Source organism: Acomys russatus, chromosome 15 (genome assembly GCF_903995435.1).
Source record: "Acomys russatus chromosome 15, mAcoRus1.1, whole genome shotgun sequence".
Classification (NCBI taxonomy): Eukaryota; Metazoa; Chordata; class Mammalia; order Rodentia; family Muridae; genus Acomys; species Acomys russatus.
The window spans coordinates 31,149,645-31,438,002 of record NC_067151.1 but is presented as its reverse complement, the minus strand read 5'-3'; the positions used below and the strand labels follow the sequence as shown (position 1 = coordinate 31,438,002).

General features: G+C 40.8%; 2 protein-coding genes and 1 pseudogene across 8 annotated transcripts; 1 reads left to right on the top strand and 2 right to left on the bottom strand.

The window, feature by feature from the left end:
• The first annotated feature begins 9,538 nt into the window (after positions 1-9,538).
• Positions 9,539-18,158, top strand: LOC127198989 (39S ribosomal protein L2, mitochondrial-like; annotated as a pseudogene).
• Positions 18,159-56,848: 38,690 nt separating this feature from the next.
• Positions 56,849-88,159, bottom strand: Postn (periostin). Of its 4 annotated transcripts, XM_051157139.1 has the most exons (23): positions 87,989-88,159; positions 86,588-86,686; positions 83,296-83,360; positions 81,308-81,465; positions 78,698-78,862; positions 77,673-77,819; positions 77,054-77,195; positions 75,610-75,822; positions 74,916-75,050; positions 73,934-74,082; positions 72,633-72,769; positions 71,412-71,542; positions 70,839-70,969; positions 70,642-70,744; positions 70,471-70,538; positions 70,144-70,189; positions 67,412-67,492; positions 64,386-64,475; positions 63,251-63,340; positions 62,565-62,642; positions 62,053-62,136; positions 58,423-58,464; positions 56,849-57,223 (listed from the first exon to the last, which is right to left on the bottom strand). In XM_051157139.1, exons 1-23 carry the CDS (start codon positions 88,120-88,122, stop codon positions 57,186-57,188), a joined length of 2,526 nt encoding a protein of 841 aa, XP_051013096.1. In that variant the 5' UTR covers positions 88,123-88,159; the 3' UTR covers positions 56,849-57,185. The 4 variants fall into 4 exon arrangements, with proteins under 4 accessions (XP_051013096.1, XP_051013097.1, XP_051013098.1 ...); XM_051157140.1 differs by lacking the exon at positions 67,412-67,492; XM_051157141.1 differs by lacking the exon at positions 62,053-62,136 and having other exon boundaries at positions 56,850-57,223.
• A 35,704-nt stretch (positions 88,160-123,863) lies between these two features.
• On the bottom strand, positions 123,864-286,732 carry Trpc4 (transient receptor potential cation channel subfamily C member 4). Of its 4 annotated transcripts, XM_051157137.1 has the most exons (12): positions 286,416-286,732; positions 246,535-246,939; positions 220,583-221,101; positions 174,514-174,850; positions 160,929-161,068; positions 151,953-152,266; positions 144,797-144,992; positions 141,704-141,898; positions 127,309-127,350; positions 127,106-127,195; positions 124,801-124,930; positions 123,864-124,548 (listed from the first exon to the last, which is right to left on the bottom strand). In XM_051157137.1, the coding sequence occupies exons 2-12, from the start codon at positions 246,910-246,912 to the stop codon at positions 124,217-124,219; spliced, it is 2,673 nt and encodes an 890-aa protein (XP_051013094.1). In that variant the 5' UTR covers positions 246,913-246,939; positions 286,416-286,732; the 3' UTR covers positions 123,864-124,216. The 4 variants fall into 4 exon arrangements, with proteins under 4 accessions (XP_051013094.1, XP_051013092.1, XP_051013093.1 ...); XM_051157135.1 differs by having other exon boundaries at positions 123,864-124,930; XM_051157136.1 differs by lacking the exon at positions 286,416-286,732 and adding an exon at positions 267,121-267,237 and having other exon boundaries at positions 123,864-124,930.
• Positions 286,733-288,358: the final 1,626 nt, after the last annotated feature.

Sequence of the window (288,358 nt, the reverse complement as noted above, 5' to 3'; positions counted from 1 at the left end):
TAGATGGAGTACAGGAGGCTCCCAGTTGAAATCTGTGCCTTGTGTGACTGGAGATTGAGAATGAGGGAGAAAGAGGCAGAAAGGGTACATCAGCCTGAGAAAGCACAAGCTCATTTTCATGCTATGGGCCTGAAACAAAACAAAACAAATAGCATTCTCCCAGAGAAGATGCTGACAATGTCCTAAAAGCTCTGGGAAGAGATTTTTTTTTTTCCTGTTCAGTTCATAGTCATTGGGACCATTATTTCAGTATTGCATTTTTTCTTTATATAAACAAGCTTCAAAGGAGTAGCCATCTTAAGGAGGGCTCTGCCCCTTTTCCTATTTCTGAAACCACAGTTGCACACAATTCAAAAATTGTGGCCCTGCACAGCAGGCACCTGGTCACAGCTGCTCAGACCAAGATGGCTCAATGCGTAATGTGCTTGCTAAAGACATGCTGATGACTTGACATTAGTTCCTGGAACCCATGCATAGGTGGAGGGGGCAGGGAAAGAACAGACTCCATGAATTTGTCACCCATCTCCATATTCTCACCACAACATGTTCATACCACCTCACACACAAATTATAATATATCATATATAATTAATTATTATATATCATATATATAATTAAAACTGTTTAAATTTAACCATTCTGTAAAGTACATATGTGCCAAAACACCATGTCATATGGGCTGGAGAGATGGCTGCTCTGCAATTGCAGTTTCAGATAAGCTCAGTGCTTTTGATGGGCTTCTTGACTGCCATGTATCAAGTGTTATCAAGGTTTTTATGGTGCAGGCTGGGTCCTGGAAACCCCAGCAAGCTAGGCTTAGCCACCCCTTCCCAGTATTCCAATTAAAGAGACAATAATGAAATCAGAGAAAATAGATTTATTCAGCTAGGCCACTTTGGGAAGAGACCCTGTGATGCCGTCTTTATGGTACTGACACGAGGTTGAGGTTTAAGTACACAGCAAGAACTATGGATAATGAACAGTCCTGGGCAAGGTGAGACCCTCGTCTGTCACTGGCCCATCATTGTCTGTGCTCTGTTTTGCCTTTCAAAGTGGATTGACAAATTGTCAGAACTGTGAAATTTTCTTGTGAGAGGCAGCTTCCTTCTCAGGTACCAAGTTTCAGCCCTCTCTTACTTCACTATGGGATTCCTGGGGAAATTTTAATTACTTGAGCTCTGGTGTTTCAGGAATCTGATAGCTAATGGCCGTGGGGACAAATGTCTCTTTGGTCTCCTGGCAAGCCACCAAGAGACCAAAAGCCAAACATGGAGACAGAAGGCAGCTGTCAAAACAGAGGAAGAGGATGCAGTCTACCTTGATGAGACCTATAGGCTGTGGTCAGACCATGGAGGAGGAGAGCGCCTCCCTTGTCAGCAGTCTAGGCGAGGGAAATAGGGCAGAAGAGGAAGGGAGGATGGGAACAGAAGATACGAGAAAGGGGAAAACATTCAGAATGTAACAGGAATAAATTACAATACATAGAAAATGAAAAAAAAAAAAAAGAAAGAACTTCTAAGTCCACAATGCCCAAGGCTGGCTTCCTTCTTTTGGTGAGCGGGTATTTCTTTCACTATTTTTTCATTTGTAAGCAAAAGAGACCTGACCATATGACCATCCATGGCCAACTGATAGAGCTCCAATATTTACATGCTGTACTTCTTGGAATCTGCTTTCCTTTTGACGTGGGTAAAACAATCCGGAGTCTTCTGCCATGTAAGGAAACTTCTAACACTCAAAGAAAGTTATTCTCTCTTTTCCTGTGTGTTTGCTTAGGTCCAGTCTCCAGGGTCTATGCCTAAATCCTTCAACTTCTTTTCACATTCTAGTCTCCCGTGCCATCTTAACATTTCAGCACAGTCCCCTTACCTCTGGTTGCCTTAGTCTAAAGAAATACACACAATGTGGGGTGGTACTGCTCTTTCCTAAACTATATTGTTTCTCTGCTTCCAGAGGTCCCATTTGTGCTATTTTTCCTTTAAACTCTAGTCCATAACTGACTCATCTGAGATGTGTCATTCATTCAGACTCCCAAGTTGGACGCATGTTGACAATGAAGTAGCTCTCCCATGGTCTTTAAAGACACATGCACTTTATGGTTTCTGATTCTACATTTTTATGGAATTCTGTGTTTCTAATGTGTGGGTCTCTGTGTCTATAGGTGTTTCTTGTGCATTTTTTGGCTCATTGTTTTTTAGTTTGGTTATTCGTTTTTGTCTTATTCATGTTTGTTTGTTTTTATTTATCTCATTCTGTTATTATTAATTTTTAGATGCCTGTTTGTTTTCTAATGAGAGAGAACATGAAAGTATGTGGATTGGGGTGGGTAGGGGAGTATCTGAAAGGCATTGGGGAAGGGAACCATAATCAGAACATATTGTATGAAAGAAACTTTTCAATAAAAAGAAAGAAAAAGTATTTTTTAAAACAACAACAACAAAAAAAACATTTGTTTCAAAGTAAGATCCACTGAGTCAGAGATACCCACTGTTCCTACTCATTGATAACTTTTGAGTCTGACAGGGGCTGAATCCTCTCTTTAATTGTTTTCTGATTTCATAAAGTTCTGTTTAGACCTTGTGGTATTATCAAGGAAACTCAAAATATCTATCATAAAATGATAGATGTGCAAGATAGCATTTAATACTTTAAGCACTCCTTCCCTCACTCTTTCCCCCTCTCCTTTGCTTTCTTCCTCTTTCCGTATTTCTTGGGTTTTATGAGACAGAGACTCATGTAGCTCTGACTGACTCAAGTTTTCTATAGAGCCAGTGGTGACCATGAACTCCTGATCCCTCACATGTGCTGAGATTGCAGGCCTGTGTCACTACATCCGGTCCAATATTTTCCTTAAATGAATGTATGAATGGGTGATGTATTCATTAGTGGATATTTTCCTTTCCTCCGTCTCCTTGTGGTGAAGCTCCATGACTCTGAGTGTAAAGAATGTGGCTCTCATTCTGTCTGGTCCATGGAAAAACAAAGCACAATGGCGTCTTTGTTTCCTTTGCCAAGCCAAGCGTCCTACGGGACTGCTTTATATTTTCCCATAGTAGGTATAAGAGAAGGCTCATTGGGGCATCATGAATAAGCTGCTGATGCTGGAAAAGTGGGGGGAGTACTTCTCCAGCAGCACCCTCCCCCAGGAAATAAAGGAAGGCCAGGTCAGTGCCCCAGTGGCTCTGCTGGGTCTGTGGCCCCCTATCCTGTGACTCTCTGCAGGAGCAGAGTATGTCTCAACTGAGGCATGCCAGATTGGCAATCTTGAGATGTCATTTCAAGACATATATTTGGCTAGAGTCATGATGGAATTCTGCACTTTTGTCATAGACTTACATTATTTCAATAAATATTTTGGAGGAAGTCATTGTCCCACAACTAAGTTTTACCAAGTTATTTTCTTTTCTAATTTTTTGAAACATCATATATTATTGATTATTTGGGAATTTCACATAATGCACCCCAGTCACATTCATTTCTCAGTCCTCCCAGGTTTGCCTCTATCACTTGGGATCCCCCAAAAGAAAGAAGGAAAAAGAAAAATAAAGAAGAAACCCAAATCCCCCAAACCCCACAATCTAATTTGTGTTGCCCATATTCTCACTGGAGCATGGTCACACTTCCAGTGACTATCCCCTTAAAGAAAACTGAGTCCTTCCCCACTCACATTCCTGCCAGTCACCACCAATTATGGAGAGCTACATTTCAGCATCTTTATGACAAATTTTAAGAGTTCTTTTTGATAGCTTCGTGTCTTGTCTGTTGCTTTTTTGGAGGGGGTGTGGCAGGTAGGGGGTGTCACAGAAGCCTTCTGTGACTTTCTTTCTCAATTGCAAGTCTGCAGTTATCAATAACACAGCAAAAGTTGCTTGCTTGTCCTTTATAGTCAGTGGAAGCACGGATCATGGGCTTCCACCTGGTTTTATAACAGCATGGACCAGGGACATCCACAAGGGCTCCATCATTAGCATGTGGCATGAACCTCAGCATAGTGTCTGGTGACATACAGATCATAGACCTCTGCTGAAGCACAAACCACAGACACCACTGTGGCTCTTTGGTGGCAGTATGGGCCAAGGACATCAATGTGGTCTCTCTGGAGCACTAGCCGTGGTCACCAATATGGTCCCTGGCAGCAGTCCAACCCATGGATATCAACATGGCATCAGGTGGACATTCTGACACCCTGTAGGCCCTTGGCAGTAGCATAGACATAAACACCAACCTGGCCCCCAGTGGCAGCACAGCCCACAGATATCAACATGGCTCCTGGCTGTAGCAAGACCACAGACCCCAACATGGCTTTTGGCTGCAACACGGCCATGGACGTTAACATTGTCCCCAGTAGCTACACAGGCCATTCACATCAACATGGTTCCCGGTGGCATCATGGTCTACAGACATTCAAGTTATTTTCTGAAATATAGCTTAATTCTATCAATAAGTATAGTTAGAATGCACATGTATATAATAAGCATATAAAAGTGATTGAATAGATTTATTTCTTAAAGTCACAGCTTTCAAGTAACAGTTAAATTTACTGAATATATATTTGGTGGAAGGTCCATTCAAAAAATGTAAATATGAACAAATGTTCATCTGTACATTTGCTGAATATAAAATATAGGCTTGATAATGCCTTAATTTGTCAAAATGTATTGTTGAAAATTTATTTTTATTTTATGTGTATGAATGCTTGCCCACATGTATGTATGTATGCATATTACATATATACAGTGTCTGCAGAAACCAGAGAGTATATTGGATACCCTGGAGTTGTAGTTACAGAATGTTCTGAGCTGCTGGGTAGATGTTGGGACCAAAGCAAAGTCCTCTAAAAGAACAGCCAATGCTCTTAACTCTTGAGCCCTTTCTCCAGCCCCAAGGTTTAAATCATGTGTTATTATGGGATATACAGTCTTTCTAGGATTTGTGTTAATTAAGTACATGTGGAGTCTACAGTACTATTAACCCAATTTTGGGCTATGTTAGTAAATGTTATAATTTTATTCTTGGCATTTATGATCCCAGCTACTAAATGATTCTAAACCTACTGTCTAAATGTTCAGTGGAGAGTGTAGGGTGTGGCGTGTAGCTACAGCTTAGTCACAAAGGCAACACTAAGTACGTTAAGATTCCTGTTTGTGTGATCTATGAAAATTTAAATGCCTATGGGTAAATCATCTAATAAGGATTCGTTAACTAACCAAAGGAAAGGAGCTGCTGTGATAACCAACAAACTAGATTTTAACCACAGTAAAGCTTGTTGCCGTCAGTTCCTCGTTCTCTATTCCTGGGGATCAGCTTTTATTCTTTTCATAACTGTATAGGGACATCTTCATGTTTCCTCATTTCAGATCTGCTCAGACTAGACCCTAAACTGAATGCATTGTAGATTTAAAAAAAGATCCTGTAGGGAAGAGAGAAACTTATGCTTCTGGTTAGAATCTGCAGTGTTTTTCTGAGGCTCACATTTTAATGCGTTTTTGACTCTATCATCTATCTATCCATCTGTCTATCTGTCCATTTATCCATCTATCTATCATCTAACTATCTATTCATTCATTCTTTGCTCTATTGCTTCATTGCTCCATCTGTCCACCTATCCATCCATCTACCCACCCATCCATCCACCTCTACAGAGAGCACTTGGCCCATTTCCAGCAGCTTTCTGCTTCCTGATTGGCTGTGATATGGATAGCTGCTGTTCCCCAACCTTCTCCTCTATGGTGGACTGAAACTCCACTGACCTGTGAAACCATGTATAAAGATGAACCTTCCTTTTAAGACAGAACGTAAAAATAACACAATTGACATTATTACCTACATAAACCTTCTCTCATGTTTAATACTTTTGTTTCCTCCATATTGTCACTTCTGCCATGCTACAACTTCTTTCTCCTCTGGGTCTCTGTAGCTCGTCTTGCTTATTCTTTAAGTCTTGTTGACTTTCTCTTAGAATCTCAAATATTTTATCCCTCCCTTTTTTAAGAGTAATGTTTTTGATGACTTCATCCATAAGCACCGTGGCTGCATCCCTGGTGGTCTAGTGGTCAGGATCCATCACTCTCACCTCTTCTGTAGGGAGCTTTCTTCACAGTGTTTGGTTGACTAGGCAGTTCTTTAACTATAATTGCATTATTAGTTTTGTGTAAAACCCTTTTATCTCAATAGAGGACTTTCTCTGGAAATAATTTCATATTCTATTTTGATCATGTTATAGTTTCCTCAGTCACATTATGAAATTCTATAGTTGGATTGGTCACAGAAGCTCATTCAGAGAACAGGACCTGAGACCCAACTCTGAGCTCATTAATATTATCCTGGAACTCAGCTCTAAGGAGTTTAATAGCTTTACCCACATGTAACCAACTATAGAAAGGAAACGGTAGGAAATTACAGTCAGACTTGCTTATTATTTGGCAAGCTTTTATCTAAAACTTGAAGTGTAAGGGTTAAAAATAAATCTTGACCAAATACTACTTTAGACAGTGTCTAGTGAAGACTTTTTTTTAAAATTAATTTATTCTTGTTACATCTCAATGTTTATCCCATCCCTTGTATCCTCCCATTCCTCCCCCCCCCTTTTCCCATTATTCCCCTCCCCTATGACTGTTCCTGAGGGGGATTACGTCCCCCTGTATATTCTCATAGGGTATCAAGTCTCTTCTTGGCTACTTGCTGTCCTTCCTCTGAGTGCCACCAGGTCTCCCCCTCCAGGGGACATGGTCAAATGTGAGGCACCATAGTACGTGAGAAAGTCATATCACACTCTCCACTCAACTGTGGAGAATATTCTGACCATTGGCTAGATCTGGGAAGGGGTTTAAAGTTTACCTCCTGTATTGTCCTTGGCTGGTGCCTTAGTTTGAGCGGGACCCCTGGGCCCAAATCTGCCTATCATATTGTTCTACTTGTAGATTTCTAGGACCATCTGTATCCTTTTATTTTGCTATTCTCCCATGCGTCTCTCAGTGAAGACTTTTAAACACAACCGTTCTTTATAAAAAGAGGATGAAAACAATGAGTTAGCAAGGACTCCTGTTTGAGGGAGACTGCCTTCAGAGGGCATTGACCAGAACTGGGCGTCTGATGTCTTAACAGGCCTCAAAGATCACTGGCTGTAGGAGCAGGAAGAGACTGCTTCTCATGGCTTTCAACATATTCCCTTTGGGACTTTAGTTTTGTGTTAAGTTCTTCCAAATCTTCCTGCAGACATTACATCCCAGTCTCTTCTCCTTGGGGAAACATGGGTTGGAGTTTGATGGTTTAGACATCGAGTATACAGACATCAAGATCAAACAACAGAGACATCAGCTGGGTTTTTTATTTAAAGTCTCATAGTGTCTTATTGCATAATGTTAAATTCATTCAAGAAGCCACAATCTAGTTTCCATGCTGTGAAAATGTCTTCCTGGAGACTTTATATAACTTTTGGTCGGATGATAATTTCAAGAAAAGTAGACTGGTGGTTGATTGGAGGCTCCAATTTTTCCAAACCTACTTTGTTTGGAGGTTCTTTAAATGCTTATACCCCCATTCTAACACACATACCCTAGACAGGAGAGAAAGGAGGTTTATGGGAACTGCAGAAGTAGACCTTTCTGAATTCAATTCAGAGAGATTCTCCTGGAATAGCCAGTAGTATTTTGGCAGACCAGCAATTCCACCAAAGTTGCTGCTGGAACCTGGAACAACAGCCCAAAGCTGGATCCTCAAAGCATTTTCTGGAGCAGTCTCTCTAGGAGTGCCTGGAAGTGGAGCGATGAACAGACAAACCCAAAAAGACCCAAAAAGCCTTATTCAACTACATTTTTAGCTTTTTAAATCAGTGAAAAAATCAATAAAGTATCACTTTGTGTATTGTTAATCATAGAATATCTAAATATCTTTTAAAAATAAGACAGGTTTATTTAGGATAGCCTCCAGAAGAGAGCTGGGGGAATGAGGCAAGTCTCAGCTTCCTCTGTGTTTCTACTGGAAGAGAGAGACAGAGAGAGAGAGAGAGAGAGAGAGAGAGAGAGAGAGAGAGAGAGAGAGAGAGAGAGAGAGAGAGAGAGAGAGAGAGAGAGAGAGAGAGAGAGAGAGAGAGAGACAGACAGACAGACAGACAGACAGACAGACAGACAGACAGAGACAGAGATATATCAGGGTTCAAATCACTCAAGACCAAGACTTAAGCAAAGGCAAGGAGACATTAGAGAAAAGATACAGAACTTAGACTAAGGAGGGTACTCTGCCTATAGCTGTTAATAATAATGGTAGAAACATAAGAGTAATGCATGCTAGCCAGAAGTAAATGTCATATTAATCTCCTTTTTCTGTGTGAATTGAATAAGTTAAACATCTCCCTTCATATCCAGATAACATTCAATCATTTTGTCATAGTTGAGTTGCATTAAGTGAAACTGATTATGGTGAGTTGAAATTAGAATCAACAGTAATCCAAATCCTGACCTTCAACTCCAGGCTTATATACTGAAATACTCTAAGGAGAGATTTTGTAGAAGGTGGTGGGTTTTCTTTACATAGGTATATGAGAGAAGGAAGCAACAGAGTGCTTAACTCTTGGAGCAGGGCTCTGTACAAGGCACAGTACCAGTTACCAGGCCTGGGTTAATCCACTCACTTATGCAAAGGCAGCATCAGCAGGCTCCAGCCCTATGTGTGGTACCTACCTCTACCTTGGTGGGTCATAATGGAAAGACCCCGGGGAGCCTCTGAGGAGATGAGACCATCTGACTCACTATTACAAAACTATGTACACATCCTGGAGTTTGACTTTCATTTATGCTAGTGCCTTTAAGATGAAGAGATGGTCATTTTACAAAGGAAACCCTCTGCAGGCTTTGGGTTTCACATGTGTGTGGGCAGATGGAGAGACTCTTGGATATGTGCTGGCTTTTGAAGGCTTTCCTAATGGGGGTGGTTGAATGGTTTGATGTAGTGGGACTTATGAATTGGCACAAGGAAGCAGACACTTAGACAAATGAGAGAGGTGGGGGAAAGGGAGATGAGAAAGACTATTCTAGCATCCACTTAAAGAGAAAATGTCTTAAGTGTTGGGGAAAAAATGAAATCTAGCATCATGGAAAACATTTTAATAAGCTGAAATCAGACTGAACACAAGGTACAAAACATCCCCTTCGCCTCATACTTTGAGCCACAGTTGCGTAGATTAATATATAAGAAACAAAATAGAACGACACTGAACATCCTGATCTGACCACACCAGTTCCTTTGTCACTTGATTGATTGGTTAAGCAAATGTTCAGTGTCTCTGCATGCCAGCTCTGCCACAGGTCAGAACACAGGCCAGGACTCTTGAAGTCCTCACGGGATTCACATTGCCCTGGAGGATTTCCTCAATTTTTACCACAAGATTCTCAAAAATAAATAAATAAATAAATAAATAAATAAAACCATTTAAATCTAAGTTTTATATTTTTTTCTTCTCTCCATAATTTCCTCTTTTGCCAATTTTAATACAATGTGTTATTTATTTTAAAAGGAGAAAAGGAAGATTTAAGGCTTAACTATGTCCGGTCTTGGGTCAGCAATCACCACAGACATTCCTGTGGTCCTGGCTGCTGCTGACATGCGCTCACAGGTCAACCAGGAGCCAGAGTCTGGATGCTCAGGTCTGTGCTCCTTGTTTGGCTTGCTGGCTTGTTTCTCTGGGTGTCCTGTGAGCTGCCTGTGTCTTTAAATAGGCTCCTGGCCACAGGGTGTTTCAAACTTGATATTACCCTTCCCATGGATATCAGCTCTTAGCCCATCTTTTCCCAAACAATGGGGAACTGGGAGATGGAGGGGGATCCATCTCTAAATTGTCTGTCATTGCACCATGAAATGAATCCATTGACCACCTACCAAGCCTTTTCATGGCTTTCATACTGAGTTTGTCCATGTTTCATTACTTCCAGAGACCACGTGTTTCTCTTTGTACTTGAACTAGTGTTCAAACTGTTCAAATGACAGGGAGACAAATGGTCAAATGATTGGGGTCCTGATTAATCTAAGATCGATTTGTAAATTAGAGGCACATAATTATTGGTTAAGACCGTGCACCATCAATCACCATGCTGTGTGCTTTAAATCTCACCTGAGGCTGGACACGGTGTGCTCCAAAGATTGCTATTAAAATTATATTAGATGCTGGCAATGCTGGTTGCCATCTAACACCCTCAGTTTATCAATAAAGTTATTCTCATTATTAGTGATGAGATTAGAAGACCAGGCTTAAGTTAAGATTAGTTTAACCCTTTATAGGATTAAGTTATATTTTGGAATTGGCATATGAAAATAAAAGATTCATTAGACAGTAAACAGAAAAACAACTTCAAGTAATAGCATGATTTCACAAAACTAACTGAATATCGAATGTCCATTTTAACACAGGGGTCATATTACTGACAACCTGAGTTTTTCCCTCATAAACCACTTGCCCACAGCTTCTGACAGTGTACGTGTTCTTTTATCTTTTTCTCATTGATCTTGGTCCCCTTTTTTCTCATTGATCTTGGTCCCCTTTTTAAAAGTTCTGTTTATTAATTTACTTGAGTATATGCTTATGTGTGTGCCCAGGGATACCTCTGTATGCTAGAGAGCAATGGATGCTCTTCGCTATCATTTTCCAATTACTCCTTTGAGGCAGGGTCTCTCAGTGAACTTGGGGCTTTAGTTTTCTCAGCTAGGCTGACAGACAGCAAGCCCCAGTAATACTCCTGTCTCTGGCCCTGTTGGAGCTGGGTTACAGACATATGTGGCTCCCCTACTTTGTGAAGGAGCTGGGATCTGAGCTGCAGCCCTCATGATCTCATGGTGAGGACTCTCGGCACCTGAACTATCTTCATCCCCTCATGCAGTTACTTTTCCCTGTGGATAAATTCCCCAAGGCCACCCTGCCTGGTCTCTCTGCTCATCCGCTCTGCTCTTGTTCATTACACTTCACTTCACTGTGGAGATTAGAATATTTTTGAGCACTGAGCAGGTGAGATGGCTGAGTGGGTGGAAGTTCCCGCTGTGTAGACACAACAGCCTGAGTTTGATCCCCAGAAACCATGAAGAAACAAGTCCATATCCCCAAATTTTCCTTTAGTATCACATGAGCATATCATTCCTCCCCCCAACACACACACACTTGTACACAAGGGCACATGTTCACGCACAGATGCACACACACACGCAAATACACAGGCATGTGTACACACACAAACATACATGCACACACATACAGAATATGTGTGTGTGTCTGTACATGCTATATGTGGCATATCCTTTATATAAAGCTACCTTGTGTACCCAGCTTTAAAAGAATATAGCATTAAGTCAGGTGTGGTGACAACCACCTTGAATCCCAGCATTCGGCAAGACAGAGGCAGGCAGATCTCTGAGTTTGAGGCCAATCTTGTCTATTAAGTGAGTCCAGGGTAGCTGAGGTTACACAGAGAAACTCTGTCTTGACAAAAGAAAAGAAAACAAACAAAAGAACATAGAATCTATAAGTAACAAAAGGCAAGATTTTACTTCAGAACTTTGGGGAATGTGTCATGTCTTTTCCTGTTAAAGTTTGCCCAAGGCTATACACTATACCTGCCCGCTATGCATTATACCCATCTACTATACAATATGCATGTCTACTGTGTGCTATACCTATCCATTATAATGACAATTTTGGAATTTTGGTCTCTTAAAAAAACACAGAAATATCATAGGAATGGTTTTTGTTTTAATCCCAGGAGTGGAGACGTGGGGCTCCTTTGCAGCAGCTGGCTATGATTTTCCTCTTGCTCTAGCAGAGGCATGATTTTTCCAGCTGCAGATAGTTTCTGCAATTGTGTGATGTTTGGAATTCTGGGGACTTCTCAGAGGGTATATAAATGCTAGAGCTCTGAGAGGCAGGGTTGATGCTTGATGATGATTCAAGGGGGTTGTTCGTTGATTGCTGGTTGGTTGTTGATTGTTGTTGGTCTCAGTTTGTTAAGTAGTCATGTGCAAAGAAGAAACAACAAGCAGTTAGAAACCCTGATGGCAAAGATCAAACTTGTCCCAAGGAACTTGATGCCCCTAACCAGTAGGAAGTGGTCTCACAATATCATTGCCACCTTTTCCCTCTATCTTTGCTTCCTCTTCTCCCTGGGGGGGGGGCGGCTGTTGGCCACCAACCCGCAAAGGCAGAAAGAGCAGAAGGTGTGGTGCAGAGCTTGGAAGGCTTTGAGTAGGACAGACATCAAACACTCTGGGAAACACTTTAGGGAGCTAGTTCAACTTTACTTGGAGAGAACAAAGGCCATAGTCCTTGGGGAGTGAATAGGGGGTTTCTGGGATAGATGTAAATAATTGATACAGACACTTTAAGGATGCTTGTTTTGAATTTGGCAGCATGCTCCTATCATATGGGCAGGAACACAGTACCTAATTATCCTATAGGTGCAGGGAGAGAAGAGCTGGCAGGGAGCTGTGTCAAGGGCCATATATCAAGTGTGGTGAGGGGCATCTATGTCTAAAGATACTCTAAAGACGGAGTCAGGCAGAGAGTAGGAGGTCCCACTGGGGAGAGGGAGTCCTACACCTAATGCTGAGCTCAGAAAGGCTATCTGGACTGGGATGACTGCAACCTCAAACAGCTGGGTCCTTCCAACATCTATCTTTTTCTCTCTCTCTCTCTCCTGTCTAATGTTAGGGGATTGAAAGGGTAGAAGAAAGCAGGTGGAGAAGGGTGGAAGAAAGAAGAACCTACAAGACAGTAGAACACTGGTTACAACCGAGTCTCCTGTTAATAACTTTTACTTACATATCTCCATACACTATTCACCACGGGCCCAAATGAGATGTAAGTGTCTGCCTTACGGATTACTTGGTAAATAGATCAGAAGAGCGTTTTCAAATAAATGTATTGTCTTCTTAATTCAAAGGGAGTCCTGACAGCCTGCGCCTCTCTTCAGGGCCAGTATCTGAAGCTCCAGCCCCTTTACTCTTATTTCAAGGAAAAATATCCCAGCCCTTCTTCTGGGTGCCAGATTCCAAGGAAGTTCACAGACATAGTAACCCCTGAACACCCACAGCTTCTTTCTCTCTCTAGTGTCCTGCAGCCCTGTAAACAAAATCATTATGGTACTTGCTGTTTCACGGAGTCGGGGCCAGTTAGTAATGCCATAGATGTGAAGGTGTCATGTGGACACTCTGTGATGCTGTGCTGTCCCAAGTCCTTTCAGGTGACATTATGACAGCCATTGGGAGTACTGGTGCACCCATAAGGAAAGACATCAAAGCTTATTTTCCTTACCACGTGACCACTAATTCTTCCAACTAATTTTTCTGCTAGAAAGTGGAGATGAGAGGGGAAAAGCATTTTCTTGGTCACTAGCTGAAAATAGGGTGACAAGAGTTTGTTGATTTGCTCCAATAAAGGGACTTCAGCTGTCATTACCATGTGCACACACGAGCACACATGTGAGTGTGCATTTGCCTGTGTGCATTTCAGAGCACATGTGTGTGGAGGGCAGAGATCAGTGTTAGGCATCTTCTTCAATCACTCTCTACTCTGTTTGTGACTGAACCTGAAGCTCACGGATTCGGTTAGAATGACAGCCCAATAAACCCCAGGGATCCTCCTGTTACTGCTGCCCTGGCTCAGGCATTTATGGGTATAAACTCAGGTTCTCATGCTTGCTGACCAAGCACCTTAACAATTGAACCATTCCCCAGCATCATAAACTGATTACCTTTAATATAATTTGAATACAGGTGTCCTGTGACCCATGTGCTCCTGCACAGCTCAAATGGACTTTTACATTTGGGGACTGAGTTTAAGACCAACTCTTAAAATATATTATATTCTATGGGCTGGAGAGATGGCTCAGAGGTTAAGAGCACTGGCTGTTTTTCCAAAGGTCCTGAGTTCAAGTCCCAGCAACCACATGGTGGCTCACAACCATCTATAATGAGATCTGATGCCCTCTTCTGGCTTGCAGGCACACATACAAGCAGAATACTGTATAAATAATAAATAAATACATCTTTAAAAATATTATATTTTAAACTTTATTGGTGTGGGCATCTTGCATGCATGTATGCCTCTGCACCACATGAATGCCTGATACCCAAGGAGGTCAGGAGAGGGATTCAAATCCTCTGGAACTGGAGTCACAGATGGCTGTGAGCCACCATGTGGATCCTGGGAACTGAACCTAGGTTCTGTGCAAGAGCAAACAGTGCTCTCAACTACTGAGCCATCTCTCCAGCCACAAGGTTACTAACTTTTAAAATGTATTGCTGAGGGTTGTTTTTCTGCGCAACTTCACCTTTCTACCAGCAGGGTTTAAATCACATGTTTTCCTCCCTGGTTCTGATAGCCATTGGTGTTTCCATTTCTTTAGTATGTAGACAAAACAATGACTTTACTGCTGTCTTTGGTTTCTTTCCTCTAGGAAGTGATGGCGATAACGGGCCTTCCTTCCTTCCTTCCTTCCTTCCTTCCTTCCTTCCTTCCTTCCTTCCTTCCTTCTCCCCTTCTCTCCTTCTTTCTTTCCCTCTCTTTTTATGGTGGGCATTTGCTAACTTACATTGTTTAACTGACAAATGGAAATCCACAACATAATCACGAATGGTATGATGTTCCATATACAACAGATGTGTTCTGTTGTGGCTTGGCCGGGCTAATCAATACATCATCCCAGATGCACATTGGTTCTCCCTCATGAGAACACTTATGATCTGTTTTCTCAGTAAATTGCAACCACATAAGTTGTTGTGATAAGTTGTATTCATACACAACAGCTTTCTTGAGAGTTTTCATTTCTCTAACTGAAAATGCATCCTTTGAACAAATGTCTCTCTGGGGTCCCCAAACCCAGGCCCTGGTGACCGACCTACACACCGAATGTCTTTCACACGCTTGTCACTTGCTTACTCTTTCTCCAGGAAACATCTTTTGAAACCTTTTGCCAGTTTCTTGACTGATTGTTTTTTGCCTGTTGAACTTGGGGAGATTTTTTTCCCATCAAAATTACTCAGTGCCAGATGTGCTGTGGAAGTGGGAGAAAACAGACAAAGGCAAGTCCATTTGGAGTTTGTTAGATTCACACTGGATCGGTCCATATCTGATCTTGTGTCTCTATTGTCTGCTGTGCCTGCTACAGAGTTACTATACATCCTCTTGCTGCACTGTGGGGCAGGCATGGCTCTGACATCCAGGACATATAAGGCTTTGGTTTTTCTCCTAATTGTGTATCTGGCATGCATTGCCACATTTCTGAACCATCTACAAAGTGTTTGGACAATGTGTTATTTTCCTAATACTTTTCATAGTGTTCTTCTTTCGTCCATTCACCTAGGGTGAATGTCTTCTTTAAATAGAGATATTCTTTACTCTCTCATCCGTCAAACTCATTTAGCTACAAACAAAGCAGGGTTATTGAACTGTTATTATTTTCAACATTTTAAATCATGTGGGGGAAATTCCTCCTATACCAGATGTCTCTGGACATTTTTGATAACTAGGTTGCAGAGGATCTCTCAGACCTCTGAGAGACAAAAGTGACCAACGAAAGCGGTTCCTTCTGGATTGCAGCCTGCCAACTGAACAAGAGGAGAAATGTTACTGTTCACCATGTAGAGCGTTTCGTACTTGCCAGCTCAGGACACAGGAAAGCTGCACGAGGCCAAGTTCCCCGCGGAGCTCATTCCACAGGGATTGCTGTTTCTCTCTTAAGAGCAAAAATGCTCTTAATGTTTACCCACTGCCTTTTCTCTTCTTCCTCAGGGAAGTGTAGTCCAATAGAACATGTGGGGAAAGCCTTTCTCGTTGTGAGTTTTGTTTTCTCTTTCAATGTTCAAATTATTTTAAGACTAAAGTTATTGTAGAAGCGTTCACAATAGCATTTGGGTTTTCAATAATTAAATATCTGAGAACAACCAGATGTCTGCCTGTACTGGAACTCTAAGTAAAATAACAAGAAGGAAAGGAGGCAGGATGATGATGATGATGATGATGATGATGATGATGGTGATGATGATGGTGATGATGGTGATGATGATGATGATGATGGTGGTGATGATGGTGATGATGATGGTGATGATGATGGTGATGATGATGGTGATGATGATGATGATGATGATGATGGTGATGATGATGGTGATGATGATGGTGATGATAATAATCTACATATAGAAACTACCACACTTCTTTCACCCTGTTTAGAGACAGGTATAAGCTAGAACACAAAAAACATATTCCCCACACTTTTAGGACATGCAAAGATGCCCATAGTATAGTGAAAGAAAGTCCTCATAGAAACTCCAAAACAGGCTTTTAATATTAAATCCTTTAAAAGTTTCTTGGTAACATTACATGCAAAGCTGGGGTATAGGCCAGTGGTAGTAGAGTGTGTGCTTAGATCATATGAGGCTCTGGGTTCAATATCCTGCACCAAGAGAAAGAAGGAAGGAAGAATGCAGGAAGGGAGGGAAGAAGGGAAGGAGGAAGGAAGGGTAAGGAAGGAAAGAGAGGGGGTGAGGTAGGAAGGGAACCAAGCAAGAAATGCATTTCTGCCATGACTCTTTCTTCTAAACCGATTTAAAGGCAGTATGTTTTAATCAGCTTAGTGGGCAGTGACGTTCAGTTTTTCCAGTTAATTCTGTGATGAGCAGGAGGGTTTAGAAAGATTACCCAGATCCCAGGCTAATTCAAAGAGGGGCCTGTGTGATGTTCTAGAAAGCTCTGCAGAGAAGCCCGGGAACCCCTGGAGAGGCCTCTCTGACCGCAGAAGATAAGTTTGGTTATGAGATCACAGATGAAATAGGCCTGAGGTGAAGAATATCTCATGTGTCACTATAAATAAGATAAGGGCAACCTCAGACATCTGCTTCAGCTCTGGGCTAAGACAGCAGAGGTTTCAGAATGAACCTTCGTAGTTTCCCTTTGTTTGGAATCTGTGGTCTCTGATGAATCCTAATGCCTTGTCCAGAGGCATATGTGCATTTTAGAATGTATTTCTTGATCCTCTGCGCTTTGCCCTGTGACCCCAGAAAACCCAGGAGGCCTCAGATCACATATAGGAATATCCCAGAATTGATGGTGGTTTGAGCAGCCCCTTAAAGTGAAGATTTGGGAAGTTAGGCTTTGGGGCTCACAATGGTCATAGGATGTGTGAGAGGAATACACCTTTTTATCTGGAAGGACTCTGCACTTCTGAGTCAATGGCACATGTGCAGCTCAGTGACTCTCACAGCCACACAACTCGTTCCTTAGAAAATTAGAGTCTAGTGAAGGATCACACGGACTGAAGGGTCGGAAATTCCCTTTGGTGTTAGCCTGAGTGGCGAGGGTCTGAGAGAGGGCTACAGGAAGGTAGTGAGAGAGGCTGATCAGGCATTGCGATCCTTCTTTCATCTTGTAGCCACAAGGAGCCTGCGTGAACTCCAGAGCAGACATTATAGAAAACTAAAGATCACCGGTGAAGATGAGGAAGTCTGGGGGTCGAGACCATACAGGTCGCATCCAAGTCCATGGTATTGGTGGGGGCCACAAACAGAATTATCGAATGATCGGCTGTCTACGGTTCCGGCCGTTGAAGGAAACCAAGCCAGGATGCTTTGAGGAGAAGATTGTCATTGTCCGCTACGATCCTTGTAGGTCTGCAGCATAGCACTGGTTGCTGGGGGCAGCCGGAAACATTGGGTCGTTGCCACAGAAAACATGAAGGCAGGAGATACGATCCTCATCCTCAACTCCAACCATACAGGCAGGATGGCAGTGGCTGCTTGGGAAGGGGATGCACATCTGCTCGGGACATTGCCTGTGGGGACCCGCATCAACAATGTGGAAAGTGAGCCTGGCCTAGGAGCCCAGTAGACCCAAGCTGCAGGGATGTGTGGCACGCTGCTTCAGAAGGTGAACGGAACAGCCGTTATCCCGCTGCCCTCTAAAAGGCAAATGCAGGTGTTGGAGACACGTACTGCTACTGCAGGCCGAGTTTCCAACGTCAATCATAACCAGAGGGTCATCGGCAAGGTAGGACGTTAGCACTGGCTGGGCAAGAGGCCTAACAGGGGGCTCTGGCAACGCAAGGGGGGGTTGGGCCGGCTGGAAAATTCGGCCACTGACCCCCATGAAGAGTTACGTGAAGTTGCCCTCAGGTGCTGCCCAAAGCTGATACATCTGGACTCTAATAAAATGCCCCTTGTTTTTGTTTGTTTGTTTGTTTTTAAAGAAAGGAAAATAAAGATATTTTTTAAAAGATGAGCTTTGTGTTGCTTTTGTTTTCGATTTAAACTATTGAGTTGTAAATTTGTAAAGTGAGGCTTTCTAAATTGATGCAAGATCTCAAAATCCAATTTTATAAACAGAGTTCTGTATCTCCCAGGAGCTAATTACAGTGCCCCCCTCTCCCATGTCATCTGTTTTGTCTTAAACCAATTGTGACATCATAACGACACACATGTCTTCATTTACCATATCTAAAGTCGATCAAATGACCAAAATTTTCTAACTAAATAAGTTCAATACAGCATGTAAGCTATATACAGAAGTCTAATTACATTAGAAGTATAAAAGTTTAATGAAAGAGTAAAATACTTTGTCTAAATAAATCATGAATCATAGTATATTGGTCACAACTAGGCTCAGAAACCAGGACAATAGTATATTCAAAGCAAAATTTGCCTGGGTTGCATACCATCCCAGTGAACCACTGAAACATTTGTGAATTAAAAAAAGATTTATGTCTGAGCGCCATATGCCTGTAGTGCCCCCGGAGGGCCCAAAAGAGTGCTAGCTCCTCTGGAACTGGAGTTACAGATGGTTGTGAGTTGCTGTGTGGGTGCTGGGAATCAAGCCCTGGTTGGGTACTCTGCACGAACAACCAGTGCTCTTAACAGCACAGCCATCTCTCCACCTCCTCTTATTTTTGGTATTTGTATTTAGAGCTGTCTTTCAAACTTAGCTAAAATCAAACACCATGAGTAAATCTTATCTATCTTAAAATGGAAAAATGACTTATGGATATTTGAGAAAATATAGGTATCGCAGTTGACATCCAAACAGCAACAACTGGTTTCAAATGGAATGGGTTATATTTCATCCTCCTTTCCTCTTTTGTATGCAAATTATTAAGCCAATAATTTCCTAAATTAGAGGCACATTTGAACCACATTCTGAAAGTGGATGGACTTGCTGTACTCAGTAAAAAGTCTGTCACTTTGAGATGTCTGAGAATAGGGTCCAAACATGACGTCTACGTTTAAATATAGGGTACGAGTTAAACAGTCTCAGTCAGGGCGTAGTCCCACCCATCAATGGCCCATGGTTGTCTTGAGTTCTGTCCCTCTGTTTGTCCTAAAGCTGGTCTGATATGCTGTTATATGTGTGTGAAATCTGTTCCTTTTTTAAAAAATTTATTTATTCTTATTTTATTTATTTATTTATTTATCTTTTATTAATTTATTCTTGTTACATCTCAATGTTTATCCCATCCCTTGTATCCTCCCATTCCTCCCCCCCCCATTTTCCCATATTCCCCTCCCCTATGACTGTCCTGAGGGCATACCTCCCCCCTATATATTCTCATAGGGTATCAAGTCTCTTCTTGGCTACCTGCTGTCCTTCCTCTGAGTGCTACCAGGTCTCCCCCTCCAGGGGACATGGTCAAATGTGAGGCACCAGAGTACGTGAGAAAGTCGTATCACACTCTCCACTCAACTGTGGAGAATATTCTGACCATTGGCTAGATCTGGGAAGGGGTTTAAAGTTTACCTCCTGTATTGTCCTTGGCTGGTGCCTTAGTTTGAGCGGGACCCCTGGGCCCAAATCTGTCTATCATATTGTTCTACTTGTAGATTTCTAGGACCCTCTGTATCCTTTTATTTTGCTATTCTCCCATGCGTCTCTCATTTAGAGTCCCAATAGGATGCCTTCCCCTCTGTCCCAGTTTCCTGGTAAGTGAAGGCTTTTGTGGGACATGCCCCTTGGGCTAGTATGGTTATCCCATCCCTTGTATCCTCCCATTCTTCCCTCCCTCCCGTTTTCCCCTTACTCCCCTCCCCTATGACTGTGCCTGAGGGGGACTTCCTCCCCCTTTATATGCTCATAGGGTATCAAGTCTCTTCTTGGTAGCCTACTATCCTTCCTCTGAGTGCCACCAGGTCTCCCCCTCCAGGGGACATGGTCAAATATGAGGCACCAGAGTACGTGTGACAGTCATATCCCACTCTCCACTCAACTGTGGTGAAATCTGTTCTTGGTTGACAAGCTTTACCTATGACTGGCATCAGGGCTTCAGCATTGGGAAACTTCTGGGGAAATTCCCTCTGGTCCATGGTCTCATTAGTTAAAGAAAGAGGGCTTATCTAGGGAGTTTATCTCTTGAATATCTTCTTCTTTGTCTGAATAGTTACAGCAGCAAACAACAAGGAGTGATTGTGTCCAAACCATCAAATTGCCAAAGTCAAGAAGCCCTACGCTAGTGCCCAGCTTCTTGAACTATGGTTTGTGATTCCCAGATGGGGCCAGGAAACTGAAAGTGAGGTCATGAAAAATTACAACTGTGGCATCTGTGCCACTACTGCACCAATGGGCATGTCTTGCCTAGTCATTATTGTAGCTCCTAGGTTCCATATCTGGGTAGCATTGATGGTTTACTCTTCTCTGCTAAAGTGCACAGCACCTCCCAGCACTATGAAAGCTAGCTGGTAAAAGCAAAGCCTCAAGGTCAGTACCAGCACGATCCCTCTGTGTGAAATGACTCAAGTATATGCTGTCTTCAGCAAGAAGTCTTACCCACAAACTGTGTAGAGTAACCTAGAGCATTGGTGGCCCCTGGTACATCAGCTATACTCAGGTGGATGGCCACATACCCAAGAGTGTATGGACGGCATAAGCCTGAAGTGGATGTCTTTTTTTTTTAATTGAAGACACAAAGTTGGGTGGTTAGAGAAGAGGGGTGGATCTCGACATTACATACACACACACACACACACACACACACACACACACACACACATATACGCATTTAAATTTAATACATTATGCACATATCCTCATCCTCTGAGGAAATTTCATAGTAATGTTTTGAATTGACAATTTATAATTTCTAAATTATGTAGCTATAGTTCAGAATTGTATTATTGGCCATGGACAGCTTTCTTAAATAAACATGCTCTATAGAATTTTCAATTTTCAACTATCACTTCCAATTATAGAATTTTCTTAGCTCATTTTCTGTGCATTGTGAGTCTGCATGTTCTCCCATGATACATGAGACATGTAATGTAATTCTGGTCTTGGTATGCCTTCTCTGGGTTTCTCCTCACCTTCTGATCCCGTGCCATCCTCTTCCTTTGCTAATGCCTTTGTGAGTTATGCTGTCAAGTCACTTCTGATGCTTCTGGGTATGAGGTACCCAAGGGGGAACATCTGCTGGCGGGGCAGACAGTGACCTCTTAAGTTGGAAGACACGGACTGCTTATCATGAAAACATGGGCTCCTCATCCCTAGCTTTACCGTCCTATTCTGAAATTCCCCTTATTTTCCCAAGTCTTCCTGGGTGTTTGTGACAGCATTTATTAGGCATTTTCAGCTTCTGGAATTTGGACATTCTGTGATAGGACAAGCAGGCTTCCGAGCATGCACCTGTTGCCTTCATGCCACCACAAAGGCTTAAGTGTGTAAGGACAATATGGGTTCAAGAGACATCAGAAACTGAGAAAGAAAAAAAAAAAGCTAATGTTCAGCACAGAAAGGCTGTGTTCAGAGCCTGGAGTATGCCTTCAATAGTGTCAGTTTTCAAGATTATCAATAGGGGGAAATCCAACATTGATCATCCACATACACGGCTTTTTACATATGTAATGTTATTTGGGCTTGGAGATTTTTACATATGTGGTGTTGTCCAGGCTTGCCATTTTTTAAAGATTTATTTGTATAGTATTCTGCACACCAGAAGAGGGCACCAGACCTCATTATAGATGGTTGTCAGCCACCTGTGGTTGCTGGGAATTGACCTCAGGACCTTTGGAAGAACAGACAGCGCTCTTCACCTCTGAGCCATCTCTCCAGCCCTTGCCAACAGTTTAAAAACAATGTACCAGTATTTAGAGAGGCTTTCCAATTTGCTTTTACCAAAAAGCACCACGAAATGGATCCAGATTCCCTTTTTAAATGATTCCCCCAGACTATAATTTCTTAGTATGAAGAGAGGTGACGTCTCTAAAATGAGACCCTCACTGTGCCCATCTAGTCAGGGCTCACACACGTCATGACCAGCACAGGAGGCAGATTCTTGGCTGCAGTTTATTGACAGCTCTCTCATGCCAGGTACTTCTTTGTCCTCAGTTTCATTAAGGAATGTGCAGGGGTTAACTACATGCAGATGGAAGGAGCCTACAGGTTGAAATACACCTGGTCTATAAATGTTCGCTTTGTCCTTACTATGGAGAGGATTTTAAGGAGGCCTGAGTATGGTGACTTAGGGAATGTGTCCATGGGACAGCTTATTACTTTCTCCTGTTCCCTCCAAACACTGGCTATGAACCCAACGTCCCATCAACAGCTATCAAGCATGAAATGAAGCTTTTGGAGGAGACTTTTATGAAGTTGGGAAGCAACTATCACAGATCATCAGAAGAATAGCACAGCCCACATGGGTGTGTAACATGTACGTGACAAAAAGTTGGAGAAATGGCACACAGCCTGGGTAGTCTAACCAGTGGGAAGAGAACCGCATAAGCCACAGATGCCCTGCCCATGGTCTGTCACCAGCTGCACATGGCTCCCTGACAAGCAGTTGCACATGTGTTTCCTTGCTGCTGCGTGAGATACCCAGGGTTGTGTTCAACTATGGTTCTCTCTCTTTTCGCTCTGTTCTTGTGTTCTAGTGACCTTTGAAGTGGAGTGGCAAAACCCATAGGTGAAGGGGTTGAATTCAAAGGAGCTTCCAGAGGCTGGAGAGGTGGTTCAGCAGTTAGGAACACTTATTGTTCTTGCTGAGGACTTGGTTCTGATCCCAGCACCCACTGGTGACTCACAACCATCTGTGATTCCAGTTCCAGGGCACCTGGCACTGTCTTCTGGCCTCTTCAGGCACAAGGCACACATCTGGCACACATACATACACATGGGCAAAACACTGATACACATAAAATAAATACATCTAAAACAAAAAAGTTCAGAAAATATTTAAAATATATTAAATCTGTGTTGTTATGTTTTCCTATCTGATTTTTTTCTATCTGTTTTTTTTAGGAAGAAAAAGTCTGAATATTTATTATTATGTTCTTCTTATTTTTACTAATTATTTTAAACAAGAGTCTTACCAAGTAGTCCTGCTAGGGTGGTGCTCTCCATGTAGCCCAGTGTAGCTTTGAACTGGTGGAGATAGTCTTGCCTCAATCTCTTGTGTGTTGAGATTACAAGAGCATTGTCACAACATGCAGTTCTGATTTTATTGCTATGCATTGATTATTTGGTTAGATGTATTATTATTTCCCTCCTTCTTTATTATTGATTCTTTACTGTATTTATGAAACATACAATATGATTTCCATTGGGCCTAAATATATGATATAAATATATGTGTTATGATTCAATAGATAAGACTCAACTTTTGACTTCTTAATGAGGTTGTGGCTCTTCATGTGTCTGCATCTGTCTTGTGTCTGTGTGTGTGCATGTGTGTCTGTGCATGTTTATATAATAACAATATTTATAACCTTGAGTAAATAAGAAAGAGTTCCTATATCATGTTCCAGAAAATACTTACTGTAAATATTTTATGATTTTTGAAGCACTTAAAACATGATAAACTCATGAAGGCAAGAAGAAAATTGAAAAACAAAAAACAAAACACAACAAACAACAACAACAAAACAAGCAACCAAACTGCAAATACGATCCCATAGCTGTGCTGACCATAATACTCCAAAATTATGGCTGAGTCAGAGAAACAGGAGAAAACAGACTATATTGTAAATGTTTCTTTTATTTCTTCAATTGAGATGAAAGCCATACTGAAGCTTTAGTAATGCATGGCTTAGGCTGAGCCCAGAGCACATCTGCGTAACTATCCCTATGCCTATTCCTGGAAACTTCTAGACTCCATACAATCTAATTGTATGCTAGCCCGGAGGTTGAAAGCTTCAGCTTCCCGCCTCCATCTGCTAACGTAGGCCTAGAATGTTTTCTGCCTCTGAGACTTACTATTGAATAAGCTCACCCTTTCTAGCTCTTTCTGAACTGTGGCTGGCTGATTCAACTCAGCTGTTCTGGCTCAAAGTCTTCCTCAAGCTGACTGATTCAATCTGGCTTCTCTCAGGTACGGAATTGCTCTGCTTAGAAAAACTGCCTCTGAACGCCGTAACTGAACTGCACTGACTACATGAACTGAATGGGAACTCAACTGCAACTGCATTCAACTGAACACAACCAAACTTAACTAACTCCAGAACTCTGCTGTACTCTCTCTCTCTCTTTCTCTCTCTGTCTGTCTTTCACTCTCCCTTCTGCACTGCTCTTAAGTAGCCTCTCCTTCCTGTCTGTTCTTGAGAGAGTTGGGCCTATCCTATTGCTGACTCATTCTGTCAAATCTTTCTCTGATTTGTCACTTTGTCTGTCCTTCAATAGGAGTTATTGTTTGGGATTAAAGGCATGTACTAAGAGGGTATCTGCATTCCAGCCAGATCACACAGACCTAGAAGGTCTTTGGATGTGATTCCTTTGCCAGAGCAGCCATGTTAGTGGATTAAAATTCCTCTATACTGTATATTAAACAATACTGTTTTAAACATGTAAAAGTAGAATCATGATTTAAATTGTAATTCCCCCAAAAGTGATGTTATATATTCCAGTTTTAAAAGTAAGCAGTAATTTAATGGTTTCTCTTGAATAACAGAGTGTCCTTAATAAAAGTTTAGATGGCCTTTGTCCTCTTGTCTCACGACCCAATGGGAATGACATTAGACACCTCAGAGAACTGACTCCTCTTTAAACTTTTTAATCTATTGTTAGGATTGTTTAGGAAGTGTTAATGATTTATTTATTTATGTGATGTTAAGGATTATTTTGCTGGGATGTATGTATGTGTGTGTAACAGACCCCCTGGAACTGGAGATACAGATGGTTGTGAGCTGTCTTGTGAGTGCTGGAGATTGAACTTCTGTCCTCAGCAAGGGTTGCAAGTACAATGTTGCTCAGCCATCTCTCCAGCCCTTGAGCAGTTTCTCTTAATTGTATCTTTCCTTTAACTAAATTATGTAGCATAGGAAGTTAGCACCAGTGCCTGGGTTGTCATGGTGTGGCCTCTGTTAACGTGAACCTGGCACGACAGCCATGCGTCCTTTGGGAACATTTTGTATTATTCTGAGAACAGGGCTGGAGACGACTCTTGTCAGATCCACAGTTATGCAATGATAAGATCCTTCCTTATGAAAATTAATAGGAACTGACTCTTGGAAGAAAAGATGCACAAATAAGGAGCCCTGGAGCTTGAATCTCACTAAACTTGCAGAAAGTATGCTTTCTTCCTGGGCCTTGGCGTTTCCCCCTTCTATTGTTAACAATAAAAATAAAGAAGGGCTCTAATGATCAGCATTTTCCTTAGTTGGTTCCTTACAGGGTTCTGTTTTACTGCATGAGAAACTACTGAGTTTCTGCTGCTACTTCACCAAATATTTTCTTCATTAGTATGAAATTTACTCCCCTAAGGACAAAAAAAATCATACACGTACTGCATTGAAAATGCTTTAAATGTGGCACCAAGGAAGCCTGCCATTCAAATAATTGGATGCCAACAAATTCTTTGTTTGGCTTTCTGAGTGAGGATAGTTATGTAGCTGTAAGCTACACCCTGATTCCAGAGAGTTAAAACAGGAATTTGCATATCTCAGAGCTGATGGACTATAGTAATTGTTTTTTTAAAAATATTTAATTTCTTTATATTTTCTGTGTAACTATTTGACTGCAGACACCTTGAGTGTGCAGTACTCACAGATGCCAGAAGAGGGCATCACATCCCTTATTGTGAGCTACAATGTAGGGGCTGAGAATACGACCTGGGCCCTCTGCAAAAGAAGCCGTGCTCTTAATAATCTTTCCAATCCCTGGGATTTTGTAATTTTTATTATATTTAGTTTATAGTCTTACTTTTTTAATTTAAAGATTTATGAGACAACAGTTACATATGCTAATGTTTACTAATTTTAATGTTTGGCCTAATATTTAACACATTTAAATACTTAGGCAATCCTCAGCACAGTTTAATTTAAAACATTTTGTGATCCACCAAATAAGCCCTCTTGGTCATTACCAGTTGTTGCTCATCAATGTAATACCTGCTTGTTTTATTTACATTTTCACTTGATTGGTTTTACTGGTCCTACTTTTGTTTTATGGCATAAGCCTTAACTAAATCTATTTAAAGATAATAAACTCTGGGTGGCTTTTAATCTTGTTTAAGAAAACAGATTTCCTCATTGCTGGAGTTGCCGGCTGGCTCTCTCAACCTTACATCTCAGCACAGTCTTAGGGGTTGGGAGTGTGCAGAGCTATCTTGTGGATGCTCTCTCTGGTTTTTCTCTGACTCTGTTAATCATCATACTTAGCCCTGTGGCCAGATTCAAGCCTCATCTGGCACTAATAAACATTGTCAACCAGGCTGGCCTGGGCACTGTAGGTGGCCTGCGTGTTGCTAGAAGGCCACCTTCGCGTCCCTCATTTTGGACATGGATATTTGCTTAAGCTTCAGGCCCTAATCTGGTTGTTTAATTTATCTTATTATGAAGATCTGAGCTTCAGCTTCTGGTCTGAGTTTCAGCGACATTTTTGTCTAAAGATCCCATGGTGGAGAACTTTCTGCCAGCCGCTCCTGCTTTCAGACATAACACTGAACTCTGTGGCTTTACCTCCTAGCTTTGCCATTCCACTTCTGGCCCTGAAGATCCTTATCTTCTCTTAACATGCTTTTATTTAATTTTAAAGATGTTCTCTGCTCACATGCTGCATTATTACCCCCTGTGTTCATCTGGCTGTGAGCACATCTGCACCAGAGGGCTCTGGACTCATCTGGACCTTCACAGCAAGACATTAAAATGCCACCTGAGGCACCAGGAAACTTCCAATCTGTCGCACGATCTTTGTGCATCAGGCTTCTCTTTCCCCCTGGCATGTTTTAGTTCTGCTGTGCTGCTTGCTCAAATGTTTGGAGACTCATTTCTGAAGTCTGGTTTTTGGCTTGGAGGTTTTGGGTTTGGAGTATTGAAAAACAAAGATATGGTAGAGCCTTTTATGTAGGAACTGGTGGACACACCTTTGGATTTTAAAGAAATGGATGGATGTACCTCTGGGATTCAGGACGTATTATGCTGAAAGGACACAGGGACAGAAGATGGATGCACCAACAGAAGAAATGATGAAATGAAATGTGCCTAAATGTTAAGAGAAAGAAATGAGCCTCCAACAGCAGAGGAAGAGTATAGCGATTGTGCCCTGCTTCATCTGCGAGTCTTTTATTTATTTATTTATTTTATTCAGATTACAACTCAATTGTTATCCCATCACTTGTATCCTCCCATTCCTCCCTCCCCCCTGCTTTCACCTTATTCCCCTCCCTTAGGTCTAAGACTGAGGGGGACCTCCTCCCCCACTATATCGTCACAGGCTATCAAGTCTCATCTTGGTAGCCTGCTTGTTCTTTCTTTGAGTGCCACCAGGCCTGGGACATCCTACTCATCTGTGAGTCTTAGCATCTGTGATCTCATTTATCTTGCTGCCTGCATAAGTGGGACCTGGGAGAATAGAGCTGACTAAAATCTTACGCAGTAGCCACCTTTATTCAGAACATCAGAAAATTTATACTCTGAGAGGTAAGAAGAGTCACATGAGTAAACTGAACAATCACAAAGACAAGCTGCCCATGGCAGGGAAGCCATATGCAGCAAAAATGTCTTTCCATAGAGCCATATAAGCAAGTAGCAATAGCCACTGGAATGAATACTCTGAAGTAAATTCACTCCTATACAGTACACCTGGGAGGGGCACAGAAGCACATTCCAAGAACTGAGGTCACAAGATGCTTGTCTGGGTGTCTTGGAGTTTTCTCACAAGTACTGATAAATCTCTCACATGACTCCATTCTTGGACCAAGTTTCAACAAGTGTCTAAATTAACTTGAAATAAAAAGAAAGCTACCAATGTTATAGAAACCGACAGGTTGGGACCAGGGGCTTGAGAGATGGCTTAGTGCTTAAAAGCGCTTGCTGCTCTTGAAGAGGGTTAAGTTCCATTCCCCAGCATCTTTACGGTGGCTCACAACCTTCTGCAACTCTAGTCCCAGGGTAGCCAACCTTCTTTTGGGCTCTGTGGGCACCATCACACATGGGAGCTCATGCATGTACACACATAACACACACATACATCACACACATACACACCTCATGTGCATACGTGTGCATGCAAGCCACAGTAAATAACAGCTGATGAGGTGTTAATGTTCAGTTCACTTCACTAAGAAGATGTGGCCGTGCCCATATGCAACCCTAGCACTCAGGAAGCTGAGGCAGGACTGGAGGTTAGAGGCCAGCCTAGGGCATACAGAGACACTAGATCTTTAATGTGTCCTATCCCAAGGACAGCGTCAATTCTCAATCTTGTATATTCTGTGTCACTGGTGAATATTCAAGATTTCATTATTTATTTTTACATAGCCAGTTCCAGGCCAGCCAGGCCTATGCAGAGAGACCTTGTCTCCCAATAACAATAATAGTAATAATATTTATCATTATTATCATTATTTTTATCTATTTTGTCAGACTTTCACAGTTGTCTTTTGCTCAGATTGAAAACACTAATTTTAAATTTTAATTCCATCTATAACCCATATGTAAAAATATAAACATTTACAAATATTTATATAGATGGCATAATTTCATATCAGAATTTTACTATATTTTAGCAAATGTATTTGCAGAAATCAAGAAACAAAGTTTGTGTACTCCTGTTTGGTATGTTCATCCCATCAGCACTCACAGGCAAGAATCAATGTGCCTTTTGTCACCATTGTTTTTATATTCTATAAATAGACTTAAGTTACATGGTCTTAAAAAACATCTGGTTTCTTTCTTGCAACATAGCACTTATGTATTTTGAAGTTGCATGAATCCATCAAGCATTCCTTTTTATTGCTGAGCGGTGTTCCTCATACAGATGTGCAGCATTCTGTCCATCCAGTAACTTAGCTGTGGGCTCAAGTTTTCTGAGAATTTAATTACACATCCATGGAGTCTAGCATTCTTTGCTCTAGTTCTGTGAATCTGCCCATTTTTCCATTGTTTCTCTCCTTGTTTTGTTTGTGTATTTTTAATTTGTCATAACTTCAAATCCAGCAGTTTTTTCTGCTTTTTTTGTTTGTTTGTTTGTTTATCCCACTCAGGATTTTGCATGGTTGATATTTATTTTGCATTCTTTCATTTTAAGATAATTTACATTTTTCTCCTGATACTTGTGTTTTCCTTTTGACCCCACACCTTTGTTTCTGATTCTATTGATTATTTTCCTGGGAGTGAATTGCCTGCCACTTGGAACATCTGGCAAAGTTTTGACATGGTGCTATGCTTTGCATGGCAGATGCTATTCATTTGAGAGCCTAATTATTGACTCACATATAATCCTGGACTTTGGTCTGGTGCAGAGATGAGACCCTTATAAAAATTGCATTGTTTTGAGTCCTGAGCAGGTAGCTCTGAAAGGCAGATCTGTCACCAAACTGTGATGACAGTGTACAGCTTTGGTTTCACTATGTCCCAGGAGATCAGTGGGCGTGCCCAGCCCATAGGTTGGTCCAAAGAACTCTTTGGCCTCAGCTGCCTCGGGAAAAGTCTGCATTGTAGCCGTGTTTTAAAAACCTCCCTTAAAAAAAAAATAAATAAAAATAAAAATAAAAACCTCCCTTGTCTTATGGAGTTGATGCTGCCTGTCCTGGCTAGCACCCATGGGGGCTCAGAGAGACTCTGATACTTCTGAAACTCAACTTCTGCCTCTCATTTTCTGGAATTCTGTCTCCCTTTATAACCTAGCCAGTTCTGTTTGTAAAACTACTTTACACTTGTTCAGCAATTACGTTTACTTTTATCTATAAATTAAAATTATGTACCTTCACTGTGCATGTAACATGTATGTGTTAGGCAATAGAAAAGTTGAGGTGATTGACATATATTTTCATTCTATCTTATCATGTATTTTTTCTTTTAAACTTACACAGGTTCATCAATACATTACTATTTATGTTTTCAAAATCATTTTAATTTTGAAATCTTAAAGAAATAAATTGTTCTTTTGTATTTATCCATGAATTTAGTATAGGTAATTCACCTTACTTCTGCTTTTAAAAATACCATTATGTAGTTTTAACAAAGAATTTCTCAAATATTATTTATAGAGTAATAAATTTATTAGTGGTGTTTTTCTAGGTGTGTCTATCTGAATCTGTCTTACTTGGCTTCTTTTTCCTGAGAGATGTTTTAGTTTAGCGAGTTGATTCTCCTCACCCATAGATTCAACTAACCTTTGAAGAAGAAGCAATCTAGGGAAAGGATGTCTCTGTTGGACACACTTTCAGGTTCCCCTTGTCATCGTCCTCTAAACCGTGTAGATCAGTGGGTGTTTACACAGCTCTCACACTGTGTTAGTTACCTTAAGTCACGCAGAGATGACTCAAAGCTTGGAGGAGTCTGCCAGTCGTACGTAAACACTCGGACATCTGTATTTAAGGCTTGTGTCCATGTTGATTCTGGAGCCAATCTTCTGCCTCCAAAGCACGCCTGTGGAGGATTCTATGTCAAAGCCTTTATTTTGTTTAGCCTTAAAAGAAAAAAAAAAGATTACTTAATTGTCTCCTGATGGCCTGTCTTCCTAATAACAAATAGCTGGTATTTATTCCCAATATGAAATATGTGCTGGTTTTAAATCTTTCCCTAAGATTATTTTATGTTTGGTTTTTGTATTGTATGCCATCTTTAAGTGTGATTTTCCTTATAGTATTTTGTAAGGTTTAACTGAAATTCCAAGATCTTTGATTAAATTGGAATGAGTTTCAGATAACATTTCTTCCAGGCTTCCCCCCCGCCCCACCCCCATTTCTCCTTTCCTCTCAAAATCCCTAGGCCATTAAGGCTTTGTTATTTTTCTCCAATCAGTTTTCCTGCCATTTCAATTACTCTGTCTTCATAATTACCAATCATTTCTTCTATTCTATCCAGTCTTTTGAAATCTCATCTGACATTTTTTTTTTTTTTTAAACTGCAGACATGGCATCTCTGAGTCACAAAATTTCTCTTTAGTTTTTAAAGTTGTTTTTCTGTAAGTCTCTGAACCATTTCCGTATTTCTGCTCAGCATTTCCACATCATTTAGAAATTTAGGATTGCTCTATGATGGCACATTTCTGCCACTATTGTTGGCTATCCTGTGTTGCAAGAGTTGGGGCTGGAGAGCCCTTGCAAGCAGTAACCCTTTCTTCGACACCAGACAAGTTGAGATGTGCTTTAAGATTAGATGGGAAATTCAGGTACAGGCTGTGTGCCATGGCTCATCGTGCCCAGCTAGGACAATTGGAGAGTTACTGATGCTGCTGAGGGCTAATCAAATGCGACTGAGCACACAAGGAGTTCCTTGGAAGACAAGGCATGAGTAGCATTCATGTCTCTAACCTTATATCTTCTCTTGCAGAAGAACAAAAACCTGACAGAGACAGGAGTAAGCCTCCATAAGAAGTTTTAACACTCACTCTTGAATTCATCAACTTGCCTTTAGTTATTATTGTTACATATATGTGAATATGTATATGAGTGTATACATACAGGTCCCACTGAGTCCGTTTAATGATGCATGTATGCGCGTGTATTACTGATACCTTGGGCTTAGACAACCAATCAGGAGGCTCCCCTCTAGAGAAGACTGACTCTTCCCCAGTTAGAAAGCTTGCCCATCGTTCTTCATCTTGGGGTAGGGCCCTGTGAAAACCTCATCCATACACTTTGGCACGTCTACTGGTGTGTTTATTATTCAGGTCTTGTTTAAGTGGCCTATTGTTGAGATTTCATGGGAGTAGCTTTCCTCTCATGTCAAGAAGAGTATTTATCAGCTGACATCCTGGTTTTCTTGTTCTTACATTTTTTTCTTGCCTTCCTTGTTCTTGATGTTCCCTGAGCCTTAGATGTATGAGTGTATTATAGATGCACTGGGGCTGGACACGACAAGCAACAATGGTTTAGGCTAATTTCTATGCCTCGAGGTGGCCACAGTAATGCCTATTTCTTTCATCTCTATACTTTCCATCTTTTAGGTTCTTAAGGTTTTGTCCTTTGTAATTTTTTTTTAAAATAGCAATAACCTTTGGGAAATTCATACTTTCAGATCTCTGCAACAAACTCCAATGCTTTGTCAATGTTTTAGAAGAACCAGTTAAATGGTTTAGAATAAATTGAGCAGAAACTTGTTTCTAGAGATGATGAAGGCAGACACTTGTCTTGATGTAGTTCCATCGAATTGCCAACATGGAAGCTGAAATCTCAGAAGGACACCTCTAGATGAAACACTTTGGGCAGTTGATGTCTATTAAGAGAGGGAGAGTCAGTCTTCTCCAGGGATGAGTCCCTGAGAGGTTATCCAACCCTAAGGGCTCAATACTAAACACATGTACATGCAAGCACCATTAAGTGAACTCAGCATGTGCATTACTCATGAATTTGAGAGAGAGTGGAGGGATACAAAAGGATTTGGAGTTAACAAGAGAGTAACATATAATTACTTTTAATTAAGAGATTAAAATTTTTTCTTCTAAAATTTAAGACACACGTTGCCTTTATAAATGTTTTACACTAAACCTTTTAATAGAAGAATAGTGACCTCAGCACTTGACAAAAACACTTGCCCATAAATTAGTGGCCATTTATGAACTGAAAATGGCAACAGACACACACCCACATCTAAAACCAGGTGTCTTCCAACACCCCAAAAGAACCCCAGCTCCCAGCCACTTAGTACTTGATGATAATTTCTTAGAAGTATTAATGCTGGCCATGTGAAAAGGTCATATGTGAACAAAATGGTGTTATATTAATTTACCAGTCATTGAGTTTTCTTTGAGAGTATTTTTCCTGTAGATGAAGTGAATGAGGTTGCAAATGCTTAACTGAATAAGTGCTTATAAATGCCCTTTGCAAGTAAAAAGAAATACATTGTGGAATTCAAGTGTTAGCAATTGTCTTGAAATCTCTGACTTAGTGAGTAAGCTCGCTCTCTGCCCGCTTCCCACTCTCTTTATCTCTTTTACTTCTATTCCTTGCTCCAAAACTAACCAGCATATTCTGCACAGTCTTACATAGCCATGCTCTTGCAGCCTACAGAGTCTAGCAGACTGTAACTCAGAGTCCCTTGCATGATGACCATCCCTGTCCAACACAGTGACTGGGTTTCATAATCTTTTGTCCCGAGTGGCTGACTAGTCTGGGAGGTTTATTGTTTGGTTTGGATGCTCTTTTATTACAGAATCTATGCTTGTCAGCTTCCCAAGCTGGTCAAGTCAGAGAGCAAATCCTCATGAGACTGTGAACATGTGGATGGTATTTGCAAAGGCTCTCACAGCTAATGGATGTGAAAACCACAACAGCCTCTTGGCTTGGGAACTGTCCTCCATCATGGATGTCAATTTCAACCCACTGATTGCTTCTCTGGATTTCTCTCCATTCCTCTGACAGCCAAGCATTTTTGAAATTGGAAAACAGCCATACATTATTTGCAATCATGATTCTTAAACTTCAAATTATTCTAATGTTGAAAATGTATTTAATTATTTTATCTCATGAGTTGAAAGAAAGACTGATAATGAGACTGTTTACAAACAACTAAATTTCTCTCTTAAATAAAAGTTTGTTTTACTTGGCAACTCCTGGTTTGTGAAGTTAGGTGGAGGAAGACAGCTTATATACCCACAATTAAGGAGGCTTAAAAAGCATATAGTCATCTTATACACACTGAAAGGAAAGATCTTCAAATATCACAGCTTTAAAAAGACCATCATAGGGAAACCTTTAATAGCTTAATTTACATTATGTGTATGAGTGTTAGCCTGCATGTGTATATATGTGTTATGTGTGTGCAGTGCCCACAAAGGCCAGATGAAGGGTTTAGATACCCTGGAACCTGCCGGAGTTGCAGATACTTCGAAGTCACCAGCTGAGTGCTGGGAACCAAGTCATGGTCTTCTGCAAGAGCATCAAATACTTTTAACTTCTGTGCCATCTCTCCAGGCCCCTCCTTATGTTATTCTTGATGTAAAGGATGGATTGATAGGCTTACACACACACAATACATACACACTTACTCTATTTTCATTTATATCATTATTTACATTTACTATGTATAACATAATAATTCGGTATACGTGAACTGCATGTGATGATCAGAAAGGAACTGTCAGCATTCTCATAACCTGACACATGTTTAATTGCTCCATATTGGGAACCCTTCAGACTCTGCCTTTCTAGTCACTTTGAAAGATGTCATAAACTATTATAGACCGTGGTGCCCCAACTGTGTTATGCTTTTTAAGATAATGTAGGAATTAGAAATGAATTGCTATGGCTAGGAAGTAACTTCAACTTTTTACACATATGATCATCTGTTCTCTTTATTTTATGGCAGGTGTATTTGTTGCCACTATTAAAACACGTTTTGGATGAAGACGACAAGACAGCGTGTACTGTGCAACTTGGAAGTCTGAAAACAAACGTAAATCCCCTTGAGTGAAAGATGTTGATCCTACTTCCTATTGAAGTCATCTTCTTTTCACCTCATCCAATTAGCATCCTCTTATCACTGCTCCCCCGTTTTTCCTGAATGCAAATAAATTAATGTCTAATGACTCCATTCTTTCTGGAGAGCAGATAGAATCAAGATGTGAGAAGTGAAATGAAGATGGAGGTGTTTGAACTCGTAACAGGACTTTGTTTTATCACAAACGATGTCAGAATCCACAAACAATAGTCAGTGTATCAATCACAGTTTTTTTCCATAGATATTCTATTGCACAATGAAATGGGTGGTGTTTTCACATCCTACGTCTTTTGTTATAGATCTTTCTGTGGTGAAACCTTTAGTATTACTTTGGACGGCTCGGATTCTTTTTTTTTTTTTTTTTAAATAAGAAACAAACTTACTTTTAACACACATTTTGTTTAAGAGTTCTGACTTGTTTATATATGATAAAATATTTCAGTGAAAGCTATTTTATCTGCAGAGTTGCCTCAATGGGCAAGAGCACTGGCTGCTCTTACAGAGGACCTAGGTTCAGTTCCCAGTGCCCGTGTTCCAACTCACAACCATCTGCAACTCCAGATCCAGAGGGTCTGATGCCTTTTCCTGGCTGGCCTCCTTGGGCACTAGGGGCACAAGTGGCACACAACATACATGACAGCAAAAAAAAAATCATAAATATAAAATAAGAATAAATAAATATTAACAAAGATAATTCACTAATCAAAAATAACACTATAGTTTATGTCCCCATCCTCCCCCTCGCCCTGTGAGTCTCAGTTTGTTCTAGTTAAGGGCTCTCTTAACTGGCTTCTTACAACTCTATAGAGTCCACAATTTTGCTTTTCTATCATGATTAATTTTCAGGTTCCCACATTATCTCTTCCTCCTCATATCTTAGTCACTTGCATGTATACAATAAATATTTGTCCTTCCTCTTGGCTGTTAATGGCCTGATGAAAGGAACAAACACACTTGCAGATGGCTGCCAGTGTAAATATATGATCTCATTTGCAAAGTGTCACCAAAACCACAGGGCTTTGGGGGACCCTCATGCGGGGGAGGCACACACACACAAAAAAAGTTGTGTTCCATTGCATCCATCATCTTGTGCAAACAGTTTTAGAAAGGGTGAGCAATGCATGAAATAATGGCACAGAATAGGAGCTGTACATGTTCCAGTGCTTTCTCTCCTGGAACTCTCTGCCCCCACTCTCAGAGACTTTTGCTGACTGTGTGGGCAAACTAATGATTGGGCTAAGTACCGGCAGAGTTTCTGGGGGCAGAGGAAGCTAAAGTAGCAATTTCAGTGGTTGTGTTGGCCTAGAGTGACAGATTGGAAATTTGAGTCTGTTATTCAGGAGGATTTGCTGACTCTGGGCTTCTGTAGAAGGCTACAGAGTTGGAATTTCTCCTCTAGAAAGGCAGAGTGAAAACTCTGACAATTTCACAGAGCTTGAGATGCCAGCTCTGCTAGTGGTAGGTCACTACCTGGATTTTACTGATAGTCTCCGCATCAAGACCTTCCTCAGAACTTATAGCCATGTTGACATTTAGCTGAGGAGCTGGGCTGGGTGGGGACTGTTGGTGTTCTAAGCTCTATCTGCTGTGGTTTTGAATATTCATGAACTAGAAACCTGTTGTGTTTTCTACCTAAAGTGAAAGAGTGTGTCAAGAACAGCTAGAAGATAATTATCCTCGGGCTCAACGGATAAGATTGGAATTGGGGAAAAATGACTGATATACTTAATATAAGTTCCATGCAAGGAAGAGAAAGAATAGGATGCAAACAATGCTGGCGAATTAAATGCTCAAACTCCCAAAACCTTCAAGTAGGCCGAATACCATGACAGTTACACACCAGAGTGCTTAGTTACTGAGCACTCGACTGTAAAAAAAAAAAAAAAAACCCTGAAGCCATCATAACTAAGCTAAACAGTAAAATCAAAGGAATAACGATGGCTAAGTTTTCAACAGGCAGGGCTGGTGAGATGACTCAAAGGTTAAGAGCACTGGTTGCTCTTGTAAAGGTCCTGAGTGCAATTCCCAGAAACCACATGGTGGCTCACAACCATCTATAGTGAGTCTGGGGGCCCTCTTCTGTTGTACAGGTGTACATGCAGGCAGAACACTGTACACATAATAAATAAGATACATCACATAAGAAAAGCTCTCACCAGGACTGCTGGGAATTAGAAGAGAATATCATAAGTCCTTTAGTTACCAAGAGACAGTCAAATTATTTCATACGCTGTCATGATATCTTTCAAAGCTTAAAGCCAAATGAACCATTTTTGGATAAAGACAAATCAAAGCAATCTAGTACATGAAGGGAACATTTCAGGATCAAGGGTGAACTAAAGAAAATAACTAAAGTTTTTGTTTGCTTTATGTGGGCTGTAGAGAAAAAGATTAAAAAGAAGAAAAAGTAGGAAAGAATAAAGAATAAAGTGAGAATAAATATGTTGGGAAGTATAAGTAAATATTAATATAGGCACTTTTTTATTTAGAATTAAATGATTAAGTCTAAATTATATATAGAATTAAAACTCATGATAACTACAAGGTGGAAATAAAACATGGAGAAATGGAGCTTGAAGGTTAATAGATTTATCAGCATCGAGCAATGGGGTGACGTCTTTTGTAGTTATTTCTGTGGTCCTGCTAAGTCTGTACAATTATTTTCCATCACTTAAACCATTCTAAGAGATGAACTTGGTTTGTATTAAAGAGCACTGTAGGTTTTTCATCTTGTTGTTACTCTGGAAAACAGCAGAAAGGATGTCTGTTATTCCTCAGATGTGGAGGACGGAAGAGAATTGCTGTCTATGTCGAAGACGTTTATGAGGTGTCTCCTCAGAGAAACTCCCAATGTTATAGCCAGACCTGTCCATGATTGAGGCTGGCGTTCCTGATGCAGCTTCCAGACTCTTTATTTCTTGTTTATTTTTCTTATCTGCACGTTACCACAACATTGATGGTTTGTTGATGACCATGGTCATATGTTCTCAGGGTCTGGCTAGAGTGGGCCGCTTAAACCTGGGAGTGATTGATATGTGACCCTGCACACACGGCCTCGACAATGTTTAGGTTGTTTTCATCCCAACAGGAACACGCCAATTTTTTTGGTGATGGTTCGTGTAATTTTGTAGAAGTTGAAATGGCATATGTTTTTCTTTTTCCAGCTAACAGGAACCTAAGGGTCTAGATATTGCCCTTGAATACTGAAAACCACATCTCAGTGTGTGGACATTTTACAGAGTCTGTCCCACCCAGTAATCAGTCACAGAAGGCCACTCGCCATTATCTCATGAGCTCTCACTTCTAGTCATCCCTCCTGCACTTGTTTGTTTAATGTTCATTATTATTTTGTGGTGTATGGCTCTGTGTGTGTTTGTGTGTGTTGTGGGGGTGGGTGGGTGTGCATACACATGCTAAGGGCATATTTGGTGGTCAGAACACAGCGGGCGGGAGTTACATTTCTCTTTCTACTAATGGAAGTTCTAGCTCAGGACACCAGGCTTGGTGGCGACCCACTGAGCCATCTCACAGCCCCTCCTCTTATATTTTCATTTTAATAACCTTAGACATTTTTGAGAATTTCATACATGAGTAGTACATTTACATCATTCCAGTTGTCCCCTCTCCCCTTTCAACTCCCCCCATGTCCCTCCATTTCCTCTCAAATTATTGATATTGGTATATATTATATATCATATGTAATCACCCTAAGTCCATTTAGTATTGTTTATATGTATATGTGTACATGCATTTTGGGATTTGATGGCCAGTCACAGGGCTCATCCCTGGAGAAGACTGATTCTTTTTCTCTCTCAGCAGCCACTGAATGTCTGTAAATCTTCATGTATGGGAGGGCCCTGGTGAGATTTACCCCACCTACTTTAGCATGTTGACTGTGTTGCTATTGCTCAGGTCATGTTTAACAGGCCATACTGTTTCAGAGGACAAGGATGAAATTGCATCTTCAGTAAATGTTGGCTCCGATTCCTTAACGATTCTACTTTATTAGGGTTTTATTAAAGGCATGTACCTCCCTTACAACCAAACTACCCTAAATAGGAGGGAAAGGAGATTAAGGAGAACAAGAATAAAACCTTCCTGGGTATCAGTTTCGTGGGGGCAATTCCCCTAGCATAATTCTTAGGAGTCCAGCAGATCATCTGTCCGACAGAAGAAGCAGGACTGCCTGTGTACGGAACCTGGAGGTCTCCACGGAGCTCACTGCTGCTGCCAAATCCTCCAATTCCCCCTGCACTGTGGCCTGGAACCTCTGATTTCTTCCTCTGTTCCCCAATGTCTTTCTGTCCTTCTCCTCCCTCCCTCCCTCCCTCCCTCCCTCCTCCTGGCTTCCTCTTTCTAATCAATGATCCTTTTGGCAATACAATACCCCGCCTGCCCCTGTCTTTTGTCTTGGGCTGATCCTTCCTCTCTGAGTCTATCTAAAATCTTTATCAGTTTGTAGAGACAAAGTCTCAGTGGGGACAAGCAACCCAAGACTGTTTTCACCTTGGGCCCAGACCAAAGCAAGGTTTCATTTCTGAATCTATCTAAAATCTTTATCAGTTTGTAGAGACAAAGTCTCTGTGGGGTCAAGCATCCCAAGACTGTTTTCACATTGGATGCAGACTAAGGCAAGATTGCATTCTTGCATACTCTGCATAGAGCACTGAAACAGGCATAGGCTTGGTTTTATTTTGTAATACAGTCACTCCACTTCATTAGATAGTGATGTGCTTTAATTTTCATTAGAAAACCGGTATTTATAAAGAATCAGGATGTTTGGATAGTATAGTTTAAGAATTCTGTGTTTGTGCCAGGCGTGGTGGTGCATTCTTGTAATCCCAGGGGCGCTTGAAATTCTAGGTCTGTTTGGGCTATAGAGTGAGATCCTGTCTCAAGCAAATAAAGGAAAAATTATTTATTTGGATTGTCCCATTATTCCCCTCCCCTATGACTGTTCCTGAGGGGGATTACGTCCCCCTATATATTCTCATAGGGTATCAAGTCTCTTCTTGGCTACTTGCTGTCCTTCCTCTGAGTGCCACCAGGTCTCCCCCTCCAGGGGACATGGATTGTCAAGTAAAGATCTTATTTGTCTCAGATGAGTCTGAACATAAAAATAAAATAATTTTAATTTTATAAACATATCTCTAAAATAAGACTTACAAAAATAATTCCTATGTGAACAGAGAAAATGTTATTGGGAAAATCACTTTAATAATTAATTTTTTTTATTTTAATTCTGTTCCAATAATAAGAAACCACTCTCCATATATCTAGTTTATTACTATCGATACAGATTACATTCTTCAATGATGTTTATGACATATCCATCTCACAGTGGTGACAGTTGAGTCTGTATCTTGGATGTGACAAATGGCACCCAATGGTTTCAGCACCGTCTGTTCTGAGGTCCTTCTCTGTAAGCTCTGAGTCTGGTTTAAGCATAGGCAGTGGGGCTGAGTACATGACCTGAGACTGCTTAAGGTGCAAGAAGGCTTCTGTATCATTGAGAGAGGGAAAAGGAAGAGGAGGTTTGAACAAATGAGTTTGGTGGTCTCAAGGAGAGATGAAGGCCAGTTTCACATGAGAAGCCTGGAAAAACAATCAAAATCTACCGACTTCACTTAAAAATAGTAGCTGAAGAATTATATAGTTTGTTTTTTAAAGACAGGATCTTACTATGTAGCCATGGCTGGGAGCTGGCTGTGTAGACCAGGCTGGGTTCAAACTCACAGAGTTCTGCCCACTTCTGCCTCACAGCACTGGGATTAAAGGTCAAGGATCTGGGATGTCCTTTCAGGAATTAACTACTTAATGACTATACAGTCATGATGCACAATTCTAACAATGATGAGTTTACACACTCATGAACACCAGAAACTGTAGAATGAGAGGCAGGTGCTACCTTGCTTCTCCTCTGCCCACATGGCATTTGGATGAGTTGGCGGGCAGGCGGTGGCAGGCAGGCGGTTGTGACCTGATATTCATCTGGACAGAAGCACCAGTCTATAGATGAAAGCAGGGGAGCACCTTGCTACACTGAGATGGGAAGATTGTAAGTTCTACAAAGATATGCATACAAGGCTATGCCAAAGAAGTTCTACTTTTTATTTTTATGTACTATTTAACGGATAAAGCCTTTGTCCTCTGTTTCTTTTGGTTTAATAAGGAAATCAACCACTTGGACTAGCAAGTGATATGGAGGTAACAGGGTTTTGTTTTGTTTTATTTTGTTTTAATGTGCAGTTTATTTTGAAGAAAATATGGTCACCATTAATATTCCCTCCAACGTTCTATCTGGTTCCAGTAGTGAATATAAATTTTTTGTTTGGTAAGTTTATTTCAGCTGTGCCAAAACCTGACATCTGCAGTTCTAAGTATATGCTAAGCTAAGAAAAACAAAGTGTTCTTTTAATTAAGGGTGACTTCAGACCTATAAACACACCAGTGAAGTCAGCTTTCCCCTGCTTCCCAGGAAACCCTGCTCACTCCAGTCAGCAGTCCACAAGTTAGTATGTGATGCCTGGGATGTACTGGGTACTTTCCATGATCTGTAAATCTCTTTCTCCTCCTTTAGTATAGTCTCACTCGCTCCAGATATTTTTATGTCTTATGCTAAGCATTGTGTGTATGTATATGTATATGTATATGCATGATCAGGTCTATAAGGGTCAGGAAACATAATCCTTCTAAAAAAAACAAAAAACAAAAACCAAATTTCTTGTGTCTTCCAGTTAAGATATGAAAATCAATTAATAGGTGAGATCTGGGGTAAAATGAACATTCCAGACAAGAAGATAAAATAAATTGAAAACATACTGGAGAAGGTGACGCTTTGGCTGACTCAGAAAAGAGATGTTAATCAGACGTGAAAGGGCTGGGGTCCCTGTGGGGTGTCTTGATAGCGAGGGATGTGAGTTTGGAAATTGTTGAACAGGGTTTTCTTAGTGACTGTTCATTCTGAGCATAATATAGAAAAACTTGAGGCAAACAGTGTTTGGAGCATTTCATTGTAGTTTGGGAAGGACTGACCCAATAAATGGAATGGGGAAAAATATTCAAGAGGTAGGGCGATTGAGGAAGAGCTAAAACAAGAGTTTGGCTTTGAGGTGGTGGGGTGTCTTTAAGTGACTTCAATAATATATGAGTGACTTTTTTGTAGTATTTTTTAAATTAATTTTTTAAATTAATTTATTCTTGTTACATCTCAATGTTTATCCCATCCCATGTATCCTCCCATTCCTCCCTCCCTCCCATTTTCCCATTATTACCCTCCCCTATGACTGTTCCTGAGGAGGATTACATCCCCCTGTATATGCTCATAGGGTATCAAGTCTCTTCTTGGCTACCTGCTGTCCTTCTTCTGAGTGCCACCAGGTATGATATTGACAGCAGGGAACAAAAGCCAGAGACATGGGGTGCTGTAGTAATTCACGTAAGAAACTATGGTGGAAAAATATCCTGAGGTAAGGAACAACTGATAGAACAAAATATTAAATGCGTGTTTACCCTAACTAGAAATTCAGAAGATCTCAACAAGGCATGTCACATGTATGTTTAAGCTGCTTGTCTTTCAATAGATCACCTTTACCAACAGTTTGTAACATGCAATGCATTGTTTCATGTGACACATAATTCAGATTCCTGTTCACTCAAGCATCCCAGAAAACAAGCTTAATCCTTGCCCTCTTCTTTTAACCCATTGCATCATTCTTGGTGTCTGCTCTTAATGTCCCCACTAGAATCAACCATGACATCCATGCTGGAGAAGACAGTAAGTGCTCTTCTGCCACCACTGTAATTCTTCTTTCAGCACATCCCACCCCTTGTCTCCTCTTGCGCATGTGCACACCTCACAACTGTCACTCTAGCGCCATCCCATTTCTTCTTCTTCTTTTTGCTAATCTCTGGCCTCCCAAGTCCCCCAGGGTGCACATCCTCATTTCCTTCATCCAAGTTACCTGCCAAGTTGATTCATGTTACCATTTTATAAAGTATTCTTGTAGCAAACATGCATGAAGGACATTTTGTATTCTAATTGAAATACCTTCTTATACCCTTCTGTGCTCAAAGGTTTGTCTGATGGATTTATCCACACAATTTTAAACATGCCATGAGTTTGTAAGGGCATTGAGTCGTACTCACGAAGACACAGTTCTCACAAATCTAATTGCCTTCCCAGGGTCCTTACAGTCATCCCTCTGGAGATTGAGATTACATATGAATTTGGAACAAAAGCACTTAAAGTATAGTAAGAAACAATATTGTCCTCGGTAGGCACAGGCTTGTGTACCTTCCAACTTATGACAATATATAGGTTTAACAGTTTGGACATGTATATTTGGCTGAGACCTTAAATTTTCATGTCCTTGAAAAAAATTTTAAAATGAGTTTTTTAACTAAAAGAGACAGTTTTTTGTGTTATATATACTTATATACATATATTATATTTCATCAGTGATTCATATTTTAAAAAATAAATTAAGTTGATAAGATTGGTTTTACATCACCCAGGAATACATAATGACACCTGGAAGTAAAAATTACTCTGTGTAATACTTTAGTTATTTTTCATATTTTATGTGTATCTTCATATAGCTCAATGTCTATGAGGCTTGAGTTCTAAGAGATTAAGTTGTTAGAGTAAAAAGTATCATGACTAGACAAGGATGAGACCCTACCTGGATCAAGGATAACTGTCAATAAAATAAAAGAACAGGAAGAAGATGCAGAGATACCAAAGAGACAGGGATCATTGTATCATTGTACAAACCAGGAGCAGCATCAATAGAACTGCTGAGCTATAGAAGTTTCAGCCAATTTAATCTCCTGGTTTGAGAAAATGTCTGAACTTTTCACCAAATGGAGAGCTAGTGACCTTGCATGCTATCTATGTTGACACAGTATCAATCACACTAGTCTTTTTTTGTATTATTTTTCCTTTTTACATATACATTTATATTATTACACATATATACAATAAACTACCTACAACAAGAAGAACCACGAAACAATCAGGATTATGTAAATGTTACATTCATAGTGTTTTAGCTATTTGTGTTCTGCAACCTTGAAGAAAACATCTTTCCTATCTTGGTGTGTCTAAAATATTGAATGTAAATCAATATCTATCAAATCTCATCTCTATCAACTGAAGACATCTACCCAGACCTAAAAACATCTTAACCCCAAAACAGTTAAGCTTAATTGTAAAACTAAACTATCTGGTCTTCAAGCCCATCAGAAACTTGAGAAGGAATAAAATTAATTACCCGAGTAGACAGGAAGTGCAGGTTAGCAGTTTCCAAAATGAAATAAAAATGACAGAGACAGTTTGTTGCCTGAACAGTCACCCAAAACTCTCTATAACATTGAAGAATCATCTTCAGTCTTCTGGACCAATATAGCTGACCCAATATCTGGCCCAATGTGTTCATGACGTAGGAACTATTGAGGACTTGCTTACCCTGTCTTGGCAGAGTTTGGCTACCCACTATGCCTGCATCCAAGCTTGCCCATTTTTAGGCAGAATTCTGTCTGTGGCAGAAAGGAGGACATTTTGCCCAGTGGCTGGTTTGTCACATTTGAAGCCAGCTCCATAAGGAGGTTCATTGATGCTCATCATCTTTGAGATAGGCTGGGTGTTGCCAGGAGTTAACCTGTCTCATTGTCAATGAATCTTTAAAATAATAAAAAACATCTTTAAATGCCATATTCTGTATGTTTCTGAAGATTTTGAAGACCTTATCTAACTATTTTACCTTATCTATCTGTAGAATCATATCTATCTGTTAGATATAGGATGTATACTCTGTGATAAAAATAGACTAGTAATTGACATGGCCATGATTTGATCAACTAACAATTAACTTATATAACTTAATAATCCTAAACAGTCTGAGATAGCACTTTCAAAGTATTGGAAGTAAACATTGTATTATAGTTGAGTAGTCTTTTTTCAAATTTTTATTAATTTATTCAGATTACAACTCAATTGTCATCCCATTACTTGTATCCTCCCATTCCTTCCTCCCTCCCTCTTTCACCCTATTCCCCTCCCCTAGGTCTATGACTGAAGGGGACTTCCTCCCCCACTATATGGTCATAGGCTATCAAGTCTCATCTTGGTAGCCTGCTTATTCTTTCTTTGAATGCTACCAGGCCTCCCCACCAAGGGGAGGTGGTCAAATACAGAGCATCAGAGTTCATTTCAAAGTCAGTCTCCACTCTCCACCTAACTGTGGAGAATGTCCTGTCCATTGGGTAGATCAGAGTAGGGGTTCGATGTTTACTACTGTACTGTCCTTGGTTAGTGCAATAGTTTGAGCAGAACCCCCTGGTCCCCAATCCACCCATCATGATGTTCTTCTTGTAGGTTTCTAGGACCCTTTGGGTCCTTCTATTTCTCTGTCTCCTATATTTCTTTTACCTAGAGTCTCAGGATGTCCTCACATTTATCCCAATATCCTGGTAAGTGAAGACTTTTGTGGGGCATGCCTTTTGGGCTAGTGCCCAATTATAAGTGAATATATACTATGTGAGTCTTTGTGCTTCTGGGTTAACTTATTCATTACGATCATTTCTAGTCCCACAAATTTTGTGATTTACTTGTTTTTAATAGCTGAGTAGTATTCCATAGTGTAAATGGCCCAGGAGACAACTTCCTGAACAAAACACCAACAGCCCAGACCTTAAGGTCAACAAATAATAAATGGGTCCTCATGAGGCTGAGAAGCTTCTGTAAGGCAGGAGACACTGTCAACAGAACAAAGCAATAGCCTACAGACTGGGAAAAGATCTTCACCAACTCTACATCTGACAAAGGTCTAATTTCCAAAATATATAAAGAACTCAAGAAATTAGACACCACCAAACCAAATAACTCAACTGAGAAATGGGGCTCAGAACTAAACAGAGAATTCTCAATAGAGGAAAATTGAATGGCTGAGAAACACTTAAAGAAATGCTCAATGTCTTTAGTCATCAGAGAAATGCAAATGAAAATGACTCTGAGATTCCATCTTACACCCATTAAAATGGCTAAGATAAAAAATTCAATGACACCACATGCTGACGAGGTTGTGGAGAAAGAGGAACACTCCTTCATGCTGGTGGGAATGCAAACTTGTATAACCACGTTGGAAATCTACCTGGCGCCATCTCAGAAAACTGGGAAAATAGAGCTTTCTCAAGACCCAGCTATTCCCCTCCTTGGAATATACCCAGAAAATGCTCCACCACACAACAAGGACATGTGCTCAACCATGTTCATAGCAGCCTTATTCATAATAGCCAGAACCTCGAAACAGCCAAAGTGTTGCTCAGTTGAAGAATGGACATAGTTGAGTAGTCATAAGCATGCTAGTGGCTTCTCCACAAATCACAGGCTTTCCTGTTTGAGCTTCCATATTGCCTTGCTTACTCCCTAACAGTCCTCAACGGGGTTGAAGCTGCTTACAATATGGAAGGTGCTTTGGAAGGTCAGACGTGGAATAAGCCCACCTCCACATGGTCCTGCCCACAGCGATTGGTTCAAAGAACAAACTTCACTCACAGACAACTAATTACTTTCTTAGCATTCTGCTCCTGCTTTCCTTCTGCCTGGATGTTTAGATTATCAATAGCCACCGTTTGTCCTATGTAAATACCCAAAGCATGAATAACTACCTTCCACCGAAACCTCAAAACCACAATTACAAAAAAACGGAGACAGCAGGAAAGAGCTTTGCATTTACTCCTGAGCCACACCCCCACATTTCTAATTAGTGATTAATTATTGAAATGTACAAGTTACTTGACATATATGCTAGTATATACACAAAAAATTAAGTTACTCTTTCCTCAGCTTAATAAAGTTTATTTTTTTGCTGTTTGCAAGCTAATGGAGCCTAGCTAATAAACACACAAGTAGAAAAACAGGAAAATGTGGCTAAAAATAATGAATCATAGTCAATTATTTGATGTGAGCACACAATATTTTAAATGAGTGTTTTCTCTACTCTCTTCCCAGTTTTTCATTAAGCTGAGAGAATGCCGTCCTGAGTTAAGTTGTGGCAGTCTACACTCTATGTCTATTCATTTGTCTGTACTCTGCTTGGATCTGGTAAACATCTATTCCTCTGATTAAGGATAAACAATAGTTGCTACATTCAGATAATAAAACCCCAGTAGGTTTATGAGTGATTATCAGTGGCCTGTCTGGGTAAGTGGATCTGGTTTAGTGAAGTTAGCTACACAAAGGGGCAAACCTTTTGCCAAGCACAATGGTTCATTAGCAACACACCACACAGAGCCAAATAACGCATTGGAATAACCCATTGAGAAGGAGGGAGGGAGGGAGGAAAAACCTACAGAGATTTCCAGTTGTTTGTTGACTACATTTAACCTGGTGGATGTCATGGCAAGATTCAAAGTCTGCATTATTTACCTGTAATATCGCCTTCTCTTTCTTTCTTTCTTTCTTTCTTTCTTTCTTTCTTTCTTTCTTTCTTTCTTTCTTTCTTTCTTTTAAACAAATGCAACTTCAGGAAGGATGAATACACTCTGCTATTTCATTTCAGAGGGTTGTGGTTTGTCATAGTGGGAAAGTGGGGGAAAGTAGCTCCAGCTATAATGTTGGCGAGCACGGCTGTGGCTGTCAGGACCTCCTGGTAAAATCAGAGGCAGGCATAGCCTCAAAACACCTGACTTCAGTAGTCTACCACCAGTTGGGTCACCTCCTAAAAGCTTCATAGCCTTTAAAATAGCAGCAAACCTGGAAAAAGGAGTTTTAAACTTGAGTCTACAGAATACATTGGTCATTCAGACCATAGCTGGGCTAGTGTAGGAGCATCTAATAATGTTTAAATAACATGGAGAAAATGGGAAGGAGAACTTAAGTAAAGCCTGTTAGCTCACAGACATTTTCCTGTGACTAAATAACCACTAACAGATGTGGACAGATAGATGCACAACAGCCAGGGACATTTCTCAAGCCATCTTTCCCAGAGATGTGTTGTTCATAGCCTTTTTGTTCAGGAATGACTATTAGAGACCAGGTGAACCATTACTGCCTGAACAATTGGAATCTGCTACTTTGATAAAGGGAAATAGTTCAAAGCACTTAATAAACTTTGTGGAGAATCTAATGAAGTTATTTCAACCACCTTTTGCTAAATACAACCTAGCTGAAATATATTTTATTGGGAAGCACAGAAATAGAGATGAAAAATGTAGCCATTTAAAACTCTGGTGCCCCATATTTGACCACCTCCCCTTGGTGGGGAGGCCTGGTGGCACTCAAAGAAAGAATAAGCAGGCTACCAAGATGAGACTTGATAGCCTATGACCATGTGGTGGGGGAGGAGGTACCCCTTGGTCAGAGACCTAGGAGAGGGGAATAGGGTGAAAGTGGGAGGGAGGGAGGAATGGGAGGATACAAGTGATGGGATAACAATTGAGTTGTAATCTGAATAAACTAATTAAATTTAAAAAATTTAAATGTCATAGGCAAGGTGGCAGGAATGTGTAGTTTCATGCTTACTCAAGGAGCTAACCCAGAAGATCTGCGTGATTGGGTACAGGTTGTTGTAACAGGGCTGCCTCCAAAACCCGTCGTCAGTGGAAATGAAACTGAGAACCTAAACTGAAAGATAATAGCAGGAAGATCAAGAGCAGGGAAGACACAGGGGAGTTACTGGCTTGGGGGGCACACCCCGGGAGACGGGTAGTGACTTAGGTTTGTGTAGACTGCATCTCTGGAGATTTAAAGTGAGGGTAGTTTAAAAATCACAAATATCTAAAGTATTGTGATCAATGAGAACAAAGGGCAGCTTCTAGGAAAACCAAGGAAGGAGATTAAGCAGGAGGGTGTGGAGAAGACAGGTCCAAGCCGTTTCCCAAGGCCTTGACCAACCTGCAAAAGGAGACTACTTAGTTATGTGTCCTTACGCTGGAGTAGACTTAGCAAGGCCAATCTGGGGCTGAGGCAAGGGCTCAAAGGAATTAAGCTTTCAGTTCCTTGGAGTTTGGCTTTGGCTTGTGAAGAGGCTGTAGTTATCAGTCCCAAGGCTCCTGTGTGTTTGGTCATTAATACTCTTTTTTTTTATTTTTTATTTTTTTATTTTTTTTCTCCTTTTTTTTTTATTAATTTATTCTTGTTACATCTCAATGTTTATCCCATCCCATGTATCCTCCCATTCCCCCCCCCCCATTTTCACATTATTCCCCTCCCCTATGACTGTTCCTGAGGGGGATTACGTCCCCCTATATATTCTCATAGGGTATCAAGTCTCTTCTTGGCTACTTGCTGTCCTTCCTCTGAGTGCCACCAGGTCTCCCCCTCCAGGGGACATGGTCAAATGTGAGGCACCAGAGTACATGAGAAAGCCGTATCACACTCTCCACTCAACTGTGGAGAATATTCTGACCATTGGCTAGATCTGGGAAGGGGTTTAAAGTTTACCTCCTGTATTGTCCTTGGCTGGTGCCTTAGTTTGAGCGGGACCCCTGGGCCCAAATCTGCCTATCATATTGTTCTACTTGTAGATTTCTAGGACCCTCTGGATCCTTTTATTTTGCTATTCTCCCATGCGTCTCTCATTTAGAGTCCCAATAGGATGCCTTCCCCTCTGTCCCAGTTTCCTGGTAAGTGAAGGCTTTTGTGGGACATGCCCCTTGGGCTAGTATGCAGATATAAGTGAGTATATACCATTTGAGTCTTTCTGCTTCTGGGTTAACTCACTCATTATGATCATTTCTAGCTCAATCCATTTATCCACAAATTTCGGGAATTCCTTGTTTTTAATAGCTGAGTAGTATTCCATAGTGTATACGTACCACAGTTTCTTTATTCACTTTTCTACTGAGGGACACTTAGGCTGTTTCCATGTTCTGGCTATTATGAATAAGGCTGCTATGAACATGGTTGAGCAAATTTTCTTGTTGTGTGCTGGAGCATCTTCTGGGTATATTCCAAGGAGTGGAATAGCTGGGTCTTGAGGAAGCCCTATTCCTATTTTTCTGAGATAGCACCAGATAGATTTCCAAAGTGGTTGTACTAGTTTGCATTCCCACCAGCAATGAAGGAGTGTTCCTCTCTCCCCACATCCTCGCCAGCATGTGGTGTCGCTTGAATTTTTGATCTTAGCCATTCTGATGGATGTAAGATGGAATCTCAGAGTTGTTTTGATTTGCATTTCCCTGATGACTAAGGAGGTTGAGCATTTCTTTACATGATCTCAGCCATTTGATACTCCTCTGTTGAGAATTCTCTGTTTAGTTCCAAGCCCCATTTCTCAATTGGGTTATTTGGTTTGGTGGTGTTTAATTTCTTGAGTTCTTTATATATTTTGGATGTTAGACCTTTGTCAGATGTAGGGTTGGTGAAGATTTTTTCCCAGTCTGTAGGCTGTCTCTTTGTTCTCTTGACAGTGTCTCCTGCCTTACAGAAGCTTCTCAGCCTCATGATGTCCCATTTATTAATGGTTGACATTAAGGCCTGGGCCGTTGGTGTTCTGTTCAGGAAGTTGTCTCCTGTGCCAATATGTTCCAGGCTCTTTCCCACTTTTTCTTCTAAGTGGCTTAGTGTCTCTGGTATTATGTTGAGGTCTTTAATCCACTTGGATTTGAGTTTTGTGCAAGGTGACAAATATGGGTCCAGTTGCATTTTTTTACACATAGACCTCCAGTTAGACCAGCACCATTTGTTGAAGATGCTATCCTTTTTCCATTGAATGGATTTGGCTTCTTTGTCAAAAATCAAGTGACCATATGTGTGTGGATTCATATCTGTGTCTTCGATTCGATTCCACTGATCAAGCAGCCTGTTGCTGTGCCAGTACCATGCTGTTTTAATTACTATTGCTTTATAGTACAGTTTGAGATCAGGTATGGAGATTCCTCCGGAGCACCTTTTATTGTACAAGATTGTTTTAGCTATTCTGGGTTTTTTGTTTTTCCATATGAAGTTCAGAATTGAACTTTCAATGTCTTTAAAAAATTGTGTAGTTATTTTGATAGGGATTGCATTGTTCTGTAGGCCTCTTGTATGTTTATAGGCATTTCTTTCTTTAGATTGGGGAAATTTTCTTCTATGATTTTGTTGAGAATAGTTTCTGGGCCCTGGAGTCTGATATCTTCTCTTTCTTCAATGCCTATTATCCTCAAATTTCTTCTCTTCATGGTGTCCTTAATTTCTTGGATGTTTTCTGTCAGGAGTTTTCCAGATTTGGCATTTTCTTTAATGGTTGATTCAATATCTGTGATTGTATCTTCTAGCCCTGAGATTCGTTCTTCCAACTCTTGGATTCTGTTAGAAAAGCTCACCTCTGTGTTGCTCGCCTTCTTCTCTGAGGTCTCATGTTCTCGTTTTTCTTCTGTCTGTGTGTTTATCATTGAATCCATTTTCATTTTCAGATCTTGAACTGCTTTTTTGATTTCTTTCATCTGATTTTTTGTATATTCCTGAGTTTCTTCCATTGCCTCTTTATAGGTCTTCAGAGCTTGAACCGTTTTATTTATTTCTTTCATCTGGTTGTTTGCATTTTCCTGCAATTTTTCCAGTTCCACTCTATGTGCTTCTTTTATGTCTCTCACCTGTTTGTCTGCGTCTTCCTGCATTTGATTACAAATTTTATTTGTTTCCTCCATTATCATCCTCATTACTAAGGATTTGAGGTCATTTTCTTGTATTTCCGTTGTATTTGAGTTCTCTGGGTTGTTTTCTTTGGGATAGCTGGAAACTGGAGACGCCATGTTGTTTTGGGTTTTTTTGCGTATGCTTTTTCATTGTCCTTTAGACATCTTGCCGTCTTTGTTCTTGTTGGGTAGCTTCCAGAGTTGAATGGAGGGTGTCTGACGATAGATTCACTTGTTTTCTCACGATTTCCCTAGGCTGCAAGCTCAAAGCTTCACTGGTGTGGATGTTAGGAGGTTAGCCCTGTTGTTCTGGTCTCTCACAGCCAGTGATCCTCAACCCCTCTCTGCTGTGGATCCTGCAATTGTTCTGGGTCTCTGAATGAGTGTTGGGTCAGGCCAAGGTATCCACAGCCTTCTGTGTTCCCTGCCAAGTCCAGCCAGGAGCACTGGAACCGAACCACGGGCTGATCTCAGCTAGATTCTCAGGGCCTGAGCCATCTGCCAAGCTCAGCTAGGGATTTTGGGCCCAAAATGCACACAGGGTCCAGCCAGAATTTTTGGGCTGAGACTACGCACCAAGCTCCACTAGGGCCTTTTGGCCCAAAGTGCGTGCTGTGGTCAGTTATTGACTCAGGGCCCGAACTGACCACCAATCTCAGCCAGGAATTCTGGATTCAAACTGCACACTGTGTCCAACCAGAGTCTTAGAGCTGGTGGAACCGAGAGCTCTGTCCAGCCTGCGCCACAGCAGGAGAACTGTGGCTGCTCTGAGTTAGCGCCAGTGGTGGAACAAGTGCTCCGCCCAGACTGTGTCACCGCAGGGGAGCTGCCGCTGAGCTGAGGTGGTGCCTAGGATGTAATTGAGCACGTCACCAAGCCTGCGCCACAGCAGGAGAACTGCGGCTGCTCTGAGTTAGTGCCAATGGTGGAACCAAGTGCTCTGCCCGGACTGTGTCACTGCAGGAGAGCTGCCACTGAGCTGAGGTGGCGCCTAGGGTGGAACTGAGTGCTCGGCCAAGCCTGTGCCACAGCAGGAGAACTGCGGCTGCTCTGATTAGCGCCAGTGGTGGAACAAGTGCTCCGCCCAGACTGTGTCATCGCAGGGGAGCTGCTGCTGAGCTTAGGTGGTGCCTAGGATGGAACTGAGCACGTCACCAAGCCTGTGCCACAGCAGGAGAACTGCGGCTGCTCTGAGTTAGCGCCAATGGTGGAACCAAGTGCTCTGCCCAGACTGTGTCACTGCTGGGGAGCTGCCACTGAGCTGAGGTGGCACCTAGGGTGGAACTGAGTGCTCGGCCAGGCCTGCGCCACAGCAGGAGAACTGCGGCTGCTCTGAGTTAGCGCCTGTGGTGAAACCAAGTGCTCCGCGCAGCCTGTGTCACGGCAGGGGAGCTGCCGCTGAGCTGAGGTACTGCCTAGTGTGGAGCTGCGTGCTCAACTAAGCCTGCGCCACAGCAGGGGAGCTGTGGCCACACTGAGTTAGTGCCTCGGGCAGAATTGCTTGCTGGGCCGGGCCAGTACCCGGGACTCTGGGGCCGAACTGTCTGCCGAGTCCAGTCTGGGTCTGAAGGCTCCACGCGACCCAAATCCTGCCCTGAGTCCCCTCTCCCGCAGCAACTCCCACCAGCCACCACACCAATCGCCTCCACCGGAAGGCTATGAGCTGCAAACCTCAGCCACCGCTGCTGGTGCTGCTGCCTCTGCTGCTGCCGCTCCGATCAGAGAAAATCCACGCTCCTCCTGTGTGCAGGGGCACGCAGGTCCTCCGCACCCTGGTCCCTCCGAACCATGGAGCACTCCCGGTGCCGTGATGTTCGGACCTCGGTGTTCCTGGCTCAGAAATCTGTGCAATTCCCTGAATTGTTCACTGGAGCCTCCAAACGTGGTCCACACTGCTCGCCGCCATCTTGGATCCTCCATCCTAGTTTCTATACTAAGCCAGTTCCTACAATATTTATTTCCGTATCTTGGGGTAGCTTCTGGAGTATTTCATGCTTTTTATTCTGGTTTTGTTGTACTATTATTTATTAAAAACAAAAGAGAACATTTTGATATATTGTTCTGAGACATTAAGAAAAATTCTGCATTAATTTGTAATTTTATTTTCTTAAGGTTCATATTGTATGTGTATAAATGTTTGTCTGAATATGCATATGTGCACACTGTGCATGTCCTGACCAGATGACTCCCCTGGGCCTGGAGTTCTCGCTCCAGCCCCTTGTATTACATTTTAAAGTAAAGCAGCTAAAGAACAGTTTTAAACGTTTAAACAAATTAAACTGACACTATTTTTCAAAATACTTTAGTCAGAGAGCACTTTCCCGTGAGCTGATCATTCAAATGTGTACTGATGATAGTTCTTCGGCCTCTCCAGTACTGTTTTTGGTTTTGGTTTTTGGTTTCCTTTATGGGGCATTTCTTATATTCTCAAGTTTTCTGTTGTTGTCCAGCACCAATCACCCAGCGCCTGAAGGGCGTGATGTGGAGCTGTCCCCCTTTCGTGAACTTTCTTGACTCTTTCAGAAATTTGTATTTTCATAGCTTTTCATGAAGCTTCATAAAAGCATAGGCTGTGAGGTCTTCATCACCTCACTGGTAAATGCAGAAGCTACCTAGCAGCCTGCTTCACATATGGTGTAGTTTTCAAAGTGTTGGTTTTGGAACCTAGGTTGGGAGAAAGAATCACCACACTTTTTTTTCTTTCTTAAATATTTTCTTAATTTACTCATATTACATCTCAATTGTTATCCCATCCCTTGTATCCTCCCATTCCTTCCTCTCTCCCGCTTTCCCCTTATTCCCCTCCCCTATGACTGTGACTGAGGGGGACCTCCTCCCCCTGTATATGCTCATAAGGTATCTAGTCTCTTCTTGGTAGCCTGCTATCCTTCCTCTGAGTGCCACCAGGCCTCCCCATTCAAGGAATGTGGTCAAAAATGGGGCACCAGACTTCATGTGAAAGTCAGTCCCCACTCTCCACTCAATTGTGGAGAATGTCCTGTCCATTGGTTAGATCTGGGTAGGGGTTCGAAGTTTATTGCATGTATTGTCCTTGGCTGGTGCCATAGTTTGAGCAGGACCCCTGGGCCCAGATCCACCTGTCAGGTTTCTAGGACCCTTTGGATTCTTCTGTTTCCCCATTCTTCCATGCTTCTCTCACCTAAAGTACCAATAAGATGTCCTCCCCTCTGACCCACTTTCTTGGTAAGTGAAGACTTTCATGGGACATGCCCTTTGGGCTTGTGTCCAGATATAAGTGAGTATATACCATTTGACTCTTTCTGCTTCGGGTGAACTCACTCATAATGATCATTTCTAGTTCTCAGCTCCCACAGGCCTGGCAGGATCTCCCATGCTCTAGGGAGAGGCTGGACACCTCTGCAGTGTTTAGAGGCTTTCTTTCTTTTTTAAAAAACTCTTTGGAGGCCATCCCATCAATGAAGACCACTGTGTGCTGCCTTAAACATTACAGAGGCCCCAGGGAAGTCAGAACAAAGGTCCTATTTCTAAAAAGGGGAATAATTAGCTAAGATTTCAGGAACTGTTTTCTAGTATTTATGAGGGGGACCTGATAACCCTCCTAATGGTTATATAGGAGTCTTGAGGGGCTAAAGGACTGTAGTATTTCTTTCTTCTTCACCATTTTCTCACATGGGGGAGGGGTTCTGGGCTCTGACTGTAGAAAGAATGCTGGGTAGTGCTTGCTACACACACACACACACAGACACACACACACACACACACACACACACACACACGCGTGCTAAAAAAAATTAAAAAAAAATTTTATACCAGTATCAGGTAATGAACAACAATGATGCCCAAAAGTAACATAAAAGTGAGATTGTGCCTGGCTCAAGCAGTTTGCCAAGTACAGGCTGAATGCATAGGCCAGCTCAGGCTGGAGCAGCGTGGGGGGGGGGGCGGTGGGGTGGGGGTAGGGGTGTGTGGGGGGTGGGGGGGTGGGGGGGTAGGTGGGGATGGGCATGCAGGAGCTCCTGAATTCTGCCTGAAGCCTTAATACCACCCAGAAAACTAACTCCAAAAAGACGTTTACCCTTTTGTTAAAAAAAAAAAAAAAAAAAAAAAAAAAAAATGAGTGAAATTGCACTTTCTGTCCTGTTCAAGTCTCACGTAGAAGAATCCACGTGAGATCGAGCAGAAATGAGTTGGAGCTAAGTATCAAAGGAGACCAAGAAGACTCAAGTTCATAGGTCAGAGGGCCACAAAGGAGGGAGCACACAGAGGGCCAGGGTCTGCTTCTGGAAAGGATTAGGCCGTGATGCTGTGCAGAACCTCCCTTCCTGCTGCGACTCGGTGGCTTCTGGGTTGCTGGGCATTTTGCCTCCTGTCAGGGAGTCCAAATGAGTGATCCAGGTAACCTTATCACTCTCCTACGCTCTGATAGGTTTTAGAAACCCGCAACTACTGAGTACTTTTTCAGTAAACAGAAACCTTTTTTTCCCCCTCACATGAAGAACCGTTCGTTACACAAGACACTTCCTAGGTCCCACAGTGGTACCATAGGGCTAAGCTCAGTCTAGAGTCTTCACTCCACCTACCTCAGTTTTTGTGTCTCCGGTGACCACTCTATAGGACAATGTTTGATTTTAGCATGCTATTGCTGGCTCTGTGCCTGTTGCATTGCTGATTGCACTTGTTTATTTCAGCCAGTCCAACCTGAAGGTGCCACTCATTAGTATCTGAGGCTAAAAGCCAATCCAACGTTCTGCATAAACCCATTGGTTCCTCCTCTGTGACACACAGTAAGCACTCTGGCTACATTAAGTCTTGTTGAAGGGCATCTGTGACTCACTACACCGAGCCCAAGAATAATTAATTGATGTCGTGTGTACTATGACCTGTTTCTTTCATGGCAACCCATGGTACATTATGAATAACTGGTTGGCTTTTTGCCCTTTGGGGAGAGTAACTTTCTCAATTTTAACAGCTTAACACAGTTCCAGGCTTATATTAGACACATTGGTAATTCTGATTATCTTTTTTAAAAACTCACATAATTGTTTGAAAAATTTGAACAACATTATTTTATTCAGTTTTCTTTATTGAGTACTTGTTAACAATAAAAAAAGGTAAGAAATCGTATTCCAAAGTCTAAACTCACTTTTAACTTAAGCCTTGAGTTGTCTGAATTACCCAGTCTGAAGTAATTCTCTTTATACCTGAAGAATGGATTTATTGCAATGTTTGAGAGAAAACATGTGTATTGCAAGAAGCATATAGCAATCATCTTGAGAATATAAATCAAGTGTAAAAAATAACAAAATTTAGCAGGAAACCCACGTTGCATGAGAAATAGCACATACTGGCTGTAACTTGGTGTCTTGGTTTGTTGGTTATATTCTGAATGCCCCTTTGACAGCTTAGCTTCTCCTGGAAAGGTTTTTCCATGGAGTACATTCAGCCTCTATCTTCAGATCCAGTCACAAGGATGATCTTTGGTGCCTTCCTAAGTTGATTACATCTTTTCCCATTGAGATAATGAAAGCCCTGAATCGCCCTAAATTTCCTTCAGTTCTTACCCCACAGGAGACTAACTACTGTTTTCCTATGTTTCTCATTCAGAAACAAAGAAATTAAATCTGTGTTCAGACTCGCTTGAAGATTGGTTTCTGTGTGCTGGCATTTCAGATTCTGAAGTCAATGTGGCAGTTACAGTTTCCCTTGAAACCAGATTGTTGATTTCGGACTTGTGTAAACTCTGTTGTCTGGCCTTTAGGTTTTCACTGAGAACGGCCTTCTCTTGATCGTCTTCTAGGTCCTGGGTAGAAGGAAATGAGAGCGCTTAGATGTGAATGGGACAAAATCCCATGGGTGGCCTGTGCACAAACGTGTCTGTCAATAGCAATCATTGTCCCTTGCAAAAGGATTCATTTAGATCATGTTGTCTGAATACAGTCTCCACTTTATGGTGAGAAAGACTTCATGCCTCAGTCAAAGGTGTATGAAAACATAAAGTTTGATGATTTTAAGTCTCTAGGAATTTGAAGTGGTTTTGCGTGCAAATAAGAAATTCTTGATAAATCTTTTAATTAAGAACATATGCAATTGACTACTTAATGTCAACATTCTATATACTGGGTTGGCAGAAGGTCAGGTTTTTATATGCAGTATTTATGAGTCTTGTGAGTTCTTTTTATTATTAGTGTGTAATTATCTCAAGTATTAGAAACTTTCAATTCCAGGTGTATAAGCCCTACAAAGAAAATCTTTGCTCTTTTAATACACTGAAATATTTACTAACTTAAGAGAATAGGCATAAATGAGGAAATTGCTCTTTTAATACACTGAAATATTTACTAACTTAAGAGAATAGGCATAAATGGGGAAATTGTATTGTGAATATGATATACACAATAGATAATTAAGTTATGTAAGTATTTATTTGAGTACTAATTGACTTATGCCTTTCACCTAAGTAATATTTACAAGCTGCCTGTCCTCAGCTCTGATATGAAAGCATTTCTTTTCTTTTTAAAAGATGTTTGTTTATCTTTTATGTATTTGAGTGTTTGTCTCTGTGTGATTGTGCATTATGTATGTGCAATGCCCACAGAGGCCAGAAGAGGGTACCAGATCCCAGGAACTGGACTTAAGATGGTTGTCAACCATCACGTGGGTGCCGGGAACCAAACCTGTGTCTTCTGTGAGAACAGGAGTGTTCTTATCTGCTGAGCCATCTCTTCAGACCCAACATTTTTTTCTGACTTAATTCGGTGCTTCAGTACACTTAACCATTTATATAAGTCAATTTGCCATTCTCAAGGTTTGTCCTACTTAGAGTCAAGTAATAAAGCACATAGAGAGTTTATTTCTTGACACATCACTACAAACTTTGCATCAAAACTCACTAAAGTTTATGTTTGTTCAAAGCCAAAGTCCAATAACCTGCGTTAAGTACTCTCCTTTAGTTTATAGCAAAATATGTCAAGCATGTATTAGTGTAGTTGATACACCTACCTTGAACCCTTTTGTTGGCTTGTATCTTCTTTGCAGGTGTATCTAAAATTAAAGATGTACAGTTAGAAATGCTTTGGGATTTCAGGTAGATTCAGGAGGCCATTGCCAAGGACAAAAGTATGGAGTATAAGTAACCATTGCTTCAATGTGAAGTTGTTTGAGTAGTAAACTTACTGGTCCTTAGAATTGCAAACTTCTGCTTCCCACACATTGTAGTGAAAGTACATCAAAATACAATGCTTTATTGTGTCCTTTGGAGCCCCTTAACTTGTGCCATTTTCACATGGAATAAGTGGCTTTCATATTGCTGACATTTTAGTCAAATGTGACACTATCTTCGAAGAGAGATACCCATATTTCAGTTATTGTGTGTGTTATGTGTGCCTCTGTAAAATCCTCAGTATAGACCAATAAGCAATTTAGAAACATGCCAATGTCCACTCCCCCTGATTCCACTGTCCATTCTATGAAATCATTGACAAAAGCTTTTCACCTTTTTCTTTAAAACTTCTCTATGCGTAGAGGAGTTTTACCTGCATATATATCTGTGTGTCTCATGTTTGCCTAGTGTCTGAAGAGCACAGCAGAGAGCTTAGCCCATTGATCTCGAGTTACAGACAGTTGAGCTTTCATGTAGGTGCTCAGACTCAAACACAGGTCACCTGGAAGAGCAGTCAGTCTTTTAACTACTGAGCCATCTCTCCATATCAGAATTTTTTTTTAGTATTTAAGAGTTGCAAATGGTCACGTGATTTGTATTTTTATAGTTGAAAAACTAATTCTCTAATCCTTTTAATATAGCTCCTGGTGTCACTATCTTATAAGCCTAAGGTGACATTTTATCTTCACTTGGAGGGTATTTGGGATTAAAGACTGAATGGTTCCTGCGGTGGTTTCATTTTCTGATTGCCTTCATCTTTTTTCTCTAAAATTTTACTTGTTTTCTATATATCATCAACACTAAACAATAAAGCCAATTTTTATTGTGTTTTTCAATTTTGTGAAATTAAAAACCTAAGCATGGTGTAAGATGTACAATAGCAAGCAAATAATAGCATAAGTTACATCTTAATGGAGTTCTGATCTTTGTTCCAATCTTAGCACATTTCCAACATGCCAAGTATCCATAAGGCAACAATTAAACACAAACCATAGAAACCTTTTCCATATTCAATAGTAAGAGGGAAATGTACTTTAATAAAAAGAATTCTTAGGTATAACATAACAAATAGACATTTTCTTTAGCTACAGGTTTATTTGATAGTAGAGCAATGGTTTATAAAGTCTCACCACAATGAAATGGATATAACTTTAAATATTGGACAGTGGTGTGGTTTAAAGTGAGCTTAGTCTGTTTAACTGTAAAATTGATATCAAGTTCAAGAAGAATCTTAGAGATTCCCCTAGTCAAATGGATGACTGCTTTTAGATTTCCTCACGTAAACTTGATAGCGCCTGACAATGAGGTTTTTGCCGATTATTAATATTTTGCTGTGACAGCATCCAAATGAGAAACGTTCAATGAAGCTCAAAACATCCCAGAAGGAAATTATAATAAAATTGAGAACCCAAGCTTGCTTTCTTGGCTCTCAAATATCTTAAAATGACAAGAGCTTCAGGAAATGAGTCTTAGTTGGATGGGGGAGAAAAAACCAAATGCCTGAGGTCGAGGTGAGATTTGTTTCTCAGGGAAAGCTTGCTGTTTAGAGAACTAGAGAGAGAGAGAGAGCTATCCTGTCTAGTTAAGGCCCAGATCCTATTAACTACGTTGCACACTGTAAATCTTTAAAAGGATCAACTTATTTTTTTATTTATGTGTATGTGCATGTGTGTGAATTTATATGCATCAAGTGTGTGCAAGTCTAGTAAAGACCAGAAAAGGGTGTCAGAGGCCCTGCAACTGGAGCCACAGGCAGTTGAAGGCTGCTATATGAGTGCTGAGAGCCAAATCCTAGTAGTTTGAGAGAGAGCAGTAAGTGTTCTTAACCTCAGAGCAGTCTCTCTAGGACCACACCACCTTTTTAAGAAAAGAAAAATCCCTAGCAATATTTTGCTAAACCTTCTAAAGTGGCACCCTTGAAACCAATTCCTTAGGTCCAGGGGCACTTCATATCCTAGAGAAGTAAAGGAAACTGAGAAAACAGAAATAGAAATAACTCCATTAATTAAAGAGAAAAGACATTTTCTTGAAATACAGTACATATATGCTAGGAGGGGGGAGATCAATTCTGTAATATTTAAGTGCCATTTCAAAGAAGACTTTCAGAGTCTTATTAGTTAAAGGGGAGGGGCATACTTACCCATAGCTTAAGCCTACAGAAATGAAACAATATAAACAGGGACAGGTTCTAATAAATCCTCTAAAAAGCACTGCCATTCCACAAAGCTGCTGACTATGGCAAGGGTTAAAAAGAAAAACAAAGAATTCAATTTAAATTCCACAATGTGTTCGTTCTCCCTTTAAGATCTTACATGTTTTTATGGTAGAGAGTTACTTAGTGAGGTTTTTACTGCATTGTCAAGGAACCATTGGTTTCATTATGGCTTAAGATATGCCATAGGCCCCTGCAGTCAGAAAGGAAGTCTTGTAGTTTTTAAGACATATGTGAATACATGCTTTAAAAATTACATTGTTGATTGGATAAAAAAAAATCACTTCACAAATCCAGAAGCATGATATAAGAGATGGTATCTATATTAAAATAAGTAAAAATGACCTCCAGAAATAAACAGGATGTTAAGGAGTTTTTTTATAATTACATAGAGACATAGTTATACAACTTTTTTTAATTATGAGGAGAAAGCCCTGGGAACTGGATTTTAGATAACATCAGATTCAGTTGTCTTTCTTGATCCATAATATTCTATAAGAATGCATTCATTGTAGACTTCTATTTACTTGTACTCTGATGTTTTGCTGATAGTAAATTGAACTAAAGTGCATTTATTTAGCTGCCAATGATCCAAATGATTTTTAAAAACATTTTCTATTTGTTTGAATCACTATCACTGAGAGTTTGTATATTTTGAATCCTTTTTTTTTCTTTTGAAAATAAGTCAGTTTAATGCCATAGACAGAGAACATTCCATACTTCAAAGATTAATTTTATATGCTAACGACTTTGTAATCCTGAGCATAGATTATCACTCAAAAGGTAAGCAGGAGCACATATTCACTTGCAAGAATGTAGTTTTGGAAATGCAAGTTGCTAAAAGCACTTTTTAATGCTTAACTAAGCACCTACAAACCCCCAAACATGCCCATCTTTGTTATGGGGACAGTGAATACGTTTTTGGAAACATAAAAAGCTTTTTTAAATTTAGACTTATCTGCTAGCTAGCGAATCATTACTCTGCCACATAGTCTAAAGAGCTGCCCAATTTCCTATGTCAAGGCAAAAAAGTATTCATTGCTCCCCAGTTTTACAGCATAAAACTTTTTAAAGACTCTTGAACCAGTAATCGCGCTGTGGACTGACCACTCACACACACCAGTCAATTTGCTGAAGACAGCCAATGGTGCAGTCTTTTGAATCTCATCAAAGGAACAGCCTAACCCATCCAGTCTTTAAAAAGCTGAAGCCCTCGTCCACCACCTGTTAAAGGGGTTAGGGTCAGGGTTTTACTAACCTCCCTGAAGCAGTCTTTTAATATCCTCATCTTCAAAAAAGTGACCATCGCCACCTTCAATGAACTTTGTGACCTTGGAGACCTCTGAGAGGATACATGTTCACAGCAGAAATTGGGTCACACAATAGAAAGGAATTTGACACAATACATATGCCACCGGCTCAGTAAAGACTTCCGGACACTTCTCAGCTCCTCCTGAGTTTTTGTTTAGTGTTGATGCCTGGTACAATGTTTTCATGGGTGCTGAATCAACATGCCAGCAATCTGTACACTGGCTACCGTTAGTATACTAGAAAAACCAACCTGTCCACCTACCATCAGTAGACCAGCAAAGAATCCATGCAGCTACCACTTTTGGCCTCGCCCCTATTTTTTGGATGTCCCTTATGCTGGTGTGGAATATGAACACTGGAGCAAGGTGGCATAAACAGAGTGTTCTAGGCCTTCAAGCTGACCTCAGACATGGGGCAGGTGGCTTAACACCACGCTCTTGCTTTTCTAGACATACTGACCTTTTTGCAAGAATTTCTCCAAGGTCTCTCCTGCTTCTACACCTCCTGTGGAAATCCTGGTGTACTTAATCTCAGGACCTAAAGGAAAGAGAGTTTTGGACTGTGTGGACCACATGGTCCATTCTACATCCACTCAGCTCTTTAGAGTAAGTGTGGCCATGGGCACCATACCAGTGATGGACAGGGCTGTGCCCCAGAAAGGCTTACTGTAAAACACGAAGCACACACTTTGTTAGTGGTGGGCTTGTTTAAATAAAATATATAGAATAGTGAGTTTAGAATTTTAGGCTAATTCATAGATTTGAGTCTCATAGAAAGCTGTTTCAGACAGATTCATGTATACTTTGCTATGTAGAGGTGCAGATTTTAACGTTAATAAACCCCAAAGGAAGTTTCTCTTAGTAGTCAGTAACTCAGTAATAAGATGTAAACTAAAAGCAGAATAAAGCATGTAGTATACATGAATAAAAGTCCATGTTTACAGACATACCTATGAAGTGGTCTTAGATAAGACATGGACAGCACATTTAGAACATTATTTTTTTTTTGAAAAAACAAAATGAGAAATGGAGTAACTTTAATAGTCTCCATGACAAAGACTAGGTTTGTGTAATGCACATAGTTTAGGGTTAGTATAACTTGTGTTTATTATCTGAGGACAGCTCAGGCATGGAATTTAAAATTACCTGTAATGATTCGTTCTTCCCGGGTCTGTTTTTCAGTGATTTCAACAGGAACCCCATCTATGATTTTGGTGTACTTTTTAATGACTGGCTCTGAAGGCAGAGAAAGAATGCCAAGTGTGATTTACCCTCTTCTTCGGTGTTTATACTTCCAGAACTAGAGATTTTGATCACAGACGTGTTTCTCACAGTCTCTTGGTTAAGAGTCAACTGTAGTTATTGTTGGACCTGACTATGAAGAAATTCAGACCAGTCTGCATAATTTTTACATATCAAGTGAGCAGAAGGATTAGCTGGCAAGCCGAGCTGGCATGGTAAAGGAGACCTTCCATTAAATACCTAGTGCTGGCTTGCCAGTGCAGTCTCTAAAAGGTTTACTGCAATTTTATGTTACTTGGGTGTGTGTGTGGGGGGAGGGGTATATGTGTGTATGTGTGTGTGAATGTGTGCATGTGTGTGTATGTGTGAGTGTATGTATCTGTAAATGTGTGTGAGTGTTAGTGAGTGTTATTGGTATGTGTATGTGAGTGTATGTATGTGTGCATGTGTAAGTGTATGTACATGTGTATGTAGATGTGTTTAACTGTGTGTGAGTGTATGTGTATATGTGTACATGTGTGTGAGTATTGGTGTCTGTGTGTATATGTGTGTGAATGTATGTATGTTTATCGTGAGAGTGTGAGTAAGTGTGTATGTAAGCTATGGTGTGCCTGTGGAGGTAAGAAGACAACTTGATCTTTTACTATGTGGGACCCATGGATCTACCCCCCGCTCGTCGGGCTTGGAAGAAGGTGTCTTTCCCTACTGACCATCTCACCAGCCAGAGTCTTACACAAAAAAACCTCAAGCCACTTCTGTATTTTTTGTGTTGACATTATTGTAGTAATTACCATTTTTGCATATTCATAGGAAGTAATGCAGGAGCTTGATCCTTAAATTACGGTTGAACACATTTAAAAACAAGCTACACTACATTCCTGACTAGCCAGCAAGCACTCATACCTCATAAACATAATCTCTCAAACGTGTGTAAAATGCAAGTCAAGAGAAAACCGGCCATTTCATACTTCTAAATTAGCACTATTTTAAAACGTCACAGGGATGCTCCCCGGGCAATAGGAAAGGCACAAGGTGTTACCTCCATGGATCACTTCTGTCACCATTTCACCTTCTTTAATCAGCCTGAAGTCAGGTTCACCTTCAATTTGGATCTTTGTCATTGCAGGTCCTGAGACGTTATTTTAGGAGACAGATTAGTGCATTAAAATAGCCCCTTACATTTGCCCAAACAAGAAATTTATTTCCACGTTTTTTGGTATTCAGACTTCAGTGTTTCAGATTTTATGAAACCAGTTTTAAACATTTCCTGTTGTTCATAGGTTAGGTGATATTTGGGAAAACAAATGATACAGTCCGTTATGCTGCAGCTCCACCCACCTGCCTTAGCATTTACAATGATGCACGAGCAAGCTGTGCACAGCGTGCACACCGTCCATCATCCCTCGTTAGTGGGTGTAAGGTATGATTACACAGAGCATTTATGTGGCTTTCTCTGGGAATCAACAACATGTTCTGAGCGGAGGTGCTTGAGCAGCAACTGGTTCAAATCACGCTTGGCCATAGGATGTCATCTGCCAATCTTTACTGAAATATTTTATTTAATACCTCGCATCCCTCATGATCTCACACTTTTCTCTAGGAGCATAGGACTGCACACAAAGAAATCTATTATACTTACCTTGAAGACGCACTTTAGGCATTAGAGGGAAACTGACTTGAGTACTCACCTTGACTAAGAGAAAGGTGTCAACAGCACCATGAACTCACTAACAGTACTCAGCCCTTCAATGCACAGTGGTTGCATTTGACTTGCAAAATGATTTTATTCCCAGAGAAAATCAATTGGAATGTTAGAAAGCTTACTGCTACATTAGTCGATCAGGAAGATTTTAAGGAGGAGTGAGAATTATTCAGTTCAGTACATTTAACTTGTACTTTTCAATAGCTGAATGGAGTTATAATTATCTTTGAGAGGATTAATTTGTTTGTTGAGAAATCATCAAAGCACACCATTACCCAGAACTAAGTAATAAATAATGTAAGACAGAAAACTGTTCTTTCAACCCATAAGTATTTCAAGCCATGATATTTTATATGTGAGCCCAATAGGAGTGATTAACATAAAGGGTAGGGTTAGCTTTTCAGATATGTAACCCTCAAAAGGAAGTGTGCCCAATGGCTCAAGATAAGGAAATGGGTTAGCACTATGTGTAAGGCATTTTTTTTTTTCTTTAGAAAGGTCAAGTTGAAATTCTGGAAGTACCTTTTATTATTAACTATTACAGAAGAAAGAATATGTCATATGTGTATATATATATGTACATACATATATAAAGTAGCTTTGAAAACATCTATCACAGTTACATTTTAGCTGACTCATTCTTAATTCTGAGTTTTGGTTTATTCTCTTTTTTGACAAAAATATTGTAAAATTATGTCTTGGACTCTGATGCATTTAGTAACAACTCAAAAAGCATTAATGAGTTCACGAAGTTCAGACTCTGAGAAGGGAATCAGGGTTGGGAATGGAAACTGTGGATGTTTGCCAAGATGGGTATCTGTTTCTTCTGCTATGCTACCCAGAAGTAAGACTTTCCAGCCCCACATTGAGGAATATTTAAGGATGAGATGATCTCATCTCCCTCCAGATCACTAGGAGGAATAACCCATGTAGGCTTGTGTTCAAGGATGATTCCAACTGAAGAGTAACATACAGAGCCCCGATGACAAAGACTAGGAGGGTACGTGAATTGAATAAAGAAAGGAGGAAGGGGAAAGTCTTTGAAAAGGGGAACACGGCACATGTGACTGGCTTTAGTTTTGGAAGCTGTGCTTCAGTTATAGCAAATTTTATTGACTATGGTTTCAAAAAAATCCAATGTTTTTTTGCCTAAAATCACTTGATTTCAATGATCAATATATATTATCAGCAAAATACCTTAAATTTAATTTCTTCTTAAAACCCCAATCTTTCTTCATTAACAAATAAAAAGCAATCAAATAATAGAAAATTTCTTTTTAAAAAAGCTAAGCACAGATGTTAAAGGTTAACTCAACCGTAGACTCAAGAATGAGGGAATATCCATAGCTAACCAGGCACAGAATCAATTTTGTGTTTTCAATGTGTTTAAGTCAGGCTCATGCAAAGGAAAGAGACACATGTATTTTTGAGTTGTCATATCATGCCAGAGAATGGAACACAAACCTAAACAAACCCAAATCCAAGCGTAATTAGAACAACAGTGTTCCCAAGATTCAATTAAAGGTGTAATCTGTTTCTCTTTTGAAAGACTGTCTCTTTCTCATGGAAGAAAGATGACAGCGGGCATATTCTTTGTGGCAAATTATCACTGCAACAAGAATTAAAATGGGCACTACTGCTTAAGTTTGATCTTAGAGATAGCAAAAATGCATGAAATCAGGGTAATAAATATCCAAGAAGTTGACATCAGCTAACACAGTATAGAAAGAACAGTGTTCTTTCCAATAGGAGAGGTATATATTTAATATGTTTATATATAATATATGTTCAGAGCTGAAATGTAGATCCAGGGTCTGACCTCCTAAACAGCACTATTTCCTTTTCTGTTTTGGCGATCTAAGTTTTAAAGTATATCATGTCTGTTTGTAACTTTTGAAGCTTTAATTAGTGAACACCTTCTATACCTTTTTAGATTGCTTACTGGAAAAATACCTCCATATTTTTTTCAAACAGTTTTCTTTCAATGGCATAAAAGAGAATGTGTGGGTGATATGGTGAGGTTGAAAATAAAGCTGCAGAAAGAGTGTATTTTCTGAAGGAACTTACAGCAAAAATGTTCAAGATTAATTTTTCAAGTGATTATCTGGGTACTAGTGTTGACCCAATCTCATTTAAACTAAAATAAATACAAGCAAATGTACTGAAAATATTAGGGATGCACCATCTACTTTGCTTAAAAAAAAATACTGCACTCAACAGTCTGCAATTATCCAAGCATGCCCTTTGTAAAGAAACATTTAGCATGTTAGTTTCAAGAAGAATGTAGTATATTTGGAGAGATGAGTTGATTACATGGCGTTTTTCCAGAATGAAAGGTACCAATGGAGATTGTTGGTTTTTACCTTCAGTTTTGATAATAGGCTGAAGACTGCCTTGAATGACTTTAATTTTTGGTTCCACGAGTTTGGTTATAATTTTAGTTGCTGAAAATATAGAAAGTGGAGCATGAACGAAGTTTAACTAGAAACAACTCCAATGAAGTTGTCCTTTTTAGTCGCTGCAGGGTGTTAACTTATCAGATGTGGTGCCTAGTTCGGGCAGTCACAGGAAATAGTCGCAGCACGCTAGTGTCTTCTTGTGTGTCCAGCTGCTGAATTCTGCAGGCCAGCGACCTGACTGTGTTCTGGGAGCAGGGGTGGGGGAGTGGGACGGGGGCCCCTAACTAAATGCTGCACCCTACCTAGAAGTCTACCACTCTGACTTCCCTTTGTGCTTCTTGAGAATACTGGCTGTGCAGCAGCAGAAGACAAATAAACATGATTAATTTCACGTAACGCACAACATCTTAAATTGCATTGTCAGATTATTTCTCAATTAAAAGGATAAGGGAAGAAAAAAGACCCTTGGAATACTCCCATGCATTTGTTATAGAAAAGAAAAAATATATATATAAAATAATTCTAGATAAGATTAAATTTCAGCCAGGAAGTCATGAGCTTTCTGCAACAAACATGATCTGGTCAACATTTAGTATTCAGCTTTGTTATAATAATTTTAAGTTGTTTCCATGTTAGGTGAGGTTATCATGGCTTTTAGTTGTGCAGTGGTTTTTCTTGTTGTTGTTGCTGTTTGTTGTGTTGTTTTGTTTTTTTACTGTATGAGCCAGGTCCTCAGATCTACAAGTCTCCTCATTCCTAAGTAGAAGCCTTAAGAGATGGTCCCAGTAGTGTCAATTTCAGTCACAATACAAGTGTGACACAAAGTGTCAGTGGTGCAGTGTGGGTTTCTGCCCTTCTCAGCTTCTGCTCTTACATGTTAGCTATGTCGACCTTTTGAATTGGTGTGTGGAGGCCTTTACGGGAACTACTTTTCAACCATAGGTCATCTCTTGAAAATTCAAACTATGAAGCTCTAAAATGTATTAGATCTGTGTTTTCAATTCTTGATCCCACAAACAGTTCTGCCACAGAGGACCCTTCACCTGGAGCACACAGGAACCCTGTTGCTATTGTGCAAGTGGCATAATGAATCACTTTGAAGGTTTCACATGCTGAGGAATTCAAACTTTCTAATCTTGATCAGTGCCTTGCTTCTCTGAAGGCTTAAGTCATTTGGACAGCTCTAAACATTTTCCAACTTTTATTTTCTATGTAAAATAATTTGTATCTGGCAACTTATAACAAAGTGTGCTCCTCAATAAAAAATTAAAATGTGTGTGGTTTTGAGGGGTGTGGGGGGGCAAGAAAAATAAGCACACACAAAAAAAAAACCCAGAAGAAATATTAGAGACAAGTTGACAAATGGTTCTGAAAATGAATTTTTGCTTAGTTGGTCCGCACTTCTATTTGAAGCAGCCAGCAATTTAAACCCCAGAGCTACTTAAGATCTCTCAAGTAGGCTGATGAGTTGCTACATTTGCATACTTTTGCAAACATAATTCAGATAATAATATAATAGTATTTTGGTTCATTATAAGCAAAATACTGTGTTGCCATGTACAACTAATAGTAGAACTGATGTAGAGGAAGTGGGAGAGAGAAATATTTTTGTAGAGATGCATGTCATGGGAGAGGAAGATGATGTCACATATCTGATGAATTAAGGTGGTAAGGACGCTTTCATTTGTTGTAAGATCTGTTTTTCCGTGGCTGGAATTTAGTGAATGCTAAATCATCTGGAATCTCTAAGGCAGCTCTAAGGGCCTGGGCCTGGGATTGCAGCGGACATAGCAAGTGAAGAAGTAGACATTTTGTTTTGCTCCAGACATTGGCTTTTCTCCTTCTCATGTCTAGCATTAATTTTTAAGGAAAATGTTCACAAGTAGATAAGTGAATGTTCATGATACAAGGAAGAAAACTTTTCTAGTCAGAACAAGACAAGTAAAGTAGTGCTTTAGCCTATTTGACCGTTTTATGGTAGAGGCAAAACAAAATGAGAAGAACTTCAGCTTTGAAAGCTACAGGGAAAGAAGTCGGGGGGGGGGGGGGGGGGGGCAAGGAGAAGTAGGAAAGAACGCCCATAATGTAGAAGCTATTTGATGATTGACAGAAGCATTTACAATGAGAGTGAAATGTGCTTTGAGATTGCTAAGCAGTTGGGCTTTGATCTTGATAATCTGGTACTGTAGGAGGTTAAAACAATCACTTAGCAGACGCGCGGTTCCCTTGCCTGGTTTTTGTATGTGGTCGATTTTGAACCAGCATCTCCTAAGAATTAGGACTATCCTCCACATCTTCCCATGCACAGCTCAGGCCCAAGGCAGGGTGAGTGACAACCGTCTGCTATGCTCTGTCCTTGTGCCCACTCATCAACATTCCCAGATTGCTTGGGAGTGTCTTCTAGTAATCCGTCCTCTTGGATGCCCTTTTCACTTATTTCCCCCTCACTTTAGTGCTTGTGTTTACTCTCCAATAGTGAGCCACTTTGTTTCCAATTAGAAAGAAGTGGTTCAATAGTCTCGGAGGACGTGAGTGAGCCTATGAGGCTTCTGCCAGATCGCCAGCCCTGTTTGAAGGACAAGGAGTTTCAGTGGATTTGGAATTCTAAATACCAGATTATCAGCAGTCTTTGGATACACGAGGAGAAGTATTTGCATATCATCTCTACTTGTCGCCAAAACTGTTCTTATACTTACTGTAGACAGTCATGGGGATTTCTTTGAAGGTGCTGCCACGAACAAACTGAAAATAAATGTTTATGCTTAGTAACATGTAATTCCAACTAAAATAAAAGCATCCAAGGTGACTCAATAGAAGTGAACTCAGGCCAGGTGCTATAAAAACCACCAGGTTTGTTACTAACACTTTTAGTATTATAAAATAACTAATGCTATGCTATATTTTTCCTGTTTTTTATATTATACTAATGCTATACTAATAATACGCTATACTGCTAGTCTTTTATATTAACCCTACGACTTCTGCTCAGCGTGCTATAAATAAAACCCAACAGCATTCTGTACCTTGATTTGGATGTATTTTATCAGTTTGTTCAGTATTTCCAAGAGCTGATCATTTCCAACTGGAATGTCTATGGAGAGAAATATTCAGCGGACATGGTAAGAAAATGAGTGTCAAAACCTAAGCTCGTAACGAGCAGTGTTATTCCACCCACGCGCTCAACTCCTACACACCTGCTGGGTAGAGGAGCTTATCCACGACGTGAATGACACCATTGGTTGTCATGATGTCAGATTCTCTGGACTTCAGCTCATTCACCAGAAGCGTCTCATTTACCTTAAAAAAAAAAAAAAAAGTGATGGTGAGGAGAAACTGCATGAAGACCATGTAATGGTCATAGGCACTTTATAGATTTCTTCCAGTAACTTACTCCTTTCAGATAGATTTTGCTTCCCTGTGTGGTCTTCAGGATGTTAGTGACTCCGGGTTCAAAGCCCTTTCCAATATACACCCCTGGGGTCAGGTGATAAAGAATGATGTTTTGGAGGGCATTTTTATCTCCTGTGGAATGGAAAGATGCAGCTTTAATAATAAGCTGCTTTTCTGACATTTTGAAACAAGAACTAAGGAATAAAACATTCAATTGTCTCAGTTTTTCTTGTTCTCTTTTTCTACAATGTCAACACTTTCTCGTCCATGTCAACGCCTTATCAAAACATTAGTCATTTCGATCTGTTTGAACTATGCCAATTAGTCTTGAAATCATGACAGCTCCCTTTTATACCATGCAATTGTGTGCCTTCAATAAATTAGTATGACGGCAATCAGTTTACTAATAAACATTAATGAATGACTCTCCTCACATTCCCAAATAGGATAAAGGAAACCAAAGCTTGTTAAGGAAACCATGCGGGGGCTTTTTTCCCCCTGAAATATGGGCAGAAAAGGAAGATGAAAGTCTCTTGATTTGATGGGTAAATAGCTGCCATTCTCCATCACTCACCAATCAGAATCTCTCTTTCCTCATTTGTCATTCCTTTGAAGGCGTCATTGGTTGGTGCAAACAAGGTCCAGTCTCCAGGCTGTGTCAGGAGATCTTTCAGATCTGCAGCTTCCAGGAGGCTGAGGAAGATGCTACACACAGAGAACGTGCACTTAATTTGATATAAGAATTAGATTGAGGCTCACTCAGATACAGAGCAGAGTGAAATCCATGTATTGTAGAAACCGTGAGAAATCATTTCACACATTTTCACATAAATGCAATTTCCCTGTTAAGAAAGGCTTATAATGGGGAAATGAATGAAATATGTAATTTATAAATTCCTCCATCTCCATTTTTCTTATAAAAGTATCAAGTCACATTTATGTGACAGCAAACTTCTGTTTCATTTGATATTTTATTAATGAGTCTTTTTATATTATCATTTAAAAGAAACAATTATAAGTAAAAATCTCAAGGAATAAATCAAACTATTAGATTGTCTTCCACCTACCAAATAATACTACAATACCCCAGGAACAGGCCAAATAGCACTTAAAACATGCATTGATTCAAAAATATTTGTATGAATATTTTAATTTAATTTTTAATATTTCTTTTTAGAATTTCATTTATGAGTACTATATTTGCATCATTCCCCCATCTTCCCTTCTAACTCCTCCTGTGTTGCCACACCCACTACTCTTCACTGTTCTTTAATTACCGTAACACACACACACACACACACACACACACACACACACACACACGTATATATAAATACAGCCTGATGAGTTCATTTTGTGTTGCTGATATGTACATGTGTTTAGGGCCAGCATGCGGTTAGATAGACTGTTAGGGGACTCCTCACTGAGGAAGGCGGACTCTTCCTCTCTCTGAGCAGCCATTGCTTGCCTGTAATTCCCAATTTAGGGATACTGTCTTGTGACATTTCCTTCATTCACACTGATGTGTCACCTGGCACTGTCATTGTGAAGGTCTTAATCAGGTGACCTCATTGTTGTTCTGAGTGTGCTTCCCTGCCATAGATAGGAGCCATTGCCTCACAGCCTCTTACAGTCCTTCCTGCACTCTCCTAGGATGTTCCTTCAGCCTTGGGTGTCGGCTTGTGCTGTTAATGCATCATGTCGTTTGGGTTAGCAACACTGTACACCGGATGCTTCTCAGGCAGCACCGCTGGCGCTTGCTCTTTTGCGCAGCAGGCACAGGTGGTAGACTTACCTAAAGCGCTTGTCTTGCCTCAGTTTGTCATGCAGGGATTTCTCTGCTGGTTGGATGATCTCTCGGAATATGTGGATGGCACCGTTCCTTCCCTGCTTGCTTCCTTTCACCATACATGAATTTTCAATGCAGATAGCCTAGGGGTGGGAAGAAAGACCCATGATGCCCTTCGGTGTGGGAGATAAGTGAGCCCTTCCAAGGGGGCACTAGACTGATACAGCCTGGGAAAGCAGCTTCTTCCCTCCTGTGGGTAGCGTCTTGTCTTGTCCCGTCTGTAGCGTCTTGCACATTTGGCTGTGTACTTCTCATCCAGGGCTGCCACCAACCAAGCCACCTTTGGCATCAGGCCCCTGCATTCTGTCAGCAGACTGCAGACTTCGCATAGAATTTTCATTCTGTCTTTTTCTGTCAACCTGTCCCAGGTTTAGTAATTCTTTATGTTCATATGAGCCATAAATATTCCAGAAATCAATGATTCACATTTACTACATTCTCTTGACTGTAAGACCAACCAATTATATGTATAATTTCATTTAAAAAAGATATATACATATTTTATTTAATATATGCACATATATAATTTAATAAATTCAGATATATAATTTAATGTGGGTACATGTATATGTTACTGTATTCATATGCATAATTCAGTGTATGTACATGTGTAATTTAATATATGTACATGTATAATTGAAAGTTAAGTTCCTGAAGTATTTGAAATGTGTACCCTGCCCTTGTGAAGCCTTAGTACAGAGTGTCCACGTGCCACTGCCATCTGTCCTGTGTAACACCTCCCTCCCTAGGAAGACTTTTTTTTTTTGACTGCATTGCAATTCTACCAATCAACATGTTGAGGAATTTTCCTGCAGGGAATCATACGCTAGATTCACTTTATAGGATCCAGAAATATGTGTGGGTCTTTACAAATCACCTTGAAAAATCACTCAAAAGAAATTCTGTTGCTGTATGGGGTGGGGGAAGGGATACCACAGTAACACTCCCTCCATGTTTGACTCATCATAAAATCTGTCCTGTTAACAAGGCAAACAGTTATCTTATGGAGGAATCTTCTGTTTACCGGAGCAAATGCTAGTTTATCCGCCATTCACAGCACATTGGTACAGTATCCTAAGTGCCTTTCTCAGAGCTTTTCTTATCTCTGATCCTATGGACATTAAACTTCACAATCACATTTACATGCGTGTGAGGAACATTAGCTGTGACAAGTCTTTGGCCAGCATGTGCCGAGTGACATTCAGGCCACTGTGGATACGTGTTAGATCTGGGTCTCATTCACCTACCGTCCGATACACAAACACCCGGAGTTGTTTGCCTCCAATGGTCTCCAGGATCTGTCCATTGTAGAGGTCGCTGAGGCCGACTTTTACTTTCAATATGTGATTTTGCAGAATTAGTTTAAGAAGGCGCTGGTCCATGCTCAGTGTGTCGTCTGTGAATAAATTCATTAGAGAGGAGAGTTATCATGGGTGGGTAAGGTAGCAGGAGGAGAAACATGAAAACCTCTCAATCTGTTCATGTCCCTCACTCACATCCTAAGGGAGTTGGTTAAATGCCCAAGGCTAGCAAGGCCATCTGCCAGAACTGACCTGTCGTGCCCGGCTATGTCCATGAAGTTCTTACTGGGGAAACAATGGCTCCATCTACATAGGGACTGTTTACTTTCATGACAGTCATTGCCAAAATCTAAATCTTTATAGTGGCCAGTTTTTTCCCCTGACAAGTAGGTGTCCCCATTAGTCACATGGGTGACTGTTGATGAGTTATTTGTAAGTTCATGCTCGTTACTGGTCAAGTGATCAAAGCACACAGACTCCAGAATGAGGCATAGTGCCAGAACATATGCACAGTATTATTCTAAGGGAGATGCTGTTATTTCTAGAAATTCTAATTTCTCTAACTAATAATTTCGCATATTAGAACTCAGTACCTAGAAAACACTAAAAATGTGATTTTTGTTCACTAAACTTTTCTTTGCAAGTTATGTATATCTGTCCTTCCATGTGAAATAAGTTTTAAAAATAGGCCTCAGCACATATTTTAAATGCTGCCAGTGAGTAGCCATCACTAGATGAAACACACATACTTCATATCACGATCCGAAGTAACTCTCTCTTGTCTTTATACATTTAGAATTTGACACCAACATCTTCCGGACTGTAAATTCTAACCACTATTTTCTATAATATCTAATATTTCTTATTGAGAATAATCACCATGAAGAAAGAAGGGAGGAAGAAAGCAGGGACAGACACCAGCACGTACCAGAGAATGCATTGTTCACAGGCGCTAACAAGGTGTACTCCCCATCCGGCTTCAGAGAAGATGCCAAGCCTAACTGGGCTACCAGGTCTGTGAAAGTGGTCTGCTGCTTCCCAGCCAGCTCGATGACTTGTTTGGCTGTAAGATGAAGCATTGCCATCTCAGTGATGTCATCATTGTTATGGTCCCCATCCCAGCGTTCCTAAGTCAATGCCTCGCCCTGTTCTGCTCCTGTGTGCTATTGACTTGAGTGTCAATCCAGTAAAACATCCCTCCCTTCCTTAGTATGAAAGTTCTGCTTCCTGTGTCAGCGGCTTCATTAGTACAAATAATCTTAGAGGGAATGTTCCCTCTGTCTTCCTAGTACAGTTTGAACATTACTCACCTTTCAGCCCTTTCTACACTGTGTGTGAACCGCCTCTTTTTTTTTTTTTTTTTTTAACTGAAAGTTTACCATCAAGATCTATCTTCCGGTTGCTGAGAACACAATAGCAGTGTGAAACCCTTTTATAAATGCTAGATGCTGGGCGAAGGCCCTGAACGGGCTGCCCATGCCTGCACAGGCTTTGGAATCGGCACTCGGCGAGCATACAGCCAGTTCGGTGTTTGTGTTTCTTCAGACTACACAATAGCTCCTCATGGACTTGCTCTCCATGTACCTGAAGGGTTAGTGAAATGGTGGTGGGGCCCTGCTCACCCGAATCAGGAATGAGGACTTCGTCGATCAGGTGGATGACACCATTCTTAGTCACGATGTCTTTCTGTTTCACCATCTTGATTCCATTAATGGAGATGCTATCCCCCTCGCACCCTATCTCAATTGTGTTTCCTTCCATGGTCTCGAACACGGCTCCTCCTGTAATAGCCTCAGAGCACTGGAGGGTGTTTAGGATGTGGTACTTCATGAGAGCTAGGCAGAGGAATGAAGGGGAAAATCAAACTTCTCGTCAAGGGAAATGACATTTGACCCTTAAGTTATGCACTGCATTGTGGAGCTAAATTCACCAAGGAAATATGACACGGATGTAAGCATTAAAATGCTAAAATCGTAACTATGCATGTCCTGAAAAGTGGGTATTTTAAATCAGTGCTTTTAGAAATAGCTTAGCTTGGTAGAAAGAAAAGAAAGAGAATTAAAAACTCTCCAAATTATTTGTATAGCACCAGGAAGTTAAAAAAGAATGAAAAGAGGAAAAGAAAAAGTCTTTTGGCAGTTTGTGAAATTGCTTGTTAGCCATGACTGTTCTAAAAACACTCAGAATGCTACATTAACCCCTTCCAAAAGACCATTCCTGATTTGTAACACAGTTCTAGAGCCTAAGGGCTGGGTGAGAAGTTCCTTCCAGACTTTCATGAAGAGCATCTGAGGCCTAGGGGAGGGGTCTGTCTTGCCCTTGATGTTATATCAAGACTTACATCCTCAAAGTTGGTCAGATTAATTTGGATGAACATATTTGGAGATTGAATATATAGAATTTGTAAGCGCAAGGCAAAGACTGGCTGTTGAAAGGGAGGTTGGAAGGGACCCAAATGAATTTGTGAATCAGAGAGAACCATATAACTTCTCAGTTTAAGTTATAACTTGTAGTAAAAATTTAGTGTTGGAAGTATGGTATAATATGCAATCCATATTAAAATCAGACCTAAAATTATTCTCCCACGTTGGATTAATTTTTCTTTTCAGCTTTCAAAAGATTTATTTGCCTTGTTTTATGAGCATGAGTGTTTGCCTGAATGTGTGTTCATGCACCGCATGCAAGCCTGGTGCTTACAGAAGCCAGAAAAAGAAATCACATTCCCTGGAAGCCTGTAGTGTGTTGGGACTTGATCATGGGTCCTCTGCAAGGCAGCCAGCACTCTTAACTGCTGAGCCCTCCCACTAGCCTCTTACTAAACTTTCATAACTTCTTTAACTTACTTGCTTGGAAACAACAGAAATGGCTGCAACCTCACAGCTGTTTTAAATTAAGAATATTTGCCTATTCTTTCAGCCTTTCAAAGGATGCTTTCCAGAGTACCTCATGTTAAACGTTGTGGGTCTTTCCTAACTCAGCTGCCAGTATTGGCAATGACTGATCTTTTTTCATTGCTTTCATCCTAGGCCTCAGGGAGAATTCTGGTAAAGGAAGACATTTTCCTACCTTCTGAAGCCACTTTGTCACCCATGATCCTTTCTAGGACTCCTCGTGGGAGTTTCTCAAAAGCTTCATTGGTGGGAGCAAAGAGTGTGAAGTGACCATCTCTTCCAAGGGACTCCAGAAGGTCAGAGGTGATGGCAGCCGCCTGAAACACAGAGGACTTTCAGAGGATGGCATGAAGTCCTGAGAACACTTGTCATACATTTGTCCTAGAGTGTCAGGAGAGCATTCACAGCTTCACCAGAGACATTTACGCAAGTCAGATTGTTAAAATAGTACTTTTTGACCCAACCAACCAAGACTTTCCCTCAATTTTCCTCAAACTGTTGGCTAGAATGGAAAGTCTGCCAGTGTTAAATCCAGCATCTACAGCAACCAAATCGACATGTTCTAAAGACCCCAAGCATTCTGTAGCCACACCCTGAGTCTGTATCACTCATAGTCAAACATGTATTATTATTTTATATGGGATGGTATCGCCTTTGTGAAGTGGAAATGGCTATTTCATGGAGTACATTGTTGCAGTTTGCCATATTTGTTGAATAGCATTTCTTGCAGTCTACAGATCTTGTCAGGGAAGGATAGTTTTCAGTGACCCGGGGGAACTCGCTCTGAGTCTTACTCTGAATGATGAAAGCTCATCTTCCGCTTCAATAAAGTCTTGGATGGAGGTACCAATTTGTGTCAGGACACGGTCAATGACATGAACAACACCGTTTGTGGCAATCTGATTCCCATGTATGACTCGAGCACAGTTCACAGTGACAACCTGCAATTAGATGAAAAAAAAATTACAACTAGCCATTGACTGCTAAGACAGCAGGGTGATTTCCACATTCCCATTTGTACTGGAGAGTTTGATGTAAAGAGCCTCCATGCTGGGAGTGCCTGTGCTAGTAGCCCAATAGGTGCCTATGCTGTGGATTAAGACTTGGCTATTGTCAAAGAGAAAGCAGAACTGTTTAGAAACCCAAGTAACCTAAGCATTTCTTGAGCTCCAAAGCAAATAATTTCTTTCTTTCTTTTTTTTTTTTTTTTTTTTTTTAGTTATTAACTTTGTTTTTATTCTTTAATATAAATAGTTACAAACTATTTCAGATCTAGGCCAAAGAATCGTGTAAAGATTTCTAATTATCTCTGAAATGAATTTTGAGAGAGGAATAAAAATCACCATTGCAAAACTGTCATGAGGTCTACTGAACAATAAATAGTATTGCCTCATTGCTGGGATTTCCCCACCTCTGGAAATTTCAGGGTTGAAAATAACCCCTGAGGCCGTATCAGCAACTTGCCATAGTCTAACTAATACAAAACTCAAGAACCTCAGCCAGCATAGTGTCCAGAGAGTGGCCGAGAGGGTCGTCCTCACCCCCTTAGTTATACACTTCACCATCTGTAAGAAACGACTTAATACACATTGACTTTAACTGTCAATCATTCGGTCTTTAGGAAGAATTCAACTAGATTGAGATGTTACGTGGCTAAGATTTTTTTTTAATCATAATACAAGCACTTACATTATACTGACATTTTTATCATTTCTGTGAACATTCTATCAAAGGAACAGATACAATTAAGAAAAGCATGCTCAGAAATGTAAATCTTATATGTAAATAAATAAACAAAACTTTTATAAATAAAACTTACCCCATTGGGATAATGGTTAATAAAAAGCCCCAGATTGTTGTACATTGAAGGAATAACCATGCCGTGTTTCAAGTCCTTGGTTAACATCCTCTTGTTAACCATGTGGCTATGTAAAGCGTTCAGTAACTCGACATTAACGTTGTTCTCCAGTCCTCTGCGAATGTCCTAGGAAGAACCAAATTAAAGTTAGTTTGTTGTGGTTTGCTACTGAAGTTCTTTTATGTACTTGGTTTGTTTGTTTTCTCTCCTACCCTTTAAAATGGTTTATTTTAGTGTGTGTGTGTGTGTGTGTGTGTGTGTGTGTGTGTGTGTGTGTGTGTGCCCCATGTGTATGAGAATTCCTGAATCTGGAGTTATAGGTGCTTGTGAACTGTTGATGTGGGTGTTGGAGACCAAACTCGGTTCTTTGGCAGGCCTTCTTAACTGTCGTGTTAGCTATCCAGACCCCTGTTTCTACTCTTCGTGACCTCATTGCATTATCAAGTGATCATAGAAAACTGACAAAAATAACAGAATTATATTATTTCAACTGATTGATGAATTTAGGATTTCAAGTTGTCAATGAAGGGTTCTAAATCTGATAGGATGCTTGGATATTTTTATGGACAAAAACTTTTAAAATATATTTATGAAGAGACAGTCTTCATGTAGTTAATAACTAGGGGTGTGACATTATCAGACACAATATGGCAAGTAAGTAGTGACATCGGGCACTCAATATGTTGTTATATTTGCATACAACACTTGAGGGTTTTTGTGTTTTCTATGCTTGATTTTTTGGAGGCAGCATCTTAGCATGCAGCACAGCCTGGCCCCAAACTCATGGCAATGCTCCTGACTCAGCTTCCTGAATGCTAGATTTAATCATATGCTAGCACTGGAGATATAAGGATTTACGCTTGACCCAACACTAGTCTAGGCATTCCTCATCCTGTACCTTCCCAAGGCTGTGCTTCACATCAGCCTGTACACATGCTACTGTGAGTGCAATGATGAGCAAGGGGAACTTCATGGTACTTGTCATGTCACAGCAGATAAAGCACAGAGATGAGGGTAGAAGGGCAGCATGCTTTAAGAAGTCCGTTGATGGATGCAGCTGCTCTTATTAGAGTGAGTCAGAGGTACATGTGCGGGAAGGTGGGGATTGTGTGATGTCATTCTCATGCTAACGCAGAGTGATTGTTGGGCAAGCAACTCGTATCTATTCCATTATTGCTCTTTTTGTTTTTTTTTTTTTTTTTTATTCCTCGAGTAATGTTTGAAATGTGTTCTGAAAGGCACAGTGCTGTGAAAAAGGAGTAAAGAGTAAGTTAAACCAGCAATTAAACTGAAGAGTGTGTAAGGCTGGGATTCAGTGATCAGGCTTTGCATCTGGAAAATCAACCAAAGGGTAAAATTATTCAGGAGGAGTACCACAGAAGAACATGATATTAGACTGATGTTTTTAAGAAACTGAGATGAGGGAGCCGGGCCATTTACAGTGATTAAGTCTGAATGTTGATATGGATTCTGCCTATTATGTGAGAAAAGGTTGAAACAAATCAATTATTTATAGAGGTAAGAAATGGCTTACATTCTCAGTATCCTTTATTTATGTAGCCATATTATATTAATGTGGAGAATAGAGTTGCTGGGGTTCCAAGAGAAATCAGAACAAACCCCACGGATTTCATAGCTGCACACGGTAAAGTGAAAGCCAGAGCCATCAAGATGCAAGCAAAGGGCAGGGTGCAGTTCCGGGAGGAAACATCTAACTTTTACTACTAGAGTGAGGATGCCCAGGTGTGATCAGGAGGCGGGAAAGACAAGGTCATGACTCAGCATAACTAACACACAGCTACAGGAGCACATTCTGCCTGAGGAGTCACCTTGAGCCACTCTAGAAATTGTCTCCACATGAGCAGAACATAGGAATGTATTTTTCTATTAGTTATATAATTTTTTGAGACAGGGTTTCTCTGTGTAGCCTTGGCTGTCATGGACTTGCTTTGTAGACCAGGCTGGCTTTGAACTCACAGCAATCCACCTGTCTCTGCCTCCCAAGTGTTGGGATTAAAGGCAAGTTGAGGAATGTTTTATGACTTAATCTGTCATGAATTAGTCTGTTCATAAAATCAAATATTGTTTATAGCACTTGGTTCAAATATCCATACATATTTACTATTCTGACAGTCTTGAAATAGCAATCTATATGGCTATATAAACAAATACAAACTATTTGTTAGAGCTTCTCTTTCTTTGCAACTGTAGCTATGTTGTTTATAAACTATAATAACATATGGTTATGTAATATAGCTTATAATAAATAGAGTTTTAAATATTATTATTACTATTATACTACTATTACTACTATTATTATTATTTATTATTATTATTATTATTATTATTATTTCAGCTCATTCTTCTTCTCTTTAAAGAGATTGTCTCTTCTGGGGAGTTCCACCATGACAGCATGAACACACACCACTGCCCCAATAACTCATTTCTAAATATTCTCATGTGTATGATAGAGAAATATGAAAGGTTCTTGGATTATATGAATTGATCAATTAAAATGAAAACGGCACTGTCACACAAGAAATGTCTCAGATAATGCAAAGGCTGTCTTACAGAGTCCAGGTTTTCCCAAGCCTCGTTACTCGGTGCAAAGTACGTGTACGACCCCTTTCCTTCAATCTCTTCTCTCAGCTTTGAGACGTCAGAATAGTGCTGAGTGGTGGTGGCTCCCACAATGCCCAGCGTGCCATAAACATGGTCAATAGGCATCACTGAAATAGTCAGAAATGAGCAGACACTTAGAACTTGACTTCTAGAACATGCTTTCACAATCATTCAAACCTTACCTGCTCCCCAGTACATTGAACTAATCAGCTAAAGCAATAAAAATCCTATGAAAGTGGGTGCACTTTATACAACATTTGCATTTTTAGCATTGTATAACAAAATACCACTCAGTGTAGTATTTCTTATATTCTTGGTGTTAAGGAAGTGAGGTTTTGTGTTTTGTTTTTGTTTTTGTTTTTGTTTTGAGACAGGATTTCTCTGTGTAGCCTTGGCTGTCCTGGATTCACTTTGTAGACCAGGCTGGCCTCGAACTCACAGCAATCCACCTGCTTCTTCCTCCCGAGTGCTGGGATTAAAGGCGTGTGCCACCACGCCTGGCTGGAAGTGAGTTTTAAAATATCAAATGGAAGTAACATTTAATAAATCCTGTCACATCACTAATCGTTCAGTCAGAATTTCCAGAGACTACGTCTGATGCTTTTACTTAAAGATGAGCCACCCTCATAGAGACTGGCAAGGATAATGTGAGCTGCAGCGCTGGGCCTTATCTGTGAGCAGCATATTATGGTTACATCTGTAACTGTTGTGGTTCTTGATCCCTAAAGCAACATATGGACATTGTTCTCTCCAACTTGAGTTAAGGCAAACATATGCAATACTCTCAGAAGGTCTCCCTGGAATGTCTAACGTCAACCTGAAAAGACAGATCTAGCACTCGGCAGACCGCTTGCTCTTCTGACCCCGCTGGCTTGAAAATTGGTGTCATTTGGACATCGTCATAAAGCAAATGGCGGCTTTAGTGAATTCCCCAAGACAATTGTTAAACTAAACTTTAAATTTTTCAAAAAAAAAAAAAAAAAACACCAAAAACCAAAAACAAACAAACAACAACAAAAAAAAAAAAAACCAAACCAAAACAACAACAACAACAACAACAAATACAAAAAACACCCCAAAACAATCAAACCCTGAATAAGGCTAAAATTAAAAGGGATTCATGGCAAACCCATGCATGCCTAGATTGGACAAAACACAATCCACCCCAAAGCCAAGCACAATTTCCATGTGAGAAAGCCTATAGCGAAATTGATTACAGATGTGATATGAGCTAATCACATTACAACATCATCAACAGCATTAACCAGACACCAGGTCTCAGCAAGTGAGGCACTTGGTAGTCTCTCAGCTGCTCAGACCTGGGTGCAGCATTGCTGACACCAGCTTAGCAGCTCATTCTGAATATAATACCATGCCGGGGACTGTCTATGAGTTGGTGTCCACGACGGTGAGTGCCCTGGGGCCTATGTTCAAGTCCTGGAGGACCTGTGCCTGGGAGGAGACCCTTCTGTTGAGGAGCCGGAGCCTGGGGAAGGGGGATGGTTGGCATTGGGTATTCAGAGGAAATGAAAAGCAGATTCTTTTGTTGGCAGAACTATGGGCAGCTAGATTTCAAAGCGAGGACCATTAAAAACTCAGAGCTGGTGAGCTAGAGATGTTTCCTTCCTTAGTAGATGCCATGCTTCTATACAAGCTCAACAAAATGGACTTCCTGCCGGGCAGGGGTGGGGGATCATTAATCTAGTACCATCAGCTTCCAGTGCATGTGAGAGAGGTCTAATATTTCACCACTATGGTAAGCATACAATTATCACAAAAACAGGGAGAATTTGTTGAACTTAAGACTGTTCTAAGTGTGAACATGCACACCCCCGTAAACACATGCACACTCACACTGTTGGCTTCTCACAAGCTATCTGAACTTGTTCCTTATAGAAAAATAAGCTCCTCATGTAGTCCAGAAATGTAGATTTTACCTGCAGGGCAGCCTTTCATCCCTTCCATTCTCATATAGCCAGGACAACATTCATATAACACAGTGCTGCACAGAGGGGAAATCTCAGTATTAAAACAGAGAACTGTGAAAAGATGTACTTTTACTTATAAGAGCGTATTACTTATTCCCAGGATGTGCTAAGATTGTCAAAGCCACCCTTCAGAGACCAGATATTCATGCACGTTTGGTTCTTCTCTGCACCCTCATGGCACTGGTGGAAGGCTCCCAGATCTGGCTCCTGAAGAATGGAGTTTGTTCTGTATGTTCACTGTGCGCTAGACAGAGGCCCTTAAACAAGCCACTTGATACATTAGGTTTCAGCCTTCCAAACAGTTGACCATGGGAAGTGCAGTGATGCCATCAAAATACAAATAGTTGTGAATCTCAAAAGAATGGTTTTAGAATAACTTTTTTAGTTATAAGCAGCAAGCATATGCTCATTAGTACAATGCTACCTTGGAATAATAGAAATACATTAATACATTCTAATGTATGCAATCCTATCTCATGTAAAGTCATTAGCATTAATTATACAAATTAAAATGTTTCATTGATGTTTTCATACATATACATGATATATTTTCATCAAATTTACTTGTTTTTATCCTTTCTTGTCTTATTATTTCATTCCCCCCCCCCTCCATGAGATCACTGGCTTTGAACTCCCTTTGAAGTTGAGGATGACTCTGAACTCTGACTCTCTAGGATGCACACCATCATGGTGGCTTTATGTTGGGGATTGAATCCAGGGCTTTGTGTGTTCAAGGAAAGAAGTCAACCAAGTAAGTTTCATTTTTAAACTAAGACACAGGGCTACTTTTGTTTTAAATTATCAGTAGTTATCAATAATTAATGATAATAATTATTATTAATTTAACCGTGTTATACAAGTTTAAGTTTTCCTATTTTGTTTTAACTTTCTATGGAGTTTCAAGAGTTGGCTGGACCTGAAACAAGGGAACTGCATGTGACCCAAATGCAAATCTTAATTTTCCACCAGTGACAATTATACTTACATAGGTCTCCATGGAAATAAGTAGACTATGTGGGAATTAATTAAATGTCCTTTTGAGTTTGATTTCTGAACATTATAAACAATAAAAATGAAATGTTTCTATAGTTAGCAACCTGAGGTACATAGTGATAAGAACAGAACACTGTCGCTAAAGTATATGTGTATGACTATTCCAAACAAATTATATAATCTGATAATCAGCTCTGAAATAGAGAAGTCACACAGCAAAAGGATGAATTTGTAGAGTGGTGTCCTGTAACCTCAACTGATAAGTAGGCAAAGTGTTTATCTAAGTGAATGTTTCAAATACAACTGACGTGTTTTCATTTTGTTCCCAGGGAGCAAGTACGGTACACACAAATCCGTTTTCCTATATGGCCAGGAAGTCAAATGAAAGCAAGAAGAAGACACAATAATTGCCCTGCACAGCTTAGCGCATGGGGAGTCTGTTCTTACTATCTTGAGTAGTAACAAAAATGTCATAGAAAGCCAACTAAAAATGTCACTGGCATCAACAGGGAGCCTGCAGAATGCTTTATGGAAGGGGTTCCATGTTGTTGTAGACAGTACCTTAAGCCTCAGGCCTAGGGATGCTTAGTGCTTTTCTTGAGACCTGGCCTGTTTCCTTCCAGTAAATTCCCAAAGTAGCTGCTTAACCAGAAGCCAGCTTCAAAAATGGCATTACTCAGAAGACACTGGCAAGTTGAGCAGAAAGAAGCCAAGGGCAAGCCGGGCTTCCTCACTGTTTGTATTATTGGTCTCTTCAGTTATTTGAGATTAGCATTTGCATGTGTTTTAATGAAGGGCTATAAGTGTGATTTCAAAGCAGAAGGTACTGAAGGAAATTTTGTTAAGTGGACATTGTTACAGTTTTGGTAACAAGCCTGAGTACAAACAGGACTTCTGTTTAATGGAAAAAAAAGAGCCTTGATTTTTGTTGTGTGACAACTTTGGCATCTCTAATATATAATTACATTGTGAAAATATGATGTCCTTAACTTCCAGGAAGAACATAAAAACACTTTCCTTAAACAGTCAGTGTGGGAAGGTCAAGGTTAAATAGTTCTGTGTTGAGTGTTTTTTTCCCCAATAGCACATGGATAGAAATTAGCCATATACGTGTGTGTATATATATGGTGTATGTGTGTGTTTTAAGGTGCCTTGCTTTGGAGCTCAAAGCATCCTAGAGGTTGGTCAGTCCTCCTACTTTGAAGCATCTTTGGAGGGTACCTAAAGCTCACCATGGTGTACTAACCAGATCTATAGATCCTGCAGTCCTCAAGGCTATCCCATAGAGGATACAGTTCAGGTTGATGGCAGTGAAGGGCCTTCCCATTATTTTTACCAGTGGGGATGACATGTAAGCCCTTTCTAATTTATTAAGCTACCCTACTTTTGAAACAGTTCCCTCCTTGTAAAATGATGATTTGGGTAAGTGATGCCTAACCTTTATGCGGGGGTGGGGGGGGGGGGGTGGTTCCTACCAATAGTTATGTAAAATAAATCAATAAACTTGTTTACCACATTGGCAATAATGCTTTCCAGATTCAAGTTGATCAGTGAAATACACACCAAAGCCATAGAAGAATCTCCCTGTTAGCAGTGGAGATAGTTGACTGAGTGATGAGCTTTGCCTATCACTGTCATGGTTCCCTGGGGATCAGGCAGCTTGTACAAGGCATCATGGGTTAAGAAGTGGAAAGTGCAATTTCTTTTTAATTTTATGCTTCAATGAAAACTCAGGGGTGAAGTGGAACATCTTTCAATAATGTCTCAATGATTGGAGAAACGTTGATTGGGCTTTTATTTTATTGTTTTCATTTCAGATCAATTTGTTCTCTCTCTCTCTCTCTCTCTCTCTCTCTCTCTCTCTCTCTCTCTGTGTGTGTGTGTGTGTGTGTGTGTGTGTGCATGTGTGTGTGTGTATGTCTAGATGTGAGAAGAGCAAATGAAACACAGTTAACCAACTCTCTTAAAACAAAAGAGGACCGAACAACAAAGAGTGTAAAATGAATAGAGACCATATTTGTTCACTTATGAGGCCATATCACACTGTCACGAGGCCTGTTTTGGCCTCTCCAGCTTATGGGCTTAGAGAGAAATACACTCATAACAGTGGTGATGTGGGCTTTTCTGCCTGTGCATGGGCCTGTCTTTAAAACCACAGTATTTTCAGACTGGGACATGTGCCCAAGGAGAGGCAAGTACCATCCTGTCACATCTTCAAACTATAGATGAAGAAATGGGCAAGACTCACGTTTTCTTCCCGCAGATAGCACCTTGATACCAGTTCTTACAGGAGCTGAAGTATTTCTTTTTGGTGCCCAGAATCTGCTGGAGGGCACAGACATTTGGGCTGGAGAATAGAGGGGAGGAGAAAAGAGTTAATCTGTATGGTGACTGCCTCTTCCCAGTTACAGGTCAGGTGGCTGAGGGTAATGTTGCGATGCAGAGTTGACTTTCCAAGATGGGATTTTAACTTTGTATGAATCTCACCACTTAGTCCCTGGAAAAGCAGAAGTCTACGGGAGCTAGGAAGAGGAGGGGGGAGGGGGTGGAGAGAGGGGAGGCAGAGAGGAAAGAAAGAAGGAAGGGATAAGAAGGAGAAGGGAGGTGAGGAAACAAGGTGAGGATAATACCAGTATTTCAAAATTTTAAGCTGGCAGAAATATTCAAACAGAATTAGGCTCAGCAGAGTCTGGATGTTATGTACTCACTACTGTTCGTGGGGGAAGAAACCCCCTGAGTGTGTAGAGCATGTTCTCACATGGAGGACAGGCAGCTTCAGGGCTCGCCTGCAAGGACACAGGTCCACTACACACTTTGCTCTGGGTTCCCTAGGTGCCTGCAGACGTGCATTGGTGTTAAAAGTAACTTTTGAGCAATGCCTTCACGCAAAGGAAACTTGCTTCTTTAAATAGAACAAATAAAAGCACACCCTTCTACTGCAGTTTGAAGTTTGCTTTCTCTCAGAGGGATGGAAATTTAATTCTTTTGTGAGGAAGACTGGGGAGACTTAAGGAAATCCCCCCCCCACCCCCAGGCTTAGGGAGGAATGCCAAGAAGAGCCACATGTAAAAAGCACAGATGTTTGTTCCAGTTACTTAGTTGTTTCTAATAACTTTTCAAATCCTGCACTTATCCTAAAAGATAAAAACACTTCAAGGAATTCAGAGAAGTGGTTGATTATTCAACCCAGAGTTTGATTTTCATATACAAAGGAACTCTGGGCTGATATCCTGTGCGCCGCCTCAGAGCTTTAACATGATACCATCTGGGAGCAGATGCCTTAACTTTGAAAACCATATTCTGCAGTTTTGGGAGGAAGTAAAAACCCAAGTGAGCTAAATTATAAAGGATTACCCTATTGTATTTTGTTAATTGCATTACAATTAATAATCCACATCAAGTAATAATACTTGTTATGTTGATAGAAATTCTCATGAGTATAAGACGTATATCATAGTAACTGTATACCTATGTGTGTGTATATATTTACATAATATTCATTATTTTTTCTTTTTCTGTTAGTTTGCAATAGGTAAAACAACAACAACAAGCCAACAACTACCCTGAGTTGTATTTATAAGGACCTTCACACATATTGCCAGAACAAGCTAAATGGAAAAAAATAAGATAAAACAAGCCAGGGACTTACCCCTGATCCCGACCCCTGATGCGGCTGTGAGCCAGGACTTTGTCATAGTAATTGTTGGCGTTTGCAGGGTTAACTTCGCACAGCAGCAGCAGGAGCAGCAGAGCAGATAAGGGCAGGAGAGGAACCATCTTCATCCTGATCTCTGTCCAGGAAGAGAACTGGCCTCTGCTCTGGAGAGCTGAACTTATATAGTGCTGGGCTGTGGGCGGGAGCTCCGGCTGTGGGAGGGGGGCGCTCAGCCAACCTGAGACTTTCAGCTGCCTTGCAGAGGCACCAGCAGCCCTGCTCTGCAGTGAAGTCTAGGCTCTGAGCAGACTGCACTCCTCCTATTTGTTTTCCATCATTGCCCGCCTGTCTTTTGTTTCTATAGGTTTACTTTATGAAAACAGTTGTATCTGAGTTAAGGGGACACTGCCATCTGCCTCTGCCACTTCTATGTCTCATAGCTCAGTTATTTTCCTGGTTTGGTCTCTTCACACTTCACCATTCCACAACAGAACACTGAGGTTATTTTTCACCTGAAAACAGGATTTCATAAAAAATCCTGGATAGATTTACAACACCTATGAAGTATGTACAGTCCTATGAAATCTGGGCTATGCCTTTCCTATTCTTAATGAGTGTAGAGGGTTAATTTAAATAGATCTACTTTGGGAGAATTTCTTTAACTTTTAAAATCTATATTATAAAATTTTCCTTTTTATTGCTTTTTATTACACACAGCCTGCATGTGCTGATAAGCTCTGGAAACAAGTATTACTAACCCAGAAGTAATGTGGTAATTAAATGCATATTAAGAGACAAGGCTGTTGCCAAGAATATCCTTCTGGCTTTGAAAAGAACGACCTCACTCTCTTGATGGGCCCCAGCTGAGGAAGGCAGTTTTTACCTCCTCACACACCATGTGTCAGGTGTGGAGAATTCTTCTTCTGAGGACAAAGCTGCGAAGATCTGAAGCTTCATTAGGCTGGGAACTGGCACTGCTGCCAGTCTCTGCGAATGGACAAATTGTAAAGCATCCTAGAGAAAGGAGGCGTTTTCCTTGCTTTGTTATGAAGTTTCCCCTCTTCTGTTAAAAGTATCCGTATTGTTTTCCCACAGGCAAGGGAGAGACACCATGCCTGGGCTCTTTATGTTTTACAGTTGGAAAAGTTTAAGGGGAATCTACATGAGGCCCGAGAGAATTTCTTATCTGGAGAGACGTGTGAGTTTCCTGTGGGAACTGCCTTCCACTGTTAAAAGAATCCTGCAACTAACAGCTGATTTATTAAGTAAGTACACAAACAACACAGTTTGAATATGAGTCAGAGGCCTCTCTCACTTCTGAAATATTGGTATTAAAGGATTAAAAATGTACAAAACAATCTCTCGCAAGCTGGGAGAGAAGACAGCGTGGAAGTAAACCACGATCTGTGGTATCTGTGTGATAAATACCACGAATATCTTATTTATATTTATCTTAATGAAACCATTCTAACTTTATCTGATTTTTTTTCTTGTTTGTCTTATAAATAGCTTTTTGTCATTCTTAGATCGTACACATGGTGGGCTGTCAATAAATAGGCAGCCCTATCTCGTGCATGTAAGGTCTATCTAATATCAGTCAACTGGCTGTTAGAATGTTTGTTTGTTTGTTTGTTTGTTTTGTTTTTTTGTTCTTTTTTGGCAGCATCACATATTTAAGAGGTTACTGTGATATTATGACAAGCAAGGCACGTTTTCTGTTTTGCAAATGTGAAACATATTCTCTATATAACAAAAAGGCATTCTGAAGCCCCTTTCTTAAGGTTTCTAACGGTAGACATGTGAAAGCTTTCCACCCTGAGTATCATGTTTGAGACTTACAAAACTCCCATAGAAGCCAACAGAAGCCAACCTTCCACAAATATTTACCAATTAGGCTCAGGAAGACATCAGGGAGGGTCTTGCAAACAAGCTCTGGATGACACATGGACCACCCATAAATCCAAAGAGCAAGGAGAGTGAAGATTTTAGGTAAAGATGAAGAAAACAAAATACTTGAGAAACTGAGGCCAGGACAAAGAGCGATGCTGTAAGGTAGCTGTTGGGAGGAAGCCCAAGGCTAAAGGCTGGATCTGCGCCATGGCTGACAGTTTGAGGGGCCTTGAAGGAGGGAAGGCAATTCTGAAACTGAGAAGGGAAGTTAGCCCAAGCTGTGGAAGAGACTGGAAAGATCCATGGAAGGACATGTTCTCCTCTGGGGCTCTCATTCTAAGTCACTCTGTCAACACAGGGCCCTTTCTCTTCGACTCCGTGGAACGTTTCTGACCCTACCAGACCTTGCAATTTTCCTACTGGTTGGGAAGATGATGATAATCATGAAAATGAAGTCTGACTTCTCAAGGCTGCAAAGTCTGACCCAGAGATGTAAGTCATTAATGAGAAAGAAATGGCTCTTTATGTAACTGAAGAGAGATAGTGTGTCTGAGAGACAGGGCCATTTGTCTGTAGCCCTGGGATGCTGATTTATAGGCAGTTCTCTGTTATCTGGCCTCTGGAGACCATGAGGTCATTGCACTGCCCCACTTACTCACCAGTGTGAAACCGACCTCAAACTCCTGCACTCCCCAGGACTCCTCACGGACCCTGTACTCAGTAAGCCTGTGTGTGCAAAGTAGAGCAGTGTGCCCACGATTGTATCATGAATTTAAGTTCTTCTGCCTCAACATGTGGTTCATGGGTTGCCATGACAGGTGAGCTCAAAGTGGCTTTCGTGTAGAGCACACAACACAGCCCACCCTTAGAGTCCAGCCACACCTTGAGGTTCAGCCTGCACCCTTTAATTCCTCTGCACCTCGGTACCTGCTTTGTGGAGACTACTGCCTTCTCTGGTGCCTGGGCTATAGCCCTGCCAATAGAAATTCTGTGTAAGACTCGGTGGATACTCTTTGGTATTTTGAGTGAGGCAAATTTTTTAAATTATTAGACTGAAAGAATTTAAATTAAGCAAGAATCTTGTGTTAATTTCCCATCTCTAAAACAATGTTCATAAATGAAATGAAATTGAGCAGGAGCAGCCAGCATAAAGAGGTCAGTAAGGCAAGCAGTAGGCTTGGATAGTCACGGCGAGGGCGACACATTGTGGAGGCTACCTACGTGAAGTGGGGCTCCTGAAGCCTTCTTTTCAGTGTGGTGTTTCCACGGATTTCTGTCAGTGACCCCCACACAGTCTGCTGTGGCACAGAGAAGACAATGAAACACTATTCTTGGAAAGGTGGCTCACTGCACACCAGAGTAAGAACCAGACTCCTGGCTGTTAACTGTTATAGAAGCAGGCCAGAAGTCTTTGGGTTAATGGAGGGTGAGATGCTGTCTTCTCCCCCTCCTTGAACTCTGCCTTTAAAAGCCATTGGAGCAATGTATTCATTCTCCTATTACGTAGTCAGCCATGTAAGCCTCTTCCTTACTGAATAGGATGCATTCATACATTTAAACCTGAATGCATTTTGTGTTAGCATGGTATACTTTGTATTTCTCTGGAGACATCTAGTGGAGAAAGTACAGTATCCAAGTGTGTTTAGAAATGCTGGCAAAATCTATTACATTTTGATTAAGCTGATAAATTGAAATTCGTTAGAAAACAACTTAACTTCAAAATGCCAACCAAGTAGGAATTAATAAACTCTTCCAAGAAACCTCTTCAGGCTAGTGCAGGAACAATGAGTGATGTCAAACCTGGATGAAGAGCAGAAATGTAGGAAGTGGTTGGAAATAAATTGCTTCACTTAGGTTGGTTTTTTTCTACAGTGACTGACACATGAAAAAGAAAGTATGACTATATGTGTGCACACATACATTCTGATGCACATGTGTGTGCCTATGAAAGGAAGCCAAAGGTTGATTTGAGTGTCTTCCTCTACCCCTCCCCATCTTTCTTTATTCTTTGAGAATTTCACACATCTATACAGTGCACTTTGATCACATACCCTACTCTTCTCCACTTCTTCCCAGACTCCCCCATGGCCACTCTCAACTTCCTGTCCTACTATTTATTTATTTTTTTTACTGACTGACTGATTGGCTGATTGAAAACCATAGAATCCCAAATTACTGCTAAGTGTGCATGTGTGTGAATCCATTCACTGGAGTATGGTCAGCCATTGCTCCCATGGACACATCTTGCCAGGCCAATTGGAGCTCATATGGTCCGCATCTGGCTAATCTTGTTGGTGGCTTTTCTCTCCCAGCAGCCTGCACAGCACCTTCCCATACTATGAAGGCTACAAGCATGGAGAAAGCTTCTAGACCAATACCAGCTTATTTATGATCAAAGAGTTGTCTTCACCAATAGGATCTTACTTTCAAGTCCTGGTTGGCAAACAAAAGGAATGGCAAAAAGCCTGGGTTGTTTGGGGTGGAAGAGCCTCTTACCAACACCTTGAAGGGACGGATCCCACGCCTGAAATTGGGCTTTTTGTTTGGTAAACTGTAGCTTCTGAGAGGAGTGTTGGGCCCCATGTATAGTAACTACACTTAACTCTCTTCCTCACCCACCTCTCAATGTATGTGTATATACAAACATACATATATGTGTGTGTGTGGAATAGTCTATCATATGTATTATACTTATTATAGCACACACACACACACACACACACACACACACACACACACACACACGTCTTTTTCAGACATCCTTGGTATTATTTTTTCCTCCCCAAACTCTTGTCTGTGCTATGCTTCTATCCCCCATCCGTTTGTACCTACCTGCTCATTCTTCTCTTTCCCCCCTTCTAATATTTGCTGCTTTTCTTCCAGCACAGCACCCCACCACCATGGATCTTTTTAAATTTCCTGACTTCTGCAGGTATTTTCAGTTAAACAAATTAAAGCTTGGATCCACACATGAGGTAAATGCAATCTTTGTCTTTCTGGCTCTGGGTTACTTTGTTCAGTGTAACTATTTCTAGGTCCACCTACCTTATTTGTGGGGAAAGATAATCCCCCTAAGCCCAGAGCACACTGCTTATCAATCCTGGCTGCCAACGTGTTATAATAACTTCCTGCTAGGGTTCTAAATGTGTAGCACCATGCCAGGCCTTTTACATTGTACTGGAGCTCAAACTCCAGCTCCCATTCTTAAAGACAACTTACTTTACAGCCTGTACTTTCCCAGATGAACATCTCTCCAGGCCAGAACTAGGTTTTTATTAAACAACTTGGTTCCCACATTGCTTGCCTCTGACTGTCACATTCCCTGTCCTCTTTGGCACTCTTGATACTGTCCACATCAAGCCATCTGTCTTCAAAGACAAGAGACTGGTCACTTTCTCCAGTCCACAGTGACTTTTAGGGCTCCGTCATCAGACACTAAGGTGAAGGGAGGATGGTTGCTACAGTAAAAAGAACTTACTAGAACACTACCCTGTGCTTTGGCACATTTGGCCTGCTCGAATCATGGTCAGAATTAAGATGAACCCACAATGTGGGTTGTATTTTCTCTTTCACTGGGAACTTTCTCTTGGATATGGGTGTGTTCTAAGGTCCCTTCTCACACGTCTACCTCTGGACATATGCTTTATCTGTGTTTATCTGTTGAAAAATTAATGTCAATCATATATTTGTGACACCGGCCCATGACGTGTATGTGACATATACCTCCAAGAGTTGAAAAAAAAAATGTGATTTTAAGCTGCTTCAATCTGACTTTTTTGTTTTTACCACCACAATCTCCAGTTTTCGGCAATTCTCTTATGAATTATGTAATTTTGCCTTTCTTTATGCCTAAATAAAACCCACTGTGTATACACCCAGGTTCCATGACTTATCTATTCACATCTTTATAGTTATTTAAATACAAGATGATGTCACCTAGCATTAGGGACAATTTTACTTCTTTCTTTTCTACCTCTTTTATTTGTTCCTTGTAGAGTATTGATCTAAGACAGACAGAGTATCATACTGAGTAATAATGTGATGATCTTGTTCCATACCTGTTTGAGGTGTCGGATCCCATTTGATTTCATTTCAATAGTTCCTGTTTATTCTTCTAAGCATCTCCCCCTGCCCCCCCCCGCCCCGCCCCACACTCAGTTCATCTTGCCAATCCCATTTGTTTTTCCGGAGACTCATCTTCCTTTTATTCATTCTTGTGTTCTTCATTACTTAGTCTCCAGTTCATTAACTTCTACCTTGACCCTCAGAGTTTCATTCTGTTGGCTGTGTCCCAGGTTAGCTTGTTCTCTTTTAATTCTAAGAATTTTAAGAGACATGTTAATTAAATCATTTGGTAGCTCTTTGGTTTTTTTTTTTTTAAACAAACACTAAACAGGTATAGCTCTAGCAAGCTTGGCCCTGCCTTTGCTGGATTTCAACAGTTCTCGGAAGTTTCCTTTATGTTTTCATTTGACTCCAAAACCATTTCAATTCATCCTTTATTCCTTCAGTGATGGACAGGTCAGTCAAGAGCATATTGCTCCATAGCCAAGCATTTGTACAGTGTCTCTAATTATTTCAACTAGTGTCTTCCAACTTCCTTTCACTATCATCTGATAAAGTTTGCACCTTTATAGACTTACTAATGGCTTAAAGTATGATACAGATAGTCCCATAGGTTTCTGTGAAACCTGCCTGTTCCTTGATTTTTATGGGATACGCTTTGGGCATGTATAGTTCAGTTTAATTCTGAAATTTATTTGATGGTTTCTGTCAGGGCAGTTTACGTACTCATGACAATGGGATACTGAAGTCACACAAAATTATCTTCGACCTTGTGCCCTTCTATGTCTAGTAGCATTTCTTTTGTGAAGCTGGGTCCCTAATTGTTTAGTATCCTTCAGAAACAGGAGTGGTGTGCAGTCGAAGCTGGAATCTTTTCTTTCTTGTCTTTCAGGCTACTGTTGAAATAGCACAGTGAAGATCAGAGGTCTTCCGAACCGTCTTTTATGAAGCTCTCTTTCCTTTCATGCCAGCACCCTCTGCTGGCCACTCTTGGCTCTGCAGTCTATGGGCTAAGGCTGGCTCCTCCAGCTCTCAGACTTCCCATTTGTACAACTTAATAAGGCAAATGTTCTAGCTTGAAAGGTGTCTTAAGGGATGAAGTAAGCAAACAGAGAATGCTAAAAATATTTAGGAACAAATTACAAATGATAAGTTAATCAATGGAAAGAGGTGGAGGAGCAGAAAAAAAAGAAGAGTTAAATAAAGACAAGGTCTGGACAGGAAGAAGAGTCTCTGTGGTTTAAAAACTCTTTCATCAGTAAATTCCATGCTGCAGGGACGAGGCTGCAGAAGTCGCATACTCTGCCAGGGTGCCAGAGTTCCCAGTCCCTGCGGCAGGGAACTTAGGTAGGGTTACCTACCGAGCTCAGGGTTGGGTTTGCAGACCCCACAGTTCTTCTTAGGTGATAGGCTCAGTTATGAGTCATACAAGGCAAGGAAACGGATACCTACTTGTACTTGTCCCAGTCAGGCCTCCTGCCACCTGGACATCACAGAGTGCCCATGTCTGCTCTGATCCCTCTTCATGACCACCTCCACACTGTCCTCACTCTGGAGTTGTGGCAAAGAGCAACTCCAGAGGTCTCTGGCCTCTGGTGAGGGAGAAGTCATTCATTTCTGGTTCCTGGGCATCAGATAACCTGTCTGGATGCTCACTCTTTCCCTGTTGCCATCTAGCTCACCTGCTCGGGGATTATATGTGGTGATCTTACCTCTCCATGGGCTGAAGTCTCTTAGCCATTGAGCCAAGAATGAGCTTATTTATCTCAGGGTTTTGTTATAGCAAGGGCAAACTGGCTTAGGACACACACGCCTTTCTGGAACATCATGGATACCACTTGAATCTTTTCAGATAGATTTCCTCTGCTTCCTTCCATGCTGAAGATTAAATCCAAGGCTTTGCAGAATTTCAAGGTGCTCTCTCTCTCTCTCTCTCTCTCTCTCTCTCTCTCTCTCTCTCTCGTTCTCTCTCTCTCTCTCTCTCTCTCTCTCTCTCTCTCTCTCTATATATATATATATATATATATATATATATATATATATATATATATATATATATATTTAATTTGAGATCAGAGTCTGCTAGCACAGCTAAGGGTAAATTCTAAGCAAATCATATCACAAAAAGATTAGCATCCTGTGTCTCCCCAAACAAGGGTTATCCACTCTACTTCTCTTCTTTCTCAAAAACATACATACCACTTTAATACTGGAGGAGGTATCTGAATACTACTAGAAGCCAAAAAGCCTTAGAACAAACACATTAAACCTAAGAACCAAGGTAAAGGAGGAGACAGCACTATATACTTGAAAGAGGCTGTGATTCTGAAAGTCAGTGACCTGGGAGGGCCCCTAAATTTTCCAGCCATTAACTGCATGCTCATTGGGATAAACAACTTATCCCTCAGCCTCAATTTCTTAAGCTAAATAATCAGCTAATAATATCTGCCCTTTCAAGACCCTCAAGATGCCGTGAGCTATTTCTGAAGCAGGACGCAGGTTTTAAGTACAGTCCCAAATAATTCTTCCGTGTTGTGTTTGAGAGAAGAGGCCATCACACTCAATCTGTCAACCATGAACTCGCACCAGGTGACAGCACAGTGCTGACTGGACAGTGTCTGCTTGTCAGCTTTGTCATGCACTGTGGCCGGCACGAAGCAGCCTTCACGTGAAAGCAGCAAAATTAACAGTTACAATGTCTTGAGTTATCTCTTGTTAAAGATGGAGTGAGCTGTGTATAAAAGTTTGTCTTAAACTGGGAAGCAGATAGGTAATAGTTTAGCTATTGGGTTAGAGCAGCTGTGTAAAGAAGAAGATAGAGAGGCGCCACTAAAGCTGGCCAAGAACACAATTCTAGAACAATTCAGGTTGAATGGAAAAATAGACAAAATGCTTGCTAAATCATTTTTCTCAAAAGGATAACGATTAAATTATTTTAATGCATGTAATTTAAGAGAAAAAAGCCTTCATGCTGACATGACTGTTATGCAAATGTATCAATATACTAGGCAGTAATTTTTTCAGTGTATTTGTAAATACATGAAAATTAAAATTTTAGGGGCTGGAGAGATGACTCAGTGGTTAAGAGCACTGGTTGCGTTTGCAGAGGGTCTGAGTTTGGTTCCCAGCACCATCATTAGGTGACTCACAACCACCAGCAGGGCAACTAACACCGTTTCTAGCCTATATGGGCATCCACACACATGCATGCACAACACACACACACACACACACACACACACACACACACACACACACACACATACCATGCAATTTTTAGAGTTACCTTTCTAGTATTTTCTATATAAAGTATTGGATATAGATAGTTTATTTCTTGTTTATTTTTATTTATTTATCTTTTTGATGTTTTGTGTTTGTCTACCAAGAGACTTAGATATATGCTCCTCACTTGAAAGAACAAGGGTTCAACAGTCTGTTCTTCAGGGTGTCCCAAAACGCAGCTGTGCTTATCAACAAACAGTGAAACGTAGCCAAACGGCAGAGCCTGATTTCTTTGCTTGGGTACTTTCCAGGTCAAGCGTCCCACAGCCTCATGATGTGTTTGTGCTAAGCCGCAGTGAGGTTCTGCCCTTAACATCTTCGCAGGTCTTGTCTGTATGCCATGCTGGCTTATCAAGAAGAAATCCTGGGTCAAAAATCAGTGTTGCTATTTTTGTTGATCATGTCGCCATAGCAATACATCTCCGGTGGCTTAGGAAAGCCTTCTTTTGCTCAACTGCTATTTTTATTTATTTCAAAGTGAAGCCGAGATCAAAATGCAATATTTACAGATTCAACGCCAATGTCAGACAGAAGGACCGAGATAAGCAATGCACATCACCGTTTAGAGCCTCTTCCATGCTCTGGCTCCTTGGGATTTGTAGTGTTGTTAGAACGGGCAAGATTGGAAATGAGTCTTCCTGTCTGTTTTCTTTCCCATGTGTGGTTATATGGGGCTGGGGGTTGGATAAACTCCACCTCATCAACATTTGGCCTGATGCCAAAGCACATGAAGCCGTACACACCTCAAGAAGGATAGAAATTTATGATGGACACATCATGGCTTCTCTGCAGAGCAGGGAGCCTTCCAAGGAGGTTAAACAGTAGTAGCTTAGCAGAGTAGGAATATAGGGGCTGGCTTGGATTTTATTGGAGGAATTAGAGCTGTGGACCACAGCCAATGCTCTTGCAAGAGGTGTGGGTATGCTCGGTTCGGATCCTGTCAGATTCCTGACTGGCAGGTCCAGATGTGAAGGAACAGGGTTGATGAGAGGCTTAAGTCTGGTAGTGGTCGCACACTGATGATAGAGTCAAACTGTGTATACTTGTGTTTTCATCATATTTTTCTCATCTAAGCAGATATTGTAAATATGTGAAATGAGATGATATTTAATGAATTATATATTTATTTGTAATAAATATGGTATATGTGAATAATTATGTCAACCAAAGAAAATGTCATTTGTGGCTGCTAATGACTGAATTATTGGGATCGTTACCACACAGTGGCAAAACTATACTTCTTAGCCCTCTAAAGAGCCTATTTCAGAAGCATTTCCTCTCATACTACTTACCTTTCTCAGTTTCCCTGTCCTGCCTTCCTTCTTATTATTTTTCTTTTGGGACTTGTGTGTTGGAGGTGATGATACTCCTTAGCCCACAGGACAACCAACAAATGGAAGGTTAGAGCTCCTTCCTTGTCCTATGATGTTGTTAATTTCTTTCTGAAAAAAACTCACCTAGCATAGCCATCCTCTTCTTCTCATACAAACTCATTTAACCGTAAATTTCATGTATGTGGTTGAAACTGCATTATGCTGTGCTTCTGTGTGAACACATTGTGAATTGACACATATAGGATTTTGGTATCGGCACACATATATGCTCAGTACCAGTCTGAACAGCTATCTGAGTGGCTATGTGTAGATTCCACCCATCCCTTTTAAGTGTTGTGCATCCGTCAATTATATGTGTACATTGCACAGAGGTTTTATTAGATTGGCTTTCCAGATAGTAGTTGGATAGTTCAATGACTACCACCGTAATGGAGAAGTTGAGAACCCAGTAACCACTCAGTTCACGAGCCTGGATACTTGAGAGCAGAAGACCTGATGGATTCCTAAAGAGCCACTGGTCTTCAGTCTATGGTGGAAGGCTGAGAAAACTGTGTTCCGATATCAGTCAAGCAAGACTGCCTGCAGCTGTGGCAGCAGAAAGCTGCCAATAACATAGATGAACTTGGCAGTGTGAGAGGAACGCAGCACAAAGGCACTGAAGCCAAAAGTGAAGCATTCTCCCCAGAGCCTGTGACCTGGTCGCCACTAGGAGCTGCTGCCCACACTGAGGGAAGGCCATCCCTCCAAAGAACTATACTAAGGAAAAACCATTTAGAGGTGCACCCAGAGGCTTAACTCAGTCGATTCCACACTCAAGTTGGCAATCATGCTTGGTCATCATTGATGTCCTGGGCTATCATGGTGTTCCCAAATCCTTGTGGTAAGGATTCCTTTTCTGTATGTCTATGTGTACACCTGTAAGTTAAAGACGGCCTATAGCATGTCTAGTCAACATACTATTTGCTTCCCAAGATCCTTCCACAAACTAATTGTAGTCTACTCTTACAATTTGGTGAGCCAGATGCCATGACTGCCTTCCTTTCTGCCTTAGTGATGAAACCCTTGGTAAAGGTAAACTAGGATGAGTCCTAACTGGTAGATTAGGTAGGTACTGAAGTTTGTGCATGTTTACACTAGCATGGGCTAATTAAAGCAAGTGCCTATCAAGAAGTTGTGACAACGGGGCCAAAGAACTGTGGCAGACTTTGAGTGTAGTTAATGGAGCCAGACTCAGTGGCAGTTGAAAACAGAGTCACCCATGGTTGCAGTGTGTTCCTGAATTCGACTTGGCCTAAGAGTGGATCCTGTCTTGCTTCACCCTGTCTCTAAGTCTCTGTGTAGCACGGATCAGGTCTCAGTACAACAAGCATGGGCAATCTCAAGCAGACAGCGAGGGGCGGGACTTGGGTCCACCTCCTGTCTCCACGCTGGGATTTACTGCTGCTTGAGCACTGGCGAGCCTTTGCACGCTCTAACACCTGTGTGTTCACCGTCGCTCTGCTCTGTCTGGAAGACGATGTGTTCTTGTAGTCATCTAGCACTCCTGGCTCTTGGCAATCCTTCCACCCCCACTTCCATGATGATCGCCGAGCCTTGGGAGGAGCATGTATGATAGAAAAGGCCAACATTCGATGTCACTTGCTCTCTTCACCTTGACTAGTTGTGTGTGCCATTCAGTGAGCACTAGAAAATGGTTCTGTAACTAATGAAGGCAACCTCTCAACAGCTCTAAAGTGAGCATCTTATCTAGTACTAATGCATATTGGTCTATGATACTTTAATTGATATCAGTTAATCCAAAGGCGTTATTATTTATAAACATTATTTACCAAAGCATTAGGTACAGACTAAATAATCATTGTTACTTCTCACATGAAGATGCACGCTTTACCCCCATTTAAATTACTAGCGTACTATAATCAGAGAACCTCAGATTGAAAGAAACCTCAAAATAATTTATTCCAGTGATTTAAATTCAACTACCAGTTAGTGAAACAAACTTACCCAGCAAAGTTGCCCTGCACATTAAGAACATAAAGAACACAGGAATAGACGTTTCTATCTTCCCGCGTGGCATCACAAGTTCCATATTCAAGACTAGTCTGAAGGGACTACCATATTGAATGCTGTATCTCTGAGGTTTCCTGTCATTGGACAGGCTGTCTGCTTGAGATTGCACTGAGACCCGATCAGTGCTACACAGAGACTTAGAGACAGGGTGAAGCAAGACAGGATCTACTCTTAGGCCAAGTCAAATTCAGGAACACACTGCAACCATGGGTGACTCTGCTGCTGGCAGCGTGACAGTGAAGTGCTCCCCCCATCCCCCCCCCCGTAGGTCAGCCAGCCCTGTTCCAGTGGGAGACCACACATCTATGAATACACAAGGAGCACAAATTGAACGTTATAGGGATTTTGTTTGTTTTTGTTTTTGTTTTTTTAAAGGACACAACATTCAGTGAGTAGGGAAGGTGGGTTGGATATGGGAGGAGTTGGAGCAAAGGTGAATTATGATCAAAATACATGGCACAAAATTCCCAAAGAGCTGATGAAAAATTGCATGGGCAGTGAACATTTTATAACATAACAAGCCCACATAGTATAAGTAGCTATGCTGCCTTACAAAAGCTTCCATGGTGGCGAGGGGCAGTGGTGATTGATGCTGACTGCGCTGACAAATGTTGAGCTATGTTCTTGAATGTGTTTGAGGACCCAGAAAGGTCTCTACTGAACCCACAGAGGAGGAGGGATCATACGCAAAATATGGGACTTGCAATGCACTGAATTGGGATTATTGTCCTTTTTAAACTCTAGATTCCTATGGGAAAATGTGAACAAAAGAAGGCAAGAGTGAAGATGAGATGAGAGAGCATGCATGTGCTATATGGGAAATGGCAGGCTTTATTATTCATATCCGAGGGTGTGATATTCCAGGCTTTCAAGACTCCATTGACTTTAAGTGCTGTCCATTTCCTCACTGTAATTAGAGTGAGTTCCCCTAAGGAATTTCCTAGTCGGGATAAACAGAAAGCAGAGAAAAATCTTAATCCCATTATAATATGCTTTACCTAAGCAACTAAGTTTATAGCTATTGATGAGTTTTCTCCAGTGGGAAGAACGACCTGGCAAGAATTAATATTGATGTGACAGGTGTCTGTTTGAAGGCGACTGTGTTTTCCTCTAGCTGTGACATGCACATCAGTGAATCTGCACATAGACTATGCAGAGAGATGTTTTCAAAGGTCAAAGTCAGTGTGAAGACATCCCCAGGGCTCTCTGTTCCCTACTGAGGAGGAACATAATTCATAAGCAAAGGGTTACACTTGGCACACTTTTCAAGGCTCCTGGTGTCATCTGTAGAAAAATTTCCACACAGACGACAGTTGCCACTTCAAAAAGGGAAAGGTAGGAAGACATGACCAGGGGCACAGGGTTTTTTGTTTTGTTTTGTTTTTTTCTGGAACAAAGTGTTCCAATGTTGTGGAAGTTGCAATAACTTTTCTGCTGGAGTCACATAGGCAAAGAGCCTTCTAGTAAGGAAAAATGCCATTGCTCTTCCACAGAACTAGTGGCCCACATAGAAAAGTAGAAAGAATGAACTCAGAGATGCAGACTTATAATCCCAGCACTTGGGGAGACAGAGACAGGTAGATCTTTGTGAATTTAAGGCCAGCCTGGCCTACGAAGTGACTCCAGGACAGCCACGGCTACACAGAGAAACCCCGTCTTGAAACAAACAAACTGAAAACCTTAAAAGCAAACAAAGAAACAAAGAAAGTAGAAAGAAGACATTGACAAAGGGAAATGGACAAAAAACCCAAAATGTGGTGTGTCCTTTTTTGTTCTTGCTCTGATAAGCCTATAGCCACTTCTGTTCAATAACGGATATATGAGACTATCTATCATCATGTCTCAGACAGGCAAAAATTGCACAAAAAATTTTCACAACAGAAGTCCTCTAAAATGTGATACTCTAAAAATCATGTAAATTTGTTTTCAGATTAAGTGTATTCAATTAACCTTTGTAAAATCTCATGTTATGACAGCAGAACATGCCTTGACTCTACACTGCTGCAATACCTCCCCCCACAGCTCTCTCCTCCCTCCCACTCCCTCCCCTCACCCCTCCCTCTTTTCTCCCCACCTCTCCACTATTCTGCACACAAAACTAATTTTGGTTGCTGTAGCTTTTGGCTTTCCATTTGCTTCAATTATATGCATCGCCAAGGCAATAATCAAATGATAGAAATCTTTATCCTTGTCTGCAATGATTACTGTTGGTAGGGACATGAATCAAGAGGGTCACAGATGAGAACAGTTTCACTAGGCACAGCCTGATAAAATCGTTTCTCTATCATCAAGTGAAAATACAAGAATTCAAACAGATTACTAAGGAAAACTGCACTTATTCTCACACTATCCTCCTGTTTGTGGCACAGATCTCTCTTGGGCGGTGCACAGTGATTTCTTTAGGGCTAAATGGCGATTCTACATTTAAGTGTTCTGTGGAGGCCAAAAGGAAGGGGACAAGGCATTCTCCTCCTCTCCTGACCCTGAGACAGGGTTTCTCTGTGTAATAGCCCTGGCTGTCCTGGACTCCATTTGTAGATCAGGTTGGCCTTGAACTCACAGAGATCCTCCCACCTCTGCCTCTGCTTCCCCAAATGCTGGGATTACAAGCATGTGCCCCCATGCCTGGCTGAGATATTCCTTTTACTTTGCCTTTATAGTGTGAACTTTTGGCAGGCTCTTGGCTGTGAGAGGAAAACAGTTAACTGCAGTTGTATGCTATGTGATAATAGCTTGTGCTCACAACTATAACTTTATTTTATTATGATGACAGCATGTAAATGAAAACAGAGAAACTCCTGCTTTGTTTTTCCTGCCTTCCTCGGCTCCCTTCCCCTCTGCTCTTCCTTACACTCTTTGAACTGAGATGCATGTGTTAACACACACCTTACTCATAACTGTGCCAACGGCCATTGAGCACATTGGAAATTTCCTCAGTTTCTTCCTTCTTCGCTAACAATGGATTCCACTAAATAAAACACACATGCTCTAGAAGTCCGTGGAGTTGTTGTACTCACAGCACTGCTCCTATTGTTGTGGTTTGATATGTGACAGGTAGAGTGACAGAGCATTTCTATTACCTAAACCCAAGGGTCCTGGCTGCTGAAAACACCTCAGCAGTGTAGAGGAGACACCCATGGAAACGTGAGCAAAAGTATCAACGGCAAGTCTCTCGGGGGAAATTAGCCAGTGGTGACCCCTGAAAGCTATCCTAAAAATGAAATTAACTCATCCAAATGGCTATAGGAATTTATCTGGGTCAGCTTATCACTCAATATTATTTATTGTTGTGGTGGCAATTTCTATTGGTTTTGATTTTTAATTAAAAATATTGCATGCTGGTGACAGAGCCCAGTGCTTTGGCTGTGGCCTATAGCTGTGCGGCATCCCTTGCCTCTTTATCCCCCTATTGAAAGTAAATTGTAAATTTTTTTTTGTAGTTAACCTTATTTATTCTCTTTCCTTGTCTTCAGCAATAATTCTCTAGAAACGATTGATTTCAGATTTTACTTCCAATTAAGAGAAGAAAAAAACCAACACTCTAGTCTGCTGCAATCTAGGGTGTCTTAGACCTAGAAGATCACTCTGTAATTAACCTGTACCATGCCTGCCCACCTGGACAAGGATTCCCTCAGAAACCTGATTCATCAAGACTGAAGCTGATTCTTTTTGTCAGACAGGAAAGTAATACAGATGTTTCAGCGCCCACAGAAGTCCACAAGAATCTTGGGAAAGTAATTATCTTAGTAAGTCTTGTAACATACCCGAGTTTTGTATCTTTGTTATATAATTACCCTCAGTTATTATTTTTTTTTAGTCATCTAATGTGCATATGTGTGCATGTGAATGTGTGTGTGTGTGTGTGTGTGTGTGTGTGTGTGTGCGTGTACTCATATGAACACACACCATGTAGAGGCCAGTGGCTGGCCTAGGGATGCTTTTTTCTGAGTCACTTCTCCATCCTCAGTTTTTGACCCAGTCTCACTGCAAATCTGGAGTTTTGCAGATTTGGCTCAACTGGCTGCCCATTGGGCCCTGACATCTGCCTCTCTCTGCTCCCTACACCTGAACTCCGGTCCCATCTTGCACAGCAAACACACCCTCTGAACCATCTCTCTGCCCCCACAGTCATCTCGTCTTCCCTGAGATTTCTTCCATAGGGAAATCTACACACATTTTAAAATATGAAATAATTATTTTCTCACTTATTTTTATAGTAAAGAATTTATGTTTTAAAAAATTCTCTTGGGCTTCAGTCTTTCTTGGCTGCACTGCCAGAGGACCCAGCACTTAGATGAGGTCTCATAATCATCTGTAACTCCAGGTTATCTGATGCCCTCTTTTGGCATCTCTAGGCACTGCATGCATGTGCTATACACACATGCAGACAAACATGCTCATACAAATAACTTTTAAAAAGAAAATACTGTCTGTATAGGGGGTCTATGCTCTCTATTTGCAATGTCCTTGGTTGGTGCATGAGTTTGTGCAGGCCTCCCTGGGTCCAGATCTGTCAGTCTTGATGGTCATTTTGTGGAGCTCCTGACAACCCCGCCACCCCTCTCTTCTCTTTCCATCCCTCAACTCTTCCATACAACTTGCAATGCTGCAAGTCCCAGTGTCTGTCCCAATACTCAACTGAATGGAGTCTCTCAGAAGACATCTATGTAACTGAGTATATACCATGCAAGTCTTTCTGGATCTGAGTCTGGGTTACATCACCCAGGATGATCTTTTCTAGTTCCATCCATTTGCCTGCAAATTTCAAGATTTCCTTGTTTTTAATAACTGAGTAGTATTCTGCTGTGTAAGTGTAACCACAGTTTCTTTATCCATTCTTCAGTTAAGGGACATCTAGGTGGTTTCTAGATTCTGGCTATGACGAATAAAACGCCTATGAACACAGTTGAGCAAATGTCCTTGTTGTATGGTGGAGCATCTTTCAGGTATATGCTCCAGAGTGGTACAGCTGTGTCTTGAAGTAGCACTATCCCCAGTTTTCTGAGAAAGCATCAGATTGATTTCCAAGAAGGTTATACAAGTTTGTACCCCCACCCCCAATGGAGGAGTGTTCCCCTTTCTCCACATCCTTGCCAGCATGTGCTGTCACCTGAGTTTTTGATCTTAAAGTCGGTTTGATTTGCATTTCCTTGATGACTGAGGATGTTGAACATTTCTTTAAGTGTTTCCTCAGTCATTTGAGTTTCCTCTTTTGAGAATTCTGCTTAGATCTGTAATTGATTTTTAAATTGGCTTATTTGTCGTCTTCTTGATATCCAGAATTTTTAGTTTTAGTTTTTCTGTATATTTGGATATTAGCCTTCTATCAGATGTGGAGTTGGTAAAATTCTCTTTTTCTATTCTCTAGGCTGCTGAAAAGTAGGGATTTCTGAAGCCAAATCTGTGCCATTTTTTTTTCATGTTTTTGGAATACCACCCACCCCTAGTCTCTAGTCACTACTCATCCACTCATCCAGCCAGGACAGAGATCTAGGAATCCTCGGCATCTCCATTATTCGCGTCCATTTTCTTGAGCTGATCTTTAACACTATCTGTAAGTTTCATTAGCATATATGCCTTGTTCTGATTCTGTAGATTTCGGAACGCAGCCTGAGCCCAAGTAGATGTATTTGTGATCTTTTAAAAACCTTTCTCTGTTTAGGCAAGTATGAGATTTGGCTGGGACTGGAGAGTTTCCGTTGGGACAAACAGCCTTACTGCTCTTGCCAAGTGCTGAGATGTGGCATCCAGCACCCACAGTGCAACTCAGTCTGAACTCCAGCACCAAGGTTCTCAGTGCCTTCTTCTGACCACCAGGGGGCCTCATGCATGGGGTGCACATAAACTTCATCCAGGCAAGCACTCATACACAGAGTGAATGAAAGTATCTTTTAAACATGTGATTTGGCAACGGTAGCTAGTATCTGAAGAAGCAAAACACTTGATGATATATGAAATCTTGCAGGTTCCTTCTGCTGCCCTACGGTTAATTATAGTTTCATTTTATTCAAGTTGTGCTGAGAGGGAATTCACATACCATTTAGTCTTTTTTGTTTATTTATTTAATTTTTCAGGTCTTTTTTTTTTTTTTTTTTTTCCTGAGACAGGGTTTCTCTGTGTATCCTTGGCTGTCCTGGACTTGTTTTGTACATCAGCCTGGCCTAGAACTCACAGCAATCCACCTGCCTCTGCCTCCCAGAGAGCTGGGATTAAAGGTGTGCACCACCACTGCCCGGCTATACCACTTAGTCTTAATTCCTGTTTTTTTTTTTTTTTTCTCATTCTTATCCTCAGGCTGGCCTCACTTGGATAAATAGGTCTTAACTCAATGGTTCTTCTTCTTTTCTTTTCATGAAGACTCTAAAATTCAACTTTATCCACATGTTTCCATCCTTGCATGGACCTTGTAGCTTTGAGTTCCCCATCAAGAATCCTTCTTCCTGTTTCCATGATCACAGCCACCACACAAACACCAGTCTAATTCAATGTTCCTAACACACGTGTTTGATGAGTGAGGCCATCATGGAAGTTGCTAGGTTTAGGTAGTGTTTGGGAGAGATATCTAGTCCATCTGCCTCTGTTCATGTATCCACACAGGTAGGTCACCTCTGCCCACAGGAGCACTTGATCAAAAAGTCTAGCCAGGAAAATTCTTCTTCCTCAGGGAGAATAAAAACGTGTTAAAACCAGTCCATCTAAAACTCTTCCCTTTGTTTTCAGATGTTTCTCCAGAGCCTGGCCATCACCTCATCCTGACAGACATTTTTTTCCTATCTAGGTTGGTGCAGTAGGATCAGTTTGAGCCTGTGCTTCATTCTGCTTTCTTAGGGTGAATTACAGCTCTATTTGATTCAAGTTGTTTGAGAGAAAACTTATTTAACACTTAATCCTTATTTCTTTGGGTTTTATCACTTTTATCCTCAAATATTGGGGAAAAGATGTCATGATACATTGGCTAGACTTTTTGAAAAAAAAAATACCTGTAATTGACTTTTTCACCTTTTGGTCATGCTGAAACCTGAGTGGCTTGGTTCAGAGTAGTGTAATAAATGAATCAATAATGTATTAGTATAAAACCATAAATTGAATCTCTTACTTCCAAGTCTGGTAGTTAAAGAAGAAAGTTCTGACACAAGCTTTAGGTAGGCATCTTTAGTTATTATTATCCATTGAGCATGATTATATGAGACTTCGCCTCGGTTTAGTAATGTGAAATCAGGCGTTCTGGTTTATAGCATGGTCACCACCATGGAAGCAGGAAGTAAGCATCTAGACTGTAGGTACCAAGCTTCAGAACCTAACTGACTTGAGTCTGTGGTTGCATATGAACATGCTACAGATGCTGACAGTTAGGTTCCAGAATGTTTGTACACTCATGATCAATTGGGCTGATGTCCTCAATGACCAGTAAACACTGTTTTATCTTTGAATTGTTGTGGCTATGACCTAGAAAGAGAAAATCAGGGAGACACTGTCAGTAGGCCCATCCTTGTTCCTCTGAGAGATGTGTACAATTTACTTGTCACCATTACCCTTTGTGACTTTTCTCTCTAATTCATAGTAGCTTCCTCATCTTCAGATGGCATGGACCTCATGGTCTCATACAGCCCACCCCACTTTCTCCTTTTAATTTCACTTTTCAGCTAAAATAACCAATTAGTCTGATAATGACTTTTTCTAAAGAAGTAATTTGAACACCCGTCCTCCAAAATGGCAAGATTTATCCTTTTCCTGTCCAATATAATAAGCTGAACAAATTTAATTCTAAAAGCTGGTAAATTCACAAATTACCCACAGGCATACTTTGCATATCAGTTAAAAACCCATTACTAAATAGAGTAAAATTTAAACTGTGAAAATTGCAAACAGCATTTGAATTCATTCGTCTGTCCCTTACTCCTCACTGAACAGTAAGACTATAATTTGATGTTCATGTGAAGTACCATCTGGGGGTTACATAACATATAACACCATTAAAAAGCTGTGCATAAAAAGCACTAATTGAAAGTTCCTTCTTCAAAGGGAATCATGAAAGCTTCATGTTCAGAGATGGTGTGGGCTCTTCTTCTTCTTCATGGCAACTTATTTCAACACTCAATCACAGACTCAAAATCACAAATTTTCGTTGACAAGTTTTATACAAATACTATATATGTACATTAATTTGAACCTATTAATTAGAAATCTGAAAAGAGGGATGAATAGATTACTTGGGAGATAAGTGTGCTTGTGGCCCACACAGATGACCACTCTAGAATTACATGGTAGAAGGAAAGAACTAATTCCTGATAGTTTTCCTCTAATGGTCACAAGTACATATGGCGAGATGTGCCCACATATGCACACACATAAACAATAAATAAATGTAAGGTAACATGTGACAAAAATACATTTTATTTAATTTTAACTGATACAATAATAGCATTGGTGAATTTATTTATATGTGTATATCTATATAATTTAGAATTCTGAGGGCTCTTAAAATATAATTGGTATTCCATTCACAATACCATGAAAAGGATAAAATTTACAAAGATCTAAATAAACAAAAATGCCATGTTTGTAGATAAGAGGTTGGTGCACACTTTTTAAAAAGATTATTTTTGTTTCATATGTATCAGGTTTGTCTGCTTGTATGTATGTGCATCCCATGCACACAGGTGCCCTTGGAGGCAAGAAGAAGGCATCATATCCCCTTGGAGCTGTAGTTACAGATGGTTGTGGGCTGTCATGTGGGTTCTAGGAACCAGATTCCAGTCCTCTACAAGAACAACCATATAGTTCATATGTGTGTGAAGCCTTCTTCTGGCCTCTCTGGGTACCTGCATGTACATAGTGCACATGTATGTACTTGGATATAAACACACACACACACACACACACACACACACCGGGGGGGGGGGGCGGGGCTTAAAAACAAAGCCCGTTCTTTTAAATAAATCTATCATCACTAAAATCATCATTTCCTTAGATTTCTTGAAATTACTCTTCCTTACTGATGTTTCACACCATTTGGTGGATCAACTGACTTTTGAGAAGCATGCCAAGACCATTCAATAGGTAAATAATAGTCTTTTATACAAATGGTTCTGGGGTAACTAGACAGCACCCACAGGAGACTGAGCCTCATTCTTTCCATATAGTGTACTGAGGGATTAACAGGCTACAGCTAAAAGATGGAAATGTAAGAGCAAATACTATAAAGCCATAAAATTTAAGGAGAAATTATTCAGGTAAATATGCTCATGGCTTTTGTAGCTCACGAGCAACAGTGTTAAAATGGGAAAACTGGACTCGGTAAATATTTTTAAAAGTTTCTGAGCTTCATAGGTGTTGTGCGGGGAATGGCACTATTAGGGGTGTAGCCTTGTTGGAATAGGTGTGCCGTTGATAGAGGAAGTGTGTCACTGGGGGTGCGCTTTGAAGTTTCCAAAGCTCAACTCATGCCAGTGTCTCTCTTCCTGCTGCCTATAGATCCAGATGTAGAACTCTCAGCTCCGTCTCCAGTACTGTGCCTGCCTGTGTGCAGCCATGCTTCCCACAATGACAATAATGAACTAAACCTCTGAACTGAAAGACAGGCCCAGTTAAATTATTTTCTTTATAAGCGTTCCTATGGCCATGGCATCTCTTCACAGCAATAGCACTTTGACTAAGACAACAAGTCACCAGCAGACCCCTCCAAAGTCAATATGTATTCCACACAATTCACCAATGAGCTCTCAGAAGGGACTTGGCTCTGTGATTTATAGAGAACTCTTAAAATTCAGTAATAAAGGCAAAAATAAGTGATGGTTAAGGTTATTTAACATAAGATCTGGAAGTTTATTTGTATAGAGAAACTATACACATGGCCAATAAAAACAGGCCAGATTTTATTATCAGTGAAATGTCCATCAAAAGCATACTAACTGTTACTTCGCATCCGCTAGGGTGACTAGAATCAAGTCTGTGGACAACAGTGAGCAATGGCAGTAGCCTGTCTTGATTTAGGGAGGTTTCTGAGACATGCCTTACCAATATCTTGAGGGGAAGTTTGATGATTTGAATAAGAATGACTCCCAAAGGCTCATATATTTGAATGCTTAGTAGCTAGGGAGTCATACTATTTGAAAGGATTAGCAGGGTTAAGGGGTGTGCCCTTGTTGGAGGAAATATGTCACTGGAGTTGGGCTTTGAAGTTCCAAAAGTCTATGCCAAGCTCAGAGTCTCTCTGCCTAACTACCAGGATGTACTCTCAGTTCCTTCTCAGCTACTAGTCCAGTGCCATGAGTGCCACTATACTCTTAGCCGTGATGAAAATGGACTAAATCTTTGAAACTGCAAGCCCCTAATTGAATGCTTTCTTTTTAAAAGAGTTGGTCACGGTGTCTGTTTATACCAATAGAACAGTGACTAAGACAGGAGTTATCCTGCACCTGATGCTGGGATTTTATTTGGCAACTTATTGGTTCTGGGTGGAACATTATCTCCTGTTAGGATAACTATGCTCCAGCTAGACCGCTTGTGAACACCTTCCCAATATGTTCTATATTCTACTATAGGTACACTTGCTCATTCATGTTCAAGGCATCTCTATTCACAATAGCTAGGACATAGAAACAGCCCAATGTCTATCAGCCAACAGATGGATAAAGATAACATGATGCTTATACACAATGGAATTTTACTGAGCTCTAAAAAAAAAAATATCATAAAATTTGCCGGTAAATTGATGGAACTGGCAATATAATACCGAGTAACTTAATATAGACCTAGAAAAGAACAGTGTCAATATTTTCACTCATGTGGTGTCTGTATTTAACTTGGAGCACCTATAGAAGCCAGGAAACTATAAAGGGGTTTGGGAGTGAGAGAAAGAGATGAAGGGATGAGACAGTACAGCATAGGTGCTGTGATGGGTGAAGGGGGAATAATGATAACGGAGATTTAAATAGGGAGAAGGGTGAGAGGTTAGAAGAGAGGACAGGATAGCAGAGGGATAAATAACATCAAAGGTGTTTAAAAGCCACATGGAAACCTATTTTATTTTTTATTTTTACTATTTTATTAATTTATTCATATTACATCTCAGTTGTTAGCCCATCACTTGTATCCTCCCATTCCTCCCTCCCTCCTGCTTTCCCCCTATTCCCCTCCCCTATATCTGTGACTGAGGGGGACCTTCTCCCCCTGTATATGCTCGTAGGGGATCGAGTCTCTTCTTGGTGACCTGTTATCCTTCCTCTGAGTGCCACCAGGCCTCCCCTTCCAGGGGACGTGGTAAAAAATGGGGCACCAAAGTTTGTATGAAAGTCAGACCTCCCTCTCCATTCAACGGTGGAGAATGTCGTGTCCATTGGCTAGGTCTGGGTAGGGGTTCAAAGTTTGCTGCCTATATTTTCCTTGGCTGGTGTCATAGTTTGAGCAGGACCCCTGGACCCAGATCCACCAGTCATAATGTTCTTCTTGTAGGGGAAACCTATTTTATAAGTATCCTAAATATTTATATATCTGTGCGCATAGTCACATGAAACAATATTAGAATCAAAAGAACTCTTTTAAGGTCATACACAAATGTGTTGACTGTTTCTCTGTCTCCTTCCCTCTGGTCTTTCAGTGGGTTTTGTCATGACAATCTCCTATATAAAATTCTTTAATGACAGAACTTATATCTGTGAAAAAGAGCAACTACTGAGTAACTCATCATTAAAACTCTATACACAAGCTATATGTTAGCTTCTCTTATCTAATCCTAGGCTAAGATTCCCCCTCTCACTTCTCCCCAGGGACAGCTTGCTTAGGATACATTATTGAAACTATTTCCAGAGATTATTAACCTCACTTTAGATAAATGACATGTTATTATTTTATTCTCAACTTGAATTACAATGCCTGTCAAAATGCATGCGTAGGGCTGGTGGCATGGCTTGGTGGTTAAGGCACTTGCTTTAGAGCCAGAGAGATGATCTGAGTTCTATCCTTAGGATTTATATGGTGGAAAGTGAGAAGTGACTCCACATAGCCTCTGAGCTCCGCACATGTGCTACAGCCTTCCTCCACAAACACAAAATAAGGGAATGTAATAACATATTTGTAAGGACATGCTTAGTCAATGGTTGTGAGTAAACGGTTGAGGAAGGGAAAAGTCAATACCTTGTTTAACAAAACATTTTTTTACATGACTTGATATGTAGTGAAGAAAACAGAGGCTCTCTTAGTGCTCTGTGAGGCCCCAGCCGTATGAAGAATAATACCACATTTATAATCTGGTCCACTACATGCGAGATGTTTTCCAGAGTTGAACTCATGACCTCCCTAGAAAGAACTCTTCCACTTTCTACCTCTACTGTTCACTGCACAGAGTATACTAATTCAGGGATGTTGCACAGCTTTGTCCCGGGACATATGAAACATGCCTGTCTGCCCCAGATAGTGGGGCAAAGGACAGATCAAAGAATTGATTCCACACAAGTGGATTGGGTAACCAATGAGTTTATTGGACTGACTTACAGGAGCATGTATCATTGAATTACAGAACAGCTGTATCTGAAACTCCTATCCTCCCATGATGGATAATGATATCACAAAAGCTGCTCCACAGAGTTCCAGCTTCGGATAACCTTTTGTCTGTTATCTACCATCTCGCAAGAGCGTGTGTAGGGCAGGGGAGGGTGCGCAGGAGAGGAGTAAGGGCTGGAATCTCAGGTGAGAGTCTTGTGACCTTCCCTTCTTTCCACAAGGGATTTTTAATAGTCTTGTAGCTCAAGTCATCATTATGGTGTTTTACATTTTTGTTGCCATGACTACAGATCAGGGTTACCTCTGCTCTGGGATTGCAAAGGGATTATATTGTCATGTTGTGCCCTGGAGCAAAGGTTATGTTGCTACAGAGAAAGTGGGGCATGATACAAAGTGAAAGAAAAATTAGAGACCAAGAACATCTTTACAAATTGACTTATTATTTACAACATTGTACTTAACAAATTTCCTTTTAGACAACTCCATCTATATTTCTATCAGAGTAATAATATATTGTGATACAATGTCTTTTAATGAACTGTTCTAAATCTGTCTATAGTTTACTATGGTTCTCCTCTCTACTGATGGTTCAGAAGTAGTCCAGATCAACATGAGAACTTCATACACTGCCATGGTGCAGTTCTATTTTATTCTGCACTAAGTTGTTTCATTTTATGATTCACTCATATGATTATACTTCTATTATTCTAGTTTGATCAAGCTTATACAATGAACCACACTATTGTTCTTTCTTGATCTATATATTTTTTGTTATGTTTGTACACTGTCAAAGCCAAAGAGAGGTGCTTTTAAACAAGTGATCGGTCATTTCCAGGACATGCTGGCACCAACTTCAAAGCCAGAAAAAAATTGTGCTTAAAAAAATGCAGGGGCCATGTAATATTTCAGGACTTCTGGAACTTTTCAAATGCCAACTGAATTTTGTGAAGAGGGCTGTTGTCACAGCTAGCTGTCCTTGGCTGTATCAAAATACCTGAGACTAAGTTAAAGGAAAAGGGCGTTTGGCCCACAGTTTCACTCCCTGTTCATAGGCATTGCTGTATGGGGCCTTCGGTGAGGCAGACTGCATGGAAGAGGGAACAAGGCACTAGAGGCTGCTGACATCAAGAGGGACAGGAAACAGGGTCCCACCCTCTCCTTCAGGAGCACTCCCCCATTACCCAACTCTTCTCCAGCCCTACCTCTTGAAGGCTAATCACTACAGGCTAGTGAGCAACCCTGTAAGACCTTAGGCCTTCTGATGACATACAAGATGTAAATCATAACAGTTGCACTTGGGGGGTGTATATCTATTTTTATTCTTACGTTTTCAATATCATGGGAATGGTTTTTCTCATCGTTATTAATTCTCTGCTTTAGGAAGAACTGGGATAAAAAGGACAATCACTTTGAGATTTTTCATTTTGTAATTTCAGCAAAGTCTGACTGTACTTGCTCAATTTTTTAAAATTTTAACTTATCATAATTTATTCAGATTACATCCTGATTATTATGCCCTTGCTTGTATCTTCTCATTTCCATCCTCCCTCCCTCTTCTGTCCTATTTTCCTCCCCAACACCTCTGACAGAAGAGGACCTCCCTACCATATAATCACAGCCCATCAGGTCTCATCAGGATAGCTGCTTCCCCTTCATCTGTGTGTCCACTGGGCCTCTCCACGAAGGGGAAGTGATCAAATAGGGAGCACCAGAGTTCATGGCGGAGGCAGTCCCTGCTCTCCCGACAACAGTGGAGAATGAGCTGTCCATTGGCTAGATCTGTACAGGGAGTCTAGGTTTACTGTATGCATTGTTCTTGGTTGGTGCGACAGATAGTGCAACATTTTGTGCAGGACTCCCTGGTCCAGATCTGCCAGCCTTGATGGTCTCCTTGTGAGGCTCCTGAACCATCTGGGTCCTTCCGTGGCCCCCATTCTTCCATACCACTCTCAGCACTCCAATCTGAGTCAGTGAGTCCCAGAATCCATCCCAATACTCCATTGGGTGGTGTCTCTCAGAGGACATCTATGTTTGGCTAATATCCACTTATAAGTGGGTATATACCATGTGTGACTTTCTGGGTCTGCGTTAGCTCACTTAGGATGACCATTTCTAGTTCCATCCGTTTGCCTGAAAATTTTATCAATTTGGTGCTTTCTCAGAAAATTGGGCATAGTGCTACCGCAAGACTCAGCCATACCACTCCCAGTCACATACTGAAAGATGCTCCACTGTACAACAAGGACATTTGCTCAACTATGTTCGTAGCAGCTTTATTCTTAATAGCCAGAATCTGGAAACAACCTACATGTCCCTCAACTGAAGAATGGATGAAGAAGCTGTGGTACATTTACACAATGGAATACTACTCAGCTATTAAAAACAAGAAAATCTAATTGGCTCAGTTTTACTTCGTTGGATGCATTCCTTTTTCTTGTCATTTGACATCACTACTGTCAGATTTACTTGCTAATACTCTTATTATTTCTCCCGTGCAGGTGGTCCTCTTTCCAAGGCCAAGGTTTCTTCTGTTAATATGCTTATATGGTATGTAAAGCATTTGGAAGAAAAAGCAACAGAATATGATGAGCTATAAAGCCTAAAAGTGAACCCTTACAGAGAAAAGCAATCACAATGAAAATGCTTCTATTCGAGGCCCAGATGAAGAATTCTAAGAGTTTCTACACAATGCATGATTGGAACCAGTGAGATGGCTCCGCTGGTGAAATGTCCTCTCCAAAGAAGCCCCATGACCTGAGTTTGATCTCCAGAAGCCACACAAAGATGGAAGGAAAGAACTGACTCCATAAAGTGTCCTTTGATATCCATAGGCACACAGCAGTATGCACACACTCATATCAAACAAGCATACACAAAAATTAGTATTACACTTAAGAAATTCCTTAAAGATTTATTGTATGTCTATGCATGTGAGCGCAGGTGCTCTTGGGGTCCAGAGGAGGGTATCAGATCCTCTGCAGCTGGAGTTACACGTGTTGTGAGCTGCCTGATTGCTAGGACCGTAACACTGATTCTTGGGCATAGTAACAAATGCTTTTAACTTATGTCATCTCTCCATATCCAATAATAAACATTTTAAACAAGAGCAAAAAAATTAGGCTTAAATAAAATTTAATACTCTTACTTTGTGAAAGAGAATGAAAAGAAAAGTTATGAACTCGTTGGTGTTTGGAATTCACATACAAAGCAAGCATAGAAGATAACTCTCAAAAGCTGGTATTATGCCAAGAGCCACCCTGTTATGGGAGCTCACTAGGCATGTGGGCTGTCTAGGAGGTGATTCACAAGGTCTGTACTGTGATTTACCCCCAGAACTGCTTCCAGCCTCTGACATGCTGTCAGGAGCCATTGATTTGGGGAAGTTCAGCAGGCATGAGAGATCTCTGGGAAGAATCTGGGATTTTGCAAGGTCTGTCCCATGATGCACCCAGAATTGCTTTCAACCTCTGAATACTCTGTCAATTGTGCACTGCTGCATCTCTCTAAAATCTAGCATTAGAGCTGGGGATGGTGGTGCATGCTTTTAATCCCAGCACCCAGGGAGGTAGAGGCAGGTGAATCACTGTGAGTCTAAGGCCAGCTTTGTCTACAAAGTAAGTCCAGGGCAGCCAAGACTACATTCAAGGTCAGCCTGGTCTACAAAGCGAGTCCAGGACAGCCAAGATTGCACAGAGAAACCATGTCTCCAAAAACCAAAAGGGGAAAAAAAAAAACATCTGCCATTGGTGTGAACTATTACTTTCTGGGTATTGATCATCTCTGATCGAGCAGACTTCCTACAGGAGAATGTACTATTTGTTGTTCAGATAAATTAATCCCTGATTGTGGAATTCCTGATTTGATTAAAATAGTTTTAAAAGTTAAACTGTTTTAGATCTTCTAAAACAATTTTAGAGAGTTTATGGCTGCAGTAAATACCTTTGTGGACCTCCAGGTGCCTCACTAGGGATAGCCTTGTGGCAGATTTGTGGCTTCAAATAAATCTCCACTCCAGATGGCACCACAAATCCTGGCATTTCACCCCAAATATATGCAAGTTGGTTTAAATTTCCCATGAACCCAAGAGGGAATAGGGCTCCCTAGAGATGTCTGAATTTACTCTGCTTCTTAAAATGAAATACAGATAAAATTATTGTACTGAACTCATTATAAACTAAGAGATAGCTGGATAATGTATAGTTAGGTCAGTCCTAACTGATACTGTATATTCTTGAATGTATGTGTCAAAATTGGGGAGTTTAACTTTAGTTGAAGTTAAGATGCCTGACTTCATCCACCCTTTCTCTTGATTGTGTGTGTGTGTGTGTGTGTGTGTGTGTGTGTGTGTGTGTGTGTGTGTGTGTGTGTGTGAGTGGTCTATTTTCTATCTCTCTCTTATTTCTTATTTCCCTGTAGACTCACAAATAAGTTAGCAGGCTCAGGACTTTACCATCAGCCTTTTAGGAATAACAGGCCTCCACAAAGAGGCCTATCTACAGATCAAAGAGTCTCTTTTTATGACCCCTGTGCAGTCTCTAGCCAGAAGCTGCTTTTACAACCTCAGCTATAGGAGAATTGTGGTCAGTGTAAGCTTTCCTCCTCAGCCACAGTACAGCAGGTCCTTAGAGAAGAAACCCTAGGCTTCCCTTTCCTCTTTCTTTTTTTGATCCTGATCAGTTGCCTGAGCCATCAGCTCTGGTGATCCAAGAGATGAAGCAAACTGGAAGGGCATCTGCATCCAGCACCAGAGACCCTACCCTGGACCTCTTCAGAGCAGCAGCCATGCATTAACAGTATTATCAAGTAAGCACACAAGAAGTCTAGTAAAAAACACAGACACATGCACAGACATTTTCCCCATGAAGCAGGTAGGTAATAGGCAACCTCCGAAGTGGCATTTAAATCATTCCACCAAAAGCACACAAATCAAACCCACAGCCATCATGGTGGCTAAATTAACCCTGAGACTAACCAAAAGCAGAGAAGCTGAGTCACTCAAATGCTGTACGTAAGGCAGAGAACACGAGAATACCTACTTCTCCCACAAAATTAAAAACATGTAAGTACTCAACTAACACACCATCCCGGTTATTCTAGTCCTGCGTGTTTACCTCAGGAAGACAAATCTCACACTCACATGCATGCTCAGTGCAGATCCACTAACAGCCGCAGTCAAGCGGGGTAGGGGTTGGGGATTAAAAAAAAATAAAGATGATGTGAACGTTACCAGAAAATCTTCATGAGCCAAATTTTCTGCCGCTTGCCTGTAGTTCTGGATTGACACGCATACATTTTTATCCAGTGTACAGAACCAAGCACCTTCCACTCTGCACCATGGCAGGAAATAAAGATGTGACAATGGAATAAGGAAGGGTCACTGTGATTTTATAGTAACAAGATACATCCATAAGGGGAAACAGGTAAATGCTCCACAGGCGTTTCTGATTTATTTTTGCTGCGTGTGGATGCATGCAGAGTGACCTTGAGGTAATTAAGAGGGAAAAGCAGAAGATACACCTTATGTTGTTTTGACTTCACTTACCTAGTCAGTTGGCACGACTGAACTTTTAGGCTGTTGATTTGCTCTAGTTCCATGTTGTCAAGGTAGATGGAACTTTTTTTTTTTTTTTCAGCCAGAAAATGTAAATGTCAGCAACTGAGCTCTAAAGACAGAAGCGCCCTGCTTGCAGCTGTGGAGAGCTTCTCACTTCCTCCTGATCCTTAGGGCAGGCTGCCTTCCCACTGCTGAGTCAGCCCAGTAAGTTATTTCCTGGGAGAAAATTAAATCTCTCAGAGCACCTCAGTGCAGAGTGCCTCTTATTCCCAGGAAGCAGGGAAACTTTTATTATTGACAGGTCCAGATAAACTTTAGGGGTAAAAGTATTTAAAACAATTGGGCCTGAAGGAGAATAGGTCCATTGTAATGACTAAACTATTACATTAAAGAAAATTTAAGTGTAACATTGAGATAGCACTTTTACTCAAGGCTAGGAGAGGGGTTTGAAGATGATGAGGAAAGAGCACTATAAAGTCTAAAGTAGCTAAATAGAATTTAGGAATTGCTGAAGTTTAGAATGAGAGATAAGGATGCTCCCACCACAATCAGGCAACTTGGAGCCCCATGTTACACTGCTAACACTCATCACTGAGGAGGTGGTGACCCCAGTGGGCTGGAAACAGGACAGAAACGAACACATTTGCCTTTGTGAGGCTGCTCTGCATCCGTGTCCTCTTCGCCAATGAGAGGCTTTGTTACAGTGCTGTTAGAAACTGTGTGTAGATAACGTTGCGGTAGGGAAAACAGTAAAGAAATTGTGTGAATTTCACTCAATTTTCTGCCATATCATAAAGAACCACAGAAGGTTTTGGTGATACAGTTAGATAAGTTGTGAGTACAGGGGTAACCCATTCTTAACAAAGCAGCCAACCATAAGCCACATATGTGTATCACCAGAGAAACATATTTATGTATGTGCGCTTCTTAAAGTCAAAGCAGAGACTTGGAAAACTAGAGAAACCTCCAGCCAGTTTTTCTACAAGGTTGGGAATCTATGAGAAACTACAGGATTCAGCTGAACACAATGTCTTTTTGCTTTTTTTTTTTTTTGAATAGTTCAAATATATAAACCTTACCCATGTAATGCAGGTGCTAGAACTGAGATGAGTCAAGTAAACAAATATAAATGTATTGTTACAAATGCTTGCCACATATGTGTTTTCAACTCCCTAGCAGCCACGTTTACTTTTATAAAACAATAAATCAATATGAAACTCATTCAGTTAATATTAAGTCACTTGAAGCAAACTGTTTTCAGATGTTCCCAAGGTGATTTACATCATTGCCTCATCGAGCATCCCTAACCTGAGAGTGTCTAACCTTAGGGACTGTCTTCATCCATGGCAAATCCAGCTCAGCCCGGGTACCTGAAGTAGACTTCTTTATTCACATGTGCAGCCCTACGCTATTAAAGGTTTTGAGCCGGCCTCACTTTGACACCATCCATGCGGCTCAGGCCAGAGATGCATGGCTGAACCCTGTCATGATATCATGACCTCATGTTGGCCCAGCTTGTCATGCCCAGCCTTATCGTTTTCCATCAGAGAGGTCTTCATACTGGGCACAGTTTATTGACACTGGGAGGTGCACGCAGGTGTGTTACAAAAATCTACATTTGAAGCGAAAAGAACTAAGCACTTTCAGAAAACATTAAGAAAGGGGCCTTCAAAACCTGTTTGTGTTTTTTTGGCACAGTTTTGCACAGAGGTGAAATGTAAACCTGATCTAGTGTTGTCTTCGGTTGTGTAAAGCTTGGACACCAGTGGGTGTCTTCCTTCCAATGAAAGGACTGTAAATAAGTAACACCCTTTTCCTGGTGGGGATTCTACCTGCTGACAGCATAAAGAATCTGACACCTCCATCCAAAGATCCAGTAGAGAGGCGAAGGCTTTGTGTTGCTTAAACGTTGGTTGAAACTTCAACTCAACTCAGCCACCGAGCATCAAGACAAACGTAGAGCATTTCCTTAAACCTCCCCAGCTTTCATTTCTTCAGTAATCCATGGAGACTTTACTTAAGACAATTTAAATGCTTACGTGTAGAATTCAAATAAATAACATGTGTCAAACCACCTGAGCTAAATGTAGCACAAGACACCGTAAAATTACTAGGATTTGTAAAAAAAAATCTAAGGGAAATGGCAGAGAAGCACATCGCACTTTTGAACTTACTAGCAGCTCTGTACTTAAAACTTAAAAAAAAAAAAAAAAAGAACTTATTTTCAGAATAATGATCTATATTCAGAGATATGTTCCTTCTGAAATTTGAGCCACTGTAAACGTATGCATGCAGATTTTGAAGTGGCTTTTGTCAGGCTGCCTTTGAAGGGTGCTGAGGGTGGAAGGCAGCCTGGCTTGCTGATAACAGCCTGCCGAGGAGTGACTTGCTTGGTGAGAGGGGTCATGGGACCGAACTATTCACTCAGCTGAATTCCATGTCTATTACGGTCTAGTACACGTATGACAATGCATTTCATGCCACCGTTGCCTCTAGATTGCCTCTACATTTGCCAGAAAACAGACTTTGCCTTTTGAGAAAAGTATTTCGCTACCTTTGAATTTTCACTGGATCATTTTATTAGTCCCCTGATTTTACTCTTCGAATGTGATGGCTTGTATCCATGAACTTGATCACTGAGGTGTGTCAGGTTGCTGTTCATGTCATGGCAAGAGATGATTTTTTTTTTGCACTGTTTTAATCACCAGCCAGTAAATAAAATAAAATTTAAGAAAATTTGATGTACACATAGGCAACTCATGAAACATACATTTTTTTTTCAGGATGATAAACACTTTAAAAAATAATTCATTATTTTACAAAAAATCCACTACCATTTTTTAAAGTCAGTTTTCTTATTAAAGCTAATACAGATTTATTTCTACAGAGAATGCCAGGGTTTCACTACTGACACACAGGGAGTCGCTAATGCTCGGTTGGACTTTCCATAAATCCTCTCCTAAAATGTGTATTTTCTGTTAAGATCGAGAAGGAATAAAACAAAGAAAATGCTATTAACATAAATAGAAGGTGATTTTAAATTTCTCTTGAGTATTGGGAATTTTTATGTATAAGAACAAGAATAATAACAAAAAACTCTAGCTGCTTCCTCAAAAGGACTTGAGGCCAGCTCCCTTTGTCTGAACACCCACTGTTATTTCCACGTTCTCATTCCGTACTGTACTATCTGTTCCTCTTTTTAATGCTACACAATTATCGGAACGTAAAATATTTTAAGGAGGTTAACCCTAACGACAGTACTCATAAAGGTGCTTCTCAGTGACATCCAGAGCCCTGCAAGCAATCACTTCCAGGACACTGGGAAGCAGATGTTCCCTGGACCACACAAATACCTGTCCGAGACCAGGCTTCCAGGAAAATGTCAGTGCCCCACCCAATACAGAAAGCTACCGGACAAAAGCAGCAGCAACAAAATAAATAAATAAAGTAAAATAAAAGAAGGAAGGAAGGAAGGAGGGAAGGAAGGAAGGAAGACAAAGAAAAAAGTTTTGTTGGTTTTATTACCTTTGGTGTTGTTTGAAGGGCAGAGAGGATTTGAAACTCAGTTCTGATAAGCCAGGTAGACTAAGTGATATACAGGGTCATTATTTTAAAAACACCCAAGAGGCAAGATCTATCAATAAAAAAAAAAAAATCCCCAACATTAAAATAAGCCTGCAGGATTTCTATTACTGAGTCGTTGGGATCCTTTGGTAGGAAGTGTGGTGTGCTCTGTGTACTGAGACACTAGAAATAAACATTACCCACATTCACTCCTACTCTTAAATCCTCCCATAAAAGTCTTGGATTTTCTAATATTTCAAGTCCAGAGCCGAGATGCCATGCTGCATACTGCAGGGTCTTCTAACTCCTGTGATGTGATTTGGTCTAAAGGCTTTAATTGTATGCACGATTCTTGCTTTACAAGAATGGACACACGTATTTATGGAGCTTTACCTAACTTACTGTTGAAATAAACTAGGTTTCACAATTGAAACCCTTTTATGCAGATATTGTTTTCCTGGCTTTTATATTTGGGGAGCTCCCAAGGATATGGAAAAGCTCCACCACACACCATAGGCTATAAGTGGACTCAGTTTCCTTATTTCTACATGAGATGAAAGGGCAGCTATTTAAGTATCTCCATCTGTACCGCACACACAGAAGTGTGGCTGACACCATTACTGCTACAATTTCTTACTTTTGGTCAAATTATACAGTTTTGATCAGTGTTAACTTACATAATTTCTGTAGTCCAGGGGGACAGAGCCTAAAGTAAAATAGACTTGACAATTTTCACTGATCTGAAGTAAACGTTAATAGCACGTGGAGAGGAGACTTTCTCTGGTGGCTTAGAGGAGATAGAAGTAATCAATTTAAACTTTATGAAACCGCCAATGCCATTTTTAGAACATGTGTGAATATTTTTTTTCAAAAGTCTGGGAAATGAATGAAATCTAAGGAAATTATCTTATGACAAAAATAAACAGGAACTTAAAACTTTCCATAAGAAAAATTACACTGTATCAATTTTACTGATAATGTTTTCAAGTCATTTCAGTTTTAAAGAAATATATTTCCATTGTTTAGGGGAAGCAAGAACCTTTGTTCCCCTGCTAAGTAATACCAAATGGCCAGAGCATCAGAAAATAATTTTGTTGTATTTAGATTCTGGCTTGAGTTTTTTTTTTTCCACCTGGGTGTGCACATTACCCAAATAGTTTAACAATTGGAATTTATTATTACTTTATTACTGAGAGCCTTGCAAAGAGCTGGATTTCCAAAATGTGGCCAAAGAGTCATATTTATCTTGGTAAGCAGTTGAATCTAATGTTCATATTTTTTTTTTTAACTTAGAGATGTGAATTTGATGTCAAAACGCCAACACAAATGGTCAATCATCAAGACAAAATTTTTCTTTTACTATTGAAAGTACAGCGTAAGTGATCTGCAAAGTGTATGGGACTTCCTGTGTAGTAGAGGGTTGGAACGTAGGCCCGTGGGTAGATGGTTTCTTGTTTTAATTGTGTCCAATAGTTATTCATACATTCAGAAGAAATAACTAAATATAAGGCTGGATGGGATTCTTCACCGAACAATCATCTCTAGTAATTTCCCCCAGGTTATGAAAATGTCTAATATTTATTATTGAACATACACTGTTTTTTTTTTTGTATATAAAAATATCTATTGTAGGAGTCACTTACCACATGAAATCAATTGCATTGGTTTTAATTGAAAAAGATAGCTAAAAATTTTCCATGGGTTATTGAAACAGTACAAGGATAAAAGTGCATTTATTTAACAGAGACACTTGTAAAATAAACCGTGGAAGCAAAAGCAGGCTACAAAAGAGAAGAGTTCACGTTGCCTCTGCTTTGTTCAATCATGTTACAGGTTAATATGCCACAATGGATAAACACTAGAAAGTGTAAATTAGCATTTGATCATGTAATTTCAAACCCTGTGCCCACCCAGAGCACTATGGAAAAATATGTATAGGTATGGTAAACATTCCTCCAAGTGTCACAATCTTGTGGTCACATAATCTTCATGGGCAGATGTGTCCGTGGGGCTTAAATCATAGTCTATGCTTGAGTCCTCCTCCTGGGCGTGTTTCTCCTTTGGTATCATAGGGACGGTGTCTTCCACCACCACTTTCTCCGACTTGAAAGAGGAGCACACTCTCTTGCCTACCTGTAAACCCAAAGTGTCCGTATTCCTTTCTCTATGGTCTACTAGCACACACTGTTCATTGAGACCAGGAATGCTGCGGTCACCCCGAGAAGCTAATCCTTGCGATTCCAGTTGGATATTTCTCTCAAGTGGTCCTGCCGCCTGTTGACGAGTAATTTCTTCTGAAACAGAGAAGATTTGGTTTGCGTTTTGCTCAGCAGCATTTTGTTTTGACCGTCTATGAAATAACCCGAAGTTTTTGATATCAGCCACAAAATTCACTTTTCTCGGCTTCTCCCTGGGCGGCTCCTGCACCACCAGGGCAGAACCATTGCTTATGTTATGTCTCTCGGAGGCAATGGCTGCCGACCTCGGGTGGATCAGAGTGGTTAAATCAAAGAGGCTGAGATTCTTTTTCTTGTCCTTGCTATTACCTTCGCTATGGCTCTTTTCGTCGGAGTCGGCTGAAGTCGCTGCGTTGGCTGACTGTATTGTGGAGAGCTTGCTTCCTCTGAGCAATCCCAGAACTTCGAAGCGGAAGCTAGAAATGTCTTGTTTTAGTTCCTGAATGGAATTCAAACGGCATGTTAGGTGGTCTTACGGACCCATCACTCCCTGGTTTCCTAGCTCAGTCTGAGATGGCGCCCATGCCTCTCTTGAAGATCCAGAGCTCTGTCCTCCTGGGATTCTACTTAGAATTTCAGGTTCTCTCTAACGTCCTGCATCACTAATTCCCCTAACTGGCATTTTATATCCTAGTGTTATGGTTATTCACTAGTAACATGACCAAGCAGAGGGGTCCCTCAAATATGCTCCTGGGTGGGTCAGTGATACTATGGAAAAGACGCCAGGCCCACTCAGGCGGGACGTTCTGGGAGGAAGGAGATTAGGACGAGCATGCCCACAAACCTACACATCTCACTCCAGCCCCTTTCTACTCCTGGCAGCCATGGTGTGAACTGCTCCACTCTGCCGTCTCTGTCACAGTGGACCAAGGCTTCTGGGACCCGGAGCCAAAACAAGTATTTTCTCTTTTAAGTTGCTTCTCTTTAGGGTTTTTCAACAAGAATGAGAAAAACAGACGGGGCACACCGAGAAATCTTCAAAGGGTGACACCAAAAGAAGCAGAAGGGATTGCACTCTGTCACTGTTCTGCCGGTTTTCTATTTCCTGTGAGAGGGTGGTTTTAAAGAGTTCCCCTCTGGAGTCTGCATCCTAGCTGTCAAGCCACTTCACGCTCCTGGGGTCTCATGGTTTTGATACAGAACATCTTTCTATGTGGTGTCGGAAGAAGCAAATTAACACGAAGCTTGGGCTTCTGGGAAACACCCAGGTCTCAGGACCTTTGAGATGGCCTTATAGCAACCATTGGGTCCCCATGCCCTGGCTCTGAGTCCTACAAGGGTCCTAGATAGTTATAGTTTGCTTTTTTGGGGAAATCTCTTTCTCAGCCTTCTCCCCAACCCCCCAGGCCCAGCGCAAAGAGAACCATTTAGCCTCATAATTGAGATTTACAGTTGCAGAAAAATATTTCGGAATTTAATTAATTGACAATTAGTGCTGTCTGTTTGGCAGGTCCCCTACTTGCTTACCTGACTGACTGACTTTAGGTGCTGTTTCTATAAAGGTCTTTCATGCTTTTTGTTACTTATTTTTACTATTCTATTTTTTAAAATTTTGTCTGTAAAATCATATTAACACTAAAACATTCCTTCAACATTTCTAAACAGCCATGTAAAATAAAAGAATCAATTTACATTTAATTTTTAACATATCCTTTTCCTACATTCACTTATTTCCTCTCATATAACTTTAAAAATAGAAAACCAAGTACAAAAACTAAGCTTGTTAGTTGGAATTAAAGCAAACCTTAAATACCTGCCCTCCCAAGCCACCTTGGGAGCTACTGAGACCTAGGAAGCTTGTGCCATTAATAATGCGTGGGTTTATAAAAGGCCTTGGCTCCTCCTCATTAAACGACATTCTCTTAGAAGGGAAAAAATAAAATAAAATAGTGCGTGGGTTATTACATGCTTCCGGCTTAGAAATCCACTGACAACCGTGCCTGCAGTTCACTTGGCACAGCAGGGGGTGGGTCATGGGTCAAAATGCTACCACAGGCTAGGATTTTCCTTGCCACTAAATTAAACGGGTTTGACAGTTTCTGTTAAGTATGTTTCAAAGCAATTTGGGGAATTTCTCTACTGTTGTCTTTCTGTTTGTCTGTCGTCTCCCTAATTTTCATGGATATTTAACGTAAAACACATGGATGTCTGCTAGAACACATAAGGCTGAGTTTGTAACTCTGCCCTTTTTGGATGGGGGTTCATTTTTATTTATTATAATGTATTCATATTACATGCGGATTGTTATCCCCTCACTTGTATCTTCCCATTGCCACCCTCCCTCCCTCCCTCTTCTGCCTACTTCCCTCCCCTAGAGGCTTCTCCTCCACCAACTGATGATAGCCAATCAGGTCTCATCAGGATAGCATGCTTCCCGTCCCCCCCGGCACCCCCCCCCCCGCCCGCCCGCCTCCCCGCCTCATCAGTGTTCCCTCAAGGCCACCCCGCCAAAGGGACATGATCAAATAGCAGGTCCCAGAGTTCGTAGTATCAGAGGCAGTCCGGGCCCCTTCCTTTCTCGCCCCCCTCCCCCGAAAATGAGTAACTGGTTTTAAAAGCTGCCTCCACGGGCGGGCGGGCACCCGTTGCCTGTTTGATGAAGGCGAAGCATTACCTTAACGTTCTCCTCAGTCAGGCCCTCTTCGGTTTTTGCCTCTCTGATCATGGCCGCCACGTACCGCTTCACCAGGTTCCTCATCACCTCCTGAACAACGGGATTGACATTCAGTGCAGGGGTTCACCTTGCGTCCCAGCCCCGAGTCCGGCCTGCATTTCATTTTAGTGACAATTTCAGAACCAAACACAAGCATTACTTACTTGGTATTGGTGGTGTCTTCTCAAGTTATCAGCAGCGCGCCGCTGAAACGGAAAGGACATTCCTGGGTGGTTATGTAGGTACATTATTATCCAAAAAGTCAGAGCTTTCCTAGATAAGGCTGTTGTTGTCTTTTATCATCAAAGCGGGGGCGGGGCAATGAGCCACAGTCACAGAGAGGCTTCACACCCCCCCCCCCCCCCGCCAAAGAATCAATGAACAAAAGTGAGAAAGCGCAAAGTCCATAACCTACAGGGCTCTTAAAACAGAGTAAATTAGTAGTGGTAGATAAGCCGCTGGGCCATGAGAGAGCTAATCCTACTCGGTACACACCCTGCGTCCTTGGACATGCTGCAAGGCAGAGATAGGAAATAATAACCAGGGAAGGCAACAGTGAGTGAGATTACTGTTATCATAAATGCTGACACAGAAAGAGAGAGAGAGAGAGAGAGAGAGAGAGAGAGAGAGAGAGAGAGAGAGAGAGAGAGAGAGAAATCAGCCATGGCAGGCAGCAATACACAATCGGAAATCTTAGAGGGCCTTAAACTTGCAGCCGTTGCAGGCACACACCCATCGAAGCTGATTCCCATTTTAATTAGATGAGATTTAATAATATCAGCGAATAAAGACCTATTCAGCCACACTGTTAAACAGAAAAGATGGTGGGAAAAGTCCATTAAAAACTGAGTTAAACCACAAATGAGATTAAAAGTTTCTATCTTCATCTTTCACAAGTATTCTAAACACATTAGTAAAAAACCTGCCTACAGTGACCCACATAATGCATTTTAATAAGCAGTAGCATTGATTCTTAAGGAAGAACACTGGAAAAATCAATCTAAGTAAGAACATTTCTGGAATAAAGGAATTAGTTTGGTATATTTTGAGAAGCAAAGGGAATAATAGTTCTTGGTTTCTAATAAGGCTTTTCATCTTATTTCCCAGTAAATATTTAACCATAGACTGATAAAATAGAATTTTAGAGAGAGTGGTGCATGAATATAAAATGATCTTTTGAAAACATATTCAAAAAGTCAAATTTCTATTCGACTGGGCCTAAGCCAGTTTCAAGACAAGCAATAAATGACAGGAAGAGAAGAAGTTGGCGCTTTGATTCCTAAAGCCACTGATAACTAAAAACAGCATTCTCTGCCTGGGAGCTGAGCTCTCTCTATGAAAGAGGAAATTAGACCATTGTGAAGAGTGTAGCACAGGAGTTTCATGGCTGGGCCACCAGATGGGGGTGGTGACTGCCTCCAGTTGAGACAAAACTCAAGATAGATTCTGAGAGAAAAAGCATTTCCAGCAACAACAACAACAACAACAACAACAACAACAACAAAGCAGTGGCCTTCCAGACCTCTGTGGAGTTGATTAAATGAAGAAAAGTACTAAATTAGTTGTATGCCAATATCTTTAACACTTTAAAACTATTGAGCAAACGACACACAGAATACTTTAAGAATATAGACCCTTAATCTGATATAAAAGCAACTCAGGTGGCTCACCTTCACTGGTTTTAAAATCTTTTTTAATTTAGTGAGATAATGTCAAAGAAGTCTGAGGTATGGTTGAACTTTACTGGGCATAAAACTAAGATTAAGGCTGATAGAATAAGAGGAGTGATAAGCAAAGATATGCTGCATTTAAATATTAAAACAGACACAGTTTCGAACCGTCTCCAATCTGTATAGTCAACATTTTAAATTCAAATAGAAAAATGAATAAAAAGCAGAGTTTAAAGTGAACCTTAATATATTTGGCTTGGAAAAAATGAAAAGAAAAGAAAGAAAGAAAGAAAGAAAGAAAGAAAGAAAGAAAGAAAGAAAAAGCTTGTCAGAAAAAAGTAAGGGCATAGGATAAGCTTACTTAGCTAACTGGGGGTAAATTCCGCAGGTTGGGTTTACGGCTAACTTTTTGTCAACTGATTTGTTTTCTCCATCTCCTTGGTAATTTCATATTATCTCTTGGTCTTGAGATGTTATATCAGTTGTTTAATGTTGACATCTCTACTAGAGATGAAATTACCACTGTCCTAAAGTCAAGAGTAAATCTGGATCCAACACACCCATTGATGGGCATGAAGGCTGCACCCCTCGCCTTGTCTCCAGCCTTCTCTGGGGTCTCAGGATACACCCTTGTTTCATTCCCTGCTTCTGCCTGTCTGTCTCCGCTCTCTGCATTTGAAGAGGATGATGGTGCTGCAATATGAAGGACACGGAGTTAAGGTTAGGTACGGATATAGACTGATTATATCTCGGAGGGACTTTAAAGTCGCATGGTAACAATAAGCTCACTGAATAAAAAATGAGAGATATGACTCAGAGCCTCTATCACTAGGTTAGCTTCCTTCATCTTTCCATTTCTTCACTGGTTAATGATTGACACAAATTAAAAATATTCCTGCGATCCTCAAACTTCATAAATTGACCAACCTCTGGAATGCTTCCGAGTAAACATACTTTGAATGCGTTTGCCACTCTCTGGGGGATTTTCATGTGTTTTGTGCTTGTCAAAGTACTTTGTTAAGCTATATCATAAGATACTGTTACCCTGGAAGGGAAGAGAGGTGGGAATGGGAAATTTGATTTTAAGTGATAATGTGAGGGGCAAGACGGCCAAACTCAGAGGTCAATCATCTTTTGTGGAGGTCCAGGATCTTTATGAATAACTCTGCATGATATTGAATATCTAGGTACAGTCTCAAAGAATTTTCTTTTGTCTCTATAGAATAGCTATTTTCTTGTACAGCCAATTTAAAATACATTATTAGGTGACTACGTGTTTATATACACAATATTTTTTTCTGAGGCAAGAAGCCTCTCAGTATTAAGTTGAATAAAACACATTTGAATGGCTTGTGGTTTGTAAGGTGATGAAGTGAGCAAGACGAAGATGATGGAAAATACATCATTAAACACGATGATGAAGACTGTGAGTGTCCTATGATCATGGCAGAGGAAGAGGTAATATTGTACTGCGGCGAGAGGCAGTAACCAGGAGTGGGGTTTCAGAATGAACATGAGGCACCAGGGTTTTGACAAGTTGAGATATACAAGAATTCCTGAGAAAAATTATTGGGAAAGTCAGTCTAGGTTCTTCATGATAAAACTTTGATGGCACAGTGCAGCCATCAGTGGTTCTTGGCACCTGGATATTTAATTAACTGAGTGTCCTGGGAAGAAACTGTGACTTCTTTGACCATTGTCGGCATCAGGTAGGAAAAAATCTTTGTAGCTTCCAGCCATCGTCACAAATCCTTGTCATCCTTGGCCTAGAAATTATGTCACTCAAGATCTCTGTGTCCAGTTTCACACAGGGCCTGTGTCTGCACATGGCTGGACTCTTAGCCCTCACGGTCTCAACCTACATACAGCTGTCATAAGCTCACATGCCACTAGGGGCTTTGGGCTTCCACGTCCCTTTGTTGGGGAGGCCCAATGGCTCTCGGAGGAAGGATAGCAGACTACCAAGAAGAGACTTGATACCCTAGCACCATATTCAGGGGGAGGAGGTCCCCCTTGGTCACAGTCATAGGGGAGGGGGATTGGGGTGAAAGTGGGAGGGAGGGAGGAATGGGAGGATGTATGGGATGGGATAGAAAATGAGATGTAATATGAATTATTTTATCTTTCAATAAAAATGTGTTAAAAAAATAAATAAAATAAAATTGGAGGTAATGAGAGCCAGATAGTTAAACTCATGCATACCTTTTACAATACACGTAATAAATCATTGCCAATTAGCGATACTGTTAAATGTCATATAACAAATCTACTACCAACGATCCTTGAGATATTTTTAACCTTACTATTGGGTAAAGATCAGTTGACCTTTTATTATCATCGGGGAAGGAATTGCAGCGTAATGGTCGCTGGAACAGACCAAAACTAGAACTGACAGAAGTGTGTCTACAATGGTAATGTAATCAGGGGATATTTGATTTAAAAGCGCTAAGTGAGTAAGAACAATCAGGTTTCTGTGAAGCTTTTGCAGTGTCGAGAGTGACGTTTTGTAGCGTTTATTTTTAATTAGATTGGTTGTCAGTTCTGCCTGGCAGGAAAATGGGCTGAGATCAAAGACTTTTTTAGCAAGAGTCTAGGGAGAGCATTTTGGAACATAACGCACATAACGTTGTCATTCTCTTTGTCATGTATTCCATATGTAGCTGGTTTGCGTGTTGAATGTTCCCTGGTAGGATGGCATTCAAGATAGGGGCTGAAGGTATAGCTGTATGTCACATCAGCATAAGCAGGTTCCACCCGATGTGTTAGGCTTGACCATGACATTCGAATCATAGAACTAATGGAAAGAAAAAAAATTTTTAGTGAGAAGCTTTGGCTGCTGGAAGGGGAGCTGAGGTTTCAACAGCTGCATTGGGCTCTCTCAAGCTGAGAGAGAGGGCTGCGATAGGACAGGGGCTCCGGGAATGCGCTGTGACATTTGCTGGCTTTTTTTTTTTTACCTTCTATTCTTTCCAGGTCTACTATGTGGAATGTCAGGCTTTCTGCAAAAGCTGATTCCCTGCAGTCAACGTTCAGGGTCATTTCCTTTCATTTCTGCTCTGGTTTCTGTCTGTCACTGAGTTCCCAGCCCATGAATTATGCCCTTTAGACTTTCTTCTGCTCACGGAAGCCCTTTAAGGATCCAACCTGCTGTGTTCTCCTTCAGAACTGTAAAACTGCAAGAGGCTAATGCAAGGTAGAATCTTTACTCCAAAAATTGCAGTTTGACTCTGAGATGAATTTACTACTTAGTGTCCTCTATAACACACTGTCTTCTCATTACAGCATGCAGTTGTGAATTCCTTTTCTAAGTATATAAAATAAAGACGCGGGATTCCCAGATACATTGTCAGACCTTGTTCCAAGAGCATCAGGCAGGCCCTATACCACCTCCCATTTGAAAAAGCAAGTGGAGTAAATTCTGCCCAGCAAAGCTTACAGCAGTAACTCGGGAACCAGGCTTTTCAGGGATGGCTGCCATTTTTTTTTTTCTGTAAGGGTTACAGTCAAACCCACTGAGAGGGGTAAAGCTTGAGCTGCACATTTTGACAGATTACCATTAAAGATGAAGTGCAGGCATGGACCACTGTCTTTCTTCTTTTACAACTGCTGCAGGGGGCAAATTCACAGGTTCTAATCCCCTTGCCATCAGCTTAATGGATTGTATTTCTATGGCAATTGCTTGGTCTTTAATAGCTCATCTACACCCCAAGACTGAGTGATATTCAATGACCCTGACACCATTTATGGTGTTTGCACCATTCATGCAATGGTATTTGCATCATTCCAAGAATAGGCGCAGAGGTTAAATTTTAGTTTATAAAGCTGAGATAGATCCTAATGCTTTCTTTGAATAGGGATTTCTCATTAAGGTTTCAATCTGAAAAAGGGTTCTAGATGATTGCTTTAGTGTCATTGAAGGCAGTGACAAAACATTTGATCAGAGGCTATAGAGACAGCTCCATGGTTAAGAGCACTGACTGTTCTTGCAGAGGACCCAGGTTTGGTTCCTAACACCCACATAACAACTCACAACCATCTGTAACTTTATTCCATGGGACCCAAAACCTTCTGACCTCTGAAAAATCATAGACATAAAATTAAAAAAAACTCTGAAGATTTTTAATGTTATTTTATTAGTATACTCTGAGTAATTGGCCCTTCAGTGGGATTTTCAAGATGGCCTAGATTGAAAAGCCATCTGTCAATAATGGGTTTACTTCCATCATAAGCGTTTTGCTCAACAATAAAACATTTCTACTTCATTTATGTTTTCCTATGTAAAATAGTCAGATGGAAGGCTGATTTTCCTGAAAGTATCAATCATCTATCCCAGGAAGTCTGAGGCTAAGGCAAACATGAGTTAATGAGCTTTCAGGGCTATTGAATCACTGTTGCCAGGAAGCACAAACAAGATGAGGTTGGCAATACTGGCCCCTGGAGAGTGCAGGGCAGGAACCCCAGGAAGAGTTGTGGTTCTAGGCACTCTCTGAGAATGTGCTTGAATGTCCAGCAGTGTGAACTCACATGATTTATGGGTGAAAAGAATCTCTAAGTGAACCACAGTAGGAAGGTTAGAGAGAACGCCGTGAAGAATATAATCACCTTTGGTTGAATTTTCAATTTTAAAAGCATGGCATAAATTTCCACACATCGCAGGTCAGAGCAGAATTCAAAACAGCATGTTAAAATCAGGGCACTGCGATATAGTTAACCAAGATCTCCCAAAAGCCTCATAAAAAAAAAAAACCCACCCCAAATCTGCATATGCAACAGGGAAAACACTGTGCCATACTCCTAGACTTTTCAGGAAGTAGGGGAAGGTGGTGGAGAGCCAACTGCATGGAGAAACAAAAGATCTCTATGTTCCCTGCCCCTGTCCCCAAGAATCTTTGTCCCTGAGGGATCTTGTGAAACTGGATAAAGTAAACAAGTTCTTTTTTTTTTTTTTTTTAAGATTTATTTATTTACTATTTATACAGTATTCTCCCTGCATATGAGACATCAGAACAGAAGAAAGTACCAGATCTCATTGTAGACGGTTGTGAGCCACCATATGGTTGCTGGGAATTGAACTCAGGACCTTCAGAAGAACAGCCAGTGCTCTTAACCTCTGAGCCATCTCTCTAGCCCAACAAGTTCTTTTTCAAAGAAAGAGGTGCAACTGACTGATCTCAAAGTTTGATCCCTTTGGAGAATGACGAGAACCTATTTTAAGACTTGATTTGGTTTTGCAAAGTGCATGTCACTGGTCTTCTGATGTAGCCTTCTCATAATTGTGTGTGTGTGTGTGTGTGTGTGTGTGTGTGCATACACATGCGTGTGTGTAAATCTTTACCACCAAGTGCTAATGTAACAAACTGTCACAAAGTGAGTGACCTCATAGCAATGTCAATGATTTTCACCTTTTCCTTCATTAAGTCTTCTACAGACTCACAACCATCTTTTAAAAAATTAGATTACATGCATTTAGTGTGTGTGTGTGTGTGTGTGTGTGTGTGTGTGTGTGTGTGTGTGTACGTACACATCCCATATGTATAGAGGTCAGAGGTCAACTTTGAGGAGTTGGTTCTCTCCTTCTACCATGTGTATTCAGGTCTTCAGGGGAGGCAGAACGCACTTATCACCAGTGAACCACTTTTCTGGGCCAGTTTCACAACGATCAATTTATATTTTTTGTTTTATAGATAAAAGCATCTATACAATATATCACACATACACACATGCACACACGCGCATGTGCACACACACACACACACACACACACATGCACACATCACAACTAACAGTTCACAAGACAATGATTACATTTTTAGAGAGTAGAAAAGGACTAAATTCCAACAGTGTTGAGTTGGGTTGGGACAGCTTACTCAAGACCACTTAGGTGAGAAAATAAGAGTTGTTTGATATTAAAAAGAGTGTGGGGGAGGCAGGCGTGACTCAAAATGTTTGCTATGGTTCACAGTCAATGAGCCTAAGTTAACTTGGTGTGCATCAGATTAAAGCTAGAGATGCAAACTTAAAAATAGAGGCATCAGAAGAATTCTGTGTTTTGAGAACAGTAATCTGTAGTCAAGAAAACTCTGTAGCTCACATCACTTAAGGTCTTGTTCTGAAAAATGAGAATTGTTCCTTTAATAGAAAACTGAATTTCATCTGTGGCCACGCATCATCTGTGGCCATGCATCTGTGACCATGCACCCTGAGCAAACTAAGCTTTTCTGACTTCAGAAGCAAACCAGGGTTTGTGATCCTTGGTGCTTAGATTGGAGGAAGCCCAAATGAATTTCGAGACACTCCTTGCATCTAAGAACTGGAGGTGCCATAGATTAAGATTGTCAGTGAGGGGCTTGGGCGACAGCTGATAGGCAGTTCTAAGAGTGGCCCTCCAGCCTTCGTGTGGGCAGAACAGGAGGATGTACAATTACAGGAGAGTGTGATAGACTGTTAGAAGTTTCATGGGCACACTGAAACCTAAAAGCCTCCCTGATTTGCCTGAAATTGAAATATGAAAGACATTTCCAAGAGTTGGCTTTCCTTTTTCAAAATAAAAACACTTTTGTGTGAGATAATGTACTAAGTCGTAGTAACTAAGGTAACAAGAGTCATTGATTTCCTTTTTCCTTGAAAATACATTTAAAACAATCTTAGAAATTTAATCGGGTATGGTAGTGCAGCCCTTCAACCTCAACCCTGGGGAGGCAAAGACAGCTGTATCTTTATGAGTTCCAGGCCAGCCTGGGCTACATTAAGAGACCCTATCTTTAAAACATTCTTAGAATAAAATACAGTAAGTACACTTCGATCCTGAGAGAGTAAGCTGATGCCTGCATGCCTGAAACTGTTGTGTACATAGCTGACATACAATGTCAGTTATTGTGCATCCATTGTTTGTAAAGCATCTTGTGCATTGCCACATTAGTATACTTACTAGCTTAACAGACATTACTGTCATGTCCTCACTGCTGTATTTTTCCCAAAGATGCAAGGATGGAGGCCCCACCTTTGTTCACTCTCTAGATCTCAAATTCTAGCTGCGTTCCTGACCTGTGGAGCATATGCCATTGTTGCTTACTGATCCCCATGACTTCTCCTGTCCAACTCATTTATTCTATAACATTTTAAAAATTAGTAGAATTTAACATGGCCTAATGAACAAATCAAAATTCGGTTAAAGGAATTCTGTTCTTTCCTAAAGTCACTGCTAAAGACAGAATGTTAGTAGGAGGTTTCCTATGATATTCTCCAAATCCAGCTGTGATTTTTTTAAGGTCAAATTTATTCTCCAACTCTGATTGCTCAAGCTCAGAAGCCAGAGTATATAGGAGCGAACATAATCACCACCCCTGAGCAGCAATTCTCCCATGCCAGTCAATTTCTTGTTAGAATTAGAATCGATCCTGGGTTGAGTGGACAACCCATGACACTCTCAGAAGGAGAGAGCCTGTGAAAGTTAATCCCAAGCTGTGTGAGCATGAAGTCAAGGACAAGAAGAAAGAACCTCACTTGCCACCACCAGTCCAAAGCTAAGCCATTGTTCTAGTTTCACAGCTTCTGTACACTTTTTCTGGTGAGTTACCCCTAACCAAAGCTTCCCCATGCCATGTCCACAATCCCAAGGCCACTTTGAGATATGCAGCTGTCATGCTGGCCCAACCTGACACAGGCAAGACTCTGTCCAGACACATGAAAGAAGTCCATGTGCCTAGGTCACATAGCAAAACAAAAGTGTTAGGAAAGGCAAAGAAATTATATGCATGCCCCAATCAAGGTCTCCTACAGAAATGGTCTCCAGTGAGAACATATGTCCCTGCCTCTAACCAAGGACTCCTATAGAAATGGTGTCCAATGAGAATGATCTGGATGACCCCCCAAAACATAGATTTAAAAGAACAACCATAAACTTTAAAGAACTAAAGAAGTTTAAAAAGACAAGACCAAACACTCCAATGAACTTAAAGAGGACGGCAATGCCTGAGCGATGTGCAAGAAAACACTGACATGCAGCTGAGTGAAATAACAAAGTCAATTCAGGATTTGAAAACTATATTCTGTAAATAGATGGAAATATTAAGGACTACTCAAGTTGAAAAAAATCTGACACTGGAAAACCCAACCCAAAGCCTTTACTAGCACAATGGGCCAAGTAGAAGCTTTCAGAATATCAGGACCTGTGGTGGTTTGAACGGCAATGGGCTCATATGCTCCTGTATTTGAATGCTTGATCTTTAGGTATCAGAACAGAAATTGGTACTAGGGACTGAAGTATCACTGTGACCATGTTTCTTCATGGTGGAATGTGGACGTTGAGATTTTAGATTAGAAAAGCAGTTGAACGCTCTAAGCAGGGCTTAACGGGCCAAACTGGTAGGAGCACAAAAGGCAATGGTGCTGATCGCAATGTAGATTAGGACAACATAAAAAAAAGTTTCAGAGAAGAAGAGTATTAGTAAATGGCCTAAAGATCAATCATTCTTGTGATATTTTGGCAAAGAATGTGGCTGCTCTTTGTCCATATCCATATTTGGATTAATGGCATTGGCAGGAGATTTCAAAGTAGCCTAGTAGTGACTGTGTCTCATGGCTATTAGTGGCCACTCTTATGCAGATATATAATGAAAAGGAGAAACTGAGCAAGAAAAAATTTTAAAAATGTACAGTTTGAGGAGAAAGGAAGCACCAGGGACTGTAATGGAGATTACTTCAGTATGCAAGGAGATAAAAAGGCAGATAAAAGGAGATAAAAAGGCAGAGCTTGATCCTAAGTTGAATAAAGGGGGTGGTGAACTCAGGGCAAGACCCCCCACATAAGCTTCCAACTTGTGAAAAGTAATTAAAGAAAAGCTTAAGCTGTGAAGGTAACCACCGAAAACAGAAAACCGATTAAAAAATGTATCTGAATGAGGGGGCCAAGTTCCAGCCCCAGAAAGCAGCACAACGTGGCAGCTCTGCATCCAGGAAAGGGGCAATGGAATCTCCCCTCTTGACTAAGGAGAGCCACTGAGGCCAGGCACATGTCAGGGGTGAAGCTGTGAAGTGAAGCCTGTATTTTCTTAGAGACCTTGAGATGTTGGCGAGGTAGAGCTGTGGGATACTTTCTGAGAAAAGCTTCAGAGCAAGTTGAGGAACCATCCCAAGAGAGAAGTACATTGGAGGCAACAAAGCTGAAAGGATTTGGAGATCTAAAGAGTACTCTGACATCAGACATAAAGATACAGAATTTGGAGTTTGCCCAGCTAGTTTAAAGTCTTGCTTTGGTCCAGTATTTCCTTACTGTGCTCCCTTTCCTTCCTTTAAGGATGATAATGCATATTCTGTGCCATTGTCTATTGGAAGTATGTGATCTGGCCTTTTTTTTGTTTTTGTTTTTGATTTTACAGGCGATTACAGTTAAGAGAATGGTTTGAGTACCAGAAGGGACTATGGACTTTTAAACAGGGTTGAGACTGTGACAGCCTATGCAGACTTTTGAATTTGGTCTAAATACATTTTTTGTATTATGATATGGTTATAAGGCTGTAGAGTCAGGGACTGAAATATGGTAATATATATGAGAGGGACCCACATAGGGTCATATATTTGAATGCTTAGTCATTAAGAAATGACACTATCTGAAAGGGGTTAGGAGGTGTGGCCTGTTGGAGTGGGTGTGGCCTTGTAGGAAGCATGGATTGTGGTTGGGCTTTGGTCTCAATACTTCCCTTTCCCCAATGGACAGGTCATCTTGATAAAAAACAAACAGAGTAACTCAAAATTAAATAACAGCTTACATCAAATGGACTTAACATATACCTATAGAACATGTCCCCTAAACACCAATGAACATTCATTCTATTTTGCAGTCCATGGAAGCTTCTCTAAATCAGACCACAGCCTGGAACAGAAAACAAATACTAAAATTTTCAGAAAAGTTAAAATCATTTCACTTATCTTCTCTTTCCACAATAAATAAATAAACCTCTAATAAATACATCAACTCATAAAGATAAAAGAACATATAGATGAGTAATACATGAGCTAAAGAAGAAATAAAATATTCCCAAAATAAAATAAAATGAAAACACAAGAAAACCTCTGAGATACATTAAAAGCTCTCTGATGAAAGAGAGGAGAGGGTGGGGGGAAAAGGGGAGGTGGGAGGGTTGACTGAGGGAGGGGAGGGAGGGAAGCTGCATTTGAGATGCTAAAAAATTAATTAATGAATGAAAAACGCACTCCTAAGAGGGAAATTTATAGCTCTAAGAAAAACAGAAAGAGTACAAATAAATTAGTTAATAATTAAAATAATTAAATAATTAATAAAAATAAATAATTAATTAAATAATTAAAAAATAAATAGAAATGCAAGAACCAAATCCAGTACCTGGGAAGAAACACTAAAAATCAGAGCAGAAATCAACCAATAGATTCATTGATTCTTTGTATTGTTTTGTTTCTAAAAGCTGTTTTTATTTTTTTGAGAGTAAGTTCTTTGATATTTGTTCAACAAGATTGGCAGACTCTTAGCCCAAATAGCCAAAAGGGGACAAAGAGAGACCAGCAGTTAAACATTCTAACAGATAGTAATGAAATTCAGAATATTATTAAGAGAATACTTTAAAAACCTATACTCCATTATTACTCAACTGTTAAAAAAAAATGAGATCATAAAATGTGCAGTTAAATGGATAGAGCTAGAAAAATATTCACTCTGAGTCAGGTAACTCAGACACAGAAAGACAAATATGGTCTTTATTCACTTACATGTGGATATTAGCTGTTAAGTTAATAATAACCATGCTATAATCTGTAGAACTAGAGTTAGGTATAGAGTAAGGAACTATGGAGGTACATAGATCATCTTAGGAAAGGGAACTAGAATAGCTATAGATGGGTTGAGGATGGAATGGGAGGATCAAATAGGGAAAGGGAGACATGCAGAGGACGGGGGAGGAAATATGGAGAAAAAGAGCCAAAATTAAGTGCCACTTGAGGGGTAGTATGAAAACATATATATATATATATATATATATATATATATGTGTGTGTGTGTGTGTGTGTGTGTATGAAGGCAATCTAAATGAAATGCCAAATAATGGGGGAGACAGAGCCTCAATTTACCATGTCTTGTCACCTAAATAAAGCTTGTATTGCAGTGGTTCTCAACCAGTGGGTCATGAACCCTTTGGGGTTGCATATTAGCTATTACATTAAGATTCATAACAGTAGCAAAATTACAGTTATGAAGTAGCAATGAAATACTTTCATGGTTGGGGGGTCGCTGTAACATGAGGGATTGTATTAAAGCATATGTAATGTGAACCATTGTTCCACTGAGTTACACCTAAATGAGTTGGCCAAAGGGATCAGATGGAAACTCTCAACAACCCCTGCTGTTGCCAAGACTACAGGTTGTTCTCCAAAACCTGACAGCAAGACTCCATTGCTGAGGACAACACCCACACAACTCGCTGAACATGGAGAGGTTGAGCTGGTGCCTATATAGAGGCTTTACCCCTATGTTCTATTGTCTTTGGTACAGGGAGGTACTCTGCATGCTATCAAAAGACACATGTAAACGCAAAGCCAGTCAGAAACCCTTTGATCTACAATGGTGTCCAACCTTTAAGATATGCCAGTGGCACAAAGCTTGTGGGAGTAAGCAATCAATAACTGATTTGACTTATGCCCCACTCCACAAGATGGAATCCATACCCAACACTGCTTGGGATTCCTGAGTGTGAGAGTGAGTGGGTGTCTGTTTCTTGTGCCTTTTCCTGGGCACTTTTCCTTCTGTTTTGTGTTTGTTTTGTTTGTATAATTCCAATATATTATCTTTTCTTTCATCTTATTATATTTATTTTATTTATAAAAGCCTATGAATTTTAAAAATAAAGTTATGAAGTTAAAAAATCTAAAGGAAAATGATAACTTTTCTAGGTTCTTCAAAAAACAAAACAAAACAAAGGGATAGGGACAGTAATAAAAGCCTTCTAGATTAAAAAAAAAACAAAACCCAGGACTAGATGGACTCATAGCAGAATTCTACAGATTTTCAAAGATCTAGTCTTTAATCATAAAAAAGGAACAGAAAACACACTTTCAAACTCTTTATATTAAGCCTGTATTATTTTAATACAAAAGCAGGTAAAGACACAACAAGAAACTACAGCCCAGTGTCCCCAGTGAACACAGATATAAAAATTCTCAAAAAAAAAAAAATTGCATGCCAAATTCAGGCATCTATCCAAAAGATCACCCACCATGATAAAGTTGAATTTATCCTGGATAAATAGGGATATTCCAGTATGTATGTGTGTGTGTGTGTGTGTGTGTGTGTGTGTGTGTGTGTATGTATATATATATATATATATATATCAATAAAAGAAAGAAATTAAATAAAAATCCTAAATTTTTTTCACATGATCATCTCAGTAGATGTAGAAATGCTGTTGACAAAAGTGTTAGAGCGGTAGGACTAGAGGGAACAGGTATTAGCAAAATAAAGGCTATACCTGACACACCAACAGCCAACATCATCCTAAAATGACGGATTCAGTGTTAGACACCAGGGCTTGAAGACACTATAGCATGCATCGTTCCTCATCAACTGTACAGTTCAGAGGGGGAAATAGCCAGGTGTTAGCTATGCCACAGATAAGTTGCTATTGCAATCACACAAATCAGGGTACAGAGAGAGGGCTGCGTCCCCAAGCCAAGGCTAACTGAACGAGGAGGTCTCTTTGAAGAGGGTGTATCCCCATCAGACAGGAGTGACATCATTACTTCAGGAAATGGGCTGGTGAAGAGTTAAACACGGGCAATGTACATTAAGCTTTGTTGTGTGCAATCAGGCAGAGCAGAAAGTCATAAGATCGGCAGTGTGTGCAGTGCTAACAGGACGTGTCCTTACCCCAATGGTTCCAAAGCTCTCTGGCTTCCTTCTCATCTTTTTCTTACACAGGTGTGTCCATATCCACTTGACGAGGTACCACAAGGACTTGGGGCTTGGGATGACATTGAAAGGAGTAGGCAGGGTACCTCCTTCTTCAAAGTAGCTCATCCAAAGCTTTGTTCGGGCGAATTTCCACTCTATATCTGCATGGTCCTGAATGAGAGAAGATGACAACTGTAGACGGCTTTCCTAATTAACAAGGTGACATAAACCTCATAGACAGAGCCTGAAGCTGACATGGACTGGTTCTTAGAACGTTAATTAGATGGTTTATTAAAAAAACACCACTAACTTCCAGTGACAATGGCTTACCCATCAGGACTCACGTCACTGTCATTCTGTTCCTCTTTCCTTCAGGGAAACAGAGATCTACAGCGCATTAAAGAGACTGTGGCGGTTAATTATGACTGGGAGGCAACGTTGCAGTTCTAGCCACGAAGACAGCACAGTTCAGTTTCATTAGGTGCTAGCCAGAGGCATGGCTTTGCTCTCAGCCCAGGTCTTATACAGTGCTCAGGCGAAGGTCACCTGCATAGACGCTCACAGATAAGCCTTTGGTGCTCCAGGGAATGTCTTAGTGGAAACATTTCCACATGGATAACCCTCGTTCGCCTTCAGACAACGGGTGAACATTTAGAGAGAAATACCAACACACAATGCAGCACAGTGCCTCCATCACAGCCCTGAGTATTGCTGTAATTGTACAAGAGCTATTAATCAGGATATTTATGTCCCAGCAGGTCAACTATCACCTGCTAATCCAGCACAACTGGCCATGCCTCATAAACCATTCCTCAATTCAAGCTACACACGCCAGGGAAACCTAGAAGAGCAGAGGCACGTTCGTAGCATTTTCTACTCTCTTTTCTCAATATTAAAACTATTTGCTAATTTATTTTGTTCCTATTATATGTTGTGAGACAAAGGACTATGAAGAAATCAAGAATATGAATGACACACAGTAGATGCATAAGAAATTTATCATAAATGTAAAAGTCTGAGAAGGCCTTAGTTATGGCATGTGTTGTTGACTGAGTTTGGCAGTTGTTAACTTCCCTCCTTTCTTCTGTTTACCCTGTGGCTCTGAGGTGTGGGTACCAAGACCTAAGAAGAGATCTCGCAGCGTTATTGCTGTGATTCTGGGAGATACAGAGTTAGATGCTCGACGTGCAAACATCCCAAGGAGCTTCCTTCCCTTGACTAAGTCTGTCCCGATGCCTGCTTGTCTTACAACAGTTCCAGCATTTGGCTAAGGAAGAAGGCAGATTTGAAGACTGTTTTCCATCCATTTCCTAGAAAAACAGGATCCACAAAAAACGTAGAGAGACAGTGTCATGCCACTCTTGATTAATGCTTTCTTCTGGACAAAGCTGGGGCATCTCATGTTTCAACTGTCTGGGTACCTGGCTTGATGGCGATAGGCTTCTGGGTTTTACTTTGTTTTGCTTTTTTTTTGGTTTTGTTTATTTTTGTTTTTGTTTTCTGTTGTTCTGGATATACATGGAATCTATTAAAAAAACAAAACAAAATAAAACAAAACAAAACAAAACAACAACAAAAAACCCTTCAGGCTCTGGGATGTTATATGAAATTCTGTATAGCCACGGATTCTGATGTTCATCCCCAGACCAGTAGAGTCGGCAGAATTCCTACACACAGTCTGTGAATCGACAACACAAATGCTGCATTCTAATACATTCCACAACTTTTCATCAGTGGCAGGTATGAGAAAAATTTACATCTGTGAAGAAAATTGAACTAAACTGCAGTATGCTGTGTGACAAAAATCAAGGTAACAGTTCAGAAGCTAAGCTATAGATTCAAGGACAACACAACTGTTGTCACAGGTGAAAAAACGGGAAGTCTGTAATTTTCATGTACACTAGAGTAAGACTGTGACCGACTTCCCATGCAGGTTTTATGCCATGGTGAGCTTCGGTGTTTTAGTATCGCTGTTCTCTGTAGACTCAGATTACTAGTTTTTTTTTTTTTTTTTTTTTTAAATTTATTCTTGTTACATCAGATTACTAGTTTATAAATTCAAAGTTTTAAGTGGACAAAGATTACATCTCACTTCTTGACAGTGTGTCCATACCAGTTCTTGGTAAAAAGCATTTACTCAGTCATAATCAGTCCATTGGTAAGACATTCTTTGCTGTTGATTTTGTGCTTTTTAGCACAGAACTTCATGTTTTAGCCCAAGTTGGTCTGGAACATACTATGTAGGTCAGGCTAGCCTTGAATTCAAAATGACCTACCCACCTCAGCCTTCCAAACGCTGGGATTACAGACATAAGCAATCATGCCTAAGCAGAAATTGTGAAATTTTGAGTAAATTATACCACATTGTTTGTAAGTCAGAATTTTAAATAATATATACCATGTCACATATTAGTCTGGAGTATTCAAGATAATTTCTATATCTGTTGCTTTTACTGAGCTTTTAGAAATTTTATTTCAAGGGTCTGTGTACGACATGTGTGCCTAATACTAGCTGAGGCCAGTATAGGGTATTAGGTGCCCTGGGAGTAGAGTTACACACTGTTGACAGCTCCATGTATATACTAGGAATTGAACCTGGGAACTTTAGAAGAGCAGCCAGTGCTCTTAAATGCTTAGCTATCTTTCCAGCCCCTGCTTTTTCTAAGCTTTAGGAGAAAGCTTCCTTTCTGTGCCATATTCATCTTTGGTATTCCCTTTAGCAGATTTATCTCTGGTTTTTCTTTTCAGCTTTCCAACCTGGCATGAGTTTGTTTACGCTGAGCCAGCAGATTACTTGGAAAGAGCTGCCTACCTCTTTCTGAACTGTTTCATGGTGGCGGCTCCCTGGCAACAGACTGACTTAATTTTCCCTGTTTCTCTGTGTGTAAATATAGATTAATATACAGCCATCTATGCTACACCACGGTTCATATAAATCACCGATTAGCCATTTACAATTCTGATCTCTCTCATCAATGGCAAATTTATTTCCTATGATGATAAGGTGGAATATGGGTGAGACCGACATTCTGCAGAAAGGATATTGAGTTAAAAGTAAGGTCAACTTACGGCAATGAGTTGGTAAGAATTATTCATCATAGCGATTAACATGTTCAGCAGGACAACCAGAGAGATAACATTGTATGTCCCAAACATGGTGGCCCCAACAAACTCAGTGAACTCATGCTTGGCTTTGACGTTGGTAACATATAGATTGATGAGCCCAAATATTGACCAAAACAGTGATTGTAGTGTCTCAAATAACCTGGAATAAAATACGAAAGTAGTGATGCAATCTTATAATATACATTATACGAATGTGCATATATATATGATGTTAATCTAAAGCAAAAGGTACCAGATTAAACTTAGTAAAATAATAATTTAAAGGGATTTTATCAAACTGATATAAAAATTATACTATTTTTTTCCTGTTTACTTTACTATCCAAAGGGCATTGAAAGCTACATTTTGTTTGTTGAAGCAAATGGGCAAAGGAGGACTCAGACCTTGGGGAAAATGTGATTGCTGTGTTAAGAACAGTTTTTAATTCCTCAAATGGAGGACAATACAGAGATCACAATGTAATATTCCTGAGACATGGAAGTTATATAAAGTTTGTATCTTAACAACTATAAATCAAACTTTATGAGACACAGTCTCTCCTCTTGCTTACTTCTGTATTGTCTATGGTTTGTTCGGTGCTGGCCATGTTGGCAGAGGTAAACAACTGCATCAGAGAACAACTGACTCCCAATGCCTAAAATGTTCACTGTCTGTTCCAGCTCACAGAAAGATTCTTGTCTCCCATTCCCTGTCAACGAGGGATAGTTCATTCTAAATCTTACTAGTTCATACACATCCGCATGCTTTCTCTGGTTCATTCTTAGCTATGGAAGGATTAGAACAAATCATATCTGTGCCTTAGATTTTTACATCTGTAACTGGACCTGCATACAGCACGCTGTACTGGGCAACAGATAGTCTCAGAATGCTTGGATACTATAATTTTATTTAATTTTTAATGCAAGGCACAATTTAGTCACTCGGGGCAATAAGTGAATTCTGGTGGTTTTATTAAAAGAGAAATCTCCTTTGTTTAAACATGAGAAAACACGACTATCTTACAATCGCCTACACTCAAATTAAGACTTATTTTTTCCAACATGTGTAACACATTAATACGGTGTAGTAAGAGGATTGTAGAGCTTTGAGCTTTTAGACTCTCAGAAATGATTAAATTAGGACTATCTTTACATTACATAAGAAAAACTAGGACAAAAACTTAAGGGTATATGGCACGGAGAGTGAAGAGGTGGATTTTCTGGCTTTAGAGAGACCAGAACTAGACTGGAATCCCACTTGGAGAACAGGTCAATCATATCCCAGTGACATGGCTCGCTGATCCTTTGCTGAGCTGCCCACCCCATCAATGTCAGGTCAGCAATGGCCAAACGACTCAACATATGAGACCAACTGCCTGGCCTAAGGAGAAAATGACCAGACTTCTTCTCTGGAGTTAATACTAAGATGAGGTAGTTGGCTGAAGAGCCTGAGATAAGAGTATATGAGGCTCATTGGAAATAAGGTATGCCAGAGGTTTGCCACAACAGATACCAAGATGTGGAAACAAAGGAGGAATCAACCACTGGATAAGAAAGGGGAAGACACAGGGAGACCTGGATCACACTGGGGTCAATGTGCAGGGCTCCCTCCTGGCCCAGCCTCGTGAGCTCTCCATTTTCCTCAAGCTGGGCTCATCCTCCTTCCTCAGAGGACCCAAGGGCTGCAGTTCTGTGCATTTTCTTATAGCAGAATGGCTGTTACTGACACAATTTATTTCTGGCCCTCACGATCAAAGAAGTTTAACTAAATATGTCTAAACTGCCACATAGACCTTATTTCCACAAATCTATGGCTTTTTACAAATGAAAGCTTCCCATTTTTTTGTTGAAAAGCTGATTCTAGGAGACAAAAATGGATCTTTTATTTAACATTTCAGAAGAGTTAAATGCTGCAATGGATCATTATATCAAAGGTCTTGCTCTGAGCCAATTTAGTCAGAATGGAGGGTATTGTGTGAGAAGGGAAAGATGTGTTCATATGGGAGAACCCAGCTGGGCCTCCCAACTGTCAGGGAGACGTAAATGAATGCACGGACTCTAGAAAAGCTCATAAAACATCTTAATTTGGCCGAAGATTCTATCTTCTTAACTTCTAGTAACTCTTGGGCACCCTTTGAATTTAACATGATTAACTGTGTCCCTCAGTGGCGATGCCTTGTAGTAGGAATGTGAGTATACTTCAGATGTGTTTGTCCTGACACGAGCGAGCAGCTCAGGAACATTTACATTATGCGGTGGCTGAGATTCGACTCAGTAGATAGAGCATGTGCTGTGTGAGCTACTGCCTGGAGCCCAGAACCCTGGGACCCTCAGGAAAGCTGGGCAGGTCTGGCTCTTTCCCATAATTCCGGTCTTTAGGAGGTGGAGACAGGGGATTCCTGGGGCTGGTGGCCATGCTAGCTAAATGAGCATGCTCTGGGCTCAGTGAGAGAGCTGCCTTGGTGAAGCAGAGAAGATAAAGAGACCAGACTTCAAACCCCTGTCCTCTAAATGCTCACGCACACATGTGTACCCACATACATATATGTACCACACAGGAAATAAAAGAAAACATCATGTATTGTACAGGAAAGATTATATAATAAATCATATGAAATACTAACACATCAGTGACATTACAAGTGCCTTTTATTACGGCTTCCTCCTCAAAAATTTTAATAAAAGCAACCATGTAAATTACATAGCCGCCATGATTGAAAGTCCCCATTGGCTTCTGTCTAAAGGAACTAATTTTTCAGAGGATGTTCATTCATCATTTATCAAATATCTGCAGACATTTAAAAATTAAAGTTTAGCATGGGAAATGCAAAAAAGACATTTTGTGATCAACTATAGAATTTTCTTTTCTTCTTCTTTTCTTTTGTTCTGTGGGTGAATCAGAGGTGAGATTTACAGGACGTTCAACCCAGCTAGAAAAGATCTGCTTCTTGAGTGAACTAAGCCCCTGGTATTACAGTCTCTCTGAATGAGTCGTTCCTTTGTTGGACTTTTATGTAGGTTAATATTTCAAAGCCATTGCTTCCAGGAATATTTTAATCATCACTGATTCTCAAATCCACTGAGACCTACACTGTCCATAAATTGAGGAAGCGTTAGCTGAATCATATCTCAGAAAGCCCTTTTGTAGATGGTATTTTCCACATTCTATGGGTGAAAAATGAGTGATTGGGGGGGGCGGTCAGGAAACTGCTCACTAATTTCCCAAGGTAATGCCACAACCTAATTAACTGACATGACACAAAATTTGTTTTGATCTCTAAACTGAAAACCAACTTTATATGGGTCAGGGTAGTGCTTTTATCAAAATAACATTTCATTTATTCTCCCTTTGAAGGCATTTTTCAGCTGTTATTTTTTAAAATGACCCTGATCCTTCTCGGCTAAATATCGACAGCTGGAGAAACGGAATGAGTGAAGAAGTACTGTGTCCTGGATGGACATTCCCTTTTGTCCCATGAGACTAAAATGATGAGCAAACAGATTCGTGCTGAGACCCAGCTCAACATTTTATTTTTGTTTTCCACCCCAAAAGGGCATATTAAAAACACATAAAATATGACCTTAACTGGCCGACATTAGGAATTCAGCTCCAACTCCAAAACACACAAATGAGCCTTGCTTAGTCACAAATGTCATAAGGCCCATGATTCCCACTTCACAGGAGAGTCCCTGTGCAGTAAGCTAAACTTCTGCATAGAATTACTTCAGTCACTAAATAGGTGGTGTCTTTTAGTGACACGCAGGTAGTTTTCCCTCGTATCAATGAGAAAACTACAAAACATGAAAGGAGTCAGGAATTGTATTCATTTGCTGGTGGGAAAATGTAGTCTTAGCAGATCCAAAACACAGCCTGTACTCACTGAGAGCACCCAGTAAGTAGGAACCTGGGAATTGCACTGGGAAAAAAAAACATATCCTGGAAGAATAATATTTGGGAAGTGTGAAGGCAAAATAATGGACAATGGGATGGAAAAGGAAAATAATATACTGGGGACTCAAAAGCAGTTTGTCAGGAAGGAGTAAAATAATGTTTGGAACCTGGCAGGGAAAAGAAATTAGGAAAAGAGGCAAAGGTCAGATCACTGAAGGACCATGATGGTCCAGCTTAGGCCAGGGGTGAATCTGTTAAGAGACAGGAAATCACTTGGGCACTTTAAATGGTGGAGCCTCTAATCTTGGTCTAGAAAGACTTTTCCTGAGAAGGATGAAGACAGACAGTTAGACAGGCAGACAGGCAGACAGGCAGACAGGCAGGATAAACTCAGTGGCCAGAGGAAGCCAACTTGGGCCTGGATAGTGAACAAGGGAAGATACTGGCACAGCGTGACACACTGAAGCTGAGGATTTCACAAACGCCAATGTAGACTGGAGGGAGAGGGAAGGGCAGTGCTAAACACAAATCATTTCACCCGTGTGGGTGGATTGTGGTAACGCTGTCTGAGAGAGCTGGGAATGAGGAAGGGAACCATTGGAAAGAGATTGGTGATCTGTCCCCAACTGGAACTTTTCTTCAGGAGTCACAGGGAGTGTGATGGAAGAGGACACACATCCACTGGTACCAGTGATGAGAACTCTCTGCACTGTGTCTTCTTAAATGATTATTGCTGAAGTCTTAGCAGCAGGAACTAAATGAAGACTGACTGAGAGGTGGAAAAAGCTGTCCCTGTGGGGTGACACAGGTGAAAGGAAGAGACAGACAGACAGGCGACAGTGGTGCCATCATGAGATAGATAGCTAACTGCCATCCTGGAGGGAGGGGCAGGAAGTTAATGAAAGAAATGAGAAATGGCACTCTCCTCAAAACAATACTGCTTAGGATTTCCTACTGACTGTGAGGACCTGTGACGAAAACATGGGCACTGTGCTGGGCATTTTACATAAACTTATTTTAATGCCATTTGGAATATGATCTCTGAAACACTGGGTAGTAAAAAGGGGAAAGATTGTGTGAAAGAGAAGCTGAGGGTGAAAGAAAGCAGAGACTGAGTGTAGACAAAAAGAGACACCAACCATCACCATATGTCCCTTTTACAGTGACAGACATCTGCTACATCAAAGCAAAGTCAGCTAAGGATAAGCTTAAGCCTAACACTGCCTATTTAATAATAGTCGGGGTTACTTGTATTATTTAGCTTTTAGCATCATTGAGAAAAACGTAATTTCCATTTGTAGGAAAAAATAATTTAGATGAAACATCTGATCTTTGGGGAAGGGTGTCAAATGATTTAGTTTTATAATATCTTATATATGCAATTATTTATTGCCCTTCAACTCATGAAGGAAATCATGGGTACAGATAAACTCAAACCATTCTTAAGTTAAAACAGTCCAACATGCTTAGTTTTGAATTAAATTTATATCATGTAATTTACATTGGACATCTAAGCCATAATGGCTTGGGTCTGATACTATGCTCTCTTACTTACTAATAGGCTAATATTAAGAACAAGGGGATGCCTGGAAATGCTAGGGTACCACAAACCAGGACACTGTTAGCGTAGCCTTGTTAATGTCAGAGGAAGCAGGTGGTGGAAAGGGCTGGGTTATAAAAGAGATCTTTTCCATTAAATTACAAAGGTGAGGGATGGAGGTGACTCCATTGTAGGTGCTGTGTAGAAGCTCCTTCAGGAATACATGGGAAGGATGTAGGAACCCACGTAGGGAGAGGGCTCAACCAAGAGCTTGTAATGGGATAAGCACTAGAAAGGGGCAAAGATTTTAAGAGAGATGGAGCTTGGGATAGTGCACTCTGTCAGAAAGCCATAGAGACAATCAGTCACCAGACGACATCTGGAAAGATTCTGAGAGGCACAGAGAGAAGGTGGTGGTGTCTGGTCCTTATGGATCCCTTGCCCTCAATGCTTTTGGCCAAGTCACAAGAAAAAAAAAAAAACCACATACATGGCCGTCAGATAATGTTAACTATCAAAGCCAAGATGCCATGTAAAGTCCTAGTGAACAAGGATGTCACTGAAAGAGGTTCCATGACCTCCCCGCAGCCCAAGGTCAGAAGAGAGCTGACAAAGTGAGCAAGCTAACTTGTCAGGGCCAAGGAGTCGACCTGAGGATGACTGAGATGAGACAGGGGGAACCAGGATTGCAATGTTTTTCTTATGACTGCTAGTTTGGATCAAATCTAAAAGCGAGAGATTAAAATCCTCTCTGCAAATAAACAGATGTTGGTTAATTAACATGGAGTTTTAAATATCAGGATCAAAACAAACAGATGCAGGATTAAACCAGCTAGAGCATTTTAGCTACGAGTGATTCAGATTATGTGAAATGCCTGCTTTCCTTCTAGTTAGACAATTACTCTTCTGCAGTGTGTACAACTCAATGAAGGCCCATGAAGGAGGTTGTTGTGACAAAGCAAGTATGCAGTTAGCTGTGATTGCTGTACACAGAGAAGTTACCAGCTCCTCAACTTGCTAACCTTCTGTTTCTTACAGTGGAAAGGAAATGGACACAGGCAGAAAGCCTGTGAGATGTGGCACACAGACAGGTCTCTCCCGAGTGTGGGCTGCCATCAATCCTGCTTATGAAAGTCACCTGAAGCTGACAGTGGCCTTTGATGGCTGCTCATCTTCCTGCAGGATTACAGGAAATGTAACCTAGGCAACAATAATGGCTAGGCTTGAGCATTTGTTTTGGATAATTTTTACATGCTTATGTTTTTTTTATCCTGCACTAAAAATTGAAAGAAACATATGAAGGGCCATGTGGAAATGCAGAAAAGCACTTGGATTTTCCAACAAGATTGAGCGCATATGCATGCATACTTATAAGATGTCAATAATACACAAGTTTCCTTTTTGAATTCCACATTTTCAAACAGGATATATAGCTCTTCCTTTTTTATGAGGTCATTCAAAAGAAAAGGCCATTTACTAAAACGTAAAATAAATGGACTCAGTATTATATTTAAGGCCAGAAGTATGCATTTCCATTCAGAGCCATGGTCACTCCATTTCCTGCACTACCCACAGCTTTAATTCTGCATTTCCTTTGTAATCCTTGTGGGGGGCTTTTTTTCAAATTTTGTGAAGTCATATGCCTTAACTGTGCCCAACATTACCAGGAGAAATGCCTCTCCAACTTACGTGGAAAACGCGTTATTCTGTTTCTCACACCGTATGCCTTTGCAGCTCAACCCCTTTGTTTCTTCGTAGTAGAAGTACAGTTGGTTCAGGCCATTGGCAAAAGCTAGCAGCACGAGGCAGTATATGAACAAGAACTTCAGGATGTCCAGAAGCATTCTTCCAAGAGATATCTGCAGAGGCCCCAGGTGAGAATTGGCAGTGAACAGTGAGATCAGGCGCAGGGAACTGAAGATGTTTGCAATAGCAAACAAAGCCTCGGCCACCAGGGTGGGGTGCCACATGTCCCATGATTCCCGTGGGTTCAGAGCACTGTACTGAGGAAACAGAAATAGAGGGGACATATAAGTACACAGGCTGACAGGGTCGAGTTAAGTTCTGCGGTGCTTTCTCCAGCCCACCTCAGCCACTCTTTAGAAGGTGTATGCTTTAAAAGATGGTGGCAGCTAGAGTGAGCCATATGAAGACAGAAATCCATTAACTTGTGACTCATGGGCTTTAATCCACTTGGCTGTACAGGCCCGCCTTTCTTACTTTTGATTTATGTCAGTGTATTAAATTTTTCACATGCTTATCAATTAGTTCTTGACCGCTACCTTGTTATTCTATTTTCTTGCAAAGAACACACCTTTTTGGCTTACTCAACTGATCAGGTTCAACTTTTAGACTCTTGGCTTGAGTGACATTGCACAATAGTCAAGTCTGAACAAAAGTAGATGATTATTTTTAAAATATTTTAAAAATATTTTAAAAATCTGAGTCAGTGTTCTTGAATAACAAGCTATATACAGTATGAAAGGGGAAGTATACTGGTAACAATGCACTTTTTAAGTGGCTCAAAATGTTCAATCTGACACACCGTGTACAGTGAGTACTTAAGGGATATTCTCACCCATAATGTACTCTTAGACCCGGACACAGACAAATACAACTAATCGTAAGAGAAACACTTAAGGAGATTAGCACACCATATTGTGGAGCTGGGGGGGGGGGGAGGTTGAAATGGATAGGATCTGTATGTTGTCAAGGCTTTCAGAGTCTCCATCTGGAGGAGAGCCGATGCCTCATTAGGAGTTTTGCTCCAGGTGGAGACAACCTAAGGTAGAAGCCATCGTCACATTACACTGTAACAGTATCTGTTTCTTCTAAGGACATGATGTGCACAGAACCCTTCCTAGGGAGTGATCTTGGCTAGGACTGAAGGAGTGGCAAGGGAAACATCTTCTAAAGCACGAGACTCTACTTTTGCCTGAGTATTAGACGCCACACTAGATTCAGCGCCTAGTGTGGCTGCTCGCTCTTAGGGAATGAAGCTTACAAACATCAGCAAAGTCACACAGCTACACATAGTCAGGGCTTTTTGAGCAAATATTTCTGGTATCTGGATTTAATGGTTTTGTAATGGCAAACTACCAGTAAAAGAAGTTACAAGGGCTCCGGAGGGACTTACAAATATCTCCCCTGGAGCCATGGACTTCCATTCTCTGGCTAATAAACCCAGGGACCATGTTCTCCAGAGAATATTTATTTACTTAAGAAAGTTAAGGTCTTTCTCTCCCCAGGGAAAAGATGGGCAGCTAGCTCAGCTGCATCCTGTAAACTCTGGGATTCATAATTTTCAATATCCTTTCCTGTGGGCTAATCCTCTTGTGCACTGGGCACATCTGGCTCACATTACATCTGCCACTGGGGAATTGGAACATGGGGTCGGATGTTAAGATCACAATGTAAATCAATAATCTGCTTTTTTTGCTGATACAGACCCCTTGCTTCTTGTCAGAGAATAGAGACATAAACAGTAAGTCAGCCCTTGAGCTCATTCTTTCACGTTTTTGCCTTAAAATCTCCTCTTCCACACACATACACATCTTTTAGGCTTTTAAATAGGCAAGCCACTGCACACCTTTAATCCCACACCCAAGACTCAAAAGAGTGGATTGTAAGTTGGAGGGCAGTGTGAGCTATTTGGTGAGTTCAAGGTTAGCCTAGGCTGTGAGACTATCTCAAAAACAGAAAGCAGTTGCCAAGTGTGGTGGCACATGCACTCAGGGTGACAGAGGCAGACAAATCTTTGTGAGTTCAAGGTCGACCTGGATTACAAAGTGAGTCCAGGCCAGACAAGGCTACACAGAGAACCTTGTCTTTAAAAAACAAAAAACAAAAAACAAACAAACAGAAAAACAAAAGCCAAACCAAAACTAAACAAAAACAAAAGGTAAACTGATAAACTGAGTAAATTGTACCAAGAAGCAATTAAAAAGCTCTGAAAACCACAATGTTCTTTAAATCTATAGAGAATGAAGTATTTGGTCATATTTGGGCATATTGTTGGGTAGCGACGTGTTAATTTGGAAATTTACTTTTGGTTTCAGCTCCTCCTCCTAGCCTACCTCCAGCACCTTGAGCCTCAGTCTCCTATTGGTCTGGAGCCTTGCCACTCCCCTCAGCCACTCCTCTGAGCTCACCTCCATTCTTATGTGACTACCCAGCAACCTAGTTCTGCCTCTGCCTCCCTTTGTGGAGGTAGACCTGAGGCAGTCTGTATGAGAATGGTCCCCATAGGCTCATAGATTTGAAGGCTTGATCACCAGGGAGTAGCAGTATTTAAAAGGACTATGAGGTGTGTGTGTGTGTGTGTGTGTGTGTGTGTGTGTGTGTGTGTGTGTGTGTGTGGCCTCGTTGGAGGAGGTGTGTGTGTCACTTGGAGTGGACGCTGAGGTTTAAAATGCCCAATCAAGTCCCACAGTGTCTCCCTCAGCCATCCAGTAGATCAGGATGTAGTTCTCAGCGGCTTCTCCAGCACCATTTCCACCTGTGTGCTGCCATGCTTCCTACCGTGATGATGAAGAACAAAACCTCTGAAACTCTAAGCAAGGCCTCAATCAAATGCCTTCCTTTAAAAGAGTTGCTGTGGTCACGGTGCCTTTTTACAGCAACAGAACACTAAGACAGGACCCAAGTCACTCAAGAGACCTCCAGAGCCAGTCCCCTAGCCTACCACACACTCTACTCACTGTATTCATTGCATATATCAATACAGTCTGGAGTCAGAAACCAGAGTTCCAACCAGAACTTCTTCAGATCTTGGACCAATCAGAGTCTGAACTCTAAGACTCAGAGTGGCCCTAACACTGAAAAACAAGCCTTCATTCTTCTGGTCTAACATCCGTGAGAGTGGGGTATCAGAAACCAAAGAACCGAGCACCCACACAATGAAGGTGAGAGCAGTTATCTACACCGAGAACAGTATAAATGTCATAACCTCAGATGCTTAGACCCCAGCACAAAAATACAACCACCACGCAAGGCAGTGTGCTTCTACCATAAGGCAGTGCTCCTATTGTAACATTCACCAAGAAAATCAGTTTAGCTGAATCCCAAGAGAAAGACATCAAAACAGCAGTTATGAATATGTTCAAGGATCTGAAAGAGGATAGGAATAAATTCCTCATTAAAGACTGTAATAATACAAGCTGTTGACTAAAATAATGAAGACAATTCAAGATATGAGAAGAAATCGACAAAGAAACAGACTCACCAAAGAAAGGACAAATGAATATATGAAATTTTATTTTTTTCTTTTGCTCAATTATCAAAAAATTTAATGTCATTTTTTTTCATTATGGAAATCTGTAACTGGCCAAAATGTAGAGAACAACTGAATGTGGGGTGCCAAGCTTTAACTGATATGTCTATAATGTACCCCTATACCTAAGGCCCAGGAAACATCTTGGAAGAGGGGGTGGAAAGGTTGTAAGAGCCAGAAGACCCAGACATCTGCTGTGAAACAGTGACAGGTTAGCTGCACACAGATATCTTAATTATACGGTCACCTAAACAAGACCCACACAATGTCAACACCATTGACCTACTAATGTGAATGGGGAAAATTTCACAAGGCCCCACCCCTAGATGAAGAACTATAGGCAATAAATGGCTGCTGAGATGGGGAGACGCAGTCTTCTACAGGGAGGAGCCCCAGATAGGTTATATAACCCCAAGTGGCAAGCCCTGTATACATGTACATATGAGCAACACTAAATGGACTCAGCAGGGTGTGCATGTGAGTAAGTGTGTGTGTGTTTGTGTGTGTGAGAGAGAGAGGGGGGGGAAGAGATATTACAGAAAAGGTCATTGATTTGAGAGAATATGGGAAACACGGGAGGAGGTGGAGTGGGGAGGAGGATAGAAATATAAATAAAGTACTAATGTATGAAATAAATATACAAACAAAAATTTATAAATAAATAAAATTAGCCATTTTCACCTTTGAAACTCCACCCCTATGCAGGGTTGCATTAATAGCATGTCAAGCTCCTCTCTCTCACCTGCTCTTTAATGATAAGCTTGCTTGCTCAGTCCCTTCCCATCCACCAATTCTCCCAGATACCTCCCACACTATCAGCTTTCAGGGTGAACCCCAAGTCTCCATCTCTAGTCCAGACTTCCTGCCTTCTAGAGCCATTTTACACTCTCTCGACAGGATGACTTTTCCCATTTGGATACCTCAAATCTACAGACAGAAAACAGAATACAATACCATTCAATCCTTCCATTTATGCTTCCTGATCTGAGGGACATACATCCATGTTCCCAGACCCGAGACCAAGCAAAACACCGGTTCGTATTTCTCACTGTTTCTCAGGTTCCCCTCTTTTCTCCATTATCACAATGACATGTGACTTGTCCTAACTGCTCTGTCTTGTAACATATCATTTATTCATGGCTAAATTATCTTTTAAAGGGGGAACATTGGCCACTGCATGTATCAATATTCTCCATGACTGCATTTTCCTGCATTTTCTTAACAGTTCACAGATGAAACGTGTATCTTGCATTCAATTCCCTGACTCAAACATACAAGTGCTTTTGATTCCTTTAGATTTTCAGTTTTGCTACATTCTTACCAAAATGCTATTCCATAAATGTTTAACCCTTTCTAGAGAATTAAGGCAAATTATAGTAATTTTTTTTCATCCAATCATGAAACCTAGAATGGACAGCTAAAGATGGCTGAGTTCTGTCTTTAAGGTACCCACTAATGATGAAAGAAGAAGCCACAATGCCACAGAGTTAGATGATTATGTGACAGACATTAGTCAAGAACCACCCATTTTTCCCTCAAAAGGAGATAAGTGGACATCAAGGCTCAAGATGGGAGCCGAATGTTGTAGGATAACCTGTGAGGGCCAGAAGAGGGGGCATTGTAAACACCTTTTACCTTTCTCAGCCTATCATGTACATGTCCCCACCCCATCAAGTAGCTGCACTTTACTATGCTCCTGCTATGATGTAACTTTCACTGTAGACTTCCTTCCTACTCAGAGTAGTTTCTCTAAGAGAACTTTTCTTTTTTGTAGACATGAAATCACTCATGTGCTGTGATGCTCCTAGTGTCTCCTGAAGGGAGCGCTGTCTTCTGAAGGTCTTTATATGTGGAACTCTAAAATCACACATGTTTAAGGACAAGAGAGATGCACAAGTGAATTATTTGTAGAAATGCGGGCTTCTGGGTATAGCTGAGGGTTTAGAGACAGGGAGAAGGGCCTGAAGTCAGAAGGCCTTGGCAGGAGGTTAAGAGCGGATGATGAATCAAGTTATAACACTGAATCATAAGTTCCTAGACTATAGGAAAATATGCTAGTTCATCTTCATGCCCTTTGTGAGTTTACACATACTCATAAAAGCCAACCTGTCAATCAATCTGAGTAAACCTCTTAGGTGGATGTAATATGAAAGTGGCTGTTGCCATACTATGATCCAGAATGTCCTCCTAAGGCTCATTGGTTAGACCATGACCTTCATTAGACTGGCCTGGAGGGCAGTCTGTGGGGACATATTCTTGATTAATGACTGATATGAGATGGTGCAGCCCTGTGGGTGGTGCCACTTCTGTGCTGGTGGATTGTATAAGGAAACAACCTGAGCAAACTTTGGAGAGCAAGCCAGTAAGCAGCACTCCTTCATGGACTCTGCCTCAGTTCCTGCCTCTAGGTTCCTGCCTGAAGTTCCATTCATGATGGACTGTAAGCTGCAAGAGGAAATAAGCCATCTCCTCCACAAGTTGCTTTTGTCTTGGTGTTTATCACAGTGGCAGAAGCCAAACTAGGACATTATACAAAGTCAAAGAAAATGGTTAATGTTTATATTAACTTCTCACATTTTTAAACCATTCTATGAAGTTTAATGACTATTATTGTTTTCAAGAAAATGTATTTGGGACATTAAGTAATTTGTTTCAAGCAGTGCAAGTAGGAAGTGGTATAAGCTATAGTCACACCATGTGCAGCCTTGGTGTCAAGGGCTGTGCTTTCATCTGGATCTGCAATGTCCTCAAAGGACCGACATCTTGTGGTAACAATGCGGGGAGGGAGTTGCAGAGTTCCTGTGAGATAAGATGTACAAGGTCTATACCGGGAACATGTTCTCAAATAGGATTAGTGCCTGCTCTTCCCTCTGTCTGTTTCTCTGTCTCTGTCTCTTTGTCTCTCTGTCTGTCTGTCTGCCTGCCTGTCTGTCTATCTGTCTCCCTATCCCCTTCTCCCATATAAATACTCAACTCATCTTTATAAACGTACATAATAAGCACTTGGGTTCTTACAAAGGAGAAACACCTGCATCAGAAGTGGCATCATAGTAATGTAAGTGAAAATTATCTTGTTTGAAATGTTTTTATGGTAATTTTATTTAAATTTTTTTGTTGATTCAATCTTTAAAGTGTCTTCCTTCAAATACAAAACAGTAAGAAAACCCAAGTAACTCAATTTCTTTCTTTCTTTTTGTTTTGTTTGTTTGTTATTTTTGTTTTTTGGCTTTGTCTTTGTTGTTGTTTTTAAACAGGGTTTCTCTGTGTAGTCTTGGTTGGCCTAGATCCATTTTGTAGACCATAATAGCCTCAAACTCAAAGAGATCTGCCTGCCTCTGCCTCAGTTTTTAAAATTGGCCAGTGATCTGAATAGATATTTTTCTGAAGATGAAACTCAAATGGCCAATGAGCACATGACACAAAGTCCAGTGTCATGAATCATCACAAAAATGTAAATCAAAATCAAAATAAGATGTCATTTTTCTAAGACAGAATAGTTATTGTTAAATAGATCAAAACATAACAACCCACAGTACATATGCAGACCAAAGGAGACTCTTAAAAGTGCTGGTGGGGATGTAAACCAGTACCTCCATGAGGCAGAACAATATCTAAGGATCCTCACAAAAGTAAAAACAGAATACTGAAAAGCCATTATTATAATGGGAAATTATGTCAAAATAGCAAGCCAATATGTTTGTTAAACTGACTCCTAATAAACTGTCATTGCACCATAGATTAATGCATGTCTCAGGCCTCAGCAGAGATGTATGTAGAGGCCAAATATCAATCTGAAAATTAAACACTGGACACTAGAGGTCATCAAAGGGGGGCTAGAAAACAGTAGAGGACAATTGAGATAAGTAACAATAGTAATTAAAGAAGAGGTCATGAATTTGCAAGGAGTTGGGAGCATAAGAGGAGCTGGAAGGGGGAAAATGGAAATAAATATGATGTAAATACAGTAACCATGTTGGAAATTCTCAAAAAACCCTCAAATTTAAAATTAAGAAAAGAGAGAGGGAAAAAAAGAACTGGGGCAGGCCCCCAAAAGTACAGGATAATTGTTTGTTCATGTGTTGAAAGCTCAACTCTTAGAACTATTGTAATGCCAAATAAACACACACACACACACACACACACACTGCATACACATACACTACATACACACATAATATATGTGTGTGTGTGTGTATATATATATATATATATATATATATATATATATATATATGTGTGTGTGTGTGTCTGAAGAGAAGGCTTTGAGGGCTCCACACATAAATAATAAAGACAGGTAAACAGTAATTACCCTGATCTACGTTTTCTAGACATGTGGTAAAGTATTGTACTGCAGCTCATAAATATGTACAAGTGTGATGGTGATAAAGAAAAGAAATAAATTCCAAACAATTACAACAAGATGTCAGTCTTATTTTTCATAAAACTAATAGAAACTGTGTTTCTTTGGTATTTTGGTGAACGTTGGCAACATTTTAGTTGAACGAGAGCTAGAAAACTGTAACTTTCCCAATTTGGGCAGTTTTGTTCCTACAATACATGAATATTCACAGAGAACAGGAACATTGTTTAGCGCTACACTAAGTGCATAAGAACTCTCAAGTATGCTGTTTTTAAAATGAGAAACTGCATGTATTATTCATGTGGCACTCAATCAGAATCTATTCTTCTTTTTCCCTAAACCAATTCGCTAATCATTTTGTAGCAAATTATATTTCAAAGGAGGCAAGAAGGAAGAGATAAAGTACAAGCAGGGAAAAGGAAAAGGAAAGGGAAAACAAAATATTTTAGTTTGAAACAAGTCTCTCAAAGTATACAAATCTCAGTTGTCATTGCAGAACTAAATGCTTTATATAAACTATGTAGTTTTGCATGGGACTGGTGTACACCCTGCAGGGTGTGTGAGATTTCAGACAGACAGTGTCAGAGACACTGAATAGACAAGAAATTCTATTATGTTCCAACACACCAAATTGTTAGTACAAGTTGCAATAATCATATCAGTGCTTTTGAAGAGTAATATTTTTATTTGCCCATAAAAATGTATCTTTTTGTTATATCTTGTAAAAATAGGTTTGGGTTGACAAAATTTAAGCAGTGTTTGAAGAAGAATTTCTTTAGAATTAGAGTTAGAAGGGCCATTTCATTTTGAAGTAATCATCTTAAATTAGCAGAAAGGCAAACATGGTAGCAGCTTTGAAGTGCTTATTATAGGAATTGTAGGACATGCATTGTTTCTGTACTTCAGCCCGATGTATAAAACAAGAAGGTGGTAAATACCACATGCAAGGGTCTCTTAATAAAATTAACAGCAATTGAAGATGTACCTTTAAGAGTTAGATGCATGCATTAGCAACACAGTGAAGAGTAATTACCTTTACAAACGCGACAATCTTTAAGGAGATTGTCGCCAGATACAAGGAGTTCATCACAAAGTCCATCAGGTTCCACCAGTCATGGATGTAGTCCTGAAGTCCGCCATCCCACATCTGCTTAATTTCTCCCCATATAAAACCTGCAAGTATAAAGAAATTCACTGTAAGTGTGACTTTCAATCAAATCACTAACAAGAGAGACATGCAACGGAGCGATCAGATATTGAAGCCATCGACTGTGTAATTGTTACACCCAGTAACTCTTTTGTAGGTAAGGCTATAGAGCCTCAAACATCTTTTAAGACAGAGAACGCTAAGCTAGTTCTAGAAGATTTTGATAGCTCATTATTCATTTGACGCATTAACTTTAAAAGGTGTGATGATTTGGCCTGTAGAGGTACATCAGCAGTTAAGAGCACTTGGTGCTCTTTGAAGAGGATCTACCTGGTGGCTCAAAACACTCTCCCTCTGCCCCTCCCCCAATGCTTTTCTTTTCTATTTGAGGCTATAATGTAATTCCATCATTTCTCCTCTACTCAAACCTTCACATATACCCCTTTGCTCTTTCAAATTCATTACCGCTTCATTCATTATTGTTACATGAATATATGTACATGCATATACATATATATTCCTAAATGTAACCCGAGCAGACTTATAATGTTACTTGTGTGTGTTTTCAGGGCTGATTATTTGGTATTAGAGAACCAATCAGTGCATTCTTCTTCCATTCGCAGCACGCCTTAGTTGTGCGTAGCTAGGTACAGCCTCAAGTGCTTTTCCCCATCCACTTTAACATATCTATGATGTCATCCTTGCTTAACTTATTTGTCCTTATACCTATAGATAACTTTAGTCTTCACCCCTCATCAAGGGAATTTCTTTTTGCAGTGCGTGGGGCCCATTACAGAAGCCGACAACCAATCAAAATGCACAGTTGTGGAGATAAGTCCCAATGGATACAGCTACAAAGCACTCTGGCACCGGGGACACAGGTAACACTGAAGAAAAGGGGACAGAGAGATTGCAAGGTCCAAAGGATCAAGAAGTTTGCTGTGGGCGGGTGTCTCCTGGTAATGTCAGAAGCTACATCCAAAAATCTCACATATATCTTTCTCTAGTTGCAGGGGAGCCATCACCCTCTTCTGGACTCTGAAGCCACTGCAGGCACCTGGTTCACTTACACATGCAGACAAAAATGTCCTTCCACATAAAATACAAATAATAGTAAAGTCTATTAAGAGGCTTAAGTTTTTAATTTCTGTATAGCTATATATTTTTCATAGAAAATGTCACAGAATGTTCTTATAGCCATGATCTGGATTGTATTTTTTCTAAGTCAAATGACTTTAAAATTTGATGGAAACTAGTTTATCTAGGAAAACAAAATAAGCCAAAGAGTACCCTCTAGTCACGTGATCAAAGTCTCTTACTTTGGCTCTTTAGGTAACTGGTGCTTTGAAAGGTCTGCTTTCAGTCTTGCAGAAGGGATGTGTACAACAATCATGTCAATCTGTTGGGTACCATATACAGAGCAACAACATTAGTCCCATGTCCAGGATCAATATCAATTCTCCCCTCTTTTTAAATACAAGTTCTTTTTAAATATATAATTTATTTTTATATTATGCCCACTGGTGTTTTGCTTGCATGTATTCCTGTGTGAGGGTGTCAGAAGCACTGGAATTGGAGTTACAGGCAGGCATGAGCTGCCATGTTGGTGTTGGGAATTGAACTCAGGTTCTCTTGGAAGAGCAGTCAGTGTTCTTAACTGTTGACCCATCTCTCCAGCTCCTTCTCTTTCCTTTTCTAACAGAAAATATTACACTGTCTAATTCTCTGGAATATTTATATAGGCCATTATTTTATTTCCATAATCTTATTAAAATAATTAGCAACTCTTTTTAGAGCCTAATGAGAACTTTCAAATGATCTAGCACTATGAAATAGTCAAGATATAAATTCATTTATTATAACTGCATCCATCAAAATAAATGAAACTCCTGTATAATAATGATAGTCTGAAATGCCACATGTAAAAATACCAAGTTTGATAGCTGCTAAGAATACAGGAAGTTGAAAAGATTATAATTGCTTTTTACTAAACGCAAGAAAAAGTCAGATTAACTATAAATATCATAACTTGTCACATCCTCATAAGAAATGTAAGAAATGAAGAGGTGTCAAATTCATGGAAAAGCATGCCATGTTTCCAGTCTCCTACAGTGAACGAGAACAAGGGGCTAGGAAGATGGCTTAGTGGGTAAAAGTGTTTGCTTTGTGAGCTTGATGACCTAAGATCAACCCCCATACTTCATATAAATGCTGTGACGTGGTAGAATGCATCTGTAAACCCACAGACCCATGGCAAGACGAGAGTCGGAGATCTGCTTCCTCAGTAGCTCACAGGCCAGCTCATCTGGAGCATGATGCCCCATGGCAATAAAAAATGAGAGAGAACCCGCCACAAAAAGAAGGTGGAAGGCAGGAACTGCCATGCTCTGTGCTTTCCTCCAGGTCTCCAATCCACACCCAAGCCTGTAAGTCATACACCCATACTGGAAGTGCAAGGGTTCTTGGTGTGGAAAAGGCACAGGCTGGTCCAGGCACCTCTCACATAAGGAGCAAAATGCTTACTTAAGAGGAGGAAGAGGCAAGACATAGTCCTGGGCCTCAGGTTTATAAGGATACCGAGTGTAGTGGATTCTATGGCTGGGAGGGGAGCAGAAGACTGTCCCATTTACATCGGAAAAGTCTGACTGCTAGAGTGAAGGGCAGCATCACGGATCTCAATCCCTAGAGATCATACAGAGGCCACCTTGTGACTCTGGATTGGAACAACAGGGCCCTTCTGCCCTCAGTGTCATCACTTACATCCTGACCCAACTACACTCTAGACTTTCTTCATAAACAGATCCCTTGAGCTTCCCTGTAAGGGTAGCTGACACCTTCGAAGAAAAGACAAACACAGAACTGAATAAAATATGATTCATGTACTGAATTTCAGAGCTGGTGGGAAACTTAAGAATTTATTTCATAGAATAAGGAAGACCACTTTGTACACATGACAACACTCTCCTCTTGACACTAAAGGTATTTTTTTTTTCCCCTGATACCCCAGGTACGTTTTGATTTCCAACTTAGACAGAAATCCACGGCACAAAGAGGCAGTGCAGTGTGACTACTGCTGGGCTACTAGTTAATGGAGACACTAAGGTTCAGTCTCAGACTCCAACTGCAGTGGCCAGGAAAACAATTTCTAACTGGGAGTTCCTTCCACACCCATTACTTAATTCTGTTTTATGTAAACTTTTGCCAATCCCCAGATACCAGAAGATACGCATATGAAACCATTGATTGGCCAGTTGTGTTTTCAGTTAGAACAAGTTTTCAGCAGAATACAGAGGAATGAGAACTGCCATGCCAGTCAGATGAGGGTTGTGCCATGCAGTTCTGAAAGAATCAGCTTTATAGCTAGAGCCAACCCATCACTTGTCACAACTCAAGTAAAGGTTGGGATTTTATGACCTTCAGTTAGAAAAATTGTACCACAACTGCAAAGGATTTCTAAGCATTGTACTTTACTACTAATGCTACTGTAATGTTTGATTATTAAAATAGCTGGCATGAGGTTAAGATCTGTCATTGGCAAGTAGACACAGACTTCATCTGGCCTGCCCCAGAGAGTATACATCAGATCTCTGATAGGCAAAGTATGAAAACATAGCTTCCAGGCAAGTGTGAAGAATTCTCTGGCACCTGTGTTGCTCTAAAATTGATGGAGACAGACATTCTACCCTAGAGTCTAGAATGCCTTTCAGTGCACGTTCAAAAGAAGGAATTCTGGCAAGGTATGGAACCGCAGTCTAGGTATCCGCCCATAGAGGAGCACTAACCAGTCCATCCTCTCTTTACACATCTGTGATGCAGTCAATTGAACTTGCATGTGTTATCAAATGTAACAAATCTGAAAGTACCTGCAAAGCAATCAGAATGTTGCTGTTGGAGAGCAGAGAAGGCCCCTGGACAAGCTCTGAGAGAAACAGCTGTAAACTCACTACATGGTAATATTTTAGCTTAAGTGTTCTTTAAAAGGTGGGTCTAAGGAAGTAAAACTTCACCTGGAAGTTAGCACTGGGTGTTACCCACAGTTTCATAAGGCAAACAATCCCAAAGCCAGTCAGTCTTCTGTGGAGTCCATAGAGAGAGATTTCACATGACCTTTCTGACCACACAGCATCTTAACTTCACTTCTGACACAAAACAGAGGGGAAATAAAGATCCAGATAAAACTATTAACTAATGACACCACTCTTCAAGAATTCACATCAATATTCTAATTTAATTTTAGTTGTAGATAACATTACCAACTGGTACTTGTTGATTAATGAGTTGGGATTTAAAATAATATTTATTTTTAAAAGATTTATTCATTCTTTAATTTGTATGAATGTTTTAACTGTGTGTGTGTGTGTGTGTGAGAGAGAGAGAGAGAGAGAGAGAGAGAGAGAGAGAGAGAGAGAGAGAGAGAGAGAGAGAGAGAGAGAGAGCGCACTGTGTGTATGCCATGCCCACAGAGGCCAGAAGAAGGAATTGGATCCCTTGCAACTGGAGTTACAGGTGATTATGAGCTACCATGTAGATGCTGGGAAATGAACCTGGGTCCTCTCTAAGAGCAGCCAGGGCTCTTAACTACTGAGGCATCTTTCCAGCCCTAGAATCCTTTTTATTTTTCAAACCCCAGGTTAGGGCGTCATTCACAATGTTCTCCTCGTCACATACCTGCTTGACGGCTGTTGATTTTTAGTCTGCTGTAATCATGTTAGTGAAATGCCGAGTCTTATCTCTTCTGGCAACAGCCTCCGCATTTTTGAACAAACAAGCCATTAGAAAGATGAGAGGGTGCTAGTACAAACAGAGATGCACCCAGAGAGCTGACTATTCGTGGAAGCTGAAAACGGGAGAGAACAAAGCTTCGGGGAACTTCTGTCACAATGTGTTTGTCCTGTTCCCACAATGGAACATTTCAATCTCTCCCTCTCTCCCTCTCCCTGTTTATAAACAGATGACATAACTTCTCAGAGCTGGGGTAGAAGCCTTACTACAGGCCTTAAAGTGTATGGGCTCAGGACAGAAAGAGCACCAGGGAAAGGAGTCTAAGAGGTTCCTTTTAAAAATGCTCTGGGGATCTGAATGTTTGCTCTTCGTTTGTTTGTTTTTACCTCTCAGCAGCACCCGAGTACTTTATCCTGAACATGGCTGTGAGGGTACAAGTAAGTAGGTGGTCTCTGAATTCATCCTCATCAGTCCAGATTTCAAGCTTTGGGGTATAACTGTGTCACCAGGAGGGGTCATTGGCCTTGCCTTCTCTTGCTGTGGCCATATACACAGATAGTAATTGACAGCCCTGTAGTGAGAATTGTTGGTTTCTTTAAAAACATGGAAATGTTATGGGAATGTGTTTTTGTTTTAATCTCAGGTGTGCAACACGGGGCTGCTTCAGATTGACCACAGCAGCTGACTATGATTTGTCAGGGGCATGATTTTGCCAGCTGAGGAATAGTTTATTTTGGAATCCTGAGGATTCTTGATAAATGCGAGAGCCCATAGAGGGGCTGCAGCTGCCGATGCTGCCACCCGTTTGCTCCTGCGGCTGTTTCTGCTTGAGGTTTGCTCTTGTTGCTGGTTGCTCTTTGTTGCTGTTTGCTGGATGGCTGGTTTCCGGTTGGAGACATCCTGACTACAAAGATCAAACTCGCCCTTAGGAACATGATGCCCCTAATCTGCAGGAAGTAGTTTCACAATATTGACATTTCCTCTCCCATTTGACCTTCTTTCTCTTCTACCTAGTGTTCGGGATGGGTTGGAAGGGATAGGAGTTGCATAGGGAGTTAATAAAGAGAACCCAAAAGCCTGGCTATATAGCCTAAAACAAAAAGAATGAGACATATTTTCACCCGCAAGGGTTGTTGCTCAAGGCCCAAAGCTGCTGGCTCTGACCTTTGCAACCCCTTTACTGAAGGCAGAGTTCCATGGTGAGATACCAAATCATAAAAGATAAAAAGAACACAAAGACTTCCTCGCTGCTGGAATTTTCCTTTGCTTTTCAAATCAGGGAATAGAAATGTGTCTCTGGGCTCAGAAGCCTGTCTCTGACAAAAATGACTGCAGTACTAGAAGTTATTTTACTTAATGGAGAGTGACATAATACCAGACCCTTAAGAGATACTAAGTTAAGGGCAGCTCCTCGGGTCTCAGAACATATTTAAAATCTCAGTGGAGTAGAGGATAAGAGCCTACAAAATTCACTTTCTGAAGGCAGCTTGCAGGAAATTAGAGACAATCACCTTTTGGTAGATTACTAAAAGATCTGAAGATACTTTCTGCTATCCTACACCTGGCCCCTCCAGTGCCATCATCCACAAAGAGAAAGCACTTGGGGGGTGGGGGGGAGGCAAGAAAGCTACACTGTCCTGACAGTGCAGTTATTGCTCTATGAAGGAGTAAATATCAGACAGACATGAGAGTGATTACCCTTCAATACTTCCTTAATTCAAGTGAGGAGATGCCAAGAAAACTCTCATGGCCCAAGGAGTACAGCAAGGATAAGTTAGTCTTCCACACTCCTCCACTGACGTATCTTCACAACAGCTAACTGGTGTAGCTCACCTTTGGTCTAGTTCATCACCGAAAAGGGGAAGTGAGGCAGTTTGCCAGTGGGGTAGTTGGTGGCAGCCTGAACTCTTGCTGTTCTATGTGTCTTGGTTTGCAGCACTCTTGTTAAGTCTGTGCACGGTGCAGGAAAAGGCCATGTGTATGCCTCTCCTTGCCAAACTAAAGAGAGACTTGTAAGGACCATAGATGACCACACAGACTAACTGCAGTGTACAGTGGCTGAGGGACTGCTGAGAAGCCTGTAACATGCAGATGCAGCAGGGCCCTCTAGGGAGCACAGCACATCCCTGGAAGATCGTCACGTTCATGCCTGAAACAGGCACTCAGTGATGCCCAGAGAACAGGTCACTGGGGAAGGGGAGTGGCCTGGGTGCCCTAGGTGACTGAAGACTTAACTTCTGCTTCCGTCTGTTTTCCCTAAAGTAGCGGGGATGGAGAAAGAAGATGTCTGTGTGCCCTGAGCCTGGAATTGAAGTATGTGCCATATGTAGTTGAGCACACCCGAGTCCTTCAGGACACGGCCCATCTGTCACTGAAAGCAGAAAATCTTTAAAGTGGTTATAAGTTTAAAGTTTTAAAAGTAGACCAGTCCTTTGCTGGTTGGATTTAAGGCCCACTCCTGAGGAGGAAATACAAAGCTGTATTGTAAACCTGGACGAGAACCCAGCCTGGGGAGCTCCCAGGCCCTGAGGGTGGATCTGCTACTGTCATTCTGATAAATGGACAGAATGTCAGCTGAGCTCCGAATTCCTATCTTTGTCCCCACACATTGGTTCAGCTCTCAGACCTTCTCAGAGAAGCACCTTCGCACAGAAACTCACACCTAGTCTAAGTACAGAGAATGCCAGTGGCATCATTATCCACAAACGGGGCAGCTATGGGACACTCCTCTTCTAAAGCGCAAGTACCAAAACGGAAGCGAGGAGGAAAGACTAACCAGAGAAAGCAGTGTCTTCTGTGACATGACAGGACTTCTCTAACTCACAAACCACAGCAACTGTGGGTGTCAGCATGAGATGGCGACAAGAAGATGAGATGACACCCATCATCACAATCCTGGCATGGAGGAGGAACAAGCCAGAGCCCTTGTCCCCTAACTAGGGAGCTATGAATATTGTTGGTTGTTAGAGGAGGGAGAGTCGATTTTTATAAACGGTGTGGCTCCTGGTAGGTTGACCACGCTCCAGTGGGTGGACCCGTGCCCAGGAGCACACGGCCAGCACAAAGGGGATTGATTGGTTATTTCAAAAAGAGTATACAGAGTTGTGGGTTGAGAGGTGGAGATGGACCTGGGGGGAGATGGAGGTGAATCTGAGAGGAGTAGGGAGAATATGATGAAAACGCACTATATGAACTTCTCAAAGATTTAGTAAAATGATACAATAAAATAAGCCGATCTGACATTTCAATAGCGCAAGGTTTCAGGAAATCAATATCTAAGAGTGGTCTCATTCAAAAATAGAAAGAGGCTCTCTCATTTATGGGGGGATGAGTAGTATGTCTGGAAAAAGTAAAACTACTTACTTTGCATCTAGATTCTGGGGAGTACAGTTTCTCATAACTGTCACATGAGATCTGTACGCATTTTTCCCATAATTGTTTCTCAGTCTTAAGTGTGTTTAAGTACCTCTGCAATTTCTGAATCAACTAAGCAAGATGACAGCTCAAAAATCTCAATTTACTCAAGATAATTCACAGTGGTTCTGTCTGTAGTCACCAGACCATCAAGAATGGCTGATGTCATGCAAATGGGAATTATTATTCTGCATTTTGTAGACATTTGAAAACCCTCAAGTCTCTGTGGTTTTGACCACTCTTCTAGCATTAGAGACAAAAAATGTAGGAAAACAAAATTAAGGAAGCCCATGTTTTCAGTGTAATGATAAGGGGTGCCGCCTCAGTTGTAGATGAAAGTTAGAATGTAGAACTTAGTTCTGATAGTTATGTCTAAATATAATTATTTAATAACCAGTTGGGAAGTTTGAGTGCTGTACTAGCATTTTCATAGGATCTTCTTTCATTTCAACATGTCCATGAAACTATTTAAGTTGATGGGGAAACAACAAATGGCTCTTTGCTCCCGCTGCCCTGTCAATGACTGCTAGACGCTTCACAACATCTGTTGTTAAAATGTGTGAGTCTTCACTATGAAGATTACCACCTTCCACTTAAGATAAATTCTTAATATTCTAAAAAAATGGACTAAAACACTTCTACACATGCATATCTCCTAATAAAGGTTTAAATATTTATATTTTCAGAATCAAAGGAACTTAACTTAATGTCCCAGAAACTGATTCTTCAAAACTAGAAAGGAAACATGAACATATACAAGTTCTCTCTCCCCCTTTTCTTCCTCCTCTCCTTGCTTTTATTTTCTTTTTTCCCTTTCATCTCTCCTTCCTTCCGCTCCTTTTCCTTCCATCTTTCCTCCTTCTCTCCTTTTCTTCCTCTAAGACATTGCTTATTGTAGCACAAGAGAGCAACACAGACCATGTTCTAGACCAGTGGGAACAGCGAGGGAGAAGGCAGCTGCAGTGCTGTGGTGCAGTTGTTACAAAGAATTTAGCATTTAAAACACTACATTTGATATTGTCATAACCACTGTGTCTTGGAATGTGCTGGAATTGTGCTACACCTCTAATGAATCCTATACACTGCTCAGTCTCATTGCGCCTGTGTAAAGGTATAAGGTGGCGGGGAAATGGTGCACATGTGTGCAGTGTTGGTGTTCTAGAAACATCCTGCTTTCCGTAATCCTGTGTCTCCCAATTCCTGGTACGGATACTCACAGCGACTCAAGATTCCTTCCTTGGAGGCTCTGGGATTTGTTGTACTAATGTGCACCTGCTGGCCTCTTGATTGTGGACAAGGAATCCAGCTTCTCAAAGCCTGTCTCCTCTCTGGAAAGTGAGCCATTTCCACTCCCTTTGTTCCACATAGCTAGATGGTGCAGAGTTGCGGTGATATCCACAGAATGTGCATTCAAATTGCACAGCCTTTTTAGCATCAATGTCACTGTGCAACTATAGCTATTATTGTAATTTCGAATTAAAGAAAACCAATTCAAGCTCCATCCAACTCTTTGACCTTTTTATGTTTTGGGGTTTAGCTTGCTTTTCCATATAAGTCCCCTTCCCACCTATGCCAGGTGCCAACATTCTCAGAAGGCCTGTCGGTTGAAGTCTTTGGGTGTTAAAGTTGACATGTGCTGCTGCAACCTGATCGAGGTCATTTTTTCCTCAGTAAAGAATTGAGTTACTGTGAATCAGTAGGTGAACTGACAACAATGTAAAGATTTCTAAATATTGTATCTCCTGATAGCTTTTAAATCACTCCACCAGTGCATACAGATAAACAGGAATGTAAGAAAAAAATTGTCTTGTTCAGTAATGGCTGTCTGTTGTTTGTTTGTTTGTTTGTTTTGATATTACAATAGTCCTTTAAAATATCAGGTGGTTGTTCTGCCACTGTGTTTGGATGTGTACGTGACTGTGATAGCAGCTCATCTGTTGAGGTTGTTTGAGGACTGCGCCAAGGGGGAGGAGTGGAAGAAAGCTACAGGCTGGTTCCTTATAATTGTAACACCACTTGGAGTTGACCGAGTGGCTCAGGGTTTTAGAGGTAAGGCAGAAATTGAGAAGATTCATTGGAGCCCTATGATCATAGTGACTACGTGAAAAAAAAAAAGGGGGTCATGGAGGTGTGACTCAGAGATAGAACATATACTTAGTATGCAGGATACCACACCCCAGGTTCTCTCCTTAGCAGAAAATTGTCACAAGAATAGAAATTATGTATATATATGTATATGTGTATGTGTATATATGGATATATATATAATGGTCACAAGATGACTGCTGGTTCCTATAAGTGTCAAAGTGAGAATAAGGTCAACATTATTAACTCCATCTCACCTATTTGGCAGACTTAGTTGAAATTTTTTAGACTTCTTAATATCAGCAATTTAAGCTACAAAATGCACAGTAAATGATGACAATGAGAAACCAATGTTGCTAAAGAAGCCTGCGCGGATGAGCTGGGCAACGTGGATATTATGAGCACGCCTTGCTTTGTGGCTAGCAACTCAACAGGCTCTATTTTTAACAGAGCTGGAATTCTGTTCTCTGCTCCGTCGTCTGCTCACTTCACCCTTCCCGTCATGCTCACAGTGCATAGATTTGCATGCTGTTTGACTGCGGCATATTCTTAGGCATGACTTAACGCCAATCACTTCAGCAGCAAGTCTTCCTCCTCGTGGGAGCAAAGCATTATTTAATATACGACAACCATTACCAAAGTACTACTTTTATGAAAAAGATTTTTTATCAAATTTGCAAGATTTTTGCTAAGTTATATATGCATATGTCTATGCACATGTATGTATGTGTGTGTGCATGTTTACTTTTGTGCAGTATAAAAAGCCATGGCATATTTTTACCTGTATTATTTAGTTATAATGTATCCTGAGGAAAAATTCAAACTGGCTTTTGGGAAAGGCTGGAAACTAGTATCCCAAAGAAGTTCTTCCTTTTTAAAAAAAAAATTTAAGTACATTAAGTGTTTGCCTGCACAAGTATGTGTGGACCAAAGCATATATAATTTCCTACAGATGCTAGAATAGGGAGTTGGTCCCCTGGACTGGAGTTACAGATGGTTGTGAGAGAACATGTTGGTGCCGGGAAGGGAACCCTGGTCCAAGCCATTCTACTTTATTGTTATAAAGCCAGAACGTTACTGTTCATAAACTAGGAAGTGTTTGGTTAAGGAACTGAATCTAGTGATGTCTTACTTCATCAGCTATCAGCCCTGGGCAAGAAGACATAGATGGTGTTCTGATGAAGCCATCAAAGCAGTCCATACCCTTCTATCTAGGTCATGTGTTGCAGGAAGGCCTAAGCACTCCTACCTCAGTGCCCTTTTCTGCTCCTTTGTGAGAACAGCAATTCTCTCTCCCTAATGAGGGCAGCTGAACATATTCAACGGAATCCAAGGCCATCCCATGAAAATCCTTTCCCTTTACCGATGAAGGTTCTGAAAGCCCTGAGGGTTTGAGACTGCTTATATTTCAGTCCACAGTGTCTCCGGAGCATCCCAGCTCACAGCCCTGATAACCCTGGGTCCTCTAAAGCGAGGCTCTTTGAGAGACCTACTGCTGCATACAGACCACTTATCACATGCCTTTCTCTGAACTGAGATAGTCATTTGCATACATATTTTTAATTTTAGGAAGTATCTTCTCACTCTAAAAGCTTTCAGGTCAATTTGCTCCCTGTAGTCATATTATCCTGAAAAAGTTGCCTCATGAACCACTGAGCTGTGTCTCTGACGTCACTTCTGTCTCCCTTTCAAAGTATATTCGGCTACAGATTTAGCACATAGCATAGGCATAGCAAAGGCAGTTTTAACTACAAATGTTATTCAATGTTAGATGTTTTTATTTTTTATAATATTTAGTTTTTTAAAAAAAAATTCTGTCCATTAATTTGTCACCCATTCCCTGCAGTGAAATGGAGCCCTATCAGGCTGGGCGCCTCTAGGTTGCTGTGTATTAATCATACCCTGGCACTCTTTGAAGATAGTGTCTTCTTACTGGTTGAACAAAGACTAGAAATGCTGTATTTGCTTACAACATGCTGCACTCTTAACAGAGTTGTGCATGCCATTTGGATAGGATGTCAGGATCTTCAGGCACCCAGTGTGAGTTACGAATATGTAGCCTCTCAAGTGCTTTGGTAAGAGTCTAGAGATATATGAGAGATAATCCAGGGGGCAGGGATGGTTTCACCTTACTGTCAACTTCAGGCGTAAACTCTCCCTTTGGTTTAAATAGAGCAGAGATTGTATTCACATCAGATCAGTTAGGGCTGACTCAAGGGTCCGCTTGGGGTGCTATTCATAAGGAGTAGTAATATGTAAAACACCAATCACGTCACTATTCTTTTTCTAGCTACCACTTAAGACTAATCGTAAGCATTAGGAGGGAAGGTGGGCCGCCTTCTTTCTCCCTGCCTGATCCTCGCCATTAGTCTCCTTGCAGTTTTGAATATAACCCAAGCATATCTCCAGAGACTGTGAATCATGAAATGTGTCACTTTCTAACGAGCTGGGTCTGAGACCAAGGGGATTTCAAGTGAAACTGGAAAAAAAAAAAAAATGTGATTTCTCAGCAAACCACAGCAGGATACAGAAAAGGATAATTAAAATGCAAATTCTAAGCATGGCTGCAGTAATGGAAAGGAAGGAAAACACAGTTTTGTACCCTGATTGTAGCAGTTCTAAAATAATTATTTATCTCTGGTAACATGATGGCTGAAAATTGTTCTTTGTTTAATATCCTATTTTCCCTAACTATAAAATTTTCTAAGAAAGCAAGTAGATAAAGTTAGTGTGTGTGTGTGTGTGTGTGTGTGTGTGTGTGTGTGTGTGTGTAAAATCTTTAGAGAGAGACACAGATACTTTTCTAGTGGAAGGCATATAAGAAAACTGGGGCTGCGGGTATAGCTTGGTCAGTGGCAGACAGACCTCCCGCTTAGCATTGTAAAGGCCCTGGGATCAGATGCCAGCACAGGAGAAAAATAAGGAATTATGTATGGCCAACGAGACACATCAGAAATATTCATAAGACAAACAAGGCACAAACGCTGAGTCATTTGTAGGACACAAAGTCATCAGCACCTGCAATCCTGTCACCTAAGATTACCTTTCCAAGGCTGTGTTTGGGAGCAAGCACACCACAGTGGTCAAAACATTTGTATGGCTTAGGGGCTAAGCCCTTAGAACTACCATGGGCACAGCCTATGTGCAGTCTCTCCCTCTGCCCCAAACATTAGCGAACAGTCTTTCTAAGCAACAAAATTCCACGGCAGAAACACGTTTGTTATTATATTTTCTATAGTAACACATTTACCCAGGACCCACGGTAATATCATCCATTCCACGATGGTTGGTGGTGGACCTTGCCTGTTCAAGTCTGACCTGTCGATGTGCTGAGAGGCAAGCAGCAGCAGGAACAAAAAGGTCAAATAGGAGGCTGTGTGGCAGATAAACTTGATAAATGGCTTTCTGATGAACAGTCCAAGTGGGCTTTTAGGAGCTATCAGGTAGCACACGGAGAAGACGGGGAAAAGCAGTCCTATTATGAAACACGTCACCATCTTCACCGCCCAGTGTCTCCTCCTCCAGCCTGGGAACTCGTCGTACCAGCGGGATGCGAGTAGTTGCTGGCAGTTGGGCTGGGCAACAAACTAGGAGGAAAAAAAAGAATGAAAATTATGCCCCTGTTATATGTAATGACCTAGGTTCACTGGGAAAAAGACAATGACAACCTTCAACAGTTTTCCTAATTTCATGTTAAAATCAAATTTAAACAAACCACATATCCTTTGGTAAAGCGATATTAGAATTTAAAGACACAAGCTGTCTTTTCACATATAAAAGACTGATCAAGGGAGTACACAGAAAATAACATTTTACTCACTCAGGGAAAACCAAAGAATGGTTCAGAAACCATGGTCTAAGTAAAATTGGGGCTAGAAGCTCTTCCCTCCTGATCAGGTTTTGCGAGGCAGTAGGGACCCCTCCTTCATTTTGGCTCACAGCTTTTGAGTTTTCAGACTACCATCAGCTGGCTACCTTCTCTTGGACTGATGACAAAGTTCTACATCACAGCAGATGAGAATGAATATTCTGTCATCCACTTCGATACCCTGAGGTATCAGATGGGGAAATGTCATGGATACCCTGAGAATCCCCTTTGAACAGGAATAAGCTTGGTCTGAGCCTTAAACACAGGTGCCCCTATTCAAGCTCTAGTATTTACTTAAGATTTACCTTTTATTTTAGGTGTATGCCTACATATATGTACACTACATGCCTACATGATGTGTACAGACCTGATGTGTACAGAAACCAGAAACGGATATTGGATGCCCCTAGAGCTGGAGTTACTGATGGTTGTGAGCTGCCATGTGGGTGCTGGGACTAAATAAGATGTAACCCGTTCCCAGCACTGGAGGTTTTACTTGGTGGCATATGGTATCTAACTGGGGCACTGTCTCCCCTATTTTTTGGTGATTCCATTTATATTCCCTTTGCATATGCATATGATTTAGAAGCTTCGCATTAGTAGGTTTCACATGGCTTTTAAGAAGGCCTTTGGTTTCAGTGGTCCCTCCTCACATTCCCTCCCTTACCATGCCCTCATCCTATTCAATCCTCTTATCCTAGTTTTCCCTCTATTTCTCCATAACACTCAATTCTATTCATTCTTTTGGGGCAATCCTTCTGATCCCATTCTTAAGTACCTAACCTCTGTAGTTTTTAGATTGTAGCACATAAATCAAGAGCCAGAAGCTAACACCCACATATAAGAGAAAACATATTTGTCTTTTGGGGGGTTCATGGCTCTACATGCTATTACAGAGCATTTGCTCCTCCGTGCATGTTGCTGCCCTATTTATAATAGCCAGAAGTTAGAGAACAGCCAAGATGTTCATAAACTAAAGAATGGATAAGAGAAATGTGGTACATTTACACAATGGAATATTATTTAGCTGTCAAGAAAATGAAATCATCAAATTTACAAGAAAATGGATAGAACTAGAAAAAAAAAAAAAACTCAAACTGAGTGAGGTAACTCAGAACCCAAAAGACAAGTATTATAAGAGTTTAAAAAACAAAACTTTTAATTGTTAAAGTAGATGGTATCATCCTCTTTCTTCCCGCTCCCCTTTGTCGCCTTCCTTCCAACCTTCTCTGAGTCCTTTTCTGCCTCTTGTCAATTTGCTCAGCTTTTCCAACTCTCACTGAAGAACTCTTTCACAGAGCCGATGCTCTCTTTGACTAAACCACTGATCCATTCAGGGAGCCCCTGGCAGAACATCTGTAGCGAGGGTGCCTCCCCCATCTTCCTGAGACACCACCACCTTCTGCACCCTCCCTGCCTGGGGGAAGAAGGTTTTCACTACAGGTCTGTGCCTCAGCCTCTGGCCAAGCCGGCTCCATACATTCATAAAAGGGGCCCTGGAAAGTATTTTTAAGCTCTTGATAATTTGCATTCAATACCCTTTAAGTATTTCATAAGCCTGATCCTTTGAGTATTTATGGAGCCACTGAGTCATAGGATCCTAATCACTGGTGACACTGTGAAAATAACTGAATCTAATCTCATTTCTACAAATAAATTGTGACCCTACATGAACGCACTAAAAACAACTGCACAAAATACTAAAATCCCAAAACACTGAGAAAATAATGATGAGAAAGAATAAAGCTGAAAAGTATATTTAGAAATATTCCAGTAAACTGAATGAGCCCCCACTGCAGAGTCAGGAACTGAACCCCTAACTATAGATAACACAAACTGAGAGGAAGCAGACAGTGAAAGCGACACGATGAGTGTTTTGTCTGGATGTGAATTATTTAGCTTTTTACCCTTCCTTCGTATTTTCAGCTTTTCATTATATTTCTCTAGCTTAAAACCTCATACTCAAAATTTACACTACAGCTATATTCTCAAAAGAGCAAAATATGTGTATTGTAGAGGCAACTATCCTGTCTTGTTTGAGCGCTTCCATACAAGTTTTTGTTTTGTTGTTGTTGTTTTTCCAAAATGTGTTTTATAATGTTGACAACAGGGTTTAAGGACACAGAGTTCCCAAGAATTATGTTGTCCATAGACGAAAAACCCTTCTGTTCCCTCATCCACTTAGATCCCTTCAAAGCTGCCCATGACCTTCAACTCTGGCTGTTTCCCAGAGAGAGCTATAGTTGTGTCCACAACAGAGACAATTCCTCGAGTCTCCCTGAGCATATTCAGATCATGTTAACTGATTATATCTATTTACTTCATCAATCAAAGCTGCATTTCCTCACGCTGTTTCCTAATTTAGAGTCGGCACTGTCTATCAGACCGGTAAGTGGGGATGAGAGAGACCAGTCTCTTGGAACTAGTAAGTCCATTTCTGGGAAATCAACACGTGTTGAAGATGGAGCATGTTATGGATGACTTGATACAAGCTTCTGAAACAAAGAGGTCCAGAAAGCATCAGAGATGACACTCAATGTAAAATAATCAACAGAAATTCAAGGTACCAAGTTAAGCCTGAAATAACAGACAGGCTTTTGACAGATACAAGGTGCATGGTGAATGTACCTTGGCTTCCATTTAAGAAAGACTATACTGAAAATGTTGAGTAGAAATCCTTGGGGTAGTCTGAATTTTCTGCAGATGTAACAGAGATAGAGTGGAAAGGGCTGCTGTCACCATCTTTTAGCATCTATGTAAAAAATTTCCTCTGGAAACTCCTGAGTCCATGCCCTTGCTATTTATAGTGCTGACTGAGGCCAATGACACTGGCATTAGCTGGGAGCATGTCAATGATGCCCAGTATCAGACTCAACTTAAGCCCAGTGAGTAATTCTATGCATCGCACAACTCCTGTGGATGTTAACTGTTGGTAAACATTGGTTTAATGTATTAGATGCCTTGTGAAGCTATGTATACTTCTAATGTACAGAATAAATGTTTTAAGACTAGTTAGAATTCAATGTAAATATACAGTTTAGTGATTATAAGAATATCAAGTTTTAAATCTCTGTGAGCAAGCGAGAGAATTTTATAACCTAATTTTAATTAATATGTCATAAAAACAATAAGTAGAAAAAGATTTCTATGAGAAATATCATATCCATAATAATAGTAATAACTCAAGAATAAGAAAATAGCCATAAAATAACTAGTTTACGAATAACTAATTTGAAAATGGGGAGGCAGAGGCAGGCGGATCTTTGTTAGTTCAAGCCCAGCCTTGTCCATAAAGTGAGTCCATGACAGCCAAGACTACAAGAGAAATCCTGTCTCAAAAACAAAAACCAACAAACCACAATTGGGCAGATAAAGCCACAGTCCCCACAGCTCAGGTGGGACTCCCACACTCATGGGAGAAGCTGGACTGCCCTGAGGGATCTGGAAGGGGGTCTGAATTGTGGCCACAGCTCAATGGGACTGAACCGCCAAAGATGTGTAATCTAGACTGCTCTGCTATCTAGACTGATCCGGGCAGGACCCTGACTGCTGGCCACAGTGGTCCGGGCCTGGCCAATTCCTAAGGCCCAGCAGGGTCAGGACAGAAAATTAAACAGTGGCTCCCAACACAGCTGGTCTGAATCCCCTCAGTAGCGTGAATGGAATCAGGCAGAAGCCTACCACTGCTGACCCAGTCAGGAGCTTAAGGTGTAGAGCAAAGTCTTCTGGAGCAGAAACCAGGTCACCTGCCAGTTCCAGAGAAGAATTCCCTAATCCCGAAAGGCAAGAGCACGCGACCTATAATCACTCACCAACTACCCACTCTCAACAACCAGTGAAGGACACTAGAAGCTACCACCCAACATCAGAAATAGCGAGATGACTAAAGGACAGTGTAAGAATGCAAACAACAAAAAACCAAAACAGCTTGGCATCCCCAGACCCCAGCTATCCCAAAGAAAGCAACCCTAAGAACTCAAAACACAATAGAAATACAAGAAAATGACTTCAGATCCTTAGTAATGAATATGATAATAGAGGAAACAAATAAAATCCCTAATCAAATGCAGGAAGACATAGCCAAACAGGTGGAAGACATAAAAGAGGCCTATAGAGAGGCACTGGAAAAAATTCAGGAAAATACAACAAACAGATGAAGGAAATCAATAAAACAGTTCCAGATCTGAAGATGAAAATGAAAACAATGATAAAAGCACAGACAGAAGAAAAACAGGAACGAGAGACCTTAGAGAAGAAAGCAAGCAACATAGGGGTGAGTTTTTCTAACAGAATACAAGAAATGGAGGGACAAATCTCAGGACTATAAGATACAATTGTAGAACTCAAAGCAACCATCAAGAAAATGCTGAATCTGAAAATTCCTGACACAAAATATCCAAGAAATCAAGGACACCTTGAAAAGACGAAACCTGAGAAGAATAGGCATTGAGGAAAGAGAAGACACCCGACTCTAAGGTCCAGAAAATATCTTCAACAAAATCATAGAAGAAAATTTCCCCAATTTAAAGAATGAGATGCATATAAACAAACAAGAGGCCTAATGAATAGAATAGACCAGAAAAGCAAATCTTCCCACCACATAATAATAAAAACACAAATTATACAGAAGAAAGAAAAAAATTTTAAAAGTGGCAAGAGAAAAAGGCCGAGTAACATACACTGGCAAGCCTGTCAGAATTACACCCGACATCTCAGCAGAGACCATAAAAGCCAGAAGGGCCTGGACAGAGGTCCTGCAAACCCTAAGAGACTGCAGATGCCAGGCCAGACTACTATACCCAGCAAAATTATCAATAACCATTGATGGAGAAAACAAAATATTCCCTGACAAAAACAAATTGAAACAGTTCTTTCCACAAATCCGAATTTCCAGAAATTACTTGATGGAAAACTCTACCCCAAAGGGACAAGCCACAACCAAAACTACACAGGAAATAGATAACTACATCACCACAAAAACACAACCACACAAACTCTCTACTGTAACCAACATCAAAAATTAAGGGACTTAACAGACTAACTGAATGGATGCATAAACAAGATCCAACATTCCTCTGCATTCAAGAAAAACATCTTACCTACAAGGACAGACATTATCTCAAGGTAATAGGCTGGAAAAAAATATTCCAAGCAAATGGTCACAAGAAGCAAGCTGGTGTAGCCATTTTAATATCTAATAAAAAAGACTTTCAACCAAAATTAATCAAAAGTGATGATGCTCCAAATACAAGGGTACCTACATTTGTAAAAGAACTATTAACAAAGCTTAAACCACACATTAATAGTGGGAGACTTCAACACCCCAGTTTCACTGAAAGATAGGTCATTGAAACAGAAACTAAGCTGAGAAATAATATCATTAACCAACGCCATGAATCAAATGGATCTAACAAATATTTACAGAAGATAGAAATGGATGGAACGTTACCAAATTCATTCTATGATGCCACATCACATTGATACCTAAACCCCACAAAGACTCAACCAAAAAAGAGAATTTCAGACCCCTTTCTCTTATGAACATTGGCAATAAAATACTCAATAAAATACTCACAAAACGAATACAAGAACATATCAAAGATATCATTCACCATGCCCTGGTAAGCTTCATTCCAGGCATGCAGGGATGGTTTAATGTACAGAAATCCATCAATGTAATCCACCATATAAACATACTGAAAGAAAAAAGTCACATCATCATCTCCTTAGATACAGAAAAAGCATTTGACAAAATCCAACACCCATTCATGTTTAAAGTTTTGGAGAGATCAGGGATACAAGGCACATACATAAACATAATAAAGGCTATATACTGGATCCAATAGCCAACATCCAGTTAAATTGAGAGATACTCAAGGAAATGCCTCTAAAATTGGGGACCAAACAAGGCTGCCCACTATCTCCATATCTCTTCAATATAGTGCTGGAAGTTCTAGCTAGAGAAGTAAGACATCAAAAGGAGATCAAGGGGATCCAAATGGGAAAGGAGGATGTCAAATTATCTCTTTTTGCAGATGATATGATAGTGTACATAAGTGATCCCCAAACTTCTACCAGAAAACTCCTACAGCTGATAAACACCTTCAGCAAATTAGCTGGATACAAAAATTAACTCAAAAAGCCAGTAGCCTTCCTATATACAAATGACAAACATGCAGAGGAAGAAATTAGAAAAACTACACCATTCATGATAGTCACAAGCAATATAAAATATCTAGGAGTAACTCTAACCAAGCAAGTGAAGGACTTATTTGAAAAAAACTTCAAATCTCTGAAGAAAGAGATTGAAGATAACATCAGAAGATGGAGGGATTTCCCTCGTTCATGGATCAGGAGAATTAACATAGTAAAAATGGCCATCTTACCAAAAGCAATTTACAGATATAATGCAATCCCTATCAAAATACCTACACAAAATTTAAAAGACATTGAAATATCAATTCTTAACTTCATGTGGAAAAAAAAAAAACCCAGAATAGCTAAAACAATCCTATACAATAAAAGATCCTCAGGAAGAATCTCCATACCTGATCTCAACCTGTACTATAGAGCAATAGTAATTAAAACAGTATGGTACTGGCATAGCAATAGGCTGGTTGATCAATGGAATCCAATCGAAGATGCAGAAATGAATCCACACGCATATAATTACTTGATTTTTGACAAAGAAGCCAAATCTATTCAATGGAAAAAAGATAGCCTCTTCAACAAATGGTGCCAGTCTTCTTGAATGTCTACATGTAGAAAGATGCAATTCGACCCATATTTGTCACCATGCCCAAAACTGAAGTCCAAGTATATTAAAGATCTCAGCATAAAACCAGAGACACTAAATTGGTTAGAAGAAAAGTGGGGAAGAGCCTGGAACACATTGGCACAGGAGACAACTTCCTGAACAGAACACCAACAGTCTAGGCCTTAAGGTCAACAATTAATAAATGGGACCTCATGAGGTTGAGAAGCTTCTGTAATGCAGGAGACACTGGCAACAGAACAAAGTGACAGCCTACAGACTGGGTAAAGATCTTCACCAACTCTACATCTAACAAAGGTCTAATTTCCAAAATATATAAAGAACTCAAGAAATTAAACACCACCAAACCAAATAACCCAATTGAGAAATGGGGCTTAGATCTAAATGAAGAATTCTCAACAGAGCAATATCAAATGGCTGAGAAACACTTAAAGAAATGCTCAACATTTTAGTCATCAGAGAAATGCAAATCAAAACAACTCTGAGATACCATCTTACACCCATCAGAATGGCTAAGATCAAAAATTAAAGTGACATCACATGCTGGCAAGGATGTGGAGAAAGAGGAACACTCCTTCATTGCTGGTGGGAATGCAAATTTGTACAACCACTTTGGAAATCTATCTGGCGCTTTCTCAGAAAACTGGGAATAGGGCTTCCTCAAGACCTAGCTATTCCACTCTTTGGAATATACCCAGAAAATGCTCCACCACACAACAAGGACATATGCTCAACCATGTTCATAGCATCCTTATTCATAATAGCCAGAACCTGGAAACAGCCTAAATGTTCCTCAGTTGAAGAATGGATAAAGAAACTGTGGTATATTTACACTATGGAATACTACTCTGCTATTAAAAACAAAGAAATCCTGAAATTTGTGGACAAATAGATGGAACTGAGTGAGTTAACCCAGAAGCAGAAACACTCACAATGTATATACTCACTTATAATTGAGCATTAGCCCAAAAGGCATGTCCTATGAAAGTCTTCACTTACCAGGAGATTGGGACAGATGTGAGGACATCCTACTGGGACTCTAGGTAAGACAAATATAGGAGATGGGGAAATAGAAGGACCCAGAGGGTTGTAGAAACCTACAAGAAATACATTGTGATGGGTGGATAGGGGCCCACGAAGTTCTGCTCAAACTATTGCACTAACCAAGGACAGTACAAGTAGTAAACATCGAACCCCTACTCTGATCTACCCAATGGACAGGACATTCTCCACAGTTATGTGGAGAGCAGGGACTGATTCTGACATGAACTCTGGTGCCAGATATTTGACCACCTCCTCTTGGTGGGGAGGCCTGATGGCACTCAAAGAATAAACAGGCTACCAAGATGAGTGGAGGAGGAGGTCCCCCTCAGTCATAGACCTAGGGGAGGAGAATAGGGTGAAAGCGGGAGGGAGGGAGGAATGGGACGATACAAATGATGGGATAACCATTGAGTTGTAATCTGAATAAATTAATTAAAAAAGATAGAATTCATAACCAGCACTGCTAGAGTGACCAAATAAATATCACATTCTGTAGCCCTGGGATCTATATAAAACCAAATACAGCTGTTTAAAAACAAAAACCAAACAAACCAAAAACAAAATGAAACAAAAAAATTTTAAATTAACAAATGTTTTATTGTATCTGAAAAGACAATGAAAAAATCTTGAGAAGAACCAGGATGAATGACTGAGAATCTTGAGAGACTGTCCCCCAGTGTCAACAAGCCCTCTGGCTTTATTGAGTGCAAAGAACTGTCTACCTGGTCACCAGGTTTCCCAATCACTTTCCCTGAACACACATGATAGATTAGATTCTCAGAACAGGACTCAATGACATCTGATCACTAGGATATCATGTTGACATCAGTGAGGAATGATAACCAAACTCCATCTAATCATGTTGGTCAGGCAAGCACAGGGTTAAATTTCTTATTCCTGAGTCCATGTACAAAATTAATGCAGAAACTGATATGCAACTGAGTAATAACTGGAGTCTGGAAATGCCAGACAGTCTTAAGAAGGAGGGTGTCTGTCGATCACTCAACACTGAGTACATTAAACTGTTGAACTTGTTATGGGCATGATGGCTCACTCCTATGATCCCAGCACCAGGAAAGCTGAAACAGGAAAACCAAGAGTTTAACACTACCCTGTAGGCTCAATTTTTTTAACCAATATATTTTATCGTAACTTATTAACCAAGCATAGGTCACTTATAACCCGACTGACTAAAACAGCAGGAAAAGAGGATTAAGGAACACAATAGCAAAACCGTAAGGATATCAGTTCCGAGGAATGATTCTCCTGGCATAATCAGCAGGATCTTTTCTGCTGGAACCTGGAATAACCAGACCCCAGAACCTCAGCAGGAGCCAGAGCCCTGAAGCCTTCTCTGAGTGGTTCTCTCTAGGAGTGTCTCAAAGTGAAGTGATGAACAGCCAAAACTATCTGAAGTCTACAAAAAGCCCCGCCTCCAGTTCTGGGTTCCTTTATATACCTCCTCCCAGAGTCTGTTCACAGGATCTTTTCAGTTGGCAAAAATCAAGCTCCTGCATGAGGTGGTTGGTTTTCTAGTGGATTAACATCACCTGTTCTCTCACAAGACCATTCTCATCCCACACTTGGGATCCTAAGAAACAGGTTTATCTCTCCTTCACTACCCTGATTTTCACAGTGAGACACTGACTTCATGAACAGAGAAACAAACAAAAAACCTCAAAGAAACAAGTAAGTTGAACCTAGAAAACAAAGCCAACTAAAGGGCCAGGAACTATAATCACTAGATAATGGCAGACTTTAAAAAATTACAAACGGAAACAGGTGATACAATCTCCATACCTGTTCACCATTAACCATTTGGAGGCATAAGTAATTAATTGCAATAATTTGTGAAATTAGCAACTATTTCTGAGATTCTGTCAATGTTTTCTTCAAAATGAACAGACATGGGAAGGAACCATTGATGGAACCATGCCTGAGTGGTTACTCATGTGTTGAATAACTTATGACAGCACTCAGTGGAAATAGAGTGAGGTGTGGTCCAGAGTCATGTATTAAGGGCTGACCTTGCAGACCCCAGTCTCTGAAGAGTAAACAGGAGTCCTGTACAGGGATGAGGCATATCCAGAAAGGGTGTTTGAGTGTCCACTGAAGTCAAACACTGAACTTTGCTTCTATCTCCATAGGGGCAAGAATCCAGAACAGACATGGCAGATGGGGCATGCACGCATGCTAAGCTAGACAAAAGGGTCTAATCACTGATATGTTTGTTCTGTTTTCTGCCCCTCATATTTCCACACACCACCCAGGCTTCCTAATTCTTAAAAAAACACTTTATTATGAAAAATGTGAAAATAAAAAGAAATCACGCACTAACATTAAACAGACCAATATCTATACACCTCAGTGAACTTCTATGCAGTTAGAGTAGCCATCCAGAATGGAAATTATGTAGCTTCACAATAGACTTTATACTTTTCATTATCTAATATATCTTATGCACTTATCCACCACCACCAAAAAAAAAAAAAAAAAAAAAAACAGAAACACAGGGCAGGGTTAAAAGTAGAAAAACGACTTTCTATTTTCTTTTATAACTCATGTCTATCACCATCTTTCAGTCCTTCCTCATCTCCTACTACCTCACTTTCATTGTTCTCTTTCCACATAATATACTGTACCCACATGCACATTTGTTTACACACACACACGGGGGTGGGGGGTGGGGAGGGAGGGAGGGAGGGAGGGAGGGAGATTGTGTGAGCTCATTTAACATCATACATTCTAAGTACATCCATTTTCTGCAGACTTTGTGATTACATTTTTTCTTTAGAGCTGAATAGCATTCATATAAATATATATAATATATATTCATATTATATATATATATATATATATATATATATATATATATATATATATATGAAATACATACACGGCAGAGTTTACTTATCCACTCATCTGTTGATTAACAACTAGGTTGATTTCAATTCTTTGTTATAGTGAATAAAGCAGCAATAAACATGTGGATGTAAAAATCTGTATGTTAGATATTGAGTTATTTAGGTGTTTGCCCAGAGTGAAATAGCTGGGTCATATGGTATACGTCCTATGCCTAAGAAGATGAAATTATGCCAAGTCTTTGGAAAGCAGAGGACCAATTCCACTTTTTCTCCCACAATTAAAGTCACATTCACATAGTAGAAGTCCCTTCCAGCCAATCTAAACGGGGCAGTAAGACAGACAATGGGCTGTGTTTACTTTAAATGGGCTTATAAACAGACTTTTGAGGCAGGGTCTCTATCTATCCGTAACTGGTCTGGACCTTGATATGTAGACCAGGCTGGTCTTGAGCTCACAGATATCTACCTGCCTCTGTCTCCCAAGTGCTGAGAGTAAAGGCACACACTACTATGCCTGGCCTAAACCATCACTGACTTTACCTTTAGGATCAAATTCCTGGTGACCCTTCATTTTAACTGTCAACTTGACAAAACCTGGAATTACCCAGGGAAAGCAGGCATGACTATGGGGGTCATCTTGGATGTTTTAATATGTGTGAGAAGAATAACCCAAATATGGCTACGATCTTTGGATAGGGGCCCATATAAAAGGACATGGCAGAAGGCAAACTATTAACTTTTGCACTGGCTTAGCCCTCACTTCTCCTGGAGAGTCAATTTATTCTGTAGCTGTTACTGCTGATTCCTTCTCAAATATTAGGAACAGCTTTTTCAGCCTGGCGGTGGTAGCCCACTCCATTAATCCCAGCACTCGGGAGGCAGAGACAGATGGATCTCTCAATTAAAGGGCAGCTTGGTTTACAGAGTGAGTTACAGGATAGCCAGGGCTACACAAAAAACTTGCCACAAACAAACAAACAAACAAACAAACAAGCAACAAAGTAAAATAAAACAAACATAGTCTGAAGACCAGGAATCTTAAATGTTTTGGCAGGAGATTGGGACTATCTAAGCACCCAGCCTCCTGGATTGCACGACCACAGGATTCTAGGCCTCTTCAGTGTGAGACAGGACAGCTGTTGTTGGACCACTCTGATTGTGTAAGACAATCTAATAAATCTGCTTTTAATATATAACCATGCTGTCTGTTCTGTTCCTCCAGAGGGCCCTGACTAATACATTGTAGGATGACTCTTCCTTTGCTGAAGTCCTGGATGTTGACAACGCACAGCTTTGAAAACTATCCTGGCCATCCTGGGAAAGATTCTAATGATTACATTGCTCAGTTATCTGCTCACTGAAGTTGGCATGAAACCATCTTGTCTGCAACACAGAATGACTACTGTGTTTTGGAGACAGCAGGGTTCACACAGTAACTGGCACGTAGAGAGTTCTGTCTGCTCTCCTCAGTACTTTTCAGCATTTATCTTCAGCTTCCTGCTGTAGCCGGGTACCAGTTTCTCACTAGGATTATTGACTATAGGCTTGCCTCCTTCTTTTATTCTTTTTGGTTTCTTTATAATGATCTAAATCATGTTCCTCAAATGAGTGAGACATAATTTCCTTTTGCTTAATCACTTCAGGACTTCCGTTTGTAACGACCACAAACTCCACTTGCTCCAGCCCTGCCTGGCACAGCTTTCATCAGGGCATCCCAAGGCAATCACAACCAGCTAGGCAAAGACAGTCACTGGCCACTGCGACCTTTGGTCATCAGTAAGACTTTTTCAAGGGACCTGGACCAGGGCATTGATGGTACAAAAGAGAACTTCACCGATAACCCCCTGAGCTCAGGTACTGGTAAATTTGTTTTTATAAAAATGTGCATAGACTGTATCAGCATAAGCTGTTGGTAATCTGTTGAAGTGTACTTTTGATTGTATTTTTTTAAATAATGTTCTATAAATGTCCATAAAATGGGCAGCTTAAATGACTCACAAGTCTGTCTCCTGCCTCTAGAGACTCACAGTCTAACATCTAGATGCCAGTGATAGCAACCTTCCCCTGGCCTCCTCCTGCTGTCTGCTACATGGCTGTCAATTCCTAGCATTCCTTGGCATGCAGGGGCCTCATTCCAGGCTCTGCTTGTGTCATCACAAGACAGTTCCCTGGGTGCCTCACTTTGCACCAACTACCCTCTCATATAAGGATACCAGTCGTAGCCACACAGGGCCAAGGAGCCCAGTGACCTCATCTTCCGACGTCTTATGCACACCGAGCCTGCTTCCAAATAAGGATGTGTTCTTTAGCACTAGAGCTAAGTTGTTAAACACCAGGCTATAATGTTCATAATTTTATATTTTCTGAAGTTGCCTAATACACAATTTTGACATTGTAGTTTATATTTCAGCTGCTATTTCGTATGCTGCCAATATATATCAACTCCACGAATCATTTTTAAAATCCCAATACCTCTATGAATACTTAATTAACTGTGATTACTAACTTAAATCCACATTCTTTTAAAACAAGAATCTTACTATGTTTTATGTATGAATCATGTAAGTTCAAGACATGTGTCCAGTACCATGAAGGCCAGAATAAGGTGTCGGATGCCCTGGAGCTGGAGCTACAGATGGGTGTGAATCACCATATGGGTGCTGGGAACTGATTTTTTTTTTTTCAAGAGCAGCCAGTGCTCTTAACCACTGAGCCATCTTAAGAGATTCTAAAAGCTCATGTTTTTGATCAACTGAGGTGACTCCTCAGAGGCAGACTGTAGCTCCCGATCTTTCTCTTCTACTAGATGTTAAATCCCACCCACCCCCCATCTTTCCTGTCTCCCTTATCTCCTGTTTTATTATTCCACTGTAATCTACAATGATAAGTGTTAAGGCTAAAACAGGCATAAATCTAAAGCTACCTCCACATCACTCTGCACCTGTGATTAAATCTTTCTAAGGACTTTCTAGAGATTTACCTATTCTGACTGACCTGAAATATTTCATTGCTTCCACGGAAGAAATATCAGACAACCAATTTCTTGTCATTGGTAAAGTCAGGGTCACCATGCAATGGAATTAGAAAAAAATCTTTATTTTTTTTGTGGTTTGAAATGTGGGCTATGGAACAGTAGCCTGGTCCAGAACTGCACCTTTAAGCATCACACTGCTTATCTTAATGTGTACATTGCATTGGTTACTGGTAAACTATGTACACAGATGAGACATGAGTCACACACTTTCATATCCTTACACAACATCAAAAAGCATCACCATGAAGCTAACTCCGCCTTGGCTATCTACTATTCAACCAAAACACAATAGCAAGAAAGCAGGAACCAACCGAGTCAGGTTCAAGCTTTGCTCAGCCATGATCAGAAGACACACAGAGGGCAAGTGGCACAGGAGAACAATATATGCTTAGCCTCAGGAGACACAAGAGACATGCAAAGTTAAACCACATGGAATGAACTTCAGTGGTGAATGAAAAATGTCACCCATAGGCTCTGGCATTTGAATATTCAGTCTCCAGTTGGTGGTGCTGGAGGAACTATGGCAATGGGACAGGCCCTGAAGTTCCAAAAGCCTGCTGCCATTACCAGTCTCCCATACTCGCTCGCTCACTCACCACTCACTCACTCCTCACTCACTCCTCGCTCACTCACCCATCCTTACTCACTCACTCACTCCTCACTCACTCCTCGCTCACTCACTCACTCCTCACTCACTCACTCCTCACTCACTCACTCCTCACTCACTATTCACTCACTCATTCACCACTCCCTCACTCCCTCATTCCTTACTCACTCACTCACTCACTCACCACTCACTCACTCCTCACTCACTCCTCACTCACTATTCACTCACTCACTCACCACTCCCTCACTCCTTACTCACTCACCACTCACTCACTCCTTACTCACTCACCACTCACTCACCCATCCTTACTCACTCACTCCTCACTCACTCACTCCTCACTCACTCACTCCTCGCTCACTCACTCACCACTCACTCACTCCTCACTCACTCACTCCTCGTTCACTCACTCACCACTTACTCACTCACTCCTCACTCACTCACTCCTCGCTCACTCACTCACTCCTCGCTCACTCACTCACTCCTCACTCCCTCCTCACTCTGTTTCATACCCCTGTTTGAAACGTGAGCTCTCAGCTGCCAGCTCCAGCTGCCATGCCTGCTGCCTGCTGTCTTGCTTTTCCCACCTTTGTGGACTCTAACCCTCTGGAATCATAAGCAAAAATAAACTCTTTCAGAAGAGTTTATTATATATAAATAAGTTGCCCTGATCATCATGTTTTAGCATAGGAACAAAAAAGCAACTGATACACACACTAACAATATGAGGGGAGATTTAATGGAACTAGGCTTTTCACACATTAACCATCAAATATGAATAGTTAACAACCTTGGAGAATAGTGAATAGCATTCATTTTAATTAAATACATATTACTGATAATGAAGTCTTTCTAACTTTCACCACATAGCCACAGAAAAATGAAGAGCGAACCCATACAAACATCTACATAAAGACATAGTGTGTTGTTTTACTTATAAGAACACCACAGTAGAACCATGGAGTGCCCACCGACCCATGAAAAGGTGAGCAAAGCAGGTTATGCCCACAATTGTTAGGTTGCTCTTCAATGGAAAAAGGAAGTATTATAATTGACTGTGTGTGTGTGTGTGTGTGTGTGTGTGTGTGTGTGTGTGTGTGTGAATTTTATTATAATAATATGCTATTAAAATAAGCCTGTCTCTATCTTGTGGAGCCATTGATACTCTGCTAGTTAGGTTTTTGTCAATTGGACAAAAACTAAGGCCATCTGGGAAAAGGTGACTTAACTGATAATTTACATATGTATGTATATATGTGTGTGTACATATATACATATATATTATTGGATCTTAAAAGTAGTTGTGCTAGTTGTGTGTCCTTGCATAAGTCTTTACTGTGAGCACTAAGGGAGCAGAGGAAGGTGGGTCTCTGAGTTGAAGGGCAGCTTGTTCTACACCGCAGGTTCTACGGCAGCCAGGACTGTATAGTGAGACTCTGTCTCAAGAAAATGTGATGCCGAATGGAAGAACAGGGAGGATAAAGCCAGCTCATGCTGTATACGCCCGTTTAGACAAACTCCAGAAAATGCAAACTAATCTGTAACAAGAGAAAGCGCACCTGCAGGTGCTCGAGGGGCGGTGCATTGACTAAAGAACAAAAGGAAGTTTGTTGGAACAGTGGCTAGGTCCACATTTAGCCATGATGATATTCTTGTAGTGTATCACACACTACAAAACTTACCAAATGTTCAACTCAAATATGTGCAGTTTATCAGTTGCCAATTTACTGTTGTTAAAAATAAGCTTGTCCCTATCTGCTGGGGCCATAGGTAGCCTGAGGAAACTAACGTGCTATCAAGCACAGCATGCTGGTTAGGTTTTTCTCAATCAGACACAAGCTAGGGTCATCCAGAAAGAGGTGACTTAATTAATAAAATGCTCCACCAGATTGGCCTGTGGGGGCATTTTCTTGGCTAATGATTAGTTTGAGAGGGCCCAGGCCACTGGGCAAGTGGCTCTGGGTTGTATAAAATGCAAGCTGAGCAAAGCAGGATGAGCAAGCCAGTACGCAGCATTCTCTGTGGCCTCTGATTTATGTCCTGCATCCGGGCTCATGCTTTCAGTCCCGTCCCTGACTTCTCTTTCCTCCCCACCTGCTTTTGGTCACGGTGTCTATCAGAGCAGCAGAGAACACTCAAGGGCATCCACCAAAGCAACCTCTTAGCCTTCTCCTTTTCATCTCCTTGTTTCACCTCGATGTACACTCTAGTTCACCTCATCTCGAGATAACATCATAATTTGACATCAGGTATTACTTGAGATCGAAGCCCAGAAAATTAGCTATTTCACACCTAATCCTATTAGCTTCTAAATTCTTCTTTAACCCTCCTGAAGTTGCTTCAGCACATCATATTAATAGCATTCTTTTCTCTCTCCTCTTGCTTTACATACACAGAACTAGGTCTATGTAATGGAAAAAAATAACTAGAAAAAGAAATCGGGGATAAATAACTTTTTATTTTACTATAAAGGAATTACCAACAGTAATGCATCAAGAAAAAGAAGAATATTGGAATTTTGTGCAGAATACATTGGTGTTCAGTGCATATATGAGAACTGAAACTATTTTTATAAGTTTTTTTTTTTGTCTCTAGAAGATGAGTAAGCCTCGCTACTCACATAAAATCGAAACACTTCAAATTCAGTGACATTTTGCTCTTTCATGCTATTGTAAATAAGTACTACAGAATATATGAATATATGCAGACGCTTTAAGCAGTTTTTTCCCCACAGAATATTCAGTCCTCAGCACACAGGTCCTCAAACTTAATCATTACTTCAGGAGAATGCAACACACATTTGGAATTGTCCCCAATGGGGTTTATACTGGTTGCCTTTACATAAACACAAAACGCCATGATGCACACTTCTATGATCCCAGCCCTTGGGAGGCAGAGGCAGGAGGATCAAAAGCTCAAAGTCAGCTTGGGGTACACAGTGAGCTCATGTCTGCCACCGGCTACATGGTAAGGCTCTGTCTCATGAAACTAAGGGGTGGGCATAGCACTAAGTGGTCGAGTAGTTACCTAGCACGCACGGGGCCCTTAGGCCAATTCTCAACGCTACAATAAATGAGATAAACAAATATCACAAAACACAAACAGAATGTATAGGAATTAGACATACAAAAATCTGACCACAAAGCTCAAGGCAAAACCTAAAGCAAGGTTAAGTACAGAAAGAGCTTAATTTCTGCCGACATCCCTGAGCTGGCACTGTGTCTACTCCAGACCTTCTCTTCTGACCACGCCTTCCTAGTGAAAAGCAAGCCAAAGGCTCTTGATCCCTCAGCTGTCCAGACTAATGCCCCAGATCTGGTTAGCCTAGCTGGGAAGGGCTTGACTATTAGACAGAAGAATTTGTACAAATTATGGCTGATTCTTTGTAATGAAGAAATCATAAGAATTCTTTGCTTTGTTCACTCCCATTGTTTGCCTGTATTGTTCTTGTATCTTAGACTTTACAGATTTTTTTTCACACTCAGTGTGTTGCCTTCTCACTTGAATTATGGTATCCTTTACTGTAAGAAGCTTTTTAGTTTCATGAGGTCTCAATTATTAATTGTTGGTTATAATGCCTGTGTTGTTGAGATCATGTTCAGAAGAACTTTTTCCTTTCTTTTTTAAAATATTTAAATTTTTTACATATACATTTATATTGTTACACATACATACAATAAACTACCTACAGCAAGAAGAACCATGAAACAATCAGAAATTATATAAATTTGACATTCATGCTATTTGCCAGCCTTGAAGAAAACATCTTTCCTATATTGGTATCTCTAAAATTCTGAATAAAAATCAGCATCTATTATATCTCATCATTATCAACTTAAAACATCTATCTAAGACCTAAAAACATCTTAACTCCTAAACAACTAAGCTTAATTGTAAAATGAAACTATCTGGTCTCCAACCCCATCAGAGGCTTGAGAAGAAATAAAATTATACCGGGGGTGCAGGTTATCACTTTCCCAAATGAGAAGATCACAGAGATAGTTTGCTACCTGATCAGTCACCCAAAACTCTCTATAATGTTGGAGCATCATCTTTAGCTTTCTGGCCCAATATATCTGACAGACATATTTGTGAGGCAGGAACTACTGAGGACTTGCTTACCCTGTTTTGGCAGAGTTTGGTCCTCAACTCTGCCTGCATCCAAGCTTGCCCTTTTTTTTTTTTTTTTTTGGTAGAATACTGTCTGTGGTAGACACAAGGACATTTTCCCCAGTGGCTTATCTGCCACATTTGAAGCTGTCTCCATAAGGAGGTTCTTTGATGCTCATCATCCTCTTTGACGTAGGCTGGGTGTTGCCAGGAGTTAACCTGTCTCATTGTCAATGAATCTTTAAAATAATAAAAACATCTTTAAATGCAATATTCTGAATGTCTCTGAGGATTTTGAAGGCCTTATCTAACTATTTTACCTTATTTTTCTATAGAATCATATCTATCTGTTGTAGCTAAGATGTATATTCTTGTAATAAAAATAGACTGATAATTGATATGATCAACTAACAACTAACTTGTATCCTGTTTATCCTAAACAGCCTGCAATAGCACTTTCAAAGTATTGGAAGTAAAACTTGTATTATAAAATTGAGTTATATGGCTACAATACCACATATTAGAGTAGAAATATATAACCTTTGGCTTGGAGCTCTCTCTTTTTCCTTTCATCTAGCAGTGTCGGGGCACTAGGTCCTATGCTGCAGGCCTTAACCCGTTAGGGTGAGAGAAGGAGTTCGTTCATTTTCTACCTGTAATTATTCGGCTTGACAAGCACCATTGTTAGAGATGCTATCTTCTCTTCTAGTGTATTCTGGACTCTTGGTAAAATAAAAAAATCAGCTGGATGTGGGGGGGGGCTTATATGTAGATCTGCAGTTCTAGCCCATTTATCAGTGAGTCTGGGGTAAATACAAAATAAAAAATAAAAAAAAAAATAAATCACACCCATGAGTAAATGCCCCCAAACTAGGTTTTAGAGTGGAAGGAATTGTGATTTTCACAAATTAAGTTTTCCTGTCAAGCTATATTGAACTTTGCCCCTCACCCCAATCTCTGGATCTATTGCTACAGGAAAGAGGAAGTGAGAACAGATGTCATGACCCTACAATCCATGTCACAACATCCACTGTCCCCCAACATATGACTCTGTCTCTTAAAACAAACTAAAAGGGGCGTTTACACTCAGCAGTAAGTGTAACCCTGGCAGTGTTTGTACAGAAGCTTTCTCCTCTCAATGCCAGGACGTTCAGTGGAAGGAGACGAAAGTCCTGAGTGGGTTCAGAAATGCCCAACGTTTCCTGCTAAATTCACTGGCAGTGAAAAGTCCACTTGATAGCAAGCAGAACCTCCCTGCTTTCAGTCACACAGATGTCATTGCCAACTCTTAGTGACTATCTCACTCCTCCAAACATTTACAATGCAGGTTTTGGTGTATCATACATACGAGATGTGAAGTCAAAATATTTGCCTATGTTCCTGGTGGAATAAGTTTACTTTGCCAAAAACATTGTTTAAAGCTGAAGACAGAACCTTTCCTTTTTCCTAAGTTCTGTAGGACTACGATGTATAGCCCTGGTTCTCGTGGGTACCTCACTGCTTGATCCTAAGGCAATTCAAACATCACAGCAAGTATTTTCATAGCTTGTCCTAGAACTTAAGAACACTGTATTACACTTACTATTTAAATTTTAAGTCCTAACTCCCAGTAAACTGTGTATTCATTAGTTGAAAGTGAAAATGACAGTGATCCCTGGAGAGGCAAAGGAACTCTTTTCTCCTTTTTCTCTGTAGAAGAGAACATTTTGGGAGGATTTGCCTCAGCAGGCTGAAAGAGGATCATGCACGTGGCTGACATAGTCTCACTATTTTATTTTTGCCACAGTGATCTCCCACCCAGTTGGTACAAGTTAATCTTTCCAAGGAAGGGAATGTCCTCCAGTAACCGGAGGGACTTTTCCAGTCTAGGATGACACGAAGGCAGCAAAACATCAGGTGTGGACAGTGGAAAGAGTCACAACTAAGGTGGCTCATTGCAGTGCAGGGGAGGATGGGCCTTAAAGGGCTGGATGTCAAGGTAGAGTCATTTTTGACTAGAGGATTTGAAACAACCCTTAGCTAGGAGGTATTAGCTTCCGGTTAGAGTCCAGACTGTAGCCTGATATGCACCGGTCTATTAATCTCATTGGAGGAATGGACCAAAGCACAATATAGCAACGGTGATGTCCTGTGGGGTGTATTGAATTAAGACTTGATAATGAGGTTCTAGACAGCCAGTTTCAATTGTAGAATTACTAATTAAATGGGGAAAGCAAACTTTAGTATATAGTGAAAATAAGACAGTGGGACATCATGTGGTTTCACTGTTAATCTTTCTTCTTTCTCCTGTACAGACTCAGAGCCCAGCCGGGGGAGGTAGCTGGGAACCCAGATACAAGCCCACACTACTACAGGCACCTGATTTTTGACAGAGATCAAAATGCACATTAGAGAAAAGACAGCATCTCTTGCCCTGTTCAAAATAATCTCCAAACGTATCATGGGCCTCAATATAAGTCCTGATACCTTAACCTGTTAGAAGTAAGGGGTAAACTTCAACTTATAGGCACAGGAAAGAACTTTCTGAAAAGGTCCTCAAGTAACATAGTCATTAAGATCGACAAATAACACATGGAACCTCATGAAACTAAAAAACTTCTGTGCAGCAAAGAACATGGTCATTCAAGAGAACAAGCAACCAACAGAATGGGAAAATAATCTTTATCAGCAACGTATCTGACAGATGGCTAGGGTCTAGAATTAAAAAAAAAAAAAAAAAAAAACCCAAACCTCAAAGGAATATGATAAACGCAGCAACCCCATTAAAAACAAGTTATGGAACTGAACAGAAAGTTCTCAAAAGAATAAATACAAATGTCTGAGAAATACATTAGAAATTTATGAAATTTCATCTTACTCAAATCAAAATGGCTAAGCTCATAATCCACCCCACAACAGAAAAGAAAACGCATGCTAGTGTGGGTTTGGGGAAAAGGAATAGTTATTCACTGCTGGTGGGTGTGCGAACTGGTGAAGCCACTGGGAAAATCGAGTATAAGTTCCTAGAAAAATCTAGAAATAGATCTACCACACAATCCAGCTATACTACAACTGGGCACACACCCAAAAGCCTACATCTCCTACAGAGATGCCTGCTCATTCATGGTCATTCCTGCGCCAGTCTCAATAGCCAGAAAATAGAACCAGCTTAGATGTCCATCACTGATGAATACATAATAAAAACGTAACACATATATGAAAAATTATTCATTTGTCAAAATAAAAAAACCTTAAGTGGTGGAATGGGTAGAAATAATCATCCTGAGGGAAGTTACCCAGACTCATACAAACAGATGCTGCATGCCCTCTCTCATATGCGGACGCTACTTGTGAGGCTTTAGATACAGGTGTTCAAGCTGCAGTTCCTACAGGAGTCAGGAAACTAGTAAGGGACAATGGGGATGGGCTTCAAGGGAAGGGGGAGCATACAGAAGTGATATGAAGGAAGGTGAGGGAAGTGCAACAGGAAGTGTCAGTAGTATGAGGGCCAATGTAGCTGAAGGTCATGGAGGGACAACTAACATTAGCGATCATGGAAAAAGACATATGGAAACCTACTGTTGTAAGAGGCTTCCTAAAATATATACATACACGTACATAGAAAGAGTGTAAAGGCAATTAGCCTATAACGTGGGGATAATACATACCTCAGTCACAATAGGCTAGTAAATACAAATCTTATCAACAGGTATAAAGCCTATTTTTGAGAAGTTAGTAGACATGGTCCATTAGATAACCCTAAACTTGACAGGCTGTTGACTCTGGTCTTGGTACCCCTTAGAACTTGATGCTAAAACCCCACTGCAGAAGACACCACATACTTAGCCATAGGATATGAAAAGACAAGCTGGTACAGACATGGTGTAACCTGGTGAAATTGTCGCCCAGTTTCCTTGGCATTTTATAATTGGGTTAAAAGCCTGCTTTATGAGATGGAACTCATGACTACCTGAAACCCTTTGTTGGCTAGGCCACAGGGAAGAACCTAGCATCATTACTCTCATAAACTTCCCCTAGTTTCTCATCTTCTTCAGGGATCATTCCAGAAGCTTCTTTATGCAGTGGATGGCTATCAGAACAAGGATTCACAACTGTCCAAAGTGCAGAGAAGAAGAGACTCAACTCTCAGTGGTATAGTACATCTGTACCCCACTCCTTTCCATCATGGAAGAGGGCTGGAAAGACTCTAAGAGCCAGAAATAATAAAAGTTTTCAGTAAAGAAGAACATGCCAAGTGTTTGCTTGACATGACAGGGCCATTGCACACATGAGCTCACAGCAGCTATGACAGCATGCACAAGGACAGATAAAATCACAGTATGGAAGGGGAGGGATTACAAAGCATCACATTGTTTATAACTCTAGTTAAAAAGAAATTCAATGCCCTCTTCTGGCATCTGTGGACACTGCACACATGTACTACATGTACATACAGGCAGGCAAATACTCATACACCTAATCTAAATAAAACTTTAAAAAGTTAAAAAGCTTTTGTGTTGCTTTTAAATTGACAGCTGAAATACTCCAGAAGGTCACTCCCTGACCTACCCTGCCTGGCACTCTCCAGGGCTAGCCTATGCTGTTGGCCCTGGTGACTAGGTTTCATGGCCCCTGGTCCAGCTTCACACAGTAGCCCTGTTGTTACAAACTCTTCTCTAGTCCCCAACATTTCCTTCAGCTCTGTTTCCTCAGTTGGCTACCTGAGGGACTGGTTTGTATTGGCATTGTTGCTGCTCAAAATGCAATGTTTAAAATCAATTAAACATGAGTCCTATTGGACTCCTGCACAAAGCCAACTCTTTAGTTTATCAATGTCTTATATTACCTGGAGTAAAGAACCACAAAGAGTGTTTTGTTCCAGTGAGAGATAAGCAAGTAAAGACATACAAGAACGGATACATGAACAGAAATGGTATGATTCTTATTTCTCCTCTTCCAAAATACGTCAGTTCCTGGGATGGCTAACACACTCACAGTCAACCTGGCAGTATGTAGGATACAAGTCTTTGGGTATGTCAATGATGACGTTTTTTTGATTGGGTTAATTGCTTGGGAGGAGTCATCCTAAATGTGGTGGCAATCTTCTGTGGGTCGTGGACTAAATAAAAAAGGAGACAGCAAGTTGAGTACCGACTTTCATCTTCTTCCGCTTCCTGATTAAAGAGGCAATACAGCTAATGGCCTCCTACTCTTGCAACCATGCCTTCCTCATCACGCCAGACTGTACACTCAAACTGTGAGCCAAAATAAAGCCTTCCTTTCCTAAGTTGTCCTCACCTGGTGCTCTGTCATAGCAAAGGGAGCAGTGACTAAGACAGCTCCTGAAAGAGTCGGCAGATGCCTGTGGTCTAGAGCCAGAAGTGCTTGTCTAAGCTCAACTCGGCAATGTGTTGCCATTTTTTCTTCCAACACCTAAGCTTTCCTGCAACTGATAGGCACAGTATGAGACACCAGTGTCAGAGCTGTACGTGACACTCCATTTCTACTTTAGACAGGTACATCTTCTGTGTCAAAACACAGATCTATAAGAAAACCTGCAAGGTGACACATAATAATTGGGGTCGCAACCCCTAACGCTTCCTTCTCTAGCTCCCTTTCCTCAGTTGGCCATCTGACGCCAGCAAATGAGTAGCATCATCTGCTTGACTGTGAAAAATAACGAGGCTCCATGTTGAAGAGTGCAGGCTCCAGAACTGGAAAGGCCACTCTTTGAAATGCAGATGCCAAATACAGCTGCCTTTAATTTTTTTAAAAAAATAAAACAAAATCATATCTAACTGCAAATCCACCAGCCCCTTTGCTCTGTTGTCAGGCACACGCCCAATGGGACACAACACAGTGCAGAACAGCTAACTGGAGAGTAGTGCTGTCTTGGCTAGCAACCTTGTAGAAAAGCTGGCTCACTAAGTTCAGTTAGGTGACGCTTCCTCTCGGCACTAACTCCTGGAGTGTTGTAACACACTGGATTGTGACAACACAGGCCAGTTGTCAGCCGAGATAAAGGAACCCTGCCAGCTGCAATTTCATCTAGTTTTCACACAGATTGGCATCTCCCAGAAGCTTTCCCCTATGTCTTCTCCTATAAATGTCTGAGCTCCTGGCTAGGAAGGGTACCTTCCAATCTGCGTCATACAGAAAAGTATGAGAAGCATGGCATGTATTCAAGAAACCGTCTTACACAAGAGCCTAGGTTGTCTGTGTCATCTTTATATTCCAGATTCTCTCTGTCTCTCTCTGTCTCTCTGTCTCTCTCTCTGTCTCTCTCTCTCTCTCTGTTCCAACTTTTTTGTAGATGTATATTAAAGGGAGAGTAGTTAGCTGCATTAATTTCGGCATAGTCTTACATAGATTAATGCTTGGGTTACACTTTGCCCTCCAAGGACGCAACAAGGCTCTAAAGACCAAAGCGTACCAGAATTCCAAGTGTGAAAATGAACTCATTCATTCAAGACCAGCTACCTTCAGGAGTGGGGAGGAATGTGCCTAGGATATGCTGAGATGGATGACAGAAATATTTCTTAGGCATATCCATTATGCTACTAAAATTTGAAGTCTTGTTATTTATATAAATTGATTGTGAGTGTAATTTTGAATGTAATGTTATGAATGTATCAACCTTAGAAGTACTTGTTTGCATTTCAACTTGTTTTATACCAGGATGGTACATGAAAGATCAGGGACTGATCACGTCATCAAAAGACTTAAACTATTTTAGTAATTATACTTCAAGATGAAATGCCACATGAAGTCTTCAGGAAGTGTTGAGACTGGTACTCCTGGCAAGAGGTTACCCTGAGGGCTGCAGAGACACTGCTTTTGAAATATGAACACTGAATCTTAAATGTTTTTGACATAAAAAGTCTGATAAACAGATCTTAAGAAAACAGAACCTCTCTGTTTATGAGCTATTTTTAATCATTACAAGTCTCTACAAGGATGGTATTTTTAAACTAGGAAGCTGGAAAAAAACATCTTTATTTTTAAATTGCCCTTTGTGAGTTTATTTTCCTCACAGCTGCTTCTCTTGGGTACATCTAAGTTTTGTATATATTTTCTTTTCCCAGATTGATAGAAAAGACTAAGTCTAGGGCTAGGAGAACAAAGAAAGGGTTAACTGAACACGTGACCATACACAGGCACTGGAGACACGGGGACAGTGTGACAATATCAGTAGGTAGAGAACAAAACTTGGGATATTGACACCTGGAAATTATTTCCCAGTAATCTTTTGTAATCATAAGACAGAGAAATAGATTCAAAACTCTTTTTGCAAGTCAATAATAATTTATTTCTTAGCAGTGAGTTATCTGAGTTTAGGAATTTAGGAGGTTAAAGGCTTTTACCCAATAAAGCAAATAGCCATTAAATGGAGATGCAAGAAAACACTTTTAAAGGTAGCATTAGATGCACAGTTAATGTCTGTTTTATATGCACATAGAATCTAAATCTGCATCTCAAATGCTATTCATTCCTTAATACTGAAGTATATCAAAAGGTGTCCAAATAGTTTCAGTCTAAAATCCTGTTTGGAATAACAAAACCCAAATAGCACCACCAATATAAAGAACTGTATGTGTTTAAAAATGTTTCTAGCTTCTGTAAGGCAGGAGACACTGTCAACAGAACAAAGAGACAGCCTACAGACTGGGAAAAGATCTTCACCAACCCTACATCTGACAAAGGGCTAATATCCAAAATATATACAGAACTCAAGAAATTAAACACCACCAAACCAAATAACCCAATTGAGAAATGGGGCTTGGACCTAAACAGAGAATTCTCAACAGAGGAATATCAAATGGCTGAGAAACACTTAAAGAAATGCTCAACCTCCTCAGTCATCAGGGAACTGCAAATCAAAACAACTCTGAGGTTCCATCTTACACCCATCAGAATGGCTAAGATCAAAAATTCAAGCGACATCACATGCTGGCGAGGATGTGGAGAGAGAGGAACACTTCTTCATTGCTGGTGGGAATGCAAACTAGTACAGCCACTTTGGAAACCTATCTGGTGCTATCTCAGAAAAATGGGAATAGGGCTTCCTCAAGACCCAGCTATTCCACTCCTTGGAATAAACCCAGAAGATGCTCCAGCACACAACAAGAAAATTTGCTCAACCATGTTCATAGCAGCCTTATTCATAATAGCCAGAACATGGAAACAGCCTAAGTGTCCATCAGTAGAAGAGTGGATAAAGAAACTGGTACATACACACTATGGAATACTACTCAGCTATTAAAAACAAGGAATTCCCGAAATTTGTGAATAAATGGATTGAGCTAGAAATGATCATAATATAAGTGAGTTAACCCAGAAGCAGAAAGACTCAAACGGTATATACTCACTTATATCTGCATACTAGCCCAAGGGACATGTCCCACAAAAGCCTTCACTTACCAGGAAACTGGGACAGAGGGGAGGACATCCTATTGGGATTCTAGATGAGAGAAGCATGGGAGAATAGCAAAGAAGAAGGATCCAGAGGGTCCTAGAAACCTACAAGTAGAAACATTATGATAGGCAGATTTGGGCCCAGGAGTCCTGCTCAAACTAAGGCACCAGCCAAGGACAATACAGGCGGTAAACTTTAAACCCCTACCCAGATCTAGCCAATGGTCAGAACAGTCTCCACACTTGAGTGGAGAGTGGGATATGACTTTCTCACGTACTCTGGTGCCTCACATTTGACCATGTCCCCTGGAGGGGGAGACCTGGTGGCACTCAGAGGAAGGACAGCAGGTAGCCAAGAAGAGACTTGATACCCTATGAGCATATACAGGGGGAGGTAATCCCCCTCAGGAACAGTCTTAGGGGAGGGGAATAAGGAGAAAATGGGAGGGAGGGAAGAATGGAGGATATAAGGGATGGGATAACCATTGAGATGTAACAAGAATAAATTAACTAAAAAAATAAAAAATAAATAAAAATGTTTCTAAACACATGATTTGTGATCTATGAAAAGAATGATTCCTGTCTCGGCATTTGTTGGGATGTTTTTTCTGAGTTACTCTTTTTTTCTTTTTTTCTTTTTTTTTTCTTTTTTTTTTTTTTTATTAATTTATTCTTGTTACATCTCAATGTTTATCCCATCCCTTGTATCCTCCCATTCCTCCCCTCCCCTATGACTGTTACTGAGGGGAATTACGTCCCCCTATATATTCTCAATGGTCAGAATATTCTCCACAGTTGAGTGGAGAGTGTGATACGACTTTCTCACGTACTCTGGTGCCTCACATTTGACCATGTCCCCTGTAGGGGGAGACCTGGTGGCACTCAGAGGAAGGACAGCAAGTAGCCAAGAAGAGACTTGATACCCTATGAGTTACTCATTTTTTAACAATATCATTTTAATCAAGTAAATGACAAAAAGAGAATCTTGGTCACTTGATTTGATTAATTCAATAAATATGTTTTGCTCATCTACCAGGGTCCAGCTGTGTGCTCGACACTGCAGATCCTGTAATGAGCAAAATATGGAAAGCATCTCAGTGTAGTGTGCCTTCTAGCTGTAGGAGCTGGGCAGGAAAACACAACAAAAACCAGCATAGAACATCTCAGTATGTCATATACATAATAGAGAGTGAGAGCTATGGAGGCACTGGTAAGACTATGGCTATCCTCAGAGCCAGCAGAAACCATGGCAGGGACCCAGTCAGTGCCCAAGAGACCCCAGAGATGAAATGAAGATGAATTCAGCGGAAGCAGACATCAGTCATTAAGAATAAAGCAGATATTTCCAGAGTGATACCCATGTCTGTGGTGTTGGTGTTTTCTGTCAGGTAGAGGGCCTGTACACACTCAGTGTAGGCAACTGGCTCTGCAGCTGATACTTTAGATGGTGTAGTTTATAGGGATGGGAACACATCTCTCTTACATATTAACATGAGTTCATTTGTCATTGATACCCAGAATATATACTGAATGTGGCCCCTGGAGACTCAACTAGAACCCAAGGGAAAGTCTCATCCTGCCAAGTGTCTTTGTTTGTTGTGATATCCTGAAGAACTTCCCTGTGGGCCCTCGTGGCTTCAGGAGTGTGAGTTCTGAACTGAATGTCAAGAGTCAGGCAGACACAGGGCCCTTACAGAAGTAAGTGTGTGACAACAGCATAGAGCTAAGAGTGGGGGACCTCAAGGGGAGGGATTGCCTCCTAGCCAAGAAGAGCATCTCACGGGGAATAAAAGACAAAAGCAAGAAACAAAAAATGTCTACACTATGATCTTGGACTTCTGACCTCTCTTCAAGGGAATAATTACTGTTCTTTAGAATACCTAGTATGTACCACCTTGCTGTGTAATCCATAGCAGATTTATACACTAGAATATTAGACCACCCTTTGCTCCTGAAAAGTGAGAAGTGGAACTCTGAACAAAACAAAATGAAAAACAAGCATAACTCTGCAAATTAATAAAAACCAGGAATATTATCATAAAAAATTAAAGCTTGGAAAACCAACTAGAACAATGTGTTTCCTTTCTGTAATTAATTTTGGTGGTGGTGGTGATGTTTGAAATGGCTGTCAGCTCGAGGACAGGCCATGGATGTTCTACAACATAGAGGAAGGAAGTTTGAAATCCAGAAAAATTCTGACCTACAGACACCGAGACCAGCATTCCTGCAGTTGGATCTGCTAGGAAGTGAGAAGAGAATTTCATAGCGAGAACCTGAGCGGAGAGTTTATGGGATCTGAAATTGGGTATGTACAGAGCAGAGTCTGCAAACATAGAGGCTGAAGCAGGCTTGAGGAGCTGAGCTGAGGTTTTCATGAATTGAAATTGAAATTGAAAAGCAAAATTACTTCAGATGATTGTAACAGGCAGAAGTGAAAATTCAAGGGCATTCTGACTGACCAGTTCCTGGGTGCCCGGAGAATGAACTTAGCAGATGAGGACTCTAAATAATATTGAAATAATTGTGACTTAACAAGGCTCAAGAACACAAAGGAGAAAAATGTCATAATTAATAGTTTTCATCAGATACAGAAGACATGTAGAAAGTTTGGAACTGAAAACTAAAATATCTAAATTTTAAGACTATTAATGAGCTTGGCAACAAATGGGTGTGTCAGGAAGAATAAAGCAGTGCAAACACAGATGAATTGATATTGTCCAATCTGAAGAAGAAAGAAAACACCAAACAAATTCTAGAACCTCTGGTGTGTGTGGGACAATATCGGAAGACTCAGAAAAAGAAAGAGCTAGGTGCAGTAGTACATACCTGTGATCCCATCATTCAGGGCCAAGGCAGGAGGATCATGAATTCTAGGATAGTTTTGGCTACATAACAAAACTTTTTCTCAAGACCAAACTCAACAAGAAAGAGAAAGAGAGAGAGAGAAAGAGAGAGACAAACAGACAGACAGACACAGAGGGGGAGGAAGGGAGGGGGAGGGGGAGAGGAACGGAGGGGGAGGGAGGGGAGCAAAATCAGAAAAATAATATCTGAATAATATCTTAAAGTCTTCTAAAATAGTGATAGATACAAAATCAATGTTTTAGGAAAATCAAAAGACTTAAAAGAGAATGAAGTTGAAGAAAACTATGCCAGGACACTTGATAGCTAAATTTCTGAAGACCAAGGAGAATATTGACACTAGCCTGAGAAGAACGACTTTTCAGAATGATTTCTCTCTGTTCATCAGACTACTAAGGCCAGAAGTGAATGACTCCAAATATCTACAAATGGCTAAAAACGAACAAATACAACCAATCCTATCTTTCTGTGCCCTTCCCACAAATAAATACATCCACTCATTCCAAAACCTCGGGCTTACATCACATTGCATGACCAATGGGAATGAGTCTTGCCAGGCACCTGACCTGAAAATGGCAGTCCTGGACTCCTTGTAAGGTCAGTGTTGTCAGGAGGGTGAGGCAGGGAGAACAGGAGGCTTCCAGCATTGTTGGCAGATGGGGAAGAGGCTATGGACATGGGGACACGGGAAGCCTGGAGAAAGGCAGGGAAGCCATGGCCATGACACAGATGGTTGCTCCCTAAATAGCGCAATTTTTAATCAATGAAGTCATGCCATATTTGGGTGCTTAAATATAAATTAAAGATTCTTTTTGATTCACTGTGCAGGATAAATATTACAGGTATATGTTGTGAATTCCCCCAGTGCTGGGAGCAAACCACACTGTTTCAGGTGTGGCCCATGCTCTGCCCCCATCCCAGATGCTGCATTTCACTCTGGAAACACCCATTAGAACACGCTGCAAAAAGGTAAGCTGCTTGCTGCAGATACCCAAGAAGGAAGAGGAAGCAGACACTTTCTTATTTCCAGCCATAAAACCCACAACTGCCCTTTAGCTAGGCTTGAAGAAACGAGCAGCTTGGGCTGCTTTTTCCCACAGAACTGCATTTTTTTCTACACAGAAATAACTTTCTGAACTGTTTAATGAACACTTACTTAAATGCTACTGTGCTTTAAGCATCTTTGTAAGAAATCTTACCTAAGTAGCCTAAAGTTTGAACAATTTTTAAATAAGGATAGTTGGCACATACCAACACCCCAGATTCTAAGAGGTTTACTGAGCTATTGAAATGAATGCTTTACATACATACATCTTAACCCAGACATGGGCTACTTTCCAAGTTTTATTTGAATGCATTTATCATATTGCGAAGGAAAATTTCACTCAGGTACACTCTTGATATGTTCCATTTTCAATCCATTAGTTTTAGACTTTTATCTCTATGTGAGTTTTTGCCTACATGCCATGTATGTACACCAAGCGCATGCCTGGTGTCTGTGGATGTCAGAAGAAGGCATCCAAACTCTGAGAACTGGAGTTACAGATGGTTGTGAGCTTCCATGTGGGTACTGGGACTCAAACCCAAGTCCTCTGCAAGAGCAGAAGGTGATTTTAATCTATGTACCATCTCTCCAGCCCTCGGGGTTAGGAATTTCATACCAAACACAGACTTGGGTCAACTCAGTCATTGGTGGAACTTGATCTCTAAACACAAGCACTGGTCGGTGATTTACAAAGAGACACGCTTGGGATAGTGTAAAAAACTGCTGGCTACTGCCCGGCAAATGTTTATTGTGATTATTTGGAAGATTTTGAAGAATGGCCCATTAGAAGAGTCTCCCAGACAAAGAACTGCCTTTGTAACACTTCACAGACTAAACACAAAGCTTGCCAAGAGACAGATGGAAAGTGGTTGGGCATGGTTGAAAATATAGACTGCACATTCCTAGTTCCACATGCCAATATGGGGGACAGTTACTTATGGCTCAAGAAGACTGGAAGCCATCTCCAGGACAGCCACACTTTTACCACCGTGTTACTCTGTCCTCTGTGGCAAGATGACATAAAGGAAAGACGTTTTACTCGGGTTCATCACTCCAAGTCTCAGTCCACAGTCAGTCACTGTTGCTTTGGGATCTAAGATGACATGGAATATTCTGGTAGACTTGCAAAAGTGGTGGGCCTACTTCAGTGTTTTTCTCAAAGGCACACCCTGAGTCATGTCCAACTCCCTTCACAGACCCTACCTCCTAAAGTTTGCAGAAATGCAATAGTGGTGCAGGCTAGCGACTGAGTCTTTAGCCCACAAGCCTTTGGGGGAACATTTATGGTTGACCAAAATATTCTCTGAGATCTTAAGAAGAACTGAATAGCAAATGAGGTCATGAACACACTTTTTTAGTATCTAAAGAAATGAAACAGACACTGAATGGCATGTGGCATTTAAAACTCTCTTCAATATCAGCGCTGAAAGCAAGGGCTGTCACAGAGGAATGCTTAGTATTTACACTCCATTATTTTTATTTTTAGTTATTTATGTACTTGGTTGAGGTGGGAGGCTCTAACAGGTTTGAGTGTAGAGATCAGAGCTAATTTTAACTTTTGGAAATGGAAGTAAATGTTCAGATTGCTTCACTTTATTATTACCAGATTGATTTCTAAATGGCTCAAAATAAAGACTTTTCCAATTAATTTTATTTCAATACATTTTATTTTATCATTCCTTAGATCTACCTCCCTGAGTAATATAATTTGCAGGCATTCTAATTTACTATTCTAACGTATCATCCAAAGTCCTCTGAAAGCAAAGGACTTTTTTTTCTTTTCTAAAATGGTGATGTGGAATCACCTTACTGAGTAAAACTGTGACAGTGCTGTGTAATAACACCTTGTTAAAGGCTTGAATAAACCCTCTTACTCTATTTTACATATAATTGTTTTCTTCTAAACTTTGATATGGGCCTCCCATTCATTACTTTGTTGATAATTTCCAGTTATAGCATATGATTGTTTACATTAACAAACATTCCTAGCATTTCTTTTAAGGTCTTCAGAAAAGGTGTTTAGGTTTTTAAAAATATTTATTTATGTGTATATGGATGTTTCTCTTACATGTGTGTCTGTGTATCATGTTCCTGAAGTGAAAATAGAGGCCAGAAGAGGTTATCAGATTCCCTGGAACTAGAATTACAAGGGTTGTGAGTTGCCATGTGGACACTGGGAACCAAATTGCGTCCTCTAGGAGAGCAGTCAGTGCTCTTAATCACCAAGCTGTCTCTCCATTCTCTGTTGTTTAGATTTACAAAAAGATTACTATTTTTTTTCTATCACATGGGGCCTTAACTATTTATACACACAGAGATTCATTTTAAATAAAGATCTATTAGTGAAGTTAATTATTTCTCATGTCAAAGAAAGGAAACAAAGATGCCTCTAAGATGTTAAAATACAGTGTATTCATAAAAGAGTCTTTAGGTTATAGAGAGTTTTTTACTTTAGCTTTCCTACTCTTTGGTCTGCAGTAATTATTGGATACTTTAATCCAACATTGATGAGAAAAAAGCCCATGGCTAGAAAAAGCAGGCAGGCACACCTATGGCAGCTAAGACCTGGGTGAGCAAGATTAAGGATTTGGCATTTTTCAGGATATGTGTTGCTATCATTTAATCATTTTGATAAACCAAATCACTAAGATTATGAATGTAACAGGGCCATGGAGGGTAAGGTTTCTGTCCATTTTGAAATTCTGAGTTAGCAAAGAAAAGTTAACTACATCATAGCCATTTTGCTTTATATTTTATATATTTTACATAGTATTATATTTAAGTTCATTGACATGTAGAGAATTTGAGTCTGAACAAGTGCTTGTTTGAGTGGTTAAGCTAACTGCAAATTATTTACGATGAAATGATTTTTATTTCAAAAATATTTTACTAGTTTTTCTTAAGTGAAAAAAAAATATTTGGGGCTTAAAAGGCAGTGATATACATGTTTAGGTTTTCATCCCCTGATGATTGCCCTCCAAAATATTATATTATAAGCATGTAAACATCAGCATTTAAAGTCCGATTTTTTAAGAGTATGCTTGGTGGCCTTCTTCAATCTCCTCCTTCTCCAGGATCCAGACAACAAGCCTATTTATTCTCATATCCACTGCCACATGCTCCAAAGTAGCGGGCCCCTCGGTCCATAGAGCCACACACAGAAGCCAGGACATGGGCCTTGAGCTATACAATCTAGATCTTGATTATTCCTCATTAGCAGGAACAACTAGGAATATGAGAATGCTGCCTGTGGTATCCCAGTGTGACCATCAATATACAGCCAAAGAGAGTAAAAAATAAATCTGAATTGGGCAACAACCACAGAGGCTTACTCCAACACCTGTTATATTTAAATAGCTTGTGCAGATTCCTGGCTCCTAAATTTTAATTACAGGATCAATGCTCCATCAGTAACATCTTCAGCTGTATTTCTCTGAATAGATAAAAGAGAGGTGTCAACCATTAGAGTTTAAAGCATTTTACTTAACTTCACATCCAGGAATTAATTACCTGACTTGTTCATCACAATTTACATTAACATACAAAATAACAATATTTTTATATACATGCCTAACCAGTGTGTAAGTACTGCTTGGCCCTTATCCCATGGGAGCCGTCCATGACATAGTGTCATAGACAGAAGGGGCAGTCAAGAAAATGACACACAAAACTTTGTTGTTTTCCGTCCAATGGTCCAGTGAATAAATGCCTGCAGTGGTTGAAATCGGGCATCACAAAAATAGATTTTGACTTGAAAAGGGAAAAAAAAAATCACCCAGAAAATGTATGTTGAGCTCATAATAGCATTAGGGACATTGGAATTATTAAATATAGCCACATCAAAAACCCTAGTTTTGGTTGTCACAGAGTCCACATTCGCACAAAGCAGAGAAATCTGAGGCACAATTATCATAAATTTCGGTCAGTGTTACTTACTCCTGAAATGGAAGCCAGAGGACCTAAAGAGTGCCAGAGAAGAAAAAGTGGGACTTGGTTATCTGGGCTCCAAAATTTAGTGCCGGAAAACAGAATCCATGATAGCTCTTAATCTTGTTGAGCAGAAGTTTGGGCTGGACTGTTTCTGTTCCACCGGACTTGCCCCAAAATGACTGAGCAACAACCCAATAGTAAGGTAGAGGGAGCATGGGGTTGGAGAAGCTGGGGAGAAGGGTGGAGAAGTGGGTGGGGTGATGTCATTCAGAGAGCACCAGCTTTCAGCTGGGAAAAAGAGGGAGCCCTGAAGATGGGTGCTGGGGATGGATACACAACCTTGGGAATGGTCTGGATCAGAAGGGCTGTATACGGAAGGGTTGTTGGGGAGCCAGGAGGTGAAAGCAAGAATGGAACAAATAATCTAGAAGATGTCCCCACACAGAGCTTAAAGGTGCTTCCTCCTCGTAATCTTCCCCACTGAATTGCAATGTAGGCTTCTTCAGGAAGCTTCCCATAAAAGCCCTAGGCGAAGTTAGGAACCATTTGCCTGGGCCCCAAGGAGGTATCACCAGGACACTTCATCATATTATCTTAGTGAGAATAAGGCTGGAGATTCTAGGGAAGTTCTGGAAGAAATTGAAGATTGATCCCATGCTTGCTGTCTTGCTTTTCTGTTCCTGGACTTCGGCACAGGATGGACACTTCAGACAATGTGAGACTGCACAAAAAGACAGGAACCATCCTTTGACTATCCAGTAGTTCCTGGTCTGAGCTCTAGTAGTCCCATTGTTTCCTTCCATGTTCTCTGCCTTAGCAGCCACCACGAAGCTTCCTAGCTTCGCTTCAGGGGGACCTGGAAAAGGGGGAGAGATCCATGCTAGCTGTCCCTCAGAGCTGATTGGAAAAGTCACTGTGCTTTGAGAAGGCCATGGGGGAATGACAACAGTCTCCAGCACTGAAGCTCCAGAAATGAAAAGCTGCCTTTTGTCAGCACCTGGGAGCTGGCACCAGAGCAGAGTCAGGCAGGGTCCACTGTCTGCTCCTGCTGAGGATGCCTCCCTTAGCTGACAGAGAGCATAATACAACAACAGGAGCTTGTCCTGCCCGCTATGTCTCCTAAGATCCACTTGTAAGTAACAGCTTTGGAGCTGTTGTCAGAATGAGAAGTCACAAACGATCACAAGAGCATGATCAGTCCTAGGGACGTTTTTTTTCCCTGGGAAGATGTGCTCCAATAATTAAAACACGAAGTAACTCTATTTAGAGCGAACTCTCCCAGTTCAAAGGAGTGTGAGGAGAGGGATAAGGCGGAGTCATTCTCACCTGCACAATCTGGGAGGAAGCTCAGACGTTCAATCCACAAAGAACTTACTGGGAGCTGTATGTGTGTTCTAATCATTTCCAAAGGACACCCCTATTTCCTTCTTTCCCCAGGGACACAGAATGGGATAAATTCACTGTGACAAAAACAAGCCCTTCACTTCACATGGTGATAAGGGACAGTGAAAATACAGGTCACTAAACATGGAGTATAGAGAAAATAATGCTGAAATTTCAATGTGCACACATGTGCAGAAGAAAGATGCCATGGTTCCCCATCACTGACAGATGAAACAGCCATATCTGAATAATGAAAACCACCTGCTAACTCTTGCTTGTCAATCATCATGAAGCCAAAAGTACCAGGTTACACTGGAAAGCAATTCATCTGAGGACCAAGAGAAGGCATCCAATACATGATGCAGGTTTTCAAGGTCAGTGTCATCAGCCTAGCATGGAAAACTTTCTCACATGCACATATACATATTTGGAAATAAACTCCTTCATTATCTTTCTAGTTACATAAAGCAATATTAAATATAGGCTAGCTACTGTGTCTAATTTAAAGATAAGATTTGCTGCTTTATGTGGTTTTTTTAGGAAATGGGACCCTGATTTCTTAATCAGTGCAGTTGAAAAGGCTAAGTAAACATTTATATAACATTGCAGATACACACAATCACAAATTTAACTGTGGAAAGAATAAAAAAGTAATTATGTTCAGATAAGAATTAGGAGAAAGTGGTTACATGTCATTTAATTAGCTGCAAAGAAACCCACAGGGACTGAGTTTCAAGCTCTAAAAACCTAGTGTTAAATTAAATGCCTAATGACCTGTCATAGTTCTGTCAGCTGGCTGACAAGTCCGGAACAAGCATTTGCTCCCTCCATTACCTAGTGGTAGGCACATAAATGTGTAAATGTGTGAGGCTCAGAAAGAAGCTGAGAATAAGCACGTGGGAACTTGAGATCCAGAGCAATAGGAGGTGCAAACGTGTGGAGCAAAGAAGCAGGCCCTGCACTCCGTTCGTGAGTGTCTGCTACAGATGCAGCAGCAGAGAGCGTGCGTCTACAGGAAGGCCGATCTCTTCTACTCAAGTTTTTTAAACCCAGTATGGCTTCATGAACTGACACCCTAACAGTCACCTGGTTTATTTGTTCACTCTCACTGGTCATTGTTCCCCTAGCCACCAACAGTTATTATATAACTCCAAGAAATGAGGTGATCATCAATTTCTATGCGATTTTATTTTGGAGGTGACATTGGGTAGTGGCACATCCATATGTGTGTGTGTGTGTGTGTGTGACAGATAATAGATAGATGATAGATACATACATATATACACATATATGCATAGATGATAGACAGATGATAGATTGATGATAGCTAGGGAAGGCGAAGCAGAGAGACCAAGTCAGGGACATACAAAGAGGTGGTCATGGACCCCTACCAAGTGGCCTTTGCAGGGATCTCAGTAAGGCTGATCTTAGTTATGGAACACTAGTGGCATTTGGGGGCTTATTTTCAATACGTTTATTCATTTGCATTACAGGAAGTTTGGACTGAACTATCATTAGCAATAAACAATTTATAAAATGATAAATGAAGGCTTTGCATCCAACTCTGGGTGTTTTCAGTATGTAAGTGTGTATGTAAGCATCACCTTGCTGCTCCAATGCCCCTTGGCCCTTTGTGTTCCTCAGTCCCTTGGGTTTCCTTTCATACCAATATTATTTCTTGACCATGAAAGTTTGGATAAAACCAGATACATAAAACCATAAGTCAGACAGATGCTGCAAAGAAGCTCTGGAGAGCTGGCAGCAGCTCAGCTCCCATGCAGTGCGGGTGTCTGACTGACGTGAATCTGCACATTTTCTCATTCAGTTTAATCAGGGCCAGATAAAGGGAAAATAAGGAGAGCTTAGCAGAAGGGCTGATCTAACACTGATTTCTCTCCAACTCTATTAACTCACAAGACCAAAGCCCAGATTAGTGCCTAAGGTAAACCCAACACCACTGTGTTGCTGACCAACTTCTGCCAAAGGAAAAGGTAAATTCAAAATGGCTGTGTGTGCCACTCTCTCTGCAGACATCGGTTTTCAGCTGAATTTGCAAAGTCATAAAGATGTTGATCTGTGATGTTTGGTTGTACTTAACTAAATAGGATGCATTTATCTGTTATTTGCTATCCAGGCTACTCTGTCGCTGGATTAGCTTTTCATGGTGTTCTCAATGATGTATGACTGAACCAAAGTAAGATTTTGGCTCTATAAATACTTAGCAGGCTCTCCACACACTCTCAGTGACAGCACGGAAATCATTTTATCCTTCACAAATTCTACATCCTCAAAGATCATGCCACAGACTCAGTGACAAGCTCCTTAAGACACGTCCCCAGCCATGCCTCCCTCTGTACACACAGGAGCAGTTCCAGTCTGGCTGTGGGCTCCATGGTTCTGATTTTCCCTGAGTCGTCATTGTAAGTGGCACTGGGATATGGTGCTGGGTTCTTCTCTGTCACAGCCCTGAGCGATACCAACAGGATTCCTTTTTGTTTGATGCATACAACGATAGGCAAAAAGGAGAGATATGTTCTGCCATTGGGGTCTGAATTTGCACGCAGAGCCCAACATTTAATAGGATAACACTTGACACCATTTAATTCTCTGTAACTGAGAATCCATACAGTAAAAAAACAAAAACAACAAACAACAAACAAACAAACAAACAAACAGTATGCACTGCATGTTTGTCACAAGATTTGTGTATAGCATCCACTGTGATTAAGCCAGTCTACATACTGCACAGCTGGACTGGTGCAGACTAGCATCTGCTTTATAAAAGCACGATTCCTGTAACTCTGACATGTTTAGTTTAACTCACAGAAATGGGCAGACTCCTGCCATGCAAGATACTGGCATTTCTTTGGGGATTTAGAAAGATATTTGAACAAATCTTCAATCCAATTCCAGCACGAATGCTATTAATGTATGTGTTACTTGTTTTTTGCCAAGCTGATAGAAGCTGCTATCAACAGGGAATAGAGACTCTGTTTTTTTTTTAAAAAAAAAAAAAAAAACATAACAGGATTTATATCACAGGGTCCGGGAGGTGGGGGGAGCGGGGACTGAAGTGGGACAGCAGGGCTGGTGAGAAAGGGGCTCCAAAGGCTTTTGCTTGAGGCCTATGGGGTGGGTGGAGCTAAGAGAGGTTGTTTCTAGTGTTTCTCTCTGTATTTTATTATAATTTTTTTAATTTTATTTTTTATAATTTTTATTTTTTAAATAATTTATTCAGATTATATCCTGATTGTTATCCCCTCACTTGTATAGTCCTGTTTTCCCCCTCCCTACTATCTCTGCATTTTAACTCTTAAGCTTTCGGGCTATTTGGGGCTGTTGGTCAAGGCAGAAGCTCTCTCTTATCTATATTTTAACTCTTAAACTTCCAGGCTGATAGCCTTGCCATTTGGGGCCGCTGGTCATGGTAAGAAAGAAAGAGAAAACCATACATTCACACACATAGGGAGCGCCCACAGATAAACATATATAAACATATAAAACATATATAAAAACATAGACAATCAGACATAGACAACTGGTAGATGAGGCGAATATTCCAGTGAGCTTCAACAAATGTTTAATTCTGTTGTGGGTTTTTATACTATCTATGAACAAAATTACCTCGTTCAAAAATAGACACAACTGTTACATAAAAAGGGAGTTAAAGTAGGAGCATTGATTCTAAGTTCTTTCATTGGAACTGTATGTGACTATATACTTTTGTTTATTATACATTTAAAGCAGTGGTTTTATCCACATGCTCATTATGAGTCCAAAGAAGTTTTCTCTTTTTCTGATTTCAAATGTGTGTCGTGTGTTCAAAGCTAGAGGGTTTTTTTTGTTTTTTTTTTAATGTCAAGGTTTTTCTAAGAAACAGCTGTCTATCTTGTCTTATGCAGATAACCATGTATTCTTTGTTTCTATAGTCATATGGTCTTTCTTATTGTAATGTGCACCTGAGCCTTATCCTTGGAATAAACCTAGAATGAGCGCATTTCCTTGATTATTAATTTGTTTCCATCTTGTTCTCCTTGGTGTAACTCACATGGAGGTTCACAGAGCTCCTAGCAGGTCTTTATATACCACAGGAGGGTTTTTAAATTATTTGAATCAAATCAGAAATCCTATAAAATCATCATCAAGGATTATGACGTCATTAACTCACTTAAACAGCACTATGTCATGAAAGTACATCTTCAAAATAATCTGTAAGAAATCTGCCCAACAGAAAGACTTGGGCAGATTATTATTCCTATGGAGGAATGTTATGCTATAAGCAGTGAGGGTCTACTCATGCTCAACTGCAGGCATATGGGACAAGCATAGGAAGACAACACAGCAACTATAATCAGTCTCGAGGCAAAATCCTTGGGGCTTTGCCTAAGCCAGGGATACCATTTGTCAGCCATGCAAAAACAAGTGGGCTGCCGCCAGGAAGTTTACCTGCTTGTGTTTGCCAGTCCCGCATGTGACTGCTCCCAGGGACTCAGGGGGAGACCTGGTGGCACTCAGAGGAAGGACAGCAGGTGGCCAAGAAGAGACTTGATACCCTCTGAGCATATACAGGGGGAGGAAATCCCCCTCAGGAACAGTCATAGGGGAGGGGAATAAGGGGAAAATGGGAGGGAGGGAAGAATGGAAGGACACAAGGGATGGGATAACCATTGAGATGTAACAAGAATAAATTAATAAAAAATTAAAAGACCTGGTGGCACTCAGAGGAAGGACAGCAGGTAGCCAAGAAGAGACTTGATACCCTATGAGAATATATAGGGGGAGGTAATCCCCCTCAGGAACAGTCATAGGGGAGGGGAATAATGGGAAAATGGGTGGGGGGGGAGGAATGGGAGGATCCAAGGGATGGGATAAACATTGAGATGTAACAAGAATAAATTAATAAAAAAAAGAAAAAAAATTAAAAAAGAAAATACCTTGATAGGTGGCCTAGAGTCAAGTCTGATTCACCATTTCCTGAATAATGATGGATGTCAGAGATCCCAGACCCCTGAGGGAGGTGCCGCCACAGGGCAGGTGGTCTTGGGTGGTATGTACGAAAACAAAACAAAGAAATAGAAACAAACTGAGTAAGCCAGGGGGAACCAAGCCAGTAAGCAGCATTCCTCCGTGGTAGCTACCTCAGTTCTAGCCTCCAGTTCCTGCCTGGAGCTCCAGCCTCACTTCCCTCAGTGATGGAGGATGACTTAGAAGTGTGAGATGAAATGTGTTCTTTCTTGACCATGCTGTGTTGGCCAACAGTAAGTAAACCAAGACACTGCACGACATCATAGGGTGACTATTTCGGAGATTACTGTACACAGAGCCATTTAATCAGGAAAATCAAACATACAAAAACATGCACAGAACTGTCCAGAACTGGGGGGGGGGGGGGGGGAGGGTGCGGGCGGTGTTCTCCACTTCACTAAGATGCATACATTGCTGAGCAGCTACTGACTTTTGTTTTTTACAGTAAGATATTCCTTTTTAAATCACCAATGCATTAGCTCCCTGAAAGACTTTAAATTCATATTTTAGGTTAACATACAATGTAATGACTGTCCTAAGGCAAAACCCATTACCTGCATACAATTAGGATCTTTATCCGAAACAGAAATGCATCCCAGGGGAAGTGGTCTGTGAGGTGAGCATTCAAGAATAAGTAAGGTCTTAGCTATCCTGGAGATTAACGGGAGGAATGAGACAAACACCTGAGGCAAGCCTCAAATTTGTTTCCACTAAACCAAGGGAAACCCTAAATAAAAACATAGAAGGCAAGGTGTTCCATTAAAAGCAGAGTTTTATTTATGACACATGGTCTTGCTCAAAATTTTAGAATCAAATATTTCTAAAGTCCATACCTTCTGGGTAATCTAGAAATATGTCTCATAAAACCCAATTTCTGATTTTAAAGGATATACACAAAGAGTAAAATTTTATTACAGATATTTTTATACTGCTATCCGTCAAGCAATGCCACTTTGCTTCCTGAAAACTGTCGGCCCCAGAAAAAAAATCTGCTCCTTGATACAGAATAAACAGTCCTGTAAGAATTATTGTCACCTTTCTTCTCAGAAGATGAAAGGAGAAAATGCAAATTGATGTTTTTTTTTTTTAAATAATCTCTCTAAAAGGCCATTACTAATTTGTACTTTCTTATTACAGATTCTATTTGGTCCATCTTTCATCCTGGTATTTTTGTGGGTCCTATTACCTCCAGCTGCGTATTAGTAGAATAACAGGCATCTTAAAAGAGTGTTGGGAATGGTCACCTGCCTTCCCTTGATGCCTTGATGTCAGCATGCCAAACATGAGATTTAAATTGTGACTTTTGTTCCCCAGACTTTGAAGGTGTGCTCACTCTGTAAAATCATGAAGTATACAAAGAACTGAGGTAAACAAACAGGTATCCAGGAGGAACAAATATTTTTAATGTTTCAATTTGTTTACCGTCTCTCCTGATTGACTGTAAGGCGTATGGAAGGGCTGAGCTGTGATATCAAGCAGGGACAAATGCTCTGAGCTCTGCTTGGAATTTGTTGTGTGAAACATATTCAAAGGTTTAATGATGGAGAAATGAATGAATGATTAAACTGCATGAAACTGGTTTGTGAGCCAACATGAACAAACGTACGCATATGTAAGAAGTTCACATTAAAATAGTTGTCTTAGACATTTTTAAAACAAAAATTCAGTAGCTTAAAGGATTAAGTCTCACTAAAGGCATTCTGTCATGAGGATACTGTAAAGCAATTTGTCAAAAGTTTATTGCTGGGCTTTCAAAAAGTCACTGTAGCTGAAGGCAGTGTTAAAACCGAAGGACCACGATCAGCATAGAAAGAAATAGTAATAAACAAACAAACAAGTAAAGCTGCATTGATTTGTGGCTGCTAAGATGAACACAGGAGCCAAGCAGACTGTCTCTTTGGTTTTTATTTTGTGGTTTGAACATGTGGGTGATTTTATTACACCCACAGTATAAAGGGAAAAGTCGAGAGTGCACAGGTGACCTTGACAATCATTAGCCAGCCTTGTAAACACCCCAGCCCTGGGGAGAAGCAGAGAAAGGCAACCACAATGCTGTGCTAATAAGAGATCACCTAACCCTGAGCCCACGTCTAAGTCCCATCTGTACTGCACACAATGGATTTTCACTCTAGTGTTCAGAAATTTCAAAATCATGTCACTTTTTCATCACTTCATCTGTCTGCTGCATATTCAAATTGTTTTAGTTTCTTTTAGACAATGGATCCTTGATTCTTAAACATAAGGCCCCCCAAGGCCCAAGTTAGCACAGGTCTCTGGCTTGAGAGGAAATGGCAGGAGCCATTGTCCCCATCCCTCTCAGGGTGAGACTTCAGTTAGTCTCGGGGCCACGAGAACGAGACAATAGGCAAAGCCAGGAGAGCGTGCTAAGGTATCCTGAATTTGAAAAATTTAGAAAATGGTACTAGAAAAGCAGCAGGCCTGATTCAGAACAGTGTAAAAGCCACTGGACATTTTAAAACCAAGTCATCTCAGGGCTCAGCAGTCAAGAGCACTGGCTCCTCTTGGAGAGGCCTCAGTTCTCAGCACCCTCATGGCCACTCACAACCACCTGTACCTCCAGTTCTGAGGGATCTGACTCCCCTTTTTGGCTTCGACAGGTACTGTAGTCATAAACAGAAAGTAATAAAAATAAAATAAAATTGAATAGTCTCTTTTCCTACATTTATCGTTTCCATACTATGTCTTTCCTCCATATTGTTTAAGAATACATAATTATTTTATTTCAAGAGTGAAAAAGGACTAATGTTTTATGGATACTAAAAAACCACTGACAGAAAAAAAAGAATATTTGAGAACTGGACACAGACAGAAATTGCAACTGATGGAGATGTAAGTGGTCTAGGTGCAGATGTGAGTGGCCTAGTACAGATATTAGTGGCCTAGGTGTGAACTGAGTGGTCTAGGTGCAGATGTGAGTGGCCTAGTACAGATATTAGTGGCCTAGGTGTGGATTGAGTGGTCAAGGTGCAGATGTAGGTGGTCTAGTTGTAGATGTGAGTTGTCTAGATACAGATGTGAGTGGCCTAGGTGCAGATGTTAGTGGCCTGGGTGCAGATGTGAGTGGTCTAAATACAGATGTGAGTGGCCTAGGTGCAGAGGTGAGTGGCCTAGATACAGTTGTTAGTGGCCTGGGTACAGATGTGAGTGGTCTAGGTACAGATGTGAGTGGCCTAGGTGCAGATGTGAATGGCCTAGATACAGATGTGGGTGGTCTAGGTGTATATATATATATATAAGTGGCCCAGGAGCAGATGTGAGTGGTCTAGGTACAGATGTGAGTGGCCTAGGTGCAGATGTGAATGGCCTAGATACAGATGTGGGTGGTCTAGGTGTATATATATATATAAGTGGCCCAGGAGCAGATGTGAGTGGTCTAGATACAGATGTGAGTGGCCTAGGTGTATATTAAGTGGCCTAGGTGCAGATGTGAGTGGTCTAGATACAGATGTGAGTGGCCTAGGTGTATATTAAGTGGCCTAGATGCAGATGTGAGTGGTCTAGATACAGATGTGAGTGGCCTAGGTGTATATAAAGTGGCCTAGGTGCAGATGTGAGTGGTCTAGATACAGATGTGAGTGGCCTAGGTGCAGATGTGAGTGGTCTAGATACAGATGTGAGTGGCCTAGGTGTATATTAAGTGGCCTAGATGCAGATGTGAGTGGTCTAGATACAGATGTGAGTGGTTTAGTTTCCTTCGTTGAAAATATCAAAATCTACCAAAATTTCATTGAAAAGCTATTCACCGCAACTAACTCTTTAGCCTCCTATTCCTTACAGATCAAGAAGGTAAGCAAACATGAGAAAGCTCCAACAGATTCATTACTGTTGAACAAAAGACTCTTCTTGTATTAATTTCTAATGATACATTCAAGTATAAAAGCTTATAATTAATTAATAGTCATTACACCCACCCACATGTGTTAGCTTTCCTATGAATTTTTAAGGAAGTATTTCAAACATATATATATGTATAAGAACATAATAAAATCAGTTTCATTAAGTAAATAAGAAAACTCAACAAGTGCTATGTGTGACCCTTTAGAGTCTAGACTGACAAGAGTCATAAATGGTAAAGTCAAAATTCTTTGCCTGGCCTGGGGAATCCAAAATTTGTTAGCTTTCCATTTACTACAAGTGAGTGTACGTGCTTTAACACGAATGCCAAAAGCAACTTCCAATTATTGAATCACTTATCACTGTCCTTTAGTGTGGAGATAATTATGAATCTGGCCAACACTAAATGCCACCTACTTACAAGAGAATAAAAGTGCTGTTAAGTGTAACACTAATTCTAAGTAGCACTTGGTTTGTCAGCAGTGAGATTCTATCTCACTGATGGATTGCGTCTGCCAGCACTCACCTCTTTTTGACGGTACTTAATGGCTAATTTTAGCCTCGCAAGATCATTTCCACTCTGTTCTTCGATCAAACTATTGTCATCACGATAATTAAGAATGATTTCCAGCTCTCGAGAACTCCGTGTCTGATCTAGGAGGTCTTTAGCAAATTGCTTGCACTGTCTAGACAGCTCCTCATACTCCGACTTGAATTCGTTCTCCACTTTGCTTAGTTCCTGCAGCTCCCAGCTTAACTGGAAGGCTGTGAGAAAAGGGTCTTCGCTTGACAGGGCGATGAGCGAGGGACTGGCCAATGCCTTGTATATGTTGAGCCTGGACCGTGAGTGCCTGAGGCTGTCCACATCCGAGCTGGAGACACACTCCACACAGTTACAGCGGACCTCGTGCGGTCTCGGCACCGAGACACCTTTCTGGACCAAAAGTTTGATGATCTCATAATTATTTGTATGTGCGGCCAAGATGATGGGTGTAATGTCTGGCGTGAATTCGGAGAACTGCTTATCGAGAAGAATGGGAGGCACCTGGGGAAAGAACAAAGCAGAGGTGTGGGTGCACGCCCATTGCTTGCAGCTTCTGAATTTCAAACAGCACAGGGCAGCTGTGTGGAGCAAGGATCATAAATCATTTGTCATGTTTCCTTGCAAAACAGAGCCCCCCAAAATGACATATTTTAAAAAATTATCTCTAATAAAACATCCTCCTTGCAAAATAAATTACGACTTTTCCCCCCTGAAATCCATACCTGGAGGCAAACACTCAGGCGGAGTGTGACTGTTTGCCTAAGTTTTACTGTAAAGATGGTGATTTTTCTAATGGAGTCATTGTAACATTATCCAAGCCTGGAGTTACCTGCACACACACGGAGGCTCTATTCCCTCATAGGCCAACTGCTGTTCTTAGGAGTCATTCGTGCACTTTATGGTGAAGCCATTTGGCTCTGATATGAGACACATAGATTTTTTTTTTTTAATCTATAATATGATACGGTACCCAAATTTAGCTGGGCACAGTGGCAAACACCTGTAATCGCAGCTCTCCGGGAGGCAGAGGCAGGTGGATCTCTGTGAGTTCAAGGCCAGCCTGGTCTACAAAGAATCTAGGACAACCCAGGCTACAGACAGAAACCCTGTCCCCCCTAAAACAAAAACAATCAATCATCAAACAAACAAACAAAAAGATTATATATTTCATACACTAATAATGAAACAATTTCAGGAGTGAAATTTATCATAAAGTGACAGCTATCCAACCTAAGAGTCTTCGTCTTTTTATATTCAGAATTTTTTGAAAATATTATACTGACAGAAAAATAAATGTGCCCACAGCCTTATTTTGTATACTACAGATGTTAAAAATAGTATCCATATTCCTTTTGGCTTGTTTTGTTTATTTTCAAGACAGGATCTCATTGTGTAGCTCTGGCTATTCTGGAACTCACTCTGTAAAACAGGCTGGCCTGAACTCACAGAGATCTGCCTCCAGAGTGCGGGGGTGAGAGACATGTGCCATGATGCCCATCTATGTCCATACTCTAATATGGGCATTTTTCTTGGTTTGGCATATAACATGAGAGCAGGGTTCTAACTCTGTTTCATGTAGAATAGTTTTCCTCATAACATGAAGTTTTCATGAACTCAAGAATCTTCTGCACACTGTAGCAGACACTACACAGAACAGAAGCTTCATAAAAAGAGGCACTTATGCCAATTTGCTTAGTCAAAACTGGTTGGGTTCTGCAGTTTCATTTTGTTCTCAATTATAACCTTTTAATGTAATATACTAACTTATTTTTTAATATTTAGATTATAAGCACTTTTCATCCCTCGTGCATGCAGATTTGACTTTCTAATTCAAATCAACTTCAAGTTTGTTTTAAAATCCAATGAATAGATGCCATTTATAATTCGAAAATTCATACACACACCCAATTATACAAAGACATATTTATATAGGAGTTCTTTAGACAAAAACAGGTGGCAGTGATATGAATCAATTAATGAGCAAGTGAATGGATGGATGGATGGATGGATGGATCACTCAGATTACACTATTATCTGATCAAATTCAATCATTATCATTTTAGGGCTAACCTACTGCTCCAAAGGATTAAGCAGTGTACAGATTGCCAGCATACAGCAACACAGCTCTGGTCTCCACATAAGGTGAAGGACTTACCAGCATGCTCACAGTTAGTCCATGGAGCGAAGATGACTGGGTGGGTGTATGTGGGTAGTGGCAACTTTATTTGTAGTAGCAGTTTGATCCGACCTATGATGAAACCTTGGTCTAGGAATAGTCATAAGAGGCAGCTGAAAGTGAACCGAGCACTTTCGCATGCTTACTGCTCTAAATGTGGAGATCTTTAACACCGGTGTGGCATGACCTCACGAAATCTTAGGCTGCTTGTGGAGCCTAGCCACATTCAATGGGGTTAAACAGAACCCATGAAACTGGGAGATGCAGGTGCTTGGGGCAGGAGTAAATGGAAGGGAGGGAGTGGATGTGGATTTCATCAAAACACATGTAGGAAAGTCCTCACCAACAAGAAGTGCCTGAGTCTCACTGGATTGCAAGCAGAAGACTCAACGGAAGGTTTTTATTGCAACACACTGATCAAAGAGGTGCCATTTAAAGGAGAAACTGAAAAATTGGAGTTTCAGAAAAGTAAAGTACCATATTTAATTTTTGTAACAATGCAGCTATTGTAACTGAGAGAGAGAAAATGTTCTAGCCCTATGATAACTACAGACTATTAGGTGGAAAAAGCAGATCATAACACACTCAGCACACATGAGCAACGGTGCAGACACCAAGCAAGGGTGAGACACACGTGCCAGTTTTCTTCATAAGAGAAAATATCTGGCAAATGCCTCATGGAAGTAATAGAAACTTAAAGAGCAAACAAAAGTTCAATGAAGCATAAGCAGCAAGGACGGTTCCTGCTCCAGGACATGACTGGTCTAGCGAGGGCTGACCAGACCTCACATGTGATGTAAAACAATGCTTCCGGCTTTGATACTCCCACTAAAATCCAAGGCATAAAAAACTATGCATTTAAGTCACCAGCGTTGTGGAATAAGTGAGAAAAGAAGGGACATTTTGAGTATTCTCACTACAAGGGAATCACAAATGAGCCAGGTGCGGGGCCTGCCCACTGTGGTGACTGAATCTTTGTTGTGCGGGGTGTACCACTCCCTATACCCGAACCATGATACATGTCAAAACTGCATATTAAGAAGGAAACGAGCCAAGTCTGCCTTTGACGGCTCACATGGCCCTGTGCTCAGTGAAGTGACCCGATCCTGTATTAGACACATTCACAAGGTCCCATGCCAATGTTCAGATAGCAAAAGTTAGGGCACATCTCTAAATTAGCAACATGTAAAACAGAACATATTATGCAGAGAGTTCTTTTAAATGGAAATTACAAGTGACAAAATATTTAACCGTGATAAATGAGTTAAAGAAAATTAAAAACCTAGTAGAAAAAAGTAAGATGGTATTATCTGGAATAAGATCCAAGTATGGGGGAAATCTATTGGCATTAGATGGTGACTAACAGAGAGAGCAACAACTGGCCACTGAGCAGACACAGCAGGATGCTTTGCCTTCAATGGGACATATTCATCCAAGCACCCCGCCCCCCAAACAAGGTTCAGAGATTATCGAGGAAGAAGAGGCAGAAAGACTGAAGAGCCAAGACACTGTATGACTACACGGAGCAGTATCAGCGGCTGCACACATGAACAAGAAGCGGCTGTGACATCATGCACACGGCACGCACATGCCCCACACAGGTCCAAGCCGAGCCAAATCTCAGTATGGAGAGAAGTGGGAGCCAAGCCCCACCCTAGCTAAGGAGCTGTTAGCAGTTGTTTAGTGCTGAGAGAGGGGGAGAGTTAGTTCTCGCTAGGGGTCCACCTCAGGGAAGAGGACCACAGTCCAGTGGAAGGCCGCGTATATAAGAGCGCCTGGGCAGCACACATTGATCCTGATAAGTTTTAAGGCACACCATTGTATGGGTGGCAAAGGGGGCACAGGGAGAATTGGGAGAGGTGCTTAAATACAACCAAAACACATTGTACCAAAATCTAAAAAAAAAAAAAAAGAAAAGAAAAAAGAAAAATTAATGAGTTTAAACAACAGAACTAAGGAAACTATAAACACTCCTTAGTCTATAAAATATGGAGAAAATAATAAAACCAGCATTAGGTCAAGTTCCACAAAAACATATTTATTTCATACCGTTTTGTTGGAATCTTTTCTATTAGACGTCGATGAAATGCTAAACGTTAGTTAATATGGAGGAATTAACTAAAAATTACTAAAAGCTGTGGTACAGACTATGCTTCATGGACATAATGAGAATATGATTCCCACGGACAGCTATTTTGCCACAATGATCCCTGAGGATTACATAAAATACCTTTCTGTGTGAATAGCAGAGTTTGTAGTCCTGTGGATAAGCAGATCATTTATTAAATGACACTTAAGCAATTTTCCACCCAAACAAAATTAGTCCTCTAACTCAGTTTATAACAGTAAATTTGATATGAAGTAAATATTTAAATATTAAAACCAAAAAGCAACATAATTTTAGAAAAAAAATAAATAGTTATATGGTCCTGGGGTTAAGGAGAACTCTCTCAGCAAAAATGTAAACATGGAATTGAAACCTGAACATTTTATTATTCAGTCCTTGCATGCAATGTTGAAAAAAATACCAAATATTAACAACGGTAAAGGACACGTGCAACAAAGGAAACACACTGAATGTCCCCATTACTCAGAGCATCAGTGAAGCCAAAAGAAAGTTCTGTGGCAGGGAAGAGACATGTGGATGCTTCTACATATCTTCCTCCCAGGAGAAAGTCAAAGCATCAAAACTCGAAATGCCAGCATCTTTCTCATGGACAGTTACACAAAGGGAAATTAAAACAAGAGCCAAATGTACTGTGCTCCTACCATATTGCCAACTTTGAAGCACTGTGAGGGCACGTTTCATTGCTGACAGAATGTGAGTGTCTGCAGCCTTGTAGGAGAGGACCTGCTGTTTTTGTGAGTTCTGGGGACCCACACGTTTCACTCCCCAGAACACCTCACCCCAGCAGCCATGGTGATCACACTTCACACTTCTCCACACAATGACCTTCCTTCACTCCCAGGTTCTACACCCAGATTCAACAAAGCACACATCAAAAGTTCTTTTAAAGATGTCTTTACTAAGGACAGAGAAAGGTTAAGAGCACTTACTGCTCTTGCAGAGGACTGGGGTTTAACTCCCAGCATCCACGTGGTGGCTTATAACCATTTGTAGCCCCAGTTCCAAGGGATCTGACACCCTTTTCTAGCCCATGTGTGCCCTGGACGCACATGTACACAGACATGTACAGGCAAAATATTTATGCACATAAGAAGTAATAGATAAATAAAATATTTTGTGAAAAGCATCTGCATTGAATATGTATAAAACTTTTTTTTTGTTCTTCTCTTGCCTGGACATAAAAATTCTAATTGTGGATCATTTATGTTGTATCAGGTATTATAAATAGTCCAGAATTAATTTGAAGGATCATGTGTGGAGTTAGTACGCAGATGATGCACCGTTTTATATAAAGAACTAAAACACTCCAGCGGTTGCACGTGCTAGGAGAATCCAATCTCCCATGGATATCAAAAGGAGGCTGTGTCACTGTTTTCCATGATAGAAATTTGGTGACACATGCACGTTTTACAAGAGATATAAACATTTGAGAGAAACACAGCTTCTCCTCATCAAACATTACAACATCAGATATTTGAGGAGGAGGAGGAGGAGGAGGAGGAGGAGGAGGAGGAAGAAGAAGAAAAAGAAGAAGAAGAAGAAGAAGAAGAAGAAGAAGAAGAAGAGAAGAAGACGAGAAGAAGAAAGAAGAGAAGAAGAAGAAGAAGAAAAGAAAGAAGAAGAAGAAGAAGAAGAAGAAGAAGAAGAAGAAGAAGAAGAAGAAGAAGAAGAAGAAATAATACTGTGTGCATTGCTCTAGGGATGTCCTAACATCTCATTTTTTAATACTGTAGAATTTTAATCCAGCTACTTATGGAAAGGCTCCCTTCTTCAGATTCATTAAGCATTGTTGAACATCTATGCAGACTTGTCTTGCCCCATTGTACCACAATGCCTCATTTGGTGAGCCAAGACCCACTCATCGGGGGGAACCTGGCATGTCAGCACTTTGGGGGGGGGGCATCACACTTCAGTGGCTAGGTCACTGCAACCTCAAATCCCATCATAGTTCCCTTGTTGATTTTTCCTTCTCCTTCTTCTTCACCTAAATGTATCAATCGCCCAGAACACAGTCCAAACATTCTCACTGCTATGACAACCACCCTGTGGACAGGCGGAAGGAGAGGTATTATTAATTATCTGTGAGAGGAGACAAACAAGCATTTAAGAAACTGGAGAGAGTAGAAGTGCACACTATGTGCAACTTCATTTTCCTTGTCTCCTTAAAGGCTCTTATAAAGTTCTGTAGACCTCCCAAGTAAGTGCTGCACTAGACTTGAACATTAATGACAATATCCACGTGCATTTTCACCTTTGCAAATAATTTCAACTATTAATCATGAATATATTTGTTTTAAATTATATTAAGCACATGGTTTTATGGTAGGCCTACAAAATGTCCTGCTTCAAATTTAAAATACTGACAAAAAGAGAAAAGCCAATGACAAGGGGCACGTGTGAAATACAACACTGAGAGCTTTGGTGACAAATTTTAGAGATAGCAATGCTTGCATGAAAGGGAATAGGTTATGGACAATTATATCTCAGTCAGGTGACAACATCATCTCAATGTGCCTGGAGTATGGTGATAATGACAGGAGTAGCAACCAACACATACCACGCTCTATGGCCTGTGTCTCACCTTGGTCAATAGTCAGGTATTTATTTTTAGATAAATGTTCTATTTTATACAAATGAGAATGGCAAGTCTTAGTGAAATTAAGTACCTTGTCCATGATCACACAAAAACCCATGTTGACCGACTCTAGACTCTAAACTCTTCAACATAGGATACATTTCTGTCCTAAAATGTCTTTTTTATTATGTGGGCTCAAAAGTGCAGGTATTTCTGGAGGCCAAAAGAGGGCGCTGGTCCACCACAGCTTGAGTTACAAGTAATTGTGAACTGCTAGGCATGGGTGCTAGGAACCAAACTCCAATCCTTTGAAAATGCAGCAAGTGCTCTTAACCTAGGAGCCATCTCTCCAATGCTGAAAACTATGCATCTTCTGGGTAAGGCATCTGGGATAGCTTGAGAATTGCTCAGGTACCAAGATAAGAGAATACACATTAAATCCTGCCTCAACCAGTTTTCTTTTTTTTTTTTTTTCCTGAACGAAAATGACAAAACCAGTCAATACCTTGTTATTTCTGCTCTCTCATTTTCCAATGTACACATTTATTTCAGATCTTTCTCATTATAGATTAAGATTTAGAGAAACATACATCGAAGACTTCTCAAAGTTTATTCCCACAGGGTTGTGGTAAAGAAGAAAGGTGAAAACCTGTTCATCGTTATAAATCACTAAACAGAGGGAGGAATGCATGACAACCCTGGGACTGTTTGGAGAAAGAGCAGAGAGCTGTCTTGTTCAGTTGCTCCAGATTCATTTGCGTCTCCTCACATAAACACCATCCCAATTATAGTACTTGATTCATCTGCAAGGTAGAGCAGCCATTTCCTGGCGGGCAGCTTTGTGAGTACATATGTCAAGGTTCAGAAGTTTTTCTGTCACTAGAATTTTAAGCTGTCTCCCTAGAATGTGAAGATCTCTGTTGTGAACTGCTGTGCATATGCCCCAGTTGGTGTTCACTGACTAGTCTCAGTATATATAGGTGCTGTAAGTTACAGGGAAGGAGAATCTATTAAAATGACCTTTAAAAGGTGTTAACTGGCTGAGTTTAAGTGTAATTTCCCAGGAATTATCAATTATACACTAACTCTGGCCCATTATTTGAATTTCCATTTATCTTGGCCCTGTTTTGCCATCTATCCCTCCTTTTTTTTTTTTTTTTTTTTTTTTTTTTTTTTTATTCTTTGTTCCTTGAGCATCCACAACTGTTTTTCTTGGGATGGTAGTGCATGGGTGTAGAAATTGCTCCATTAATTGCAGTTTTTACAATGCTATTGAAGGACACTGCCTGTTCATCTTCAGTTTTCTCATCAGCAAAAACAAACAAAACAAAAGCAGCTGCATATGGTCTTGACTTAAGATTCTCTTAAGGGCTAAGGTCAAAGTTACACATGAAAGCATTCTGTATATGATACTTCACAAAGCATAATCTGTTATGATTAGTGTAATTGGTGCCTCCACCTTTACTGTCATCTCTATGGTAGCCCTCTCTTAGTCTCCCCAGGTGACACGTGTCCACCCGACTCTTGAGCTCTGTTACTGCGGAGACTCAATGAATCCAGTGTCCTCACTGTTCCCTACACAGTGCTCGCTGCTCTGCTTGCAGTAACTGTGGTTGGTAAATGCAAAAGTCTATCTTTCCAGACATTCAATAACTGCTTGGTGCCGCTGGAGCTCCTGCCACTCATTCTGTCAACTTCCAGGAATAGAGCGATGTGCCCAGTAGATGACGTCTTTCTCTTCATCCAGAGAAGTAATAAAGACACAAACCGGAGTATACAAGATGATGGGTATATTAAAAACATTGGAGCTGTAGAATTCACAAGGAAAGCCACAGTGGAGTAGGAAGAAAGCTAGCATGGAACAGAGATTAGATTACAGCTCTCTATAGACAAAGGGAAACAAGACTGGAACACGGAAGAATGAGAGGGGCGGGTGAAGCTTGTGACTGAGGGCGGAGTACTCTTGGAAGAAAAGACTACGGGCACGAAGACAACAATACGGGGCACGCCTGGAGCTTTGGGCAATCGAGTAGCAGGACAGTGTGTGATGGAAGAGTGTAGATGGCAATATTAATAAAAGTAGGAGGCGATCACCTACAACTTGACCCATTCTCAGCACTGTGGCTGTTACTCTATCGTGAAGTGAAAAGGTATTGGGATATTATGAGCAGAGGGACAACGTGGCACGGCCACCTAAAGCAGAACCAGTCTGGCTTTTGCACTGAGAATAAACTAATGGGATGGAGGCTACACTAAGGAGGAAGATGGCAGGCATCAATGGAAGACAGAAATTACAGTGGAGAACATAGTGGGTGGGGAAATACTGGGTAGGTTATAAAATGGAAGCCATTGGGATTTGTTAATAAAATATTATAGATAGAAGATGAAATATCACACAGAGAGGCCAAGGGTGACTGGACACTCAGACCGGAGCAGAACAAGAGGCCACTTCTTGAGAACATCCTCAGAGAAGAGGTTTGGAGACATAAGAGAGATCAAGATATAGTCTTTTCGTGTTAAACTTAGAAACGTGGACCTCCGTATTTGACAGTTATCAATGTACAAGCAGTATTTAAAGCCATGAGACTGAATGTCATTTTACAAGCAAGAGTAAGTGCAGGCAGAAAATAGTAGCTAGAGATTTGAACTCCCTGACATTTCAAAATTTAGATTGTGAGACGCTGAGCAAGGAGCTGTAAAGGGTATTGAGAACAGAGACAGTGAAGCAGACAATTGCACAGTGCGGGATGCAGGATGCTGAGGGCAGTGCAGTGAAATGAGGCTGTGGGCTTCCCTTCGCAGTCAATTCTACTAGTGCAAGAAAACAATAAGGGGCATTGCTCCAGGAAGTAGGAGGCATGCCTCGCGGTCTTGCTGCATGTCCTGAAGACAAGTGGGAGGCACCTGTACTCACTCAAAATGCACCAGCATGCCTTTAGAATGAAACTAGTCCAGTCAGCTGCATGCCTTTTTTCAAGTCCCCTCTGGATTCCTGGTTACAAGACAGAGGAGGTGGTTGGGAGAGTATATTACAAAAGGAGTGTGTCAGTCAAGCATCCGTTACTGCAGCAAATACTTGTGACAATCAGCTTAAAAAGACAAAGGGTTGGCCTGGGCTCAGTTTTAGAGAACTCAGTGCATGGCAGATTTCCTAGATGCTTGGGCCTGCGGGACACACTATGGTGATCACAGAGTCTCATCAGCCTCATGGTGTACTACGCATGACATAGCACCTTTCGCTGGCCCCGTCTATTAAAAGTCCCATCCTTCCCATTGTTGGCATGAAAGGGTGACTACATAACTAGAGCAAGGAATGAGGGAGAGCCTGTGTGCAGATGGGAAGCAGCAATGAGGGACCACGGAATCTGTGATGCCACAAGCAAGCGGAATCAGAGAAGGCTGGAGTGTGAAGTCTAGAATAAAGGAGCAGGGGTGAAATTGTGAGCCTACCGGTAATTTTGTTGATAATCAACTCCAGCTCTGTGTAGGAACATGGCGGTGTGGTGGAGTTCAAGATAGTATTTGCCAAGCAAAGCAGGTTAAGGGAAGCCAGAGTTCGAGTGTCCGTGTATGCAAGCAAAAGATTTGGACAAACTATTTCTAAAGAGTATAACAGTAAATCTGAGGCAGAAATCTTAAAGCACACAAAAAGTATGCAAAAAATCCAATCCCCCAAAGAAACTATAACTAGAACATAGACTTAGGAAAAAATGAACTAAGTGACCTGGGAGAAATGGTAAAGAACATAGGTGATGAGTGACAGATGCCTGGCAGAGAGACTCAGACTTCAGATGAGCCACAGCCATCAAAAAACAATATGAAAAAAAAAGTTTAATAAAAAAAAAATATAGCATCCAAGAACTCCAGATCCACACAGGCTGGAGGAAAGTGCTGTGATAAACACTAAATTAAATAAAGTCAGGGCAGGGAATTACCTGACTAATAGGAAGAACCAGATGTTTAAGCACAACAGGCATCCAGAAACTGACACGTGACCTGAGAATCACTTCATGAAACACAGGAGAAACTTGTGTGGCATCATAGGAGGACAAAAAACAAAAACAAAAACCCACTATTCATAGCTTCAAGTGCGGGGGGGGGGGGGTTGATGAAATAGCTCAGTTGTCCTCAGGACCCACAGTAAAGTAATAATAATAATAATAAAGGCATGGTGACACACACTTGTAATACCCGTAGTGGGGACATGGGGAGAAGTACATCCCTGGAATTCATTGACCTATCCTAATGGTAGAAAACCATGCCAATCAAAGATCTTGACTCAGAAAACAAAGAGGAAGGTAACTGAGGAATGGCATCCAAGGGTGAACTTTTGCTTCTACACATACGGATATACTGTGCATGGGTACCCACATAATGTACCAACATAAACATATACCTAAAAACAAACACCATGCATACAAATACACACACACATGGGCACACACACACCACAAAGGCTATAGGGGGAAATATCAACTCACTAACATAGGCAGAAATATCAATATAAGGTCAGATCTCTGGTTGACAGGCTGAAATTCAAGCCCAGAAAGTAAATAACTGCCAACTAATATGGGTATATCCAACAAATCTATCTTTTTTAAGCTGACAGAGAAGTTCAAGGGAAGCACACAGCCACAAAACAGCATGCAGGAAAGACTTAAATGAACTTAATATACAGAGAATAATGAACGAGTAAAATCACAAGAGCTCGGGCAAGAAAAATCTAGAACAAATGAAAGCAAAAAAGTAATCCATCAGCTCTAACAAGCCAAGTCTGAGACTAACAGTTAAAAAAAAGTCAAGAATAATAGTCTAACCTCCCCTTCATCAACAAGAATTGATAAGCATGTGTCAGTAATAAACTTAAGTGTAAGTGCCTCAACCTACTGATGGAAAGACCCAGAATGTCTGACTGGATTAGAAAACTGTATCCCATCATATGTTGTCTCTAAGAAAAGTACCCACTGGTAAAGATATCCATAGATTGAAACTCAAAAGATGGATGCCAGTCTTTGAGATGGACAGAACCAAACTCAATCCACTCTAGCTATTCTGATAGTTGGTACTGTAGATATAAAACCAGAATTATTCTCAATATATAGCAAAGGTAAGTATGTATTAGTAAAAGGGACAGTTCATCAAGAAGATAGAACAATTATGAAAACAATAATAAACATAATATTTCAAATACATCCCCATACAACAAGAATGTGTGATTTTAGTGCCCTCTTTAGTGATTTTAGTTCTCCTCTTCAATAGACCATCTTAAACTAAAAAATAAACTAATAATTGTCAGAGCTACATAACACTATAGACCAAATGAACTCAACAGTTATCTGTAGAATATAACATTCAACAGAAACAAGATAGTCTTCTCTGCAACCCACAGAAAATCTAGGGGGGCAGGAAGAGGTATCTTCCTAAACAAATATGACCTATCGCCATTAAATCAAGAACACATTAATAACATAAACAGTGAGAAACACTAAACAGTGATAAAAAAGTTTCCCAAAACAGAATGACTCTAGATCAGATAGATTCAATATTGCATTGTTGAAACATTTAAAGAAGACAACAATGTTCCTCAAACTGTCCCATAAAACAAGAAAGAACGTGAAGAACTTTACCAAGCTCATTCTACAAGCTGACATTACCCTGAGATAAAAAAATGGAAATAGCCAAACAAAGAAATCTATAACGTGAGTTTCCTTAATGAATACAGGTATAAATTTTCACAATTCTTCAAAATTTAATACACACATTGATAAGTTCACATACCATTACCACTTGGTTTCATTCCATGAATATGAGGTTGGCCCAATATACACAAATCAACAAGTCTAATAATTCAGGACAAAAAAAATATAGTTAATGACAGAAATCAATGATCCTTTTTATCAGTGCAGAAAAGATACTCAGCAAAATTTAATGCCCCTATATGACAAAAATGCTAAAGAAATTGGGAATAAAAAAATATCTAAATACAATAAAGGCTATAAATGGCAAAATTTTGACCAATTATTATTCTAAACTCTTAAAACCTAAAAGCATTTACTCTAGACCTGGTATGAGAGATGGGTAATAACTATCTATATATTCAGTGTAGTGTTTAGACTCTTAGCTAAAGCAATAAGAGAATAAAATAAAGTGAACTAAAAAGAAGAAAGGAGAAAGTCAGTTTCTTATTTGTAGATGACATGATTCTATACATTAAAGAAGCTAAGTAGTCTACCAGGACACTCTCAGACCCAATTAACCCTTCAGTAAAGTGAGAGGATACAAGATCAACTTAGAAAATTAGTAGCTTTGCTATGTGTGAATAATAAACTTACATAATGAAACCAAATAAATGGAAACTTCCATTCATAGTAAGAAAAAAACTAGGACTAGGCTAACTATGGATACGTAAGACAGAGAAAAGATAAACAAGAGACTAGAATATGTGAAGAATTACCAAAGTCATGGAATGGCAGACTGAATATTGTGAAAATGGCTATGTTTTGCTAATCTACAGACTAATATAATCAACATCAAAATCCCAATTCTACCCCCACAGAACTAGAATAAACAATTACAAAGTTTATATGAAACCAGGAGAGACCCCCAGATAGCTGAAGCAACACTTGTGTAAGTGAAATGCTGGGGCTATCTCAATACTTGATAAGAAATTGTGTCACAACCCATGGCAACTGTATAATACAGCGCAAAACATAGACAGAGCTCAAGTGATGAGCATGAAGGACACAGAAACTGAACTGTATGGTTGGATTTATTTAATTTTTGACAAACCTGTCAAAAAACATACACTGGACATACAACAGCCTTCTTAATAAATGGTTCTGAGGTCAAAGCTAAGGGGAAAAGCTCAAGATACTGGCCCACAGGAGGATTTCTGACACACACTCCAACAGCACAGGGGAGAATCCTACCCCAAGAACTGACCAATGAGAGCACAAGAAATTTAAAAGCCTTCTTTTCAGCAAAAGAGACAATCATGACAGGGGAAAGAGCACACAGAACTGGAAAAAAAATCTTTACCAACTACATATCAGACAAGAGATGCACAGCTAGAATATACTGTAAAAGTTAAGCAGCAAAAATCAAATAGACCAATCAATTATTCCACAAATGACCATATGTAGGCAGTTCTCAAACACAAGAAATATAAATGGTCAATAAAAACCTCAAGAGGTGTTCAACACATTTAGCTGTAGGGTAAACTGAAACTAAGACTGCTTTGAGATCCAATCTCATCAAGGAAAAAAAGGATTAAAAAAATGAGATAAAGGCGTTAAAAATAACGAACACTAATTAACTGCTGGTAGGCATGTAAAAAATATGGAGCAAGTAAGGAATTTCTGTGTGGAAGTTCATAAAATGACTGGAGAGAGTTCTCCCGTATACTATTCTTGGTTTTATACCAGAAGGCCTCAAGTCAACACACTACAAAAATATCTGCATACATACACTGGTTACTTTTCTATTCAAACCAGGAAATGGAACCAGATTGAATGCCCATTGATAAATGAATGAAGAAAGAAAATGTGTTACATTCACACAATAGACTTGCAGCCACAAAGAACAGTAAAATAAAGACATTTCTGGAACATGGAAGCAACCGGAACCATTGTTTACTATAAAATACTCAAATATTACATGGTATCTTTCAACATGTTGAACCCAATTCAAAATTATAAACTTGTGTACAAAAGAATTAATGCATAGATAAAGTAATGCTTGCCTTTCATATTTCCCTTACCAAGTATAACTAATTTGCTTTTTTTCCCCAAAAAAACATTCATTTCTGATGTAAAAGGTGTGTCTTTCCTATGTTGGAGTGTTTTCTGATGAAAAGTGTGTAGTTAGCCAATGTGTTTTGATGCTTGCCACTCAGTGCTAAACAGAAATCACTTTGGTCACTTTTGTCATATGCCTGGTAAATTTCCTTTTCCAAATATTTTCCATCTTATGATTTTATTCCAAATACACAGAGCCGTTCACCTCATGGTGCCCTGGAAGCAATGAGAGTAAATGATAAAGTGGTAGGGCAAATCTGTAGTGACGTAACTTCCTTCCAACTGACCCAGCACCCTAACTACCCCAGCTGTCAACACAACCAGGAGCTGAGGACCAAGCCTCCTAGACATGGGCCCTGGGACAATGCTTATGATCCAAACCACAGCCTCGCTCAGAACATTTAATCCCCTTTCGTGTTCTCTCTCCACCTATAACTATTTCCATCCCTGTTGGTCAGCTGTGGCAGAGGTTAAAAGGGAAACCCTGAAAATTGGGAAACCTTTGCAAACTGATAAAGCACACGGCATTAGCCCTTAGGATCTGTTCCAAACTCACTAAGCCACCTACAGTTTTAGGGAAAGTATTTTCCCTCCTGCTGTTTTTATTATGAAGGTGTATGTGAGTATGGGAAAGTGACAACAGTGGTTCGTATTGTTTTTTAATCAAAACACTTGATGTGTACAGAAACAAGACAAGGCCAAACAGAGGGCAGGGCACTTTAAGTCCTTCTCAGATGGAGTTAAAAATGCAAATGTGGGGAGAGCTCTCTGTTGACCTTAGGATAACCTCCTTCAGCAAGATGGCAGTGCCTGTCCCTGCAGAGAGTTGCAGAGTCAAGAATTAGCTCAGAACAAACTCCTGGCAGAGTCCCGCCTTCCACCAGAGCGTTGATGTATACTTGGCCTGACATTCATCTCCCACACTCCCTGCTAATGTGCCGTTCTCACCTCCCCCTTCCCAGCATTTCTCAGTGTGCCAGCAGCATCTCTTTTATTACTGCCAATCTCTTCCTGCAGCTACCCAGGAGGAAAGCAGGCCAGTTCTGCACATCCAGTGAGCTTGGCATTACTAAGAGAGACCAGGAGCCTCTTGCTGAATGGATTTCAGGATACTTCTGCAGAGCTGCGGGCTCCAGAACCCAGGCTGTGGGCATGCTCTCGATTGCTGAGGCAGTTTATAAGATGGCCAAAGAAGGAGCTTATAAAGCCCGTGAAAACAATCAGACCTGCAGTGGCCTCTGTTGGAGGCAGATATTTAGCCCCTTAGCCTCAAGATGTCTGCCCTACCTCCTGACTGACCTCCAACCCAGAGTTTCTTCCTCTTAGTACCCATGTATCTGTGTTTGTTCCTAGTTTGTTCAGTTCTGTTATTTAATAGATGTGCCTTACTACTTAATACAAATGCCTTAAATAAGTATTCCATGAAGTTTCTAAGGCTCCCGTAAGAGCCAGTAAAAATGAACTTTTAATTCAATGCTGCCATTAAGGAAGCTGGAAAGGGGATCAGCTCAGTTCTGTTGGCCATCTGTGTCAGTAGATTTAGCTAACCACAGTGGATGCAAAACCGTTGCAAAAAATTAAAAATGATCTCTGAACTAACATAGGTTTTTTTCTTGGTTTCTCTCAGGCAATACAAGAATATATAAGAATTTATAAGGATTTACAAAATTACAGGAAGTATTGTGTTGGTTTTCTGTTACTGTCACACTTGCCTGACACACAAACCTGTGAAGAAATACCTTTCCTTGGGCTTGTAAGTGGGACAAGCCAGTGGCTGCACTCATCTGAATGGAGCTGAGATGGCACATTGTGACGTCACGCAAGGAGTGTGCATGTGCAATGGAGTTAGCCATTCTCCTCACATAGAGCCAAGGAAAGCGTGCAAAAGGAGGGGCATGCACTCAGGAACCTGAAGCCCTTTCACTCAGCTCCAGCTCTCATGTTTCCCACCACATCCTGAGAGCTCTACAGGCAGAGAACTGCACCTTTAACACACAGGGCATTGGGACGTTACAGCAGGCATTGTGACTCCCTGCATACAGTCCCCCACGCAAGTACAGACCTTTGCCTACAAGGAATTTCAGTACCCCCGCGACACAATGTCTGAAAGAATCCTGGCATGAACCCCCATTTAGATAACTGTAGCTAACAACTCATGTTGACTCAGTCAAGTTAACCTCTCTTTATCAAACGGCAGAAACAAAACTTTCCACAAAGCTTGCTCAGAGGTTTTTCATAAGGTAACAATCTCAAATGGTCACAAACATGTTCTAGATGCTGTGGGGCTCCAGTATTATCTTAAAATGTGTTATGAGCTCAAGAGATGGCACAGCAGTTAGGAGCAATTCTTGCTTTTGCAGAGAATCTGGGTTCAATTCCCAGCACCGATGTGGTGGCTCATAACCATCCAGAACTCCAATTCTAGGGGAATGTGACCCCCTTCTGGCCTTTGCAAACACCAAGGATACCTGTGCATACATGCAGGCAAAACATTCACACGCAGAAAACAAAACTCAGAAGCTAAAAGCCTAAACATAATCATTTCTGTTTCATTCCCTTATTCTTGATGTTATTATGCACAAATATGGTTGTACTAGTGTTGCCTACTGATAAAACTTAATTGCCATCTCAAACAAATCTATGTGCATCCCCTCAGAGATTCCAGAAGCCAAGAAGAAATGTGTAACTAGGTTACACATGAGACACAGTGAGAAGAGATTACACAGCAACTTTTCTCAGCCTCCAATACCCACCTACTCCCTGAGTGAGAGTTTGAGCCTGATGCTCTTGCATGCTCAACTCTTGTGTCTGGGAGTATTTGTCCAGTGCTTCTAATAAATGATACAAACAATACTGATGTGTAATGTGCGTATCTAGACCTTACTTGGTGCAGAAAATGAATCCACAAAAGACAAACGGTGACAACGAAAACAAGGACACTTCACGCAAGCTTAGAAAAGCGAGTCTAATTCTAATTCCCCCTCTGCTTGTGGTTCTAATATTAAAGCAGTGATGTTCATTTTGCCCATAAAGAGGGAAGGGCAACAATACAAGTTGGAAGGACGAGTTCAAGTCAGTGGCTGCTCATTCTGACTGTAGTATATAGACTTTTCTCATTCCTACTTCTGCTTCTGCCAAATGTATTCAATTACATCCAATGGCTTGTCGTTGGAGTTATAATTAGTGAAGAAATTCAATCAGTAAACTCTCACAGAAATATGTTTGTAGATTTAATGATGATTTCTAGAATGTATTTCAATGTGTGTGTCTGCATACATGTTTGCCAATGTACATGAAGATGCCTAGGGCTGCTAGAGGGCACATGAGCTGGAGGTACAGGTAGTTATCAGCCAGCAGGTAAGGCTGCTTGGAATGGAACCCGCGTCCTGTTAGGACTGGCAAGTTCTCTTAATCACTGAGCTATCTTTCCAGTCCTAATCACAACACTTTCAATGGTTGGAGAACTTTAATAATAAATGACCTCCCCAAAGCTTTTCATCAGAGGCCATGTTTGAAAGACTATGCTCTGAGGACCACTTAGCACCTTTGATGAACATTTCAATTAAATTAAGTATAGTAAGTCTGAGGTGCTTTGAGTCATGAGAGTATAGTAAGTTGTAAATGACACGAAGTGAAGGGGCATCCACTGTCTGTGTTCTCTTAGAACCCTGTGCACACTCACGTTCCAATCTCTACAATGCTTTGCTCAGTAGTCGTGCCAACCTCTTCTTTGTTGTGAGAAAAGTGAAGGCTCAAATAACTCTGTGATTTTCCTGACACTGAAGCCAGGAGTTATATGCAGGCCTTTCTCTTCTAAGCTCTTGGGACATGTTATCACGCCCTCCACCCCAATAGTGACTCAGTTTCTCTTTCCAGCCTCAGTTTCTGTGCCAAGAAGCAGATGCTATTTCTCTAAGAGATCTACTAGGAAAGAGAAGCGTCTACACACTTGAAGACTTTCCCTTGTTGGAGCCTGTGTTTGCTTTTCATCTGATGTTTTTTTAAAAGGAGTCAAATCCTTTACTCTTGGCCTCCTGACGTATCTGATGCATTTTGCTTTAATGTGAGCTATGTTGCGATATGCCCACGGGATGGAGCAAGGAAGCACATTCCCAAGGGATTATGTGCAACCACTGGCCTTCACATGAACAAGGAGGTTGCCTGCATAGGAGAAAGAACAGCTAATGAGCTGAAGCTACCATATCATATCAACAGTGTTGCAAAAGGCCACACTTTTAACATGATTTCATCTAGAACAACTTAGTTCTTTCAAGATTGCCATTCTCCAGCTGACTAAATAATCTAAGCTCTGTGTTGCAACAGCTTTCAAATTCCCTGCTGTGGAATAATAAAACACCATTTATTTCTCAGATCTTCAAAGCACTTGTTAATATTGACTACATTGCATTATAAAACAAAAAATAATCCAATTTGGAGAAAATTATTAGCTAGTTAACTCTCGAGGCAGATTAAGAAAATATTGTACAGCACTTTTATTGATCACTTTACACCAGAGTTTAAATAAAGCAGAATTGTTCGCTGATGTTGCTACATCTTAAAGTGGAATAAATACTTGGAAGAGATGAGAAATAGCACTTTTTGTGTATTTTAGGTACAGGGTCTCACTCTATAGCCCAGGCTAGCCCACAGTGATCCTCCTGCTTTGGCATCCCAAATCCAATGATTACCTCGGTATTCCACTACAATGCCTGTCTTGAGAAATAACATCTGTGTCCCTCATTATTTGTTTTTCTTGTGTTCTTTCATTCTCTTGCCTGCTGTGAATTCTGATGGTAGTTGATTATGGGTTCCTGGCTCTTTGTGCTCATTTACTTTAACTGATAGCAGGCAGATTGACACTGTGTGCATACTGATGATATCCCAGACTTGACCTAAGGCAGAGTTTCTTGAGTACAAATGGGAGAAGCTGCCATTAGGCCATGCATGAAGGATGGTCACAGAGTTTTCATTATACCAATGAATCTATGCTCTAACTAAACTTCTAGATTGACTATATCTTACTTTCCATATAAATTTAGTAATCCCTGCATAAAAGTCCTAAGTGTGGATAGAAGACAAATGGCTTTAGCTAAAGCCTAGTGAAGAAAGCCCTATACACTCTACAGAGTGTCTGACCCTTGAAACTGAAAGAAGATGGAGGCAACATAAAATATTTTATCTGTATGAGAACAGGTCTGTGTCCAGCTCTCTGTGTTTACTAAGCACCCACAGCTAGTGAGAAGGGTTAGCTATTTCCAGTTACTGGTATTTTTGCTAGGACATATTTTTGAATTAACATGCTAATGCTGTAATTCCATTTCACAGTCTTTGATTTTTCTGATTTCACAATAGTTAATGTTCCTAAAGCCACAGAATTGTATTAGAGAGACCTTTGAGACTATAAACTCATCCCTATATCCTCTGGCATGGAAAGAGAGAAGCAAACAGAATTAAGTTCTTCGGTGCTCACCCTGAACTGGTTTCCTATTCGCAAATATGAGCAGAGAAGTCACATGGCCTTGGGGGAATAAGCTGATGATGCTTACCTCAGCTTGTGGGACACACTGGGTTATTGTATTGGACTATAAGTATCTGCAGGAAGGGCAGGTGTAATGGCATGGCATAGTTATGGCATGGCATTATCATATTGGTCTCACACGTAAATGTATAGAAATGACTGAAAACTGTAAGCACCACTGGACTTTGAAAAGCTGGTGGGGTTCAGATTAGCGGTCACAGAACCACAGCCCAGGGCAATGCAGAAATCTCAAGTCAGAAGTGGAGAAGCAAGCGGGCCAGAGCCAGCCTTCTACCAGTCCACTCTTGTACGTTCCTAGCACTTCACAGCTTCTGGTGACTATTATTCAGACACCATGGCTATGGCAAAGAGTATATAGACAAAGGGCCACAATTAGCTTTTATTGAGCAGCCAGACTAAAAATGGCATTCTAATACTTAGGACAAACATGCATAGGACCAGAGCATCTTTCTACTATGTCTAGTCTGTACCCTACATTAGGACAATTAACAATTGAAATGTCTCCTATTCAAATTGGTGCTGTGGCTAGAGACAAGGCAAACTGGTTGAATAGTTGTTCCCAAGGGCCCAGAAGTTTCAAGACTGATTATTCTGGCTTTGCCAGCTGAGAAATGTCACTCAAAATGTATTGTCCTTTCATTCCCTCATCTATTAAGAGGAGATACAGCAGGGCATGGTGGTGCACACCTTTAATCCCAACACTCAGGGAGGCGGAGGGTAGGTGAATCTCTGTGAGTTTGACGCCAGCTTGATCTACAAAGAGAGTTCAAGGACAGCCAAAGCTACACAGAGAAACCCTGTCTCAAAAAACAAACGAACAAAAACAACAAGAACAACAAAAACAGGACATAACAAGAGTGCCTACCTTCATAAGAGTTAACAGCAGCAAAATTCTTAATTTAGCTACCGGCAAAGCAGAGGCCACCACCTTAGCTAACATCATCATCGACATCATCATCGACATCATCATCACTGTGACTATGTCAAGGCTGGTAGGTGACTTTGTGTTACAAATGCTTCAACTGGGCCAAATCCCAGGCACTCTCTGAACCCCCTTCCCTTTTCTTTTTTTTGAGGTAAAGGACTGGATTAGGTGGTTTCATGATCTGTCCTGCCTATAGAGTCCCTTAATGGTTTGTAGTTTTAGAATCAATGTATCCTCAACTGAAATACTCCAGGATCTCACTGTTGAACTAGTTAATGACATCATTCTAGCAGGATTTCATGAGGTTCATTGGAACCTTCTAAAAGCAGGGTTTGCAGCATAGAGTCTAACATCTGCCACAGACAGGTACGTGTGTTCTATCAACTTCAGCGCCCCCTCAGCCACACTTTCTCTACTGTTGAGTCCAGAGCAATATCACCCTCTCTGGGAACTTGCTTATTTCTGTATAACTTTCAGGGTGTCCTTTCAAAGTTGCTGTTGTCAGGTGCCACAAATGGGGACCAGCAGCTCATCAGGCGCATCTGGTGATTCCGAGGGTGCTAAAGGCACAGAACCACTGGTGCACATGAAGAGTGGGAAAGTCCATTCTCCCTCCAGATAAACATTTACCGGGGCAAATGCAATTGTAACTGATCTGGCCTCTAAAAGACATCTAGGAAAAAAGTCAGCTGGAAACACCTTAAAGTAACGAATCAACTGACTAAACTGAGGCTGAGAAATCATCCTTGGCTACTGTCTCTAGGGAAGCGAGCACTATGAGGGCTACAGAAAAGTTCAGAAAAACAACATAACAGATGACACTGGGGTAATGATGCTAGCAAGAGAGCCGTCCCAGTGGGAATTGTAAATTTTCACTGTATGCCACCTTCACTCAGGTGTCAAGAACCATGGGTTATCTGTACTCTCACTACCGCCAAAAAAATCAAATAAATAAATAAATAAATAAATAATAAAAATTAATTGTTGTTCACTTCATTATTATCTAAATATTTTTAAAACCTTGACATGCCAAACTCTGATTTATAAAGGGCTACATTAAATACATAAGAAGTTATGTGATTGTTTTCTACTTAACTAGGAAACCTAAACCTTTGCATTAAAAGCTACACTGAGAAAAGTCACTTGATATGTTAAAAACCCACAAAGATTTCAATGAAGATTAAGGGTAAGACATAAAAAGCGACACTAGGAGCTACAGAAATGCGGGTGTTCTGTTTACTTTGCTGTCCTTATTTTCATTTATCTACACATCCAGTCCTCATTTAGACCTACATTTCTAATTAACTCCGATATACTAATAAGCATTAAAAACTAAATATATCCAGTCTGCTCCCTTAGGCCTTTTCTCATGGTGTCTATGTTAGCCAATGCTCTTATAATTTCCCAAGGTATTCAACCACCATCCTTATATTTCCCCTTTCCACGTCTCCTGCCCCCCACAGCCTCTACCCTGTAATAGAATGCGTTTATGAGATCCACTTATTTTAACTTCATAAAGATTACACGGTGTTTTCCTTTTATCTTTTCTATTGTGACCACCTCTAGTCTTAATTCCACGGGAGATATTTTTCCCTTTCTTTCTTCATAACTAGACCTTAACGCTCTTGAGAATAGGAATGTGGCCTCTCTTTAGGCTGCAATGGAAGGCCTAACAGGCTAAGCCAGCAGAAATTACTCCCTGGTGAGCACACCAATTCATCAGAAGTGTCCAGCGCTCATGACTGGAGTACGCCACCAAACACTGCATCTTTTCCAGACGGAAAAAAAAATGTGGTGTGTGACAGATTTATAAAATAACAATATATCTACAATGCACAGCACATTTCAGAATCTTAGTAATTTACTAATAGTCAGGTTTTAATGGTTTTTATATTAGAACCTTGGCCTTGGCCTTATCTTGAAGTTACATTTATCAGACCTAGGAGAGTATTACTGTTTTCACACTATAATTTCCTCCAGTGGCCTCAGTATCATTGTTGATGTGTCTAAGAATATCTGGGGATGAATAAGCACTTATACATCTATAATTGCATGGATTATCCCAATACAGAAAATTATTTCAACATTTGCAACCATTACCTAAAAACTTAACACTTTATCTGAGAAAAAGAAAAAGGCCCAGTTAAAAATATAATTATTTCCAATATCACATGACGTATGAAAACTGGCGTCCTAGTTGGTGTTGCCTATATCTAAAAGACGTGCCACCTAGTGCAATAACACAGACACGGCCAAACACTGATGCTGTTTAACGCAGCTCTCACTGCACCCTTTATGGACTTTTATGGACTAAACTTTGTACATTCATGCTGCCAAAGCCTCATTTCCATTGGGCAGTGTACCAGGAACTCTAAGGTAGACTGAGAGTGTTCTTCAAAAACTATCAAGTTCAAACCAAAAGGGACAGTTTTCCTTCATTGTCCTTCACCGAAGTGAAATTCTAAAATGCACAAATAGAAAAGGGATTCTTGGCCAGCAGCCTCATGCGAGAGACATCTTCCAGAAGCACACGGCCTGGGGAGCTTCAGAGTCTTGGCAGACCACAAACCTTTACTACTTTCTATTAATAATCAGGGCCCAAGTGCCTGTAAGGAGCCAGGACCTACTTGTGAAATGAGGACTTAGCTCAGGAGCTGAACATTTTCCAACAAACACTCTCATAATAGGAGGTACCGTCTCGAGACACCAGCTTTCTCCCGTTGGCACAAATGTCACTGTCTAAAGAGACACTGAAGAACCCGCTAGAAAGCAAAACTGCTAAGTTCTTTGAGTAACACATAAAAACCACACTCAATGCTGACTTTGTTCTATAGACTTCTGGGCATCTCTCATAATAGAAGGTACCGTCTTAAGACACCAGCTTTCTCCCATTGGCACAAATGTCACTGTCTAAAAAGACACTGAAGAACCTACTAGAAAGCAAAACTGATGAGTTCTTTCAATAACACATGAAAAACACATTCAATGCTGACTTTGTTCTATAGACTTCTGGGCATCTATGAGGGTCTACATGGAAGACTTGACACCTGACCTATGGCTGCCTAGCAAAGTTACAAGGAGGTATGCAGTATAGCACGTTGCTAGTAAAACATGTAGGAGCTTTAGGGCTAATATTACAGACACAAATGTAAAGCCTAAAGGTGACCTAGGGTAGCGGCTTGGGTTTCCCTTGAAGCTCCTATACTGAAGGAAGCCTTGGCTCCAGGGTGTCGGTATTCAAAGGCAGAGCTTTCAGAAAATGATTGAGGCATTCTCCACAGGAATGCCTTATTTTAGTAGTGGATGGCTGGATTCTTGGGCTACAGGGAACTGACAGAGATTCTTACAGGTAGGGCCCAATGGAGAAAAGATATTGTGAAAGCCATGCCCTTGGAGGGCAGTCCTTTCTCTTTGCTCCTTGGCCCCTGTGAGGATGTGAGGAGTTTTCTGTCATATCTTCTCCACCATGCTGCTCTGTCTCAGCATGGGCCCTGTGATGACAAAGCTGAACGACCCGAGACTGTAACCTCTGCACCATGAGAGCCTACCTTTGCTCCCCTAAGCTGGTTACTCTTCAAGGCTGAGTCATAGTGATGTAACTTTAACACGAAGAGGGCAGAACCTCAGCTTACACCCACTAAACCCACTAAACGACTTTCTCCATCTGGGTGACTGACGCCCGTTAGTGGTGCAACACTGGGATCTGACAGTAAGTGTGTCTGTAGGCGTTACTAGAACTTTATGCCCCAATCTCGGTTGGCTCAAGTTTCCAAGGGTCAATGTAAACTTGATAAGCCGAGGAGTAGGCTTTGCTTAGAGTGTTAGTTTATTACTAATGCTTGGTTCAGGGAAGAGGAAGGAGTGAATGGGGGATGGGATTTGAGAGTGAATCATGAGACACACGGCATCTCAGACCCAGAAAAGATGCTCAGCCAGAGTTTTCAAGCTACTAACTGAGTATCGTGATAAACGTCCTTCCGAGACGCAAAGGCAATATAGTAGGCAGAGCACAGTTTGGCTATTTGACTCCTCAGTGGTCATGACTTTGAAACACAGAAAACTGTGTGTTGTCAAATAGGGTCGAAGTTGCTAGACTTGAAATAGACACATTTTATGTGATTTCCCCTTTGAAGGATAGGTTTTTGGAACCATGGTACCATCTGCAATGGCTCTGCAATCAACCCATCATTAGCCTTGATACGAGGGAGTGAAGGCGTCCAGGGTTAGGAAATGATCAAAGAGGTCACTCCAACACAGGTGAGGACAGTGCCGATGCAAAAGATTAAGACAGGTGAAAACATTCCTTGTTTGGTCCACCTACAGTTTCTTCATTTCTATGGCGGTAAACACACAGGGAGAAAGCGAAACACACTGAACTGTACTTACACTTTTCTTAGCGATGAAGCATCGCCACACTTCTGCCATTGATAAAGACATTGTAACCCTCCTACAGGAGGAGTTGGCCTTCTTGCTAGCAATCATTCCTGTTTCTTTTAAGGATGAGTTTACAAGAAGCCTTGAGAGTGCGTTAACGGACAGTATCGAAATTAGATGGTGGCATTCACTTTTGCAGGAACCCACAACATGCAAGTGAAATAGATAAACAATCCAACACATTACAGTTTGAAATTCGGAATATTGAAAATGAAACGAAAAAGCAAAGTAAACACACACACATACACACACACACACACACACACACACACACACACACACACACACACACACAGTGTTTACAAATCTAAAGAAACTTCCTATAGGCAAAATAAGCCAAAGACAACGCTTTCACACGCACCTGCTTCTCTCCGCTTGGCTTTTTGTGGTTCAGCAATAGCTCCACAGCTCCAACCACCTCTTTTCGGATAGCATGAAGCAGCGCGTCACCTACATAGACGTTGAAACTCAGCAACAGCTCAATAAGCTCCAGGTTCTCGTTTTCAATGGCAATGAGAAGAGCAGTCCTTCCAAGGGGATCGATGCAGTTAATGTTGATTTTAAAATAAATCTCGGCTTCCTCAAGGGACTTCTTGACACTTGCATAGTCTCCCTTTTCCACAGCGTTCAAGTAGGCTTTCTCTGATGGTGAGAGTTCAGATTCTGCTCTGACAATCCTCAGCGGGATGCGATCTCTGTAGGGGGCGTTGACATTTCTTTTGTAATAGAACTGAGCCATGCTTCAGGCCATGCTAGTCCATCGTCTCTGGAAGCACACGCAGAAAGCAAAGTGTGAGCATCCACATGCCTTTTAAACCAGACATCACACATGCTATCAACTGCACAATCACTATGGACTACAATAATGTCTCTATTGAGTGAAAGATGCTTTTCCATCTTTCACTTCACAGAAGTTAAATTTTCTCTTTAAAATATTTAACTGTTTGTATGTATGTCTGTGTTTATCTGTGAGGGTTTATGTGCATCACACACACACACACACACACACACACACACACACACACACACGTACTCAGAGGTCAGAAGAAGGCATTGGCTTCTGTGGAACTGGAGTTAGAAACTGTGCTGAGCTGCCATTTAGGTGCTAGGAACTGAACTCGGGCTCTCTGCAAGAGCACTCAACGCTCTTAACCACTGAGCCATCTATCTCTCGGGCCCAACAATATCTAATCAAATAGCAGGAAGTTATCTCAACATTTTAAAGTCACATTTAGGGCCCAGGGGTCCCGCTCAAACTAAGGCACCAGCCAAGGACAATACAGGCGGTAAACTTTAAACCCCTACCCAGATCTAGCCAATGGTCAGAACAGTCTCCACACTTGAGTGGAGAATGGGATATGACTTTCTCACGTTCTATGGTGCCTCACATTTGACCATGTCCCCTGGGGGAAACCTGGTGGCACTCAGAGGAAGGACAGCAGGTTGCCAAGAAGAGACTTGATACCCTATGAGCATATACAGGGGGAAGTAATCCCCCTCAGGAACAGTCACAGGGGAGGGGAATAAGGGGAAAATGGGAGGGAGGGAAGAATGGGAGGATACAAGGGATGGGATAAACATTGAGATGTAACAAGAATAAATTAATAAAATAAAAAAAATTTTTTAAAAAGTCACATTTAGCAGAGACTTCAGTTGGAGACTCTGAGAAATTATTTGCAAATATACATATTTACACACACACATATGTACATAAGTGCATATACACATGTGCCTGTACACACACACACACACACACACACACACACACACACACACACACCTGTGTAGAACACTTTAAAAATTAGAAGTCATGCGTTTAGGGTCCCATCAGGAGTGTTCAACCACACCGCTCCTGTAACTTTTGCTGACCATGAAGCTGGCACTGTGGTTGTAGAGTACTGTCGTGTTAGGGAAACGCCTTCTCGCTTGTTCTGTAGTCTGCTCTTACCATTAACAAGCATTCACATCAAAGTCAGTGTGAGTTACTGGTACTACTGTCAACAAGATGACACTGAGTCTAATGAATGCAGCTGTGGGTTTTTTTTTTTTTTTTTCTGTTTGTAAGTGAATTCAATGAGGGAGAGAAAATGTATACTGGTGACATTAATTATCAAGACAAGACTGTGCAACTCAACCTGGAGAAAAAGATAAAACAGAGAATGAATGTACTATGAAAATGTATTTTTCTGTTCTGCCACCTCTATGAGATGACAGGAGTATGCAAGGATTCATTGGAAAACATTTTTATTTGGAAGTCTTGGGAAAGATATAGCTGAAGACGATAAAATAAATTTAAAATGATCGAACACGAAAAAGCCACTGGAAGCAGTATTGTTCCAGCAAAAACCTAGTGTTGTAAGGTTTCAGGAAAATAAATTATATTTCACATGTGAATTCTTTACTGAAGTTATTTTGCATCTCATACCTGTTATTTCCACTATTCTCTGAAAACATGCATGTTTCTGTACATAGGATAAAATGAAAATAAATTGGTCATTTAAACCATTTTCATACTCCTGTTAATTGGTATCTGAAGGCCCAATGTGTATGACTAAATTAACCTGATGTGTATAGTGCTTTAGCTATAGATGAAACAGACTTTGCACTAACAAATATGACCATATTTTAAATGTTTATTTTTTTATTTTTTAATTCTATGTGTATGTGTGTGTCATGTGTGGTTACGTGCACAGGAGTACAGTTGCCCACAGAGGTCAAAAGAAGGCACTGGGCCCCTCAGAGCTTAAATTACAGGTGTCTGTGCACCACTCGACCTGGGTCCTGGGAACTGAACTCCAGTTCTCTGGAGGAGCAGGGAGCAATCTTAACTGCTGAACCATCTCTCCAGCTCCAGATACGACCACATTTAACGGCTTTCAGTTCGAGAAACTGAGTTGTGTACATATAGTTACTTCTGATCCAATAATCATGTAATTAAATTTCAACCCTTGGCCTCCAGATTACTCATCATGAATTCTCCAATGTTAGGCAGAAGACATAGTAACTAAGGTCATTCCTTCATAATCTGCAGGTGTTTAGTATGTTATAATTGACATTTTTTTCAGGTGTTGTTATTGGCTAAGTAAGGCATGAGTATATCACATCTATTGATATTAGACATACAAATTAGTTAAGTCAAGTCTAAGTATAATTTAATTATTCTGAGGATGTTTTTAACTCATTTTGGGATAAGAAAAGAATAATGTATATTACCGAAGGCCAAGGAGGATTCAATATTCTTCAAGTATAGTGAAGACACCAACAAATCAAAAGATTTTATTATGTCAATTTTTAGGAATCTGATCTTGAAGTCCATTTATGCATGTGCGTTACTATCAAAATCTTTGTCTTTAAAGGAGGAGGTGACCCATTTTGGCAGGGCTTGAGTTAGCACCTAAAGAGTGTGGGATCACTGCCATGGACCTCACATGCTAATTCTGCATGGACCATAGCCTGCATGTCTCCTACTGGTGACATCCAGCATTTCTGTTCTGTTTTTACAGTGTATAAACTTCTTTTATCTCATTTTTCTTATATATAATATTTAGGTTTGATGTTTCTTATGAAATCATATATTTTTGTTGAAAAAGTAAACACAAGTAAAATTAAGATACACATAAATTACATATATATATGATATAAGACACAAATATATTATACGAAAAATTGGTAGAAATAATAATTCATTAAGATTTGGAGTTGGTCAAAAAAAGAACAGAAAAAAATTTCATTCAATTTCTTTTTCTTATTACTACTAACTACGCCATCAAATAAATAATTAGGACCTACATTTACTTCTCATGTACAAAACATAAATAAGATGCCAATGGAAGGAACAGTAGGTATTAGTGAACTGAGAAAGAAGAGGCAGAAGAAGAGAAATTAGTCTTAATTAAAATTTGTTTCATTGGATCTAGTTAACTCCCCAAATAGAACCCATTCGAGTGCATTTTAAAGTGATGCTCTCATGGAAGATACTGTACTTCAGAGATAAAGTTAGCGTAAGATACATAAAGAAAAACTGTTTGTATGTCCACAGCAGGAGGAAAGCAACACAGAACAAAGACTGAGGGCTTGAGTGGTCTTTTATCTTTCAAGCTCCTGGATTTAAAAAAAAAAAAAAAGATACCTTACAGGAAGAGTGCTGGGCATGCTTGAAATACAATTAAATTTTATATAGACTCCATATAGTTCAAATACTTCCGGTGGGATATCGGGATATTGAAAGATGCACACAGAAGTTTAGCTCTGCTGTGAAAACCTTCAGGAACAAGGAGGCTATGTAAGTGTGCAGCACAGCACCTTGGCCTGGCTGTTACTCAGGATGCAGCGTGTGGAGGCAGGAGCAGTGGTAGGAGCAGATAAGGCTGATGGAGCTCCTGGGCAGACACACTTATCAGCCACTACAGACCTGCCACTCAACGACGGGAGGTTGGCAAAAGAATGAGGAGCTGAGAGCCGAAAACACCTGGACCAAAAATGTCGAATAAAAGCCTGGTAGAGTCTCACATCCTCAAGATGAGCTTTCCGGAGAAAAAGAAAATTCTCTCCCCATCTAGATTACAGAAATTTGGAATCCTCCCCCGCCCCTTATTTCCCTTTATAAATGGAACAATTCTTAATCACATTGGGTTTCAAAGGATTAAATAGCAAATGGTGTCGTGACTAATAAATAGTAGCAGACGGAGACTAATAAATATGACTTTTGACATAACCTAAAATTCATTTTTCTTAAGTATGGTAGGAGACTGAAGGGGAAAACAGAGAGCATTGTGATTTTACATCGACATGGAAAAAACCCTACAAGCATAAGTTAGCAGCATAAATATGCACAAAGAAACAAACTTTAGATAGTCATGGTCCTGAATTCCTGTTCCCTGAAGGGTCGGCTTCGTTCTGTGCTGGAATAAGCAATGAATGACAGTTTCAGATAAGACTGAGGAAATGCATAGATATCTTCATTTTCAGTAATTATTGCAAAGGGCAACATGAATATTCATCGTTTAAATACATGCATACATATGTGATCCCTTGCCTCAAGGAGAAAGCAGGCCTTGGGTCCACAGGCACGGGACACTACTACACACACTTAGGAATTTGTTATGAAATAGGAACAGCAATAAAAAAAAAAAAAACACTTTACTAACTAAAATATTATGACACCCGAGGATTTTAAAGAGAGAAATAAAGATTATACTTATTTTTAAACTTGAAGACTCTTAGGATTTAATAGAGCCCTAACTTGATGCCAAAACTTGAATGCAATTTTATTCCATGCACAGAGGAGATGATGGTTACTTAGCTGGCTTTTTACCTCGACAGACTTAGGGATATAGTTCAGAAAAATATATAACAAAGGCTACATATCTACCCGGGGAGTTAAAACATATTCATCAATTTCCATTTTTACTCAAGTTGCAAAAATGTTCTCTCTTGTCTTACTCGAGCAATAAATCCTGCTGGTTCCATCCATTTTCATTTTCCTAAATCCTCCCCTTCCCTTCACCCCTGCTGCCCTGGGTTCTAGAGCTTGTTTCCTTAGTGCTCCATCTTCTTCATCGACATGACCTCTTCCACTGACTGCCCTCCCCCATTTGTATACTGTCCAGATGTTGCTATCACCATGACAACACTTCCCTCTGTCGACACCCTTATCTTCGTTCCATATCATTCATGAAATGAAAACTTATGCTACAAAACATACTATAACGTCAACACAGCCATAAGATGCTTTTCACTAATTTCTGAGCCTGGGTTGCCCAGTGGGTCTCTGGTAGACAGCCATGTGTAGACATCTGCTTATAAATTAACTCAAAAGAGCTTTAAGAATCATTTGTTCTTATTGGTCATTATTTCAGTTGTCAGTAGCATTCCCTTGCTCTAACGCCAGCTTACTCTATTACTTTATCTCATTGTCACCTTTCAGATGGGCCTTATGAACAGTCTCACTGAGGCCCACAATACCTACTTTGTCTAAGACGCCTGTCTGTTTAAGCCACTCTGCCTCCAATAATCCCAGGAACGTAGACTTCATTAATAGGAAACCCCTCGTTTATATGGTCTCCCTCAAACCAGTTCTGATGATCACCCACAGCAAACCCAGTTCTTGCATGGACAAGAACGCCAAACTACTTGGCTACCGTGACCTCCCTACGTGACTACCGTTCCTCCCTTGAGCCTCTTGCAGCTCCTGCCAAGTCAGAAAACATTAACCAGAGGACCTCCTCAGCCTCTGAGAAGTCTCCTTTTCTCTCTCTTCAAGGAGGACAACGTGACCTCTTTTTTAAAATGTGTGTTTTACAAGCACTGTGGATCCCTTAGATTTACGACGGTCCCTAAAATGGGCACACAGATAATGACCCATAGCTTTGCATCACTGCCCAACATTTGTTGACTCAGTGAACTGTCCTGTCTGTATGTTTTTAAAGCTATACCTCTGCAATTTTAAATAGTGAAATGCAATTAAGTGATCGAATGACTTTAAACCTTTGCCTACAGTTGGTTTAGCACTGTCAGTCAACAACTAGTAAGCAGTGGGCACAAAATACTGTTTTTTAATGTATTGTTCTTCTCTGCATATCTTTCTTTCATGCTCTTGATAGTTATATTCAGAAATACAATTGTAACACACAAATTAAGATGTGTGTAAGCCCTAACTCTAGAACATGCCTCTCATCTCCGTGGCCTAAACCCTTCAGGGGGAATAATATTTTGCTATTTGTTGGACCTTGGAGAGGAATATGAGAACAGAAGGAGAAAGATTAAAAAAAAACATAGAGAACAATGTGAATATCTTATATAAATGTATAACTAATTCGCCAAATAACAGAAAACTAAAATGTGTGTGTTCATTTTAAAAAAACAACAACAACAACAACATACAAAAATGCAAGAAAAAGAAAACACTGATAAACAATTAATTTTACCATGAGTGAGAACACAGCAAATCAATGATAGGGTCTTGGAAGCCCCCCAGTTGGTAAGAGATCGAGGTCAACAGGAAGTGAGACTAGAAACTGATGGCAACGTGTACAGAGGGGATGCAGAAGGAAGAACCAAAATAATGGAGAGCAGACAGTATCTGGGGTAACACTGGCCAATTTCTTAATTACTACAAAAGTCACTCCTTCTAAAATAAGACCTAAAAAAGCAAGAATCTACAAACAGGTACTTAAGGACAACTTCCTGTGGACAGAGGAGTTAAAAGGGGAACCAGGTTCCTGTAAGAACTAAAGCAACCTGCTTGATTAGCAATAGACATGCCAATAGGAATTAGCTCTTTGCTCAGAGAAACACTGCCCAGGAAACAAAGACTATAAAACAATAAATAGCATCAGTGTTTCATTGCTCAGGCAAATAAATCCTTGCATATCTGAGATAGAGTTCTCCTCACCCATGCAAATGGCTCCCCTGCTAAATACCTATCTATCTACTTTTCAAATCTCTTTTCAATATTTTCATCTTGTTAAATACTCCATCCTAAACCATCATGTCACAGATTTGCCAATCCAAATCACTCTTGTCCTAGGTAGTTCTTTTTTTTTTTTTAAATCAATTTGACACAATTTGTAGTTATCTGAGAAGAGGGGACCACAATTAGGAAAATGCATCCATAAAACCAGCCTGTAGCCAAGTCTGTGGGGTATCTTCTTGATTGATGACTGATGTAGGGAGAACCAGAACCCTCTGCATGGTGCCACATTTGGGAAGGTGGTCCTGGGTCGTTTTAGAGAGCCAACTGAAGCCATGAGGAGCATGCACCACAGCCTCTGCTTTAGTTCTTGCTTCTGGGTTCCTGCCTCGGCTTTTTTCAGTCAACCACAACTCAGGATGCAAAATAAACCAAATAAACCCTTTCCTTTCCAAGTGGCTTTTGGTCATAGTGTTTCATTATGACAACATAATTAAGAGCACTGCCTTCCACACCTTCAAAGATCGACCATACACCATACGCACCCAGGCAGGAACTGCTGTACAGACTTTGCTCTGACAACCCCTTGGCTATTATACACTCTCATGTTCTCTCTTACTTCCCTGAGGTGTAATTAACAGTTTTGCTTTATTAGGAGATTAGATGTCAATGTTTTTTGGAATCCCAAGCATGAAAAGGCTGAACACTCAGGTTAATACCAGACTTCTTAATAGCAACTTTAGAAGCAAAGCTGTAATTTGGTTTTTCTATAAAAACGAAGAGTACAAGTTTCCATTTTATTAAAACTCTTGAAATGTGGTAAGATAAAATTATTCACATGCATATGGAGACTGGTCAGCACTTCTGCTCAAAGGCCACAGAAAGGAAGAGCCCACTTCAAGGGGAGGGCAGGTGGGAAGGTACAACAGTTTCTTGTCATTTAAATAGTCGGGAGACTTTTGTGTAATTTAGCAATGGAAATAGTCGCAAGGGTAAGAGAAGAGTGTTTGCTGTGAGAATGTAGCGTCTGTATATGACAGAGAAGCTGCGTCCATGGAACCTCAACAGTACAGTCAACTCAACAAGACCTGAAGGACTACAGCAGCAGCTGACATGCCAAAGTGGATACGGGGAATCTCACAAGGCTCCAACAGATCAACAGATACAGAAAACCAATGGCTGCTGAGACAGGGAGAATTGGTCTTCCCCAGGGAGGAGTGCCTGACGTCTTAGTCAACCCCAAGTGCTCAGCCCTAAATGCATAGAAACAACTCTAAATGATCTCAGTATGGTGTGTGTGTGTGTGTGTTTTCATGGTTATAACTCATGATAAGTCTTTTATCCAAAACCAAAAGAATTAAATCCTTGTAGCAAGAGAAGAATCACATAAAATGCTTGAGTTTGGAGGCACACCTGCACACAATCTGTATGAATATGTACTTCTGTAGAATTACAATACTTGTGCTGCTGAGGAGACTCTTGGAGAGGTGAGGAGAAGACACCATGGGGCAAAATTGCTGCTGGCAGGAGCCGTGGTGTGGGACTGAGGAAAAGCCGGACCCAGGGAGAAGAAACATCAGCCTGATGACTTTTTTTTTTTTTTTTTTTTGGAGACATGGTTTCTCTATGTAGCCTTGGCTGTCCTGGACTTGCTTTGTAGACCAGGCTGGCCTCGAACTCACAACGATCCACCTGCCTCTGCCTCCTGAGTGCTGGGATTAAAGGCGTGCGCCACTACGCCCAGCTTCAGCCTGATGACTTAAACACAATCGTGATGTTGGAATCACCAGCTGGCAGCTTTGGAAACTGTTCATCTGTAGCTTCACTGAAAATGTGTTCTATATTGGCTTGGAGTAAAATGCTGGGACAAAGTGATATGATAAGCAAGCAGCAGTCTCTCCTTTGGCTACGGAAGGGCATTCTACAGGAAAGCCGGAGGAAAATGAGCATAAGACACTCATGATAGGCATACAGACCATTAAAAAGTTCTTAGTGCTATATTACACTATAACACATAAAGTTAGAAGTTTTGAAATAAGGAATTATTTAAAGTGAATTTGACAGACACATTTACTCACTAGGAAAAAAAAATCACCAAAATTCAAGCAGCAAAATTAATGACTCCCTTGGAGAAAAGGTAACTCAAATAGAAAATATCACTTGAAATGTCTTTCAGCTTCGCTAATCTCCAAAGTCCGAGATATTTATCAATAAGATAAAATAGAGTGCACATGAAGTGTGCTCAGATTATGAAGGAAAAGCAGCCAGTGCCAGGGACAATAGAGAGGGCACACTTCTCCACAATCCACTAGCGGGGATTGACTCTGAAAAGGAATTAGAAATATGTGTATTGGTCTTTTGAAAGGTTTAAGTTGTTTACCAAGAATACTTTTCTTTCACGAATCTACTTGAGAGTTACATTTTACAAGGCAGGCAGTGGATGCACTAAAATAAATGGGAATGATATTCACTGTTTGGAAAAACCCAGAGACTCAAAAGTCCTAAATCACCAGCTAGCCAAACCATGTATTGAATACGGATTTAATGAAATGTCATAGAATAAGATCTGGAGAGGTGCCCAGTTGTTAAGAATGCATGTGCATCGCTCTTGCAGAGGGCATCTGCACTTGTGCACATACACCACATGAAGACACACACCCATGTACACAATTAAACATAAAAATAAACATTAAAAAACCTTCAGCTATTAAAATAATGTGTATTGTACATTTATTGTTACAGAAAAAATTCTACCATGATAAATGGTAATTGTGAACCAAATTTTAAAGCCATCCATGACAACAGAAAACCCTGTATTAAGAAGGCTGCGACTAATTAATAATTAAGAATATTACTCCCCTGTGTGTAAGAAGTGATTGGTTTTCATAGTTAAATATTATAATGGAATTCAATACGTTTCAGTAAAACAAATAGTTTTTAGCCGCAGAATTCTGCTTTGTTGAACAAAACTCATTTATGTTTCATATTTAGCAGAATTCTTGCATTTGACTTGTTTTTCATGGTATTAAAAGCTACACACAGGCGAATGTACATTGCAATTGTATAGCCAAGAATTCTTTCCTACAAAACAGGGAGATGCAGCGAAAGAAAAAAAGAGAAAGGACAGCTCACTTAAAAGGACAGCCTATCCGAATAACAGCCCGTTAGCCTACCGAAACATCTAAAGCAATGAAGGAAGCATAAAACATTAAGGAAAAATTAGAAGGGCCTGAATGATGTTTACCAAACTCTTAAACTCCATAACTGTCAATCCGGACTACGATATGCAGCAAAACTATTAAAATTACTACTTACACAATGAAATACTACTCAGCTATTAAAAACAAGAAAATCTTGAAATTTGTATGCAAATGGATGGAACTGGAAACGATCATCCTGACTGAGGCAAGCCAGACCCAGGAAGCCACGCATGGCATATACGCACTTGTAAGTGGATACTAGCCACATAATACAGGATAGCCACACTACAATCCACAGACCTAAAGAAGCTAAATAACAAGGAGGAGCCTAGGGAGGATGCTTAATTCTCATGCAGAACAGCAAACAGAAAGACACCAAAAGCAGTTGAGAAGACAGGAGCCACCATAGAGATCCTCTGAAAGACCCCTCCCAGTATGGGATCCAAGCAGATGCTGAGACTCACAGCCAAACTTTGGGATGGAGCGAAGGGAGTCTCATGGAAGAGTTAGAGAGATGGAAGGACCTGGTGGAGACAGGAGCTCCACAAGGAGACCAATGGAACCAACAAATCCAGGTTGAGAAAAAGGGGGATGGTGGGTCAGGGTGTGCTGCAGAGACTGATGCACCAACCAAGACCATTGCATGATGAGGACACAGACCCTCTGTTCAGATATAGTAGATAGGCAACACAGTCTCCTTGTGGGTCCCATAATATGGGGAGTAGGGACTACTTCTGGCACAGACTCTGGTGCCCACTCATTAATCACTTCCCCCTGGAAGGGCAGCCTTGCCAGCCTACAGAAGAAGAGGATGCAGGCAGTCCATATGAGACTCGATAGGCTGAGGTCGGATGTTAGGGGAGGAGGTCCCCCTTTTCTGAGGATTGGGGATGGGGAGAGGGAGGGAGGGAGGGAGGGAAGGAGGGAGAGAGGGAGGGAGGGAGGGAGGAACTGGGAGGTTACCAGGGAGGGGTTTACAATCAGAGGAAAAGTGAACAAATTAAATAAAAACAAAAAAACAAGAAAGTATTGAAAATAATTAGTAAAAGTCTATTAAAATTGAAGTAGAAATAAACATTTTCCAATTATTAACAGCAACAGAAAGCACAGAAAGTACAAAAACCTCCTGTAGGCTAAAACACACCCTGTTTAATGATAACTGAGTCAAACAAAAAATCAAGGAGAAAATTAAATATCTCTAGAACACAATATACCCAAATCAGTGTGGCACAATGAAGGCAGTTCTAACAAGAAAGTTTAAAGCAACAACATCAAAAAACATGAGAGACTGGAAGATGTAATCAGAATCAGTGAAACAAAAATGAGCATTTCAAAGAATCCATCTATGAACTGAAGACTTGGTTCTTTGAAAATATTAACATGATCAACAAATGTTTACCCAAATTAATCAAAAAAAGAAAGGAAGCTCAGATTAATAAAATTAGAAGTGGGAAGGTAGAAATGACCACGGAAAACAATGAAATTCAGAATATCTTAAGAATCCATTTTTTTTATAACTTCTGTTTAGCTAACCTGGGAAACCTTAAAGAAATGAATTTCTGGGTGCCCAAAATATTCCAAAATTTAACCAAGATAAGTTAATAATTTAAACAAATCTAGAACCAGCAATGAGATTGAAGTTATACTAAAACATCTCCCAACCCTACAAAGCCCAGAACCAGAAGAATTCACTGCAGAGTTATATCAAACTTTCAAAGAACTCACACTAATGCTGTTTAAGTTATTCTAAAAATTAAAGAGGCTTCCAGGTATTTTTATGAAGCCAATTGTTACTCTGACACTCAAACCAGATAAAGACATACAGAAAGAAGACATTGCATAGTGATCTTCCTGATGAATAAAGACGCAAAAGCAAAATGCAAACAAACCAAATTCAAGACCATATCAAAAAGACCAATCATCATGGCCAAATTGTCTTCATTCTAGAGATTTGAGAATGGCTCAAGAGAAATAAATCAGTAAATATTATCCATCCCATAAACTGACTCAAAGACATAAATTACATGATAACAGCATTATAAGTAAAAAGAATTCTTTGGCAAAACCCATGGAGAGGCAAGGGGTTGAGAAATATAACCCAACACAATAAAGCCATGTTACATTGCTACATGTGACAAGCCAACCCACATCATGCTAAATGGAGAAAGTCTTGAAGTGCTCCTAGTCAACACAGTGCTTGAAGTCCCGGCCAAAGCAGGAACAGGAAATGGAAATAAAAGAAGTATAAATAGGAAGAGAAGTCAAATTATTTGTCAGTGATGTGATTCTACATATAAAAGACATTAAAGACTCCACCAAAAACTTTTCGAGCCAAAAATACTTTCAGCAAAATCTGCATTCAAAATTAATATACACAAACAACAGTCTTCTTATGTGCCAATGATAAACTAAAAAGAAATCAGAGGAATAATTCCATTTATTATAGCCACATACAACGTGGAGGAAATAAACTGAGGAAGACACACCACAGATAGAACTTCCATGCTCATGGATCAGAAGACTCAACAACATGAAACAGAAAAAAGATTCAATGCAATCCCAATCAAAATACCAGAACCTTTATTCACAGACATTGAAAAAATTCCAAATATTAAGATGAAACACAAAAGTTCAAGGGCAGTCAAATCAATCTTGACGAAAAAGAACACTGTAAAAAGTATCACTTTACCTAAATTACAATTCTACCACAGAGCTATAGTAATAAAAAACAGCCTGGTACTGGCACAAAAACAGACATGAAGATTAATTAAACAGAATAGAGGACCCAGATACATTCCATTTAATTGCAACTACCTGATCTTTAACAAAGGCACCAAAAATATACACTGGAGCAAAGATAAATGTCTTCAACAAATGGTGCTGGGAAACCTGGATTTCATGCCACAAAAGTGAAAATACACCCTCATCTTCCACCTTACACAAAACTCAACTCCAAATGGATCAAGGATTTCAACATAAGGCCTGATGCTCTGAAACTTCTAGAGGAAAAAATTATAGAGTAAATTTCAACTTCTAGGCACAGGGGAGGGCTTACTGGATGAGACGTTGGTGCTCAGGAAATAAGACCATCAACTCACAGATGAGACCTCATGCAACTAAAAGCTTCTATACAGAAAAGGGCACCGCCAACACGTTCAGTGCAGTGGAGATGCAGTCCACAGTATGCAGGAGTTCCTTGCCATCTATGCATCTGACAAGAGATTATGTCTAGAATATACAAAGATTTCAAAAAGTTAAACACATGGGGGGGAGGGAGGAAGGGAGGGACGGGGAGGAAGGGGAGGGAGGGAGGGAGGAAGAAATCTGATATGTGAAATGAAAGAGAAAATTCCCAAAAGAAGAAATACAAAATGTTGGTAAACAGAGGCAACATCCTTAGCCATCTGGGAGATGCAGATTAAACTGTGTTAAACTTCCACCCCATCCTATGAGAAAGGCCATCAAAGGGAATATAATTTGCAACAAATGCTGTCATGGATGTGAGGAAAGAGAAATGCTTACACACTGTTGTTGGAAACCAGTCTGGAGTTTTCTTTAAAAACCAGAATAGAACTATTATATGTAGCCCGGCTCAGCACTCCTGTGGAGCACCCTATGCGCTCCACGCTGACTAGCTTTCCTAGGGTTAAAAGGTTCTATCTAGGTTGTTAAGAGAAAAGACAGCAATAGGATTCTCCTGCCTTGGACTTCTCCATGCTACAGTACCCACCTGCCAAGGCAAGACGTTTCTACTAGTATAATCGTTGGGTGATTGTTTACAGTGGTAATCAATCCATCTCTTGGTTGGATTTGAGGCCTGTTCCACAGGAAGGAGTAGGTATTATTCAGAGCCTATTCTTGCCTGGCGATTTAAGCATGGTCAAAACCCATGGCTAAGGAACGCATGGGACCTACAGCAGAAGTGATGACGTCTTTCTAAATGGTCGTGTTGTCAAACTGCCTTCTAAATATGTTTGCACTGTACATTCGTTATGCTCCCAAGCTTGGTAAGGGAAGCCTCTTATTGCTCAGGGTGGTGAGCACCGAGACTCATTAGTGCTCAAATTGCTGGGGGAAAGCAACTAAGGCTGTGGATAGGATAGCTATATAAATGCCCCTTCAACGTGTATCAGGGAACACTGAGGAAGAGGGGGACAGAAGGAATCTAGTACAGAGAATAGGGAGGCCTGCTATCATATGCTGTCCACCAGGCATGGCCCGCCACACATGAATTCATGGCAGCAGTTACCTGCACAAGACCCTCAGAATATCAAGCCAGTTAAGAGCTTCAGCAGAGAGGGGGTAAACTCCCAAAGCCTCACTCCTGGCTGAGGAGCTATTGGCAGTTGATGTTGGTTGGGAAAGGAGTCCCTTTTGTTCAGTAGTGTGCTTACCAATGGGTCTCCAACTTCTAAACACTCACGCTAGAACCCTGAGCACATGGGCAACACTAACTGGACTCAGTTGGTTGAAAATAAATACATTAAAAGGGAGGCTATGAACCTTAGAGGAAGATGAGATGGGGGAGTGGATCCTACGGGTGCTGGAGAAGGACAAAAGCAGTTTTAAAACCAGAATGTTCTAAACATACACGTAGTTTAGACAGCATGCCATGTATCCCTGGCTGGTCTCCAACTCATTATGTAGTACAGGATGTCCTTGAACTTCTAATCCTCCTGCTTCTGCCAGCAAGTGCTAGGATTACAGGTATATGCCACCATCCCTCGTCTCTGTCACGCTAGAGACTGAACCCGCAGCTTCCTGCACTCTATCAGCCAAGTCTCATTCCAAGTAGTAGAAATTCTCTTAGAAAGTTTTACTATACACAAGGACTTTAGTATTTCCTAAAACTTAAAAGACTTATACACACACTTGGTGGAGCGGCTTTCACAGGGCACTGGGCAAGTATAGAAGCAGATGTCGGCTTTGGTTTTTAGTGGATGAGTGGTGCTCTGGTCCTTAGCTCTACATCATCCTTTCTCATGGTTGTCATATGATTCTCAGACATGGACCGCAAGTTCACTTCTTTAGTAACTCGACACTAAACTAATCAGAATACACCTAAGACATTTCTTATCTGCTTGTGGGATGACAGTCACTTTTAAATCCAAGAGACACAGGGCTCCGAGTACTTAGCAGATAGGATTATCCACTCAAGTGACATACTTTATTTTCTGTTAAATCCCCATTCGCACTTTAGCCAAATCAAACTAATTGCCTTAAACCCAAAGCCTTCCATTTTTTCTCTAAGTAGACACATTATTTCAGGCATTATATTAAGACATGAGGAAGTGCCAAGAACTACACTACTGCACAATCTTGCCTGCCAACTCCAGCTGTTCAGCAGCAGCTCTCTCACATAAGCTCTTTCCTGCTGCTTCTTGGGGACTTGGGAGGAAAAATGAAGAGTTAAACCACCAAACTATATCGAAATAAATAAATAAGACATCACTCCACTCACCACAGTGGCCTGAGACTGGTATTTTACAGTTTGTATTAAATATTTCTAAAGGAGGAAGTGACCATTCCAAGTGGGCTGCATGAGCTACTAAAGGGGATAAACAAAATTTGGTAAAGAGATTGTCAAAAAGAGAATCCAGGTGTTCTCAGAAATTCTATCTTGTCACCCTTACTTGATAAAGGCCTTTGGGAGGGAACCACACATCACAGGAGCATGAAGGGGGAGAAAAAAGCCACTTTTCCCCATAAGGGTGAGTGGTTACCAAATAACAAAAGGTAAAATATTAATATAATATAATATAATATAAATGACATTCAACCTTCTCTTAAAAGTTAACAAGTCTTCATATATCCAATCAGTGAATTTACACTGAGTAGCCAGCAGGTATCCGGGTTTAAAAGATTTCTGACACACCATATTAAGAGATTAAGCAGACACGTCAACTGCTTTGAGAAAACCCCTGCCTCATGGTGAGGGTAAGAGGTGGTAACAAAAATCTAAGAGGACCCCAGTGAACCTCACTGCTATATATAGCATGAGAGTAGGGATAACTAGACTGTCATATAGGAAAAGGTTGAGACTTCAAAAGGACTACTACTCAGCCACAGCAACCAGGTCAAATGACAGCTCCAGGGCTAACAGAAGCCCTGGCAGAAACACCTAAGGATTTCAACATCTTCTAGCTGAATGTCACTCTCCAGGACGAAAACTAAAAGCCAAAAACATCACAACTGTATAGAAAGGTCAATCCCAGCAGTGGCATTTGTGATGACTAGGATGTTTTTTTGACACACTTAACACATTTAGGAATAGGGTTAGTTCTTTTTCTTCTTTTTTTATGCATATGAATGTTTTGCCTGCAATTGTATGTCTGATCATCACATGCAGGTGGTGCCGTCAGATTCTCTTATAGTCTCAGATGCTTGTGAGCTACCATGTGGTTCTGGAAATTGAACTCAGGTCCTGTGGAAGAGCAACCAGTGCTCTGAAGCACTAAGCTATCTTTCTAGCTCCCTAACAGGATCAGTTCTTGAGGGACCCACAACAGTGGCTGCACACCGTCGATAGATCTTAGTATGTGCTGGGCACTCTGCCAGTGTTTTACATAGATCGTCTGGTGTTACTCACTCTGTGTCAGAAGGGTTTTAGTACCGCACAGATGCAGAGACACACACTGTTAGATCCAAGTGTTTCCCCTGAAGCCGTACAAATGCTAAAGATGGAAATTGGATTGGAACCGAGGTCGTGAGGCTCCACACCCTGCACACTTCACCCCTGCTCTCTGCTGCAACTGTGTTTTGAATGGCCCCGCTGCTAGCACTGGCAGTACTTCATACAGGGCGATTCCCATCTGGTCACTTCAAAGTCAGTGGAAGCCACAAAGCAGCTTCCAACAGAAAACAAGGTAACCCTGCATCTTGGGTAAAAGAAAAGGAGGATGCTCTGTTGTTTGGCACTGTTTTCCAGAGGTCCTTCCTGACTTCAAGTCATCATCATTACTAGAGAAAGTCAAATCTCCTGGAGGAGGCAGGTCCTGGCTTTAACCCAAGCCAAGTCAGGAGGTAGAAGCAGGTGGATGTCTGCAAGTTCAAGGCCAGCCTCACCTATGCAGCAAGTTCTAAGGCAGGCAGGGATATTCAGTGAGATCCTACCTCAAAATGGTAGGGGAAGGGTAGAGAGAAAAACTCAAATATATTCAACAGCAAACATAAATGCTAGGAACTGAAAACACCATAATTATTAACTCCATGGGTAAAGTGCAGGAAACTAATTTATCTGGGTTAGTTTTCAACACTGTGTCAAAATACCCAGGGCAAATAACTTATAGGAATGAAATGTTATGACTTTTTATTTCATGGGTTTTGGTCCACCGTATGTGGGCCCAGGTGCTCTGGAATGTCTAGAGACGTTAAGTGCCATGAATGCACGTAGCAGAGAGGCCATCTCACCTAGGGTAGCCAGGAAACAGAGGCAGAGAGATGGGAACTGAGGTTTAAGGTCCAACTATGCACCCCCAAAGTCACCCCAAAACAAACTGCCACCCATGAGGCCCAATCTTGTGAAAGTTCTGTCTCATTCACGCAGTGCCACAGGCTGGGACCACGCTTTCCTCATGAGTGCTTTGGGGACACTAACCATTCTACAACCAACATGTCTCAAATGTTCCTCCCCTTGGTTCTAGTAAGGCATCTAGTGAGTGTTGCTAATGTGTGAAGGCAGTCCTTGTGTGCGGGTGTACGAAGGAGTTAGTTTGAGGTGAGCTGTTTTCAAAGCAGTGGTCAAAGGATACCCACAACCACTGTTTTCCTCAAAGCAATCTGACGAATGGGGAGAAAGAATGCTTTATGACTACCAAGTATAAAAAGATCCAGACTCATCTCTCCCCACCCTGCTGCAGGAGCTCTGCCCCTTCTCTCAGTGTCTTAGGCTCTGAGGCACTGGGTGTGATGACTTAACACCCCATTCTTAGAAGGGGCGGCGGCATAAGTCTCAGAGAATGGTCCAAAGAATACAAAACAGTAATATCCACAAAAACCATAGCAGAATGCTTCAAGAACAACACAGAAAATGACTTCCAAGGCACCGTCCTACTTTGTTTCTCTGTTCCGTGATAAAACATTGACCAAAGGCAAGCTTTGGAGGGAAAGGGTTAATGTGCCTGACAGGCCACAGCTCATCATCAAGCAAGCAAAGCTGAGGAAGTCACTCCAGACAGGAACCTCCAGGCAGGAATTGAAGCAGAGACCATGAAGGAATGCTGCTCATTGGCTCATTTTCCAGTGCCTTCCCAGAATTCTAGCACACAGAATGGCCTGCCTAGGGTTACGGCTGTACCTCCCACAGCTGATGAAAACTTCCTGATCTAAACACCATCTTGTTTTTCCCCACACCCAAGCTAACCAGGTACAGTAACTCTACTTGGGCTTCAGGATCGTTCCAGGCCACCAGCTATGCTCAGAATTAGAGATGCATCTTCAGGGTAAATAATACTCATTTCTATTCAAACAGTCCAGATTTAAAAAATAATACAAATAGCACCCTAAACTAGAGATGCTCAAAAGTATCATGTCTGGGACTAGAGAGATGGTTTGCTGGTGAGAACACTTGGTTCACAAGAATGAGGACCTGAGGTTGTATCCCAGCATCCACCTGGTCCCTGTGCCTGCACTCCGGCACCACGGAGAGTGTGGTGGAGACAGGCATGATGGAGACCCAGGATTGCTGGGTTTGATGGCGGACAACCTAGCTGAACAAATCGAACTCAAGTTCAGGGACCGAACTTGCTTCAAAGGAATAAGGTGGTGAGTAATAGTAAGATCTGCAATGCCCTGTTCTGGCTTACACACATGTGTAGAAGTGTACACACACACACACACACATTCAAACACATTGTCACACTCATTTTTCAGCATCAATGAAATAATGACAATGAGCAAGCTCATTGAGAACTCAGACCTCTATCATACCTGAGTCACAATCATAAACTTAGTACCCTGGCTAGCAAAAATATCTGCTACCATGAACCCTACAAATCTTCCTGAAGACTTGTTCTCCCTCTGCCATCAACATTCCCCTCTGGAAAGGGCTGTGGTTCTAACCCACAAAGGGGCTCAGCTCCTTGGGCTAGCTCAGTAGATGCTCAGTGCTCTGCCATGTCAAGGGGGAAATGAGCAGATGTCAGCATTTCTCCTTCCGTCCCAGATGGGCCACGAGTCCTCATCGCTTTTGTTTGTGTAAATTCTCTTTCTGAAAGAAGTGGAAAATTGTTTTACAGGAGAAAAAAGTGCCCAGTCCAAGGTAATTAGTGAAAAGTTTTAAAATCTCAAGCATTATATTAAGAGGGTGTCAATTAATTTAAGTTTTCAAAGCTCTTGATTTCAATTTTTTAAACCTTTCAAAAGACACTTTTGATATCCTGGTCACAGACCCCTAAGCCCTGACAGGTGGTAAGGCTGTAGTTTTCTCACGTGTCTCTACTTTGTTCTCCTCTGATGGATCTCTCTATTCAGAATGAAAAAAAACAAGGAAGACAGCTCCCAGGGATATAATAATCTACATATTCAAAGCTTTGCCTCCAAATTACAGTCACAGAGAGTGTGATTTGAATGATTCGCCAAAATGACAAAAGACCATGGCCCTTTAAAAATTCTTTTAGTGAAACTGAAAAGGAAAGCATTAGCAGGTGTGTCTCCAGACACACAGGTAGATGCTGTGTGACTCATTAGAAGTGGGGAGTGTGGTGTCTCCTTCAGCAGCCAATGCACAAGGTATACAGTGCATGAACAAGGCAATTCTAGTGCTAAGCTTAGGGCAAGTGACGCTAAGGGTTTGGAGAAGACATTTTGGTGGACCTCTGATGCACACCAATGAAAGACTGACCGCTTTAGTTCTAGGAGTGTGGCTTCTCCGAGACAGCCTCGCGCTGTCAGCTCCTTTCCGTCACCGCCTCAGCTGTGTTAGAACCATCCACACAGTGGCCTGTTCCCACCACAGTTTCAAGTCCAGTTATGTTCTGAGTCAAGGGACCCTGATGTGATACACTGCAGTCTACTCCAAGGCGCAGCTAATTGTTTCTGTCAGACCTTTTCCAGTCCTGCCTCTCTTCACCTGTAGACATCAGAGGCCCCCCTAAGCAGCACCTCACTCTGGCCTCCTTCTCAGTTCCTCACAGACAACTCTCCCTGCAAGCGCCGTTCTTGTGACGTGAGGCTCGGGATATCATGTGGACATTTTTAATGAGCTGACTAACATTTTGCCCTTTATATAATTTTCTGTTATCAGAAAATAGGTTTGGGGGGAACTTAAACACCTACGATAGTAAGACTTGGTGTGGATTTTAATATTTGACCACTGAAAAAAAATGTGACTACTGACCTTCCTGTAACTGGAGACGAAGAACTGACAGAATCGTGTTAGCAGTGTAGAGAGAGGGGCCAACATCGGATGGGTAGTCAGTCCCTGAAGATTCAGAGTAAGCTCTTCTTAATCTACGTCAACACCCAAGTTACAATAATCGAAACGTGGTAAGACTGTCTAGCCCAGCTAAAAGAGGATTAAGTCTCTTGCCTTGTGTTACTTTTTTTTCTAATTTTTATATATTTACTTATCTTTCCATTCCAATAATTTTACAACGGATCTTTTAGATATTGTATCTGAATACAGAGAAATAACAAAAGATTTATTCATGATACAGTTCTTGAGATTTCTTTTTAAAAGTAACTGATGTATATGCTATAAAAATATTAGCACACTAATTTCCTGCCCACCCCCACTATGCAGACAGCACTGCAGGAAAAGTGACTATGTGGGGTAGCCGAGACACAACACACACTACCTAGATTATATCTTGCCCCATTCAGAGATAAAATGCGATCTTATAAAAGTCTATAGTAACAAAAATGAAGAACCATCTCTTCACAAGGTTGGCAGGCCCCTTTAGTCAGTTAAGAATGAGAATGAGAAAGAGTATTTGCAGAAAGAGAACCAGAAATAGGCTGGAGGCCACAGGCTACTGCACCTGATGGCAGACAGAGACACAGAGTCGGGAGAGGGTCCTCACCAGAGCAGAAACCATCAACACAAACTGTGAGGAATGACCACAAGCCAGGAGTAGATTCTCCTGAAAGGATTTGAAGGAATAGTATTGAGCACTCACAGAGGGCCGGGGATGGTTCCTTCTTGCAAGAGTGGAAAACCAGAGTAATTTGCTGGGCTAAAGGTAAACTACAAAGAAGGTTCTGGTGTGGTAGAGGCATGCAGTTGGTCCTTGCCTATGTCATGTGACCAAGCTCCAGTGAGATCTAATCTGTCCTTTGTAATTTAACCAATCTGCAGAACAAAATTCAAGGTTACTTATGAGGACATAAAAATGTGCAGCATCCAACCAATTGCGATGGTTATCGTCTAATTAAACTTAGAAATAATAAAAGGATATCAAAATTGTTATAGCTCTATCCCAGACAGTGGGGATGGCTGGGCAGTTAAGCAGAATCATAGAAGGGCTCAGAAGGATGAAATGAGCATCCTAGAGGTAGAAAATGCATACATGAGGATGGGACTCATGGCAAGTGGATGCTTAAAGAAATTATCTATATGCAGAGTAACAGAATTTATGCAGATCAGGGAGAGGGAGAGAACAGTCAGCAGTTAGGGCACACTGTCTCCCAGGGGACTAAGTCCACACCCATCACCCATAACCATAACTGTCTGCAACTCCACCTCCAGGAGGCCCAAGGCCTCTGGCCTCCATGGGCACCAGCGCGCACGCGTGCACACACACACACACACACCACATCACACACACACATGCACACACCACACACACACACATACAAACTGAAAATAAGTATTTTTAAAAGAAATGGCACAAATCAGCATAGAGAAAAATTATTTTAGAATAAAAGAAAAAACAATAGTGAGCTAGGGGACACATCCAATCACTCAAATACAAGTTTAATTAAAGCCTCTGAAAGGGAGAAAAAGAAGGCTAGAAATATATTTTTAAATAAATGTTTTTGTTTCATTTTGATAGAGCTTTTTTTGGGGGGTTTCAGTTTATCTATGACAATTTCATATGTGTGTACAATGCATTCTGAATACTCTTCCCCTAACCTCTGGCTCCCTCCCTGACAGGCTTTTTAAAAATTTAATATTTAACTTTAGTTGATGTGGGTGGGTGTTCTGTCTGCATGCATGGCTGTACACCACATGCACGGAGTGCCTGCAGAGGCCAGAAGAGGCCACGGGAGGGTGGGGGCATGGTGGAATGCATGGCAGCTGCAACCCCTCACATTTCAATAAATCAAGAAGCAGAGATCTGGCAACCATTCTACTCTTTCCTCCTAATGTGATCTGGAATTCCCACCCAAGGAATGGTACATTTAGACTGGGTCTGTCTTCCTCCCTCAGTTCACAGCATCTGAGAACTTCCTCACACACATACCCGAACTACATAAACCAGGTGGCTCTAAAGTTCAATCAAATTAGCAGTGAAGAGCAGCCAGTGAGGCATCAACGGCACTACCACAGCTCTCAGGTGTTGCTAAACAATCAAATTCTACCAATCACAATCTCCCATTCTCTCAGAAGACTCAGTACAAACCAGTTACATTTGAGTCTGAAATATGGTATTTTTATTAGTTAGGTCTAAATGATGACTTTTAAGACACACACTTTACCCACACAGAATTTCTGTAACCAAAAGATAAAATGCACCTTCCTGTGTTTTGATGTTTGTGTTTTCTTCTGCAACTCTGTCCATGGTCTTGTCAGTAGAAACTCCGGGATGATAAAAAATTGAATAAAATACAGGCTGCTTCTAGAAGAAATCCATCAATTATTAAATGCTGTTTCTTCATCATTACTGTCAGGTACCTGGTGTGTGTGTGTGTGTGTGTGTGTGTGTGTGTGTGTGTGTGTGTGTGTGTGTGTATGTATGTGTGTGTGTGTATGATTGTAAACATATATAGTAAACATATATAGTACTCAATAGTGCAATATGTGCGTGCATATATAATAGATATATATTGCAAAATGAAGTGTGTATATATTATTTTATGACAAACCTGTATGCCATCAGAAGTAAATATGTCTCAGTGGTAAAGTGCTTGCCTCACCTAGTGAACTGAAGGCTTTAGGTTCAATCTCAACCACTCAAAGGGGCAAGAGGGATTGGAAAAAAAAGATGATACAGGTGGGAAAACTGGTAAGCTGGATTTCACCAACAGTAAAACATTTTCCTAGGGTTAATATGAAAAATGGCAATCTACGTAATTGAAAATATTTGCCTGCCAGTAGCTGGTAAATATCTAGTACAGGATATATATATGAAGATGGTAGAAAACGGACAAGGGCAAAAGGAGGGACGGAACTTGAAAAGGCATCCATATGGCAACAGGGAATACAGAAAGGTGTTCAACATTGTTAACCAGGGGTGAAATGCAAATTAATACCACACTGGAGGATCGCTAATAGGGTGTTTGAAATTTTAAAAAAAAATTAAATACCCAAGGTTGCTGGTAAGAGGTGCAAACCCCAGATCCTTCAGACATGGCCGGTGAACCTCTGAAGAGGAGAGGTACTGTGAAGAGGGACACTGTGAGGGGAGACACTCTGAGGGGAGACACTCTGAGAAACAGCACTTCATTAAAGACATAAACATGACGAGTCAACATTTACACACTGGGCAGGTAGCCCAGAGAAACGAAGATATCTCACACACAGATGGCTACACCAACTTTATTGGTGACAGGAAAAAAAAACAAAACAAAACCAAAACCTGGAGGTAAGCCAATGTTCCCCAAAGGGTGAATGGTTAAATATAAGCTGGTCCATCCATATTGATTGTAAAATAGACGACACAAACTGTCGATACCCACAATGCCCTGAGAGGAATCTTACAGGCGCTATGTTGAGGGACAGAAGGAGCCTCAAAAGGATACATATTGTATGATTTTCTTCATACAATAATCACTACCTGAAAAAAAAAAAAACAACTATAAGCATGAAAAACCTGCTGAGTGATTTCTCAATTTTATGTGTGGTACCCAGGCAAAATATTTAAATCAGGAAGCAAACTTTATGTGAATCAAGTTTAAAGCATTTGAAAATGAAAGGAGAGAAAGATTTGAATACTGGTCCCACACGAAGTGGTTTGTAAGCAACAGAATTTTTTTGGTCCTGTTTCTTACTTGCTTGTAATGAAGGCTAAGATAAAGGTGCTGCTAAGTTGGTGCCTGGTAAAGACTGGCTTCCTAGCTCCTAGAAGGCATCCCACTACCTCTGGGAAAATTTGCTTATGTTCCTCCAGATATACCAGGAAGCTGGCTGAGACGTCACCACAGAGCATTGCCAGAACCTAGAGGAAACTTGTAAATTCCCTGGAAGCTGTGTGTGTAGCCGCGGAGATCCAGGATGCTGATGGGGTAAAGTGAGCTTTTGGATTAACGTGGCTTCCATCCAGCCTATGTTGCTATCCCACCTGAGATGGAAGCTACGGTTTTCCCACACCGCAGAATGCTACTGAACAATAATATGTTGGGGACCAGGCTGGTCCAAGGCTCGCTCAAAGACCCTGACAAAAAGGACAAGAATGCTAGTTTCGTGTCCTTGGCCAGGGCCAGACTTGGCAAGGTCCAGTCTGAGGTTGAGGTCAGGCCTTCGAAGGAGCTAAAGTTTCAGCTCATATAAACCTCATGTCCCCCCAAGCACTGAAGAGACTGGAATCATCAGCCCCACTGTATGCTTGATCTGCAAGGCATTTGAGATACCCTGTGTTTCTTTGGAATTGTTTGATTTGCTCAATTGTGACTTCATCCCATCATAGTACAGTGTTCTGTTGACTCCATCCTATTACCCCCTGCAAACTGCATTATAAGATGCTGTAGCTTTTTTGTTTGTTTATTTGTTTTGGGGTTTTTATTTTTATTTAAGTAATTTATTCAGATTACATCTCAATTGTTATCCCCTCATTTATATCTCCCCATTCTCCCCTCCCTCCCTCTTTCATCCTATTCCCCTCCCCTAAGTCTGTGACAGAAGGAGACCTTGTCCCCCACTATAAGATCACAGCCTATCAGGTCTCTTCCTGGTAGCCTGCTTCCTCATCCTCTGAGTGTCACCAGGTGCTTTGTGTTTTGAGACAGGGTTTTTCTGTGTTGCTTTGGCTGTCCTGGACTCACTTTGTAGACCACACTGGCCTTGAACTCACAGAGATCCATCTGCCTCTACCTCCCCAAGTGCTGGGATTATAGGCGTGCGCCACCTCACCCGGCCGATGCTACAGCTCTTAATACACTTGCTCGCATGAGCCATCAGCTTACAGAAGACTTCCTGATCCCAAACCTTCCATCTTCTTTCTATTTTCATCCCCAGTCCACACTCTCTCTCAGGAACCGGTCACTGAAAATGGCCTGAAGGTCTAGATCAATAAATGCACACAGCTTGGAAAATCTCATTGCTGAGAGCCGGGATGTCCCTCTGAAAAGGAAGCCTGTATCTGTCTTGGGCTATGTGAGTTTAGGCTGTTGACCATGCAGTGAGCTCCTTTGTGTGGTGGCACACATCGCTTCAAAAGGTTAAGGACCATTTCAATCAATCAGTTGTGAGCTAATGACAATAACTTTATGGGCATGAGCAACCCGCAGTGAGTCTAAGATCTAACTCCACATGGTCTTCTGGGCAGACCATCTAGAGGCGTTTCACTGAATTTGACATACACTAAACTGGAAGAAGCATTGCTGGGGAGAGGAGGAGGTGCCCCTTAGTATGCCCAGTTCTAGAACACTGAAACTCCCAACCTAACTGTATTGGTACTGAGCTGAGGCCCTGCCGTGTAAAATGCAGTTGTATCCAGCTGTGGTTAAGGAAGACAGTATTACATCTCTTAGTTTATATTTAAAACCAATCAACAAACACGTCAATGACAATCCACACTGCACACAGTATAAATAGGGTCTGATTCATTCAGGTCACATTGACTATATATAGTACATATATTAATTGGATGTTTTAATAATGATATTGTTGATAGAAACAGGGTGGGTGACTGATAGGCAGGTTTATAAAGAGCCTTTAATCTGCATTCAATATAGTGGTTTTGTCTATCTGTATAAACTCTTTCAGGAAATCCATTGCATCAAGCCCTAACCAAAGCACCACAAGGAGAAGTGATTCCTAGCACCCCCTTTTTGTATTTATTTCAAAAGAAGCTTGCTCATAATATAATAGGCCTGTAAACCACAGCACAATGACAAAGAGAACAAATTACTACTTTTTTTTATATTACCTCTACTTTTTTGTGCAGTTAATGGTGTGCTTGCTTTCCATAGGAGAGCTATTACTTAGAAGTTATTTGTGCTAGATTAATATGACTGCACATGGAACTTATTTAATGCCACCTAGGCACAAATGGTTTTAAGTTCTCAATGTCAAAGAGTTTGTGACTCTTACACAGGGCATTAATTTTGGTGGCAATGACAAAAACTAGCAGGTTAATAATCTAAAAAGTATCTGTCATTGCTGTAGTTATCTCTATGGGTTGACTTATGAATTATTTCATCGTATGGATATAGTTTTTCTCATAGACATTCTAACTTAATGTTTTGAAATAAGTATCAAATGAAAACACCACACTTCTGACTAAGCTGTGCTGGTGGGCTAATTTCTTCTGAAAAAAATTAGGAAATGCAACATGACTAAAAACAAGGTGAGTTTCTGGCTCCCTTGGGGCTTGAAGATCCAACATCCTAGATGGAGGAAACCTCACCGAGGGAAGGACTGTCCCCACCAAAGTCCTCCAAGTCTTGGTGAGATGCTCCATAACCAGGAGTGAGTGCTGTGCTTCATGGGTTTTGCTTAAGACGCTTATTTAAAATGAAGTGAAGGAAAGGAGAGAGAAAACTACAAAACTTCAGGAGAGCAGTCTGAATGATTTCACCATGAGAGGAGGAGGCCAAATTTATCATTCTAGTCTCTTCCAAGGGTCTATGTGTTAAAGCTTGGCCCTCACCCCAGGGTATTATTTGTTTGGAGTGAAATCTTTAAGAGATAATCCTATTGAGGAGCCTTTACATCACTGGGGCCACAAAGGAGTCTCTGTCTCTTCCTCTGTCCCTTTGTTTCTCTTCTGAGATGTAGGCTAAGCAGCTGTCACGCCCAGTTGATTCTGCCCTGGTGCTCTGACACAGGACGGAAAACAGGGATCATCAGTAATAGGTTGGAAGCACGAAAACTGTGACCAAAGCTAACTTTTATTTCTGCATTTATTACCCTGGGTATTTGCTACAGTAAGAGGAAGCTTGTCACACAAATCTGCATGGAGGAACCGGCTTCATGAAACTATACCAAAATGCCCAGGCAACCTGTGTTCTAGAAAGTACAGGGCCACAAGTCCAAACATGAGCTTCCAGTTTGCCCAAATTCATGGCTTACAATGATTCACTCTCACAGAAGGTCCGTTATAGAAGATGAACCGTCCTTTCCAGAGGAAGGTGACAAAGCTTTGCAATTTTTCTGATACCCATTATCTTAGGTATGGCTTCTACTGCTTAGATGAAACACCATGACCAAAAGCAACTTGGAGAAGAAAGGGTTTGTTTCTTCTTACAGCTCACAGTCCATCATCTCGGGAAATTAGGACAAGAACTCACAGCAAGAACTGAAGCAGAGGAACGCTGCTTCCTGGCTTCTTCCTATGGCTTGCTCAATCTGGTTTCCTGTAACACCAAAGACCACAAACCCAGGGGTGGTATCCCAACACTGAGCTAGGCCTCTCACATCTATCATCAACAAGAAAATACACCAAAGGCTTGCCTACACGCTAGACTAGTGGGGCCCCTCAATTGGGGCTCCGTCTTTTACAATGACTATAGTTTGTATCAAGGTGATGTAAAATGACAGTCTACATACTGGGAAAAGGCTTTCACCAACCCTAATCCAAGAAATGGCTAATATTCAAAATATATAAAGAGCATCAAACCAATCATCCAATTAAAAATTGGGGTACGGAGCTAAACAGAGAATTCTCAACAGAGGAACATCAAATGGCCGAAAAACACTAAAAGAAATGTTTAAGGTCCTTAGTCATCAGGGAACTGCAAATCAAAATGACTCTGAGATTCCATCTTACACCTACCAGAATGGCAAAGATCAAAGATTCAAGTGACAGCACATGCTGGCGAGGATGTGGAGAAAGGAGAATACGCTTCCATTGCTGGTAGGAGTGTAACTTATACAATCACTTTGGAAATCAACCTGCCACTTTCTTAGAAAACTGGGAATAGGTCTACCACAAGACCCAGCCCTACCACTCCTGGGCATATATCAAAAGATGCTCCACCATACAACAAGGACACTTGCTCAACTATGCTCATAGTAGCTTTATTCATAACAAGCAGAATTTGGCAACAACCTACATGTCACTCAAACGAAGAATAGATAAAGAAACTGTGGCACATTTACACAATGAAATACTACTCAGCTGTTAAAAACAAGGAAATCTTGAAAGTTTCAGGCAAAATGATGGAACTAGAAAAGATGATCCTGAGTGAGGTGACCCAGACCCAGAAAGACATGCATGGCATATACTCACTTATAAGTGGATATTAGCCCAACATAGATGACCTCTGAGAGACTCCACCCAGCAGGGGGTCAGGACAGATACTGGGACTCCTTGCTGGACTCTGGGCAAAGCACTGATAATTGTGGGGAAGGACCCAGAAGGTTCAGGTGCCCCACAAGGAGACCCCTACAAGTCTGATCTGTACACAGTGGTACCTGCACAAACTATTGCACCAACCAAGGAAAATGCATGCAGTAAACCTATAGCCCCTGTTCAAATCTAGACAATGGACAGCTCATTCTCCACAATTGTGAGGAGAGTGAGGACTGCCTCTGACGTGAGTTGTCCTTTATTTAATGACTTCACCTTGGTGGGCAGACCCAGTGGGCACACAGAAGAAGGAGAAGCAGGCTATCCAGATGAGCCCTGATAAGCTGTGGTCATATGGTAGGGGTGGAGGTCCATTTGTACCAGAGAAGCTAGTGTTTTTAACCACTTAACCCTCTCTCCAGCCTCCTACCATATCAAATTTATCTTAAAACAAAAAAAGAAAGAAACATTCTATGAAAATATACTAACGCATAACTTTCTTGTTGGAGTTATCCCTATTCATTTTTAAATACAAGAATAGTCATAAGGAGAAACTTATGAAGGCTGAAGAAAATATGAGTACCAGTAATAAAATGCAAGAATGTAGTTTAACAGAAGTTAGAACAGAGTATGGGGGAAACGCCATTTGGGAAAACAGGACTATAGAAATGTCCAGACAAAGACACAAAGAGCAGAAACCAGTAGAAAATGCATTAAAAGAAGAATTAAAGGATATTAACAGCATGCCATAGAGTAAAAAAGAATCTAGACATGTATATTTTGTCACTTTAATGGAGAAAGAAATGATGATGATACAAAATTGTGTATGAAAATATAATAGCCCTGATTTTTCAAAACCCATAGACATGAATCAAATCACTTTATTAAGTGTTCTATGAGCTAAGCAAGATGAATACAAGGTGTATTATTTTATAGCTGATAGAAATGAAATGGTGGGGGCTGGAGATAATGCTCAGCAATTAAAAACACTAGTGTTTTTGCAGGGACGCGGGTTTAGTCTCAGCACCTACAGGATGCATTGCTCACAGCCATTTGTATTTCCAGTTCCAGGGGCATCTAATGCCCCCTTCTGGCTTCCAAGGGCACTACACACATGTGGTACACAGCCGTACATGCACATAAAATCTATTTTCGAAACAAAATAAAACTGAGCTGGGCATGGTGGGCCAAGTCTTTAATCCTAGCACTTGAGAGGTGGAGGCAGGCAGCTCTTTGTGAGTTTGAGGCCAGCCCTGTCTACATAGGGAGTTCTTAAAACAATCCAGAGCTGTAGAGTGAGAACTTGCCTCAAAAAACAAACCTACAAAAAAACAAAAAACAAAAAACAAAAAAACAAAAACAAAACAAAACAAAATAAAATACTTACAGAAAACATTTAAAACAACTAGAGATAAAAACAACTAAAAACGAACAATTTAAAAATCACATCTGACTTGTCAACAGAAATAACTGAATTAAGTATGAATTGAATTCCATAAATGTGTGAAAAGGAAATGAGTTTCCAGACCAGGACACTCTCCAAGTCAAAAGAATTTTAAACATGAGAGAAAATGGCTTAAAAGTCAATCATCAAAACAAGAAAGTTCATTGCCAGCATATACTAACAGTCACAGAAGAGACCTCTTAACCCCTTAGAAGGGCAGACAACGCAGAGGGAATAAGAGTGTCTGAGAGAGCGTGTGAAGGGATCATAGCAACCAAAAATGAAGCAGAAAAGGAAATAACATATATTAATGGTTGCTTTCCTTTTTAACTACTCATTTATTTATTTTATGTGTGTGTGTGTGCACGCCTCAGTGTGTGTTTGTGAATCACATGCATTCAGGGGCCTATGGAGGTCAGAAGAGGGCAGCAGGGCCCCTGGATCTGGAGCTACAGACAGTTTTCAGCTGCCAAGGTGGGTGCTGGGATCTGAACCCCAGGTCTACTGCAAGAGCAACAGTGCTTTTGAGCACCAAGGCATCTTGTCAGCCCCCATAACTGTTTTTCAAATGTCAGAACAAATCTATCGAGTTCAAGCTTCTTCCACCATACAAAACATGTGGGGTTGCTCAACACAGAAAACATATTCTCAAAAGACAAGCATACTATCCTTCCAATTTATTTTATCTATTCTAGGGTGATGGTAAAGAGAAAATAGCTCACTAAGCCGATATTTATTCTGTACTGATTAATCTGGCATTTACATTTCAAATAACTGCCTCACACTGAAAGTGTTGTTAAAAGTGTCAAGGAAATAAGTTGAATGTATTTATTGTATAAGTAGGAATTAAATTCTTAAACTTGTAAAAATAAATTATGTCCTATAATCAGTAACATCAATATGAGTACTATTTCAACATCAATAATCTATCAGGATGATCTGTCAACAATTTTCCAAAAGTTCATACATGTAAAACTCCATCCCATCACTACATACAGAAAGGCCTGGCATGGGTGAGGTACCAGGGAATACGCAGCTATGCTTGGCAACCCTGTCTGCTTTTCTCTAAGCATCTGAATCCCAGGACCAACTAGAAAACCAAAAATCCCATCAACAAGCAGAGGGCACACAGAGAATATGCAACAAACCTTAGCAACGTTGTAGATGAGCCATAAGCACACGCCACCCTTAGGACAGCCACCGTCTCTGGCTCAGTGCATGCTTATTTCACTATGACTAAATTTATCCAGCTAAATCACACAAATCCCAAGAGCACTTATAAAAGGAAAAGAATGCAACCTGCTTAAGGAATAGGAGAACTCAGTAATCACTTTCAATATTTGACTCGTCATCAATCCTATCATATCCATATGTGGGAGGATCTTAGCTTGCCTCTAGATCTGTATAAAAAAAGCTAAAATAAATCCTGCTTTGGTTCCATATTATAAACAAATAGATTATTATATTATATTATATATATGTTACCCAACAATGGCTCATCTCAAGCACTTGATTTGTTTAGGTTTTTCTCAGTGAGTTATATGTTTTCTTTGCAGATATTTTTTTTTCATCAGAGACTGAGATACTGTGACTTGAATTGGGTCTTCTGTATTTTGTGAGCAATTATGACCATTAAGCTTAAAAGGAGCAGCTTTTGACATAATCGTAAAAATTCTCAACTACGGAAATGCAAAGCCCCAAAGGAGAGCACTTAAGTGCGTTACCCAGTTAGTGTTTAACTTCTGGCTTGGTGGTTCACTGCAAAGTAGACGGAGCGCAAGGCAGCTCCTGCTTTTCAGGTAGAAGCTACTGATGTTTCTCATGATGGAAAGATATTTATTATAAGAACCATTATAATGAAATACTTTTTCATTAAAGCGTCCTTTATTCATAGAAGGGCAAAACCATTTGCTGGTTCTCTCCGTTCCGGGAACGTGCTAGAGTGCTAAATGAAAACGCAGCTCAGCTCTCCGAGCGCCTGCACACTGCAAATCAAAACATTAAGCTGTGAGGTTAAAATGAGCCAGAGAGCCAAACAAGCCCTTCCTCTCTGCCAGCTTTTTCATTTTTACAGGGCATGTACAGAGAGGTCTAATGGTAAATGTTCCTTCTCCTTAATTTCAGAGCCCATTGGAGCCTTCCTTTCAGGTGAGCAGTCTGGTCACTCTGTATAAATCACAGGAAAGAAAAATACTGCTTTTTATCATTTTAAAGAAACTCATTCACTATAGGCTTTTTTAAAATTTATTTATTGCATGTGCTTATGTGTTTGTTAGCACACACACTACTACAACTCATACGCAGACACCAGAGGACAACTGCTGGAGTCAGCTCTCTCCTTCTACCATGTGGGTCCTAGGGAGACAATTCAGGACATCAGGCTTGGTGGCCAGTGCCCTTACTTGCTGAGCCTATCTCATCAGCATACTTCTTATTTAGAGAGAGAGTGTGTGTGTGTGTGTGTGTGTGTGTGTGTGTGTGTGTGTGTTGGCGCGCGTGCACGTGTGTATATGTGTGTACATGCCCAAATACATAAATATATGATGTGTTTGTGTATGTATGTACGTTCCTGTATATAGGTGAAATTCCACATGATCAGATGTACTTGCCAACTACCACGGCTGCACAAGAGCACCTGATGTGTGGCTTTCAGTGTGTTCTTCAGGGCACCATCTTCCCTTCTTTTCGGCAGGAACGATGCTTTTGCCTAACAGGGCACTAGGAAGAATGACAATACCCAAAACTCAGTGAGTTCTTCACCCCGTGACTAACACACACTAAGCCACTGTGCTCATCTTGCCATTGAACTTTGAGGATTCATACTGGTATGTGGCCAGTTACTAAAGACAAATGTACTGAGAGTATATATTTTAATATTTAATTCAAATATTAAAATTTAATATTCAGAGTAAGTATTACAAATACATTTAATACTGTTGAGAAGAGCAACAGAGAAAAGGCAAAAAATACAATTCTTGCATATTGACTTAACTTATTTAAAAGAATGAATATTGAGCAGCCCAATCCACTGATTCTGAAGACAATAAACTTCGATTGGTAACTTCCAAAGTTCAACGATACACAATAAAAAAAAAAGACCAAAAATAAAAACAACATCCATACCTCCTACAATGGAGCATCATGTGCTAGCAAATTTAGGACATGAACTTTCAACTTAATTTGCTAAATATAATCGCAGACAGAGGCTATGGCTTCTTTTGGTTCAGCATGCATTCCTGGGAAACGTCTGTGCCTGGGCTCTTTCATTTCTAATTTCTCCCCTCTTGGCTCAGTGGAGAGGAAAAGTTTAGGAATTCTGGCATAGCAACATGTAAATCAAAGCATACCGATAATCGGTTATAGGAATCCTGTGACGGAGAGGCCCCCACAGCAACTAGGTGACTGAAAGCTCTATCTGTTGAATGGCCACTGGAAAAGTACTTTTCAGTGTAAGAAACTGTGTGGCGTCCATCACACATGTGTGTAAGGGGAATATTATTATAAGTTGGCTTCGTTAAATAACTATGCTAAAAGTCATCTGTCACAAGTATGACATTATGAAAACATGAAAAATGAACTCTGCTCAGTTACAAAAGCAAAAAAAAAAAATCTATAGAAATTTAATTCTAGCCAGGCGTAGTGGTACATGCCTTTAATCCCAGCACTTGGGAGACAGGTAGGCGGATCGCTGTGAGTTCGAGGCCAGCCTGGTCTACAAAGCGAGTCCAGGACAGCCAAGGCTACACAGAGAAACCCTGTCTCAAAAAAAAAAAAATTAATTCTGTAGAAATTTAATTCTAGCCAGGCGTAGTGGTACATGCCTTTAATCCCAGCACTTGGGAGACAGGTAGGCGGATCGCTGTGAGTTCGAGGCCAGCCTGGTCTACAAAGCGAGTCCAGGACAGCCAAGGCTACACAGAGAAACCCTGTCTCAAAAAAAAAAAATTAATTCTGTTGCAAACTCACATACTTCTAAACATCTTCATTTCTTAAAGGTGTTTGTCTTGTTCCAAAGCAGGCCTTTACACACCTGAAAGGCAGACCTAGCAAGGCCTTTGCCTATGTTTATACTTGAGACATTGGGACAGAATTGCAAAAGTCAGTAATGTGGGCTCTGGGCACTAACAACCGGGAACAGAACAGAAAAGTTATTCTAGACATAGGGAACTCTGCCAGAAAATTCACAAACCCACGTGTCACTCATCTGCCTATTCAATTATTCATTTACTGAGAGACAGTAAATATGTAAGGGGATGGGTGGCATTTTAGGGTTAAATTTCTGATTAATATTATGTGCATTCAAAGGCTTTATCTTTCTGTGTGTAGCAACAAATTTTGTATATAATCTTTCCATTTCACATGCACGTATCCTTTTACAAATGCCATGCCAGATGTACTGCAATATCCTACCAACTCTCAAGCATATCTTCTAGAATATTAAATACCAAAAGGCATAAAGTAAATAGTTAAAATGTCAGAAAAAAAATGGAGACAAAGCCACGTGTCTTAACACTCTATATAATAGTGATAAATGGAATATAAATCTAGCATGTCTTAACTTGACTGTTTTCTCCATGAAGGCATGTTACCAGTAGTTAAGACACGGTGAGGTTTGTGTGAAAACTCATCTAAGAAGCTCTTTTCTATGCCAGGTGCGGTGCTGCACAACTGTAATCCCAGCCCTCGGGGAGGCAGAGGCAGAAGGATCACTGAGAGTTCGAGGCCAGGATGGTCTACAAGAGTCCAGGACAGAGAAAAAAGAAGGAAGAGGAAGAAGAGGAGGAGGAAGAGGGGAAGTGGGAGGAGGAGGGGGAGGAAGCGCTTTTTTTATTTAATGAAAAATGTGTAATCTTGAACTTTATCCCATGTGTTTTATACTTACATTGAAGAACAAGAACCTGAGTGAGGCCTGTGGTTTCACTGGAGTGTGTGTGCACCATATACAAAGCCCTGGGTTCAATCTCCAGCACAGGGAAAACTGAAAGGGCAGCAGCCTGCATGAGCTGAGCAGCTCAGCTCCTCTTCCGCTTCAAGGATGTTGTCTCCAGTTGTATCCTGGTGAAAGGAATGTGGGCTCTACTCCCATGTTATAGCATTACAAAATACTAAAGAAATAAATAGTTGGAAAAATACAATTAGTTTTTAGGAAATAAGTGAAAATGTAATTTTATTTTTCAGGGATATTTGCTTACTTCCTTTGGTTTTTGTTCGGTTGGCTGGTGTTTTGGTCTTTGCTTGCTTGTTGTTTTTAATTTTGTTTTGTTTTGTTTGTAACAAGCTATCATGCTATAGCCCAGGCTGTTACTGAATTAAAAATCCTTCTGCTTCAGCCTCCTGAATGCTTAGATCACAGGTATGCATAGGATTTTTTTCCCCATGTCACTGACTCACCGTAGAGTCAAACTGGGATGCTTGGGCAGTTCTTCTTTGTCAACTTGCTAAAAAGTGACCACACTTCAAATTCAAAGCAGAAGGGAAGCTAGTGAGCGCTGGCACAGGTGCTCAGAAATACAAGCCCCTCCCTGCTTCATCTCTCCTGTCCTCTGCAACTCTCCCTGTCCAAAGAATTAATTAGGGTAACTTCTTCAAATTCTTTGAAAAGGTAAAAGCAGGCTAAAGGCAGTAGTTAATTAAGGCCTATCATTAATTTTACTAGAGTTACTATTCAAAGAGAATACTTTGTGCCAGATAAAGGCCTACTGTTATAATAGTATCTAAATTAATTTTAAATTTATTCCAGTTTGGGGACTAAAACTGTGCCCATATATATATTCTATTTCAGGAAGTCATCACTGTGTGATATTGTGGTGTTGTGCACAAGCTAACATTGGAAGGAATACTATGTAATGTGGCTACAATAACAGGTCAAATCGTCGGACTGTCATCCTTCCTCCTTTTCTTAAGCTGGACTTTCAGAAACGCCACAGGGCTATTGAAAGGGTTTAAATACTTCACTGCATTTGCCAAATAATTCGTGGACCGAGATAAGTTCACATTGATCTATCGTCAATAGAAGCGTCTTCGACTTTTAGTTTTCCAGATGACTTTCTCTCTTCCTACATTGACTTTTCTGTCCCTGGGTCACTTTGTTGTTGTCGTCATGGCTGTCGTATGAAAGTTCTCCACAATCAAGTCTAAATGTGTGCTCGTTTGAAAAACACAGCCATGTTGAGCCTGTCTGTGGTTTAAAAAAAAGTATTCTTAACTCTCAAATGCTGAAGCTGTACAAAGAGAAGAGTGAGAAGCAGAAAACTTGGGGAGACTAAAGCTAACCCTAGAGCAAGCCATCACTGTAACCAGACGGGAATAAATGACCAAGTCCAGTGGGGTCCACACGAGCGTCAGTGGGGGCGAGAACGGATAGGGCGCAACCACGGGCTTCACTTGGGGTTGGCTCAACGCCAACTTTAGGAAGAGTCGTTTTAATAAAAGCTTGTGGTATTCGATGGGTCTTAAATAAGTCTGTGAGGCCAGTTTCTAATCAGCCCAGATAACACAAATTAGGAAGTCAAGATGTAGGTTGGAATCTGATCTCACAAGTGTCTGGTACTGATGATTTTAGAAGAAAAGTAACAGCCTGCCACTCCCCATTCACCCAGCTTGTTGTGTTTTTTTTGTTGTTGTTGTTTTGTTTTGTTTTGTTTGGTTTGGTTGTTTTTGTTTTTAAGCCAACAATGACATTTTTAAAAGAAAGCATTCAGCTCTGGTTTGTGGTCCTGGCGGCTCCTCTGTCATTCTCATGTGTCCATCTTCATTTATAAAATCTCTGATTTCTCTGTTCTCTGTAAGTTTATTATTGACCGTATGTATGCCTATTTTTATCTTTGCCACAGTGTATCCATTATGTAGGGACCTCATTTTAATCTGCAACTAATAAATAGAATGTGAATTTATTGAATTGGCAAAAGTCAGTCTGGGGATTAAATGGGAATTTAAGTAGAAGTGGGAATACAAGTAGAGTATCTCCATGAATGTAGTTTGGGGTTTTATTTTAATTCATAGAGGTAACGAGCAGAGACTCTTACAGGGACTGTAGCTCTTCATCGGCTCAAGTTGAAAATATAGTAAGATGTGCCTGGATGACCAAAAATGTTTATCATTTTTATCATAAAAAATAGTGACTATTAAAATATGATGTGTATATAAGTTTGTGTTTATCATAATCAGTTCAGAAACATCGATGTTTAAGTCTGGTCACTGCAAGTCAAGTTTTTAATGCCATGTGCTTCATACACATATCAGTAGATGCACCCACTGAGCACTGAAAAACGGCCTTCTGCCTTGTGCATCCCTCATACCCTGAAATGACACAACAGCTTAGGAACCGTGAGCTGCTACTGAAAGCTCATTGTGTTTCAGTCCTCTGGATGTGGGTGCTGGACCAGGCAGATTTTTAGCTCTTCGGATGGATATAACTCTTCAGGTTTGAAGTGTATACTCCAAACAAGAAAGACCTTCAAAGATCCACTAAACAGAAAGAATAAACAAGACGCTTCCATGATTCCAAGTCTCTTTAAAGTATGAACTGACTCAGGTCTATATTTTTGAAAAGCTCTTTGGCCTGTGACTGTTTTGATCATTGAAATAGCTACTTTACACATTTTTGATCTCGGCCTCTTAGAAATAAATATAACACAAGAATAAACAACATAAGAGTATTAAACATTGAAGCTTGTCAATCTAGCCTCACTCCTATCTTTGAGAACGGCTGTAAAGAGGAAAACTGAGATGTACATCATTTCTTAAGATGGGAGATTCTCAGAAAGGCTCCATGCTTGGCAGGGTTAACAAAGAGAGGCTTGCTTTCTGTCCAGCTAAGATCACTGATGCTTTGGTGGAACGTGCATGTTCCTTCCAGATCTAACTGATAAACTTTCCTAAGTTCGCACTCGCAAATCTTTTTATCATAATACATCCACTCAAAGGACTAGGAGCTAACTCTGGTGCATCCCTCTCAGCAAGCTGTCCGTTTTCTGTCTCTTTGTCTGTCTTGGCATTAGTCTACCATCCCTCCTCTGGCCAGTTGGCGTCAAGATTCCTATGAAACTTCAGGCAGGGCAAAGCTGCACTACTGTCTTAATGGGAAATCATGCCGGTTCATTCTCCTTCCACCTGTCCTAACCTTTATTAATCCAAGATACCCACATATCCTATGATACCCATTTACCTACCCCCCCCAACCCCACCCCCGCAGTCTGGCCCTGTAAACAACCAGCACCGATGGAGATTCTAAAGAGCTTCATTCACTTTAACCATGTCAAGCCCAAATTTGATCCTAATTCTAAATTTCGGACAGAATTATCCCTGTATCTTACTACTTTGTTTCTCTCAAATACTTGATGTTTCCTGGTTTACTGTGCAGATGAACAGAAGTAGGCGTTACAAATAGAACTTTAAATAGCAAATCGTAACATGGTTAACAAAACCGCCAACTCCTACTCCCAGTGTCTGAGTCTTTAAAAAAAAAAAATCCTCTGCTAAATCTTTTATACCTCTTAAAGAATTTTTAAGCGCTTTGCGTTGTGATAACTACGACAGAAAATCCAGCAATTCTGTGAGCTCCGGTGGTTTATTTTATCTCAGTTTTACAAGTCTGTTCTAAATTTCATTTTAAAGGCACAGCTAAGGTTTTTCTTCCCTCTTCCCACTCTTTTGGCTTGGTCGCTTACTCCGTAAGTTAACTTGATAGCATTTTATAGCCCCAGAATTTAACGGGTAGGGAGGGCTCCCTTGAGAAATCTCCCACAACAGGGACACACCACAGTGGCTGGTGAACACTCAACGTAATGACAAGGTCTTTGGTCACTCTGTCCAGTTCTACCAAGTGCTCTCTCTTTCTGGAGTCACAAAAGGCTGCTGCTCAGTTCGCAGCTGGAAACAACAAGTTGCTCCACCGGTCCAAGCAATCTACTCAAGTAACAAGCAGGGTCCCTGGCTCAGTTGGAATCTTGGTTGCCAGGAGAATTAGGAACCACCAAACCTGGTCCAGTTAACTATAGGCGTAAAAGTGCTTTGGCTGCTCTGTCAGAAGGAAAATGACGCAGAGGGGAATGGACCCACAGAACAGCGATCGCTGCCCTCCCCTCGTGCCCGCATCCTTGGTGCCCGTAGGAGAGTCCTATGGCTCACCATATGTGCCCAAAGACCTTGCCATTTCCACGCTCTCCGAACACATGGGAGGCTGAACACAAGCACCAAGCTCCCCAGCACCGCGGGGCGTAAAGGCTGGTCCTTTGTTTACCATGTAAATCGCACAAGGGGGTTCGCTCCTTGCCCCCATCCCTGACTCACAATGAGATTCAGAGAGAGCCTGGGAGGACCCCCAAACTCCCCCTCTGCCCAGGTCACTCAACAGAAAGCTTCGCAAAAGCCTTTCCCTGAACCTTAAAAAGCAAGCTTTAAAAAGAACCTTAAAAAGCTGCTGCACCCTGATGACACGTACCTGCCCCCCCTACCCCACCCTAGGGACGCCCGCCTCCCGCGGGGAAGCCTGCTTCCTAGGCGGCTTAGGAAACTTAACCAGTATTCAAAATGCGAGGCCAGCGTCTGGAGCGCGCAGACTGCACCCTCTCTTACCTGCAAAGTTGCAATCTGGTGGCTGAAGTGACCGCTTGGGTTCGGCGGGCGCGCGGCACCAGTGCTGTGCCTGGTGCTAGCGCAGCTGGTCAGTTCCGATGGGGTTTCCGTAGTCGCTACCGAGTTTTGGTGCCTTCCACGGGGAAAAAAACCCGCACGAAGCCGGAGCCCACGCAGCTGGCAAGGAACTGGGCGGAGTGAGGATGCTGGAGAGCCAGAGCAGGGGCGCGGGGGAGGGGCGGCCCGAGAGGGGGCGGGGTGCCCAGGACGACAGCCTCACCCACCCGGTTCAGATGCTCTCCTCGCGGCACTCCCCCTGGAAAAGTTGCGTTCCAAAGGTGGCCACTGAGAAGCCTGGAGGACCGCCCCCACCCACCCTGAGTCGGCCCGAAAGCCGGAGATGCGCATCCCACGCACCTCCCCCAAGAACCGGTAGAAAGGACCCACAAGCACCTCAACATGCCACCCAGGGAGCATCTCTCCAGGTCAGCCACTGAGCAGGGTGGCTCGCCACATGCCCATGCCGGCAGTCACCCATTTAAGTCGGTGGTCAAGGCCAACCCCGAGGTTTTGGAGGCTTGGCAGACAGAGATCCGGGCTTTGGTGGGGCCCAGCAAGGATGCCGAACTTCACTTGGCAACCGGACCCAACACTGGAAATCCCTGCTCCTACCGTTAAGTAAACATCCATGCAGCTGGTCAATTGATGGGACAAATTGTCTCTTCCCCCCCCCCCCCCCCCCCCACACCTACCCAGCTCCCTCAACTCTTGTAGCTGCCCTGGACACCTGGCACCCCCTCTCCTGTCCTCAAGGTGTCACACTTCCCTTGCTAGTTCGGGGATGTGCTTGCCTCTACTGTCAACAATCCAGATTATCGATAAATAAATGATAAACTATAGCGTCACATTCACTCCTACCTGGCTCCCTCTGAACAGCTAGCGCAGGAAACCAAGTTTCCCATATATTTAATCCGAAATCATGGGCCAACCTATGAGCTGGAGGTCCTAATGGCTGCAGGTGCGTGTGCTTGTCACTAGACTCAACACATTTAACTCTTATCTTGAAATTTCAAGACAACAGCTTATCTCTTGGTCGGCCTGTGTATTATTCATACACAAAAATAAGATCACAGTACAGAGGTGTAGCTTGCCACACTCCTGAGCCTTAGTCTGGTCATGATCTCAAGACCTGGAAAAACTTGACAGTACATCTCCTGAACAGCCTCAGCCTCCTGCAACTCTCTTTTCTCCAGGTTCTTTCCTTTTCAAAGCACACAAGTGGTGAGCTTCCTTCCCCCTTGCCTGTGGCATCCAGCAGCAGTAATTAATTTACTCCTGTTTCATGTTTCTAAAGTTCAAATGAGTCGAGGGATTATTTGTTTATTTAAGTTTTTGTTTTTGCGGGTTTGTTGTTGTTGTTGTTGTTGTTGTTGTTGTTGTTTTGGTTTGGTTTTGGGGGTTTTTGTTTTTGTTTTGTTGTTTTTTGGTTTTGGATTTTTTGTTTTGTTTTTTTGGTTTTGAAAGGGTAATTACAGAGTAAGAAGGATTTGTTGGCTTACTTATTGGAGTGAAGGACCAGGTGTTTTGCTTTGTTTTTCTTTTCAAAATGCTGTTTGTAATTGTCCGTCTTCCCTTCTCGCTAGCTAAGAGCTCTTCCCATGGGTCAGCATGACCCCTGCTCTGATTTTGAAGGAGCACAATCCCACAGTTCATCACACAAAACACTCAAGCCTTTACAACGCACTTATACAAGCCTGCCCAGAAAACTGGGTGAAGAACAGGATTCCCTCCCATCCCTGAATCTCTCTTACCACTCCCCACGAACACCTGTCAACATTTTCAAAGGCAGTTATCTTTTCTTAGCATTAAACACTGAGGAAGATATGCAAAACATGTCTACCTGTAGACATGGTAATGAACTTGTCAGGACATCTGAACTTTCT

What these genes read in the sequence shown, in the direction of transcription:
- Postn (XM_051157139.1), bottom strand. Translation starts at nt 88,122, where the DNA reads ATGAAGATGGTTCCTCTCCTGCCCTTATCTGCTCTGCTGCTCCTGCTG. An exon ending in TAAGCTCCTCTACCCAGCAG is followed by an intron (nt 70,539 to 70,641) that starts GTGTGTAGGAGT and finishes TTCTCTCCATAG; the next exon opens with ACATTCCAGTTGGAAATGAT. An exon ending in AATCCCCATGACTGTCTACA is followed by an intron (nt 67,493 to 70,143) that starts GTAAGTATAAGA and finishes CTATATTTTCAG; the next exon opens with CAACTAAAATTATAACCAAA.
- Trpc4 (XM_051157135.1), bottom strand. Translation starts at nt 246,912, where the DNA reads ATGGCTCAGTTCTATTACAAAAGAAATGTCAACGCCCCCTACAGAGAT. An exon ending in AGAGCTTTGGAACCATTGGG is followed by an intron (nt 127,351 to 141,703) that starts GTAAGGACACGT and finishes TTTCCGTTTCAG; the next exon opens with CGGCGCGCTGCTGATAACTT. An exon ending in TGACTGAGGAGAACGTTAAG is followed by an intron (nt 124,931 to 127,105) that starts GTAATGCTTCGC and finishes AATTCCATTCAG; the next exon opens with GAACTAAAACAAGACATTTC.